A 260,698-nucleotide genomic window follows, 5' to 3' on the forward strand; every position below is an offset into this window, starting at 1 on the left:
CTTTTCATTTTCCTGAATGTTTGCTTTGTAGAAGCTTTTTTAGTTTGTTGTAGTCTCACTTTTGTTGCCTGTGCTCTTAGTGCTATATCCAAAAGATCATTACTGCAACCAATGTCAAGGAGCTTTTCTCCTCGTATTTTTTTCTAGGATTTTTATGGTTTTAAGTCTTATATTTAAGACTTTAATCCATTTGAGTTGGTTCTGTGTATGGTGTAAGATAAAGGTCCAATTTTATTCTTTTGAATATGGATATCCAGTTTCCCCAATACCACTTATTGAAGGAACTATCCTTTCCCCATTGTGTATTCTTGGTGCCTTTGTTGAGAGCTAGGTGACTGTATGAGGGTAGATTTAAGGTTTTTAAATGCATCCCTGTGAAAAGAAAGAGAGTGTTGGCTAAGTAATAAGGAGAATCATAGTTAACATTGGGTAGTAAAACTGGAGGCTGGTAGACCTTTTCCTACTCTGCAGTTGCTGAGCTAGGTCCCTTGGTCCTCCTAGGCCCCAGCTGCCTTTAACATGAGAAGTAACTATGGAAAGCATTTCCATTAGAAATTCTGGGCTACAAAATATTGTGCTTCTGTGGCAACCACACTGTCCTGGGCCACCCCTTGCCACCTCCACTTATTTCCCCAGGCTAGCCCAGCAAACCAGTGCTGTCCAAACACCTGACCACTCTTCTCCAGGTGCAGGTACCAGACACTGCAGTTCCTTGATCAGTGGACGATGCAACTGGTGGTGTATTTATTTGTAGGGAGCTTGTGGCTCTCTTCCCTCCCGCAAGATTCATTCTCCTGCAAAGGGCTGTAGAGTGCTGACTCCGCATGTTGTCTGGAATGCAATTCTCCTACCTGACATCAACAGCCTCTTCAGGAAGTTTTGTAAGGTAAATCTCTGGTGCATTCAGGTTGCGTCCTTGGATTTCTTCTGAGTTCCCTCTCTCATGGGCTGCGTCCCTCAAGGGGCCAGCCTACCCCAACCTATACTAGTTAGCAGAATGGAGCAGGAGATGCCTACCCAGGGCTGGATCTAGGACAATGGGGCATTAGCATGACCCAGAGAGCTCTAAATTATGTATTTGTGTATTTATAATTTTTTAAAAAGAGTTACAATAGTAATATATTATGTATTTATTACATACTAGAGGCCCGGTGCACAAAATTCGTGCACAGGGCGGGGGTGTTCCTCAGCCCAGCCTGCACCTTCTCCATTCTGGGATTCCTCTCACAATCCAGGACTGCTGGCTCCCAACTGCTCGCCTGCCTGCCTTCCTGATTGCCCCTAACCACTTCTGCCTGCCAGCCTGATCACCCCCAACCACTCCCCTGCCAGCCTGATTGATGCCTAACTGCTCCCCTGCCAGCCTGTTTGCCCCTAACTGCCCTCCCCTGCAGGCCTGGTCACCCCTAATTGCCCTCCCCTGCAGGCCCATTAACCCCCAACTTCCCTCCCCTGCCAGCCTGGTCACCCCTAACTGCCCTCCCCTCCAGGCTTGATCGCCCCCAACTGCCCTCCCTTGCAGGCCTGGTCCCTCCCAACTGTCCTCCCCTGATGGCCTGATCACCCACAACTGCCCTCCCTTGCAGGCCTGGTCCCTCCCAACTGCCCTCCCCTGCTGGCCATCTTGTGGTGGCCATCTTGTGTCCACAATGGGGCAGGATCTTTGACCACATGGGGGCAGCCATCTTGTGTGTTGGAGTGATGGTCAATCTGCATATTACTCTTTTATTAGATAGGATGTATAGATATAGAAATTAAAGATATGAGATATTAAAAAATGAATCAAAAGAAGAAAATTTTAGTATTTCCTCTTCATACCCCTGGGACCATTTATGGGGTGGATTGCATCATTTTGGAGACCTCTGGAAATCAATGCTGTCAAATTGTGCTTGAAAGCAGCGTGAGGTAGTAGTTAAAATGTAGACTCAGGAGTCAGCTGGCTTGGATATGAACCCTGTCTCCATCACCTCCTAGCTGGATGACAACCTCAGTATCATTTTCTTTAAAACATGAATAGTGCCCTAGCTGGTTTGGCCCAGTGGGTAGAGCATCAGGGTCCCGGGTTCAATTTCGGTCAAAGGTACATGCCTGGGTTGTAGACTCGATCCCCAGTTGGGGGCATGCAGGGGCAGCTGACCAATGATTCTCTCTCATCATTGATGTTTCTATCTCTCTCTCTCTCTCCCTTCCTCTCTGAAATCAATAAAAAAAGTTTTTAAAAAACTTAAGCTAGAGATTCTCTGAAATAAATAAAAAATAAGACATGAATAGTAAGAGTGCACATCTCACAGAGTTCTTAGAAAGGTTAATTAATATAAAACATTGAGATAAATGCCATTTATCAATTAACTTGAGAAATGTTATTATTTTCCTCAGTGCCACTATTAAAAATAATGTAAAACACACACACACAAGACAAAACAAAACAAAACACCGGATGGAGGAAAAGGAAAGAGAAGCCTGGAGGGATGTCCTAAAAAAGATGATCCCCAATCTGACTTTACATTTAACTTTTTTCTTTTAATCTCATGGCACACATAAACTAATTACTAAAATTCAGCAGCACATCAAAAATATATATTTTTGCCGATCTGACCAAAAAATAGGTATTATTTTGACTCATTTACACTGGACGGCTATTGTGTTTGCTGTCATTTTTTAAAAATTTTATTTGACAATCTAAGGGAAAAGAGGTTGGTGCCCCTGACTAAATAGTCAGGTATTGCATATGTTAAAAATTTTTGAGGCACACTGGCTGAAAATTGCTGGCCTGGAGTAGTGTCACTTAATAGGTGATGTTTGCATACCCTCCCTTATGTGTCTTCAATTATCCCCATAATCAAATGTGAAATCAACCAAAAGGTAAGACCAACCCACTTCCCCTAGTCATGGGTGGTGATGGGACCCTTTTCTGTTCGGGAGGAATAGGCGGAAGTCCTTGGGGCAGGCCTTTCTTGTTTCTTTTGCTCTGCCCTAGTCTTCCTGCCTTGATGTGTTCACAGAGCCTAGAACTACAGTCAGTGGCCACCTTGCAACCACAAGGATGGAAGTGGTTCAGAGGCTGAGAAGAGGCCAGGTTTACTGAAGATTTCCCTGAACAGCTATTCCACCTCTGGATTTTTATATTAAAAATATATACCTCCCAACCCATTGTTGAGCTGTTGTTTGTTGGAGTTCCTATTACTTGCTGCCAAACACATGCACACATCTGAATTATTTTTGTCAGTAAGGGCTGTCTAATAGAGATGAAAGAAGAAAGGCCAGTGTGGAGCAGTAGGCCCTGTGATTTGCCCTGGACATCCAAACCCAGTAAGTAACTCCTCCTAAGCTTGCACTACTTTGGTGTTGGTAATTGCTGCCATCTAGTGGCAATGTTTTAGAACTAAAACACTCTGACCAAAAGCTGTTTTCGTGCAGCTCTTTCAGTAGGAATGGAGTCACAGGAGAGGTGGTTATACAGTATTAGAGGCCCGGTGCACAAAATCATGCATGGGGGTGTGTGTCCCTCAGCCCAGCCTGCACCCTCTCCAATTTGGGACACCTCAAGGGATGTCTGACTGCCCGGTGGGATCGGGCCTAAACGGGCAGTCGGACATCCCTCTCACAATGCAGGACTGCTGGCTCCCAACTGCTAGCCTGCCTGCCTACCTGATTGCCCCTAACTGCTTCTGCCTGCCAGCCTGATCACCCCCTAACCACTCCCCTGCCAGCCTGATCGACGCCTAACTGCTTCCCTGCTGGCCCGATGCCTCTAACTGCCCTCCTCTGCCGGCCTGGTCACCCCTAACTGCCCTCCCCTGCCAGCCTGGTTGCCCCTAAATGTCCTCCCCTGCTGGTCTGGTTGCCCCCAACTGCCCTCCCCTGCTGGCTTGGTCACCCCTAACTGCCCTCCTTTGCCAGCCTGGTCACCCCTAACTGCCCTCCCCTGCAGGCCTGGTCACCCCCAACTGCCCTCCCCTGCAGGCCTGGTCGCCCTTAACTTCCCTCCCTTGACAGCCTGGTTGCCCCAAACTGCCCTCCCCTGCTGGCCCGGTCACCCCTAACTCCCCTCCCCTGCTGGCCTGGTTGCCCCAAACTGCCCTCCCCTGCTGGCCCGGTCACCCCTAACTCCCCTCCCCTGCTGGCCTGGTTGCCCCTAACTGCCCTCCCCTGCTGCCCTGGTCACCCCCAACTGCCCTCCCCTGCAGGCCTGGTTGCTCCCAACTGTCTTCCCCTGCAGGCCTGCCCCCCCCCCCCAACTGCCCTCCCCTGCTGGCCTGATCGCCCACAACTGCCCTCCCCTGCTGGCCATCTTGTGTCCACATGGGGGTAGCCATCTTGTATGTTGGAGTGATGGTCAATTTGCATATTACCTCTTTTTTATATAGGATTGGCAAATGGTAGCATGATTATATACTGATAGGAATAATCCAGGAGAGGGGGAGAAAGAAAAAATGGAAGCACAGTTCATAGAGGGGATACTGAAAAATTAAAGTCCTGAGAGAACTCTGAGAGACAGTAGAGAATATGCCTCAGATGTATTGCAACTAAGGTGTGTGGAAATTGGGAAATTTATTTACCAACTCACATCACTCACTGGTTGTGGGATGCTGGGAGGGCACGAATTCCCCAGCATTTCTGGTCTGCCCTGGGCTTGGGCTAAAATAATTCTGGTGAGCAGAGAAAACCATCAGGCAAAGACTCCCAAATGCTTGCAGCTAGAAGCCATTGTGTTGGCATGTACAGGAATGGTAAGTCCCCAGGGTATATGGGGCACCAAGAGCGTCTTCTACTCTGTCTTGGTCGATGTTTTCTCCATTTCTGAGTCTCTAATATAGAGAATAAACCAAAAACAAAAACAATTCTGAGTGATAATGAATAGGTGTGAAGAGACAAGAAAGTGTTTTAGCCATAGCTTGTGCCTTCCATCCAGGTACACCTGAGCTGGTGACCTCAATTGTTAGTCTCTTTGGGTCTCAATTACCTAATCTGTAGAATAGTGAGAGGTGCCCTGGCTGGTTTGGCTCAGTGGATAGAGCATCAGCCTGCGGACTGAAAGGTCCCAGGTTCGATTCCGGTCAAGGGCATGTACCTTGGTTGCAGGCACATCCCCAATAGGAGGTGTGCAGGAGGCAGCTGATAGATGTTTCTCTCTCATCGATGTTTCTAACTCTATCCCTCTCTCTTCCTCTCTGTAAAAAATCAATAAAATATATATTTAAAAAAAAAAAGAATGGTGAGAGGTAAGTAAAAAGGATAGGGCTTTTTTTGCAATTCTTATTTTCAGTTATTTTATTGGTAGGATAATTACCCTTTGTCTTCATTAGATATATCAAAGCATTTCAAGTGGTATATATCTGCCATTTAACCAATTCAACGTGTTACGTTACATCTCTTTTGAGTATTTACTCTTTACTGGTCACGGTTCAAAGCACTGTATGTATCTCCACACACTACAGCAATCATCTGAGGATGTAACATTATTCCATTTTACAGGTGAAGATTCTGGTTCTGAGAGGTGATAAGGATTTACCCAAACTTAGATCCTTCCGACTTCCAGACATTCGTTTCTTATACTGCAGGACAGTGAGATGGTGACGACTATCTTTGCCAGGAAGAGGAATGAGGAATCTACATCTGATTCTTCGCTAGCAGATAAGGCGGCTGCTGGTGCTGACCTGAGAGAGCAGCATGAGGCTGTGGGAAGCCTTTCTCGAAAGGCGGCCCATCACTCCAGGCTCACTTCCCTCTTTGGATTCGTGAGCAGCACTGACGAGAGTGCATGGGGGTTCTGGAGGGTACCCACTAATTTGAAGTGTTTACGCCCACACAGTTCCTTGTTATTAATTTCCTGTTGGGGTGAAGCAAGTAGCCATGGATCACAGTAAAGATGGCAATAGCGGCTTCACCATGGCAACGAAGACGCCAATCGTCGGGAGGCGTACCCACACCCTTTAGTTCCGGCTTGCTAGTGACGTCACTTCCGCCCCCGGCACAGCGACGCGCACGCCTCTCTTCCTGCGGCGGCTGAGTGGACCCGGAGCTGAGGCGCGGGGGGAATCTGAGAGAATGTGAGGCCAGCGACATGGAAAAGGAAGGTGGGAAGCCCGCGGCCGTGGTCGCAGTGGTCACGGAGCCGCGGTTTGCCCAGCGATGCCGGGAATACCTGGAGAAGGAGAAACTCCTGGACAGACAGCACCGCGCGGAGAAGATGCCGGATGGCACCGTGGCGCTGCCCGTGCTGGGAGAGGCGCTCCCTGAGCAGCACCTGAGGCAGCTGAGGAATTGTGTGGCTCCCGGCAGCACCTGTACGCTGACGCGGCTCCTGGCTCCTGTTCCTTCGCGGAAGGCCCGGGGTTGTTCACCGGCCCAACGGCTACGCCTGGAGGTGAGTCGCTGGGTCGAGGGCCGGGGAGTGACATGGTCAGCTGAGTTGGAGGCCGATTTACCCCGATCTTGGCAACGACACGGTAACCTCTTGTTGCTGAGTGAGAACTGTTTCCAGGCTAAGCAGTGGAAAAATCTGGAACCAGAACTCTGGGAGATTGTGGCCGCGGCACTTGGCGTCCAGCGTTTGGCCAAACGGGGGCGGGTATCACCTGATGGCACTCGAACGCCAGCCGTGACTCTGCTGCTGGGCGACGATGGCTGGGTTGAGCATGTGGATAATGGGATCCGATATAAGTTCGACATAACCCAGTGCATGTTCTCCTTCGGGAACATCACTGAGAAGCTTCGAGTGGCATCGCTGCCCTGTGCGGGACAAGTGCTGGTGGATCTCTATGCAGGCATTGGTTATTTCACATTGCCATTCCTAGTTCACGCCGGTGCTGCCTTCGTCCACGCCTGTGAGTGGAACCCCCATGCTGTAGTTGCTCTGAAACGTAACCTTGAGATCAATGGAGTAGCCGATCGGTGCCAAATACACTTTGGAGACAACAGAAAGTTGAACCTCTCAAACATTGCAGACCGGGTGAACCTGGGGCTGATTCCAAGCTCTGAAGAAGGCTGGCGGACTGCCTGCCAGGTGCTACGCAAGGATGCTGGGGGCATTTTGCATATCCACCAAAACGTGGAATCTTTCCCAGGGAGGAATCTCCAGCCTTCTGGAAACAGTGAAATGGAGAAGGAGCATTGGCTTTGTCCTCAGCAAATTATCAGTAACCAATGGGAAAATGGAGCTAGTGGGGATTCTAGGAGAAAAGTGCTGTCAGCAGCCATCAAGCCAGAGTGGCACAGGTGGGCGGAGTCTGCAGAAACTCGAATTGCCACTCTTCTTCAGCAGGTGCATGGGAAACCGTGGAAGACACAAATCTTGCACATCCAACCAGTGAAATCCTATGCACCCCATGTGGATCACATAGTCCTGGATCTAGAATGCCGGCCCTGTCCTCTGGTTGGCTAGAGAAGGTGGATCCAGAGACATGAACGTCTACGTGTGAGTGAACCTTAATGCATCAGATCAGGCCAGGTTCTCACCCCTCTTGTTTTCGGTAATCTATTTTAATATAGTATTTTGTGGCCCTGCAAGCAGACTCTAGACCAATCCATCCTAGGAGAAGCAGTATGACTCACTGAAATGAGGCCCCTCTGTGCAGTCATGAATTCCGAATCCTGACCTCGGTTCTGTCTGACCGGGGGTACATGGTTTCAGTATCCTTTTGGCATTGGATTTCCTTATTTACAAAATAAGGGTTTCTTTGAATTATCTTACATGGCTTTTATTTAATGAGCAGTTGTACACAGGATGTTGGTTATCAGAGTGAAAGGCAGTGCTGTTTTCAAAATCACTCTGGTTACAATATGGAAAATCAACTGGAAGGTGTCCAGGATGGAAGCAGACCAGTGAGAAGGTTTCTGAAGTTGTCCAGGCATGAGGTGATGGTGGCTTCTAGGTGGTGGCAGTGGGAGGTGGATGCATTTGAGAAATAAAATCAATGTGACTAAACAATGGAGTCTATATCAAGACATTAAAATGGTGCTGCTTTATTATTATCACTGACAAAATAGGGAGGGAAGAGGACAAAAATAACTCTATTCCTCTACTTAGGCATTCCTAAATGAGTGTTGGGATGAGAGTGATGTCTTCAATATTGGGCTTATTGTGGTAGAAAAGTGGATAAAATTACTGCTTTAAATCATAGGGAAACTAGATTTTCAGTCTTAAGCTGTGCAATAGCTGCCAATTACTAGCGTTTTGCTTTTGTTTTTTAATCCTCACTGGAGGATATGCTTATTGATTAGAGAAAGGGGAAGGAAGAGAGAGCATGAGAGAAACATGGATGCAAGAGAGAACATTGATTGGCTGCCTTCCACATGTCCCTTGACCAGTGATCGAACCAGCATCCTAAGTATGTGCCCTTACCTGGAATCAAACCTGAAAACTCATATATGGATGGCGCTCCAACCAACTGAGCTATTACCAGCCAGGGCTTGCTAGCTATTTTAAAAGTTCGAATTAAAACCTTAAATTTTTAAAGGGCTCCGACTCACTTTTCATCTTCCTTCCCTGGCCAACAACATCAGGACCATCGGAAGGAGCTATAGGGAATGGGAGGTGTTCTGCAGTTTTTCAAGCCTCACTTTATTTTATGGCTGCCTGCCATCACCACTGTTTACCCTTTGGATGACTAATTGTAGGGAATCACTCTGTTTACCTTTGGGATGACTAATGGTGGAGAATCACTTCTCAGAGCCTTATTTTGGAGCACTTTGAAGCCTGGATTGTTTATCTGATAGAGGACAGAGATAACAGCATGTGGCTTTATCAGGATTATGATTGTACCTGGCATTTGGTTAGCTGGGGTTGGGCTGGCTGCTTGTCCTTTTTGCAACAGTGGCTGTAAACCAGACAGGATTGGTGCTGTTTGTGTTATCCTGTAAATATTAAGTGAGTACTATATACATGGGCCACAGGAAATGTATTCACTAGACACAGTTCCCGTCTCTGAGGAGCTCACACCCTAGCAGCTGATACACAAATACTCAAAAGAATTTGAAGACGATGAAGTAAGTGCCATATGAGTGATAGCATGTTGTAGGAGAGCTAAGGTGAGGAAAAAGAAGTTCAAAACAGCTAAATCTTGATTGGAAAGGGAAGCTTCTGGCAGTCTAACTTGCTCTATTCGCGCGCCCCCCTCCCCCCCCCCCTACACCTCTGATACAGTGTTAAATTATTCCTGCTTTCAGAGAGAATGCCTCCAGTGTGTTTCACCATTAAGTGATATCCTGTCCTTTGTTAGGCAGTATCCATAGAGTCCCATTATATTGCTGTGTGTGTGTTTTATCATCCTTTTCCCTCTGTACTGTCACTTTCATCATAAACTCATAAGTGTGGGGCTGTTTCTAGACTTTTTCTTCTGTTCCACGGGTGAGTTTTTCTATTCATGCACCAACACCATCTTGTCTGAATTATTATAGCTTTAAAACAGGTCCTGGTAACTGATACTGTAAGTCCTTCAACTTTGTTCAAGATTGCATTATTTATTATTAATCTTTTTGCTTTTTCTTAGGATGTTAAAATCGGCTTGTCAATTTTTGGAAAAAAGAATCTGCTGAGATTTTTTTGTTGGGATTACATTGGACCTATAGGGTAAAATTGGCATTGTTACAATATTGAATCTTCCATTTTGAAGTTTATATTCTACTCATTTGGGTGTAGCTATGAAATGAGAAATGATTTTTAAAAAAATGAAAGGTGTTTATCAGAAGCTGGGACTACAGTATCCCATCTAAGGTGAAGGGTCCTATACTTCCCATGCCAGTGGGATACTATATCCATCTTCTTTGGGCTCCCTGCCTTGATAGATGGATGTTTTTAATTTAGTATTACTTTACTCTTCCTTTCAGCAGTACCTCAGCCCTCAGATTATTCTTGACCATCACCCTAGAAGATTAACATATTTGAACTTGTCATCTATTTATATTCTAATATAAATTAAATTACTACTGAATAATTATCACATATAACAACCCAAACTAATAAACAATATCTTCACAGTACTACTGAGCCATAAATGGAGCCATTGCTAAGTGTTATATAAAGCTTCCACTGAGTATTTCTCTTAACATTTGTTTACTATATACCATACTAAGTATTAAAATATGTTGTTATAATTTGTGTAACAAGCATGAGAAATTACTTGCAGAGGATTAGACCTTAAGCTCTGGAATCAGAAAAATAAGGATTAGAAACCTGACTCTGCCACTGTTACTGTCTGTGTCCTTGGACAAGTTTGTTGAAGATTAATTGGATAATGCATGTCATGTATTTTGTTTTATATTAAACTTTATTACTTTTTACAAGATGAGGATACTGAAGACTAGAGAGTTTAAGTACTCTGTTTAGAGACAGAGAAGTAGTAAGAGGCAGAAGTGGGCAAACATACTGCCAAGCTTATAGTGCTCAGTAAATGTCTGTTGAATGAATAAATGAATGAACCAAAAGTCAGGTAATGTAAACCCAACATTGATTCCATATGCCACTATATTCTTGGTTATTTCCTTTGTTAACTAAACAACAATAGACTGTTCCTGTTAATTTGGCACTTACAAAACCAGAAAATTCAAATAGCTGAATTTTGATGAGCATATCTGAAATTTAATGATGAAAAAAACTGAAGCTCCCCTAAAGTAATTTAGGACCAGAGATTATTTTTAAAATACTTACTGAGGTCTGAGATAAAGTTAAGGTATGTGTTTGTCCCTTTTGGGGCTATTACTCCCTATCCTTCCTACCAGCGTCCTTATATTCCATTTAAAGGAAACACGCAGTACTTTGGTGGGGAGAGTTGGAATGGGTAATTCTGAGTGCCTGTTTCCTACTGCTTCCTCCCCGCCCTAAGGAAACTGCTAGTACTTGTCCTAGGTACAGCTTGGGTACAGATACATGGTCCAATAAGCTCGACCAATTGCACCGTCATTCTTGGAACTTGAAATCTTGAGGAATAATGATAGCCCAGAATCAGTTTCTGTTGTTTGGAACAAAGACTTGAGTGATGAAAATGTCCACAGAAAAGGCAAACTAGTTTTTACACATCATGTTATCTAAGAGGCATTTGAATCATTAAAGCTGAGTGAACAGATTATTTTTGACCACGGGTAATTTATGTATATAGTGTGTGTGTGTGTGTGTGTGTGTGTGTGTGAGTGTGTGTGTGTGTGTATACTGTCATGGGTAGACTCAATATAAATATATACCTGAGTTGTGCAACATTCAAATCAATGTAGAAACCAAACAAAGATTAAATTCAGTGAAATATAGCTATTTCGTTGAAAGCTTTGCTTTTATTTAAAAGATTCCTAAGCATCTAAATACTGCCTCATTGATATAAATTTAGTTTTAAAGTAGTATTTTAAAGTATTTGCCAGGATCTTAGTCAAACCTTCACTTTATGGTGAGGAAAGTGAGACCTAGAGAGTTTAAAGAAACTTGGCTTGAAGTTATATGTGAGAAAGATAAGAATGACTATGCCACCAATCCTGAACGTTCTTGGCCTAAGATGGAATTTAGTTTGAATTAGAATTTCTTTAAAAAAATATATATATTTATTGATTTCAGAGAGGAAGGGAGAGGGAGAGAGAGAGATAGAAACATAAATGATGAGAAAGAATCATTGATTGGCTGCCTCCTGCATGCTCCTACAGGGGGATTGCATCTGCAACCCAGGCATGTGCCCCCACATACCAGGAATCGAACCTGTGACCTGTGACCACTGAGCCACTCTGGATGGGCGAATTAAAAATTCTTATAAAATTTGTGCATCAAATTAAGATTGGAAACTGTTAAAACATTAACATGAACTGAAGGGCATTTGCTCATTTTAAAAACCTTTTTATTTAATATTTACTACACTTTTTAAATAAAAATTGGAGGAAACCCATGAACTATTTTATTTTCCATTTTGCATGATCATAATATAATGGTACTTGCCTCCTGTCTCCTTACCACACTACTCTTTTAGATTAATCCTGTGGGCCCTTTTCTCCATAATAGCCTTTCTCTTTTTCCTTTAAATTGCAATTAGGGCATAATAACAGATGGGCTGAGTAGCTAATTTACATCTCTAAGTTTCCATATAAGCTTTCATAGTTGTCTCCTCTTACCAAGTTTGCTTTCCTTTGGGAATTTTGTCAAAACCACAAGATATTCCCCAGGTGTGCAGTTTAGGAAAATTAACTCAGCAGAAGTAAACAGACTGGATTAGAAAAATGGTGATCAAAATGATATTCAGTAAATAGGCAAGCTACAGTAGGATCTTGGGTTAGAATACTGACAGTGACAACAGTAAGGAAACAGATACAAGAGACTGTCTAGAAAAAATTATTAAGATTTGGCTGTGGGTGAAAAGAGGAAGGAGTCAAAGATGCCTGAAGTTCTAAGTTCCAGATAGCCTGGGTTCGAATCCTGGGTTTGACTCTTCAGTAGCTATGGCCATACTGGCCACTTAACTTTTGTTAACTTATCTAAGCCTCAGTTTCCTCCTCTCTAAAATGATACCTATCAAAATAATGCTGACACAAAGATTTAATTAAAATGTAACACCTTTAGCTCAGTGCCTAGTATATGGGAAACACAGATGGCAGTCATTATTAGTAGGGGATGACAGACGTTTAAAAACATGAGACTGTAGTAAGGACTTTGGGTGTGGGTTCAATCATTCTACCACACCTACCTCCACTTAGAGAAAGGTGTCCTGGAGTTTTATTAATCACCCGTTTAGAGCCCTGATATAAAGTGGATTGCAGAGTGCAGTTTGGGCTAGGACCCTAAGTAAAACCAGGTTCTTGCTTACTATTTTACCCTCCTTAATTTGAGATGGCTGGGTCTACAGTGCAGACTCTGACCTGACTTACATTCTTATTTTCCTTTTTTTATTGTTAGTTTTACAATTAAACTTATTGGGATGACATTGGTTAATAGCTAATTTACATTCCTATTTTCTGGTGAAGAGAAAAATAAGTATGGCCAGATTAGTATAGGCTTCTTTCTAGGGGGTAGTAACTGGGAAGGTAAATATGTGGGGGAAACTAGTGGAAGATGATTAGTAAGGTTAGTGGGTGATTCAGAGTCTGAGAGTAAGGGAGAGGGAGACACCTTTACAAATGGACATTTATGTCATGATTTCTAAGCAAATGTGTTTTGGGGGGCGTGGAGGCAGAGAGCTTTTCTTGGGAGAGGGGGGCTTCAGCCCTTTCTTGTTTTTAGCTAAAAGTAATCCTATGTCAAAGGGGCATACTTTGGGGTGGCACGTTCTGATCCCCACAAAACAAGAAAACTAGGATCTCTTCTGCCTGGGAGGAAAGAAGGGACTGCCTGGGTAGCTAGAAAACTAGACATCAAAGTCGGAGGTCTGGGTTCCTGCCCTTAATTCACAGTGACCCTTGGCATCTGCAACCCAGGCATGTGGCCGATAAGTGTCCTTAGTTCTGTCCAACTTGGGAGGAGGTGGTAGGGTGATGTGCAGAGGGATGAGGATGTTTTCTTGGTAGCGCCTACAACACCTAGCCCAGAGCCACAATCCGCGGCGGCTCCCTAAAAGGCACGCAGACGCGCCTCCAGGAGGTCTTTCCCTGGAATGTCGGCCGACCGGCCCCAGTCTCCGAGCCGCCGCCAGGTCGGGTGAGTAGGTGGGGCGGGCGGCGCCCTTTGACTTTCCTCCTCTCAAGCACCTTTGAACCACGTTTATGGGACATTTAATGGGCTCTAATAAAACAACAAAGAAGTGCCGCCAGTGGAAGCTGGGGATCCCTCCCTGCGCCCACGCCGCCGTGGGTGGGCGGCCGCTCTGAGGATGGAGGGCGCGGCTGCCACAGAGCGCCTGCGCCACGGCAAGGCTCCAAAACTGGGAAGGAGCGAGGGTCGCGGTGGTGAGCGGAAACCAAGGTAACGCTGAGACGTTGGCTACGCGTGATGACGACATGGGAGCGCCCCTAGCGCCCGATTGTGACGCGACAGCGGCGCGGTCTCCGCGGTCTCGCGTGACCTGGGGCACCGCCTCAGCCTCCCAACAGCCCCAACGGCAGAGGCCCGCGGGCGAGGTCAAGATGGTGGCTCCGCGGGCGGGGGAGGCGGTGGAGGGAGGAGGAGCCAGGCCTTAGCCAGCCGAGAACACCGACACCCAGAGGCCTCCCGGGAGCCGCCGCCGCCTGCTCCTGCTCGAGAGACGCGAGCGGGCGGCGGGCGGGTCGTCAGAGACCGGGGAGGAGGGGGCGGAGTCGCCGCCTCAGCCCCCGCCCCTGGCCGCCGACCCGGGACTGCCCCGCGCGGCCCTGCCCGGCCCGCCCAGCCCCGGTGCGGCAGCGGCTCATGGCAGCGGTGGAGTCCCCGCAGCAGCAGGTGCGGATGGCCCATCAGCAGGCCCGGGCGGCGCTCGAAGTGGCGCTCCGGGTGCCCTGCCTCTACATCATCGACGCCATCTTCAACTCTTACTACGATTCCAGCCAAAGCCGGTTCTGCATCGGGCTCCAGATCTTCCTCCGGCTCCTCGGTAAGGGGGAGGGGCGGCCTGCCTCCCGGGACGGGACGTGCCGCCGGGAGCGGGCAGCCGCGTGCAGGCCGAGGGTCGTGTGTGCGTGTGTGTGGGTGTGAGAGAGATTGTGTGTGTGACAGACTGAGAGTCAGTGTGAGACTGAGTCTATGTGGAAGTGTGTGAGACTGTGTGTCAGTGAGGGTGAGTGTGTGAGACTGTGTGTGAGGGGGACAGAGAACCAGGTTCGTCCCCACGGGGCGTCCTCGCGGCCGGGAGGGGAGGCGATGACCTGGGACCCGCGTGGGCCGCAGAGGGTGCCCCAGGAGTCACCGCTCCTTTCGCACCTGAGCGAGGCGGAGGGAGGGAGCTCCGCCCGCCGTTTCTCGTGGGGAATGAGTGCTGACGACCGCTTCCTGGGCGACAGCCTGGGAGAAACTGCACCTCTGCTCGCCCCTGCCCCTGCCTCGCCGTGGGTAACCTTGGACTTGTGCTTTGGGCCTCAGTTTCCTTCTTTCCAAAATGCGGAGTACTCGTCTGTTGTCTCTTCTGTATCGACGGGGTTTTAATGCGACGGCGAAGTGTCTGCGGTAAATGACATCCAAACGAAAGGGGCAGGGTTTTGAATGTCAGACCTTGAAACCCTGACCAAAACCCCTTATGGTGAAGGCGATGTTTATAAGGAGTCCTAAAATTTCCCATGAATAAAGTAGAGGTGTTTAAAGAAAAAACGTGGCTAGAAAGCGATGAGACTTTTCCAAGAGAGACTTCTGAAAATCAGTTTTGGTGGCATTTGCATGAAGTGTTGAAAAGCCTCGTGTGTGACTCCCCATCTTCACTTGCATCATCAAAGGGAAAAGCACTTATGCGTAAAAGAATTTAAGTAATTGCAACTTGGCAAATTTTGTTGATGAGGTCATTCTTGTGATGAGTTCTTAGTAGGCTAGTGCTTTGAAGCGTTGCTGATAGATCCCTACCAAACCTCTCTGAATTATGAGCCATCTGTTGCTTCTTTATTCTGACAAAAGGAGAGTGGTAATGTTGAGTTTTGTTCTTAGCAATAAGTAGCAATGTTTTACAGTTGATACTTTACTTTTCACTGGTATTATCTAACCTAATGTCTAACTTTCAAAAATCCCTCAGAAGTGGGAGGTGGTATTCTCATTTTACAAATGAGGAAACAGGGTCAGAGGTTGTGTTTTGCTTTAGATACACAGCAAATAAGTGGTTGCCAGAGCCTAGGCTTAAAAATCTTCTGACATCAGTAGTGGTTGACTTTTCTCACTCAGTACAGCTGCAATCCAGATACAGAATGGTATAGTAATGATCCCATCCTAGATCTTAAAACTAACTGATGTGAACAAGCTGTTGAAGAGCACAAGACTTATCAGTAACCCACCAGCTGCTGACACCAGCTAGTCCTACTGCAAAGTGTAGTGCCCTCATTATCTGTGGCAAAAATGGAGCTGTGCGATTTTGTAATGTATACAAATATCAAACACCTGAAACTAATATGTTATGCACTTGAAACTAATGTAATACTATGTCAATTATACTTAAATTTAAAAAGCATTCACTAGCTTTAATGTTTCATACTTAACATATTTTATTTAATTCTGACAGTTATGGGTGAAGTTAATATTAAAATGAAATTAATAAGAAGTGGGGCTGTTGGGAAGGCATTTTATTCCTGCCAGTAAGAAGCCACTCATCATACCATAAATTAACATGCAGTTACTTAGTATAGTAAGGTGGTCCCAGCTGAGTGCCTGCCAACCCTGCCTTCACCCTCCCCAAAAGAGAGCAGAAGATAACAGACTTCTAGGGCACTTTGTCAGATTTGGGATAAATGGGATAACAAAGTGCAGCTTTGGGAACTAAGTAATCACATATAACAGGACTTGAGGTTAGGAGGATGGCTATCCTCATTTCTGATTTGAGAAGAGTCCATGGTGGAGGAGGAAAAAAAAAAGGAACTTTGTTTGAGAGGATTCACATGTTCATTGCCCAAATAGTGTAGCTGCTGCCTTGTTCTTACAGCAGGTGACTGCAGATTCTCTGAAAACCCTTTTGGGACCAGGTGCTGAGAATTTTAAATGCAGTGCTCTCAGAGTTGAGCTAGGGAACTTTAAGGAAAAGGTGTATTCTCCTTAATTGAATAATTTGTGGTTTAAGAACATTGAACAAAAGTAATAATATTTTTTTGTAACCTATCCTGCTTCTTATTTTTGTAGTAAATCATGGAAGTTTGTATTTGATAAATCATAAGAATAAGACGTCAGGCAGGTTACTTAGTTGTGTCATGCCTCCCTGTTCTTATCTGTATCTTTTTAAAGATGGACAGTAATGGTATTTCTCTCATAGGGTGTTAAGGACAATAAATGAGATAGGATGTAAGCCCTAGAACAGTACTTGGGACCTAGTAAGGGTTAGCTAATAGTAAGCTTGATAGTTAAAAAAAAATTTAATACTTCAATTAAAACCATACTTTGTTGCTTAGCTGGTGTGTCTTAGTGGATTGAACGTCGTCCCAAGGACCAGGAGGTCCCGGGTTGGATTCCGGGTCTGGGCACATGCCCTGGTTGCAGGCTCCATCCCCAGGAGAAGGCGTGCAGGAGGCAGCCAATTGATGTGTCTCTCTCATCGGCGTTTTTTTTTTTTTTTCTCTCTCTCTACCTCTCTCTTCCTATCTGAAAATCAATAAGAACATATTTTTTTTAAAACAACCATACTGTGTTACAGATATTTTGGTCTTTTGAAGGCATCAGAGAAATGTTGACACTGTATTTGAAAAATTTTATCAAAATATTCTCTGGGTCAGACTTTATGAGAAATACAAAATATTTTTCAGATCCATCACCTGGCTGTTCCTTAAATTGTGCCAATGGAATTATGCTAATTTTTCACATTTGTAAGTGATAACGTTTTTTTAAAAAGTGGCTTTGGTGCTATAAAACTAAACATCCTGAATAAAAGCAAATGCGTTAAGTATTTAAGGCCTATTCAATGAGGCATCTCCCCTAGTTTTTTTGAGAATGGCAGGTTTGTGTGTAAAAGATACCAAAGGATAGTTAAAATTAATTGTTCTACCTGTTTGTTTTTTGTTTTGTTTTTTAGTAATTGTAGCCCCCTTTTAAAATAATTTATACACTGTTGTATATAAACCTTAAAACTTGGCAGTCTGATCTTTTTCTTTAAAATAAAATTGTAAAAATGGAAATCTATTTTCTAAGTAAAAAAAGCAGTACCAATTTTATTTTATTTTTTTAAAATATATTTTTATTGATTTCAGAGAGGAAGGGAGAGGGAAAGAGATAGAAACATCAGTTATGAGAGAGAATCATTGATTGGTTGCCTCTTGCACACCCCCCCACTGAGGACTGAGCCCAAAACCCTGGCATGTGCCCTGACTGGAATCTGACCTGGGACCCTTCTATCAAAAGGCCGATGCGCTATCCACTGAGCAAACCAGCTTCTCCCTGGTCTGGGCCCGGGTTGGTGTACGTGCCTGCAGGAGGCAACCAATCGATGTAGTACCAATTTTTATATATAGCATCTGAAGAATTTACTTTCCTTCCCTACAATAAAGTACTACAACTCAGAGTTTCAGGGGATTAGAAAATAAAGCATCTCATTTTGGAGACCCAAATAAAATCTTATCACAATATATAGAATATTTAAGAATGTTAAGCTATTCTTAGGAGGTGTTTCTGTTTGAGAACCACTGTGATAAACAAATAGACGAATAGCACAGAATAGAAAGCCCAAAAATAGACTACCCAGGTATACTGGTATATGGAAACTTGATGTGTTTCAGAAGTACATTGAGGTACGTAGAGGTAAATATAGACTATTCATTTGTGGTCATTTAGTTATCCATATGTGAAAAATTCTACTGGATCACTACCTCATATCAATATATAAACAGTTCTAATGGATTAATGCTTAGATGTGAAAAGCAAATTTTAAAGAAAATAAAGAACATGTGTGTTTTTTTAAATCTTAGAGAAGGAAAAATTCTTTTAAAATATATAAAAACAAATGTGTAAAATATTGATAAATTCAACAATATTAAAATTTAAAACCTCTATTAATCAAAAGGAAGCATCAGAAAAGTGAACAGCCACATACCTGGAGAAGATGTTTGCATTACAGATAACTGACAAAGAATTTGTAGTCAGAATATTTTTTTAAATGTCTGTGATTCATTAAGGAAAATAAACTCCATGGATAAATGAGCAACAATAAATTGGCAATTCACAGATAAGATACATGATCAGTAAATGTTCTCTTTGATAAATAATCAGAAATGTAAATTTTAAAAGGATAAAAAAGCAACAAGAAAACTCACTATTATTTAGTAAGATCCACTGAGTAAGAAGCAGAAAAGAGTATGTGTGTTTATAAATATGTGCTTGTTTTATGCAAAGCTTGGTTTATTCATTTAATACCAGTGGGGTTTGATTCTTTAAAAATCATGTTCACATTTAAAAAATAAAAACATGTTTAATAAAATCTTAGTTTGAAAGCAAGATTTTAGTTTTATCTTATTAAAAAACTTAAAATACCCTTTTTTAACCTAAAATGAGTTCGATAGAAAATTTTTCTTTATGCTATAGTTTTATCAAGTATACCAACTGATTGCTATTTCAAGATATTTTATTAACCTAGTATTTCATTTGTTAGGGCTCCCTTGGGAATAAGGTAGTCATAACATTTATTTCTGGGCTCCATCTTTATTCTGTCTGGCATTGAAATGTTTTTCCACAGCTTGCTTTAGGTTATGTTTTCAAGTTTTAGGGTAGCTGGAGAGTTGTAAATATTATGTCCTGTTTCTTTCTAATTTTTAGTCCTAAGATTCCAGAAAATGTTATGGTATGAATGGGCTTTCCACATAAAAGAGCTAAACACATTGTTGTATAACGTGCAATGGTTTGTTTCTGCTTGCTTATTTTGGGTAATCCAAATTGTAAAGGCCCTGAACTCTTCATGAATTGAGTTCACATATAGCCTCAAAGATCCTGAATTGATTTAGATATCTGCTTCTTTTCCTACCTCAAGAACTTTGATGAAACTCTAATCACTGGAAATTGGATCCCTGAGTTGTGATTTCAGTTAATTCTATTCTCCAGTGTCCCAAGATGGTTTTTCTTTATAAAGTATCATTTATATATAGCTTGATTACTTATGTAGGTGACCCTTACATGCTAATAAGAAACACTATTCCTGGGCTTAATTTTCTTAGGTGTACAGGTTAAATAAGAGTTTTATGTCTGAAGTTGTGAAAATACAACAAAACTTTAATATTATTGGTAACAGTCACAAAAGGCCAAGGCCGGGAAACGGAATGTTGAGACTTGTTATTTGGGAATTTGACTTTTTTTTTCCTTCTGTAAAATGAGTGTTGATTCCTCCCATGTTACATACATAGGACCTTGAGTATAAAAGAAAAATTTAAGAACCCCATTACATGCAAACTTTGGGTAAGAATTAAACAATTTTATGCTATTGAAGTGTTTGGTTGTTATTACATCTTGAGGGTATGATTTTAGTCAAGAAAGGGTAGTATCAGCCCTAGCCAGTTTGGCTCAGTGGATAGAGCATCAGCTTACAGACTGAAAGGTCCTGGGTTCAGTTCCAGTCAAGGGCACATACCTTGGTTGCAGGCTCCTCCCCGGCCCAGGCTGTGGTTGGTGTGAGTACAGGAGGCAACCAATCGATATATTTTCCTCTGTCTTTCCCTCTTTCTTCCACTCTCTTTAAAATCAATGGAAAAATATCCTTGGGTGAGGATTTTTTTTTTTTTTTTAAAAGGAAGAGTAGTATTAGATTGTTACTTGCTAGGACACATCTGAACTTTGTGATTTGTAGTCTCACTACATTATTTGTCTATCCTCCCCCCTTTTTCCTTGGTATCTGTCCTATATAATAAAAGCTCAGTGACCAAATCGGCAGAACGATCGGAGACCAGAATGTCCATGGCCCCTGGCCTGGCCAGCCCCACCCCCTAGCGAGCAGTTAGGGGCAATCAGGCAGGCAGGCGAGTGGTTAGGGGCAATCAGGCAGGCAGGCAGAATGGTTAGGGGCAATCAGGCAGGCAGGCGAGCAGTTAGGAGCCAGCAGTCCCAGATTGCGAGAGGGATGTCCGACTGCCAGTTTAGGCCGGATCCGTATCCTTGCGGGATCAGGCCTAAACTGGCAGTTGGACATCCCCCGAAAGTTCCCGGATTGCGAGAGAGTGCAGGCCAGGCTGAGGGACCTCCCCCCCACACACACACCCATGCAAGAATTTTGTGCACCAGGCCTCTAGTATATATAAAAGTCTAGGTGACCATTCGACTGGTAGCTATGACGTGCACTGACCACCAGGGGGGCAGACGCTCAACACACAGACATGGAAACATGGAACAGATTGATGAATCTCAGAGGGAAGGGGAAGGGCGGGAAGAGATTAACCAAAGATCTTATATGCATACTAGAGGCCTGGCCAGCGGGAATGGGGCCGAATCCAGCAGTCCCACATCCCCCATGGGGTCCCGGATTGTGAGAGAGCGCAGGCCTGGCTGAGAGACCCCACCATGCACTGGAACTCTAGTATTTGCATAAAGCAAAATGGCACTTTTTCTCCAGACTTATTTCTAAAACCCAAATCATTCGTGTGTAAAAATAAGTTTTGAGGAAAAGCTATTTGAGTAAAAGGGACTGGTTATAAATTACAACAAAGTTCATGAATAGTCACAAGCAAAGATTAATTTACAACTTTGTGAATAGCAAGTTGACAAAAGTAATTTACAGTCCCTGCTTGCCTTTCTCCCTTTTAATTAGTATAAACTAGAATTGAAGTTATTTGACTCATTTTAGGAGATTGGTTTAAGTTTTGTCTCAGGAAAATTAATGACTTTTTCTATGTAGAGAAAGTAGTATTACATATACATAGTGGCTGAGTTAATTCCATCTCCTCTCACCTTCCATGAAAAATATTCCTAATCCAGCTTTTTAAAAAGTACTTTAAAAAAACCCGATATTTTTTAAGAGAAGGAGAGGCAGGGAGAGAGAAACCAATGTGAGAACCAAACATCAATCTGTTGCCTCCTGCGTGCCCCCCACTGGGGATCAAGCCTGCAACCCAGGCATGTGCCCTGACCTGGAACCGAACCTGCAGCCTTTCCATGCATGGGACAATGCACTTTCCAACCCTGGGCCACACCGACCAGGGCAGTTCATTTTATATTGAAAGGGCCAGATATTAGCTCTCTGGGAGATTACTAGTGGCCCACTTGCTCTGGAAATTAATCAGGTGGTTTTTATGCAGAAATTTTTGTATCTTCTAGTGATTGTGTCCTTTGTTCTCTTTTTCACAAATGACCTGACACATTGGCATAGGATAAATTTTAAGTTCATGGGCAAAGTCATCATGTAGAGCAGCAGTCGCCAACCTTTTGGGCCTCACGGACAACCAGTGGTCTGGTTGGCGACCGCTGATTTAGAGGAACTAGCCCTTACTTTTACATGCAATGGATTACGAAATGCCTCCACTGTATGTAATATGCGGTCTTTCTTGATTACATGCTGAAATAAGGTGGATGGATGGATATTTTATTTGGAGTGTGTCACTTTTTCTATTTTCCAAGCTCTGGTTTCTTAGCTTTGTCTGACCTGTTCATATATTTCAGTTTCTAAGTAGGCTTTATTTTGTAGTTTCCTTTAAAAACATAATCCAGAATTCAACAGAAACATTTAGTTCCCCAATGAATAGTAATTGTATTTATTTTCTACAAAATATTTTGGGATCCATAGATGTACAAGGTAGTATCCTTGCTTACTATCAAAGACATTATATAACAGGGTAGATGATACCTACAAACTACAATATTGGGTAGTATATGAGTATTAGGTGTTTCACCAGATTCTGTAGATATGCTGGAGAGGAACAGTCACTATCAGAGAAAGTGGGTCTATAAGATGGATAGGATTTGAGCAGTCAGGGTGGGACGATCATGACAAGCAGAGAAAAATGTAAACGCAGTTGCAGTTATGGCACTGAAAGGGTGTTTTTGGCAAAGAAGTCTGGAGCTTTGGTGTGTGCTTTGAGAGGAGCATTATTCTAAGGCCAGCTGGATCCTTGATTTCTAGGATGAGAAATACAGATTTTAGTTATTACTATTTCAGAGCTGCCCCAGTATTTTGAAGATATGAAGAAAGGCATATTGGTGATGCTTGTAGATGGATTTGGACAAAATGAGTTTTTAGTTAGAGACAAACAAATAGGTTGGTGAAAAGAAGAGATAATAATAGGTAATAATAGTTGTTAGTAGAATTTGGAGACTAATGTCAAGTTCGAGGGTACAGGGCTAGAAGGCACCATTAAGAGAATAATAATGGTATCTTTCACTGAAATTAGAAATCACAAGAGCCATTTGAGGTAAGTTAAGTTTTAGAAATTTTGAATGTTACAGTTGTAATGTAGAAGTGCTAGTAGGTGGCTATTATTTTTTTGTTAATCCTCATCCAAGAGAGACGGGGGGAGAGAGAGAGAGAGAGAGAGACAGACAGACAGACAGACAGACATTGATTGGTTGCCTCCCACACATGCCCCAACCAGGGCCAGGGATCAAGCCCTGCAATCGAAGTACGTGCCTTTGACCTGTTTTGAACCAGCTATGACCCTTCCTCAGTCCACGGGCCAATGCTCTATTTACTGAGCCAGACCAGCTAGGGTACTTGGTGGCTACTTGGATATCGTTTTCAGAGTTGAAACCTTGGATAATAATGTTTGTTTATTGTAATCTCACTTAAAAATTTGTCAGAGTACAAAGAAAGATGCTTCTAAATACACTTCAGACCATACATTGGTTGAGATGGAGTGGGGAGGAGGATTTATTACTGTTTTCTAAATGTTTTGATTTTCGTACTGCTACTTTTGTAATTTGAAGAATAAAAAGGGTTGACTATTTGAAGAAAAAGATTCAGTAATGTATAGGAAAAAGGGAACTTGAAAGACATTTCTGAAATTTGCAAGGTAATTGGGGGGAAAAAACAACTGAATTTGGACGCAGGGGAGAATGCTCAATTTAAGGAGCAGGAAAAATAAGAGCCAGCTGGAGTTCAACTTGAGGAAAAGGAGGAATTAGATGTAAGTATAAAACTTAAACTCAATTTCCTAAAGAATACTGTTAAGAAAAAGAATTCTAAGATTTAATAGGAACAAATATTTTTCATTTTGGTTATTTTTAATTGTAATGTTTTTGTCATGGAATTATTTTAATTATTTTTAATGATTATAAAATTTAAAAGGACATGTTCTTTAAAGATTTTAAAACTTATTAAAATGTGTCATTACAAACTCATCTTGAAGGTAATTTAGTGCCTGGGTATATGGTACTACTTAAATTACTTTGGAAATTATAATTCTAATAAGATTTTTTTAAATGTTTTGTCTGTCCTATTGAACTGACTTTACAAAACTCTCTTGGCCTTTAAACCTAAATTGCCTTGAGGCTTAATGTTCATAATTTTAAAAATGCTCGCATTTCCTAAAGGAAGACTATAACTATTAGTGGGAAAATATTCTTTAAAACGTTTCAAATGACCTTTTTTTCTTTTTTCAGGTGTATTTGTATCCAGTATTGTTCTGATATTATCACAGCGATCACTTTTCAAGTTTTACATGTACAGCGCAGCCTTTCTATTAGCTGCAACTTCAGTGTTGGTAAATTATTATGCTGCTTTGCACATTGACTTCTATGGTGCCTACAACACATCAGCTTTTGGAATTGAACTGCTCCCTCGGAAAGGGCCCTCACTATGGATGGTACTCATTGTTCTACAGCTAACATTTGGAATTGGATACATTACACTACTCCAAATTCATTCCATCTATTCACAATTAATTATTTTGGATCTCTTGGTTCCTGTAATAGGCTTAATCACAGAGCTACCATTACACATCCGGGAGACTTTAGTTTTTACTTCTTCCTTGATTCTTATATTAAACACACTGTTTGTCTTGGCAGTGAAACTTAGGTGGTTTTATTATTCCACACGGTATGTTTATCTTTTAGTGAGGCACATGTATCGAATTTATGGATTACAGTTATTAATGGAGGACACATGGAAGAGGATTCGTTTCCCAGATATACTGAGAGTCTTTTGGCTAACAAGAATTACAGCTCAGGCTACAGTGTTAATGTACATTTTAAGGATGGCAAATGAAACTGATTCCTTCTTTATTTCTTGGGATGACTTCTGGGACCTCATTTGCAATCTTATAATTAGTGGATGTGATTCTACACTAACTGTGCTGGGCATGAGTGCTGTAATTTCCTCAATAGCCCATTATTTGGGCCTTGGAATATTGGCCTTTATTGGATCAACTGAAGAAGACGACAGGCGACTTGGCTTTGTAGCACCTGTTTTATTTTTTATTTTGGCTCTTCAGACTGGTTTGAGTGGGCTAAAACCAGAAGAGAGACTTATTCGCTTAAGTAGAAACATGTGCCTTTTATTAACTGCAGTCCTGCATTTCATCCATGGAATGACAGACCCCGTATTAATGTCTCTCAGTGCCTCTCATGTGTCATCTTTTCGTAGACATTTTCCTGTGCTCTTTGTCTCTGCTTGCCTGTTTATTCTTCCTGTTTTACTCAGTTATGTTCTTTGGCATCACTATGCACTAAACACATGGCTGTTTGCCGTTACAGCCTTCTGTGTGGAACTCTGCTTAAAAGTAATTGTTTCTCTCACTGTTTATACGTTATTCATGATTGATGGCTACTATAATGTCCTCTGGGAAAAGCTTGATGATTATGTCTACTATGTTCGTTCAACAGGCAATATTATTGAATTTATATTTGGAGTAGTAATGTTTGGAAATGGGGCTTATACTATGATGTTTGAGTCAGGAAGTAAAATTCGGGCTTGTATGATGTGTCTACATGCGTATTTTAACATCTACTTACAAGCAAAAAATGGCTGGAAGACATTCATGAATCGTAGGACTGCTGTTAAGAAAATTAACTCACTTCCTGAAATAAAAGGGAGCCGCTTACAAGAAATAGATGATGTCTGTGCAATCTGCTATCATGAGTTTACTACATCTGCTCGTATCACACCATGTAATCATTATTTCCATGCACTTTGCCTTCGGAAATGGCTGTACATTCAAGATACTTGTCCAATGTGCCATCAAAAAGTATACATCGAAGATGATATCAAGGATAATTCAAATATACCTAACAACAACGGATTTATTTCACCTAATGAAAATGCAGAGGAAGCTGTAAGAGAGGCTGCTGCCGCCGAATCTGACAGGGAATTAAATGAAGATGACAGTACAGATTGTGATGATGATGTTCAAACGGAAAGAAATGGAGTGATTCAGAATACAGGTACAGCAGCTGAAGAATTTAATGAGGACACTGACTGATTAAACAGCATTTACTAATCATTGAGGTTATTTGTTCAAAATTCAGCTCATCCAAAATGGAGTTAATATGCTTCACTTCATTGTGTAACCAAGCACAAAAACAGTCAATGTTGAATCTGTGAATGGTTTTCCGTTTACTGTGATGTGCTACTGTAAATATACCTCTTTAATTACTTCTGGTCTCTTTGGTGACCTATTTAAATTTGTGTACATTATTGTACATAGAATAAAATGTTTTCACGTTTTTATGACAAAATTTGAACAAATAGCTTTTTAATAGATATAATAATACGGTGCGCCAACTGTGCCAAAGATTCCTAAATGAAAGTGTATAATGCATCTAATTCTGGCCCCTAGTGTTTCTTTAAGATAGGTGGGAGAATGAAAGTGCAAATCAGAGGAAACCACATTAAATCAAGGAAATAAAATAATTTGGACCAGAGGATAAAGGATATATTTTTATGAACTAAGGAAAAAGTAGGCTGCCAGAAGTGATTGAGACTTTTTTTGAAATTTGAGAGTAGCACTGTAGTTGAGCTGAGTTCAAAAGTCAAGATTTGGATATTGTGAGTTGAGAAATAAGCATATATCAGGTATGTATGTATATCAGGTATGTATCAACATATCTGGTATGAACCAGAATATGTTTAATTCTGATGTAAAAATCAGTATATTTGTTAGCCATTCTGTGTTTGCAGCATTGACATAAAATTGTCCTTTTGGAGTTTTGAAGAGATTACAAAATTAAATACTTGGTGATCTCCATTCTTTTAAGCTGAGGTATTAAGTGACATTAAAAAAATCCTGGCTTTATGGATAAAAATAAGGGAGATGGTGTGCAGTGATGTATAATACCTCTTTAGACAAGTTCCAGAGAATTCCTTTATTGAAACTAAGTTTTACCATGAAATTTCACATACATGATGGAAAATACATACCAATTACATATCAGGAAAAAATACTTTAATGGTATTGTTATATAGCTCATGGGCTAATTCCAGTGGATCCTCATCTCTTACTGCTGCCATTATCTCCAGTATTTGACTAAAACAAAACAAAAAATAGATGGTTTAAATTTCCAAGTACATATTCCCTTTTAAATTTATCTTTTTCCACATAAAGGATGATATTAGCACTTTTAATAAGCTTAAGCGGGTATTAAAGTTTTCAGCACTATCAGAAAGTTTAACTGCTAGGATATTTAAAATAGAGTAATTAGAGATTTCTGTGGTAGTTTTGTATATAACTAGAGCCAAAAACCAGTTTCAAATAAATTATAAAGGCGGCCTATATTATGGAATTAACCTGGTAGAAATGAGTCCTTTTAAACTGTGGGTCATGGTAAGCTTTTAAAAAATTGAAAGTTACAAAGAAGTACAGTGCATGTAGGCAAGTACTATTTCATTTATGTATGTACATGTGTAATTTATGTATGTACATGTGTAATGCGTCAATGTAAGCCATTGTGGGGACAGCCATCTAAGTTTGAAAGCCATTGCTTAGAGAACTAGTACTAAAGGATAGCAAAAAAATTGTGGCATAATCACTAGCACAAGAAAGCAAAGGAAGTTAGAAGTTATTTACTCGGAATAATGTGTTTGGTAGGGGGGAAACTGGGCTTTCTTTTCCTGTAATACCCCTCCCTCCCCCGCCATAGAAAGAATAGCCCAGGTGTTATTCTTCCAGTTTCTCTACAATTATCAGTAATGTTTTCTAGCATTCTTATATATAGATAGAATATTTTTATACGTGAATTATAAAGTTTTAAAGTAAAAATTAAACATTTAAATAGTCTTTGTCTTAAGCTTTTTGTTCCTTAAATATAAAACACCTAATGGTATTAGGGATGGAAATTAAAGATTAACTGGAACTTTTTTATTCTGTAAAAGCACAAAATGCTTGCTTAATTTGTATACTAAATGAACTGACTATACTAAAATTTTGTTCTCTGACAGTCAAAAATATGCTGAAAGTAAATCTGTTAACATTTAAATTGACACTAAAGATCCAATTTTTTTCATAAACTGCAGAATTTTCCTCTATTGAGCTATTTGGAATAGGAACTTACTTGCATAATACTGTGCAAAACAGATTCCTGATACCCTTCCCCCTTCCAATCCTTTCTCCACCCTGATACTTTACAGCTTAAGAAAAAAGCTGCCATTTTTCCATTTAAAATCCTTTGGGTCCCGATAAAATCTAAACTACTAAAACTGGCATAGAAGAGCCCTCACAATCTGGCCTCACTCTCCCTTCCCAGACTGATCACTTACTCGTGCATCCTACTTTCTGCCACACTGACTCACTGTTCCCCTGGAGCAGCTAAGTCCTCTTACAGTCTGCCTTTGCTCAGTGTGTTTCTCTTGGTCTGGTATAATTCCCAGTTAGTAAACAGTTGAAATGTCACCTTAGTTCTCTTATTTCCCCTCAAGGCAGGCAGTTGCTATGTCCTATGGTCCCAGTCACATATTCATACCTCTATAACACCACTACCATCTAGAATTATACTTTTTATGTGCTTGTTTGTTCCAGAGGGAAGGAATCTTCATGTGACTTGATTAGTGCCTTATCCAAAGTGCCTGGCACAATGTATCTACTCATTGGTGGATAGATGAGGGAAAGGACTGTCTGGATTCTTCTGCATAGCCTCAGTAAAAGGGCATATGGCAAGACCTCCAAAATATGTTTCAAGGAATTTATTTAGAAAGGAGGTCTCTATACAAGTAATTAAAACAAAGAACTGTTAATAGATGAAATTTGATTAAAATGACTCTTAAGTAGGAATTTTAACTTGCTAATTAGTAATTAGACTATGGCATGTGTTTTTGAAATGTGGTTTAAGCTTTTCAGTTTGCAAATGTTGATTTCCCAAGCTCTGCCTATCCAGAACTGGTATTCATGATTGTAGTTGCTAATCAAGCATTTTCAGTTCTTAACTGTCTGCATTTAGAAACAGGTTAAGATTTTGTCTTGTAAATGTATAGCTAAAGTCAACAGGTAAGGTAGTATAGGAAATGGAGTATAGATTGCATTTTTATAACCATCAACAGGAAGCTTCATGAGAACAGAACTTAAACCAGGTAAGGTATGTTGTATTCTTACTCAATTTGCAAGAATGTACATTTCAGGAAAATTACAAGTGATTCCTTACTAAACAGAATTTATATATATTCCTAACCCAGGGGTTTTTAAACAGTTAAGTTCTAATGTCTTTGCCAACACTAGCATGTTTAATAAAGGAAAAAGTCTTTCCAATATGTTTTGATAGAATAATTCACTTTTCTGCCTGCTGAATTTAGCTCTGGCTTACTTAATACTCTTACCTGTTAAAAACTGGAAAAAAAAAAGGTGCATATGGAAGGAATTATTACAGTTTAAAAGTAACAACTCAATATTAATTTTTGTGAATGTTATAAATGTGTCCAGGTGCCTAAACTGGTAAACCACACTAGATTGATACAGTCTAGATTTAAATTATGTGCTTGTGCAAACAAAAGAAATCAGATGATGTCTCCATTAAAATGATATAACAAACTTTTCCTGTAAGTTAAAATATCGTCTCCAGCTCCTTGATAGTTAGATGAGTAACAGAGCCCATCTTTTTCACATGTGCTTATACATTATAATAAAAAAGATTATGAATTTAAGGAAGTAAAAATCTATAAAGTTCTACCCCTCTTTTTGTTTGGAAAAAGGATATTCTCATGTGTTATTTCTTAGGTTTATTCAGGTTGTTAAATCAGATACCATTAAAAAGGTCTAAGATTGCATTTTTATAACCATCAACAGGAAGCTGCATGAGAAGAGAACTTAAACCAGGTTTCTATATATGGAAAGCATTAAGATCTTTCCCTCTCTACAAAATGACAAGTGACCTGGAAAGCATTAAGATCTTTCCCTCTCTACAAAATGACAAGTGACCAAAATCACATGAAGTTCTTACTGCAGCAATAAACCACTGGGGTAGAGAGGATATGAAGAGAGGAGCTGAAATAGAGCAAGTCAGGTGCAAATTCCTAAAAACCACTGCATTAAAATGGTTGTATTTGATCTGAACTTCATTTGGATTTCACCCAACTTTATGTCCCTTGAGTTCATTTTGTTAAGTGGCATTTGGTGGTTAGTTTTAATAGTTTTGAAGGCCATGAAAACAAAGTACTTACATTATATGGCAGGGCTCATTTCTGTCTTTCAAACAGTGCCCATTTTCCCATTTCTTTTTGGTAGGAAATGACGTTTTTACATATTTTGAACCAGCATGTGTACTTTTGACTCCACACCAAGGTGCATCTAGAATTAGCAAATAGAAGTCTCTTCAGAAGCTTAACTTTTTGAATTTTTTGAAATGAACATTACCAAACTAATATATAACCTCTAAAATATAAGTTATGATTCAGCTTCAATCATGGCAAAAAGCAACAGAAAAGTTCTAAGAAACACACAAGACAAAAATCTTAAACAGTACAAATTCTTAAATGTTTTTATAAGACTCACTTTTATCCCCTACTCCCCCCCCCCCACTTATTGCTGATGTATGATATGCTTTTAAAAAAAGATCTAAAGCTAAGAGAAATACAACTGTAACATGAAAACATTTAGGTTAAACAAACTTATGTATTGCCTCAACTGAATATAAAACAGTAGCTTTGAATACTGGGGTTATTCAATAACCTATTTCCTTAATTAAGAATTGTAATAGCTTACACATTCTATAAGCTTTGTACTTTTTTTTTTTTTTTTACAGAGAGGAAGAGAGAGGGATAGAGAGTTAGAAACATCGATGAGAGAGAAACATTGATCAGCTGCCTCCTGCACTCCCCCCACTGGGGATGTGCCCGCAACCAAGGTACATGCCCTTGACCGGAATCGAACCTGGAACCTCTCAGTTCGCAGGCCGACGCTCTATCCACTGAGCCAAACCGGTCTCCGCTAGCTTTGTACTTTTAATGAGCTCATTTAGTTTTCATTATTCCCCAAGGAAATAAACCTGATTTCTTCAGAATGGCTCAGCCTTGACTTTACAAAAAAAGTCCTTTTGTATAAAATCCTTGTGTTCCAGGGATAGATAAAAATTTTAGCTTCTAACCTTGTTTTATTTTAAGAGGCAACAGAAGATTACTAACAAAAATTCTTAGACTAAACCAATTTGATTTAAATTTCTGCACTTTACTTAAAAGTATTATAGAATTAAGCCATTGCAAAGAAGACATTGTGTAAAAAGTTAGGAAGTTTTTTAAACCCTGAGCTAAAGACTCCTTGTTTAATAAAATATTCATAACTACCACCCTAGTTACCATCATCCCCTTTTAAGTTCTTAGGCTTTTGTCAAATTTCTAAAATTGAAAAAATCACTTGCATAAACATTTTTCCATCAATTGATAACAACCCCAAATGTTTTCTAAAAAGTGTAACTGTTGAGGCTGAGTGTGTTGTTTTAAAACAAAACATTTGTTAATTTTCTTTAGTTCTTTTTTTGGAATGGGTTAATATGAAAAAGTTCTAAAAACAAACTTACCAGTCTCAATCATTAATTTTTCACTAGGTATTGACTTCAAAACTTCCAAATTAGCCTCAGTTTTCAGTGAGCTTAAAAGATATTAATTTATAAAATAAAAAGATGCATTTAATGACTTTTTCATAGTATAAACTTACCTAAACATATCACAAAACTAACTCAAAATCCCAAAACAAACTTTGGTTGGCTACACAGGCAGTATACCATTGTATTTGCACATCGGGCTGAAAGTTTTTATAAAGGGTTAGTAGGCCACTGCCAGCAAGAAAAAGACCAGGTCCTGGGGTATGAAGTCTAAACAACCAGCAATGTGCCAGATGGAAAAGGCAACTTGTCAGCCATCCTAGAATTGAGCATTCTTTTATATCTTGGTGGGGATCTGAGTTGTTTTGAAAGAATTTACAGTGTATATAGATAAGGGGCGGGAGGAGGTGAATCAGGGTCAGCTCTGGGATAGGCCCGGGTCTTCCAGGAAGGTGTCTGTTCTGGGACTTGGCTGTAGGCAATAGATGGAAAGTTCAAGCAGATGGCACCTGGCTAGTCTCTCTTTTTAGATAATTGTGGAAATAGCCACAAGGCAGTTAATCCAAAATTCTACCAGACAACATACAGGAATTTGAGCAGTCTTGTTATCTGGCTTTGCAGTTGTTTACTGACTAACCCCCTCCTGTTCTTTCTTCAACCTTCTGGCCTGTTGTGATTTAATTTAGGACATCTCAGAATTTTCACTTAACTAGCCTTACTGAATCCAGAGTAAGATCTATTCCAAACAGATCCTGCCTTTGGGGAGGATACAATAACTTCCTATGAGTAAAACTTAACTTTTTAAAATATTTCACTTTTCTGAGAAATTGACATAACTTAGAGTGGTATGTCTAAGCTTTCTCTTTCAGTTTCAACTGTTTTCCAGAAATCTACATTAGCCAAAACTCACTTTTGTTTTTATAGGTTTCCCTTTTTTAATATAATTTGATTTTAGTAGGATTTAGGAGGGGTGGGATTGAAATGTTTGTCTAGTTTACCATAAGTACCAGCCTTTTAATTAGTGTTCTCTAGAAGAAAAGAGAATTATTTTCAGCCATCTTAGTACTTAGTCAATGTAAATATTTTCTAAAATATGTTGATATGCTCAGTATTGAGGGGAAGCAGAGTTTGCCACTGCAAATATGCCTTTGGGATATTATTTGAAGCTGGTTATTTTTAAGGAAAAACCTTTGACATTTTTCCCTAACTGCCTAAGAGAATTTAGAAAGGATCTGCTCCAGTGAGGGAGCTTATCATCATAAACAACAATAGTTTAATATGAACTAAGTATAACAGAGGAACCTATTAGCAAGGCCCATCTGACCAAAGTCCTGTCTGTCCCGTTGTTAAAGAAGGCCCAGCAAATATTTGTTTACCAAACATTTGCTTTTCATTTCCATGTGAACTGCTTTCCTCGCCTCTGAAGTCCCAAACCACAACTCCTCCCTTCTTCTTATCTCAAGATGGCTCTATCAGCTTCCTCTGTCCTCTGGTCTCATTCTCATGGAATTCCTATATATATATATATATACACACACACACACACACACACACACACACCCCTACGTAATAAGTTTGAATATTTTCTCTTATTAATCATGTTAATTTGATTATAACTTAAAGGGTAGAAGGAAAATTAAATTTTCTGCTCCCACAGTTTGGATACTAAATTTAAAACGTCATCAAATTAACAATTTGCATATTTTTGATCTCATGAAATCATGTATGACTGAAGACTTTTCCAACATGTACTCCATGTTTGTAAAAATTGATCAAAATACAGAAATGAGGGGAGAGGGAGGAAGAGATTAACCAATGAACTTATATGCATAGCCCATGGGTAGACAATATAGTGAGGGAGAAGGCCTGGGGAGGGGGGTGGATGATTGGGGGTCTAAGGAAGAACTGAGATTGTGTGGTCAAGTTTAAAACTTGCCCATTTTCGGGGGGCGGGGGGCGGGGGTTATAATTTAATCATTAGAAACCAAACTTTGTTATAGATAGTATAAATTACCATACTGCAGAAGCTCAGATTAAGACTAAAATAAATTTCAAAATAAGACCAGAAATACTGACTCGTGACTAAACAACTAATCCATTAATTCAGTTAATGTAGGGAGGAAAAACGTTAAGTCTTTATAAACTCGAGATAATTTAGAAACATCTGAAACAGACTTCTAGTTCAAATGGGTAGAATAAAAGCCTTCTACCCCTGTCTCTGGAAAGCCATCCCAAAATAACAAGGAAAAAAAGAAACAGCATTTTTTTTTAATGAAACTATGAAGCATTTCTAACACCTAATCAAAATACAGAGTAGAAAGTCGATGGAGAAATGATAAATAACCTATATTTACCTGCTAAGCAACTTAAGTGCTATATGCCTATAGAGAGAATACTGAAGACAAACTAATTCACCCAAGAAAGTCCTAAGAACTGGAAGAACCAGGAGAAGGCTGGGATAAGGCAGGGGACTGAAAGGGGGGACTGTTTGAAAAGTCAGGGTAAAGAGAAGATGGGACTCCCAGATTACTTTCCCAAGAACTAGTGCAGAGATTATTACTTTTGCCCCCACCCCGGGAGAAGGAGGTAGGAGGGGGAGAGATGTGTACAGTCTGGAGAATTTAAATCAGAGACTCCAGACTGGAGAGCAAGCACAGAGGAGTGCAGGGCAGGCATGGAACTGAAAATGGAGACTGCTTACTGCACAGTGAAATCCTCTCTCCAACCAACCCTTCCCTGCTTCAGAACACAGGCACATTTATGAATCTCCACTTTTCCAGCAGGGAGCAGAGGATCCTCTGGAGACACCAACGGGAAGAGCTCAACAAGCTGACATTTAGGAATCCTTGCTGAGAATGTCAGTTGGCCACCTGACCGGCTTGTTGATAGGCTATCTCCCCAATGAGCTTCCAATCAGCTTTTTTTTTCTTTTTTTAACTTTTACAGTATACAGGGAAGAACAGCCTGGCATTTGAAGAAAGCCTCCATTGTGATAGAGACTAAAACAACAAAGGGGGAAAAGGAATGCAGAGCACTTTTTGGCAAACAAAAAAGAACTTCAAAAAACTAATTCTTCAGAGAGATGAGAAGATGCTGCAGAAAAAAAAAATCAAATGGAAGTGTTTGGGTTGTTTTTTTTAAAATCCACTATCTAGGCAAACTTTCAAGAGGGAAAAGTAGAATAAATTCACTTTCAAATGTGTTCCATCAACACAAAACGAATACATGAGATCTAAAAATAGTTCTATCATAGAAGAAATACTACTCCAAACAAGCAGCAAGATGGAAGGGTCTGGAAGGAATGGCACAATCAGATTATCTAGGCAGGTTTCCTCATAGGGAAAAAACATAAAGGCATTTTATAGAGATGTTGCAAAGTATAAGAAGCTTAGTTTTGAAGGAAGCCAAGTAAACAAAAGTATGAGGAAAGTTACGCCAGGAGAATAAAAAAAGCGGTACACCACATGGTTCAGCAGTCAACAATATACAGACATAATTAAAACACGGAATATGCATATAACCAAAAATCTTAAATAACTAAGGGGACTATGGAAGATAATGCAGGTAGGTGAACAGTATGGAATATGGACTTAAATTCTCATATACCTTCATGAGAACAGGTAAAGGGAATGAATGAATAACAATGCATATTAATTAGAAGTAAGATGATAAAAACAGTAATGTGATTGCCTCTGGAAAAAATGACTCGGGTAGAGGACATGCTGGAGAGTGTTTGTTTAAAGTCTCTTAGTACTACTGGACTTTTTCTTCCATAGGCATGTAGTCCTTCGAACAGTAATTAACAAATTAATCAAATAACTTAAAATACTAGAACATTTAAGTCTGAACTCTATAGCAAACAGGTAAATTTCCTGATTCTATTTCGTAAGATTGTAGTAAAAAAATATCAGAAAAATAATTTTAAGGAAATTAAACACTAATGACAGAAAGTAATCTTATACTATTTTGCAAATTATTTAATGACTTACACTGACATCCTATAAAAAGACACTGGTGGAGGCTCACCAAATGTGGAAGAAAATGAGCCTGTATTGGGTGTGTGAGGTTTTAGTTTGGCATAACAGCAGAAAGGTCACTGAGGAGCCAGAGGACACAGGTCCTCACACTTTTGAGTTACTTTATACCTGTTTTGTTAGCTTCTTTAAGCCCTAGTTAATTGACTTACAGGGATATAGATAATTATGTTACAGTATAACCTTTCCCCCATGGTCAGTCATCACACACACACACACACACACATACAATGACAGGTATGTTTTAAAGGTACAAAATAACCTAAAAATAAACTGCACTGCTACAGAAAGCTAGCTGCCGAGCTCAACATAAAATTATTTTCCATTATTGGAACACATGGTAGCAGTTTTTAATGTTCCAGCTTTAACTTGTAATAATACTGTTTAATTTCCTACATAACTACTGAAATTTTCAGGCCAAGGTCAATGCAAAATACAAACTAAATTAAAAAATTCGTATCAGCAATTCACTATAACAATTTAAGGAATCTGCTTAATATGTTAAAAAAAAACAAAAAAACAGAACCTACCAACCATTAAATCCTATATAGAGACCCAAGTCAACCAAAGCAGCTGCTGTTTCCTTGGTACCATCAAATGAATGCACCTAAAAACATACAGGCATAATTCTATTATTATAATTAATCACTCTTCTTTTAAAATTCTAAACAAGATTAATAAGATTTTCTAAGCAAAAATATGCATTAGGGCTTTTGAACCACAAGATTTCAAATGTGGTGGCCTCTACAATTTTTATTTTCAATTGTAACCTGTTATCATCTCCAAGTACATGAGATAAGAAGGAAGTAAATTTCTGCCTTTGTGGCCCCCGTGGCTATCTTCACCGGCATTAGGGCATGTACACATTACAGCATGCATCTCCAGGAAGGAGGATCGGACTAGGGACCCACATTCTTAGGCAAAAGCATGAGAAAAAATTAGAAATGCTACAAAATTATTAAGTATTTTTAAACGTTCAATTTTCAGTTAGAAATTACTTTTAAGAGGCAAGTTTTAAGACATAAAGAGGTAAGAACATTGCTAAAACAGTGTATTATATAGTCAATAATATCAGCTCAATAGACAAAAAAAAAAAAAAAAAAAATGAGGGCGTTTTTCTCCTTCAAAGATATAGGAGGTAAGGTATAGTTTTCATAGTATTTATGTAATCAAAACCAGTAACAACAACACTCTTTTAAACACACTTAGCCAGTGATATCAAATTAATACTGAGCCTAGAGTTAGAATACACTAGGTAACAAGTTTCTGAACAACAAAACTATTACAGATGCCCAAAAGGGTTTATTTTTATCCTCAGCATTTCCCTCTGACTAGAGAAAACAGCCTCCAACAATTTCAAATACTTTTAAACGTGACTCCATATAAACTATTTCAGAAAATTATTTTTTATTTGAAATTTTTAAATAAAACTTAAGTTGGATTTGCTGTTGCTGTTACTTTTTAAAAAACTATTATAGAATCATCCAAGTAAATTCTTATTTAGAAATAAAGTAAATGGGCTGAGAGGTAGAGCCTGAAGGTTTAAGTGCCACCAGTAATACCAAGAGCATTAATGAAAGCGTCTCTCAACTTCCAAGTACTATTCCTAAAGGATAAATTATAGGGTCAGTAAATTACAGATAAAAATGTGTACTGCAATATTTAATACCACAGCAATGCAAAAAGCATGCATATCACTAGTCTGCATAAAATATGAGGTCAAGAATTTAAGAGCATATATATGAAACTGTCAAAGCAGTGCAATATGGGTATACAATTAGTGCAAAGTGCTGTTTCCTCTGCCTAGATAACAGGTTTTTTTTATTGGAGCCCAGCGAGTCTCTCCTGCAATTATGTATGAAAATTTACATATCTGAACATTTCTCTGAGGCAGATTTTCAACGGAGTCCATGATCCCCAAAAGATTAAAAATCACATGGATACTCGTGTTAAGTGGTGGGTAGATAATATTTTGGGAAATGTCTCAAGATTAATGGCTAAAATGACCATAAAGAAGTACTTAGAATAGAAGCAAGTTACAGAAAGGAGAATGAGTCTCTAAGTCAGAGTGATAATAGTGAATACAGTTGACAAGAAATTAAGAAGGCAAGCCTAAGTGAATGTTAAATTATTTTTAATTATTATTAAAATTTATTTTGCTCAAATTTAAGAATGTCTGATAGAAAAGGCAGAGAAAAATATCACTGTTAAAATGAGTACATTTAGGGCTTTTCTATACTCATTTTTGTACTTTTGAAGAAAGTAACTAAATTTACATGTCCTTCAGATAATGAGAGGAATCTTAAGTTTATCACTGACATCTGAATTACTTTAGAGACCAATCTTAATAACCAAGAAGCTTTTTGCAGCATCTAGTAAAAATAACTCTTATACTTACTACTCCCCCAACACACCGATCTCTATTGCTTTCCATTATGTCTGTGAATTAAAAACAGAAAACTTTTAGCAAATAGCTGGATTTCTGCAAAACTTAAATTCTAAATATTATAGCTTTAACTCACCCAAAAATTCAGCATGTGAGTTTCGGCAGTGAAGAAACATGGGTAATTTTGTCTGATCTGACAGTTCAAACTGTTTTTCAAAATATCTGCATGATCAAAATATTTTGTTAAGAGTTTTATTTTAGCATGAGAAAAATAATTGTTAAATGATCTTTCTTAGTTAAAGGAATTTCCCTAGAAATTATAGGGCAAAGATACTAAATTGAGACATTTAAAATACGCCAGGCTTAGCCAAAGGCTTTCACAACACCCATCTTCTGGAAAGGGGTACTTCATTTTCTGGGATTATAAAATTTTCAGGAATGATTATTAACTACAGGGTAAATTAAGTAGTACTTTACTATTGATCACCAGAAGTAAAGAGCTATAGAGTTTAAGTTTAGAGGTGTACGGTATTTCCCCAAATAATTACTTTTAACTAGCTGTCCAACCAAATCTCAGCAAATGAAGCAGACACCATCCTATAATCTATGGGACCCCTTCCCTGCAGAATGTGTTTGGTCGTGGAAAATACACAACTGGCCCCTTGCTGTGAGAGCTGGCTGAGCACCATCAGCAGGAGTCAGTTGACTCCAGTGAGAAGCCAGGCAGAGCTTTATTTATACTCAGTGTTTTCTATGTGCTGTTGTATAATTACTGCCACTGTACCAAAAGGATTCCCTTATAAACTAAATACAAAGAGCTGTTACAGAGCACAAAAACTAAAATACTCCATTTTTCAGAAAAATTAAAATTATATAATATAGCAGCTCTGAATATTTTATAGAAAGGCTTTCCAAGTGCCACATACAATTATCTCATCTAGCACAGCACAAGTGTTGGTGTCAGAGGTGGGTGGGACCTTGTTCAAGATCATAACACACAACGTGGCAAACCTGGAACCAGAACTTCAGTGCTCCAGTTCCAAGTCCCAGCCAAAACCAAAAGTCCTGGTGTATCAAAGAAGCCTCTTCCTGGTCCTACAGTATTATATCCAGAGGATATAATGGGGTGGTAGGTGTAGGGGTGTTTTTCTCCCTTCATTTTAGCACAGTGTTCCCTCTCATTTTCCTTAATGGTCAAGTAGTTTGAAGTGAAACCAGGAGTTACAGACAATAGGTATCTTACTATTTTCTAAGGGGCTTAGCTCTTCTAGGCCTCTTGATCTTGGGGAACAATCTCTCTCTGTTTAACTTAAATCTCTTTGGTAGTATTTTCCCATATCTTGTCTCCCGAGGTGCAGAGCAGCTATTTTAACCCCTCTATCTTCGAAAATGCTCAATTTCAAAATAACAAAAATATACTTTTAAAAGACATAGTCATCCTAAAATCGGTGATCTATGTCTTTATTACCCAATGTTTAGGTTTTTAAACCACCTTTTAAAATTCTGCTGTGTTAGTTTAAGCAAAAATATTTTTAAAGTGATGAAATTTCACAGTGTAGGAAACAGAAGGGAAACTTGGGGGAAAAAAAGACTTAAATCATTACCACTAGTCATTATTTCCAAAACCTCTAGATTAATTCAAATGTCAGCCAGCCAGTGTGCTCCAGTCACTATGTGAACTTTATTCTGTGTGTGGCTTCTGGCTAAGCACAGCAGGCAGTACTCTTCACTTTCTGTGTTCTCCCCTCTAAACGGAAAATATTTTCCAGCACAATTCTATGTACTAAGCCGCATGACCAAGCTGGAGACTTACCGAATCCAATGCTCAGCTTGGAAATAGTTCTTAAGTTATCTCCACTCACCATAGAATGTGTCATATAAAAATAAAGTTTTACTTCCAAAAATATGTTTCCATGTGGTTGTTGTGTGACTGTCTAGTGGTGCTTTTGGGGCCAGAAGCAAAAACGACATGACAAATTTAACCATTGAAGGGTCATTTTTTATAAAATTTCCTTTGGGGTCTGGAGGAAAATCTTCCGCTAGGCATTTTAGTGCTATAGTTACTTTAAATGTGGAATAAAAGCCACAAAAAGTTGAGTTCTTTCGGTACAAAAAAGTTATGTAGCCAAGTGGCGGGCTCCTTGGACATACATAAGCAGTCCCCTAAAATAGCTGCTCAAGTAAGAAAATAGAACTTGTCTCTTTACACTTAGCATACGCTCCACTCAGGTGTCCTGCTCATTCATCTCTGTCAGCTTCTGAACATTAGAATTGCTACTTCTTTCCTTCAAAGAGCACATGCAATTCACAGTTCTGAATAGTTCTAAAGTCTTATTCTTCTTCTCACACCACAGTCTTTGCCTCATGGAGGCTTATCTTGGCTGAAAACAGACACGAAAGTGAAGGAATTATGATCTGTGGGCTTAAGGAACCACTACAGACAACTTTTTTCTACTTAAATGTGAATATGTAAACTTAAGTGAGCTGACCTACATAATATTTAAGAAAGATAAAGGGATTTAGTGATCCTGTGGGTAATCACATGAGCATCCTTGAAAAACAGCAAATATTATGTCACTAATTAAACAGTTCTGACACAGTTATAAAGATTAGAGAACTGGAAGAAAGACTGCAGAACATTAATGTAATCCAGTGATGGGCAACCTTTTGAGCTTGGTGTGTCAAACTTCGCCAAAAAACTGAGCGTAACTTGGGTAGTGTGTCACTTTGAGGAAAAAACTAACTCCAAGACTCTAGTCGCAAATGTCTCATCCTCAGGAGCAGCAAATGTTTCATCCTTGGCATGCGGCCGCGTGTCATCAGAAATGGCTACGCATGTCACTGCTGACACGCGTGTCATAGGTTCGCCATCACTGATGTAATCCATCCTATGTCACTTGGTTATGAACCTTCATGCTCCAGGAATTCTGGAGCTTGAAGTTTAGGGTGTGACAGAACCACTACTCAATCGGATTCTCGATACAGGCATTTTCAACTGGGCTGGACATATGGGGCTGTTCGTGGCAAGGAAGGGAGGGGGAGAAAGTACAGTACACTTTTGGCATAATTTGAAAAATCCCTTCAAGCCATTGGCTTAATCAAGATCATATGACAAAATAGTTAAATATTATGAGAGAAAAAAAAAACATTCTGATAGAGCTAGACGGTATCTTAAAGAATTTGATCCAGATTCCTTGCTCATATATAAGTAACTAAGCAGAGGGTTATTTATTCTTAAAATAGGAGCCCGTTGCACGAAGTTTCGTGCAATAGACTTTTCCTTCACCTGGCTGCCGGCACCCGTTTTCCGCCAGCAGCCACGCAATCGGCCACCCCGAGTTCCACCACCAGCGTCTTCCACAGCGCCGGCCGTCGGGAGGAGCGGGGGTCGGGGACTTGCGAGTCCACGCCCCCCGCTCCTACCGCCAGCCAATCGGCCACCCTGAGTCCCGCCCCCCGCGCCTCCAGCCGGCCCAATCGTTGGCTTAGCGGAGTGATGGTAATTTGCATATTACCATTTTATTAGGTACTAGAGGCCCACTGCATGAAAATTCATGCAAGAGTAGGCCTTCCTTCCCCCGGCTGCCAGCACCAGCTTCCCTCCTCAGGCTGCCCTCAGGCACTTGAGACCCAGGCTGGCTTCCCTCCAGCCCCTGCTTTATCAGGAAGGACGTCCGGAAGACATCTGGTCTAATTAGCATATTACCCTTTTATTATTATAGATGATGGCCCTAGGGACAGATATTATACTTTATTCACATTTTTTACTATTGAGTTCCTAGCTGTTTCTGGCACATATAACTCTCTAAATATTTGCTGAATGGTAGAATAAATTAACCTCCTTTAGAAGCTCATTCTAATATTTTATCATCTAGACAAGACATTGTTTTTCAAATTCAACAAAATGCACATCTTCGATTAAGCCTATGACCTAAATTTTCTTTTCATCCTATAACACTACCCACCAGTATGACAGGAGCTCCAGCTAAAAGCTATAGGCAATAGGGTATAGGAAGTCCCCAAGGCTTGTAAGCTTTGTTGTTTTCTAAGAAGACACCACTCAACAGTGGTTAAGGATTCCCCTGCTCCAAAGTGACACTATCCAATGCCCAGCAAGAGGAAAATAAATTTTCTGGCTTTGGTCCTATCTCTTTTTCATATCCTTTCTCTTAAATCCTATCCCCCACGAATACGATTCATTTCATTGGAATGGTTCACGAATGAATGCATTAAGTCAATTAAAAGCAACACAAAGTCTCCACTATATAAAACTCATCACCTATTTCTACCATTAAAATCAGATTAAATGGCTGATCAATCAGGGATCTAACCTTCCATCCCTTAGGAATTTAAATGCAAGTATGGCATTTGTTTCACTTAACTGTTGGTATACAATGGAGAAAAAGAGACCCTAATGCTTAAAGATACATATTCAGAATGACAAAAGCTATTAAAAAAAATTAAGATTTTACGATAATTTCTAAAGTCAACAAATTTCCTTACTTGAGCTGAATATCTTTGGGACAAAACTGTAGTCGGTCAAAATCTTCAAGACAAAAAAGAATTATTACTCATGACTTGTACAGAACAAATATATTTTCAATGTCACTCACAGAGCTGGGTTGGCACTTACCAAGTCCACATTCCCCTATTGCTACAACTTTCCCCTTGTTGTTTTCAGCAAGATTTAGCAACTCCATTAAGTAAATATCGGGGTTATTCTTTTCAAATTCATCACATCTTGTAGGATGACATCCAACTGTACTGAAAAACATATCTAGCACAAAATAATGTCCTAGGATTATTTTCAAAATATTTTTCATATTTATATTTAATATGCATAAATGAGACTATAAATTTCAACTGGTTAATTTTTAATAGCCAAAAACTATTCAAACTATCAGAATTGCATTAATCATATAAAACTTTTTGGAATACCTTAACAAGGTAGGGCATGAAGATGAAAATTGCCTTAACATGTTGATAAAAATATTTAATGCAACTCTTCTCAAAGCTTAGCCCTAGCCAGTTTGGCTCAGTGGATAGAGCATTGGCCTGAAGACCAAAGGGTCCTGGGTTCAATTCTGGTCAAGGGCACATACCCTGGTTGCAGGCTCCTCCCCAGCCCAGGCCCTGGTTGGGGCTCATGAGGAGGCAACCAATAGATGTATTTTTCTCACATCGATGTTTCTATCTGTCTTTCCCTCTTTTTTTCCACTCTCCCTAAAAATCAATGGAAAAATATCCTCAGGTGAGGATTAACAACAGAAACAAAGCTTGGTATATACTGAGACTTGAAGAATGGAAAATGAAACAATTTCTTGTAGAATTAAATGTCAATAACTAATTTTATCTTTTATAGTCACTGTTCATGTGCTGTTATTTCATGTATTTAATAGTTAAAATGTATATTCCTTCCCATTAATAAGGGTAACTTAAAGAAATGAAAGGGGGAATTTGTTTTTCTAAATAAAAATAAAGCTCACTTATCTGGAGGCCATACTTTTTGTTAGTTTTAATTGTATAGAACACAAAGATGAAGCCAAAAGGGTTTTTGAGTGGCTTAAGGTGCAGCTGAACCCATGGGAAAGGTGGAGCTTTCCTGGGACTCTGATGCAGATGTTTACATAAAAAGGGAGGCAGAGCTTTGAAAGCAGTGAGGACACAGGTAGATGGAGAGGAGTGGAAGAGGGCTGACATTGGAGATCCAAGAACTTTTTTAAACATATCTGTTTGGGGATAAAAAGTAAGGAAGACAATATTCTCATCACCTAAAAGCTCTGGCAAGATGACTACTTTTATGACCTTAATCACTTTGAAAAAGTAGCAGTGGATCCTGAAGCGATTTCCATAAACAATAGCTTTTAATAAGTCAGTTATTTTGAAAAATAACGTAGAATGCCTAATTTTTCAGTGTCCAGTAGATAAAGCAAACCCCACCCCCAAAAAAGTAATGAATTTTCAAGTAAATGAATGCTGGATAAAGGAGGTATCCTATCTAATAAAAGAGTGATATGCAAATTGACCATCATTCCAACACACAAGATGGCCGCCACAAGATGGCCAGCAGGGGAGGGCAGTTGTGGGTGATCAGGCCAGCAGGGGAGGGCAGTTAGGAGGGACCGGCCTGCAAGGGAGGGCAGTTGGGGGCGATCAAGCCTGCAGGGGAGGGCAGTTAGGGGTGACCAGGCCAGCAGAGGAGGGAAGTTGGGGGTGACCGGGCCTATAGGGAAGGGCAGTTGGGGGGGTACCCAGGCCTGCAGGGGAGGGCAGTTAGGGGTGACCAGGCCTGCAGGGGAGGGCAGTTAGGGGAGCAGTTAGGCATCAATCAGGCTGGCAGGGGAGTGGTTAGGGGGTGATCAGGCTGGCAGGCAGAAGCAGTTAGGGACAATCAGGAAGGCAGGCAGGTGAGCAGTTGGGAGCCAGAAATCCTGGATTGTGAGAGGGATGTCCGACTGCCCGTTTAGGACTGATCCCAGTGGACACCCCCCACCCCCGTGCATAAATTTTGTGCACCGGGCCTCTAGTTTTATATAATTAGGATTTCTTTAGGAACCAATTCCAAAATTTCATAGGTTTTAAATAACTGCAGAATGTATGAACATAAAGTACAGGATGGATTATGTAGTATAGTATTACTTGCATTTCTGGGGCCTTACACAGTGTCTGGTCTGCATAATATTTAATAAATGATTTTTCACAGCTTAGATTAAAAAAAGAGCAAATAAGCAATTCACCTTAAACACATTACAACATATACACAAAAATTCTATATCAGGAATATCTGAGGTTAAATTATAAACCTGGTGACCTTAATTCTGATTAACTGAAATCTTAATCCTTATTAAGTTCTATGCCAATGGGCACTTTGAATTTTTCATCATAATCATGTTCCATTGAAATCAGTCTATTTTCCTGTTGTTTCTACAGTCATGATCCACTGTATTGTACCTGAAGCAGTTCTCAGAAAGATTTCTTCAAAATAACTTAATTCATATTTGCTTTTGGTAAAAGTAATATGAGGATACCATTTGTTTGTGCCAAATGGAGTGCATCTTTACTGTCTTGTAGATTTCCACCTGTAATCATAAACTGAAATAGAAATAAAATAAGCCCACTTTAACAAGGTATCAGCAATTGTTCCACAAACATACCTTCCCATTACTGCTTTTTTCCAGAATGCTTTTATCTCTCACTGTCACACACCTCCCATTCCTTTAAAATTCAACTGAAGGATCATCTATATGTAGAGTGGTCTGTCTGCTCCTCTCCATGCACAGACACACAATACACAGAATTCACCATTCCCACCTACTGGAATGCATTCACATGTCTGTCTTTCCTATTAGACCATGAGTTCCTTGAAGGCACAGATCAGGTTGTGAAACATTGCAAAAGATTGAATAACTAAAGACCTCCGATTTTTTTAATTCTGTTCATCTAACTCAGTGATTTCATAGGGCTGAGTAATTCAGCAGTTCTCCCAAGTGTCAGCCCAGAACCCCAGGGGATATATGAGGTCAAACCACTTTCATAATACTGTGATGCTGCTTCCTTTCACACTCATTCTGTCAGTGTGCACTGAGGTATTCCAGAGGATACAGAATGTGTAGTATCATGACAGATTACAGACACAGACATGAAAGTTCAGCAGTCTTCTATTAACCTTTTGCACTCGGATGTCGAGTGTGACTCGACACGGTTAGCATTAGAATAAAGGAATCGAGAAAAAAGCAAGTGAGTGCAAAGGGTTAAACCAGACATTAAAAGTGCAGAACAGCCCTAGCCGGTTTGGCCCAGTGGATAAAGCGTCGACCAGCGGACTGAAAGGTCCCAGGTTCGACTCTGATCAAGGGCATGTACCTTGGTTGCGGGCACATCCCCAGTGGAGAGTGTGCAGGAGGCAGCTGATCGATGTTTCTCTCTCATCAATGTTTCTAACTCTCTATCTCTCTCCCTCTCCCTTCCTCTCTGTAAAAAAATCAATAAAATATATTTTTTAAAAATGCAGAACAGCCGAAACCGGTTTGGCTCAGTGGATAGAGCGTCGGCCTGCGGACTGAAAGGTCCCAGGTTCGATTCCGGTCAAGGGCATGTACCTTGGTTGCGGGCACATCCCCAGTAGGGGGGGGTGCAAGAGGCAGCTGATCGATGTTTCTCTCTCATCAATGTTTCTAACTCTCTATCCCTCTCTCTTCCTCTCTGTAAAAAATCAATAAAAAATATAAAAAAATAAAATAAATATATATATATATATATATATATATATATATATATATATATATTTAAAAAAATGCAGAACAATTCCATTCATGTTACTAAATTATTTTTGTTTTGAAAATGTTTTTCATAAAAATATGCTATCCTATCTAATAAAAGGGTAATATGCAAATAGACCGAACTGCAGAACAACCAGACAGCCAAAGCGTAATGTGCTAATGATATGCTAAGGCTGCTCATCTGCTCGCTATGACAGGCAATGACCACCAGGGGGCACACTGTTGACCAGTCGCTATGACGTGCACTGACCACCAGGGGGCAGATGCTCCGACCAGTAGGTTAGCTTGCTGCTGGGGTCCGGCCGATTGGGACTGAGTGAGATGGGCCAGACATGCCCTGGAGCCCTCCCGCAGTCCCTCCCCGGCCCGATCATGCACCGGTTGGGTCCCTCAGCCTGGCCTGCGCCCTCTCGCAATCTGGGACCTCTCGGGTGATGTCAGAGAGTCAGATTCAGCCCGATCCTGCAGGCCACTCCCCTTGGAAGGGCACCAGAGGCAGGGCTCATGGCTGGCAAGTGCTGCTGTGGCAGCACGAGCCTCTCCCAATTGGGACTGATTGGGCGCGAGCCTGAGGCAGGCACAGGGGGGCCAGGATGAGTGGGAGCTGCAGGTAGGAGCTGCAGGCAGCATTGGACTGCGGGTTTCAGCCCAATCCCTGCAGGCCACCCAAAGGGACCCCACCAATGCACGAATTCATGCACCGGGTCTCTAGTTTGTTATATAATGGCATTATTTTAAAATTAATTAATAAATCGATATTTAAGTTTTTATCAGTTTTAATTTCTAATACAGTATATAGCAACAGATAAATCCACATAAATAAAAGCTCTTTGGGGTCCTCAATAGTATTAGAAAACATGAAGGGATTCTGATATCAAAAGCTTAAGAATCACTGGGTTTGGTGTATTGATGAATTCTTTGTAGGGAAATTTATGGCTCTTGGCAAAGAAACATACTTCTACAGAGATAGCCACTAGAGGCACTTAGAACACCATCTCTGCTAATTTGATTATAGGAAAATGCCACTAAAGAGGTACTAGTATGTGTTGATGGTGACTGCTGAGGCAGTGCTGCTTAAGTGACATTCTTGTAAAGATGTCAAGTACAAAGACATATTATTCTTAAAAGCATACTTCAAGAGTTTCACTGAGCTTAGATGAATTCATTCCAGATACACACCTAAAGAGGAAAAAGACAAAACATCGGAGGAAAGCCCAGCCAGCATGGCTCAGTGGTTGAGCATTGACCTATGAACCAGGAGGTCACGGTTTGATTTCCAGTCGGGGTACATGCGGGCTCGATCTCTAGTGTGGGTGTGTAGGAGGCAGCCAATCAATGATTCTATCTCATCATTGATGTTTCTCTCTCCCTCTCCCTTCCTCTCTGTAATTAATAAAAATATATTTTTTTAAAAATCAGAGGAAGAACAAATGATAAATTAACGTTTTCATATAGCAATTTAAACTTTTAATGTGATAGACATTGGGAATGCAGAGCCATAATTAAGTCCTCAACTGCCTCTCAAACATAGGATATAAGATATTAAAAAATACTGTGAAACTTTAGTAACACTACCTAATTATTTAATGCAAGACCAGGTGCCCACATTCAGTATTTCAATTATATAAAATAGCTTCTAATCAAATCTACTTTTTATTTTATCTCTAACTTTCCCAAATAGATGAAAAAATTAGGGCAAGACTATAAGACATAGTATCCTCTCTCAGTTTACAATATGACGATGATAAAATGATGAAGGCTTCCATCATCTATCCTATATAATAAAACCCTAATATGCAAATCGACTGAGCAGCAGAACGACTGGTTGCTATGACGCACACTGAACACCAGGGGAAGCTCCTATGTTGAGCGTCTAAGTCGGGGAGTGGGCCTAAGCTGACAGGCAGACATCCCCCAAAGGGTCCCAGACTGAGAGAGGGTGCAAGCCAGGCTGAGGGGACACCCCCTTCCCAGTGCACGAATGTCGTGCACAGGGCCTCTAGTTTGTGTGTGTGTGTGTGTGTGTGTGTGTGTGTGTGTGTGTGTGTAAAAGCCTAACATGCAAAGTGTCCCTTTGGAGTTCGACCAACCAGTTTGATCGCTCGCTGTGACACGCGTTGACCACCAGAGGGCGGTGCGGAACAAAGGAAGGCCCTGGCCAGCAGCCGGCAGCCGCTAGAGACCCTACCCATGCATGAATTTCGTGCACTGGGCCTCTAGTAAACATTATAAAGGTCGTTTATGTCTGACACAATACCAAGTGCTTTGCATTCCATATTTTATTTAACCTTCACAACAACTCAATTAGGCACTATATGATTCTCCATGTATGGATGAGAAAACAGATCTAAAGAGATGAAGCACCCCAGGTTACAAAGCTATAAAGAATAAAGTTGAGGTTGGAAGCCAGGTTTGTGATGTCCTGTTGTTCCTAAATCCATGTGTGTGTGACTAGAATGTTAAGATTAGACTATTCATGGCTGACACATGAAAATTTAGGAGCTTGATATTTCAAAGTGTGCAGAAAAGCATTTCATAAAGTGAAATGACCACACAAGGAGAAGTTAGTGTTGTAACTTTTATCCTTTCTTATTACTTATGACAAGTAACATACAATTTTAGAGCTGGAGACTGCAGAACTCAGTCAGCAGTGTCACTTTTTAAAATGGAAACTACTCAATGTAGAAGCAGTGGCCACCAAGTGTGCTGATACCACACCACTATAGAACTCTCTAAAATAGTAGGAATTTTCCTAATCAAATTATTACTAAAAAATGAAAATGTCCCCTCAGTTACTTGAAATTGTACACCCACATATTATAAAAACTAAGCTTGGTGACAGATACATGTCTTTTTATGATTGCTTACCTCAATAAATATAAAGTATGTCATAAAATGTATTTAAGGTTGCCTCTTCAGATGCCTGGTATTTCAGACAGGCTTTGAAAAAAATTTCGAAGAGATTTTGCTATTTCTGATCACATGGAAGAACTAACTATCCATGAGGCTTGTGTCATTTAAACTGCCATGAACAGAACATGCTGACATACTTTATTTCATTAACTTGATAATATTACATATTAACAGTATATACTCAAAACAGCCAAGTGTGATACTGGCTTTTTCCCTTCTATTCAGCAGTATTTTAACAAAAATTTAATTTTTAAAAGTATCTCAATAGTAATAAAAACTAGATGTTACCTTTTTAACACCAATTTGGACAGCTCTCTGTATTACATCCTGTAAGTCATCTGTAAAAGATGAACCCCAAAGAGAGCCTGGTAAATAAAACTCCATTTATCTATAAGTCACATTTACTAAATCAAAATCAAATCAATACTATTTAACAAGTACTTAACCTGTAAGAATAGAATGTGATAATCTTAGAAAAAGGAACCCATAAAAGGCAAACTAGATGAAGTTATTTATTTGTATTTTTATTCTGTTGGCCAAAAGAGTCAAAAGTGACAAAATTCAGAGGTTCAAACTAAAGATGAATTCACTGACTACAATTTAAACCATTTGCTTTGAATTTTAAACTTGTTGGTAGATCTTTAAAAACAGAAATCATTAAGATTATTTTTACTATGGCTTTTTAGAGTACACCTGCAATGCCCCCCAAAACATAGCATCTATTTTTAAATTTTAGTTAATGCTGTATTTCTATAATTACTATCCCCATTGAGGAAGGTTAATTTTTTATTTTCTGACAGTTGCTTTGTGCTTTTCCTAAAATTTATTGTTAAGTAACAAACTTTTGGGGGAGATCAATAGTAATTACTAAACTCCGAGAGGCCTGTAGCAAACTTAAAACAATCCTACCTAATAATAGACAAATATGCAAATTCACCGTACCTTCGCTATGCCCATGACTGGCCAGGAGGCGCGGGGGGAGCGGGACTCGGGGTGGCCGGGGTAGCTGACTGGGCCGGCGGGACGCTGAGCTGCGTTGCCAGCAGCGGCACGAGCTCAGCGTCTGCGCCATGGCTGTGCTGCGGCACAGAAGGGGCCTCTGGGGCAGCAAGCTGACATCCCGCGGCGCGGACCATCAAAAGCGGGGAGCTGAGTGCCTGTCCACTCAGGCCTGGTGCACCAGCAATCGAAAGGAAAGCGTGGGAGCTGAGTGCCTGTCCACTCAGGCAGCAGGCCTTTCAGAAGCCTCCGGTGGCGGAGGCTTCTGAAAGGCCTGCTGCACCAGCAGACAGGGACCCAGCTCCCCACGATCAAAAGCAAAAGCGTGGGAGCTGGGTGCCTGTCCACTCAGGCACCAGGCCTTTCAGAAGCCTCCAGCGCCTGGTGCACCAGCGGACAGGCACCCAGCTCCCCGTGATCGAAAGGGAAAGCGTGTAGGGGACCCTACACGTGCATGATTCAATCATGCACTGGGCCTCTAGTTATGTCATAAAAACCTACTTCCTAATTTTATATTTAAGCATCAAAGTAAATGTGATTGGAATTCAATTACTATTACTTCTAGAATAGCTACAAAATTTAATTTAGACAAAGAATTATCAACTTAGTGAACCGTATATAAGTAGGACAGTCAGTTTTACTAATTATTATAAACTAGACGCCTGATGCACGAAGATTCATGCAGAATGGGCCTTCCTTTCCCTGGCTGCCAGCACAGCCTTTGTTTTGGCCCGGAGTCGCCTTTCTGCCTTCGCTTCGCTTGGAGCTGCCTTTCCGCCTCCCCACGCTGCCCAGAGGCCTGGAGCGGCAGGGGCGGTGCAATGACGCATCTTGCCCCCGGCCCCTGGGTGCTTGTGTATGCAAATTAACCTGCCATCTTTGTTGGGTTAATTTGCATACCCACTCCTGATTGGCTGGTGGGCATCACGAAGGTACGGTCAATTTGCATCTCTTTTATTAGTGTAGACTAGAATAATACTGATATTGATCACTATAACACTTATTTCATAGACACACATATACAAACATATACACCTAGTCACAAAGCATGAACTCTTGAGTGCTAGGAGGCAAAGAAAGCAGAATGTAATTTATTCAGTTTTCTAACTATACTATGTAAGTAACATCATCTAAACTTCTAAATGAAGTAGGAAAATTAAGTTTTGAGGTAAGGTTAAGGAAAGCTAACCTTTATCTTTCTTTGTTCAAGTGACATCTACATTTCCTATATTTAAATCTTTCCCTTAGTATCAAGTGAGATTAACTTCTGACTGAGCAGGTGAAATGTGCAATTCCATACCATCCAGACCCACAAAACCAAATTTTCCTATTTGTACTTACATAATGACAAATATAGTAATTTTCTGAGGCAATACACACAGGCTAGTTTATTGGAGAAATTAAAAAACTTGTCACCATCATTTCCTGCTTAGTCATGTAGCTGACATAATAAGCTTTTTAAAAATGTAACTGATGTGACAAAACCGGTTTGGCTCAGTGGATAGAGCGTCGGCCTGCGGACTGAAAGGTCCCAGGTTCGATTCTGGTCAAGGACATGTACCTTGGTTGTGGGCACATCCCCAGTGGGGGTGTGCAAGAGGCAGCTGATCGATGTTTCTCTCTCATCGATGTTTCTAACTCTCTATCCCTCTCTCTTCCTCTCTGTAAAAAATCAGTAAAATATATTTTTTTTAAAAATGTAACCGATGTGATAAATAGAATGTTTTTGGCTAAGCTTTCCATCAATCTTGGAGGTACTACTCTTCCCACCTATACTGCAGATGTGTAGGATCTAGCAGGACTGGGCTGGAAAGGGGGAGAGGCAAGACAGGAGGAGGACTGCATTCCCTAAACCACATTCCCACTTAGTCACCCCACTGAAATGTTTTAGGAAAACCAGACATTATACTGATGTTCAACTGGACATTATTTTTAAATTATGTGCCCTTACTGTTCGATTGCCTGAAAGACTGAACAATTACTGTTTGGCTTTTGACAAGTTCCATATTTGAAATTATAAACTTCTTCAGATAAGGGCCTGATTCACTGTTAAACAGGTGCATTATAAGTGTTCACTATCACAGTTTATCAGTGTAGCTTATAGGTGTTTCACTTTGTTTACAGTTTATCCAAGATGCATAGTAAGTCTAAGATTTCAGTTGTAAGAGTGTATTATGCTTTTCTAGGTCTCCTTGAGGCAGACTATTTATCTTCATAGAGAAACTGTTTACCTCAATAAAACATTTACCTTGATGCTTTTGAATCCCCCTATAAATTCCTCTGAATACAGGATCTGTCAAGTTGATACCAATATCTGTGGAAAGCAAAAGAAAAATAAATGATTAATAATGAAGAGCCTCTATGTGAAACCTTTTGTTTAAATAAAAGCTCATACTTTTCATCCTCACATTCATTCACTTCAACAAAACCTGAGTGCCTGCAGCTTGTCAGTCACCGTGTCACTGTACTGGACACCTGGGCTACAAAGATGAGGGAGAGAGAATGCCTGCTGTCAAGAAACTGGGAATTGGGAAGGCAGACCCAGCGGCAGACAGTAAGAAACACGGCAAGTAGACACTGGTACTGTGGGACACAGAAGAGGAGCACCTGACCCAGTCTGGGAGCTGGCCCAGAGGCTTCCAGAAGAAGGGGTCCCTGAACTGAATCTTGAAGGCTGAGTGAGAGTTACCCAGTAGAAGAGGGGAAACTGCAGAAAAGAGGAAGCAAATTCACTGAGGATGCCCAGATCACAGGAGCAGAGCTTCTGGGGTGTGAAATAGCACTATGATTATGGAGAACTACAGGCCATTCTAGCTGCAGGAAAAAAGTGTAGGGAAGGAGTGACCAGAAAGGGCCAGACTCAGCTACTAGACACTTGTCTTTAAAGTATCAGATGCAGCAAGAAGCACTGATGGCTTTTAAGCAAAGGAGTAAGATTTGCATTCTGGACATCTCATTCTGGAGTCTTTGTGGAGGGAAGGATTTGAAGGGAGCAAGGAGTCAGGATAGCTGCTTGAAATAGGCAAGAGCTCACATTTACCATGAAGAGGACCTGGATTAGGGTAATGCAAGTACAGATGCAGAAAGAAGAGTAAATTGTTTATTTCCTTTACTCGTCAAATATTTATGAAGACCAACTCTGTGCCAAATAGCATGGTAAGGGGTTAGGGAACACAGAAATGAGTAAGGCCCAATACTCGGTCCCACCCTCCAGAAATTTATATGGGAACTACAAATATAATTGTGATATAATAAACTACACTTTAAGCAACAGAAGGCAAGAAATGTTTATCTTCATTGCTGTCGCTAGAACCTAGCACAATGGTTGTGTGAAAATAATATAAATGGAGCCACTTCAAAATGGAGTCAGAGCAGCCACCCAGAGCAATTGCCTTGCACATCTTACTCCTCAAACTTTGGAATGTTTAAACTGGACAAAATAACTTTTGGGCTGGGCCAAACAATGGCATATTCCAATTAACTGATTACAAAGTTAACAGGAAAGCAGAAATCCTGATAATTCTTTAGAATTAGTACCACCATGTGTAGCTAAAGAATAACTTACTTGCGCCTATAGAAATTCCCTCCTTAGCTCATTAACACAAACAGAAATTCCTTTCTTCTATCCCCTTACCTTTCTCACAATTATCCCTTGCCTTCACCCCGTAATTGTAAAACTATTTAGGTTTCTGCCTGAATCAGTGTTTCCCAGAGTGCAATTCTTTTTTAACTCAAATAAGTGCTTGCTGCCTCTCATCTTGGCTTTTTTTTCTCTCTTTCTTTTCATCTTGGCTTTTCACTTAAACAGCACCTTGTCAGCATAGGAGCACAAAAGGGAGGCGTAACAGCTCTGGCAGTGTAATGAGAAAAGCTTCACAAAAGAGGTCCTCTTGAAGCTAGAACTAATGGGAAGGGCATTCTGCACACAGGTGTGTGTAGGTATAAGCCTGGAAGAAATTCACTGAGCCTGTAGTGTCCTCAATGCAGAGCGATTTTGCAGCATGTCTCTTCTCCGAACTCCCCCAGCCCATAGCATTTAGCAATGTCTATATTCATTTCTAGTTGCCACAAACGGGAAAGTGCTGCTAGCATCTAGGCTTCAGGCCAGGGATGCTGCTAAATATCCTACAAGGCAGACAACAAATACTTATCCGATCCAAACTATCAAGTGCTATTCTTGATAAATCCTGCTGCAGAGTACAAGAGACAAGGGGAAGAATAGGACATGAAGTCAGGTTGTGATGGCTATGGCCAATAACAATGTCACCTTATTTAAAATACATACCCTTGAGCTTTTAGCACTGGGACAATCTCCAAGTTTGTGGAGAGACAGCTGCCCATCAATAGACCTCTACACATTTTTGCTGAGTTCCAGCTTCTCTTTAGTATATTTTCACTCTGCTTCTGCCAAGCTGACCCTCAGTGTGCTCTGCTGCTTCAACATTAAAACAGACCTTGCAAGATGGAAGGGAGTCTGGGTAATTCAAGAGACATGGAGAGAGTATTCCACAAGAGAAAAGCACAATGCAGAAAACTTCAAAGATATGCAAAAGCATTTATGTCAGTGGAGGGTGGGAGATGAATTCACAACAGGTACTATTAAAAGACTGTTAACACACAAATATCGAATATTATAAAACACAAATTCATTGAGGATGCCCAGATCACAGAAATCAGCACCTATTTTCTTTCCATAAGGATAGGAAATAAGATAGGGAAGGGGCGGAGTGGGAAAGGAACCCTGGGAAGAGGAGAGGCCTTTCTGCCTAGAACGATCCTTCACAGGAGTCAGTCTAGTCGTTCTCCAGACGGTCATCAAGAGCACGGAGCCCATCTGCATCTTAGGCCATTTCCCCTTTGTGCAGCAAAGAAATCAGAATTTGTCCAAAGCAATCTTTTCCCAGAAACGAAGTGAAAAACAAATGAAACCCAAACCAAGCAAATTTAACAAGTATACTTTCTGATACTAATTTTAAAAGTGGATTAAAGATTAGCTTGGAGGCTCAATTATGAAGCCTTTCCAATTTCCAACTCCTTATCTCAACCCTAATAGGATGGATGCTAAATCCTTTTTCAATGCTTACACTGAGGCCAATTCCAGGTGATCCCATTTCCCCCTACACCCACCTCTTCCCAATAGGAGTCTTTCAGGCCCTAAGTCTCAGCATACTTCAAAGATCTACATTCAGCTTTGGACCCAAGTGAGCATTGGGCTGTAGGGATATACTGCACAGCCACCAGTTTCTTCCCTTCTCTGCAAGAATCTCCTGTGAGCCCTACCTGTTTTGGCTCAGTGGATAGAGCGTCAGCCTGCGGAATGAATGGTCCCTGGTTCGATTCCGGTCAAGGGCACATGCCCAGGTTGCGGGCTCAGTCCCCAGTTGGGGGTGTGCAGGAGGCAGCCGATAGATGAGTCTCTCTCATCATTGATGTTTCTATCTCTCCCTCTCCCTTCCTCTCTGAAATATATATATATATATACATACATACATATATATATATATATATATATATATATATATATATATATATATAAAATCTCTTGACTTATAGCCCCAAGCTTTTTTCTTTCTGACATATGGTTTGTCTGAGGTGTATTCCTCAGCCTGTAATTAAAGCTGCTTTCTATGCTTTGATGAATAGGCTCCACTACCTTAGTTAAGTTTGATGAATGCGTTCAAAACATGCCACCCCAAAATATGCAGCTTTGGCATATGGGGTTTTTTGAGCTGAAGGCACTTGAGAAATAGCAGGTGCGGGAAAGTTTCTCTCATCTCCCCCTTTCCAGCTAAAAGGAGGTCATAAAATTTCCCATAAGAAAGGTGCCCTTCCTATACCAGGAAGAGGACATTCTTACCACCAGAGACTGAAAGTCAAAGTCATAATGTATCTATACAAACAAACCCAAAATAACCCTTATCTTCTATTAGCTTCCCCTTATATTTCCTGGTCACTGTTCCACAATTTAAGTCCCTCTGTCTCACCACATCCTCACTTAAGCTTTTGGGCCTAATAGCTTCTTTGGGTCTTCATTTTCCATTTGAAGACTCCCATATATACGAAAAAATAAAATTTGTATGCTTTTCTCCTATTAATCTGTCTTATGTGTGTTTAATTCTCAGGCCCAGACACTGAACCTAAGAGGGTAGGAGGAAGTATTTCCTCCCCTACAGAGGCAAATACCTTCTTTTTCTGATTCACTTTTGTTTCCTATAAGAAGTTCTCCTTGATAGTGGATGGCCTCTGTGCCTCCCACTCTCCACCCACCTACTCACCCTATTCACCAGCAAACAAGCACCTGCAGGGTGATTAAGATAATTAACAAGTCGCCCTGGCCAGGTAGCTCAGTTGGTTAGAGCATCCTCCCAATTCACCAAGGTTGCGGGTTTGATCCCAGGTCAGGGCACATACAAGAATCAACCAATGAAAGCATAAATAAGTGGAGCAACAAATCCATACCTTCCCTATCTCTCTCTCCCCCTTCCTTTTTGTATCTAAAAATCAATCAATAACTAAAGCCCTGGCCGGTGTGGCTAAGTTGGTTGCTAGTTCGATTCCCAGTCAGGGCACATGCTAGGGTTTCGGGCATGCAGGAAGCAGCTGATCGATGTTTGGCTCTCACAGTGATGTTCCTCTCTCCCCCTCTCCTTTTCTCTCCCTCTAAAAATCAATTTTAATTAATTAATTTGTTTATTTTAAACATATTTTTATTGATTTCAGAGAGTAAGAGAGAAGAAGAGAGAGAATCACTGGCTGGCTGCCTCCCACACACTCCCTACTGGACATGTGTTCTGACCAGGAATGGAATATAGGTCGACACCCAACCACTGAGCCACACCCGCAGGGCAATAAAAATTATTTAAAACAATAGAATCAATCAATAAAAATTAAAAATAATTAACAAGTCAATATAAAGGGAACCACAGAATGTTCAAAATTATCATCTGAAAGTATTCAATGTCCAAGAAAGTTCCAAGAAATACGATACAATGCAGGAACTGTAGTTAAGGAAAGAATGGGCTTTGGAGTCAGAAATCTGGCATTAGGACTAATTAGCAGAACGACTGTGGGTAAATCAGCAGGCCTGAGCCCGTTTCCGCACTAGTAAGGTAGGCATAACATTTCTCCTTTCAAGGACGAAATGTGGCTAAATTTGGAAAATGAATGTGAAAGCATTTTACAAGCTGAAAGCCTTATAAAACGTAACTGTTATTATTATTACTGAACACAGTACAAATTCTGTAACATGCCAACAACAAATGGAATTTCAGTCAACATTACCTATTCAGGCATACCTCATTTTATTGCGCTTCACAGATGTTGTGTGTTTTACAAATGAAAGGCAAGACCCTCCACCAGAAAATGATTGACTCGCTTTACTGTGGTGGTCTGGAACCGAACCCACAATAGCCTCTAGGGCAGTGGTCGGCAAACCATGCGGCTCTTTGGCCCCTTCAGTGTGGCTCTTCCACAAAATTAGGAGTACCCTAATTAAGTTAATAACAATGTACCTACCTATATAGTTTAAGTTTAAAAAGTTTGGCTCTCAAAAGAAATTTCAATCGTTGTACTGTTGATATTTGACTCTGTTGACTAATGAGTTTGCCGACCTCTGCTCCAGGGCTTTGCCTGTACTGTCATCCCACCTTAAGTGATTAACCTCCCAATCCAAGACTGCATCATTAAGTTGCCAGATGTAAGTTAATCTGTTTATACTCAGACTCATGCTGCAACCACAGAAAAAGGGGAAAAAAACAGTCAAAATGCTATTTAACTTGGTCAAAATCTTTTAAATTGAAAAGTTCCTATCAGAAGTATGTCTGGTATCGATAAACTAAAAAAAAAAAAAAAAAGTAAAGAAATACTATATGAAAATCAATTTCTATCCAGCTCCAGCCAAAGATAATAAACATCTTGAAAAACTAAGAAAGTGAGAGATAGGAGTGAGATAGAATGACCGGAATTTAATAAAGGCAAAGTGAAAAAATGACTACTTCTGATTTGAGGAGGGAGGGCAATTGAGGGACTCATATGTTTAGTAGCATGTCACCTTATACGGATCAGTAATGTTTCTTTTCCATTTCTTTCTTTAGCTAGCTTTAAAAGCAGTACCAGGTTTACTGTTAAAAATTACTCCCAGTATTAATGAGTTTTATTTCCCAAAACAAAATAAGGGGGGGGGGGGGGGGGAAGAGTTTGCAACCCAAAGAAAACCACATTTCCTCACTGTGTAGGCTCAGCGAATCATGTCTTATCACTGTCCCCTATAATCTAGGGATGCAAAGGGACAGCCAAATAGGGCCTTTTAAAACTGTTTTAGACTTGCTTTGCCTTTAGATATAACTCCACGCTCACAGGAAATACAGAACATTAGAGAACAAGCTAGACACCACCACGTACCAAACAGACAAGTCCACAAGACAACTAGCCAAGAAGCTCCGCTCTACACACCGGAAAACTAAGCTCAGGCGGACACCGGAGTCCCGATCCTACGCCCGCCCTGTCCCGCGGGGTTTCCTAAGTGCCCGGTAGTAAACATTCCTACCCACCGAGAGGGGAAGCGGTGGCAGGTGCACGTGGGAAGGAGGAGACTACCGTGACTCGCCTGTTTTGTTTCTCAGTAGTTTGTGCTTCCTTGTTTTCTTTTTGTTGACTACGCACCCGTTATCAGGAGCACAAACCATAACCGCACCACGCGAGGCCTCTCACGAACAAGCGCCCCCTGAAGCCAGCACCTACACCGAGAAGCAGACAGGACCGGCGCCCAGAAGCCCCGGGCGCCCCGGCCACTTCCAGGAAAGCCAGAGCTCACCCTGGGCCCGGGGGCCGCAGCGAGGAAAACCCATTTCTTACCCACGAACTTGTAGCGACTCATGACCGCAGCGCCGGGCTCTCCTGGGCGGAAGCGGAAGTGGCTGCGGTCGCCCCGCCCTTCCGGCCTCCTCCCCGCCCCCTAGCCTCTGGGCTTCCGTTTCCGGGGAGCCCCCGCGGCCGCTAAAGGTGAGCGGCCGTCATGGCGTTCTCGGCGCCGGGGGCCTACCTGACGCACCAGCAGAAGGTGCTGCGGCTTTATAAGCGGGCGCTACGCCACCTGGAGTCCTTCTGCATCCACAGGTGGGAGACGGGGGACGGGGGGCCCAGGGCGCGGGGGGTTGGCTCTGGGGAAGCCTACGGAGGCCGGGAGTCCCCAGGGAACCGGACGTCTCAAGGACTTCGGGGACGGAGTGGGAAGGCGGCCCCTCGGCCCGCAGGCCCGGGATCGAGGCCCCACATCGTCGCCCCTGGGCTTCGAGACCTGGAAGAGTTGCTTCTGTGGCCCGGGCCTCAGTTTTCTGTTAAGGACGCAGCATTCAGCAGGGAGGGTTGCAGACGGTTCGGTGAAATAAAGGAAAGGGCCCAAAACTGCAGTTGTCGCGCCTCCAGCGCTCGCTGAATAATAGCTGTCTGTATGACCTCGTTCCTAATATTAATATGTGCATTATTAATAATATTGTGTGCATTATTTTCTTAGGTCTACACTACAACGCTGAGAGTTAGGGACTATTTAGCCTTATTTTGCAGATGAGGAACTAGAGACAGAGAGAGTAACTTGCTCAAAGTATTATAGCCGGGAAGTGGCCCGGCCAGGATTAAAACTCAGGTGTCTAAGTCCAAAGCATCTCATTCTCCCAGCTTCCCATGAGCTTTCCTCCTTTTAGCTTCATCCAGCCCTTTACTGCCTCCACACCCCATATACTTCTTCACCTCCCACGCAGTTTCTTCTTTCCTCTATCCATCTGAGACTAGTCTTAGAACAGTCTTGAAACATAGATTATTTTCGTGGCCCAGGTGCAGTACAAGGTGAGGTGACAACCCAAATGTGCCTCCACTCCCTTATCAGAATCCTAAAACCTCATCCCGGGAGAAGAACTTCTGGGGAAAACCTCAAAACATTGGAAAAGGTCTGGATGAGTAGATAACATGTCTAATCTCCCCAAATCCTTTTGGTTTAAGGGACAAATACCGGTACTTTGCTTGTTTGATGAGAGCTCAGTTTGACGAACATAAGAATGAAAAGGATATGGTGAAGGCCACCCGGCTGCTGAGGGAGGCGGAGGAAGAATTCTGGCAAAATCAGCATCCTCAGCCATACATCTTCCCTGACTCTCCTGGGGGCACCTCCTATGAGAGATACGAGTGTTACAAGGTGGGTGAGGACAGCACGCGACCGACTGCCTCCTGAGAGGTGGCCTCTGCTCCTCCTGTTCCAAAGTTACCCTTTTAGGGGCAGCTAGATTTCCTTCCAGGTGACATTAAGACTTTTCTTTCCAAATTCAACTTGTGGTATCTTTTTGGCAAAGCAGAATGCTACTTAGTAAATAACTCATTTTTGGACATTAAGGTAAACCGTTCTGGATTGGTGGTTAGAATTTCTGAGAAATTCTAGATAATACTTCCAAAGAACATAAACCCACTGGATATTTAGAAGACACGGGTAGGGAAGGAATGATGTCAGTTCTGTCTGAACGGACCGTGCTATTTTTCAACCCCAGGCTGCTTTACTCAAAGGCATTCTCCCTGCTTATCTTCTGCTGCTCGGTGCATGGTGTCAAACCGTCTGACACGCAGTGGAATAAAAATGCACCTTGAGTTCTGTCTGTTGTGCAGGACCTGTCAGTGGCATGTAAATGTATCTTGTGTAATGACGCCATGATTTCCTCTCCTGACAGGTTCCTGAGTGGTGCCTAGATGACTGGCATCCTTCTGAGAAGGCAATGTATCCTGATTACTTTGCCAAGAGAGAGCAATGGAAGAAACTGCGGAGGGAAAGCTGGGAGCGAGAGGTGAGTCTTACCTGCATTTTACCATGTGGCTTGGCCCACGTGGTCAACACCCGGAAGGAGCTCAGGTTTTGTCCCACTGAGGAGGTCTGGAGTCCAGTTATGACAGTTACTCTGGCCCCTTGCTTCAGCTGAGATATACATTTCTCAGTGAAATGTGACACACCCATCTTCCAAATCGGTTACACTGTGTTCCCTTTTGGGTTTTCTGGTCTCTAATGTTGCTTTTCCCCTTCTCCTTAATCCTTTGCCTTTCCTTCTTGCTATGCCCTGTTATCTCTTAACCTTACTCCCCAGCAGTGCCTTAGACACTTTTGATGCCTGCTGCACATTTTTCAAAGCTTAATCTTGCTGTGGTGTGAAAGATGTATTGGAGAGGGTAAGGTGATGAGTGGAGAGACCAATTTGAGGTTATTGCAGTTTATTCAAAAGATTATGGCAGCCAGCACTAAGGTGCATGCAATGAATGTGAGGGAAGTAGATTCAGGAGATAGTTGGAGGGATATAGAGATAGATTGGATGTGGGGGGTGGACAGTGAGGATCATGAATGGTTTCCAGGTTATAAACTTTAACATCTGGAGTTTGCTGATGGTGTTTATTGAGATGGGAAAGGTGGGGGGTGAGGGGGAACAATGTGTTAGGCGCCATTCTAGTGCTCAGGTTTAAGTGTGTTAAATTTAAGAATCCTAAGACATTACGTGCAGATGTCAGAAGGTGACTGACTGGATGTAGGAATTTGGATGCCAAAGGAGCTTGAAAGAAACTTGTGAGCTAACAATTGTTTTCAACGTCAGGGAAGTAGATGAGTCTCTACGGAAGACTAGAGAAAAGAAAAGTCGCAGGCGCTCCACTTGTAGAGGTCAGGAGCAGGAGACCGAGGAGCGCCCAGCAAGGCAGGGCGGTCAGGAGGGTGTGCCGCAGGTCCCGGAGAAAGTGTTTCGGGAAGGGCCAGGCCACGCACCTCTGCTGAAAGTTGCTAAAAGGTGAAACAGAGTGGGGACTGGAAATAATGTCAAAGAGTTTGGCTGCAGGAAGGGCATTAGTGGGCGTGACCGGAGCCTTTTCTGGAAGGTTTAGTCACCCTGGCAGTAGTGAGCAGAGAGTGAGGAAGAGAAGACAGGAGGGAGCGAGGGTTCTTGAGAAGTTTTGCTGAGAATAGTAATGAGACCACAGGATTATTTTCTAAGATGAGAAATAATGGTGCGTAATTTGGAAGGAGGGAGAAGTCAATAATGTTGATGAGGGATGGAAAGGTGGAGGGAGTTTCGGGAAGAGGCGTGGGATCCGAGCATGCAGGGAGGCCTCTGTCTCTGCGTTTGGGGACGGGAGGTGTGGTGATTCAGGGAGAGCAGGAGGTCCACACTGCAGTTGACCACTGTAACCTCCTCTCCACACAAACCTTCCTCCTTTTGCTGTTGTCTCTGCCGCATTATTAAACAGCACCTGTGCTGGGGGCTCAGCTTAACCACCTTCCAGAATGGAGTTTCTGGAGGAGCTTCATAAAGTCACTGATCTGGAAAGGGGTCTCTGGGTTTCCTCTGTTAGGGCCGTGGTAGTCTCGGAGATCCCTGGAACTGGGGTAGTTGGTCAATGTCAGGCAGAACTGAGCATATTTTCCATGTGGTTTTGTTGCTTGTCCTGGTTGCTATTGGGAGAGAGGGGCTTTAAAATTAACATCCCTAATATATATGAATTGCGATTTTTTTTGAGATTTCTTAATGGTGATTTTGGGGAACACTTAGCTGAGACACAGAAATCAACTTTTGTTGGGGGAGGGATTAGAGTTTAGGTGGGGAGACCATAATCAGGGGAATTGAAGTAGTAGTTGTCATGGTTTGGGTTAATGAATAAGGCGGGGTGGGAGAGTTTTTCTCAGCTTTGCTGTTTTAAGAATGGGAAAAGCTTTGAGGACGCCTTTTCTGAGTTAAAGTGTGGCTATCAAATAACGCAGGTGTGAACTAACAACACTTCAGGAGTGAGGATCAGATAGCGTGTGATGTGACAGCAGAACAAAGGTGACACTAACTGTGCAGCCGGGACGGTCAGTTCAGCTCCTTTTCTAACTGGTCCTTCCTTGACCCCTTCCAGGTTAAGCAGCTGCAGGCGGAAACCCCCGTTGGTGGTCCCTTCACTGAAGCTTTGCCCCCTGCCCGAAAGGAAGGTGATTTGCCCCCACTGTGGTGGCATATTGTGACCAGGCCCCGGGAGCGGCCCACATAGAGACAGAGAGGAAGACACACCACCAGTCCTGCTTGCAAGTGAAGTAAATTACAGAAAATATGCACACTTGCCCTAATAAAAGTAACAAGGTATGCCTGATGTGTTGTTCTGTGTGAGGAGGCGACTGCCACTGTCTTACCGGCTCCATAGCCTTTGTGCATAGAAAGAAAAGTATGTGACAAGCCGTCAGTCAGATGGTTCTTTTCTTCCCCATAAGTCACACTGATAGCACATGTTGTCAATAAGGGACAACTGTAGCAGAACCAGGTACAGGATTTACTCTGAAGATTGAATTGAAGAGACTAGTTGAAGCCTTAATTAGCACTCATGTCTGGAAGGAATGGAGGCTGAGAGAAGGTATGTTAATATTAAGGACTTAGCTACCGTCTTGGATTCTACTGATGGAATTTGTTTTGATTAAACAACTTTCTCTAAGCAGCACACATTCAACAAATAAACCTGGGGTCTCGGGGTGGAAGTTTGATGGGTAGGGTTAAAGCGTCCAATTGGGGATGAAACTCAACTTGTTTTGGAGGCAGTTTTCCAGCTTTGCTTCCTCTACTGTAGCTTGGATTGCCTGCAGACTCAAAGGTAAGGGTACAGCAAAACTCGATAACCATTTGAAGAGGTTTCTTTAAACGGTAAAGCCAGCCATGGCCGGTGGTGCTCACTGGTTAGATCATGGGCCTGTGCACTGAAGGGTCAAGGGTTCGATCCCCAGTCAAGAGCAGGTACCTAGGTTTCGAGTTTGGCCCCCAGCCCCCCCCCCCCCCCCCCATCTCCAATCGGGGTGCATGCAGGAGGCAACCAGGCGATGTGTCTGTCTCTGTCTCTCTCCCCCTCTCCCTCCCTCCCTCCCTTCCACACTCTGAAAAAGCAATGGAAAAAATAACCTTAGGTGAGGATTCACGAAAATAAAAGGTAAATCCATTCTAAGAACAATCAACTGAACTCAGCTACCTTTCATTCTTGACAACTCATTGGAACTGCATTCAAATAATTAGTTCAGGAAACTTCTGTCCTTAGGGCTCAAAATCATCACAAAAATCATGTGTTGTCAGTTTTCTAAGTAAGCTAAGTCTGAGTCTCAGTGCATCTTCTAACATTTGACGAAGACCAACTGAATTTTAATAAGATTTGAAATACAGGACTTTTTTTTTTTCTAGTGGTTCTTTATTTATAATGTAGGCTGAAGCAATTGTTACAAGATAGAAGGGAAACACATTACACAATTGTTATTTATACAAGTTTAGAACAAAAAACTGCACAGCGAGAGGTCAACTCTCAGTACAAACTAGCAACTAAACCACAATAATTTACCTTTGGAAACGATTTCTCTATTTGTGGCTGTGACACTGCTTTTACAATATGCAAAAACACAAACAGGACTACCCAGGGTGTTTTGTCACGTTCTTTCTACAGTAAGTTTGGCAACATTTTATATTAAATTTCTTCAGATTATACTAACGTTTAAAAACTAAACAAGTGAAAAGCTGTACCAAGGTACAGTTACATCCATTTATTTCAAAGATTTAAAATACCACTCTTATCTATTGTAATTACCTTGCAGTGATTTCTGCTTTTGCAAAAACCATCTCAAGCATCATATGCACAATGCATCAGCTACTTTTTAGTCATTGAGATTGGTGGGCTAAACCACAGGCACTACTGTTGCTTATATTCTGTAAAAGGAGCTTGTTTTTCAAAGAAAAAAAAGCTTAAATAGTTTCTAATAATCATGCCTTTGCTTTAAAGCCATAACATAAAATGTCCTTGAGCAATCACAGCAGTGTTAAATGTTAATATATAGAATTAATGACTATACAGGTACGTTACTCTCACATCCAATGCAGTTATGTGTTAAAGCATAAGATTATGTGATTGAAGATAGGAGCCAACAGGAACCTGCAGGGTCTGTGGGACCCACCAAGCTCCTATCATCCCTTGACAGGTCCGGTCACAGAGGCACTGTCAGCTGACCCCGCTACTAGGAATTACTTTCTTTTTCATGTTTATATTCTCCAAACATGAACCCTCTAAATCTGCAAATCCCTGTTGGCTTTAGGGGATGGGCATTGTAACAAATTTAACTTTCACTTAAAGAAGAAAAGACATAAATCCATTCCAAAAAACATTACCTAAAATACAAAAAGAGGGACAGTCTAGTGGTCAGATTCCGAGTGACAATAAATAAATCCTCCTCTCTTGTTTAGTATGAAGCCAATTAAGAAAAACAAGCCCCCGGATTGGTAAACACATTGGCAAGTTGCTGGATGCTAAGCTGGTTACTCTTGTTAAATCCGCTCAAAGTTTTTTCAAAATATTTGGGCTTTTCAATGCACCCAGCCTGCTGGGCACAGTTAAGTAAAAGGCATTTGCTTTATCTAAGAATTCCCTGCTATCATGTTTAAATGTTTTCACATTTTTGAAACTGCCTTACCCTTTTGGATGCATCTGGATTCGATGAAAGTGGGTATAACAGACGAACTAAGTGGGGGATAAATTCTATGTCTACCCGGTGGTGGCAGCATGCACAGGATTGGAGGTGGGTGCTGTGTGCAGTCAAGAGGAATCGTGGGAGAAAGGAAGTCCTTAAACACCTTACAGAAACAAACACTGCAATCCAGTATGGCTTATTCGGATGCATTAACCATGAAGCTACTAGAAATTCAACCTACGAGGCTACTCTTAAATGTGACAGGTCGGCTATGTTGACAGTGCCCCTCCCATGGCCCTCCCCCCAATCCCAACAGTCTACCCTCCAGATTCACTTCACTCCGAATAGTGCTCATCTGCTTTGCTCATTCAGAACATCGTGTATTTAAATGAAGAGTTTACCTCTTACCTTTTTGTTTGTACATTAAAATAACTTGAATTTGCTTCTAAGCCAGACTTCTACAATGCATCTACAAAAGCTTGCAGGAAAAAAGAAAAGAACAAGATCCCCCTATTTTCTGAAATTAACTACTTCGTGGTTCCCCTGCCCTGAGCCCTCCCCCCTTACGCATTTAAAATTTTACAAAGACTTATAAAAAAGGTAAGTGGAATTTGGCACCTTCAGAAAAATCAAAAGGGAAACTAATTTTAAATGTGCAGAAAGAAAATTGTCAATATTTACAAATTAAAAGATCAAGGTTATGTCAGTTACATATGTTGCTTTTAATTCTTATCTAAAGGTGTCGAGTACTTTCAAAAGAGCTGTATTTTGAGTTGCCTACAAAATCTTTTGTTTGATTATAGATTGGAATGGATAAGACAAATTAGGTTTTATTAATTCAACAGTTCATTCCCCACTGGCAGCATTTCCGTGAGCCTAAGAGAAGCGAGGGGCCGAGCGGTCATTGGTCATGGTCTTCTTCAGCTTCACGCCCCTTCGGATGGCGTTCAGCATGTCTTCTCCTTGCGGGGCCTCCCTGGGGCTCAGGTCTGCGGGCTCACTCCCTGGAGCCCGGCCCGGGGAGGCAGTGGCACTGGAGGGATCCCTCTCCTGGTCTTCGGCCTCGCTCTCTGGGATCGCCTGTCTGTGCTCCTCGGGGACACTTGGCTTCGGGCCTGGAAGGGGAGGGTTGACGGAGGCTTGACCGCTCCACAGTGAGGACGGCATGCTGGTGACCCCCTGGGGGCCCTCCCCCACAGATGGCGACTCGGGGCTGTGCTCACCCCGCTCCTCTGGCCCATCCGGAGGGGCTGGCAACACCCCAGGGAGGTCTGGGACGGTTGGGGTCTTCACAGGGATCACGGGTGTCTTGATGGGGATGGGCCCAGCTCCGATGGTCCCCCGGCGGACAGAAGGCTTGGTGGAAGGGGTCCGTCGGATGGTTGCAACCCCTGGGGTGACCATGGCAGGTCCGAGGGTGGTGGGGAGGCCAGCAGTTGAGGCCGGGCGCTTGGCTTGGAACATCCGTCGGTAGGACTGGCTGATGTCGCTGTTCCTCGGGATGGTGGAGGATTTGTCAAACTCCTGCTGCTGGTCTGCCTCCTGGTCACCACTTACCGAGAAATAATCGTAATCTGAAACTGATGATAGGATTCGATTAGAAACCTCCAAGGCAGCGGCTTTGCTTTCTGATTCTTCTGTGTTGGGAGAACAAAAGGCACAAGAGGCAAGGTGCTTAGCCACAGTCTCTCCCCAAGCCTCCCCCAGGCTTCTGCGCCGTCCTCAGGCACTGTGGGCATGTAAGAAGCCCTTGGCAGGGACCTTCCTTCTGTTCCCTGGTGTAACCCCGGGCGCCTAGAACAGTGCTGGGCATGGCAGGCAGGCACACACATGTGGTGGAGGTGACAAACGGGAAACGGCCGGGCTGAGGCAAAGCTCCCCGAGCGTCTCTAAGGAACGAGGTGGCGGAGGGAAATCCCCACGCGCTCCAGTCCAGATTGCAACATGAGCCCCAAGCCCTACTCTCCCTCATAATTAACTCATTAGGCGACACCTATGCAGTAGATGGAGGTACTGGCAATGAATCCCTGAAGACAAGGTACACAGTGGGTTCCATCAACGAAGTGTGCTCACCTCCTAAAAAAATGTATCAGAGGGGACAGGAAGCTTACAGATTTCTGAATGGCAACACTATTGCCATTGTGGACCGTATGAATCCAGGTGTGCTGTGTATTACAGGGTATTTACAGCACCTGGCCATCCAGCACCCCCTCCAGTTGTGACAGCCAAAAATGTCACCAGGCATCGCCAATGTCCCTTGGGCAGCAAATCCCTTTGATGGACTGCAAACAGGGTCAACTTCACAGACCCATTCTAGCTGTCAGACTGCCATGCTGCTGGCTTGGGAGTGTCGTGGGGATGGGGCGAGGGAGGCATGGTGGAGAGAGGATTTGGCTGGAACAGATTCAGAGTTTGGGCTTCAGACTCTAACAGACCTTAGGTTCAAACTCTAGCTCTGCTGCTTATTGCGTGAATTTGGGCAAGTTACACGGGCTCAGTTTCCATGTATGTAGAATGGGATAAAAAGACATATATAAGCGATTGAGAACATTAAGTGGGAAAATAAAGTACTGAAACACAAATGATGTTCTCATTAACAACGTCCGTCTGAGTTTCCTTTGAGAACTACCCTGCACCCCGAAGGTGAAAACGAGCTGCAACAGCCAGTCACTGGCAGCGGCCCGCCATGGCCACGGCAGGTCAGCTCTCCCAGGCCCTTCCTTCCAAGATGACCTGTGGTTCACAGGACTCCCCTCCCCCTGCGTCCCCGGGAGAGGGCCTCCCTTTTCCTCACGGCCCTGCCCGGGAAGCCCAGCTGCCTGGTACCTTGGGAGGGAATGGTGTCCTCTGAGCAGCAGGGGGTGGTGGTCTGGGTGCTGTAGCCACTGGAGCACTGCAGCGAGTCCCGGCTGCTCCTCTGGGTGTCTAGCTGGAGGCCCCGCGACAGGGCCAGGGCCAGCTCCTCACAGGCCTCCATCTCCTCGCCAGGCTGCAGGGTGGAGGAAAGAGACAAGCCACAGGGCTGTGACTCCCCTGTCTCATGTCCCCAGGGCCCTTCCGTACCCCTCTCCGAGTGGGGACCAGGTATTAGTCCTCTGCTCCTGGGAACACCACCTGTCTGTGGGCCCAGGGACGAGGAACGTGCTTGCTTGGGCCCTACCCAGGCTCTAGAGATTTCTACAAGTCTGATTCCCACACAGGCTTTTCCCTGGGAGCCTATGAAAACTGGAGAGGGGGGCAGGGGGGGGTCAGCTCCCTCAGCTGCGAGGTCCCTGATGCTGGTCAGCATCTGGCCACCAGCCAGGTCCAGAGGGGCCCACCCACCGATAGAGAACAAAAGCATCACCCTGGTGGCAGCGGACACGGTCATGCTCCGTGGTCTCTGAGCCTCCTCGGCAGCAGCAGACGGGCCACCCGCGGCGGCGGGTCCTCCTCCGCTTGGGTCCTGCTCCCGCTTCTCTTTGCGGCGCTGTAGGGTGTTCACCAGAGGCTGGTCATAAGGCCCTGGCTTGGCCCAGTCCTACGTAGAACAGCGTGGTCAGGTACCAGGGCCTCTGCTTCCAGGGGAGGGCTGCGGACCCTCCAGACAGCTGCCCACACAAGGCATCTGGTCCCCTGGGGGGAAGCTCAGACTGGGACAGGTCAGCAGGCCCCTTCTATTCCCTCCCCTGGCTCTAAAGGGAGTGGAACACCCTTTGGGGACCCCCTGGTCACCTCCCATTTCCTCACATCTGCTCAAAGATTACAAATCCTCAACAATTAGACGAGTGGCCTGTGGGAGACTCCACTAACAGCTACCAGCTGTCTAGGTGTCTGAAGGCACCAGCCAGGGATGGGTCCAGTCCCCAGTGACTTCACTTGAGTGGAGTGGCCACCAGGGGGCGCTGAGGAACTGCAGCCACTCCCCCAGAGGCTGACCCTCCACTAGGAAAGCTGGGCCCCAAAAGGCACCTCAGGATGTGTCCTGAGGCCCTCACAGTGGAACGAAGGCGCCCGGGGCCAGCTGGGAGGTTTTGGAGGGGTCTCAGGGGTCCACACCACGTGTGAGGGATGAAGTTAAGACCTGCTCAAAATTGGGGCCCTCCTCTCAAAATAAAGCAGAATATCCTCGGGCATCCGCTGGGCTTTTGCTTTTATATTAAAGCACACACGTTTTAATATAAAACAATGGAGACTAAAAATCAAGTCTGTGTGTACTTTGATAAGCCAAAACATATTTTGGGTTATGATGTTATCACCATGTCCCAGTAAGGGCCTGGGGGCGGGGGGGCGGTCTGCGGAACGTGGGGGACAGACCCTCCCAGCCCTGATAACGGGCACTCTCAGGTGGCCCCGGAGGGCCAAACTGGGACTTGGACCTTGGAACTGACGCCTCTGCAGGTCACATCTGTGTCTGCTACCCAATGGGGTTAACTCATGCTTAGTAACGGAGCCTCTCCAGTCTCAGCTCCTGATGGACTTGTCTGTCTCGAAGCTGCCTGCCACTCTGGCTCTCCCGGTGGGGATTTACTTGGGGAGAGGCGTTATGGGGAAGAAGGCAGAGTGTGAAAGGAAGGGGAGAGGGGATAATCAGGGTGAGGTTGGTGGGACAGAAGGAGGTGAGCACAGAGGCCATGAGAGAGAGGAGAGGAGGGGCGGAGGGAGGAGACACAAACCTTCCAGCTAGGGATCTGAGATGACGGGAACATGCCGGGCCCAATGGTGTAATAATGAGCGTAGTCTGGAAGGTGGACAGAGGTGACCCGAGGGAGCAGGCGGGAGGCAGGCAGGCAATGAGGGAAAAGGCTTGCCCCCACGGGCCCCACATGGGACTCACTTGATAAACTATAGTGAGTAAACCCGTTAGACAACTGGAAACGAAACAAAAAAGGGGAGGAAAAGGAAAAAAATTAATATAACAGGACGAGTGTGGAGATACAAGATGGCATTGACATTCAATGAGAGGAAGCCCTGGACTTCTATCAACAAGCACGGCCTGGTGCTCATGGGCGAGCCAGGACGCAGGCAGGAGCGGGTGCAGAGCGCACGTCCGTTTCCTCGACCCCGAGCCCGTGTTCAGGGGAGGAAATCCCGCCCCTCTCTCTGGGGACAGCGGGGAAACGGACCGTCTCCTTCACCTGTGGCTCGCAATGGCTTCTGAGTATTAACTCACACAACATCCTTTCATAGTGCTCATCTCATTTGGCAAACTTAAAAACCCCAAGTGTCTTCCTCTGAATCTGTTCGTTGTAGGTTTCGGAAATCATCACACCGTTTGTTCAGAAGCAGATCCAGGTCGGGGTGAACGGGGTGGTTTGCGAACTGAAAGGCGGGAAAGCACGTGGCCCCTGACGCAGTGAAATGTCACGCCCTGCGGTGCGGTGGCCGGGAGGTCAGACAGGCGGGTGGGATGCTGGGGAGGGGAGGGGGTGAGCACACGCTGCTCTGGGACGAAGCCTTCACACCTCCGAGTTCCCCATAGCCCGACTCCCTCGGGACGCCTCACGGTCATTGTTTAGGAGCCAGACACCCCTCACGGGAAAGCCCTCAGCCTCATCCCGCCCCCAAGCTCTCGGTGTGGATTTTGAGTTTCCAGGTTCCTGTGCCTGTGGCAGGAGCAGCGGGCGGGGAGGGCGGGAGGAGCGGGGCCGTGGTGGCGGACCCCGGTCGGTCACCTTCTCTGTGGAGGCCCAGGCGCCCATGGTGGAGCCTGAGCTGACCGAAGTGGGCGAGCTGCACTCGCTCACTGACTGGCAGGTTTCGGAGGCTTCCGAGGAGGCCGAGCTGGACGAGTTCTGCAGCCGGGGAGGGACCACACGAGGGGACCCAGGGAATCCAGGCCACACGCCACCAAAAAGTAACGGTGAGTAAAAAATAAAGACGGGGGTGGGGAAAAGCACGCACAGAGAGAGAGACAGACATATACACACAGGAAAGGAAGGATGAGAGAAGCAGAGCGTTAGGGTTATTCTTTCCCCAGCTGCACCCACACACAGGCCCTCGAGCCCTTGAAAAGAAGCGTGAGACCCACCAAGGTCCGGACCACAGACTAAGCGCCCAGGACCCTGACTTGCGTGTCGTCCTGAACTGGCACATGGCAGGTGCTCGAATCACTGAGTGGATGAGTGGCAACGACCATCTCCTCCATGGGCACTGGGTCCCCTGGGAGCGCACTGGGCCCATCCAGGTATTTGCTTTAGCTTTTTATTTGTTAGCTGCCATCTCTGGCTCATACCATGTGCTTAAATCAGCCCAGCCCTGCCCGGCCAGGGTGGCTCAGTGGTTAAATGTCGAACGATGAACCAGGAGGTCATGGTTCGATTTCCCAACAGGGCACATACGCCTGGGTTTCAGGTTCGATCCCCAGTAGGGGGCGTGCAGGAGGCAGCCAATAGATGATTCTCATTATTGATGTTTTTTTTCTCTCTCTCCCCTTCCTTCCTCTCTGAAATCAATAAATATATATATTTAAAAGAAATCAATAAAAACACATTTAATAAATAAATAAATAAGTAAATAAGCCAGCCAGCCCAGCCCCATCGGGTCTACTATTACTTTCCCAGAAGTGCTCCTGTATTCATTCAGTCTAGGTCACCCCTCCCACCGGCCAAAGAAAGGTTCCTGCAAAGGGGCAGAGCACTAGCGTTCCCATCCCGCAAGGGCAAGGGACCCAGAGGACACCCCGCACATGCAGGGGGCTCCGTGCAGCCAAAGCCGCGCCCCGAGCTCCGTGTCTGGTTAGCAGTCGGGACCGGAGTCTGAAGGTTTGGATTTAAGTGACGTTTCTGCCACTTGTCAGTCAAGGAATCATGGGCTTAATCTCTCTAACCGTTTCCAACTTTAGAATGGGGATCAGCTGTGTCTAACGGATGGAGACAAAGCGAGGTTTTAGGTGCGTGTGTGCCTATGGGCAGTGCTTAGCCAGGTGTGGAGAGCCAGTTCACTGGATGCACCAGGACTGTTCATCTTGGTTCCCCGATTCAAGCGTGTGCGGCTTGAACAGGTCATGCTGCTTTGGACTTCTCATTTTTCCTACAGAACCTCTTGCTTTGACAGCCTCAGCGGCCCTAGGACCAGACCCTCGCCACCAGCAGGGGCCCACTCCTGGGCACACGGGTGAAGGCACACGTAAACAGAGCAGAGCTGAGGGAAGTGGGGCAACTCGGAACACCTTCTTTCACTCGGCATTTGTGTCTGCGGGGGGGGGGGGGGGGGGCGGTGTGCGGGGCGGTGGGGGGAGGGAGGGGGCTGAGTGGAGAAGCGAAGGGCTCTAACCCCTTAGGTGCGCTCCTCTCTCCCTCCCCAAATGAAGACACTATTACTGCCCTCAGGACATTGCATCCTGGGGCCTGTGATTTGTGCAATTTCCCCTCTCCCTTATAATTATAAGTAGCAGTAGTGCCTTTTTAAAAAAATAGATTTTTCTAGTAAATTCTGCAGCGCCCTGAGGAAAGGCCCTAAAGCTGCTGGCCCCCACATCTCGGGCACCGGCTGAGGTTTAAGTGAGTCCCACACGCCACCCCTGCCTCCCTGAGCCCCACACGCGGTCTGACAGGGAGGCTGAGGCACACGGCCCCCCTTCTTTAGAAACGGGTGTCAGTGCGCAAGACTGGGCTAGTCTGTCAGTGATTAAACACAAAGAATTATGCTGCACAACGAATAGCTTTGAGGAATTGCAAAATCCTGCTTTCCCTCCAGGCACTCAGCTCGGCGTGGGGGACACGTGGTGGGGCGGACGGACGGGCAGACAGAGACACCGTGGAGACCAGGCCGCCGCCCAGTCGGACAAGCACAGGAGAACTGGGAGCCGCAGCTCTCAGCCCAGAGCGTTTGCTGGAAATGGAGTCTCTCCCAGGAAGACAGGCCCGAGTCTCCTGGGACAGCAGAAACGACCTGCCCAGGGGGCCAGGGGCTGGGGGTCACCAGGTCAGACACGTCAGGCAGGCCCCACGCACCGCAGCGGCTTCCTCTACACAAAGGGTCCCCCACGCACTCTCCCAGGGGCGCCCCAGGGCTGAGGTGGAGCAGGCGTTAGAAAGCCTTTTCCCAGGTCTCCGGTCCGCAACCTGCAGGTCAGTAAGGCATTCGGGCGGGTCACCTACAGCCCCGAGCCTCCGTTTCCACAAAACGGGGGTCACGACAGCCTACGTGGTTGCTGGAAGGACTACGCAGCAAACCAGAGACGGCCAGTGCCTGCCGGGCCAGCGGGAACGTGGGTAACAAGACAAGCACGTGACGATCTGAGTCCACAGCATCTCGGACCAAAGGCTGCGTATGGCTCAGCTCAGAATGGACCGGACGGGCCGAGCCCACCAGGCCAGGCCGATGCACGGTGGGCCTTCCCCCTTCCCGGTCTCTGTCGTGCTGCTTACTGAGTGTGAGGCCAGACACTGGCACCAGGGGAGCGGGGCGGGGCGGGGGGGGGGGGGCGCAGGTGGGTGTTGCGATGCCTGCCCAGCTCCTGCCCGCTGCTCCGGCGGGACCCCTGGCTGGGCTGGCTGGCCTGCGCAGCCCGCTGAGGTGGGAGAGATCTGACACCCCCCTTCCCCCAGAAGCAAAGTGCCGACAGGATGTGCTGCGAGGGCTGTGCTGAGCGGTTCTCATTCTCAGCATAAACCGGTACCCGGAGCCCGAGTGACAGGGTTCCGGCACCGCCCCACGGCAGGATCTCCGAGAACGGAGAGGGGGAGGCAGCTTTCAGGGACTGAAGGCAATCCACGCTAAGCCGTTTGCTTCTGAGAATAAACAGTGAACAGGATGTCGAGAAATTACACAGCCCCTCTGGGCGTGCTGTCCGCATTCCATTTCCTGTGCCATGCCCGTCAGCTACGGCACCGCGCTAAGCGGGCACTCAGAGGGCTGCCGGGGAGCCAAACCCCTCTGAAGGCTACGCACTCAGGTGCGGGAACTCCCCCACCAACGTGGGACCCACCGTCCCACCAGGGACATCGGCTGCCAGCCCACCACCTAGTCCCCTCCCTTTGGGGGAACACCACATGTAAAGGGAAGACGTTAAACCGGCTTTCCTGCATCTGCACAGAGGCCTGGCCAAGCCAAGGGCTCCGGCCATCGATGGTGGTCTGGGCGCCAGGCGTGGCAGCTGCTCCCGGAGCCGAGGGCACCCTTACCTGGGTGGGGGCCTCGGGCGGCATGGGGGACGGTGACTTGGACTGGAAGGCGTCCTGGGATATGAAGCCCGAGTCGTGCGAGGACACGCTGGACAGCCGCACGGGCGCCTGCTGGGCCAGGTTGGAGCTGCGGCAGCGGTAGTGGGAGCTGGGCGAGTGCGAGTGCGAGCCGCTGGAGCGCGAGTCGCTGCTGTTCACGCTGTTCAGGCTGCTGCGGGGCCAAGCAGAGGGCGGGGGTGAGAGGGGCCAGGAAACGGGGGGGCGGGGGGCAGGGGGGACAACATAATGCAATGGGCTCTGCCTCGGAGCAGCAGCACAAGCTGTGAGATGTTTCCAAAGCGCCACTTCAGTAGGCTCCCGAACAAGCCCCTCTTCACGAGCCCAGGGGCAAAGCGCGCTGCCGAGGAGACTCGGTTCTCTGATGGGCGGTGTGACGAGGCGTCTGGGCATGGTGGCCTGTGAGTCTACAAAGCCAGGTCCTGCCCAATTCTGCCCTGTCCTCGACCAGCAAGCCAGGGGACCTGGTGCCTGTGGCACGAGAAGAGACGAGGCCGATCGTCTCTGCCGTCCGCCAGCAGGAACCAGGCCCCGTAGCGAACCAGGAAGGCGTCAGGGTGCCTTGGATGGGATATGCAAGGGTCACCCTTGGCTGGGCCATCTGGGTCCGGGAGACCAAGGTCATCCAGCCGACCGCTGCTGTGGTGGTGCAGGCGCCCACGGGCCTGTCAGGGTGATCTATCCTCAGTGTGAGAGTGTCCGTGCTGCATGAACAAAGCTGGTGCTTTAACGAATGGCTCTACCCTGATCATGGGCGTCTCGGTTAAAATATCTGTGGGCCTGGCGTTAACCGTCCCTCTGGCAGGACGCAGGCAGCTTTCAGCGGCTGAAGGCAATCCAGGCTAAGCCGTTTGCTTCTGAGAATAAACAGTGAACAGGATGTCGAGAAATTACACACCCCCTCTGGGCGTGCTGTCCGCATTCCATTTCCAGTCGTAAGAAATGTGCTCTACCATCTATACCAACTCAGGGTGTGAAAACCAGAACGCCGAACAGTCCCCGGTCCAAGCAAGCAGAGCTGCCACCCACAGGCCGCAAGCTGAGGGATGAAATAAACAGCCCAGCCTGAGGATCGAGGGTGTGGTTCCTGCTCCTAACCCGGAAAGATTCCTGTCGAACTGTGACGCTAAGAAGGCGGTCAGGCACCGCGGCTGTTCCACACTACGATGACTTGGCGTGACAGTCCTGACAGGTACATGGGGCATGCTGGGAGAAGTCGCGGCTGCAGGGATGGCAATGCTCACGAGGCTGGCTTTCCACGCCCAGCCCCAGGCAGGGGCACCTGGGGGCTGGCGGGGAAGCCGGACAATGCCCTCCGGCCGGCTCATCTTGGACATCAGTGCACCACGGCTGTCTCCTGAGACTAACACGGTAAGCCAGCCGGCGTGGCTCAGTGGTTGAGCATCAGTCTTTGAACCAGGAAGTCACAGTTAGATTCCTGGTCAGGGCACATGCCTGGGTTGTGGGCTCAGTCCCCGGTGTGGTGTGGGGCGTGCAGGAGGCAGCCGATCAATGATTCTCTCTCATCATTGATGTTTCTCTCTCTCTCTCTCTCCCTCTCCCTTCCTCTCTCAAGTCAATAAAAATGTATTTTTAAAAAATGTTTAAAAGAATAAGAAAAAAGAAGAACTGTCCTCCGAGCAGGGCGGAGCCTGGCTTCTCTTACCTGCAGACACTTGACTTGCGGGACATGGTGGTGCTGGGGGATGAGGGCGGCGTCTGGTACGACCAACTGTAGTCAGAGCCTTTCAGGTCCAAGATCACCTACGGGGACAGAGCCAGGCGGGTCAGCGAGGTGCTGAGAAGGGAAGCCTTATCCGCCACATCTTAAAACCCGTAACATCAAAGTGCTGCTGCCATCGAGGGGTGGGGATTATACACTACCAATTAACGTCCCAATCCTCTTTCTGAGGCAAGCAACAATATAATTAATGGTGGGGGGCTGAAATATCAGTAAAAAAGAGGGAGGGAGGGAGACGTACGGTGACAGATCAACACTTTACAAGAGCCATTTGCACCCACGGCGAGAACTGGCAGGGTTTTCGTCCTAAAGCACCAGACCACAGTGGTCTCGGGGTTCGCTGGTCCTGCATTTTGGCCGTTAGAGCTCCAGCGGTCCCTCGAGCCCTGTTTGCCAGGATTCGCTATTGTAGAACGTGACAGAGTCAAGAGCAAACCAGTTCTTTCACAGCTACTTCTACGTCCGTCTCCCCCACTTGATAGCTACTGGAGTGTAAGGTCTACCTTTTGTTCATACGGCAGGTGCTCTATAAATGTCTATTTACTGAGAGAGAATGCATGCTGAGGTCTCAGAAGAGAAATTTCATAGACTATAAGCTCTCCAATTTGCCTCTGAGCTGGCTCTCCAAGGGGACGACAAGAATTCGATACAAAGGCCAAAAGCCACGATGTCATTCATCCGCTGCTCCCCAGATATGTCTCCTCCCACTTGGTCTCATGCCACGGACACCAGGTCCCCACCACGGTGGCTAAATAAATCCCCAGGAGGGGGTGGACAGGAAGCAGCCGATTGATGCTGCTCCCATCAATGTTTCTCTCCCTCTTCCTTCCTCTCTCATCAATAAAAATATATTTTATATAAAGAAAAAATAAGCCTATTTGACTGTTCATCTCACGGCCACTCCTTGGTATGCAGCTTGGCCAGTGGGTCACCCAATCCCCCGGGAGCTTGTTTAAAGCACAGGTGACTGGGTCCCCACCCCCAGAGCTGGGCCGCTTGATCCAGTGTGAATGTCACAGGAACCAATTAATAAGCACCAAAAACCAAGAGAGACCCTCATGCATTACTTAATTAGAATGGCTCAAATGATGGCCAAGATACACACATGTCATGAGTGTATTTCTAGAGGGTAGAGGGACACAGAGGCTAAGAGCACAGGCTCTGGCCCATCCGGCGTGGCTCCGTGATTGAGGGTCGACCTGTGGACCAGGAGGTCAGGGTTCAATTCCCAGTCAGGGCACATGCCCGGGTGTGGGCTCCATCCCCAGTGTGGGGCGTGCAGGAGGCAGCCAATCAATGATTCTCTCTCTCATTGATGTTTCCATCTCTCTCCCTCTCCCTTCCTGTCTGAAATCAATAGAAATATGTTTTTTAAGGAGCACAGGCTCTGGAAACTGACTGCTTGGTTCAAATCTCAGTCCTGCCACCCACGAGCTGGGTGAACTGGCTCAGGCACTGTTCCCAGCGCCGAGTGTCCTCTGTAAGAGGGGCCCCTGGGGAAGATGAGCCGAGGAAGGCCGCGTCCCGAGCACACACAGGGCTCTGCACGGCTGGCGGAGAGGGCGCTGTGACCTCACTGTGAAGCATGACTGTGACTCGGTGGGATCGTGCCTCCCGGGACCCTCAGGACCCGGAAGCGCCGCTCTCCGGGCTGCTCCCCGAGCGCCTGCAGCACGCCTACCTGCTCACTGGAGGAGGGCAGCTTGTGGGGGTCCATGGTCAGGCTCTTGAGGTCTTCAGATATGGTCTGCAGGTGCGTGATCTCCCCCAGCATGGAGATTTCCTCTTCCTGCGGGGCAGGGGTGCGCAGCACGTCATCCAGGGGGTCCACGTCATCGTCCCGCCCGACCGCCTTCATTAGGGTCCCTGGCTGACCCTCTCGACTTTTCAGGAGAGGCCCCGGGGACTGGGACATCTTTGCTGAAGGCACTCCCAGCCTCTCTTTTGGGAAAAGGAGATCTGCCACCATCGGGGCGGGCTGCGTGCCGCGGACGGGGGTGCACCAAGGCCACAGCGAACCCGCAGGTCTGCCTCGCAGGGTCTGGGCTGCAGGCCGCTGGATGGGCTGCCGGTGTCTTCTCACAGGTCTGCCCCCGGCCCTCCAGTTTACTGTAAACACGAGCCTGTGTGGCCCTGGCCAGTGTTCCTCGTGAGTTGGGATACCCCATGCACCCAAAGGTCACCTGTCCGATTCCCAGTCGGGGCACATGCCCGGGCTGTGGGCTCAATCCCCAGGAGGGGGTGTATAGGAAGCAGCCGATTGATGCTGCTCACATTAATGTTTCTCTCTCTCCCTCTCCCTTCCTCGTTAAGTTTAGTCAATAAAAATATATTTTATAAAAAACACACAAGCCTATTTGACTTGTTGAGGCTCTGCCCCTATTAATCTCACGGCCACTCCTTGGTATGCAGCTTGGCCAGGGGGTCACCCAATCCCCCGGGAGCTTGTTTAAAGCACAGGTGACTGGGTCCGCACCCCCAGAGCTGGGCCTGAGAATGCGCATTTCTAACCAGTTCCCAGGTGACGCTGCTGGCCTGGGGAACACACTTTGAGAACCACTCTGCCAGGCTGTCTTGACTCGGGGAGACAAAGTAAGCGCAGCAACTGGTGCTCCGAACAGAAGAGCTGTGGGCCGTGGGCCAGCAGCTACGTGCACAGAAGTCCTGGTCCCTCCTATGGTGACTCCCGGCGCCCAGCAGGTGCCCAGGGCCTCAGCATGGCGGCTAAGTAAGAAGGAGGGCGTCTCCTCCCAGCGGGCACCCTGGGCCTCCTGCAACTCCCCCGAACTCACGATCACGGGCCGCAGCATCGAGATGAAGGTGCAGAACCGGCCACGCTCTTCGATCAGCGCCTTGCGGACGGCCTGCTTCTCGGTCTCCTCCAGCAGGAGGTACTTGTCGTTGACGTCCTGGAGCGCGCTGTCCAACTGCGGCTGGATGTCACCCCTCCCTGTGAACGACAGGGCCAGCGGCTGCTGAAAGCTCCGGGACGACCGGCCTCTTCCCCGGGGTGCTGGGGTGGAACCCACACTTCTCCCAGACTCCACGGTTATGAGGTTATACCCCGAGAGCACTTAAAGTGGCTGCTGTTCTGGGCCAGCCATTTCCAGGTCCCAGTGATCCTGGCTCATTCCTGGGAGGAGGGTTTCCGGGGTGGCGACTCCCGACTTGCCCTCTTGCCTCGGGCAGCCCCTCAGAGGCCTCTGCCACCAAAACCCTGGGACACGGCAGCCAGACGAATTCCCTCCCCTGAGCACAGTCTGAACAGGCTGAGGGGTGAACCAGGCGAGGGCCTGTGCATGTCCCCCAAAATGGGCAGAGCTGGCTCTGCTGGGCCAACCTCCATCAAAGAGCCTCTGTTTGCCCAGGGGTTTGTCCCGGCAGCAGGGCGGCCAGCGTCAGCCCGGCTCTGCGGCCCGGCTCCCTGGCAGCCAGCTGGGCTCCCAGGGGAAGCTCTCACTGCGCCTCCTGTGAAACAAGCCCGTGACCAAGGGGTCTCAGCCCGTCTGCCGGCGAGAAACTGAAGGTGGTATCGATGCGGAGCTGGGTCCGTGTCCAGCCAGGTCCACAGACCCCACTACGGAGGCAACCGTTTCTAGAGTTTAAAACAGGGTGTTAACCTTTGAAACAATTCCAGAATGTGGTCGGCAAACTGTCTTTATAAATGAAGTTTTATCAGAACACAGCCCCGCCCCGTCATTTACACAGTGACGAGGCCCGCTCCTCCGTGACAGACTTCACCACCGGGCCCTTGAGGACAAGTCTGCTGCCCCAGAAGATAAACGGGGACAAGGTGCCCCGGGGAGGCAGGCAGCCACCCCCACACTGCCCTGGCCGCTGGACCGCGGGCTCCTGAACTCTCAGTGGGCAGGGAGCCTACGCGGGCACCCTGCACCAGCTCCGGAGCTCGCCGGGGGGCAGGGCTCCCTCAGGACACACAGCCACGGGCTCCGGGAGGGAAGCCGGGGTCGTCACCCCTGTGAGAGCTGTGGCTTTCCTCGTCTCCTATTCAAGTGCTGGCTGCGCACCTGAAGCCACGCACGCACCGGAAACCACCCCCGTGCAGGGAAGCCCTGGAAGGCTGCCCACGTTCCCGCTCTCCCGCAACCTGCAGCGCGGGCCGACCTCGGGCCCCGCTGGGAGAGCCGCGGGACTCAGGGCTGGTCTAGGCCTTCCGCCCGCCCGCCTCGGAGTCTCTTCCTGATGCTCCTGCCCACGACACACGGAGGCTGCAGACCCGGTCAGCTGCTCCTCCTTCCGTGGAGGAGGGGGGGGGGGGGAGGAAATAGACTGAAAGGCTAATGCTTGACCAACCCGCCTGCACGTGCTTTGATCACGGCAGCACATCTTGTGTTCTCGGCCTATAACGGTAAGAAACTGGAAAAGGTACCCTAACTGGTTTGGCTCAGTGGATAGAGCGTCGGCCTGCGGACTAAAGGGTCCCAGGTTCGATTCCGGTCAAGGGCATGTACCTTGGTTGCGGGCACATCCCCAGTAGGGAGTGTGCAGGAGGCAGCTGATCAATGTTTCTCTCTCATCTATGTTTCTAACTCTCTATCCCTCTCCAGTCCTCTCTATAAAAAATCAATAAAATATTAAAAAAAGAAAAGAAAAAAGAAACTGGAAAAGGTGTATCTTTTCTTCCTTCCATGAGTTAGAAGGCACAGGTCTGTGTGTAATGAGTAGAACTGAGTTTTTAAAATATACTTACAGCGAAAAGCAAAGGGACCAGAACCAAGTGTTATCTAATCTCATGAACAGAAATCTAAAGGATTCGATAATTATAGAAGACTTACTTTAAATAGGCACGGTTATAATTAAAGGACTTTCAAGCTGCGGTGTTCTAAACTAGGTGTAATCTGTCAAGGTTGTAATTATAGCTGCAGTGAGTACACCCTACTCAGGATGTATCGGAACCTGAACACAACGTTTACCGCTTAACTTCACCGACACGACGTGGAACCACGTTTATGAAAAGCAGCCGTGGAGGAGTGACGCCACGCCCCAGGCGGACGCACTGGCCTTCAGACGCCGCGGTCTCTGCAGGCCCACAAGTCAGGGTGGGAGTGTGGGGCGCCTGTTCGTTCCCCGGCAGCAGCGCCCGGCACCTCCGCACGCGTCCCGCCGCTCCAGCTCCCGCCCACACGGACTCTGTCCTCTCCTTCCGCCTGTCGCCACCCTCACTGGACGGCTGCAAGGGCCCCTCCTATGTCACCCTGACTGCGTTCAGGTCGGCAGCTCCGATTCCTTTAAAAATGCAAGTATTATCACTTCTTGTCAACAGCTCCTGTTTTGTTCAAGAAAAGCCCAATGTCCTTAACACGGCCTGCCTGCCAGGCATGCATGGTCAGCCGGTCCACTCAGGGCCTCGAGCTCATTATCCCCTCCCTCCCCTCTCCCCTTCCCATCCACCTTCACAGACGCTCTCCCTCCTCCCCACCTGCCTGGCCTGCTCACCCTGCAGGTCTCCATCCTTGAGGCAAACCCTCCTCAAACTCTCTCCCGAGATTAGGATTCGGCCACGTGAGCTCAGAAGTTCCTTTTATGCAACGTTCACGACACTCCCCAGTATGACTAGTAAGTCCACCTTCCTCTCTCTAGTTCTCTGAGCGACATCGGTCCCCCCACGGATCCCGTACCCTCTGGCCCAGCACACCTGCCTGCGGATGAAGGAGGCGTGGTAGAACAGCTCCCTCTGTGTTTGCTCACCGTCCTCCATTGCCTCGGCCTTAAATGGACTGAGACCATAAAACTAGCAAATTCCAGGCCAGCCGAGCAGCCAAAAGAAGGGAGGGGCGCCTCCCATGGGCTTTGCCGATAAAATTCCTGTTATTGGCCCGGCCTGTGCAGTCTGAGCCCTCTCGGTCTTGAGAATGTTCCCCCTCTGCCAGTTTCCAGGTCTCGGTGCTGCTGGAGAATCCCGAGGCACGAAAGCCAGGAGCCCTCTGCTCCCAGGGGAAGTCACATGATTCTTCTTTTCCCAAGAAATGTTCCTGGGGCAATGCCCTACGAATGGGCGGGCGCCAGGGCACGGCTCCCTGAGAGGAAGGGGGTTTGCCGGCTGTCTGTTAATTAAGTAGGGAGAGTTCATAAACCTTCCTGGAGTAGAATGAAGATCCCATATCTTCCCATCATTTGCTCTGTATTTCCTTTAATCCTATATAATAAAAGGCTAATATGCAAATCTACCGAACGGCTGAACGACCGGTTGCTATGACACACGCTGATCACCAAAGGGCAGATGCTCAACACAGAAGCTGCCCCCTGGTGGTCAGTGTGCTCCCGCAGGGGGAGCACTGCTCAGCCAGAAGCCAGGCTCATGGCTGGCGAGCGCAGCGGTGGTGGTGGGTGCCTCCCCCGCCTCCACAGCAGCGCTAAGGATGTCTAACTGCAGGCGGGGAGCAGCCTAAGTCGTCAGTCGGACATCCCCCGAGGGCTCCCGGACTGCTAGAGGGCTCAGGTCGGGCTGAGGGCTCCCTGCCGAGTGCACAAATTTCATGCACCGGGCCTCTAGTTTTTACATAAATGTTCAAGGCAGGAATTAATACCTCCTTTGAACAGAGGGGAAAACTAAGACTGAGGGAGGCAAAGTGTCTGGCACAGGGCCACCGAGCTGGGGATGAGCCCGGCCAGACCCCAACCCTCAGTCTTTCTTGTTCAGAGGCCCCCTTCACGCTCACAGCAAACATGCCGGGAGCTGAGTGGCCCACGTCCGCCCGCGACAGCCCAATTAAAAAGCCAGTCGGAGCCATCAGCGTGAGGTGGGACCTCCAGTCTCTCCCCACACACTGCAGCCCTCACCTGAGCCTCGCGCTGGACCAGGCAGACCCAGGCTCAGGGGGAGGGCTTCCCGCAGAGAACAAACCCAGGCCACACCGGCCAAGATCGCTGTCAGGAAACATCCAAAGCCATTTGTCTTCCCGAGACGGATGTCTGAGGAAGCCGCGAGAACCCCACAAAATGACTTCCATCTGCCCTGACACAGCACTGTATTTCACTCTAACAGGCCCCTTCCCACATCTTTGCACCTCACAAATCAAGCCGTGTCCTACAATCAACGGCATGTCGCCAGTTTAACCAGCAGGGGCTTCTTTTTCGTGGTTTAGAAAATAATGGTGCATCTTACAGTGGATGGCATCTTCGAGCTGGTGACAAATGGGATATAAATACAGACACGGGCATGCAGGGTGAGCTGGAGATTCGATTCTGGAATGAAAAGTTCCCTTTTCCAACGGAAGGCGGCTCCCATTATCCCTCTATAGGTCTCTCCAATGTCCGGCAACAGTACTGGACTGATTGCCCAAAGTGAAAAGGAAGATAGACTGGAGGCTTTTGACTTAAAAATTTTCAAGCTCAATTTGTTATTCTGTCAACACGCTGGGCCTGTTTCTCCTCATCTGTGCGCTGGGGACAGCAGTGAGTCCCCAGAGCTCATATGGCTCCGGAGGCCACACAACCTCATTCCTACGAAGCACTCGGCACGCGGTGGGCACTGGGTGAGCGTCAGCGCCATCGGGGGCCACACGGCGTCCCTGGCACCTCAGCAGGGGGAGGATGGAGGGCACGGTGGGTTTTTAAAAAAATGAGCATTCAGTTCGAAGCCCCATAATCCTTCCCCTAACGGTAGGCATTTCGTCGAGATTCGCTGGTCCTGAGCGAGCAGCTGTCCGTCAAAGCAGACTGACACGAGACAGCTCGGAGAACCACAGAAACCACCCCACGGCGACCTGTGGCTCACACGGAGCATCCACGTCACCTCCTGTCACCGGGAAGGCTCCTCCTCTGTGGTTAGAGAACACTCCCACCCTCCACCCGGTCGCCGGACCCAGAAACCCACTCCCCCTTCCACTCCCCCTTCCACTTACTTTCTCCCAAACAGCTCTCGAACCCGATCACCTCCCCATCCCTGCGCCCTGGCCACGGGCACCTCTCACCTGAACAAAAGCCACTCGCTAACGAGGTGTCCAGTTGGGCCACTATCTATCTAACCCAAATAGACACCGTCTATCTAATCCAAATGGACACCATCACAGCGGAACTTTCTAGAAACCAGGAAGTCTTCAAGGGCTTCAACACTGTCCCGAAAGTCAAGTCTTTCCTGATCAGGTCCCTGCTCACCTCCGCCTAGCCCTGCACCTGGGAGACAGAAGCCATTCGCCCCTGTGCCAGGTCTCCAGCTACAGCACGACCTCCCAGCGGCCCTCAGCAACGGGCTGGGGGCACAGGGAATGGGGGCGATGGCTGGGGGCGTCTTTTGGGGGTGATGCAAGTGCTCTGAAATTAGGTGGTGGGATTGGCTGCACAACGCTGTGAACGCACTAAAGCGCCAGCATGTACACGTCCAATGGTCAAGGCTACGGTACGTGAAATCTATCCCAATGAGCACGGAGCACGCGCCTCACCGCCCTCCCGAGGGACCCTCAGCATGGCCGCGCTGTTTCCCCGCACAGCGTGAGGCCTGGGAGGACCGTCCTTCGTCAAGCTGGGGAAGCAGCAGCCCGACGTCACCATGAGGGGAAGTCGAGGCAGAGCTGTGCCCCCACCGGTCAGGGGAGACCCGTGTGGCTCGGGTTCGTCGTCGTCGGTGACAGAATCCCACCCAATCCCCGCTTGGGAGCTGCTCAGCGCGAAGGCTCAGACACGCGGACACCTCGCAGGCCGGCCTTCCGAGACAGACGGACAGCCCCGAGACGCCCAAGAGCAACTTGAAGGTTTAGTAGCAAAATCACCCGCAGGATGAGGTCCGACATTCAATCAAGAAGAATCATTCTGATTATTGGATTTGAGCATCTGAGACCTCTGAAGTGAGCATTTCCACAAACTCTGCTGAAATAAGAAATACTTTGGTTTTGATTTTCTTTTTTTATGAATTCTAAGTTTTGGGACAGAACTTTCTAGTTCTGGGAAGACAAAGTAAATGATACTTTGCCATATTAATACAACCAAATCTGATTTGGAAATTACTGTAGGGGAGTTACTGAATGTGGCTCTACAGGTTTCGTTTGTGGTATAAACACACACACACACACACATATGTATTCTTAGATACATATGTATGTATAAGTGTTTATTTCCTGGGGCAAGGAGGGTTTAAATCACTCTGTATTTCTTCTTTCCATGAGTCTAAACTGGATTATGTTGATTCAAAAGCGCTTTGAATGTCGTGCTAATCCATTAAAGTGCCAAACAAGGAAGGAAGGAAGTGATCGCACACACGCACACACCATTTCCTTAAAGGCACGGAGAATTACGTAGGCACCGCTGATTGTTCTGAGCTGGAAGGAGAGCGTGGGCCACTGGCAGAGGCCTGGACAAGCCCACAGCGAGGACCATACCGTGACCAGCCCCCGGAGGTTGGATGGTAGACTTACCGAGAACTTCCACTGGCGGGGGACACACGGTGACAAAGTGCAGGATACACAATTGACACAAAAAGGAAAATCATACCGTCAAAGTGGTATTCGAGCAGCAGTCTTACCTCCCTTTCGCGTGTCCAACCATCCACAGCAGCCACCGGATTTTACCACAGGAGGCAACCACCCCCCCAAGACCGCACAGCCACGCGCCCTGCCCTGACCCACTGATGTTCTTCCCTCCTCCTCTCCACAGAAGCCCGCCCAGCTAGGAATCATCAGCCCGGGCCACACAGCAAGGTTCTTCAGAAGAGGGAGGAAGACTATATTCCCAAAGAAGCCAATGAAGATGCTTGACCAAGAAACCCTTTCAAGTGTAACGTGTTGTAACGTGAAGAGTCACTAGGAAAAACCTATGACACGAAGTTTGAGCTGGGGTGGAAATGAAAAAAAATAATTAAAGAATTAAAAATTGTAGTATAAATATAGACAAGTAATATGCTAGTCTGGAATTCTGTGAGTATGTATATACTACTAATTTTGCAGCTGCTGCTGATAAATGACAGATGCGACTATTTAAATGTCAGGCTCAAGGGTGAGCGTATTACAACGTTCCGGGTCTCTCAAAAACACCTGGTGTGAATCTCAGAGGCATCACAACACTTCGTAAGCGAAGAGGCCAGGTAGCTGCCCCTGAAGGAGACTTAGCGGATGGAGAGGCTCAGGGGAACTTCAGCTAACCAGACCCAACGAACTGGGAGCCTCAGATAACCGGATTTCTCCCGGCCCGAAACGCACAGCATTCCTAGTCCATTCTCGGGTCACTGGAGCACCCCGTCACACACGTCCACCCAGAATGACGAGTCTGGTCCCTCATCGAAGGCTCCATTCACCCCGGAAACACACAAGTATCAACACTTGGTAAAAATAATGCTCATATATATTAGAAAAAACAGTTGTTTATGAAGGAAAGACGTAAAAAACTTTTTTCTGGAGTAACTAGAAAATCATCCAGAACATTCCAAGCTACTGATCCGATTTGGCTGTAGATGTAAGCACGTCACCTCGGCCACCTAATCTGGAGGGGATATGGGGCCTGAGACCCCCAGCTATGTGGCGGGGACGGAAAGACGGCTGCTTCAGGCCACAGCCTCCATCCTCTCAACCTTCAGGCCCACGGGCCCCGAGAAACCGCACACTAAGTGCCAGTTATTCCCAAGTCCCGGGACCAGAGCATCCCTTCGCGTCCCACAGGCCAGCCCCGAGGCCCCCGAATCTTTCTACCGGGCGCCTCGCTGGGAAGCGCGCCAGCCTCCCAGGGCAACCTGACCAGTGCCCACAAGTCTAACGCCAGAAACTTCTCTTCATGCTGCACTGCCGTCAACCTATCAGGCTTCCCTGTCGGTCCAACTGCGCTCACTGGATGCACCAGCACCTTGGAGTGGCAGCCTCCATGCAGAATTCGGATAAAAGGATTATCGTTGCAGCCAAGAGCTTAAGGCTCTGAAAAGAGATGTTGGGAAGAGCAAAGGGAAAAGAGCTACTTTTTCGTACCTCATCCTTTTCGCCGGCTCCCGCGCCTTTGCCAAGCCATCAGCGTCTTCCCTGGACCCTCCCTCTAAACCAGGCGTCCTCAAACTACGGCCCGCGGGCCACATGCGGGTGTTTTTGCCGTTTTGTTTTTTTACTTCAAAATAAGATATGTGCAGTGTGCATAGGAATTTGTTCATAGTTTTTTTTAAACTATAGTCCGGCCCTCCAACGGTCTGAGGGACAGTGAACTGGCCCCGTTTAAAAAGTTTGAGGACCCCTGCTCTAAACCCATCATCTCTCCTCTCTCCCAGCCGCCACGCTGTCAGGTAGGTGGAGACGAGCTCCCCATGTTTCCCAGCCTGCACTTCCATGGAACCTCGGATTCAATGGACTTGGTGGCAGCATTATTTACAAACTTTCACCTCCGGACGTGCTAAAATGCTACTGGTCACAAACCTTACTGCTTGTTGACCACTTGCTCCCAGGGGCCCTCGCTGGATAGAAGGTCGTTATGAGAAGCAACCAGACCAGGAAAACACACCCAGAAGGAACAACTGGGGCCAACACTAACCAAAAACCTGACCATGGGTGGAAATCCTGCTGCCACTATCTTGAAACGGTCTAAAATACATATATATATGTATTTTAGACCGTTTCAAGATATGTATTTTAGACCGTTTCAAGATATATGTATGGAGAGAGAGAGAGAGAGAGAGAGAGAGAGAGAGAGCGCGCGCACGAGCCAGGGTCATAACATTCAAAATGACTGTAGACTCAACCAAACACCAGGCTGCACATGCAGCAGGAGATCAGGCTGAACTGCTGACCTCTTGGAGAGAGAGAGAGGCAGGGCTGATGGCAGCGGCAGCAGCCAAGCCTCTCTCTCCCAAAGGTCAGCAGTTCAGCCTGCTCCCAGCAGCCTGGGGCAGCTGCTGATCAGCCCCACCTCTATGATCAGGCCCAGAGATAGGCCCGAGGATGCTGATTGGCATAGAAACCAACCAATCAGAACCAAATCTGGGTGAATAGCAAGGAGCCAATGGCTGCCTAGGATGTGGAGCTTTTAATACTGACTGGCATAGAAACCGACCAATCGGAACTAAATCTGGGTTAAGTGCGAGGAGCCAATAACTGCCTAGGAGGCGGAGCTTGATGCTGACTGGCATAGAAACTGACCAATCAGAACCAAATCTGGGTGAACTGTGAGGAGCCAATGGCTGCCTAGGAAGTGGAGCTTTTGACGCTGACTGGCATAGAAACCGACCAATCAGAACCTACTCTGGGTGAACTGCAAAGGCAGAACCTAAGGTGGGGGGCTGAGGAGGGGTTATAAGGGCAACAGCTGTTTGGTGTAAGGTGTAAGAAAGTGATTCAATTTTTTAATGACCAGTTTGGCAGTATAGTGCATATGGCTGGCTACAGTCCAGATATAAGGATTATGTGTTATTGTCTGCCAAGAGCATCTCCTCCTCCTGAAAAAGGCTCCCCCACCCCCATTTAAGCAATCCTATCCTATATAATCTATCTATACTAATAAAAGGGTAATATGCTAATTAGACTGGGTCAACCAGCCATCTTCCAGACATCCGACTGCCTTCCGGACAAAGCCATGGTGGTGGGGGCCAAGGCAGAGGCAGTTAGGGGCGATCAGGCATGCAGGGGAGGGCAGTTGGGGGCAAAATCAGGCCGGCAGAGGAGGGCAGTTGGGGGCAAGATCAGGCTGGCAGAGGAGGACAGTTAGGGGTGATCAGGCAGGCAGAGGCAGTTAGGGGCAATCAGGCAGGCAGAGAGGTTAGGGGCGAGAGGTTAGGTAAACCGGCAGTCGGACATCCCCCGAGGGGTCCCAGATTGGAGAGGGTGCAGGCCGGACTGAGGAACCACCCCCCCTTGAATGAATTTCATGCACTGGGCCTCTAGTGGTTTATATAAGAACCAGGAGGGCATTTCTTAGAAATGTCAAAACCTTGTCCTGTCCTCACCTCTCTTCCACAAACCATTCCATCTCTCCAAGTGTATTTTCTTTTAATTCAAAAACCGAACTGCTTGTTTAGGAAAGAGGAACTTTGGTTTTGGGGCTTTCTATCTCAAAAGATCATTGTCCCAAATAAGCGATAAACGTGAGCCACAGAGCAGCCTGAGGGGAGAGTCCGCTGTATCAGCTGTGAGGCAGCAAATTAAAAGGCGTGATGTCAACAACAGCCTGGAAGGAATGTCACCTTCTCAAGTTCAGGAGAGAGCCCCGCACTTTAGGTCTTGGTACCACGTTGCAAACACTTGCAAAGTGGATGCAGCCGGAGCTGGCTCCTCAGACTCCCAGTCGGGACCCAAGAGCAAAGCTGGGTCACGGCTCCCACAGCGACTGGTGTGTGGACGGCGAGGGGCAGGGAGGCGGCAGGAGGGCACCTTGACGGTCTGCGTTTCCTTCCGGAGCCCCCACCCTCACGAACCCCATGAAAAAGCTCCCTTTCAGCAATGACTTCTGGCTCCCAGGACAGCCATTTCTAACACTCACGAGACTTAACAAAGGGTTTCGGAGATTACAGGCCGGGAAAGCTGCAGGAGAAGATGACATCATTTCTGTAAGAGTTAGACTAGAACATCTGCATAAAGGCTTTTGTGCATGATTCCAAGAAATGCATAGGCTTCATGCTGAAGTACAGTAGGCACGGCAACTGTCCGATTTTGGAGACAAAGGTGTGGAGAGGGAACAAGTCAAGGACAGCTTTTCAGGGGCCTGAAGTGAGCAGAGAGTCTGAACTCAGGCGCAGTCTCTCTGCTCCTGTCTGCTCTCCGGGGCCGCCCCACGGAAGGAAGTCTGCATCGAACTCTCTGCTTCAAAGACAAATCAAGCACATGCGCTTTTTCCCAAAGTGACACAATTAACTACAGAATTCGTAGTTACCTTTCTTTGCTTTCTTCTGCAGTTTCAGTGTATCTGAGGACTTCTTCTTTATCTCTTGACGAGCTTTTTTATATTCTAAGAGGAAGCAGAATAATTGAATCACTTTACCACTTTGCTCAACAGAAATATTTTTGGAACAGCCGCTACTTTCATCACAGAGAGCATAAACTGTGGCGCATAATAAATAGCTTCATCGGAATCCTGTGTGATAAGAACCTGGCGATGACGTTTTAGAGCAGGGGACGTTATTAACGTGACAAACGACAACACACACCGTGGTCTTTCCCAAAAGCATCCATTCATATCAGCTGTTCAGAAAGACGGCATTTGGGCAAATTTTACTGAAAATGAGAAATTCAGCCTTGCCGGGCATGACTCCTCGGTTGAGCCTCGACCTATGAACCAAAAGGTAACAGTTCAATTCCTGGTCAGAGCACATGCCAGATTGCAGGCTCGATCCCCTGTGTGGGGCGTGCAGGAGGCAGCCAATCAATGATTCTCTCTCATTATTGATGTTTCTATCTCTCTCCCCCTCCCTTCCTCTCTGAAATCAATAACAATATATTTTAAATAAATATAGGTAGTCCTCAGGTTACGTTGGACTCGACTTATGTTGTTTTGTAGTTATGTCGCCATCTCCTATTTATTTATAAAAAAAAGTTGTTGCCCTAACCGGTTTGGCTCAGTGGATAGAGCGTTGGCCTGCGGACTGAAGGGTCCCAGGTTCGATTCCGGTCAAGGGCATGTACCTTGGTTGCGGGCACATCCCTAGTAGGGGGTGTGCAGGAGGCAGCTGATCGATGTTTCTCTATCATCGATGTTTCTAACTCTCTATCCCTCTCCCTTCCTCTCTGTAAAAAACCAATAAAATGTATTAAAAAAAAAAAAGTTGTCATTTCGACGTATGTACGTATGTGCTTTATGTTTTTTATTATTTATTTACCACAAGTAAAGGTCAGGAATTGTTATCTTTCTTTTAAATTTTTGTTACTGTTTCACTTCGTTACTGCTGTGTATGAGCTCCATGTGTGACGTAGGTGGGTTCCGACTTAGGTGAAAATCGTGTTACGTCGCCGTAGGAACGGATCTCCGACGGAACCCGAGGACCTACTGTAACTAAATAAGAGTCCCCTTGGCACTTCTCTCCTCCACGGCCCTCGTATCCAATCCAGCGCCAACGACCAGTTCCCTCTGTTATTCCCCATGCTTCCCTCGCCCCCCCCCCCCCCCCCAAAGCCCACAGAGCCCGCCTTCAAACGCTCTCACAACTGCCTGTCAGCCAGCCTTCCCCAGGCGTGCGCCCTCGGAGCTGCCCACGTGCTTCCTTCCCCAGCGCACACCGCAGGCTGTGACCCTTGGAGAATGTCTCCTGCCCCTTCCACCCGGACAGCACCCTGCCCTCTGGCTCCGGAAGACGGACAGGGCAGGGGCGGTGTCTGTCTGGACCACTCTGTCCCCAGAGGCGGGCACATGAGGTACTGAGTTGGCCATGACACCCCGGTTAGCTTACATCACTAAAGGTGTGGTTTTTAAATGGGCTGCCATGCCTTAAGCATGAACCTCTGGCTGTTAAGCCTGGCATTACAATTCACTTCTCTTTTTTGTAAAGTTGATTTCAGAGAGAGGAAGGAACAAGGAGACAGAAACATCAATGATGAGAGAGAATCATTGATCAGCTGCCTCCTGCACACTCCCTACTGGGGATCGAGCCCTAAACCTGGGCATATGCCCCGACCTGGAATCAACCATGACCTCCTGGTTCATAGGTCAACAGCTCAACCACGAGCCACATCAGCTGGACTTCGATTCACTCTTAATTCAGCGGATCACAATTCACGCCACAGAGCGACCAGGCCGGCGGCTGCTGGAGACGGTTTGTGCCGAAACTCGAGCACCGGGCCCTGCTGCGGGATCCCTTTCGACTCCTCATCGTCCAACCCGGAAAGGCCCGCAGGACACGCAGGGGCAGAGGGGGCCCTTGGGGACACCAGGAACCCCAGCAGAGGCACCAGCTCTTGGTGGGATGCTATTCCACAGCGGACAGCGCGCCCGTACCTTTTGCGTGGTCTTTATCCAGCTGGTTGGCCACTTTCTTCCATTCTTCCATCTGTTCTTGAAGTGGGTTTATCAGACAATCGATTAAAGCACTTTTACCAAAAGGGAAAAAAAGGGAGAAATTAAACAGCTATATTTCTGTTGTCAAGACTGAACCCTTTGTTGTCAAAACACACCAAAATCACCATTAGCTGAAGCAAGACAAGGCAGCATACTACGCCCAAGTTCACATTCAAATCCCCTTTTGTGCAGCAAACTTGTTTTCAGGATGCTTCGCAATGGCTGTGAAGCAGCTGCACGTGTGACAGACAGAAACGACCTCTCATTCCCGTGCATGTTTATTTTATTAACAAGCAGCGTTGTGTGCGGTGGGGTCTCCCTCTGGCTGCTGTGAAAGGTGACGATACCTGGGCCTCACCGCCCGGCTCATGGAACTCTGAGGGTGAGGCCCCTCCATGACTATTTTTAAAAAGACCCACGTGGCCCCGGCTGGTTTGGCTCAGTGGATAGAGCGTCAGCCTGTGGACTGAAAGGTTTCGGGTTCGATTCTGGTCAAGGGCACATGCCCAGGTTGTGGGCATGATCCCCAGTAGGGGGCATGCAGGAGGCAGCTGATCAATGATTCTCTCTCTCCTGCACTTGGGGGTGGGGGGTGGTCCCCCGGCCCAGCCTGCGCCCTCTCGCAGTCCAAGAGCCCTTGGGGGATGTCCGACTGCACGGAGGCAGGAGGGGCTCCCACCACCGCTGCTGCACTCGTCAGCCATGAACCTGGCTTCTGGCTGAGCGGCGCTCCCCCTGTGGGAGCGCACTGACCACCAGGAGGCAGCTCCTGTGTTAAGCATCTGCTCCCTGATGGTCAGTGCACATCATAGTGACCGGTCGTTCCCCCGTTCGGTTGATTTGCCTGTTAGCCTTCTATGCCTGTGAGACTGGGCCAAAACCGGCTCTCCAACATCCTCCTAGGGATCCCAGATTGCAAGAGGGCACAGGCCAGGCCCAGGGACCCCACTGGTGCATGATCAGGGCCGGGGAGGGGCACGGGAGGTTGGCCAGCCGGGGAGGGACTGTGGGAGGGCTCCAGGGCATGTCTAGGTTGACCGGTCGACTGTCTGCCCCCTGGTGGTCAGTGCACGTCATAGCAAATGGTTGAGCGGCCTTAGCATATCATTAGCATACTAGAGGCCCAGTGCATGAATTCATGCACAGGTGGGGTCCCTTGGTCTGGCCGGAAATCGGGGCCATCAAGGCCGGCCGGCCAGGGGGAGGGACCACAGGAGGTTGGCCAGCCGCGGGAGGCTGGCTGTGGGAGTGCAATGACCACCAGGGGGCAGCTCCTGCATTGAGCGTCTGCCCCCTGGTGGTCAGTGTGCATCATAGTACTGGCCAGTCATCCGGTCATCCAGTTGTAATGGTCGCTTAGGCTTTTATATATATAGATTACGCTTTGATTGGTTGAATGGATGACCGGACGACTGGACACTTAGCATATTGGGCTTTTATTATATAGGATATATGTGTATATCCTATATAATAAAAGCCCAATATGCTAAGTGTCCAACCGTTCGTTCAACCATTCAACCAGTCGCTATGATGCACACTGACCACCAGGGGGCAGACGCTCCAACCGGTAGGTTAGCTTGCTGCTGGGGTCTGGCTGATCGGGACTGGGCAAGACGGGTTGGACACGCTCTGGAGCCCTCCCGCAGTCCCTCCCGGCCCCGATTGTGCACCAGTGAGGTCCCTCAGCCTGGCCTGCACCCTCTCGCAATCTGGGACCCCATGGGGAATGTTGGAGAGCTGGTTTCAGCCCAATCCCTGCAGGCCAGGCCGAGGGACCCCACCGGTGCATGAATCCATGCACTGGGCCTCTAGTGTATATATAAAAGACCCACGTGATTCTGACGCACATGCAGGATTTCAAGTCATGAATGTGGGCTGAGGGTGGGCAGCCTCGAGGACAGGGTGCAGGTATCTTCAGGGACATCAGCCCGTGGGCACCCATGGAGAGTGGCTCCCCACACAGACGAATCACAGGAGTCAAGTTTTTTATCTGTGCGATGGAAGGAAAACCGCCCACCCCACATGATAGAGCTGTTGTAGAAAAAGTAGACAATGCCCATCAGCTGGTTGAACCGCCTTGGTGAGCACGACTCAGGAGCTGCTCTCAGACTGCTTTTCGATGCTGAGCCTCCTGAAAGTCTCCAAGTTCTTGGCTGAATCCCTGCCTTTTCTGATCAGGGCCAACTCGCAATCCCCTCCCTCGCTCACTTCCTCCAGCCGGCAGCGCAGCTCACGCCCTTCTTTTTCCAGGTCTCTGCTCAATTCTTTCTTCTGAATAGGGGCGCTTCCTAATTAAGCACCCTGTGCCAACAGTGGCCACTTCCTCCACCCCGTGTACTTCTCCTCGTGCCACTGACCACCGCCTGACGTCATGGCAGGATTATTTAGTGTCTGGCGTGTAAGCTCCGTGACAGCAGCACGTGGTCCTGTTCACCACTAGGTCCCATGCACCTAAGGCGGTGCCCAGCATGCAGTAGCTGCTCAATACACAGTGGCGGATGAAGTGGTGTCTCCTCATCCCTAAAACGGGGTGAGGCACCCCAGGACCGGCCCAGGACTAAAACAACTGACGTGAGAGGAGGCGCTGTGCGATTTGGGGAGCACCGTCCAGGTGCGGAGCAGGAGGGAAAGAAGCTAGGCCTCATCACCTGCTGCACCACGGGCTCCCTGCTGTACACGTGGGAACCTTCATTAATGTTCACAAAACCCTTCAGAAATGGCCATCCCCAGCTCACAGGGGCCGAGATCCTAGTCGAGGTCACAGCAGGTCGCGCCCCCGAGCATGTGGACCGCGGTGCTTCCTGCTTATGTCCTGTCGCCTCCCACGGAGCCTGCCAAGTGCCAGGGCCATCTCGCCTCGGCGGCCCCTCACACGGCGTGTGACGCATAAAGCGGAACCGGGCAGATCTGCCGAGTCATGTGATCTGCCCGGGAGAATGTCCATTCTCATTTAAACACGGGTGAGCCTAAATCCCCATGCCAGTCGCTGCCATTCCTGCCGCTCGGGAGGCGGACAGGGTGAAGGGCTCGGAGCTTCCACTCCGCTCAGCAGTGGGTCAGGAGGGAGCACGCAGGGCACAGGACAGCAGGGGGGCCTCCCTCCCCAGGGCCAGCTCCTCTTCAAGACACTCCTGCAGGGGTGGGGGTCGGGGCTCCTCACCCTGACAGGGAGAGGGTGAGGGGAGACACACAGCAACACAGAGCCGACCCTTCAGGGGGCGCAGGCGCCACGAGGGCAGGGACCTGGACCCTCTGGTTGACCAGGGCCTGGCACAGCAGATGCCCAGCGAGTCCGTGTTCAAGCAGCGAGCAGAGCGCTGGGCTGTGATGAGCGATGGGCTGTGGAGGCTGACGTGCCACGGGGAAACCAGCGCTGCTGACGGCCAGTCCTGCCACATCACACCACTTCCTGAACCCCGAGTCGCAGCGGCGTTTGAGGGCTGGGGGTGGGCTCCTCACCTCGAAAACTGCCTCAGCTTGGCCTCGATGCTCCTGTGCCGCATGCACATCCGGGTGAGGGCGGAGCCGATCTCCCTGGTTCCCCCTGGAAGAGAACGAGGCAGCGCTGAGAACGGAGATGCTTAAAGGCGAAGAAAAGGATTTACAAACAAGCGAGTGTCCATCAAGTCGTAAAAGCCAAGCCACCGTCGTTCAGACCTCTCACCGTGCACGTGTGTGCCCACGCTCACGCACACATGTACATATATATGTACGGTGACCTCTTTTATATAACCACCAAACAGAAGTTAGCTTTACTATATCCAATACCCTCTAATATCTTCTATTCTGATTTTTTAAAATGCTGATTGTGATCCAGAAATTGATTTTAACCGCCCACTAATACATCAAGGACCTACAGTTTGAAAAATACTTCCCGAGGAACATGACCAAAATAGCATCTGATATTTAGGGGAAAGCTGTAGTCACTTTCCCCTCTTCTGGCAGAAATAGCCCAGTGAGCATTCTTTAGGACGGCTAATAAGGCCACTCCAGATAACTGTTTCAAGACACACACAAGTATTTCAGAGCATAGCGAGGCTACACAGAGTGAAACGACAGAGTATTTTTAAGTGGGTGTGGGTAACACCAGTGCAAGAGGCCCTCCCACGAAGCAAACGTGGAAGTCAGCTGCGATGCAGTTTGATTTTCCCGAAATTCCTGTCATGCTTCCCCTGCAGGCGCACCCTTCTCTGAGATTGCCCCTGGGGCCCTTCTCCCGCTCCTGGAAACAATGCCTGAATCAGCACTCGCTGGGGCGTGGGGGAGGGAGGAGCACACTGCAACCACAGATGGTAATTCTGCACCGACACGGAAAAGCACAATTAATTATAAACGGTATGAAAACACTGGGGCTCGTGAAATCCGGGGGGAAATGTCAAATAAAGCACTATTTTTAGCAGACGAGGCTGTCCAGGGGAAGCCGCAGGAATGTGTGGCAGGTTCAGCCAAGTCAAATCATCGGGAAAAAAATTCTCCCCCTTATTTGTGCTCTTGACATTATTGCAGGTTGTCTGTCCCCTCCCACCTCTAGAAATACCTCCTTGCTGCTCCCATGCCAACTATTTTCCATTTTATCCAGCCAAACGAACAGGTTTCCAGAACAAAAAACGATGTGAGTCCTAACAGTGGTATTATATATTAATATTTCTATACTTGAAAAGAGAAATCTTCTAAGCAATTCTCTAACACAGGGTTTCCCCACCTGAACACGGTGGGCGAATGGGCCGGGTGACTCTTGGTTGGGGGCAGTCCTGTGCATGGAAGTGTGCTCAGCAGAAGCCCTGGCCTCCATCTACAAAAGTCAGCAGCATCCCCCCAATCGGTGGCACCCAAAAACGTGTTTCTCGGGGAATAAAAACATCCCGGCAAGTTGAGGAGCACAGCTGCAAATCAACCTGACCGAGAACTAATGCCACCCGAGGTGTTCAAACGGCTAGAAGTCTGACAATGTTGCCCTCTCGCTCCTGGCACCTGCAGCCACGCGCAGGCATGAAGTAACCACCACCTCAGTGGCACCGTCAGCAGCTCACGCCTCTCCACCCGCGGAAACCAGCAGAGGGCGCTGTTTTCACACCCAACAGCTTGCCTTGAGGTTCTCTTAAGCTTTTATTGCTCAAAAGCAAGGAACACTTTATCCCCAGGGAAATCTCTCCTATGTTTTGTGGGCCTTCATTTGATTAAAAGTTAATAACCTAGTGATGCAAGGAAATTGGCTCACTCGCTCACTGCTGGTAAACTAGTACTTTTCTGGGAGAAATTTGGCAACATCAAGAAAAGCCTTAAAACACCCCCCCTCGCCCCCCCCCCCCCCCCGCCCGCTCCTTGACCCAGCAATTCTAGTCTGAGAAATTGAACCTGGGGAGATAATTAAGGATGAGAGCAAATCCTTACTTATGAGACTAGTCACCAAAACGCTGTTTACATCAGTAAGAAGTGGAAACAAAAGCCCATTACAGGGAGCGGGTTAAGTAGACCGTACAACACCTCCGCACCAGGGTCTAAATGCTGCAGAGCGATGTGTAAGGTCCCGGGAAGGTGAGTCATTTGCAGAGCTCAGTTTGTGCAGGGCCCTGGGACAAGCCCTTTGCACACACGAACTGTGCAATCCTTGCAATCTCCCAGTTGTGCGGGGATTATCATCTTTCCCACTGCACAGACAGGAAAAGGCCCTATGTAATTTGTTTAAGCTTGCACTGCTAGAAAGTGGGGTTCTGACGCAGGCTGACCAGCAGTCTGTGCACGGAACCACTCAGCATCCCGCACTTGTTACACACAGACAAGGCCGATGGGAAGGGGCGGAGCCGAGGGCCTAGAGGATGCTGCTGAACGTAAGTACCTACACACTATTATGGGTGTTGGGACTTTACAGCCCAGCCCTCAAATTGTGGTTCTTTTTTAAAAATATATATATTTTTATTCATTTCCGAGAGGAAAGGAAAGGGAGAGAGAGAAATATCAATGATAAGAATCACTGATCAGCTGCCTCCTGCACGCCCCCTACTGGGAATCGAGCCTGCAACCTGGATTTGTGCCCTAATCGGGAATCTAACCATGACCTCCTGGTTCATAGGTCAACACTCAACCACTGAGCCACGCCAGCAAGGCTCAAATGGTGGTTCTTGAGCCTAAAACTGTCCAAGTGGCACCAAGGGGCTTGAGCTCCAGACCTTGCGGAGCTACAACAAGGTAAGTGACGGAAACTGCTTCATTGATCGCCCACGCTTCAGCTGCCTCAGGGTAGAATTCCGCCGTTGGAAAAGATCACCCGGAAGCTGCTCCCTCCTCCCATGTCTCTGCTCCATGGTTTCTGTTCCCTTCCCAGATATTTCCCATAGATGGCCACCGGCTACTGACATCCCCAGGAAAGCCCACGGCTTCTCAGAACCAGCAGTTTCCAAACAAGCTGTGTGCGCCCCACCTCTGTGCTCTGCCGCCCAGGCCGCCCTGGGGGAGGAGGAGACGAAGAACCACAGAGAAAACGTCCGAGCAGCCGTGCCTCTGTCCAGCTGGGCGCAAGGGCAGGACCCGGGCAGATGGCATCCTCCACGGACCCCGGGACCCAGCCCTTCGCACGACTGCTGATCTGGGCAGCACGGGGCACCCTAAAAATAGCTCCCTCTGTGGCTGTGCTTAGCCACGTCCCCTGTTCTTCCTGACCCTTGCTGAAACCCAAAAAATAAATCAGCAGGTTTGAAAGGCTGCAGAGGAAACTGGCGGCAGCGACAGAGACAGAGAGACATCTGGAAGAGCGCCGTTTGCCGGTGAGAGTATTTATGGAAATCAAAGGGCTGGTGGAGAGGCACGCCGCGCCTTGTGAGTGAGGACACGGCGGCACTTGTTTCTGCTCACGCCGCACCGAGCACGCACGCTGAGGGCAGGAACCAGCGTTTATCACGTTAAGAGCAACGCACCAGGTTGGCTGTACCTGGAGGCGGGGCCCGGAATTGGGGTTATCTTTTGTCTAATCCATAAATGTTTGTGTACCTTCTCTGGGCACGCTATAGAAGATTCCAAATAAATAAAAATAAATATGGGATTCTTACTATGTTAGACGAGGCCTATCCTGATTCAAAGTCAGCCTAGAGAAATAACGGTGCATTCCTTTCCTATGCTGCTGTAGGAAATTACCACCAGCTCCGTGGCTTACGGAAGCACACATTTATTCTCTCACGGTGCTGGACAAATCCGTCTCACCGGGCCAACATCCCGATGCTGGAAAGGCTCCCTTCCTCCCGGAGGCTCCGGGGAGAGTCCGTTTCCTGGCCTTCTCCCGCGGCTGGAGGCCGCCCACATTCCTTGGCTAGTGGCCCCTTCCTCCAGCTTCAAAGCCAGCGTGCAGCATCTTTTCTCTTCTCCAGACTCTGCTTCTGCCCTCACATCTTCTCTGACTCCGATCCTCCTTCTCCTTCTTAGGAGAACCCTTGTGATTGTACGGGATCCATCAGGATAATCTCCCCAATGCAAGATCCTTAACGGAACCACATCTGCCAAGTTCCTTTGCCGTGTGAGGCACCATACTCCCAGGTCTCGGGGATGGGGACGTGGACATCGTTGGGGACCATTTTTCGGCCTACCAAAGACGAGTAAAAGTTGCTAATTTGGAGAGTCCAGGAGGCACTGTGGCCGAAACTCCAGTGTCCATTCATCCTCGGACAGTGCTCTAATTCTATTCCCTTTCCCAACCCCTGGTTCAGAGATGGGACAAAGATGGAGACAGTTTTAGGGGAGGCCTCCGGGGGGAAATTTCCCTGATCTTAAGAGAGACCCCAGAGGGTGTGAACAGGAAGCAGGCTGCCCAGATGCTGCAGTCGGCCACCAAATTAATACCCCCAGAGCCTGCTCTCCCCCCGGGCCTGGGGCTCCTGTTTTGCAAGAACGGACATTTCCTTCTTTTCAAAGCCACTTGGCCTTGGTTCTGTTTCTCGCCAGCTCTAAGAGGAAGCAGGGAGGGTGCAATGACCTCCCAGGCTTCCTCCTGGCACCCGGGGTCACGCTGTTGCTAAAAGAAATGTGAGCGCAGCCCGCTGCTGAGGGAGGCACAAACACTTGACGGCAAACCTCTCCGTTCTTCTCAGTGTGTATGTGTAAGCACTTTCTCCCGTAATAAGCAAAAGTTTCATTTAAAAAAAAAAAAAGTAGCACAAAACCAGTCTGCGCTCTGAACAGGATGATGTGCAAAGGAGACAATCGGTGGGAAGAAAGAAGTAAAAGCCCAGAGGCCAGCCGATCGAAGTGTGGGTGCCGGGGCAGGGACTGTGCTTTGTACATGAAACACACGTTGCCTAAGCGTGTTAGGTTCCTAGGGCTTCGTGACAAGTCCTCCGAACCAGTTGGCCGACAACCACCGGAACGGACGGCCCCTCAGCCCTGGGCAGGAGAGGAGCAGTCTGAGGTCAAGGTGTCAGCAGGGCCGCGCTCCTCAGGCCCGCGAGGAGGCGTCCCCCTGCCTCTCCCTCCCGCACTAGGGTGGTGACCCGCACTCCTGGGCTCACAGAGGCATCGCCCCAGGCTCCGCCCCGCCTCCACAGGGCGCTCTCCCCGCTCTCCCCGCTCTCCCCGCTCTCCCGGTGTCTGTCTTCCCAGGAGAGAGGAGTCTGAGTCCACATTCCTCTCTTCTTGTAACGACACAGCGTACTGATGAGGGACACCCCCAATGACCTCGTCTTCACGTGATCACTTCTACCAAGACCTTATGTCCAAGTGAGGTCACATTCACAGGTACCAGGGGTTAGGATTTTAAACATCCCTTTTGGGGAACACAATGTACCCCCCAAAAAGCATCCATCTACCATGAAGCAAGGATTAGGGTGATTCCGAAGGTGACGAGGACAAGGGCTGGGCGGGCTCACACCAAGCTGGGGGTGCCTAGCGATGGTGCAGGAACCGCAGGCTTTGCAGCAACCCTAGGAGGTAGGTCCTACGGTCCCCGCGTTATACATGGAAACCTGCGGGGGGCCACAGGGCCTGGAGGCGGAGAGCCAAGACCCCAGCCCTGACTTTACAGAAACCAAAAGGCTCCCTCCCTCCGTGACACGCTGGAGACGTTCCCAACCAAGGACAAAGAGGCCATTAAAGCGGCAGACAGGATACAAACTGTTTAATGCCTCTTTGGGAGCAAATGGTGGGAGGGGCATAAGAAGAGGAGAGCCCCCCAAAGTCTGACATGGCTATACCCTGCAGACTGCCACTCGCCACAGCGCTTTGCAGAGGGGGGGGGGGGTGTAGGGGGGCAGTGGCATCCAGCAGGTGGCACTGTCCCCTCCCTCCACCTGCCTCAGGTGCAGGCGGCTTCCATCTCCCCACACGGCGGGGGACTAATGGACAGGCCCTCTCGGTCCGCAAGGTGCAGGTGGCGCGTGAGGACAGAAAAGCTGATCTGCCAGGCCCAGCGTCTGCACGGGGGGTGGGGGGGGGGGGGGGGAGAGACTGGAGGAAGCGAGACTTCAGAAGCGCCTGGGTCGAAGGGCACGGCCACAGTAAGTCACTGTGCCCCGCGGGCCCTGGGAGGGCTAATATCGTGGGGAGGCTCATTAGGAGTCAGCCGGGCGCTGGCCAGGAGCGTGCTCTCTGCAAGCCCTGCAGGAGCCGGTCCGAAGGGGCAGGGCCCCTCGGCGCTGCTGGCATGTTGGACCCGGTCACTTTGTCACGGGGGCCGCCCTGTGCCTTGTGGGGTGTTTCACAGCACCCCTGCCTCCACCCTCTGGACGCCAGCAGCACCCCCCCATCATGCTGACCGGAAACGTCTCCAGACACTGTCCATGTCCTCGAGGTGCACCATCGCCCTTTTGGAGAGCCGCTGGCCTCGCAGAGGGGAACACGTGTCCTTGTCCCATGAGGAGGGGTCGCCGATGGCGGCGCTGGGCCTGGGAAGCCACACCGGACACGCGCGGCGGTCACAGCAGCGGCCGCACACACGTGCCGCAGCAGCGGAGAAAGCTATTAAGTTCGATGCCCACCCCCGGCTTCCTGGGCACAGAGGTAATAGGCAACTCCTGTTCCCCTAATGAGAAGATGTTCCACTTGCCATTACAGAACCATTCGTTCCCAAACACACAAGTGACCTTCCCCACACAGTCAGCAGGCACTAGCTCCCTCCCTACAGCCTCAGGGACACATGAATGCAACCAGGGGCAGCTTCTGCTCAAGTTCAAAATGTCAGAAAGGTCCACCCCACCAGGAAAGGGAGCCGAGGGGCCCTCGTGAGGCGGGGTCTCGGGCAGAAGGCCCGCCGTCGGAGCGGCTGGGAAGAACTCCTGAGACCGCGAGGAGCTTGGAGGGACAGGGCAGGGGAAGCAGAAAGCGGCCTCAGGTTACTCAGCAGCTGGCGACTTCAGTCCGGGCGCCGGCCAGCGATGCCCTGGCAGCCCGCAACGTGTGTCTGAAGACTGTGACATGGACACGAACCAAGAGACACGCAAACCTCACCCCAGCAGGTGCTCGCTCCTCGCTGCATGCAGAGGCATAAAAGAGCTACTGCCCCGGCTCGGTCACACGCTTAAAAGGTCTGAGAGAGGAGCCCGTGTGTGGTCCCCAGGCATGTAACTACCGATCATATCAACTAACGACTGTAGGTCCTCCCATGATGCATCTTTATCAGGAATCTTTTCCCAAAATGCATCAGTTTCACCCACACCAAATCCCACCTGTTGAGGTAAGCGGCCCCGCCCCTCCCCACTGACCTCCTCGAGTCCTGGGGGCTCCGTAGCAGCGGAAGCCCATCCTCTCTCCTCCTCGACACGTTTTGGGCGACAGGCAGACCCCAACAGCCTGCAAGCCGGTTCCTAGCCGCAGCCTTCTCCCCGGGCTAAGAGGAGCCTCGGCACACGTTCCTGGCCACCTCCGGAAGGAGCATGAAGATCGGGCAGAAAGGGGGTAGCGGGAAGGGGTACAAGCTCGGCTCTGAAGTCAGACGGTGTGGATTCACAGCTCGCTCCCCGATTGGCAGCTATCTGACCTTGGGAAGGGTCTCACTTGCTTAGACTCAGTGTTAGTGACTGTACTCTAAAAAATGAGTGTTGACTCGTGTTTTAATCATCTTTGTGGCATACATTACACCCAAAATGCACCATCTATCATTTCCAGTTCGGGCTTCCCGGGACACAGTCTGAGCCGCCTGGATTTCCTCTGTAACTGTCCCAATCTTTCACAATTGCCTCATCCATACTGAACTGGATGGCAATTTTTTAAAGTGACTTGCTTCTATCTTGTTGTTCTAAACATTCCACGTATTCTGTAGAAATAACCAATCTTGATTTTTGTTTTCTGGGATTTTTCTTTTGGTTAATCCTCACCTGAAGATATTTTCCTTTGATTTTTAGAGTGGAAGGGAGGGGGAAAGACAAACAGAGCGAAACATTGAGGTGAGAGAGACACATCAATTGGTTGCCTCTTGCACACACCCTGACCAGGGCCAGGGATTGAGCCTGCAACCTAGGTATGTGCCCTTTACCGGAATCGAACCTGGGACCCTTCAGTCCTCAGACCAACACTCTATCCATGGAGCCAAACCAGCTAGGGCTCAATCTTGATTTTTCACACTCATATTCCAAAGGTTTACATACTTTACAGCTAAATACCTTTATGACGGGCCACACAATGGTATACAGGTTTGGGGGCGTACACAGCAGACTCTAGGTTGAGCCTGCAACTCAGGTGGCAGAAGTGTGTGGACATGCCGAGCGAGGCCCATGAGCTGTGAGCTCCCTGCAGGCAGGGCTGGCATATTCCAGAGAGAAAACAAGGAGCACTGGTTATATCAATGGGCCCATCAAGTAGGGCTCTGCTGTAGCAATAATCAGCCACGTCCTACAGGAAGGCAGAGGCCAGAGAAGTTAACTCAGGCCCGGCTGGAGCACCTGTCCTCACCTAGCCCCCGCTTCTCCCACATCTAATACTGCCCATCTCCAAGGAGCTGGCGAATGAGAACATGGAAGGAAAGTTCACCGCACAAGGGGCAGCAGCTTCTCTGGACGCCAGAACGGTTCCTCCTTCCCAAACATCGCAGAACACCAGAGGCCGAGAAGGGGCATGCGGAGGGCCCGCCGAAGACGGTGCTGTGAACAGTTATGCATCCACAGTGGCCATGTGGCCCATCCGGCGTGGCTCAGGGGTTGAGATCGACCTATGAACCAGGAGATCACGGTCTGATTCCCGGTCAGGGCACATATCAGGGATGCGGGCTCGATCCCCAAAGGGGGGCATGCAGGAGGCAGCTGACCAATGACTCTCAGCACTGATGGTGCTATCTCTGCTATCTTTATCTCCCTCTCCCTTCCTCTCTGAAATTAATTTAAAAATATTTTTTTAAAAAAAGAGTGGTCATTTGATGGCATTCAAAGCTGTAGCATCAAGAGGTTCCTAGTCAACCTCCTGTCATGAGCCTCGATTTGCTGGTACCCTGCGCCTTCAAATCAGCAGGCAGCTGCCAATGGCTACGCAGCTTTGAGAGGCGTCCCCACAGTTCTAGATCTCTGTCGTCCATTGTTATGTCGGAACCTTGTGCCACCAGCCTCCTCGGAGCAAAGACCCGAAAGCTCCTACGGCGCCGGGCGTGGGGTGCCATCGCGGACACGCAGGCCCTGCCGTGGGCTGCGTGCAGCAGGTGTGACAGCGCAGGCTCCCTGCGAGGGAAGAGCGTCTCTCCTCCCTCTCCAGCCCTGCTCTCTGAGAGCCAGAAGTCTTAAAATGTCAGGTGTCTTTTCACCTTGACGCCGGCTGGAGGGCGGCCCAAGCGCTGCATCGCAGAAACTGCCTCAGCGTGCATCAGCTGCCGCCCTGGCCGGGCCATCTGCCGCCTGGGGGTGCCTGCAGCCGGCGCTCCACACGGCTAACACATGCCAGCATCACGCTTGAGGAGGGAGCCGGCGCCCTCCCTCCGCCATCTCACTGGCGTGTTTCAGGATGCTTTCATTTATTTTTAATCTATTTTTACTGATTTCAGAGAGAAAGGGAGAGGGAGAGATAGAAACATCAATGATGAGAGAGAATCGGTGATTAGCTGTTTCCCCCCTCCCCCCGCATGCCCCACACTGGGGATCGAGCCCACAACCCAGGCAGGTGCCCTGACCGGGAATGGAACCATGACCTCCTGGTTCATAGGTCAACGCTCCACCACTGAGCCACGCCACCCGGGCAGGATGCTTTTATTTTACAGCTTTAAGGTACATGGGTTTCAAACGGGAGAGTGAAGTGTCTCAGGAGGGCAGCCTGAGTTCCAAGGAGGAAGGAGGGAGCTCAGTTCTTATCCCTCAGAGAGCCGAGCCATAATGCCCCAGCAACGAAGACCTGTTCCAAGGGGCCAAGTCCAAAAGGCCCCGAGTGGACCACCCGAGCCAGCCCTACGGAGAGTGGGGCCGTGAGGACCGCCTGGGCACACCAGCAGGGCACCAGCTGGGCCTCGGCCGGAGGGGGGCACCCGCAGGGGGCTCCATAAAGTGGCTCTTCCAGCTGACCCCCAGGCTGGACGAAACGACCTCCTTCCTCCTTTAAGAAAAAGGGTCTCATGGCATTGAGATGCTGGAGAAGAGACGGAGAGACGGGACAGCACTTCTATGCTCAGCAAACATGGAAAAAATGTGACTACGGTGCCGTTGCTGTGAACGGAGACAGGCCCGGGCTCACGGAACGTACATCTAGTCTAAACTGGGAGGCAATGGGCTTCCAGGTGACCGCATGGCTGGAAGGTGCTTAGAGAACTCAGGCCACCGACCAGCAGGTCCTCGCTGCGCGGCGATGACCTCTCCGGAGCCCGCGCTCGCTGTCGCTTCTCCTGCTCAGGGAGAAGCAGCCTTCTCTTCGCTGCGTCCACGCGGCAGCTGGTTCCCATCAGGGGCACTGTCGTTTTCATTAAAGGTCAAAGAAGGCGCTCAGGATATTAAGAACATCAAATTAACAAGTATGTTTCTTCTGGCTTAATTGGCATTTTATTTTTATCCTTGGGCACGGAGAGATGGACAACAGGGAGAAGGTGGCATCACAGGATGCCCTACATTTGTTTAACAACAGGGAGGGGAGGGAGAGAGGGGGGAGGGAGGGGGAGGGAGAGAGAGAGAGAGAGAGAGAGAGAGAGAGAGAGAGAGAGAGAGAGAGAAGGGCTCCTGGTATTACGAGTTACCATACAGAGATCACCCACCATTTACACCAGCCACAAAACCCCTCACCACTCGGTGGAGACACTGGTCACACTGAAATCAGTGAACAGCATCCAAATGCCTTATGTTGGCCTTGACAATGGCTTCTAACTACCCAAACATGCTTGGATGTGCTATTTAGATCACCCACGTGCTCTTGCAACAAAGACGCGATTTAGCTTCACAGAAACTGACGGATGAAGAACGGCGATGGGGATCAGGAGTCACATATTAGACAGTGGGAGGATCTGTCTCATGGGGTTTCATTGGACAAAATGAAAAAAACTTAAAACAGTTTCAAAAATAAACCCTTAGAGCTTCCAACAAAGGAAGTGCAACTTCCCTTTGGCTGCAATGCTGTCCCCACACCCCGCTTCAATGTCGCAGGAGGAGAAAAGCACGTGGAGTTTCCTGTCCACAAACCGTGCTCTCAGCTCCTGCGCGAGGCCGAGATGTGCGGGCGGGGACAGCCAATACTGTGAGCTCAGCAAATGCTGGAGAAGGCCGGCGATGCGTTTTGGGACAACACCCTGTGCCCACACGTGGGTGGGAAGATACCGCAAACTGTGATCAGCTGACAGTCCTTCGGCCCATCTCCACGTCCCAGCCTCTCCCACTCCACAACTTCCCAAAAAGCAGAGGAAAGACCTAGCTGGTTTGGCTCAGTGGATAGAGCATCGGCCTGCGGACTGGGAGGATCCTGGGTTCGATTGCGGTCAAGGGCACATGCCTGGGTTGTGGGCTCGATCCCCAGTGGGGGGCGTGCAGGAGGCAGGCGATCAATGATTCTCTTTCATCATAGATGTTTTGATCTCTCTCTCCCTCTCCTTTCCTCTCTGAAATCATTTAAAAAAAATTTTTAAAAAGACTACATTAAAAAAAAAAGCAGGGAAAACAAAATTAAACACACACACACACACACACACACACACACACACACACACACACACACACAGAGTCCTACCACCATCTGGCGGCTCAGACCAGCAAGCATGAGATTCTGGCATACAGGGTCCTGGCAGCCACATAGACTGATCCTCCTCTTTCTTTGTTGCAGTTTTAAAAGCAAAGCGAGAAAGGTAATATGGGAACACAAAAACACGGACACGCTCACACTTGGGGAAAACCGTGGCGGGAGCCAGCGCATTCCAACAGCGACTCCTCCCCACCTTCGTTTCCGATGGAATGGTGCCTGGCTGAAAAGCACCGTGAGGATATCACCGGGGAAATGCAGCTGGCTCCCCGACGTCGCCAGCATCTGCCTCTGCCACATGGGCACAGAGATGCTCCCGCTGGAGCCAGACTCCAGGACGCCAACCTGTGCCAGCAAAGCAGATGTGGGCTGATGTGCAAAGCCCCACATCTTCTCAGCACAGGAAATTGAACTGTCGGGCAGATAAAATGCTCCCAGCCACAGACCCGGGCACTGTCTCCCAGGCAGCCCTCAGGGAAGGTCAGATGAAGCAGAAGGTGGCCCGACGAACATGGCAGCAGAACAGGGCCGTCCGTGTTTGAGGGATGAGAGTCAGAGCGGGGTGCACCCCTCTCTGCCACAGGGATGAAACCCCAGAGAGCCGGCCCCTCTGGCTCTGCTTCTGCCGGTGACCAGACCTCCTTGTTACATCAAGTATCTAGATCAGGTTACCCGTGTATTGCTGGCCTAAGGACCACGCTACTACTCCTTTAAGGGACTTCCGTACATCCCGGAACTGTGCCAGAATGTGCTGACTTTAGCATCCGTCAGGAAGCAATCTTGCTGCTTTCCAAATTATTAAGAACAGCTACCATTTGCTGAGTGCTTGCAATCTAACAGGCACATGCAAGCACATTGTACTCAACATTTTTACATCTCATTCTGTCCCTCAGATAGGTATCATTATAGGTGAGCTGTTATTAGCCTCACTTCACAGAAGAGGACAAGGCGGCTCAGAGAAGTTAAGTAACTTGTTTAAGGTCACACAGTAGAATTCAGGATTTGCACCCGGGGCCGAGTTCCTAGTTAAAACTTGTAACCATCCTTGAGGACATCTCACTGCTCCCAATTATGTACCAAAATATTTGGTGGCTAAGAAGTTAGGTTTTCCTCTCCCCGGCCCCCATCCTCTAAGTTCAGGGAAATAAAACCCCTTCCATCCAAGCATCTCTCTTATCAGCCAGAAACGGTGTGCGGGCTGGCCGGTCTGCGTGCCGTGCCCTGGGGCCAGGGTGGACGCAGACCGCCTCAGCCCACGTCGCCTCCTGCCACCTTCCTTCGGCACTGGGCACGGTTTATTCCGGCAGAGGACCCTTCCCTAGTACCAGGAGAATCTCTTCCCCAAAGTCACCTTCTAGCGACCGACACATCCCAGCAGGGGCCACGGCCGTCCAGTTTCCTGGGAACGGCCACCCCTGCTTAGCCAAATCCAGGATCTCTCTGGGTTCCAGAAACACCGACGTCTCATAAAACAGCACGTAACGGGGCATGTGCACATCTTTGAACACAGTAGGTACTCAACAAACCTGCATACGTGGGAAGTGGCAGATGTGCCCAACTTCTGGGCTTGTAACACGTACCCTTCCCAAGTTCTAAGACCCTCTCCCCGCTCCCCTCTCTTTCCCCCGTCCTTAACTGCACACCCCACCCAGCACGGTGACACGGAAACCCGGAGGAGCTGGGATTGAAGATGCCAAAGGAAAGGTGGCACTCGGGAATGCGACTCAAGAGCGTTCCATTTTGTCGCTCATTTTCTAGCCAAATTCATCTAAGATGATGAGAACGCACTTATCAGTGATATTTTCTTCCCCCCTCAATTTATATCTCAAGTTGCTGTGCCGTCACAAAACGAATGAATGAATGAATGAATGCCTGGCTGCTTTCTGATCTCACAGTAATTGAAACTCTAACCTGGCAACAGCAACAGGAAGCGGCTCTTACAACCACAGGGTTACACACAGGCCCCGGCGGCCAAGACAGCAGCACACGGCACCACCCAAGTGTCCGCAGGGCCCTGAGCTGGGCAGCCCCGAACTCCACCCCCCACTTGGGAAACCGAGGCTGTAAACTGGGGTCCACTCCGACTCCCCTGTCGAGTCTCAGGGTCAAGCAGTAGTAATACGAATCCCCAAACCACTCAATCTCTCTGCAAGTCTCCTTACTGCTCAGGCGAACTCACCCACCCTTCGTGCTGGAATTGTATTAAATCTGGGGAAAACGATCCCAGATGAAGTTATTATATTTCTCCAAAGAGAAGGTGGAGGGAAGAGGGACTTCAATGTGACTTGAAGCTGTCATCTGCTCAGTAAGATGTGATGAAAGCTTGCGGTGGGTCCGCAGAGGTTGGGGAAGACCAGCAGCGCTCCAGGGACAGAAGCTGCCCCTGCGAACCCCAGTCCTGCCCCATTTCTACAAAAACGGGACACGATTCGAGCAGCCTGCTGGGCCTTCGGGGTGAAACCAAGCTGGCCTCTTGGGCCCTGAGAGCCGGTCGCACAGGGTGATGCGAACTTTACGGATCATCAGAGCGACTCTGGTCCCTCCTCCTGCTCCCCTTTCTTCTCGGCCCCGAACCCGCGTTAGCAACCGTGTTCCTCTAACAGATCGCAAATACTTTCTCTCAGCAAAGGAACCACCCATGTGTGGCTTACACCTAACCACTGCTCGGTCATCAAATCAACCCCAGGGGAAGTGGCGAGGCTGTGGGGCAGAGGGGCCGCCTCCCCTGCTCCGCCACGCCCCTGGCCTGACCGCGGAGGGCCAGCTGGGCCTGCGTGTCGCCCCTGTGCTGTGTCGGTTCCGGCGGCCGCCAGCTGCTCGCTCCGTGGATCCTCGTGTTCCTTCCTCCTCGGAAGATGATCGGGGCGTGATTCTCGACCCTTGCGCTCTAGGCCATAAGCCGCGTCCTTGTCTGTGGGTCTGTCCGGAGGAGGTATTCCCAGGCGAAGGCAGGGTGGCAGGTGGGCTTTATCTCCTGGGCGCGTTCTGCCCGGGGTACCAGGTGCCCCGAGCACTGTGTTGAGAAGGATTCTCAGGCTGGATCCAGACTCGACGGAAAACAGTGCCCAGCCCAGCGCAGCGAGCCACGCAGGCAGGGGCGGAGGAGGGTGCGCGCCTTGTATTTGCTACCCTGACCCTACGGTCTCAAAAGAACCAGCGCAGCAACCTTCAGGGCATTACGCTAAAATGCAGACTCCGGGGCAGAAGGTCCGAGGGTGGGCCCGGGACTCTGCATGTCTAACAGGCTCCCCGGTGAGGCCGCCGCGGCCAGGCCACCGGCCCCGCGCCGAGCCGAAGGGGCCAGAGCATTTCAACAGCCAACACACCTGTCCCCGAACCCCTGAGAACCTGGATTTCAGGGGGACCCCTGACCTGGACTTGGAGGAGACACATGGGGAGGGTGACTGATCACCGGGTCGCACCCCCATAAGACATTCAGGTCTGCTGCCACAACGAACCCTGCTGGCGAAGCTTCCCCACCCCTCGCCAGATGTCTCCTGCCAATGAGTCCACACGTGAAACAACAACTTGGGTCTAGACACGAGAGAAAACCTGGGAGCATCAGCTGACACGGTTGGGACACGGTGGCTCGACAAAAGCTCAGCGCGAGTCACCAAGCGGCCCTGGGTTCCCACTGGCCTCGGTCTCTCCCAGGCCCGGGACGTTTAAGAAGCCCTCAGCCTGGCTGAGTATGACAAGGTGGGCATGGAGGGAGCTTGCTCTCCTGCCTCTCGAGGATTTGCAGCACAGAAGCCTCCAGCACTTGCAATTAAAGATGAGGTCGTGGAGGAAGGAGGGAAGGAGAGATTACGGGGACCAGTCGCCAGCTCACACCCGCTCTTCCCAGGCACAGACAGGCATTCGCCGTATTTGTAACCTTGCCCTGGTCTTACTACCTCCTGGGCCTGGGTCCTCATCAGACTGACAGCGGCCAATCCGAGTCATCCTGAGTTCCCAGATGCCCGACCCAGGGTAAAGGCTGGCTAGGTAGTTGCAGATAACAGAAACCAAAAAAAAAAGTTAAAACATCAGACAGTCTCCTATTCTGAAGAGCAGACACTCCTCACATGTTAGTGGCTGAGATAAATCTGGGCTCCCAGAGGAGGGCGAGGAGTGGCTTTTATCAGCATCAGACTCACCCGTGGCCCCCTCTGCCCTGGGGTGTGAGAACTAAAGGGGCCAGAGCTGTGAGGGCTGAGAGGCCTGCGGGTTTGAGGGTCACGATCATGTAGGGACAGAACATACCTAAATGCTGATCTGATGGAATAGTTAGAGCAGTGCCTGCCAAATCCAATTACACATCTGAGCACCTACTGTGTGCAAGGCTTCGTGTAACAACAGGACAGCGATTCTTCTTCCACGTGTGAACACGCTCAAAAGAAAAGAAAATGGAGGCAAAACACAACAGTCTTCCTATTTTAAGATACGCGGCTGATATGGACCTGGAAAGTCCCCATGAGGATGGAATAGGGCCCATTAAAATGTTCGCAATATTCAGAACGTATTTTTTTAGGAGATAATTACTAACAAGCCCAGGAAGCGTCAGATCCCCTATATGCTATTAGAAAAGCCTTTGCAGGCGCAGCTCTGTTGCCATGACAACAATCATCTGGCTGAGTTAGGAAGAAGGATGAGGGACCTAACAAATGGTATTCTCAACAGTAAGCCCTGGGATTTCTGAAAGCCACTTTTTCTAAAGAGCCTTTAGCACCTACGAGTTGCAGAATCTACAAGCTGAATGAGACCTTATGGGTAACTAGTTTAGGATGTGATCGGAGTTTTTCCTTTCTCCCCCTGCCAAGCGGTCACCCAGACTCAGGGAAAACATCTCCAGGGCCGGAGAACGTACCCCGCTCTGTGCTCCGAGGGAGAGGCGGGAGCGTTCCTCGCAAATCCCTGGAGTGGAGTGTGTAGGTTTAGGAAAGGCGGGGGTTCTTACTTGAAGGACCTCTCTTTCCAAGCAGAAGGTCGGGGCCAAGCATTCTGACCTCTTTGGCAACGCCTGCTGCGAGCTCGGTGAGACTGAACGAGACAGAATCAGCCCCGGGGGGCAGCATCTCCCAGGCCTTCAGTGCAGAGCGGATTTCTACTTCCAGCCATTCAACGCCCCCGGAAACTCACGACGGTCACTGCTCACTGTTACCCTAAACAGAAACGGCACCCAGGCCCCTGGTGGCATTCGGTGAACCACTTGGCGGGCCGCATATGGCAAAACAACCATACACCTTGCATTCACACATGGTATAAACAACACACATGTGCACAAACACACACACAAACCACAAGAGCGACCCCCAGGACAGACCTCGTCAGTCACCTCTGCAGAGCACAGCAGCACCGAGGCCGGCCTCTCCCAGCGTCCTGGTCACCAAAGGACTCGGTGACGAAAGCATGTGGGGTCCTAGGTGGCTCCAGGGGACACAGCTGCATAGACCAGGGCTGGGAGGAGGGGTGAGCTGGGGCACTGCTGGGTAAGTGCACGCAGGCCATGCTGAAGGGGAGCAACCCAGGCCACCCCATCCTGTCCATGACGGGGCGGCCCAGGACCCTCGGATCTGCAATTCACCATGCCCCTCTGCTCACCACTTCCCAGATGGCCCCTCGGACACCCCCGGCATCTTCCAATAGGCACCCCGGGCCGACGCAGTGCTGATGGGACCGCCATCCTGAAACAGGCTTAAAGGCTCATTTCTAATGAGAGTCAGAAAAGTGTTGTCTTGGAGACTCCAGTTTACTTAGCGCCTTCTATTGCCTACCAGCCCAAAGGAGAACTGGAAAAGATGGAAACGGTTTGCATGACCTACGGTGCTCTCACTGGTCTCAGACACAAGCAGGGTTATGTTCACAGAAACAGAACTGCTAGGAAGAGGGTGCCAGTGAGCAGGAGTCTCCCCAGAACGCCGCAATGCAGCCCCCCGGGATTTCCACCAACGTTCCCCGTCAGGAACCCAGCACTCACTAGGGGAGGAGCCAGCAAACCATCCTAATAGCACTTAATCAGCAAACGTACTCAAGTTGGAGGCAGGAACGAGCTCCTGCAAGAATGGGTGTTGATTTGGTGACCATCCTATCGAGGTGACATTGTATTTCTCCAAACCAGCGGTGACAACTGAGGGAGGGAAGACAGAAGCTCAGAGGGCTGCGAACCAGAAGGCAGAGGACAGGGGTGGGGGCACAGAACCATTACAGACGGGAGAGCAGCCGCCCTTCCCCGCTGTGGGACGGTAGCCGAGGTCCAGCCGCCTGCACGCGGCCAGAGGAAATGGCCCAGCGCGGCCATTAGGGGAGAATGGCTCTGCATCCAGATAGCTACGGAGCCAATCTCACAGCCCGGGGGATGCTGGGTTATTTTAGGAGACAGTTACCCAGTTATTACGGAGCTGAAACTGAGCTTTCAGGCAGAAATCTTGGCATCAGGGATCATCTGATCCCAAGCCTGAGAGGTGGTACAGCCGGGTCACCCTGAGCTGCCTGAGAGAGGAGGAGGGGGGAAGAGAGAGAAAGTGTGTATGTGTGTGAGGTGAGAAAGAGACAGACAGACAGAGACGACAGACAGACACTAGTGAATCCAAGGGCAGAGACAGACTGCCCGGCAATACGGGGCCACTGGATTACCACTGAATTGTATTCAGCCCACAGTCAAGCACTCAAAGCAGGTTAATAACTGTTGGAAACTGTAAACCCAATTTTCTTATTATTTTTGAGTTCAAAAGACAGACCCATCAAGTAGAGTAAACAAACCCACACAGCTACCATCCAGCCTCGAATGCCCCGCGGAACATCCCTATTTCATTCCTCAGACAGCAGCGCCGGGTGCCAGTCTGGGAAGGGAGTCGTAGGGGGCCGTTCTCCAGGCCCGAAAGCTGGCCTGGCTCCTGAGCACCCGAAATAGACAGTAACAGGCCCCCCGCTACCCCACCTCTCAGGCAGCTCAGGGTGACCCGGCTACCCCACCTCTTGGGGTTCTGGTTGGATATCCAGTCACTGTCCAGCTCTCTCACCAGCCAGTGGCATAAATCCACTCTGCACCTCGGTTTCCTCATCTGACAGTACCTCCTCCACAGCGCTATGGAGGGTTAGGTGAGGCAGCCCAAGTGGGATGCTGAAGACGGGCCCTGTGCAGACGGAGTCCGTAGGTAACAGGCACTTGCTATTATCACGCTCTAAACATGTTCAGCCACGGCTGTCTGACTGCACACCTCTTTGTATGCGTGGCTCCACACAAGACGCAACTGGACCTGGTTCCGGGTTTACATCCGACCTCACTCCCAAGTGCGCTGAGTTTTTTTACTACCCAGAAATGTGTGCCATGGTGGATTAGGAGGGGCCCCGCCTTCCAAGGCAGCCCCAGAAAGTGCCTGCAAGCCTCTCGGGGCTGCTGGGTACAGCCTCACAGCTCCAGGGCACCATTCCCTTAGGCGATGAGTCAGGGGCATCCTCAAGTCTGGTTTCCACCCCATCAGGTCCCGAATGAGACTCCCTGGACTCCGACTCAGCTCCACGAGCTCTGGGCCCCTCTCCTTTCTTTCTGTCTGTCGGCAAACTTTAAAACAGACCAAGTCACTCGCAAAAAAGGGGAAAGCTCCTACCCCAGGGGCTGGCGGGAAGAGCGGGTGATTATCTGTCTGCTACTGAAACCTTGTTTACAGAGCCCAGGTAAACCGGCCCACGCGTTTATTTTGAAAAATCAAACATTAAGCCCGGCCGGCATGACTCAGTGCTTGAGCGTTGACCTATGAGCCAGGAGGTCACAGTTCGATTCCTGGTCAGGGCACATGCCCGGGTTGCAGGCTCCATCCCCAGTGTGGTGAGTGCAGGAGGCAGCTAATCAATGATTCTCTCTCCTCACTGATGTTTCTATCTCTCTCTCCCTCTCCCTTCCTCTCTTGGATCAATAAAAATATATATTTTTAAAAATTCAAACATTAAACCCTCAGGTGATTTAACTCAACCGAGAACGAGGGTGCGACACCTTTGCGCTCCTTTCTGGGTGGGAGGGAGGATGTCTTTTCCGGTGCGGAGGGGATCCCTCACCTTTGTCCTCGTTGTGCATACACAATAAAGTGACCATATTTAACACTCTTGAACTATACCCTCAAAACTGTCAATAGGATAAATTTTATATTATGTGTACTCTGCCACAGTTAGACATTTAAAATTTAAAAAGCCTCAATGAATCTCCATGACCTGATCTCAGCCCCGGTTTCTGCTCTGGGGATGGTTCTGGAGGAGAAACCGAGGCAAGAACAAAAATGTTACTCCTTCCCTGACCCGCTCAGCCTGGAGGCCCTCGGACAGGTCGCTCACATCACACACAGGACGAGCCACTGAGCGCCACGTCCTCCTCCTGCTCAGCTCCGGGACACTGGCAACCTGGGCCCAAGGGCTTTTGACTTTCAGGGTCCTCCTGCTCCTCCCCAAAATCACTCTCCCCCTGCCAGCATCCGAGGTGCCAGTGCCAGGATCCTCCCAGCTCTGGGCCACATCTGCCCCCCACCAAAGCGGAGGTGCAGTTCCACGTGCCCAAGGGCAGGGCACAGGCAAACCAGACCAGCTGTGAGGACGCGCAGCACTAGTGCGCTCGGGAGCCTGCGAAAACTGCCACGACTGTGTGGGAGGCTCCGCGGTCCAAGCACGCCAAACTCGCGGCCGGGGTTCACATGCCGTGTTGAAACGAGGCGGGCAGCCCGCCGGCCGTGCGTTTGACATGCTTGCATCCCAGGCTGAGTGTGCAGGAGACAAACTTCCACGAACTGCAAAACAGAGGGAGGCTCATTTGTACTGGGGCCGACGGGGGAGCTGGGGAGGGGAGAACACTGGCTTGGCCACCCCCTCCAATGATGGTGCGGCTGCCGCTGGTGTGCTGGCTTCAGGCAGTAAGACACCCCATCACACACTCTATTAGTGACACCGGCCCCCAATATGCCTGGCATATGCCTGTGGCTCGATGATGTGACTTAACCCTCATCTGCCAGGCTGGGCACGGGAGAGAAACAAATCAAGGAAGGAGTTGGATATATAAGCAACTGGGAGCCACGCATGTTGGCAGAATCAGGGAATACAAAGGGAAGGGGGGGGGGACAGAGCCTGTGAGTCCCCCACCCCAAATCCTCTAACAAATTCCCTTTCTGAGTCCGAAGTGGTTTCCTCAGCTACAAAGCAGACCCTTGACTGACAGTATCAGCAAGAACGGAGCCCTTCTTAACTCGCCCTCGAGCCATGAGGCGCTTAGCTGCTGAAATCTCGAGGGCTTTTTCATTTCAAATTCCGAGCTCCTTTGGGAAAGTAGGGATTGGTTAATAAGCAATCAGATTAACTAGCAGAAACGCACACTAAGTTCTAACAGCTCCTCTGCCCTCGGCCTGCAACAACCCCAATGTTTTTCCAATCAGGATTGTGTAAGCAGGAAGCCCACAGCTGGAAATGCGCTCAGCTCAGAGAACGGCAGCCGACTCTCCAGCCCACGGAGCGGGTCAGACGCGACGTCTGTGCCTAATGTTCTTCCCAGGACTCACTCCAGAGCACTGGTGGCGGGATGACTCTCAGGCGGGCTGGGCGCTCCTTGCTGGAGGAGGTGGTGATGTGGGCACCAGGCAGCTGGGGTCATCAGAAAACCAGCAGCTGCCTCCACGAGGCAGGGCACGGCCCAGGCCTCCCTCTCCCATTTCCAGAACAAGCCCTCGCCAAGGGCCGGCAGGTCCAATGAGTCCCCATTCAGGTTGGGAGCGGACATTTAGGCCATGAACTCATTTGCCTTAAATTTCCAGGCCAATCTATATACATAAAAGCCTAAGCGACCGTTCGACCGTTCAACCGGTAGCTATGACGCACACTGACCACCAGGGGGCAGACGCTCAATGCACAGGCATGGAAACATGGAACAGACTGATGAATCTCAGAAGGAAGGGGTACGGGGAGCGCGGGAAGAGATTAACCAAAGATCTTATATGCATACTCACTACAGCCCAGTGCACGGATTAGTGCACCGGTGGGGTCCCTCGGCCTGGCCTGTGGAGATCGGGCTGAAACCAGAAGTCCAACATCCCCCGAGGGGTCCTGGCTTGTGAGAGGGTGCAGGCCAGGCCGAGGGACCCCACTGGTGCATGAATCTGTGCACCAGGCCTCTAGTCAACTATAAAAGGCCTAAAATCCAATTTTCCATTCTTTATGAATAAGAGAACCAGGTCAGCTGGGAAGGTCTTTAAGAAAAATCATCTGGTACTTCAGAAGGGACCTCACCTAAGGCAGAGATTTGCAAAAGAATATTTTTTTTAGGTGGCGAACCCTATTTTGACTTGAGATGCTTCACAAGAAGGTCCAGCTGTGGCCAGAGGGGTGGGGGGAGTGAGGGGCTCTGTAGACTGTTCTCCACCCCAGGGCTCACCCACCTGACCGTGCCACTCAAGATCAGAGCACACCCTAACTTTAGGGACCTCAGAGATCCAAAGAAGGCAGCTGGCACAATTCCCCACCACATTTAACACATGCAGGGGGCAGCATTCCTGTACCTGGCACAGGATATACGCTGTTTCTAATACCGTTGACAGTGCGTGTTACTATTCGCATCACGGATGAGGAAAACGAGGCAGAGAAACTGTTGTAATTCCAACAGGTGGCCTGGCACTGTAGCCCCATCCCGCCCCAATCCTTTTCGGAAAGGGGATTCTTTATGGGGGCTATGCATGTTTGCTCAGTCTTGTGTAAAGAATTACATAAAAGCACTCCTTCCAGAGTACTACCTCACCACTTCTTATAACAATATTCTCAAGCTGCCTGTGAACAGAGAAGGTGAGTAACCTGCCCTGTGTCACACAGCTACCATGCAAGGGAGCTGGGCTTTAGACTGGGCTCTGTGCCTCCAATGCCCATGCACCTTCCACCCAACCTCACTACTTCTCTCACCCGAATCCTCAGGCTGCTGCCCGGGTCTCAGGGGATGCTGAGGAGACCTGGTTAGCACCCTCCACGCACCCATTTTCCGCAGCACCTGGACAAGTGCCCAGCGCACAGTCCGCTGTTTCACAACATCTCTGAGCTTCGTCCATGCACACGGGAAGCAGCCGTTGCATCATTCCACATTATCGCAAACGGATTCCCAGCGATGATGTCAACGGGGCAGAGTCTGTGTGCCAATGTTTTTCATCTCTGATCCGCCGCTGACAAAACGAATGTTTGGACAGCAAGCCTGGCAGCCGACTTGGTGACCCTGCTACTAAAACGACACTTGCTTTGTACCCGTTGTGATTAGGTTGAAGGATGGCAAAGGGGAGAGGAGCCCAAGGCCACCCCTCCCGCTCCCACGAGACACCACGGTCAGGCTTTCCTGCACACGCCTCCCCCACACTGGCTCCGCAATGTCCCTGCCACCCACCGGGCGTCCCCTCGTCCACAGAGCCACACACGGGGCAAGGAGCGGAGCTTCCCCAGACACAGGGGAAGGAGAGAAGGAAGCCAACGTGAAAAGCACCAACTAAGAAGCAGGCTGAAATACGGGCCAAGGAGCAGAGTAAAGGGGACACATGCGATACAGTTTCAGACTAAACAATGCCGTCCGCACACCCCGCCGACCACGTGATGGTAGCGGAATTCTACCGTCTGGGGGTACGGCGGCTGGAAAGTGTAAGGATGGAGGCAGCGCCTTGCGCCCAACGATGTGGACAGATGTTGACCGAGTTTGTTTATCTCGGTTCTCTTGTGCCCGGTTCACGGGAGGTAATCAGCATGCACGGGAGGAGAGATCCACCGGCACCTCAGACGGCTGACATCTGCTAAAGGCAACAGACAAAAAGGCAGAGCCGCGAATGCACTTCACACCGGCACCTGAGCGTCCGTGGAAACAAACTCGACACCCACGGCCAACACACACACGCTCCAGATGACAGGCGCCCCGGCCGCGCCCAACACTCGTCCTCCCTTGCAGTTGTCTCCTGGCTTCTGCACACGCTGTTCCCTCCGTCGTCGTCGGGACGCTGCCCTTCCTGCTGGCCTCCGTGCACCCTGGCCACCCTGCCGCGGGTCACCAGGCTGAGCAGCACCCCCGGAGCTCCGCCTCCGAGGGGCCTCCTCTCTGTGCAGCCAGACCCCCAAGGCCCAGGTCGGACGGTCACACTGTCCTGCCACTGTTTACCCTTTGTCTCCTGCACCCAGGCCAAGTGAGCGCCCTGCAGTGGGGCTCCTGTCTGCTGTCCCACAGTTCCTGGCATGGGCAGCAATCAAACCCATTTGCTGAATGATGGAACACTGAAATACATGGCGGGGAGCTGGGGCGGGGGGTTTGGGGGGTTGTCACTAACGCCAATGGGAATGCAAGCCAATTCACACAAAACAGACAATGTATCTTTTCAGACTTGTGAATAAAAGGTTTTGTTTTTAAATATATTTCCATTGATTTCTGAGAGGAAGGGAGAGGAAAGAGAGAGAGAGAAACATCAATGATGAGAGAGAATTATTGATCAGCTGCCTCCTGCACACCCCTGACTGGGGATCGAGCCCGCAACTTGGGCAGGTGCCCTGACCCGGAATCAGAGCGTGAGCTCCTGGTTCATAGGTCGCCGCTCAACCACTGGGCCACGCCAGCCAGGCACTATAAAGGTTTCTGAAATCTCTTGCTGGCTACGTATACAAGGATCAGAGAACTCAGACTCCTGACACTGGGAAGGCTCCTCGGTCACGTGGCCCTATTTCCACTAATGCAGGAAACACATGTCTGCTTTGCACCAAGTCAGACACATCGCTGATGCTCCGTTACCCTGGCAGGCGTGTCTCCCTCAAGAGCCATCAACTGCACGCCTGCTTTTCTGCCGGAGAGGAACAGTACACAGGTCACAGCAGAGACTTTTTTTCTTTCCGCGGCTGCAGCTTCCTCCCTGTCGTCCTCCCCAGCGATGCGAAGAAACCTGGGGCTGGGGCTTCAGACCCGGAGCGGGCGCTTTCGTCCCTGGGGAAGGGCATGTCGCCGTCTTCTGAAAGGCACGGCCTTCGTGGACTAACTCACTCCCGAGGGTGTCTAGCAAGTCCTGGCACGCATGGACGCTCCAAATATTTCATAATTGGTCTTTGACCAACACAAACCCAGTATCAGCTGCACGCCTTCACTTCCCAGGCCTCAACTCTTTCCCACTGAAACTCCCGTCAGATGGAACGGGGTAATGCACTTTTCATTTTTTAAATTTATTTTTAAAAATACATTTTTATTGATTTCAGAGAAAAAGGGAGAGGCTGAGAGAGAGAAACATCCATGATGAGAGAGAATCCTTGACTGGTTGCCTCCTGCACACCCCCTACTGGGGATCAAGCCTGCAACTCGGTTGGACATGTGCCCTGACCGGGAATCAAACAAACCGTGACCTCCTGGTTCATAGGTCGACGCTCAACCACTGAGCCATGCTGGCCGCGTGGGTGTGTACGTTTTAGAAGCCACCTAAAAACGAATGGCGTCACCCAGTTTTACTACTAGAGTCATAAAGCGAAGGTCTGACCACCGTGGGAGGACAGTCATACAGGGGCAGGAACGCTAACCCTGTGCTTACAGCATCACCACGGTGAAGGAGGAAAACAACCGTGAGAATCCTGAGCCATCTTTTTTCCTCCTGCATAAAACATTCCCAGGCCGAGCAATGGCATGGCAATGCCTCACCTCGCTGTGACAGTGCAAACGAAACTCTGTCTTGAACCACTGGACAGGGAATATGGTTTCTCCTATTGAGCACGGCTGTCCAGTTCAAAGGCGTCCTCGTCCACATTCCAGCCCCTTCCCGGCATCCCTCCGGAGAAAGCCAAAAAGAAAGAGAGGACTGCTCCTCCCAATCACCTGGAGTCCCTGTGCCCATGAAGGACACGTCTAACAAACGATCTTCCCTCACGCACGTCCCTTTTTCCCCACTCCCCACCCCAACCCACGAGGAGAGAAAACAATGACGCCGCTTTGTCATCACCATGACTCTGACCTTTAAATGTTTAAGCAGGGATCTATTCTTTAAAGGCCAGATAAATAGGCAGGTGATTAGTTTTCAACGTGAGTCACAATATCCCCACAGACAAATAATTCAATTAAATATTTAATGGCCTTCGGATAGTCTGAGGCCCTGTTTATCCCGGGCCGAGGTGGCACAGGCGTGGTCTCCTGCGCGAAGAAGGGAACAGGCCCCCAGGAGGAAGGGGGCTCAGGGGAGGCAGGGCGGGCGGCTGGAGCTGGAAAGCCAGGCCCGGGGGCAGGAAGACGGTGCTCCCGGCACCGGGCACTGTCCTGGTCACGCAGAGGCAGAGGCCCTGACCTCTCGTAGACCGTGCCTTGCCGCTCCTCCCAGAGAAATCCTCTTCAACCCTTGGAGAGTCACCAAGATCCTCAAGTGGGTTCTTGGTACCACAGTGCATGTTTCAGGTTTGGGTTGGGATTTTGTTTCTCTGGGTGATGTGCTACCCGGAGCTGGCTTTACTCTCTTAGCTAAGAAGACCCTCCTCACCCGTGTGGCTCAGTGGCTGAGGTAGATCTATGAACCTGGAGGTCACGGTTCAATTCCTGGTCAGGGCACATGCCTGAGTTGCGGGCTCGATCCCCAGTAGGGGGTGTGCAGGAGGTAGCAGATCAATGATTCTCTCTCATCACTGATGTTTCTACCTCTCAGCTTGTCCCTTCCTCTCTGAAATCAATAAGATATATTAAAAGAAGAAGGAGGAGGAGGAGGAGGAGGAGGAGGAGGAGGAGCCCCTCCCCAAGTAGACTAGCCTCACAAGAAAATAAGGGGAGGAGCCTAAGGCAAGGTCAGAGTTCAGACCCCCCCACCCTATAGAAGACTAACAATTCAACCTACTTGCTGTTAACGGTCCTTCCAGGAGCTGAAGTCTTGGGGATTAGAGGAAGCGTTGGGGTGATAGCTAATCCAGAGAACAGTTTCATTTGAAGGATTCCAACAATAAAAGATTTCCCAAGCTACTCGATTTAGCTGTTTCGGGGTATGGTTACCCATTGAAAATGTTTAACTGCAGCGCCCTTTGCTGCCCTCTGAACTCGCACAAATGTTCATCTTTCTTACAAAGACCACAGGAGACTATGGTATATGCCTTCGTGTTCCTATGTCTACATTTCACTTGTCATACGCCCCAGATATTTCCCATCAAGGTACTGATCCATCACCTTGGTTAGCAATATTGAAAGGCTAAAATTATTACGAAATGCGATTCGGCTCAATTTCGTGGACACCACATTTTCTTTTTACCGAATATAAATACATCTGGCTCCCAAAATAGTTGGGTGCCCCGACCCTCTGCCAAAACTTTGGCCCCAAAGAGTGAAACTTATCAAATTAACCACCCAATTGAAGCATTTGGCTGAAAACAAAACAAGAACAGCCCTGTCCGGGCGGCTCAGTTGGTTGGAGTGTCCTGCCCACACACCAAAAGGTTGTGGGCTTGATCCCCAGTCAGGGCACATACCTAGGTTACCGTTTCAATGCCAAGTCAGGGCACGCACGGGAGGTAACTGATCTATGTTTCTCTCTCTCTCTCTCTCTCTCTCTCTCTCTCTCTCTCTCTCTCCTCTCTCTCTCCCTCCCTCCCTCCCTCCCTCCTTCCCTCTTTCAAATCAATAGAAGCATATACTCAAGTGAGAATTCTTTTAAAAAAAAGGACCTAAAACTCGGAAGCACCTTCTAAAATAAGTTGCTATGTGACCCTTCCCTGGGAACTAGGAAAATCGGTTCCTCCCTCCTTGTCAGTCATGAGAGCCATCAACCATGGCTTCCTCAGGGGGAACTGAGAAGTGCTGGTTAAACCAGCTTAAAAGAAAGGAGATTTCCTTGCAAACCCCATTTCAACACTCTAGTCAGCACTCAAGCACACATTCAAGAAGGCCCGTCACCGTGCAAAGACCTGCACAGGACAAGCCAGGCCCTGCTCTCCGGACTGGGTCACAGCGTGGAGGAGAAAGGAGTGCGTGCAACTCTGTCCCAGGAGCTACACAAGGGCTCCAACCGCACTGTGTGCAGGTGGCGAGAGAGCGGGCACCATCTTTCTGAGCAGGGCTGGGCCATTACTGGCAGATGCTCCGCCCAGATTTTCTGTTTTTTAAATATATTTTATCAATTTTTACAGAGAGGAAGGGAGAGGGGTAGAGAGTTAGAAACATCGATGAGAGAGAGACATCAATCAGCTGCCTCTGGCACACTCCCTACTGGGGATGTTCTTGCATCCAAGGTACATGCCCTTGACCGGAATCGAACCTGGGACCCTTGAGTCCGCCGACCAACGCTCTATCCACTGAGCCAAACCAGTTAGAGCACCGCCCAGGTTTTCAAAGGAGGAATGGTGAGGGCATGGACCAAAGTTCAGAGAGAAGGTGACCCCAAGCAGTCCAGACTCAGGCAGTGGCGTGATGGAGAAAGAGAAGGAAGGAATGGGAGAGGAGAACAGCAGGGAGCCGCACCTATTCAGCTTGAGAGCTGGGAGTGATCCGTGAGGCAGGACTAGGAACCAAAGGGCAGTCTGACATTTGAGGTCCAGGTGACCTCAACTGGGAGCTTCACGAACAAACATGGGAATGAAGAGGCGGCCGTTTGCTTTGGCTGAGTCTCAGGTGCCATCGGGAGGACCAAATATCCCTGAACTGCGCCAGGAATGCTGATGGTGCTGAAATGAAGTCTCCTCAGATGACTGGAGACCAACCAGCAGACGGCAGGAGGAGGAAACTGGGAGCTGACCCAAAGAGGTGTTTGCCCGGAGCAGGGAGGTGTGGGCACGGGAATGAATGAGGCCTGCACACAGAGCTCTTTCCTACCCTCCACATCACCCATGGCAGATGTCTGGCAAACGCCTGGACATTTCCTGGTGCTCAGATCATTGTATTTGTTTCATAGATAGATGCTATAAACGACATGACCACATCTTCCCAGTACAGCCCTCAGCAGCACGTGGCCCCCGATCTGTCAGGGCCTGGGCATGTGGAGTTCAGAGCCAAATATGCAAATCATCCCCTAGCAGGGAAATGGTTTTCTGGGCAGGGCTTTGGGCATGGGAGCCAGAAGGAAGAATGAATGAGAAGGTACTATGTAAATAGTTGTCTTTTTTTTTTTTAATGTAAATTTTATTGATTTCAGAGAGGAAGGGAGAGGGAGTGAGAGAGAATCTATGATGAGAGAGAATCACTGATCATCTGCCTCCTGCACGCCCCACACTGGGGATTGAGCCCAAAACCCGGGCATGTGCCCTGACCAGGAATCGAACCGTGACCTCCTGGTTCATAGGCGGATGGTTCAACCACTGAGCCACACTGGCTGGGCAACAGTTGTCATCTTTGTTGGGCAGAACCCAACATGTCCTGCTTCTGCCTCCCGCTAGTTTCATGATCCTGGAAAGGATTTTTCTGAGCCTCAGTGTGCTCATCTTTAAAGTGGGCCTCTCTTCTGGCCTCAGAGATAAATCACGGGACAATACACTAAGGAGTGTAAAGGGTTTCTTGGCAAGTCACAGAACCCTTCTAATCTTTGCATTGAACCTATCACAACAATTCTGACTCATTCTTACAGGCAGAATTCCCGTCCAGAGAAATGAGTGCGTGGTTGAGGATTTAAGGATAACAAAAGCTGAAACTTTAGACAGGCCAGCACTTTCAGACACAGGCTCTCATGGCTGGCGAGGCCACTGTACCCCCCAGAGGCAGCCCAGTCTGGTCCTGGCAGAGACAGCCAGTCAAAGCACCCACCACATAAAAACTGCAGCTTTGGGATCCTGGTGAAGGGGTTTCAGCTCCAAATGCAAATTCAGCTGCACTGCCTTCTTTAAACACATCTCGTTCCTTTTACTTCTTGATGAACAGACTGCAGATCGGGAAGGCTACCCATCCATTTTCATGAGCAAACCCTCACGCACAGCAATGCGTCCGTCCAAGAAATCCAGATGGCAGGATTCTATCCGGGCAATGTCCCCACTGCCTCCCTGCGCCTCCCAGTTGGCTCACAGGGTCAACTCTCCACAGTCTGTGACTCTAGCTTAAGCATAATAGGCACCTACTATGTGCACAGCCTGATAACGACAGGCAGGGAGGGGCTGGGGTTCAAACCAAAGTATGACTCCAGGGCCAGGTCTCTGAAGCCTGGCACCACGCTGACCAGGGTGATGATGACAATGGATGAAGGGACCGGGAAAAGCAAGACCATTAGCGCATCTGAAGAGCGATGGGAGAGGACGTTGTGTTTGTGTGGGTCTTCCAGGAGCAGGGTTATTTCTCTCACACAGAGCTATTCTGGTGCTGGCCTGGCCCTCTCTTGGGAACACGGGGCTTGCACAGTGCTGGGCTGGCCTCTTGGGAACACGGGGCATGCACAGTGCTGGGCTGGCCCTCTCTTGGGAACACGGGGCTTGCACAGTGCTGGGCTGGCCCCTTGGGAACACGGGCTTGCACAGTGCTGGGCTGGCCCCTTGGGAACACGGGCTTGCACAGTGCTGGGCTGGCCTGCTCTTGGGAACACGGGGCATGCACAGTGCTGGGCTGGCCTGCTCTTGGGAACACGGGGCTTGCACAGTGCTGGGCTGGCCTGTTCTTGGGAACACGGGGCATGCACAGTGCTGGGCTGGCCTGCTCTTGGGAACACGGGGCATGCACAGTGCTGGGCTGGCCTGCTCTTGGGAACACGGGGCTTGCACAGTGCTGGGCTGGCCTGCTCTTGGGAACACGGGCTTGCACAGTGCTGGGCTGGCCTGCTCTTGGGAACACGGGGCATGCACAGTGCTGGGCTGGCCTGCTCTTGGGAACACGGGCTTGCACAGTGCTGGGCTGGCCTGCTCTTGGGAACACGGGGCATGCACAGTGCTGGGCTGGCCTCTTGGGAACACGGGGCTTGCACAGTGCTGGGCTGGCCTGCTCTTGGGGACACGGGGCTTGCACAGTGCTGGGCTGGCCTGCTCTTGGGAACACGGGGCATGCACAGTGCTGGGCTGGCCTCTTGGGAACACGGGCTTGCACAGGGCAGGGCTGGCCTCTTGGGAACACGGGCTTGCACAGGGCGGGGTTGCTCCACCACTGGCAGCTTCTCAGGCGCCTTTCTGCCAGGACGATGAAGCTGAAGAAACGATCCAAGTCAAGGTGGCCCCCGTCTGAAGGACCTTGAGAAGCATCACGTCCAGAAATGAGCCATCTCAGAGCGCGGGGTGGGGACCCACGAGGTTCTGATTCCTAAGGCCGTTTGCTGGAAGGTGCTCCCTCTGCCCTTGGGAAGGAGGCGACGAGATGAACCTGGTCACGGGATGCGGTTAGAAATGACCCAAACGCAGCGAGGACAGATCAGAGGCGCCGCAAGCCCTGCCCGGACACCTGGTTGTAGTTTCTTCCTCTGGGCGAGGCCCAGCCACTGCTCCAGGAGACGGGAGATAGAAAGCAAGGGGCACATCTCCATGGTGACGGGTCGCAGGGACGGATGTACGCCGCCCTGGCACTGAGAAAGGTCTCCGGAGGCATCTTGCGGTCACTGCGGCTGCTGAGCCAGCCGTTGGCTCCGTCCCTGCCGGGCCCGCACCCGCACCCACTGCCGCAGGAGGTGGCTTCACCCTGGCGTGCTCTGCACAGTCCCCATCACCAGGAAGCAGCGGCAGCGTCCACACCACCGCGCGCACAGAACCTTCCAGGGCCTCCAAAGGCTGCCGCCGGGTCTCAGAGGAGAAAGGGCGGCTGTGCTTACCTCTCCCACGTCCCGGCCTCGGACCCTGGTGTCTCCGTGGTGCCTCCGGGCTGGCTGAAGGCCGGGAGGCATCTTACCGAACCTACACCTGCCTCCGGGAAGTTCTCGAGTTGGCACTCGAGGGATAAGGGGCGGCTAGCAGGGAGACATCAGAGCTTAATCACTCCATCTGCTAACACTTCCTGAGCGCCACTGCATGCATCAGACACGTGACCCCACCCCCTTCTCCACAACCCCCGGCTTTATAAAGGGGGACCTGCGGCTCACGGAGGTGAAGCCACTTATCCAAGGTCGCACAACGAGAATATTGGGGGTGGGGGGGTGAGTAGGATTCACAGCAGGACAATCAGATTCCAAACCCCCTTTCTCAACTTCTCCTCCATAACACGGGGCCACAGCCCAGGGGAAGAGGGGACACGGGGCCAGGAAAACAGGAGCACACCAGGGAACTCTGGTGAAGAGGGGAGGCTGGGGTCAGAGGCTGAGCAGCACCACGGGCCCCAGGGGCCATTGTGTGGGTGTGACGGAAGAAGGAGAGGCAGGGCAGGGGGAGGGCGGGCGGCCTCAGGTGCCAGCCGGGGAGTCACCTTCCGTGGGCAATGAGGAGGGAGCCAGGGAGAGACGCACAGGGAAGCAGCGGGAACCTCACTTTGGGAAGCACATCGGGACAATGGCACTTCCTATGGGTCGAGCTTGCCTACGGAGAGAACACCGGCCCTGATGGGAAGCACAGGACGGCGCACGCAAAGGAGCAGACGCTAAAGGCTGGGCAAGGGAAGGGGGGAGGGGGCTGCCATCACAGTCTGCAAGTCTGAACCTCAAGACAGCCACCTCCCGATCCGGGTCTCACTCTCAGATCCTGTTCCCCGGACACGGCGCCAATTATCTCTTCCAATTAAACCGCAGCCACAGGATGCGAAGTCCAGGGACACAAACCAGCAGCAGGAGGCTGCCCAGGGCCCGGGCTGGCATTTACGAGCCCGATTAGCAGGAAGGCCCCGTCTCCTGCTCCCCACAGCTAACTCGCCAAGGAAGCTGACACCGCTGGTGAGCCCTGCGGGAGCCTCTGACCCCCAAGAGGTCCCCACGACCGGACAGGGCTCTGGCGAAGGCAGGACGACACGGATGGCAGAGCCCGGAGAAGCCATGGCTCCCTCCGCTCCAAGTCCCCTGTCCCGCACAACAGGCTTTCGGGACGCCAAAGTCCATGCGCCAACTCCAAAGGGGTCCCTCCCCACGGGCGGGAGCACAAAAGATCCAAGTTACAGGCATGTTATTGGCCAACAGCTCCCCCTGATGCAATGTCTGCAATGGGCACGAAACTGTGAGCAGCATTTTATATAATTTCATTTAATTCCCACGGCAACCCTCCGAGTCAAGTCCTATGTCACCCACCTCCCCATTGTACAGATGGGGAGACTGAGGCTAAGGGAGATTTGTCATAGGCAGGTAAACCTAGGATCCAACCCCAAATGGTGTCGGGCTCCAAAGTCTGAACCTGAAGAGTCATTACCCCACGGCACACTCAGAAAGTAACATGCATGGGTTTTAGGTAATCCTAGTCCATCTGCAGGAAAACGGTATTCGCCAAGGAGGTCCCTGGGCAAGCAGGGCGATGAGCTGGAAATGAGAGCTCACATACTGAGCATCATGACCCGGCCCGGGCCTGTGCTCTGTGCGTACTTTAATTCATTTTCATTCTTCCAATGACCCCGTCATCTCCCCATTTTACAGACGAGGAAACTGAGACTCAGGAAGATAGATCTGGGTGCTTCGCTCTAAGGGAACCTGACTCGAACACCCTAGATCTGAACACTGAACTACTCTCCCTAAAAGACACCCACGAAGAAGTCCCCACATTGCCGGTGGCTGAGCCAGCCAAGCACCTCCGACATCTGTGGCCTCCCGCCCTGGTGGAGGGTAAGCTGGCACTGTCTCCACCCCGCACACAGAGAGACACGCACAGCCTGCTGGAGAGCGGTCCTTTCTCCCCAACACCACACAGCAGGCCTCCCCTGTACCTTGCAAAAACGAGGGGTCTCCCTAAGCGAGTTACCCCAACGACTAAAACGCCCCTTCTGAGCAGTCACGGTTTTCGTCTTCAGCATTTGAACTGCAATCCTTTCAAACACACTGCACGCGCTATGCCTTCTTACACAGAGCCCCCGCCCGTGGTGGGAGCTCACTCTTCCCAGAGCTGCCTGGGTGAGGACGGCGAGGGAAGGCCACGCTTACTGCCTGCCGAGGCCTGTCTGAGGCCTCCCCGAAACGCCTCGTCTGCTCCAAGGAACGCGATCCCTCCTCTAACTGCTTAAAACGGCAGGATCACACATTTAACCAACATCTCAGGACTTTGGCCAGGGAGGAGGGCCCCCTCCCCGTCCCCGGAGAGACCACTTTCAAAGGCGAGCTGTTTACGCTGGGGCCCAAAGGGGCCGTGGACCCAAAGGTCCCATCTAACTCCATTAGAGGCTGCTGGGTTCAATGGAAAGTGACCACTCCTCTTAGCAAGTCACCCGTCAGCGAAGCCATCAACAGACACGCGGGCCCAGGTTTCATGGTGGCTGTCACCCACACAGGAGCAAAGGCGACATGGGGTTGGAGCAGGAACAGAGGGAAAGAATTAAAGAAGAGGAGAACGGTCTGGGAGCCAGGCCACTGATATTTTTCATTATTTTGAGGTACGAAGATCTCACACAGATGATCTCGATTCTCACAGCAATTCTCTGGGAAGGGGGACACACAATGACTGGTCTCCTCGGTTCGCAAACATTGGAAGTGAGATTCAGAGGAAGCCAGCCCGATGCCCGGGGGTGCAGACACCTGCCCCAGTGGGGCCCGCAGACCAGCAGCAGGGCCTGGGAGCCCACTCGGGGCCTCCTGCGTCGCAGCCTCACAGCCCGCATTTCAATGACCCCGGTGAGTCAGGGGCACTTTAAAGATGGACAAGCACTGGTCTAGGGCATAGGTTTGGGGTCAGAAAAATCTGGGTCTCACTTGCCATGTGACCTGAGCTGAACACTCGTCTGTGAAGTGGTCCTTACGTACAAGGTACTAGTAGTTGTAAGAAGGACACAAAATAACATGCATAAAGCATTTAGCATAAACTCTGGTAGCAAAAATAAAAAATAAAAAAAAATCGCCAGGTGGCTCCGCTATGGTCAACGTCCACAGCTAGGACCCGAGCCACACACAGGTGCGCCTCTCGCGACTTGCATCATTCTGCAAACCTTTGGCCGCGGCACTCAGAACCTGCCTGGCATGTTGCAATGCTCACTGCCTGCCTCTGTGCTCTTAAACACACAATGTAACAGCATCATCACCAAGACAGAGCCAAAGACACACAGGGATAAGGAAAGGAGAATAATGACTTGACTCATGGTGGGCTTAAACATCTCGCCAGCCAGCGCCCCACGGCTCCGCCCTGGAGCCTGAGGCACCGCACACACCCTAGGTGCCGCGGACAGAGACCAGGAAGCCGGGGACAGGGACGGGCCAGCTCCTCTGGACTCTGTCCAGGCTGGCTTCCTGAGCGGAAGGTCCCTGAGAACACACAGACCAAAGGTCACCACCTTGACCCAAGAATCTCCCCAGGGATGTGAAATGGACGTTACGCCCACAGTGAGCAAACAGCACACGGGTTTCGCCACAGGTGAGCCGGTGCAGAGGGCACGTACACCTGCAAGGCAAAGGCAGGTCTGCACGCCAGGGCCCGGCGCCTCCGCAGAGGTCCGATCTGGTCCCGGCCAGCCTGCCACTGTCCTTCTGTCCCTCTGTGCCTCGCCAAGCACCAGGCCTCAAGTCCCAGTCAGCGCACTGGTCCCCAGGTTTACCCTCTGTCCTATGATGTCTCTGGCCCCATACTGTCCGCTTTGTTCCCAAAGCCACCCCCGTTCAGGTTCTGATCATGAAAGCCCTCAGGCCGGCCAGTTTCTCTCTCCACAGCTCAAACCATCAGGATCACTCCCTCAGCCAATCTCCGACCCCACTGTTCCCGCTGGTGACTCTTCTGCTTAGAGAACAAAGCCCAGGTCCTCCAAAAGGGGGGGCGGGGAGCAGCAAAGCTGAGGTTCCCATCACTGCCCCCTCGCCCCGTCTTCTGTTGCAGCCAATGGGATAAGAGAGGTCTGGAGTTTGCTGGCAGCGGTTGTCTGTCTGGTTTGACTTTGACAGAAAGCAAAAGGAAGAGGTAAAGAGCAGGACTCTCCACAGAACCTCAGGCGGAAGTCAGTGCAAAGACGACGCATCTTCCTACAAACCGGAAACTTCTCCAACCGAATGGCTGTCGTCAACTGAGAAGCCAAGCCTTTCCTAACACTCTTGTTGGGCAAGACCGTTTGGGAACTCTGTGCAGGAACAGCATCTAGAAACTGGTTTGTAAGTAACTAGAGAAAAGCAGTTCCAGTGACTACTTCCCAGTCCAACCCTCCTTCTGATCACACGCTGGGCTGAACAGCTCTGCACCCACCCTGGGCCCAGGACGCGGCTCCCACTCCCATTTCCAAAGTAAAACTTAGTCCACTCTCAGTGGGCAACTACTGACCACAATAACGGTTGGTGATTTTAATTCAATGCTGTGCAAAGTTCGGTTGGTGGTCCCAGAGAGATTTCTCCAAAAGAGCGGAGCAGGGGGCACACTGAGGGAGCACGCGGAAGTAGCTCCCAAAATTAATACAGTCACTTCTCTCACACTCCAAGCTGTGATCCAGACCCAAACTCATAGATGCAAGTTTACATTAATCAGCATGACAAAATGGCCATCACCTTCTCTAGGGGCTTCCTTTGAAACCAGTGGGAAGGACTACATACAGCAGTCCCTCCTTATCCGCGGTTTCACGGTCCATGGCTTCCGTCACCCGTAGTCAACCGCAGCCCAAAAATATTAAGTGGAAAGTGACCACCCCTCTTGGCAACAATTCGTAAGTTTTAAATCACACGCCGTTTCTGAATATGGTGATGAAACCCCGGCCGCCCAGCTCCATCCTGCCCAGGACCTGCATCGTCCCTTTGCCCAGCATGTCCACACCACAGACGCTCCCCACCCACTAGTCACATAGTAGCTGTCTCCGTCATCAGACTGAGGGTCACGATCACTGTGCTTGTGTTCAAGCAAACCTGACAGCAGCCCAACGCTATGTCCCAATGCTACGTCATTCACCTCGCCTCCTCTGTCACACAGGCACTGCGTCATCTCACACCATCACAAGAAGGTGAGTACAGTACAATGAGACACTTTGAGAGAGACCACATTCACATAACTTTTATTAAAGGATATCGCTATAATTATTATTTTATTAGTTATTAATTTCCAATAATTAATAATTTATAAATTAAACTTTACCATAGGTACGTATGTATTTAAAAAATACCAGTATATATATAGGGTTCAGTACTATTCACCATTTCAGGCATCCACGGGGGGTGAGGGAGGGGGGCACGGATGTCTTGAAACGTACCTCCTATTTTAAAGAAGATATAAAAAGTCCCAGCACTAGCTGGTTTGGCTCAGTGGATAGAGTGTTGGCCTGTGGACTGAAGGGTCCTGGGTTCGATTCCGGTCAAGGGCACATGCCTGGGGTTGCGGGTTCAATCCCCAGTAGTGGGCATGCAGGAGGCAGCCTATCAATGATTTTCTCTTATCATTAATGTTTCTATCTCTCTCTTCCTCTCTGAAATCAATAAAAAAAATATGTATTTTTTAAAAAAAAGGACCGAGCCCTGGCCTGGTAGCTCAGTTGGTTAGAGCATTGTCCCAATATGCCAAGGTTATAGGTTGGATCCCCAGTCGGGGCACATACAGGAATCATTTCTCTCTCTCCTCAATCAATGACATTTTTTAAAAGTCCCAATTCCCCATTTCTTTGTACGTCCCTTCATCATCCTCTCAAACCACATTGTATTACTATTTACAAACAGGAAGACGTGGAGAGCATTCGCTGAGGACACAGCCCTTACACCGGGTGTCACTACAGCAGTTCATGACGCCTGGGCCTGACGCCTGGGCCTGATTTGTGTGATCAGCTGCCTGCAGCAGCCGACCTTCCCATTTCCTTGGTCTAAACCCCTCCTCTCCCTGTTGCTGAAAACAGCCAGCAGCCCAGGGCCCGTGCCCCTGGTATTCAAAGCCTGCTCCCTGGATCAGCGGGAGCAGCACGGGCCCACCCCGACTTGCTGAATCAGAGCCTGCCTTTTACAGGATCCCAGGTGGTGCCCATGCGCATCCTAGTTTGAGAACCCCTGTTCCACGTGGTAACAAAAAGATGGCACATGATTTATAAAGTCCTAATGAAATTTTTGTATTTCCAAAATAATCAACCTTCAACTTTCTGTTTTTACAAACAATGAACCATCGTCCTCTGACTGCTTCTGCTTCCTCATCTACCAGAAGGGACCCCTGTACGTTCTCCTGGGCTGTGGCAGGTGCCACTCCGGTGCCTAGCTCGGAGCCGGGAACAGAAAGGAGCTGGACCCCCCACTTATTTACCCTCCAACCATCACTTCCCTCCTCTCTCTTCCCATAAGTAAACCTCACTTTGGGGCTCAAAAAGATCAAAGGAAACCAAGAAACAGCAATGGAGAGAAAAGAAGAAAATTGGCAAACGCAGAACAAGACACACAGGACTGAACTAGTCTAGGTTCCCACCACCCCCACCCCCACCTCCACCCCCCCAAAAAAATAAGCTGTGAGGTGGGAGGGGCACAAAGAGACTGTGGCTGGGTCTCCCTTTCAGCGAGCAGGCCGACTCCTGTCAGTCCTGGAACGTGGCTGCAGTCTTTGGAGTTTAAGACGACTTGGGACTTCTTCTCTCCAAAGCCCAGCCCCAGCGGTGAATTTATTTGCAAAGAGAGAAATTTGCAACACTGGACTATCCCAACCCAATGCCAAACATGTTCCCATAAAATCCCTCCCTCCCCTCCCCTCCCCTCCAGAGCACTGAAAATCCTTACCAGTCACCTGACTCCTCTAATTAGCAGCTTCAGGTTATCTCCCAGCCGCCATGCTTAGCTGCTTGAGGCTAAGGAGATGGCTCACCCATCTCTGCACCCTCCCTAGCACTGCAAGAACCAGTAGACAGTGGGTGCTCAGCCACTGCTGTCGCAGGGATGCCCTGAGCTGTTAGTATCTCTGACACAACTGCCCTGTTTCAAGGTGGACTCAGCTTATTTCGTGGCTCCCTGATTTCTACCTTATTGGAATGCCATCATGCTTTCCATCTGGATGCTAAATCTATATATATAAAAGCCTGAGCAACCATCCGACCGTTAGACCGGTAGCTATGGCACATAATGACCACCAGGGGGCAGATGCTCAATGCAGGAGCTGCTGAGCTGCAGTGACTTGGCAGCTGTGGTTCTCGGGTGACGCACCCGGAACCAGAGAAGAGGGAGCCCGATTCCGGGGTGTGTCACCCGAGAACCTCCCTCTCCCAATCTGGGACCCCTCAGGGGATGTCGGAGAGCCGGTTTCGGCCCGATCCCTGCAGGCCAGGCCGAGGGACCCCACCTGCTAGAGGGATCCTGCTCACTCCGCAGACACCCTTCAAGCCCCAGCGCCACCCCAGGTGCGGACAGTCGGGAAAGGACCATGGGAGGTTGGCTCCAGGGTGTGTCCGACCCGTCTCGCCCAGTCCCGCCCCGCTGGCCACCTTCTAATTAATTTCCTTGCAATGTGCACGAATCCGTGCACCGGGCCTCTAGTAAAATAATAAGGTTACATTTTCTCAATATTCTCACCTAGCGCACGCCCCCCAAATGCCCTGTTACACCTACCAAGTACCTGAATGAGTCTCTGAGGAAGGTAATGAACACTCTAAGGTTAAAGCACAGAGGTGAGAAGATCTCTTTGCCAGACTCCTGGGACGAGGAGCAGAGTCCAAAGCAGCCTCGGACACAGGTTCCTGGGTTTAATTACAGCTACTGCCAGACTGTGCGCGCTCTCTCTCTCGCACTCTCTCTCTAACTAAACATGTTTGGAGGCTCCAAATACTAGGGAAATGTAACAGAGGTTAACTCGGGCAGCTTACATTCGAAGAGTTTTACAAAGGGCAGCCCATGTGACATGATCAATCTGACAGCCATGACAAATTCGGCTTCATTTGCCCGAGAGCCCTCCCTGTTCATTTAGCTGTGATCACTGAGGCCTCCTGATCCTGGCCGAGGAAATGCACCCAGCTGTCCACGCTGGCCCTCAGCTCTCGCAGATCCAGGTCTCCGAGCATTCCTGTACAATGAACAGAGCGCGCCATCACCCTGGGGAGGGGACCCTGGGGAGGGGCCGCTTCACGTGGTGGCACACGGAGCTCTCTGCGCTGACATGACCTTGCACAGTGACCTCAGAGCTTCTTTAGTGGAACCTACGGTCAGCATTTGCTATAGGCAACTGACTCCCCCAACTTCATCATCTTTCAGGCCTTCCCTGCTCACATCATTTAAAATTCAAAAGTATGGAACTCTGAACTAAGACCAGCATCTCCTCCTGAAGCCATGACAATAAATCTAGGCTAAAGGAATGATTCTTTAAATCTTCTGCTGTGTGTCCTGTATCTTCTTTCTAATCTTTAAAAAATGTTCTTATTGCTTTTTTAGAGAGAGAGGAAGGGGGAGGGAGAAACATCGATGCAAGCAGGAAACATCGACTGGCTGCCTCCTGCACGCACCCCAGTTGAGGATCCAACCCTCAACCTAGACATGAGCCTTTGAGCGGGAATCAAACTGACCACCTTTCAGTGCACGACGGACACTCAACTGAGCCACACTGACCAGGGTGTGCCCGTATCTTCTAGGATCCCTCACTCTCCTATCACACCCACCCGGCACGTTAGACATTTACCCCAAAAGGTCAGGAAACCGAGGCCCTGCTGAGGTCCCAGGAGGAAGCACCAGGCTCCGGAACTGGCTGCCTGGAGCTAGTGCCCTTGTCTGTGCTCTTCTACAGAGCTGTCCTGCTCCCTCAGCTCAGATTAAGATGGCTACATTGTTCATGAATTTATTTATCAATCCACGCCCTCCCGAGGATCTATTCTGTGAAAGGGAACGGGGAAATGGGGCAGTAGCTTGAGAAGGAATAGAATCAAAAGAGGTTTCACGTGGTGATATTAAAGGGTGCGTATACTCCAGCCGGTCCTGAGTGAGGGATATGCCAGGCGAGACTCGTGAGTAGGCGGGGGCAGGGATACAACCTCGGGGGCCTTCTCCCACTGGAAGGGAAAAGGCCCTGAGGTGGAGGGGCTGCTGGGGGCCTTGGTACCCGAAGACGAGCACTGACCCCTGCAGAAATGCCGGAGGCTGGGGTCAGCCCCTTGGCCCACCTTGGCCCACCGCTGTTTGGTGCTGGGCCTGCAGGGAACAGGTGGTCATCTCCATTCACATCCGGGCAGGAATGGAACTTCCATGTCACGTTCTTCTGATGGGTCTTTTTTAAAAAAAATATATTTTATTGATTTTTTACAGAGAGGAAGGGAGAGAGATAGAGAGCTAGAAACATCGATGAGGGAGAAACATTGACCAGCCGCCTCCTGCACACCACAGGGGACGTGCCCGCAACCAAGGTACATGCCCTTGACCGGAATCGAACCTGGGACCCTTCAGTCCACAGGCCGACGCTCTATCCACTGAGCCAAACCGGTTTCGGCCTGATGGGTCTTTTAAGCGAAGGGCGGCTCTGCCCCTAACAGTGAAAGGGCTGGTTTCAAAGCTACAGGTAGGATGTAGGCACTTGCCCGTTCGTTGATTTCATACAAAGTTACTGAACCCAGGTGTGAAAGCTGCTATGAGAACATAAAACCCAATCAGCCTGAACTTGCCCTCAAAGGCCTCTCACAGAAGACACAAACACAATTAGGCAAATGAAGGAGGGGACGCTGGTTTGGGAGCTTACCGGAGGCAGGCTCACTCCAGTTGGGAATAGGATGTCGCATCCCAAATGTCATTGTACATAATAAGAATCGCCCGAGAATCTTTTCCTGCCGGGTCTCTCCCGTCTCATAAAACTCTGCGATTCCTTTATCTGACTTCCTGTACGGTTTTACCCTTTAAGCTGGAGAACATAGCCTCTGACAATAAATCTAGTACAGATGTTAAGCATAATTCCTTTATCTTATCAGAAAGATCCAAGGAAATTTCAATCTTGATGACTACAAAAGGTATGGAGCCTCCCAACTGTAAGGGCCTTTCTCTTCAACCAGTGGAGGAGATATAGGTAAAAAGGCGTGACACACAAATGTCTGCGATTAAACCCACTGCCCCAAACGACCCCCACCTTCAAGTTCAGTAATGCTGCTGAGTGGGGCTTCACAGGAAGCCCAAATCCCCCAAAAATAGGCTTGGAGGGAGAAGAGTCCCATCTGATACCGGAAAGAGGATCACACGCGGACATTCCAGCTCGCAAGTTCCTTCCTGGCAGAGGCCCGTGCCCGCGGGAACAGTCAGGAGACTGCGGGGTCCGTGGTGGGATCAGCAGGCACCTGCTCCCTCACATCCTCAGCGCAGCTGCGTCTCCCAGAGCTCCCGGAGAAGAGACAGGGCACAGAGCTCATTACCACCACTCAAGCATGAAGCCGATATGCCCCTGAAATGCTTCCCTTTTAATAAGCTGCGAGTTTTTAAATCCACACCCATCACAGACATTCCTCTCTCCTCCCACTCTGGTCAGGGCCCAGGAGGGTGGCAAGGACCCTGAGGCCACAAAAGAATGGAAGCAGCGGAGGATGCTTTTCTTAATCACTAGTAATGATTGCTATAATGTTACAAGCAAACAAATGATAAAGATCGTTTTGGAAATACAGAAACAGTCCCTATGAAGTACAGAATTCGCATTGACTGTGGAAGGCCCGTTTGAATTCATCAAAAGGCTCAACTGGCAAGTATTAACCATGCACTGTAACAACAACACAAAGATGTTCAGTTTTCCAGTGCATAAATAGTAATGCGCGAGGTTAGGAGGTGTTGGCAAGCTGAAGTCCTGGGATACCTGCTTTAACGACGATATAAAATTCTCACAACAAAAGTGTATAAATGGCTACTTTATTTTTCAAAATATATTTTTATTGATTTCAAAGAGGAAGGAAGAGGGAGAGAGAGATAGAAACATCAATGATGAAAGAGAATCATTGATCGGCTGCCTCCTACACCCCCCTCCCCCTTACTGGGGATTGAGCCTGCAACCCAGGCATGTGCCCTTGACTGGAATCAAACGTGGGACCCTTCAGTCCGAAGGCCAATGCTCTATCTGCTGAGCCACACCAGCTAGGGCTAAATGGCTCCTTTAAATTGCTATAAAAGCACATACATACTACTACAGGGACAACCTTCCTGATAGTATTAACCTGTAGGTTTCTTTTCTATATAGTGTTAGTACACTTATTGTCTAGACGTTCATAAACTTGGGATCTGGAAAGCCTAATCTAATCAAGAGTTTTGCTAAACTTCTTGCCCCCATAACTAATAATCCTAATAGTAAACCAGATAAACATAATAAAAACAGACCAACATAACGAGCCTATCACATGCAGGTGACATTTAATGAGCACCTACTATGTGAAACATGTAACTGTTTACTAGCTGGACTCTCCCCAGCCGTAGCGCTGGACAGGAGCTGTTCAACCCATTTTATAGATGAGGAAACCGAGTGGTTTCCCTTTGGTCTCACAGCCGGTAGGGGGGTCAAGCTGGAATAAGATCCCCGATCTCATGACCTCTTCCCCCAGCCTTCTCACTGTTCATCACCCTCCCACCTATCTCCCACCAGGCAACAGGAGGTGAGGCTATGAAAGGCAGTCACTCTGGTTCAGTAGAACGACCGTCCTGTCTGATGGGATGTTTGTTTGATTATTTTAAGAAGTCAGAGCAGGAGAGGACTCAGAAATTATGTATACACACCTTAAACAAGTTACTTTAACTTAAAACATTCACGCAATCTTGTGGTGAAGGCCCAAGGCCCCCTCTTTGGATATGGATCTGCTGATCAGAGATCCATGGTCTTTCTAGCAAAACCACACCCACCACGTCCAATTTCGGGCTCCTTCAAGGAGATTTTCACTACTTGCAAAGGGAAGACTCCTAGAGTTTAACCGCCACCATTCTCCCTCTTTGTTTATTCTGATACATCTGAACCACACCTAAAACAACAGGAATGTTTTAATAATATTTTTTCAAGTCTTCCAAAGCACTTAGTTTTCAGAAAAACACACAAATTTCCTCCGTTGCAAAAAAGAAGTTTTGGAGAGAAAAAAGAAACAACGGATCAGTCAGCACAGCACTCACCTAGATGGAGCAGACGAGGTAGGGGACAGGCGAGAGAGCAATCACAGTGCCCCGCCCAGGACAGGGGGACAGACAGTCACCGTCACCCTGGCCAGCAGGCCCACGGGAGGCCAGCTAAGAACGCTTCTGACACACACACACACACACACACACACACACACACACACCTGTAAGCACCCTGGGACAAACGCTCAGTGTTTCCATCAGAAAGCAGAGCCGTGTGAGAGCAGAAGAAAAGGTGAGACCCAACACACATGGGTTCAAACAACCATGACCTTGGCAAGTCCCGGTTCTCTCCGAGCCTCCATTCCTGAAATGAACCGTTAAAACACCTTAGGCAGCTGCTGCACAAACCGATCAGAATATACAGAAAGCCCTCAGCCCCGGCCTTGGAACACAGAACTGCTCAATAAACTTAAGTTTCTTTGCCGTATGTACTTCCTCCCACAATGCCTGGCAACACACTTTGAAGTCGAAAGCTCTGAAGACGGATGGGTGGACGGACCAATTTACATCGGTCTGGTGGCAGAACTCTAAACACCCTTCCCTTTAGTAACCTGCTTGGCTCAAATGGCCCAAATAAGTGAATCAAAAGCTGTACCCAGCACCAGAGTTTTCCCTACTGAAGATTAAAAAATTCTGGTTTTACCCACGTGCATGGAGAGAACAGAGCCGGGATAAAAAGAAAAAAGATCAGCGGGAGAGAATTAAGAAAGTACTGGTCCCGCGTGTTAAACAAAAGCTCTGGCTCATTGGTGGGTCCATCTTCTTTCTTCCCTCTTCCCTCCCATTGCAGTTCCTGACAAGGAGGACATATTAGCATGAGTGTGACTGTCCTCCAAGGCGCAGAGAAACGTATAGCCAGCTAAATCCCGGGAAAAGGGTAAATTATTTACATTTAGTTTCCAATCAATAGCAAGTCTCAAAAAGTTAAACGGGTAATAGTTCCAGGAGGGCAACCACGTGGTTTGATTTCAAGTACTTAGCATTTCTTAAAGTGCACAGTTAGTTAGCTGGAAAGGCGTTTAAACTCTGAAATGAAGCAGGTGCGAGAATCCATGCTTTCAATGGTGAAGTGACAGGAATGGAAAGCAGGCAGCAACGAAAAGCCCTAAGCTCAGCACATCTGAAGATACATTTTTTTAAATGAATCAATCACACTGTAGATAAAGCTTTCCCTCACTGTCCATTTCTTCTTTACAAAAGCTCCAAGCGCTGAGACACATGGGAAACCTCGGGAGGGGACGCTGGACTCCGGGAAGAAAAACATCTCCAGTTGAAAGCAGAGCCCAAAGCCATCTCGTTTCTCAAACAGGTTAAGCTGATTCCCTTCTTCCTTCAACAATGTTGTCTTCGGTGGGCCCACCTAAGCTTTAAAACATATCCTCAGCGTGTAACATAAGCATTAACTCAACCAATGTGGAAATACGAGTCCCTTAAGAGCGTCTCACTTTCCTTCTGTGTTCTTTCAAGACCACACGAGAACAGTCAATGGCCTGTTTCTCTAAGCCTCAGTTTCCTCATCTGTGAAATGGGGACACAGTGGGCCCCATTTCAGTCAGCTGTTGTGAGAACTAAAGATACATAGCAGACTCGGTGTATCTTGTATAATAACTCCTCAATCCAAGAGCGCTGCGATCATTCTTTTTCTCTATATAATTACCAAAAGGAAAAAAGGAGGGGGCGGAGAAAGAATCTTTGAGCAGTAAAATTGGCAGAGTGAGAAAAACATCGGTAACAGCCAGCGTTAATAAGCCACTACACGTTTTATAACCTACTGGGTTATAGCTAATAGCTATTTTCTACATGGTTTAAAAAGCATCTGCACCATGACACATACCTTCTTTAAACAGAAGGAATTTATGTACATTTTCAAGAACTACCTCAAATTCAAACTGCATTTGCATACTGTTTATGTTCTATGTATGTGTTATGTAATTCATGTTTGACTACATCTACATTTGGGTCTTTTGTGTACCAGGATTTTTTTGGCCTTTATTAGACATCCAAGTTTCTGTGTTTACCAGTTTTTATCCTCAATAAAGCTCGTTCTAATATACAAAGAAAGGTGTGTGCACTGGGGAGAGGGTGGGTGTTGAAGTGATACCATTCCTTCTATCCCCATTATCATGATTAGCTAATTTCAAAAGTACTAAGAGATAATTTCTCAATTATTCCTGCTCTTCAGCTGGCCAGCTGTGAAAATGAGGCAATCCCGTGAGTTTTCTGAAACAGGAGTAAATAGACATATATTTGGTAACAGAAGACAGGATCGAGGCTTAAGGTCACGTACACTGAAATCCACTGTAAATAAAGTTTTATTGAAACACAGCAGGCCCATCCATTTACCTATTTTCTATGGCTGCTTTTGCTCCACAATGGCAGAGATGAGCAGCTGCAACAAAGAAACCATGGCTCTCAAAGTCTCAAATGTTTACTCTGTGGTCCTAAGTGGTACAAAGCCTTTGAACCCCTAGGAGGTACATAATATTATCAGCAGGAAGCAGCCCTTAACCTAAACAATGCTTTCATGTGGTACAATGGCAGAGGGGACAGGGGCTCTGAGACAGGGCTGTGCTTCCTACCAGCGTTAGTGACCACATGACCCCGCAGCTCAGCTCCTCTGGCTACACACTTGGGGCATCCCTACCTACTTCACGAGGTGGGCATGAGGATCCAACCCCCTACAACCAAAACCGGTATTCCTGCAGGCGTCCTGTTCACGCTAACTGTCCACCACCTGTCCTCCACCCAGCACAGTTACTGAGTAAGCATTCAGTACTAAATATGTGTCATGGAGGTCTTCGGCCAGGAAGGCACCTATCACAATGATCTCAAAAGGATCACAGCACCATCATCCGCACGAAGGGTGCCAGGCCCTGTTCTGTGCTGAGTCCCAGAAAGTGAAGGCTCGGGATTTTATGCTGAGCCCGGGAAAAATGCTGAGAAGCGTTTCAGGATGGAATCCTTCAATAGCAAATTGCAGGCCACCCTCTGGGTATGGAGAAGACCCAGCGCTCAGCCACCCAGAGTCTGACTCCGAACCCTGCCTGTTTAACCTTATTAACAGACAGCAAGTGACCGAACCACGCCATGAACCAGCCACAGCTGTAAAGAGATTATGTTTAAAGGCCTGTGAAATGACGCTCCTGTGGCTTTGCGTCGACAGGAGGGGTGACTCCAGCCAGAGCACGCAGCAACGACCAGAAAACAGACCATCGAATACCGTGCAGGGCAGATGCCGAGCATGATTAGATCATGGCAATGTCATCGGCCAGGAGTAGCCGCATCTCCTCAGCCCTCTATACTGTCCCCCCTTCCCACCCACCCTTCTCTGACATTTGCAAACCGAAGCCATGCACAGCCTTCCATCACCCCAACGCAACTGATCCTGCAAAACCAATCCCACGAGGTGGGCAGGTCAGGGGTTGGGTGTCGGTTTCACAGCTGGGGAAACCAAGGTTCAGAAAGGAGGTGTGGCCTGGGAGCAAGGCCCCAACTATCTGACTGACCCGCCACTCCACATCCATCCCCTGGGCCCAGCAGGTGCTTGGCAGTTAATACAGGTGCTCGGTTAACTATTGTTTAGGGCTTGCATTTAAGTCCCAACTCCTCCTTCCACTAGCCATTGACGGTGGGGATATTCATTTACCCTTCACTGCCCAAGTCCATTCATCTGTGAAAAGGGAATAACAGTAACCTACCCACATAGGGTTGTTGTGAGGCCTAAATGAGTTAATACGGGTCAAGTCCTTAGAACAGTGTTGCTGAGTCGAAGCTGCCTGACTTAAAGCCAAACCTTCGGACCACGTTTTGCTTCTCGTTTGCACAGTCATTCCCCAAACATGTACACAGCAGTTTTTTAAAATTATAACCTGAGACAGGCCACCTCCTAGGATGTCGGCATGAGAGCGCCAGGCAACAAGAGCCTTTTTCAAAAGGACGCCTGTCTGACGCTGATAACATGCCACCGAGTAAGCGGATAGCACCAGTCAGCCACACGTGGGCGTCTCAAATGAGGACTGGGGTTTGACATGCCCCCTCAAAGAGCATTTCTTTAACACACGTTTAGCTGATACGTAGTCTCTACAGCAAATATTATACTGAACTGCGCTACCTGCCTCTAGTTACCAAACACGGTCCCCATGGCCACCGGGTGTCATCGATGACTGCGGCTGGAAACATGTTAGAGTAAAAGCTTTCCTCTGGGGTTCTGCCCTCTGAATGAGGCCGCTGGCCATTCCTGACGGCAGAGGGCCCTTCCCTGAAACCGCAGACCAGATACAGCAACGCAGAGGCTTTCACAAGAGACATAGCTACTTCCACTGCTCGGGGACCTAGGTCTCTGGGGTCACCTCGGCCCAGCGGACCCCCTTTAGGAGATGCTACGACACGTGTGGCTTTCTGGGAGGATGCTGGGACGGTCTACAGTCACCAGACCCACTAGCAGGTACTCGCACTCAAAGAATGTTGCAAACTTAGAAAACCTTAACTCTTGCTGGTCCCAAGTGCCCACGGAAGCAGGCGGATGACCTGGCAGCTGGAAACCACGCCTTTCCCACCACAGGCTGGCAGGCAGAGCGGCATCTCCTGGGGCTATTTACATTCCAGAGCTCCCCCGCGGCTGAGGGTGCTTCCGGAAAGGTCTTACTGCTACCCACGCGAGGGTGATGAGGTGGAGCCTTGGCAATGACCTACCAGCTAATGGGGGAGCCTCCACCCCAAAGGAAGGAAGGGCAGCCCGAGGCAGTCCTGCTGCCAATCAAGTCCCGAGGAGGAGAATCTCTGCCAGATGAATTATTAACCTGTTTGTAAATGTCTGACCCTCTTCCCCATCCAGGTTTCATTTTAAAGAAACGCGTCATTGCCAAAGAAGAAATTCACTGTTTTGAGAAGCGTGGCAGGCAAATGCTCCCGTCCACTCTCTCCCAGTCTCTGCCCCATTCCCCGGTGGGAACAGCCGCGTCTGTAAGTGGAAGGCGTGTGAATGAATCACATAGCAGGAAAGTTCTTCATCCCTCCCACCAGATCAGAAGAAACGACAAATCAAAATTCTGGAGAATTTTAAGAAACACGGGAATTTCATAAAGTAGAAACACTCAAAGGTTCACATTAAGCCTGGCCGGTGTGGCTTAGTGGTTGAGCATTGACCTATGAACCTGGAGGTCACAGTTCAATTCCCTGTCAGAGCACATGCCAGGGTTTTGGGCTTGATCCCCAGTGTGGGGCATGCAGGAGGCAGCCGATCAATGATTCTCTCTCATCATTCTCTCTCTCTCTCTCTCTCTCTCTCTCTCTCTCTCTCTCTCCCCCCCCTTCCTCTCTGAAATCAATAAAAAATATATTTAAAAAAATCAATTTCATAAATAAATGTTTTTAAAGTTCATATTAAACCATATGAACTTTATGGTACAGTCTTTTGTGCCAAGTTCCCTAGAAGTCAAGAGCCTTTACCGTAACCCAGCTCAATCACTGCTAGCAAGGCGGCCTTCGCCAGCTGGTACCTTTCTAGGTCTCGGTTGCCTTACTAATAGAGGGAGGGCAAAGTCCATACGACTGGTCTGTGGTAAGAATCTATCAGCAAACGTGAGAACACCACCTCCCATCAACCCGATGAAGTATCTTCTGCCTATTTTAGACCAGAACAACCTGAGGCTCAAATAACTTTAAAAACTTGCTCAAGGCCACAAAGAAAGTAACAGAACAGGGTGTTGGGCTCGAGTTTTCTGATGCTAAAACTGCTGATAATAAAGCTTAACGATCAATGGGGCACTCAATATTAAGACTCAGTCATAAAACCACGGCCCGAATGCCACACTCCGGCATCCTCCCTCTTCTGCTGGGCACAGCGGCGCCCTAACAGCAGAGCAGAATGGGGACTAGAAAGTGATGTGATTGGAGAGAGGCTCTCGCCGCCGCTGACAGGCTCAGCCCAGGCTTGGGGATCTGCCCGGAGGTCTGTGGAGCCCTGCCCGGCATCAAACCAAGTCCACTGACCCCTTCTAGGGAAGCGTTGGTTCCCAAAGTCACTGCAAATGACCCTGAAAGGCAACGTTAGATGCCAACTCCGTTGCAACAGCCAACTGGACAGAGAGAAGGGCATGTCTGGGTGTCCTAGCGGGGCCTGGAGGTCCGTGGGATTCCCAAGGGTACAGTAGTCAGGTATCTCTTTCCTCATCTCAGCAGAACAGGGAGGGGACAGAAAGGGTCTCAACACAGGGAAGAGCCATCAGAGTCCATGAAATTCCACAAATGTTCATCTTACACCACGTGCCGGCGCATGGCCGTGCTTTGCAAAAAGTCGAAGATGAAGCTTTCTGCCTTCCTAGAATTTACCACCGGAAACTCCTACCACCTCCCATCATCCATTTGGAGAGTGACATGAGCTATGCCAGTGGCACCAATAAAGCACGATGGGACCCATAAAACCCAAGGGAGAGCCTACTGACTGGGGAAGGAGGGAGGGGCAGGAGGACTCCGGAGAAAGGGTAGCAGCCCAGCTGGGTTGTGAAGCTTAAGAAATCAGAGGGAACAGCATTCAAAGATGGGGAAAATGTGGGCAAAAGCAAGGGTGACGGAAGGAGCCACGTCTTGAGCAATAAAGGAGAAGGGGCTGCTATCGGTTAGGTTAGATTGAAAGAGAAAGCACATACCAACCAAATACAATGAGAGCATTCTGTATTTGGATTCCTACAAACCAACGTAAAAGACATGTGAGTCAACTGAGGGAAAATGAATTCGAACTAATGATGTTGAGAAATTATCGTTAACTGTATTAGAAGTGATAACAGTATTGTGGTTATGGCAGTTTTTTTTAAAGGCCTAATCAGTTAGGGAGTGGTTCCTGCATAAATGCAGGTGGGTAAAATAATATAATGCCTGCATTTTGCTTGACGATACCGTAGCACAAAAAAGTAGGGACATGAATGTCTGAAAAGAAGAATAGCAGAAAGTTGATGGTAATGGGTAAATGGGGTTTATTACAGTATTCTGTCTCCTTTTATGTGTGTTTAAATTTCTCTGTACTAAAAAAGTTTAAAAAACAAAGCTACAAAAATCAGAACAGAAAGATGTTCTTTCTTATTCTCAACACATGTGCCATTAAAGGCAGAGTTAGCTTAACAACAACAAAAGAATGAACAGTCACAGATGGACCGGGGATGAAGAGAGGCTAGTTCCATCTATGCCGAGCAAACAGAGCTCGGGGACACGAAAGCTCAGCAGCAACCTGCCAATGCGGGTCCCAGGGTCAGTCCCAGCCCTCCGCATAAGCAGCATGGCTGAGCGAGGCAGGCACACAGCCCTTCCCCGTCCAAGATAGCTTATCTCCCCAGGAGATGAGCGCCTTCTGAGGACACACAGGACCCCCAGGGACCTCTCCCCACACAAAGCAGGAGACCCTCAGCTCCTATACCCACCTGGTAATCTCACTATTGACCCATTTTGAGTTGTCAAATTGCAAGCATTATGAAATAAAGTCCTTTTCTATCTGCTATGAACTGTGTTCCCCCAAGTCAGATATTGAAGCCCCAATCCCCATACGATGGTATTTTGAGGTGGAGCCTTTGGTAGGTTATTAGGTCCTGAGGGTGGAGCCCTCGTGAACAGGATTAGTGCCCTATTAGGAAGAAACACTCAGAGATTTCTCTCTCTCAGAACATAAGGACACAGCCAGAAGGGAGCCGTCTGCAAATCAGGAAGAGAACCTTCACCAGGAACCAACCTGACCTTGGACTTCCCGGCCTCCAGAGCTGTGAGATAGAAACTTCTGCTGCGTCAGCCACCCAGTCTATGATATTTTTGACGCAACAGCCAAAACTAAGACACCATTTCTGCATTATTTCAAATAAATCGAAACAAACTCCAATTATTTTTAACTTTGTTATATATGATGTTAATAATCTACCAATTTAATAAATAAATGTCTTAATAATAAACAATAATAAATCATTCCTTTACAAGAACCTGACACTAGTTAAGTACACGACCAGAGATGAAACAGGCAATCCACCCTGAACATTACCTTTCTGCCCTGCTCAGGGCAGTTATTTCTGACATTAGAGTAACTTTAAATAAATAACAGCCAAGCGGTATCAACTACCACACTGATTTGAGAGCTGAGTCTGAGCCTTGGGAAATCATATGCATACAAAACTTTAAAAAAAGAGAGAGAGCGAGAGCTCAGTCTGTGTCTCTGAGAGCTTCAGTTATGACGTCTCCCCCATGACTCTTGATCCATCTCAGTGACTCCCATCTCAAGAATGATCATCTACACGGTGTGCCTGTATCTGATAATACCAGGAAAGGTTCTCTTTACATAAGCCAAACGCAAGGGTCACCACTCTGGGCTTATTCCAGAAAAGCTTCCTAAAAATCACATGGGGCTGCTCAGCTCATTTCTCAGGAGATTAAAGGCTGAGAATTATGATTTGACTCCAGAAGCAAGGAGCCAATAAATACACTTAAACCATACTGTTCCCATTGCTTAAATTATAAAGTTCACAGAAATTCTTGGGGGAAAACAGACAAGATACAATTGTCATCGCGTCAAAGGGGACCATGTAAGAGCACCTGGTCTTCTGGATCCTCTCCCTAAGCACACGCCCGGGCCACTCCACTCCCACCTGGGGCCCTCTCTGCCCGCTTTACAGACACCTCTTCCAGCCCCTGGATCCTGTCCCCCCGGGACTGGTTTCCCAGGGATATGTGCATCTAGACCAAGTCCCTGAAGGAAAGGACCGTGACTCACACATCTAGTCAGCAGCATCTAGTATAGCACCTGGCACATGGCTGGCACTCAAATGCCTGCTGAGTAAGCGGAAGGTGGATGGATGGATGAGTGGAGAAGCCATAATCCTGAGGAATTAATAAAACATACAGAAGAAACAGATGTACCAATTTAATAAGCACTGTGGAGACATTAAGGAATGGATATTTATATGAGGGACAACTCAATCAACTTCAGGCAGTGAGAGCGACCCATAACATGGAATTAAATCAGAATCCATAGAAAAAAACCCAAAATGGATATATACCTCCCGACTCTAGCTGTTAAAACCAGACCTTGTGATCCATTTACCGTGGGATTTGAATAGCAAAGGCCACGGAGTTAGAAACAGTCTCTGTTCTCAAATATCCAAAGGTACCACCCCCGCCCCAAATGTGGTAGGTGGGGCGGCCATTCTAACCAGGAAGTCCTCCAAACCACACAATCGTTCCCCATGGCATCCTTGGACTTCAACATGGGCTACACGTGTACATTTCAGAAAGGAACTTTGGAAAGCCCTGCTCTGGCTCTTGAGTTCAATTGTGGGTGAAAAGGCACATGCCAGACGGGAGTTAAGTTTCAAAAAAAGCACAAACAATCATTTGAGCGATTTGGAATAGGCTGTGCCCAGAAACACGAGCCCTAGAACAGAGCAGCATTTTAACCAAAAGAAAGCCAACCGAGGAGGGAGGGGGCAAGGCACCAATGGCACAAGTTTATAATTAGAAGGTATATTTTGGTGTTCAGAAAGAAGTACACACACATCCTCAAGAGGAGGGGCAAGATCAAGGCACTAAATCAACAAAGCCTCTCCCACAACAGCCCAGTCACTCCCTACCCCGCTCCCCCAAATCCAAAGGAAAAGCACTTCCTGGGCTACCGCCTCCCCCCCCCACCCCCCCGCCGGCCGCCCTTCCCGGGCAGAGCTGCCTCCCACTGCACACTAAAAATGAGGCCCCGGCTTAGTGGGGAAATCCAAGCAGTCGCACTATTTCCATGAAGTATGAACTAAGTGCATCTGACGCGAATGGATCCGAATTTCTGAGCATGCTGCAGCTCCGTGCTAGTTCCATACCAAAGTCCTCTTCCATTTAGCTCTTCATCCTGGGTCCGCCCCACAGTGATGTTCTAGTTCCATCTCATGAAGGAGCTTGTTGCAGAGTTCTCCCCTCACCAGGGCATATGGATGCCTTAAGGAGCTCATGCACACCTGCACGCACACACATGCACACACACATTTCATCTGGATCACACTCTACTCTCTGAATGTACTCACCTCTGGACCCTGAGGCCATTCCAATCTACAGAGGCAAAGGCACACGGGGAGAAAACCATGGGGGCAGAAAAACCCCAGAGCCACCCAGCATCCAGGCTAGATGCCAGAGCACAGCCGGTGAGTCTGATCATTAGAAAGTTTATCACTCAGAACCCTCACCCTTGGAGGAAAGAGTTTCAGTAAGAAAAACACACTAGCATAACTATGTTTTAAAAATTAAAGTCCATCAGCTTTTTCCAAAACGAAAAGGGTAATACCGAAAAGTAAAAAGCCTAGGAAAGCACCACCCATCATACCTACTACCCAGAAACAACTTTATAGATGTCGGTTGATTTCCTTCCCTTTTTTTTTTTTTTGTCCTGTAAACAGATGGATATTTGCAAACAGTCCATGCTTGCACCAGCTGATTATTACGGTATCTAGACAAAAAGCAAGCTCCTGACGCCCAGTCACCCAGTCCCACCAAAGCAACCTCGCTTAAAGCCAGAGCTGATTCGAAAGGAACCTGGCAGTTGGGAACAGACATGTGACCATCACGCATGAAAACCGGGCAGGCCATATGGCCAGGCTGTGGGATCCCTGCAGAGCCACAGGTCCACACACCCCTGGGGGAGAGCACCAACCGGAGCCTGCCCAGCCCAGGAGGCTCAGGCTTCCCTCCTGCAGGAAGGAATGATCACAGGTCTGTGTGCAGGGGCAGCAGGGGCAGCCGGAAGCACAGGGCGCGGTCTCTGCCACCGAGAAGCTTTTCCGTCTCTCGCCGCGGTTCTTGATCGAGGGCACCCATCACAATTACCCGGACAGAGGGAGCCTTTCCAAAACACGCAGACCCCAGCCTCTGCCCCGCCCAGGTCCTGAGCCACCTCGGAAGAGAGGGTCTGGCCCAGATACTTTCCAAATAGCCATGCGAGTGATCCTGGCACACAGCTGAGGACATCTGCCACAGACAGTAAAATAAAACCACCGCCGCCCTCGTCCGTTCCTCAGTGGTTAGAGCGTCGGCCCGAGGACTGAAGGGTCGCCAGTTTGATTCCAGTCAAGGGCACATGCCTGGGTTACAGGTTCGCTCCCCAGCCATGATCCGGCGCGGGTAGGAGGCAACCAATCCACGTGTGTCTCTCACATTGACGCTTCTCTCTCTCTCTCTATGTCTCTCCCTCTCCCTCCTACTCTTTCTAAAAAAGTCAATGGAAGAAAATATATCCTCAGGTGAGGATTAACCAAAAAACAAACAAAAAACCTCACCCTACTGTTACATTTACAAATATTCAGGGGCAAGCAGGTGGAGAGGAGTGAAGCAAGTAATTTTTTAAAAATTTATAATCAGTAAAGTCACCTTTCACTAGAGCCAAGCAGGTGGAGATTGAGGGAAACTCCCTAAGGGTCCAAGTGAGGGAGAGATGTGGGCCTGATCCGGGGGCAGCTGCTCTGCTTCAGCCAGACGCCAGGGCCCCCACCCCGACACCCCCACTCAGGGCCACCGTGTTGGGAGCTGCCTGGGTGGCCTCCAGCACAGGGACAAGCGGCTTATGCCAACCTGCAAACACGGCTCTTCAGACAAGAAAACGCACCTGCAGCAGGGCCAGAAACTCCCTCCTGGGAGCTAGCTCTTGAGCTGTGAGTTTTTCCTGAGGCCACTTGGTGACATTTCACACTAAGTGGAAGTCATAGCCTCAGGTGCCCTTCGCTGAAGGAGGCTTCCCACAAAGGCCTGGGCAGAGAGCTACAAGTGAAGCCAAGGACACTTGTCCCTGGAGGGAGGGGAAACCCCCAGCATCCGGTGCTTGCTGGCCCGGCCACAGTCCCTCCTCCCCGAAGCCTCAGAGAGCAGGCCGAGGGACTCAGAAGGCCAGAGGAAACTCAGGTTCACATGAACACCACCAGCCCCAAACCACCCACCTGCCCGATCCATGCCCTCACCTCCTCTTTCCCCCACACTCCTTGATGCAGCAGAGTTGTGAATTCCCTTTCCCGGTTGCCCTGCCTGGATGCCCCACATTCGTCCCCATACAAAGGCTGTCTTTCTCTTCCTCCTCCTCCAAGGACCCTCCGAGCATCACCTGTTGCTATTTTGCCTTCGTCCATTCCAGTGCCCTTTTGTAAATGGCCTACTGTGTGCAGAGCGCAGTAGATACAAAGATAAATGAGTCGCAGTCCCATGCTTCAAGGAGGGCAAAGATGCACCGAACAGAAAATTGTCATAGAAATCACAACGAAAGAGGGAAGCTAGGGCATCAGGGGAACACAGGATGCGCAAGGATCACGCATGGCCTTCTCAGGAACCAAGGAGGAGGCGATGACGGCCAAGTGGTGTTTGCAAAGAAGAGACCGAGAGCCAAGCACGGAAGTAACCGCTGGCCTGGATCAGTGGGAAGAAACTGCAGGCACCCGAGTGTGGCGAGCAGGGGAAGCGCACGCAGTGAGGGACCGGCGGGCAGAGGCCAGCACCTGCAGGGCCACGCCCTCCTGCGTCCTCGGGGTGCCACCCACCGCTTTGCTAGGCTTTTCCCAGGGCTGGTTTCATGGCAGAACCACAGGCCTCATCTCAGCCTGTCATCACGGGGCAACCAAGTCGAGGCCCTAATTACCGTCCCTGAGACACAGGCGTGGCCTCCTCCTCCCAGCAAGGCCTGTCTGCAGATAAAGGCTCCTCCACCGCAAGTGCCGAGGCCGGCTCCCCGGGCAGCTTCCCGGCCTTTAATTTGGCAGCCCCCAGGCATTCTAGCCTGAGCCCGACCATTTATAGTTACAGGCGGCTCTCTCCTGGCGGGAACGTGTGGGTCAGAGCCTGGTGGGATGCAAGATTAGAGGCCAGGCTCTAACACTGAGCCTGTGCCTCCCCGGGGGGGTGGGAAGGGCGGGTGACCACGGGGATGTGTCATGCCCAGAAGCACACACACACGCACCAGCCATAGTAACACGGAATTACAGGCAACAAGGGGTCTCGCTCGCTCGTCAGGAGAGCCGGCCCCGTCTGAAATCTACGAAATCTGCAGAGCGCGCACTTTCCTGTTGGCTTCTGCTCACATCGGGTCATTAGTCATTTCAGCCTCCGGGCCGTTTCCTTCTCTATATAAACACCGAGCCGCCGCCAGCACGTCATTAACACGTACCGAGTAATTACGGCGTGTCCGGCGCTGCCGCAGTAAGCCTGGGAAGCAGACGACTGGCCGTACTTCATTGATTTGTGAACCAATCCTAGACTCAATTCTGTAGCCAATCTTTTCCCTCCCCACACTTTAACATCTCTGAAGAGCGTGTCATAGTTTCACCGCTGTGATATTTTCCCCCCCTAGTGCTATAAAAAATTAAAGTTGCACCTTAACGGACAGTATCTTGCGTTTGAGGAAATAACCTATTTTTATTTTACTAATGTGGACACTAAGGGTGGAGAGAATAGATAACGCGTCCTCATGCAGATGTGGGTACCAGGTAACCCGCTGGGTGCCTTTTAGCAGCACTTCAATTACTGGAACATCTATCCGAGAGACAGCGTTGCCTTACAACACTGAAACCCAAAATTAGTCCCACCGTGCCCAAGACGTTTATCTGGGGATTCTTTAAAGATTCCTTTGCTCGATTCAACAATCTGCTCAGTGGCTAATTCGACTTTTCCTGTCAATTTATTCCTCCCTCTTCTTATTGCTACAGACTCCAGTTTATAAAATTCCATCCAAAGTAAGTTCATTCACTCACTCAATCTCACCTTTGGGCTTTTGCTTACTCTGTCTCCGTCCCCATTCTGCACCCCCTCCAGGAAGCCTTCAGTGGTTTCCTCCTGGTTACTCTCTCTCCTCTCCTTTCCCCCCAGCTATAGGGTCTTGGCTTGGCCAACCTGAGCTTAGAAAGCCTAGCAATAAAAAACAACATCAACAAAAACAAAACAAAACAAAACAAAAAACACAACAAAACACCGGCCCCTGGAGACAGATAGCAGAGTTGAAGTCCCACTCTCGCTACTGATGGCCTCGTGATTTAGGGCTCAGTTACTTAGCCTCTCTGTGCTTCAGTTCGTTCATCTGTAAAATATTAGTACCTACCTCAGAGAGCTGTTGTGAACATTCCAAGATAGCATGTATTACTCACTGCTCTTTAGCACGCAACACACAGGAAATGCTCTATAAACATTAGCTATTACTACAGTCCCACTGCATGATAACAACCTATTTATCTATACACATTTTCTATTAACTGACCTCACCAAACAGACACTGGACCATATATTCTGTAACACATTCCCAGGGCCCAGCCCTGTGGCTAGCTCACAAGAGCTCAGAAAACATGTGTTGAATGAATGAATGGATAAATGCCTACACGTATAACACACACAAGGCACTATGCTTTGGAACACATGGGCAAGAGAGCCATGCAAACTATCAACTCCAATACAAGTGCTGAATAGATGTCCTAGTTAGATGTCCTGGTAATGAGCAAGTGCCATAGGAGGAAAACGAAATTCTGGCAGGAAGGTGCAGCGAAGGAAAACATCGATGAAGCGAAGGAAGACGTGGCTGTAAGGAAGTGACGGGCGCAAAGGCAGCAGCGAGGAGCGCAGGGTCTTCCCACATCTGCGTGGTCTAGCACAGCGTCTAGCCCGGGCCTCGGGTAGAGGTCAGACCCAGGATCCACGGCCCCTTGAAGTTACATGGACAGTCAGGTGAAGGCACACCTTTCTGGTCTGGAGGACATTCTCCTCTCTGCGTCTTTCTTTTCTCACAGGCACAATCGGTTCCGCATGCCACGCCTTGCCAGCTGATTAGTGATCACCATTTTGAAAATAACTCCTACACCCAACACTCAAATTCCACTCTAAGCTGTATCTATAGGATCTTACTGACACAAGCTTTCATCTAGCAAATTCTACAAAACTTACCAACGTTTGGCTCTCTTTGCTTCTGTGACACAGAAGAAACACATTTTGGCTCACGTGGGCCCTTTCCCATGGAGCCACGTACCTTCAACGATGCCTTGAATGTTCCCAATCCAAGTTGCTGAACGAACACACGCCTCCTGGTGTAGACAGACATTCCTATTGTATCTGACTTTTAAGCCCTTGCCGCAAAGTAGGTTTACTGCCGATTTCATTTTGTTCCACTAGGAATGAATCTCTCAGTAAACACCATCAGCAAAATAAGACCCCCTACCCCTATACACTCCAAAAGTGCCGCCCTTAGGAGTGTGTGATGATAACATGGCACAGTGAAGAAGGGTTTCATCCTCGCAGTGTTAGATTCTATTTTCTCTCGAAATACTTACTCATTTTCTAATTAAACAAACAATTAGTAGAAAGCACAGCCTGAGAATTCGCGTAGGTGTCAGCATCCTACTACACTGAGACACGGTGACAAATGGCGCTAACCAAGGGGTGAATAAAATGCGTTTGGATCCTAATGTTTGCAGAAGCGGAGATAACCACACAGACTGGTGTTTACCGTACAGCTTGCTCCAAACGTGAAATACACACTTTTAATGCTGGACATCCTACATGGAAAAACAGTTCCTTTAGATCAAACCCAGATTTCTTGGCCTGGGGAGAAAAAAGAGCTGGCTAGGGAATCCATTCAAGGCAGCTTTATTTACTTTTTGTTTGTTTCATAGGATGCCACAGTACTGCAAAAGGGCCCAGTCATAAGTGAGTCAAAGACACTGAGCCACATGTTTTTGATTTCACTAATGTTCGGCATTTCTCTCTTCACATGTTCAGGAATACAAGACAACGACCTTTTTAGCTTATGTGCTAAATAAAATCTGTTGGTTGCACTTGACTAAGCAAAGTGAATAGCCGCTCTTCTTGGTTTAGTCCTGGTAAAAGAAAGTGGATAGTTATAACACTAAATAAAGGCAGATGGTACGAGCATCTCACTCTTGCTCTACTAACAGAATCTGAATATCGCCACAGAAGGATGTGTCTGTAGCATGGGCTATTTTTAAATTCATTCATTTAAAAGTCTTATTCGTTTACTCAGTACATCTTTACTGAGTGCCAGGTACTGTAGACACAGAGCTACACAGAGTTCTGCCCTCAGGGAGATGACATGTTAGTGGAAAGGAAACAGATCAAAGAAATCATGCAAACAAGGGAGAATCTCGCATAATTCCAAGTGCCCTCAAACAAGGCAACAGAAGGGAGAGGGAACAGGGGATAGAGAGGAAGGAGGGTGGGGGTGTTGGGGTAAAACACAATCAGAGAAGGCCTTTCCAAGGTTACATCTGAGCTGAAACCATGCGGAAGTCGGGGGAAGAACATCCCAGGCAGAGGGAACTGCATTTATGGTCCAGGACAGAGCATCAAACTGACTTCGACCTCCTTTCCTCCTCAGTTACACTTCAAGAACCAAAGCCGTGCCCTTGGCCGGGGACTCGGCAGTCAGGGTTGCCTTCAGGGTCTTCCCAAGCTGGAAAACGAAGGCAGGTTCTACACTGGCCTGGTGTGTCATGTGATAAGGCGAGCTGTGTGTCATGTGATAAGGCGAGCTGTGTTTTAAAGTGGTACCGAAATATGTAATAAGAGCAAGTAGAGATGAGGAAAGCCACATAAAAATGAAATACTAAGCCGAAGAGGACACCACTCACATTTTTCACAGTGTACGTTCCTCTCGAAGAAAATCACTCCTAACAGCGCTGCACGTAAAAGTTGGTTACAAGCACATGCGTGACCCAGATGTGGGCGTGCCGAGTGAACCTAGTGCAAGGCCAAGATCCCCAAACCCTGTGTGAAGGCCCCGAGGGAGCCCGGAGAGTAGGGCTGCTCTCGGCCACCCCCCACTCCCCGCGCAGTTTCGAGCAGTGACTTCATTCCTGCTTGTTCTCAGGGAGCACAGAGGGGCCGCATCAGTGTGTTACCCCAGGGAGATAAGGAGCCCACAGTGGAAGCCGCGTATTTCTCTGGGCTCCTGTGAGGACGACGTGAAGCTGGAACTAAGATGTGCTGAGCAGCTGAAAGCACTGCTTCCTTTCCTTCTTAAAGCCTCAGCGCATTTCTCACACACTCCCGCGTTTCATGGAAGCAAACTCCAGACCCCCCTGGAACATGGCACAGTGACGTAGCTAAGCCTTCTCGGTTTGGTCAGTGCCAGCGCTCCAGACGCCGGAAGGCTCATCCCCGTCACAGAGCAGACAGGGAGATGCCTCGCTCACCTGGAACCTGGCTGGCGGGAGACCGGGGCTCCCACGCGACATCTCATTAGGGGACTGTACCTCCGAGGGCACAGGCTTTCCCCGGCACCTTTCCATGAAGTTTGAGGAGGCAGACTGTGTAAGGGGCAGGCATATACTAAATGACGCGTATTAACCCTCTCCTAGGCACTGCACATCTTTTAAAAAACCTTAACGACCCTCTTATAATCCTTATTTCTATTTTAAAAGACTGAAAACGAGCCAAAGAGGTAGAGAAATAACCAGGCCAGAAACACAGGTCTAGCAGGAATCGGAGCGCAGACCAGCCCCTGGGTGGGCACCGGCAGGCAGCTCTGCCTTGGACTCGGACAGACGTGACGTTCCTGGAGGAACATGGGCCTTCCCTGCTCTGCCCAGGGTGTCAGTCTCTCCTGTGCCAACAAGCCGCATACGAGAATAATGAAGATGCAGGAGAAGCAGAAAACCCAGGAGCCAGTCCTACAGCTGCCACTTCCTAAGGACGTGACCTTGAGCGATTCCATCCCCCCCGAGCCTCGGGCTCCGATGTGCAAGGGTGTGTTTGGTTCTCTGTCTATTACAGGTTGGAGACCAAGCACATCCAGGACCGGCAATTTGGCGGGTGTACCGCATATGGTAGCATGATACAGGGTTTTGTGTGTGTGTGTGTGTGTGTGTGTGTGTGTGTGTGTGTGTTTTAATTGAAGTGTATCTGTTAATTGACACAAAATATAATTGACCATTTTAAAGTGAACAATCCAGTTGCATTTAGTACATTCCCAATGCTGTACAGTGACCATCTCCATCTAGTTTCAAAATATTGTCATCACCCCAAAATACACTCCCATGCCCATTAAGCACTCAGCAGTCCCCAATTCCCACTCCCGGCATCCGCTAGTCACCACGAATCTGCTTTCTGTCGCTGTAGATCTACCTGTTCTGAACGTTTTAGGTAACTGTAATCAGGAGCCCTTTTGTGGCAGACTTTCATGTAGCATAATGTTTGAGGTTCATCCAAACTATAGCAGATACCAGTACTTCATTCCTTTTTATGGTTGAACTAGAGGCCCAGTGCACAAAATCCATGCACTAGGTGGGGGGCGTGGTGTCCCTCAGCCCAGCCTGTGCCCTCTCACAGTCCGGGAGCCCTCGGGGGATGTCTGAGTGATGGCTTAAGCTGGCAGTCAGACATCCTTCGCGTTGCCGCGGAGACAGGAGAGGCTCCCACCACCACCGCTGCACTCGCCAGTCGTGAGCCCAGCTTCTGGCTGAGCAGTGCTCCCCCTGTGGGAGCGCACTGACCACCAGGGGGCAGCTTCTACATTGAGCGTCTACCCCCCTGGTGGTCAGTGCGTGTCGTAGCGACTGGTCGTTCTGCCATTCAGTCTATTTGCATATTAGCCTTTTATTATATAGGATAATATACCACAAATGGTCTATCCCTTCTTCTCATGATCCACGATGGACAGCTGGGCAGTTTCCCCCTTTTGGGTATTGTGAACCTTCATGTAGCAGCTTATATCCCTTAAAGGACTTTTACATTTGATCCAACAAGTATGTGAGGCAGACCCGGATCCTAGGATGACATGCGGGGTGTGCTGCCTTCTTCATGAAGTCACCACATTCAAGTCCCCCTATTTTTTTTAAAATCAAGAACACTGACCAAGAGCTTCCAAGGCCAAGTCAGACAATGACGACTGTGAAGAAACGAATGAGAAGGTGCTTATTCCTGATGTGACTTTAAAAAAAATCCTAACTGAGCTGAGCATGTGTAACAGAACTTTCACACAACTGGGTGTTACTCCCGACATGCATGGATAACGTAAAGGCTGTAAGAAAGATGAGATTTTCTCAAAAGCAAAGATTCTCCAGGACTGTGAGAGAGTGGTGAGACACAGGCGCGAGCAAAACCAAAACTCCTCCTTTCTGGGCCAGCCCTTCTTTGCCCCTAATGGGGGGCTCTGGAACCCCGACCTCACTGTGTACAGAACCACCGTCCTCATGCCAACCCTTTCCCTGCTGCCCAGAGGCGTTCAGCTCAGAACCCCCCCACCCCGCGCAGACCCCCCATCGCATCCGGACAGGTGGGGCCCCCGGAAGAGGAACAGGCTCCATTTGGTAATGGGAAGGCCAATATTGTCATCATTAATGCGGTCACTGTTGGGCTTCAGGACCACTCCCCATCGAAACAGAGACCCAACTCCCTGTAGGTGTTAGGAGTCTTACATTGTCAAGGGGAAAAAAGCCTCCCTTCCCTTGAATTCTTTTTCAATCTTGGGTGTGGGGCCTCAGGTGCAGTAGAAAGTGAGCCCAACCCCAACAGGCGCCTTGAAGGGGCAACGTGCAGGCTCACCTGCCAGCACAGTCCCTGCGAATCCGCCCGCCCAGGCCCAGCGCACGCCGACGGAGTCACGGCAGGTGCTCTTCACTGGATCCCTAATGAAGCCATGCAGGGGAACACCCTCACACTGTGCCCCGCACGGGATGCGAAGGAAAAACCTGACTATTCAAAATGCTCAAGGTACTCAAGGTACTCAAGGTGGGACACAGATGGGAAGGGAGCGAGAACCAGAGAACCAGCCTTCACTCGTTTTGTCTCCATGGTCACCAACTGTTAGTGTTTTCTTGAGTCTTCCCCAATCAAGACTCTCAATTCAGGGATAGACAACTTTTTACAAGAAAGATTCATTTTAAACATTTAAATTTTTTTAATTTAAGGGAAAACGTATTTTCCGCCTTCCCTGTATCCCTACACCCTCCTCCCAAGCTACTTCGCTTAAATCAGGGGTCAGCCACCTCGGTAAAGGTTCATAGGTAAATAGTCCAGGCTCCGTGGGCCATTTGGTCTGTTACAGCTACTCAGCTCTGTCTCTGCAGCACAAAACCAGCCACTGACCGAACCTTCACCACGGGCTGGTTGTGTGCCAATAAAACTTTACGGATGGACTCAAGTTTGCATTTCACATTAACTTACATGTCATGAAATACTACTCTTCATTTGTTTCAGCTAGTTAAAAACTGATCCTTAGCTCCTGGGCCGGCAGCGGGCTGGATGTGGCACGCAGGCTACGGGAGGGAGGTTTCGAGGTTGTATAAACAAGAACAGAACCAGGCAAGGGCAGTTACAATCGTATATTTCAGAAAGAGAGCACCTACCTCCGTTAAATGAATTCCAAGAAAGTTTGGAAACTCCTTTAATCACTTCTTGGCAGAGGACTACAGACTGTAAAACGTGCCTGCTTACCTCTAAAAGTTAAATGCTCCACTCCCTCCTCTTCAAAAGAGAAATGCAAGAATAGTAAAGTATATTTTCTTTTCTCTTTTTTTAATTTAAATTTTCGGAATCAGATTGGTAGGTTCTCCCTCGATGCCTCGTGCCTTCAGCCCTGGTCACGCTGCTGGACAGAACGCAGACCAGACGTATCATTTCCCTGCAAGGACTTTGATCCCCGAGGGCTTTCAGTACGGAGGTGATGGGTTGGCGCTGATCCCTCCTACCCATGATCTCCACAGATCCCCCTTTGATCCACGGCATTCATTTTAGAGATGATTTTAGCTAGGGGTCACTATACATATTGATGGCAATCAAGCAAGTAGCGTGGCCTCGTAGGAACAATTCCAGACTTTAAAATCCTAATTCTGCCATTTAGTTCTCTGACCCTGGGAAAACTAACCTCTCAAATCCTCTAAGAACAGGGCATAAAAACATCTTTCTCAAATAATCCTGACACTTCGGGATGGGCACTAATTCATCCTCTCATTCAGCAAAGGCTTAATGAGCCCCATGTACACGGCCCCAGAAACACCATGAGCAAGACAGACCCAGTCACCATCACGGACCTTACAGACCAATGGCAACTTGTTGGCTTTTTTTTCTCTAAATACACACACACACACACACACACACACACACACACACACACACCTACCTTAACCTATAAAACGTCCATCTGCTTTCGCTTTCTCTACTTTTTTTCTTAATATGAGAGGAAGGGAGAGGAAGAGATAGAAACATCAATGAGAGGGAATCATTGACTGGCAGCCTCCTGCATGCCCCCTACTAGGGATCAAGCCTGCAACCCAGGCGTGTGCCCTGACCGGGAATCAAACTGTGAACTCCTGGTTCATAGGTCGATGCTCAACCAGATGGGCAGCTTTCTCTAGGTTTAATGCCACTTCAACCTGGTACCAGCTTCGGCACCTTAAGAGACCCAGATCAACACAGAGCGCCTGTTAAGTACCTGCCCTTCTGCTCTGCAGCGTGAGGGAGGCCTCATTCCCCCAGACATCAAACTCCAGGGCCCCCCGCCAGGTAGCTGCTGCCTCCCCTCTCAGCTAAAAGTGGAGAGGGAGGCCCCCAGAAGTCGAGCCAAGGTCAAGGTAGAGAGGAAGGTTATAACAAAAGACATAGGTGATTTATACGCCACAATTAGGGCTCTTAGCTGCCAGAATCCAAGACAGCACTTCTATTGTATTAACAGTATAGAATATGCCTATTTACTAATAGTATATTATCACAATTTTCTATTTTATTCACCTCTTTAAAAGAAACACCCAGGACCCGACGGCCAACGTACTCTTCATGAAGAAACTCAACAGCCTGTTACATGTGTTGGAGAACATTCATCGGTGCCAGGCACAGTGTTTCTACAGGTTGAATGAAGGGCGCACCCCCTCAGTTAAACAGATGAGGCTGCAAGGAGCGCTCATACCCAGCCACGCTGCCTCCAGGCCATGAGGGTCCTGCGTTCACTTTACCCCCGTCTTTACTGCCAGGGAGGAAGGCTAAGCCAGGCCACAAAGACCCTCCTGGCCAGAGTGGTGGTTTCTTTAGACCACAGGCAAGGAGCTCCTTAATCACATGTCAGCAAGCTAATAATCGATTCAAGGCCCCCTGGGGACTGAGGGGCAGAGCACGGAGTAGAAAGGTTCCCCCCACACGGAGGGGATTCCACAGTCAGTGTTAGAAGCAAAACAGAGGGCTGTGTGCTCAGCCTCCACCCGGGCGAGAAGCTGGACTTCAGCAGCCTTACACAAAGGGCCTGTCCAGTCCCATCCAACCCCGGAAACTGTGGCACGATTACCCAGAGGTGAACTCAAGTAACTAATCTCCCAGGCAGCATCCCCCGTCATCCCCCAGCAGAGAAATAGACTCCTGCATGTGGTTTACGTCAAAGAAGCTATTCTGAGCATGAAAGCTTTTGCTTTTACATCATTCTCAGTTTTAGTTGGTTGATTGGTTGGTTGGGTTTGTGTGTGTGTGTGTGTGTGTGTGTGTGTGTGTGTGCGCGTGTGTGTGTTGTTGTAAATTTTTAAAATATCTGCAATGAAAATGTACCTGTCCCCAAAATGTTTGAAATTGTTTCCATGCTAGAAAGAACCTGCCCGCTATTTAGTTTAAAGCACCATCACCTCTCTCAGAACTGCTTTCTCTAAAGATCAGTTACTATAATCTATACCAAGTACGCAGTGGAGTGCCTGGCACACTCACTGGACGGGTAAGTGGTAGCTTTCCTTATCTACACTAATAAAAGAGTAAGATGCAAATTGACCGTACCTTCACGATGCCCACCAGCCAATCAGGAGTGAGTATGCAAATTAACCCAACAAAGCTGGTGGGTTAATTTGCATATGTAGGCGCCAAGTGGCCGGGGACGGGGTGGGACACAGGCGTTCCACACCGCCCCAGCCACTCCGGGCCTCTGGGCAGCATGGGAAGGCGGAAGGGCGGCTCTGGCCAGAACAAAGGTGGTGCTGGCAGCCAGGGGAAGGAAGGCCCATTGCACGAATCTTCGTGCATCGGGCCTCTAGTTTATTATAATGGCCAACATCTGAAAGCTGCTATGGATCGGGCACAGAACTATGCCCTTAGCACACGTTCTCAAAGGCTCTTCCTGCAATCCTACACAGGTGCTCTTATTAAGTCCAATTTACAGATGAGGAAACTGAGGTAACAAAGAGGTTAGAGCAACTTGCCAAAGGTCAAGTGCAGGCTGGGATTCCATCCAAACCGAAGGTTCTGAACTGGCACATACGCAATTTCTTAGCTCTAACGATAGGATAACATTCGCACCAGAATAATTTACCCTGGTTTGCAGTTCATACTGTAATGACTTTTTAAATTTCTTTAAATTAGCTTTACAGAGAGAGGAAGGGAGGAGAGAGAGAAACATCGATGTGAGAGAGAAACATCCATCAGCTGCCTCCTGCATGCACCATACTGGGGATTGAGCCCAAAACCCGGGCATGTGCCCTGACGGGAATGGCGACCTTCTGGTACATGGGACAATGCTCAACCCATAATGATTTTTGTGGTCGTCGTTATGTAGAATAAGAGCAGGGTGGGAAGCTGTTTACCAGCCTGTGTGCCCACTAACTAACATGGCAACCCTTCAGCACCGCCTCTCCCCTCGGGGCAAACACCCCCTCAGCCTGTGCCAGGAGCGCAGCCCAGAGGCAGGGGAGAGGCCCGTTCCAGGACAAGCATTTGCTTCTGAGGCTCAGAGAACAGGAAGGCTCTGGCTGTCGCCTCCATTCCTGGGGGTAAGAATACAGCAGAGAGGAGGCTGGAGTGCCAGTCTGGGCCTGATGAGGCAGCAGGAGGGCAGGGGTCAGGAAGTGGGAGGCCAGGCCGCTGGAGGGATGCAAAGGCTGGGCCGGCCGGCTGCCTGGGCCTGTGGCTCACTGCAAGGCCAGCACAGGCAGCTGACGGCCACAGCAGTGCCTACTTGAGAGAACCAGGGAAGGGGAACAAAGCAGGGAGGGGCAGGCACACAGGAGGGGCACCTTCCTTAGGGCGCACGCACGCAGCACGTGATCAGATCAGTCCCGTGAAATAGCATCACAAGCCGAATTTAGACTGAACACAAGAAAACACAGGCGTTCTGAAGCCAAATCACATGTTCTCGAAGAAAACGAAATGGATACGCTTTGAAATGCGGATAAATGCTTGGTCTTGCCTTTTTAACACGGACAAGAGGTCGTTCCAGCCCTTGCTTCTCCAACCTGGGACCTTTTCACACCATCTGAGTTCCTCTCCTGATGTCTTGGAAGTAGTAAGTCAACAGTACATTGAACTGTCTAGTCCCATTTGATCTCCATGTGGTTTAGGCCTGATATGTTCGTGTTTAGCAGGACTGCCATTTAGAGTAAGCAAAAAGGTAAACTTACTTGCACAACAAATGCCTTTGGTTTAGAAGGAAGTGGTCCAAAACTCAAAAAAAATAAATAAATTGAATTTAAAAATAGAAGGGGAACAGCCCTAGCCGGTTTGGCTCAGTGGATAGAGCATTGGCCTGAGGATCAAAGGGTCCAGGGTTTGATCCCGGTCAAGGGCACACACCTTGGTTGCAGGCTCCTCCCCGGCCCAGGCCCTGATCAGGGCTCGTGCAGGAGGCAACCAACTGATGTGTTTCTCTCACATCGATGTTTCTCTCTGTCTTTCCCTCTCTCTTCCACTCTCCCTAAAAATCAATGGAAAAATATCCTCGAGTGAGGATTCACACACACACACAAACCCCACTCAAGGAATTGTGAGCAGAAACCAAATCTTTCAACATACAGACAGCAGATACTAGTGCGCGCGCGCGCGCGCGCACACACACACACACACACACACACACACACACACACACAGCCTTGGGCTCTAAACTTAGGAGTGAATTCCCGAGGAGGCTGGCCTCCCTGACAGCCTGGAAAGGAACCACAACACAGGTCCATTTCCAGACTAGAAAACCCCGCCGGAGGCCAGAGAAGACCACCTCTTCCCAGGGTCCCACACAAAGGAACCGACTGCCATGTCTGGGTCAACTTCTCCGGCAGCGAATACTGGAGGATACAGGGCAAGCGAGAACATCAGAAACGACCTTACTGGGATGGTCGACCGAGGGCTGAGCCATAGCACCTGGGAAGAGGGCAACAGCACATGGTGGGTAAAAGCCTCAAGGACGCCCTAACCCCGTGGTCAGCAAACTGCGGCTTGCGAGCCACATGCGGCTCTCTGGCCCCTTGAGTGTGGCTCTTCCACAAAATACCACGGCCTGGGCGAGTCTATTTTGAAGAAGTGGTGTTAGAAGAAGTTTAACTTTAAAAAATTTGGCTCTCAAAAGAAATTTCAATCGTTGTACTGTTGATATTTGGCTCTGTTGACTAATGAGTTTGCCGACCATTGACCTAACCGGTTTGGCTCAGTGGATTGAGCATCGGCCTGTGGACTGAAAGGTCCAGGTTCGATTCCGGTCAAGGGCATGTACCTTGTTTGCAGGCACATCCCCAGTAGAGGGTGTGCAGGAGGCAGCTGGTCGATGTCTCTCTCATTGATGTTTCTAACTCTCTATCCCTCTCCCTTATTCTCTGTAAAAAAATCAATAAAATATATTTTAAGTAAATAAATAAATAAATGAAAGCCTCAAGGACAGGAATCAGGCCCCAGTGCACCTCCTGCTGTGACAGTAACAGGAACGCCCCCCAGGATGCGGCAAGGCCATCATGAATCAGCCACTGCGCCCAGTGAGGACTCAGTGGCTACTGACACCACCCACCTCCATCACCAAACCAAGACTGAGCTTTGGTTCCCTGGAGAGCAAAGAGCTGACCTAAGCTTTAGGGCTCTCAAGAATAATCATCCGAACAAATGGGATTTTGTTCCTGTCAACAGCAGAAACTTTAAAGAGAAGAAATGACGCTCCGGGTTGCAGCCTCGGCCAAAATGCACCGCAGAGTAGATAGAAGTGGCCTCGGTAAAACAAAAACCTTCCATTACTTTTTTTCCAGAATAATGAACTGTAAGCTATTTTGCATTCTTTTTAGCTCCTCGTTTTTATTTTGCTTTAGTATCTGATACCATGGCCATTAAAAACAATCTCTAAAAAGTCTGTTGAGCATCCGAATGAGACAGCTGGGATGCTGGCATGAGGAAATGTTCAATCTTGTCATTTTGCAAAAGGAATTCATATTCATAATTAATGATGCTTTTGTCCATGCCAGAAGGAAAATATAAAGGCTCAACTATGCTTAAGTAAATTCTCCCCAAGCCAACTGCAATACAACTTTTATAAATTATAGAGTAACAGGGGAAAACAAGATTTTGTGAGTTGTGAGCATAAAAGAAAAGACAAACAAGGCAGCCATATTTCCAGGAAGAAATCGGGTCAAAAACATTAACTTTTCCCAACCACCATTATTGGCTCAAAATGTCAACTAAAAATAACCAAGATAGCCAGCCGGAGGGGCTCAGTTGGATGAGTGTTGCCCTGTTCACGGAAAGGTTGCTGGTTCAATTCCCGGTCAGGGCACATACCTGGGTTGCAGGTTCAATCCCAGGGGCAAGTACAGAAGGCAACCAATAGATGTTTTTCTCTCTTTATACATCTCTATCCCTATCTGTCTCGATCTCTCTCTAAGCATGTCCTTGCGGGAGGATTAAAAAAACAAACACCAAGATAAGCAGCTAGACTAGAGTATTGGCTTTGGTTTAAGAAGCATGTCTATATAACATTTCAGTAGAGAAGTAGTGAAACATTTCACAGAAATGTCCTTATAGCTGACTTTTCTCATTAGGTAGCTACTGAAGAGATCTACAAAGACAAATCAGTGTTAGAGGAAAGGCTCATTTCATTCATGCAACAGTTTTACTTAGCAACTACGTACTATGTTAGGGGTCAGGGGTCAGGGGTGCGATGACGACTAAAACACAAAATACAGCCAGGGTGGATGCCGAAGGCTGGCAGGAGAGGAAGATGGGGAGCAACTGCTTAATGAGTATGGGCTTTTGGTTTTCATGATAAAATATACCTAACATAAAGTTTACCATCACCACCATTTTTTTAATTTAAAATTTTATTTTTTTTTAGAGCAGTTTAAGGTCCACAGCAAAATTTAGGAGAAAATACAAAAATTTCCCATTGACCCCTCTGATGAACCTACCCTGACCAAGTACTTGTTCTTGGTAAGGTATAGACTCTGCAGAAAGTTTTATACACACAGCTCAAGTGAAACAATGCATGAACTGTGACATTTCTAAAATCATAACTTAGCTCTGAATGATTTAAAACCTAGCTTCACTGAGCCAGCTGTCTGTAACCGCCTCCAGAAGGCACAGCACGGTGGCCTGGAACTGCCAGGTAACAACACCTAAACAATCGAGCTCAGTGGCTCTCAGCCAGGGCCATGTTTGCCCCTCATTTGGCAACATCTAGAGACATTTTTTGTTTGCACAATGGGGGTGGGGTAGATAACAGGGGTATCGCTAAACACCCTACAATGCATAGGACAGCCCCTCCCAACAAAGCATTATTCAGCCCAAAATGGCAATAACACCACGACTGGTCTAAATTCCTATGTGGTTCTAGTCGTACAACTGATCTCAGAAGTGGAAAGAATGTGGGCTGAAGGGTCGGTCACACACACTCCAGGCTTTGCTGCCTGTGTGACATTTTAACTAAGTCACTTCAAGTTGCCAAGCTGGTTTCCCTGGTTTGAAAAATGAGGTTCCTACCACAAGGCTCCATGAGACAGAGCAGCTGAGTGCCCCCACAGGTAGAAAGTCCCCTGTAAATCCAAGGCCAAGGCTGGACTAAGATCCTGCCACCTGCGACAGGCAAGGCTCCAGGCTGCCTCGCTGTTTGCAAGTCACACAGGCTCCCAGCACTGGCTTGGTAAACACATTGGAACAACAAACATCAGTGTGTGCCCAACAGGACGGCCAACACCACTGAGGTCAGGGGCACAGGTACATGGCTCATTCTTTCCTTCGGTTCCAGTACAAACAACACATCTTGCACTTCGCTGGAAATCGGAAATATCCAAATGGAGTATCACTCTCATAATCAGCATCTGCCTTCCACCGGGCACAGATGGCAATCACGTGCTTACAGGCGAATCGAGGGCTACAACCCGGGCAAGCTCTCCAGGCTCTCAGAACAGGTTCTCTGGGTGCGTTCAGAGAGGGGGGGCCAGGACGTGCAGGATGGCAGGCACCGACTGACAGCAGGTCTTTTGTCTGCGGTCAGGCCCTTCTGACACACCGAATGCATTCTCCTGGGGTCAGTGGAATAAGCCGGCGTCAGCCCTGCACCCGTGCTCTTCCCACAGAGCCTACAGGCCAGCAGCTCGGCTCCATGCCCACCGTCCCCGCCACGGAGCTCCTGCATTTTATCAGGGACCTTTGGCCTTCCCGGGGTGATGGTGTTGCCCTACTACAGTCACAGTCACAGAGTGCACGGTAAAGGTCTCGGTCTGCCTTAGCAGAAACGGTATTTTTTAAATCTTCATTCCCACAGCTCTCCCCCGTCCGTCTCCTTATTTTCAAAGCGGAAGCAGCAGCATTGTACTGAACTGTGAAATGTGCTCAGATGCCGCTCTAAAGGGAAGTACCACCCAGCGGCTGGATATCCGTTTCCATGGTAACCGGGGTCCCTGGGTCCTGGCGCACACAGCAGGAAACGCTGCAGATTTCCACAGCAGTAGCTTTTACTAGAAATTAAGAGCCCCGTGGCGATTTTAAACATTTGGGAATCCACACACGTGTACGTGTGTGTGTGTGTGTGTGTGTGTGTGTGTTTCGTCATGTGTGTGAGTGCAGGTAAAGATATATTCCCAAAACTAAGCCACTGTAGCTGAAAGAAGCCTAGTTATTCTCACAGACAAATATGCTTATGTCAAATATAACACATGATCAAAATATAAACACAACAGCCCACCCACCCACACACTGAGCTACAAGAAAACAAAAACATCTTCCACAGAAGAAGGACTGGAGTGGAAAAATGCTTTGGGAAGCCACGTGATCAAGGACGCCATATAAACAAACAAGCAAACACAAATCTTTACAAACACCGAGAGCACAGAGACTGGTTTGCACAGCCATGTTCTTTCTGCTTGAATACCCTCCCCGTTAAACCGAGAGGGCAAGAGGCGAGGGGACAACACTTCGCCATTCAGTTTTCGGGGGGAGCCATGAGACAGAAAGCCCTGGGCTAGAACGGGCCACCCCACTGCCCCGGACTAGCTGAGTGGCCCTGGCTAGTGACTTCACCCCGCTGAGACTCAGCCTGCCCGTAAAAACAAAAGGGCTGCACGAGATACTAGATGGTCTAAAGAAAAACCCTTTCTACAAACTGAAAAACCAGAGTTATGTTAAACAGACAAAACAAAAAACAAGACACAGCAAAACAAAAAACCTCCAGGTAATTCTCACTTTAGCCAACATATATATTTTGAAGCATTTTTAAAAATCAAATTTAAAAAAAAATCAAATTTTTAAACAATGTACCAGGAGAATTCACCGTCTGTTTCTTGGTGATGGAAGACCTTGCAAATATTCTTTATTCCCCGAGTTACTCCCCGGTTTCACATTTTTCCTCCCGGAGGGCACACGTGGTCAGAGACAGTGAAATTGTTAACGCCAAGCAGTTTCCACATTTCCTGCATGTTTTCGGGCGGGGGCCTTCTCGGAGGGAGCAGAGGAGGCAGCCACGCCATGAGGCGTAGACTCATCCTAGAAAACACTAGTTTGACAACTTCAAGTGTCTCGAGTTCACATTCACATTCCACACGGCTATTTTTATCGGAGGTGGGCGACCAAGCCAAGTTCCCGACTCTATGGCAAAGATCTTCCACGGGAAAGCATTGTAGAAAGAAAAGAAAAAAAAAGGGTTTGCCTCATCGGTAAGAACTAGAATGATTGCATTCTCTCATGAATGCTAATCAGTGTTTTACCAAAAATGACTGCGGCACACTGGTGTGAGTGGCAGCCGGAGGGGGTGGAGGAGCATTAGTTATTAAGCCAAAATACAAAGTAAAGGAGGAGAAAAGGACTAGGATGGGAAGGGAGCACCCTCACTGCTTGCGAACAAAATGCAGGGCAGCCTGGGAAACGGAAAGGGTGAAGTGCTGAGAGCATGGCTTTCGTACGGAAACCGCCTAACGAACCACTCAGCCGAGCGAGCGGCACACACACCAACGGTCACCTATCACGCCCCGACCTTCCTCCCATCGCTGCCGGCCCCACCGCCACGGAAGCCGCCTGCATTTGTGAAGGCCGCCGGGGTTAGACAGAAAACAGCACGCATCCTGACTCAAGCACCACCTGGGAAAGCACGCCAGGGCAAACCGGGGCAGCGCCACTCAACTGAGTGGGAATGAATGCTCCTCTCTGCTCAGCGGTGGGGCAAGCCTTAACAGGTCACACGGGGTCTTGGGTGGGATTTGGGTATTCCTCGCTCTCCCTGGTGTAGGATTTTAGGGTTCTGGTGGCATCCTGCTCGGGACACGCTTATGTAAAAGTGGGACTCGGGTTACCGTCTTTCAGGCCAGCCCACACAAACTGCCCTTTCCCGTGTCATTTCGGGAAGACACAGTGAAAAGCCAAACGCGACGCGGGCAGGACGCTGGCTGACCACAGAGGAACAGCCGTCCCTGGCAACTGTCGCTGCACAACCAAAGGTCAGTAAGAGAAGGCCGCTTGTCAAACGGTGCTGTCGGTCATCAGTTTCAACATCAAGAAAGGATCAATGAGGTTCATGATTCCAACCTCCTGGACACACCACATGTACACGCACACACACACACGCATATGCAGGTAGTTACATATGTTGTTATACTGATTGAACAGAAACATACACACAAACATACTAATAAATCCTCATTAAAAGGATTATAGCTATAAAGTCCAATTAAGGAAGGGATTTAGGACATACCCAGCACTCAAGTCTTTCTTCACAACCACATGTGGCTAAAGAGCAGTCACAACTGGTAAAATTTTAACAAGCCTATCTTGGGTGCCTCAGGACCCACCTATTGGTCAACATGGGGCAACTTCTTATGATAAGTCCATGGACCTTGGATTGCCAATTCCGTTAATTCCAATAAAGTATCTAACAGCAACCACCCTCATCAGGTTCATGGAAATTCTTTAAAGGCACCTTGAATGGGGCAATAGGCAAAAGGCTGACCTGTCTTAAAAGCTAGACCTTCATCACAAAACAATTTTCTCAAGCTTTCCCCCACTATCATTCGCATGAAGAGCCTTTTTGGACGTACCCCGCCCCCCCAATTGCCCCTTCTGCCATACAATTTTTAATTCTGCAGACATACGTACGCCTGCTTATGTATTGTATTCATTCATATCTGTGCCTGGTATATAAAAAGGGTACGATTCCCTCCCCTCAGAACCAATGTTGACCCTCTTCGGAATACTGTCTCATCCACTGAGAATGCATGAAAGGGACATGCTTTAAAAAGAACAGGGATGCACTTACTGTTTGAAATTATGATTACTGTTCACATGTACCTCTCCGCCTAACACCCCCACCACTTGCCTGCCTCAACCCTCTGCCACCACGGACCCAAAGCCTCAGAAACAGCCCCTTTCCGACTAACCCATACATTCCCAGAGCCCTAGGTACACAGAAGCCCTCAATAAAGCTTCCTGACGTAAAGAGAATAAATCAGGTGACTCACAAAATATTACACTTACTGTTAGAGCAGAACAAGCCTTCCTTTGTAGAAAGCATTACGCTCCCTATGCCTGTGCTGTGTAACAGGGTAGCCACGAGGTATACGCGGCTATTTCAATTAAAACGAGTAAGATTTAAAAACCAGAAAATCAGTTCCTCAGCTACACTGGCCACATTTCAAGTGCTCAGTAAACCCACTGAGCTAGTGGCTACCACGTTAAGTAGCAAAAATGTGTAACATTTCCATATTACAGGACATTCTATCACACAGAACGGCCCGGCTCAGCCTAAAAGCCCCACCAGGTCAGGACTGCCCTGAGGTCATTCACGCAGCACACACTGGAACTGTCAAGTCCTGTCGCAGGCCTGCAAGTCAAGAGGAGGGGATGGGGGGGCGGGCGGGGGATGGATAAAAAAGAAATATGGGAGGAAGATAACTTCATCTTGGCCCGGCCAATTTCCCACTTTAACCAACTACAAATGTTTTTATTTCTCACAGCTTTGTTCCTACTCTCACACCCACCTACAGTAGTACAGCAATGAGAATTTTCAAAATGAACTACCAGCAGAGCGAAATTTGCTTAGGGCTTCCTCAGCATAATTCATGTGAATCAAATCAAGAGGCCAAGTTCAAAGTCCCCCAAATGAAAGGCAATCAGGAGATTCTAGGTCACTGTCAAAACAGCATGCCTGGATTCATGTATTACAATGTTAGAGAATACAGCTGCGAGCAAGCTAGGAAGTGCTTCCGTTTATACACTTTTTCACAAATCAGCATCTGTCTCCCGGGCTTGGAGAGGTGTCCGGCTCCAGGACATCGGAGCTGAGGTTTAGAGCGCCCACAACAGCTATACACAGGCTCTGAGTAAAATCACCCTCAGCCAATTGTCCATGAACTTCTCCAGGCTGCAGGGGATGCTTTACGCTCGATTCCTCCTTCTCCTCCTATTATCTGTAAAGCCTCAGTAGGAATTAAGTTCATCAGAAAAATTAATACACTATCCCTTGAATCTTTCTAAACAAAAAGCTCAGTTGTTAAAGAAAACTTACTGAGCTTATTTCTTCTCATTTTTTTCTCTTTGTTAATCTCCACCCTCAATATTTTTCCATTTATGTTTAGAGAGAGTGGAAAGGAGGGGGAGAGAGAGAGAAACATCGATGTGAGAGAGACACCTGACCAGGGCGGGGATCTAGCCTGCAACCGAGATACCTGCCCTTGACCCGAATCGAACTCCTGACTCTTCAGTCGAGGGCCCCTGCTCTGTCCCGAGCCAAACCAGCTAGGGCAGTGGTCGGCAAACTGCGGCTCGTGAGCCACAGTTTGCTGCTCTGTTGACTAATAAGTTTGCTGACCACTGACCTAGACTCTCGATTCCAATAATTACAGGCTGTTGTTGTTCCTTGTGATTAAGCCCCTATTCCAGTGGTCGGCAAACTCATTTGTCAACAGAGCCGCAGTTTGCCGACCCCTGAGCTAGGGCTATAACTGAGCTTATTTCTCAAACTACTCACAAGTTCTTACTTTTCCTGTAAGAATTCTCGGGACAATAACCAAAACAACTAAGGACCCCAAATTGGCCTGTGAGAGTGCAAGCCAGTCTGTGACCTATAGCCACATCCATAGATTCACAGGCAGCAGCTTTACACCTTTTCGTTTTTAATGTAATGAGTGAATGTGTCTACGCTCCTTTAAGGTTGTATTTAACGAATATTCGGTTCTAGGCCTATGAGAAGGAACTTTTTAAAGACGTTTTTAAATAATTAATTTTTTTCTCTCAGTTTTGTGGCTAAGTAGCCTTCTAGGTAGAAATAATAAGGCTCTAAACCAGGCGTCCTCAAACTACGGCCCGCGGGCCACATGTGGGTGTTGTTGCCGTTTTGTTTTTTTACTTCAAAATAAGATATGTGCAGTGTGCATAGGAATTTGTTCATAGTTTTTTTAAAACTATAGTCCGGCCGAAACCGGTTTGGCTCAGTGGATAGAGCGTCGGCCTGCGGACTCAAGGGTCCCAGGTTCGATTCCGGTCAAGGGCATGTACCTTGGTTGGGGGCACATCCCCAGTGGGGGGTGTGCAGGAGGCAGCTGATCGATGTTTCTAACTCTCTGTCCCTCTCTCTTCCTCTCTGTAAAAAAACCAATAAAATATATTTTAAAAAATAATAATAAAACTATAGTCCGGCCCTCCAACGGTCTGAGGGACAGTGAACTGGCCCCCTGTTTAAAAAGTTTGAGGACCCCTGCTCTAATTCCACGAAAGAGAGTTCAGGACTTGAGTGTCCTGAAGCGAAGGGCCGTGACATCTCCATTAAACCACCTGGTTAAATGAACTTGGGGGCAAACAAAACCAGTCTGGCTGCCTCTTGGAAACCACCTCCCAGTACCTCCCCTCCCTACCCCTGGAAGGGAAGGGTCCCTCCCTATTCCCCTCCCAGCCCGCCACAGCAGGGGAGCACCTTTTACCACCGGCCCCCTTCCCAGGGCCTCTTCACGGGATGCTGAGCCCTCTTCAGGTACATGAAGTAGGAAGTCGCACATTCTACCAGAGACTCGGTCTCAGGGAGGAGTCGCCAAGATTCAAGTTCTGACGTCCCAAGTGGAATCTTGCCCAAGACTCCATCCCAGCAGCCTCCTGTCCCCAGAAACGACAGCCTTCCTCACCCAGGTCTGCCTGGTGCTGTGTGCTAAGCTGCCGACCCGACATCCTGCCAAATGCCAGAGACTTCGCATTTGGGGTAGCGGGTTCCTCGGAGGGGAGCAGAGCAGCTCCTGTCCCGGGGCGTCTGCAGCCTCGTGGGGAAGGCGGTGACCACACAGGGAGTAAGGTGAGAGGAAGCATGTGCCGCAAGAGGCCCTGAACCCGGAAACCGCTTACCTTGGAAAAGAGGGGCCAAAGTTTCACAGGCCACAGGACTCTTTAACCGGCTCTTGGAAACCAAGCAGCAGATCCTAAGCATCTAAAGGGGGCAGAAGGGGGTGGGCTGGGAAGGGCGTTCCAGGTCTGGAATGCACACGTGCAAGCAGAAAAAGATGAATGGTATTCTCTTTTTTAAAAAGATTATGTTCTTATTGATTTCGGAGAGGAAGAGAGAGAGAGAGAGATAGAAACATCAGTGATAGAGAATCACTGATTGGCAGCCTCCTGCACGACCCACAATGGGCATCCGAGCCTGAAACCCAGGCATGTGCCCCGACCGGGAATCAAACTGTGACCTCTTGATTCATAGGTCAACGCTCAAGCACTGAGAGCCACGCTGACTGGGCAGAGATTAACGGTTTTAAGGACTTCAGGGAAGAGTGAGCATTTCTTTGTGGGTGGAACTGCCGGCCATGGGCGGAGATGTCACTGGACAGGTGGGTTGTGGCAAGATGCTTGTGAGAGGCCTTATCCTCCTGGGACGCTTGGATAAAACTGAGATTTCTGGGTCCCCCTGCCCCACTCCACGCCCCCATTATTCTGATTCCATAGGTATGAGGCAGGGCCCTGAAATCTGTACTTTAAAACAAATTTCTTGAGTAATTATCATCCACGCAGCCAGATCTACAGACCATAGCATTTAACAAAATCTGTACTAAAAGCACGTAACATGTTTTTAAGGACCAAGACTGCTTTATCCAACATGAGCCACAGGGATTTTCTTCACCGATGCACAGAACCTTGGCAATCCAGGCTCACTGATTAAAGACCATGCCTGGACCTCAATGGCCGTCTTGAAAGTTCCAGCTCCCACCGCCCTCCTCATGCACATGGCTGAGAGGGAGCCTCTTTCGAGCTCAGGTCACCCCAAGTGCCCATGAGTAGTTCCCATTCTTCCCTTCTAACCAGCCCTCTCCCCTCCATTATTCTCTGCCTCACTTGGCTTCCTCCACTCCCTTTGTCTCCAGAGCAGACTCTGAAGTTAATACAGAAAATTCAGACTGCCCGAATTCCTTCACATTTTATGGATTTAACAGGGCCAAATCAAGATTTAAAATGGCAGGATACTAGAGCCCTATGTCCTGGGAAAACCCCAGCTACAGGTGGGAAAATGAGAGCCCAGAGAAGTGAAATAAAATTACCTGGAGTCACACAGCCAGAAGACAAACGCAGGCATCCCAGCTCCCAAGCTAGATGTCACTCCACGGAGAAATATAGATTGTTTTTTAAAACCCATTCAGGAGCAGTAACTTTTTTTAAAAAAATATGTTTTATTGATTTTTAACAGAGAGGAAGAGAGAGGGATAGAGAGTTAGAAACATCGATGAGAGAGAATCATCGATCAGCTGCCTCTTGCACACCCCCTACTGGGGGATGTGCCCGCAACCAAGGTACGTGCCCTTGACCGGAATCGAACCTGGGACCCTTCAGTCCGCAGGCCGACGCTCTATCCACTGAGCCAAACCGGTTTTGGCAGGAGCAGTAACTTTTAAGCAAATAACAAACCTATACTAAATCCAGGAGCTGCTTACATAAGGAATCATAATTTAATGGTTAAATTCTAGGCTCTGGGCCGGACTCCAGCTTCACCATTTACTAGCCACACGACCTTGGTCAGTTTATGGAAACTCTCTTCGCCTCGATTTCACCACCTAAAATGAAGATCATGAGCACCTACCTCCTGGGGCTGTTAAAATAAAAAGACACGATACATGTAAAACACATAGGACAGAGCCCAGCCCGTGTTGCGTATTCAATAGGTTCGCCATCACTCTCAAGATTCAAACCACCGCCCATTTTTTAAAGTGACGTATAAAGGGTTTGGGACTTTAAAGAGGACCTAGTCTGCTGGAGATGCATTTCCTTCCTTCTTATGATCTTAAACCCCTTACTGTGGGTTTGGTGTATCATCATCTAAACATCCCCGAGACGGTCCATCAAAGCTTTAGAGTAATTACAGAGGCACAAAGAGGCAGCCAAAACTGCAAGTCACACAGCATCACGCTCCTCAACGGCCCTTGCTGACCTCGGCAGTGACGCCACGGCCACGCAGGGCCCGTGCTGAGTAAGACAGAGCGTTTCATCGCTCAGCACGCCTGCCTTCCACGGACACGGAGAGCCGGGCCTGGCGTGCACGGGCACGTGCTCACGGGTGTGGGGATGCCGGTCCCAGAAGCGGGCACCTCTGCTGTAGAGGGCAGAGAAGCCTCCCCCTCCTTAGTTCACTGTCTGTTTTGCCTTTTTAAAGTCACCCAGACAACTGCATGCCAGTCTGTTCAAACATTTCTCAACTCCTACAACAGCCCGCGTGCTGGCCCCTCAGGGACGAGGAGATGGTGACGCTGCCCCAAATGTCCTAAGTACCCCGAACGCCCGGCCACTAATTCTTCGTGGTCGGTAACACAGAAAGGGCGCACTTCCATATTAAACACAAGTTGCAAAACCAATAAAATGTGAAACTGCACCAGGCCTAATGCAGCTAATAAATGCCCAAGTCCCATTATAGTTTAATTATTAACCTAAATACACACATCGTAAGAGCATCTTGTACTAGTTTTTAAAAAATAGAACAAAACAGAGTTCGAACATATTTCCACATCCTATTTAACAAGTAACATAGAGATTAGAACGATTTTGCTCTTACAGTGATTAGCTTTAAAATTTGTTCCTAAATGAATTGTATTAACAGCTACTGTAAAATATTTGCAAAAAAGGACGAAGACCTTTCAGAGCTGTTTCCTTTGGGAAACTATGGAATACTAATGTTTGGAAACCAGAGATCTGCTAGCTTGAAATTCTGGACAGACATTAGATGCACTTAAGAATAACTGCTATTCCCTTGTCACCTCCAGCAAGAAAGACTCAAAAAAGACATTTATGGCCCTGGCCAGTTTGCTCAGTGGTTACAGCATAGGCCCATACACAACGAAGGGTATTGGGTTGGATTCCCAGTCAAGGGCATGTTACCTCGGTGGCCAGGGATGGTGCAGAGGCAACCAATCAATGTCTCTGTCACACTGTTGTTTCTCTCTCTCTCTCTCTCTCTCTCTCTCTCTCTCTCTCTCTCTTCTCCGCCCTCCCCTCCATTCTCTCTAAAAAAATCCATGGAAAACACATTCTTGGGTGAGGATAAAAAGAAAAAGACAGTTCCAGGCTCTAAGCAAAACACTGGACTTTCTGTGGAGGGTAGATATCAAACTGCAAACTGTAGAGTTACAGCCTGTCATGACCTTAAGCCCAAATATGTATTTACTGCTGACCAAAACAGCTTGAAGCATTTCTACGGATTCATCGTTTCCTTGGTGATGCATACGTCATTAAAAATAGATCACACACAGATCTCCAAAAGGATGCAGACATGGGCATTAACTGCAGCATAGCTTGTAATAACAAATACATGGAGATAATCTAAATATCCCTCAATAGGAGAGTGATTACACTGTGCTACATCCGGACAGTGACATTCCATTTGACCACTAGGAAGAACATGGTCAAGCTACAGGTGCTGACTAGAAAGACCACAACCCTATACTGTGGAGGAAAAGCACAGTGATGTTTCTTAGGGGCTACCTTTGGGAAAAGATCATACAGACATACTCTATTTTATGTATCATTCTACATATTACCCTGCAACTAGCTTTTTCCCCTCCCAGATGTGTTTACGTATGCAAAAAGGTCTGTACGTAACACTAAACCCAGTCCCAGCAAAGGGTACTGAAAGGGTGGGTTTAATTTTCTGTATTTTGTTACATAAATTTTTTTAAAACAAGAGCATATTCTATATTTTTCAATTTTAAGTAAACTTCAACTTCATAGAAATCACTTCTGATGCTTACTGAACATTCAAGAAGTGCGTGTGTTCAAGTTTCTCTCTTGTCATCTCCATGAAATATATTTCTATCAACCAGACACTTTTTAGGTCACGCGAGAGTCCTCACCCTCCCACATGCCACAGAAAGTTATCACCCCCCCCCCCGCCCGGCAGCCCCCCCCTCTACCCGTACACATGGCCAGATGGGGAGTATTCTGGAATCGCTAAAAAGGACCAGAAATCAAAGACTTTAAAGATATATCAAGGCGGAGTGAGTCTGTTCTCTGTGACGTTATTTGTTTTTTGTCCAATACATCACCTCTAAGTTCCTACTCTACCTCCATCGCACCTGCAGAGAGCTTATTCTGGTTTCTTTTCCCATAAATAATTGCTCTGCTTTTCCTCCCTTCAACCATGAGAACTTGCAGGATCTCCCGTTTCCCACCGAGCACCCCCCTGGGGGCAGACTCTGCAAACAGCCAGGTTCCCACTGCAGGAAATGACAGACAGTCGGGGGATGTCTCTCTCCTTCATCCTTTAGGGTCCATCCCATAATTAAACATTAAAATATAAAAACTTATCAATCACAGAGCCTTGAAAATGCAATGCCAGATATCCAAGTTCTTTAAAGCAGTAAAGCAACTTTTTAAAAAAGGTACATTCTGGTGGCTATTCTAGAAAGACACCAACACAACTGACAAGTCCAGCTCCTTGTACCAGTGAAACAGAAGAAAATGCTATAAAACAGACCCAGTAACACTAACAATGGTGAAGACTGGCTTCGATGTTCTCTTCTTTATATTTCCTAGCTTCTACCATGGACACATATAAACTATGTAATACCTTTTTGAAAGGGCTAAAAAACACAGTGGCTAAGACCCATATCAAGCCGACAAACCAGACAAAGGCGCCACTGCTCCGAGGCCGCCATCACATTCTCCTAGGGAACCTTCTGAAACACTGCGGGCATCTTGGAAATGAAGAGAAATATTCCCTCCCCTGGAGACCTCCCTCATCTCCCCGAGCTGAGTCCATTACTCGCTTTTTCATATTCCCCCAGCATGCTGTTCTGCCACTGTTATCCCAGCAAACGTATTTCTACACTGAAATTCTCGATTCGCGTATCGCATTTCCCCCTTTCAATTCCAAGCTCCTCCAGGACCAGGACAGCAGTGCATCGATGTGTGTGGCCCCATGGCAGGGTCTGACATGTGACCAGTTTCCAGGTTTCTGGAATGAATGAGAAGTGTGCTTGCTGCAAATTCGCCCGAATAGTTCACTGAGCCCCTATGGTAAGTGGGTGCCTGGTGAACCCCACCGGAGGTGCCCATTATGTGCATCAGAGAAGCCAAACTCTCGTGTGACTGGGAGCAACCCCAACACCCACATTTTCCAATGTCACCTTGACAATGACAAGAACAAGCGTGTAGCTATCAGTGCACGAGCAGATCCTGAAAGACACGCGTGCCTGGGAGGGAAGGAGAAGGCACGCCCTTTGAACAGCGTTTCTCCGTTAGGGCTGATGGGCTGATGGCGTGTTTCTAACAATGGTGGTGGATACGGGAGTATTCGTTTTCTTCTTTATAACTTTCACATGTTCTTACGTGTCTTCTGTATGATTCAGTGGTCACTGAAACCATTAAAATATTTCCGAAGGCTTTTTTTCCTTGATTTAACATACATACTGTAAACACTATGTTCTGGGCACTATGTTCTGGGGGGTTTGGACATGCAGAAGTCATATGTGGGAGACACAAATATAAAACAATAGGACACCACTTACACAAGGGTTCCCTGTTTTATAGCACCCAGAAAAACGGTCTGCCCATCATCCTTCCTGCCTCCCGTTCCCCAAGGGAACGAGGAAAACCTTGGGACAACCCTTGCGAAAAGGGAAAAACGAACTGCACCCAAAGGCACAGCTCAGGGCTCTGCACCCAGCCCTTCGGTAAAAGCGGCCGGGAGACACGTCGAGCCGCCTCCTGCCTCTTGTAAAGGAAAAGTGGCTCTTTCCCTCCACTTTCCCTCCTGCTCTTGTGCGCTGTCCTGTGGAGAACTCTGAAACTTGTAATATGTGGAACCCCAGAGCGCTAACAAAATTTTAAGGGTGAGTCAGCTCAGCTCTGATGGCTCCTCCCCGAAGCCGCCCCAGGAAAAGAGCCCAGGAGCCAGAGGCCGCGCCGGCGGGAGCCACCCTCCATCTGCTTACCACGGGTGTTGGTAGCCATGTCGGCCACTTTCTGAAAGGCGTCCAGGAAGGCAGCTGCTGCTACTACTGTTGTCCTACAACACAAACAGATGACACAGGCATGAGGAATGTCATTACCGCTCACGGGCTACAGCCTCCGCGGAGGGCTGCACGTGATCCCCCAGGACAACCCAGCCGGCTGGACAAGGACAACCTTTTGCTTTGCGGTCCCACTTTTTTCTTAGGAGGCATCCCTCCTCCTCACATTATTCCCAACTCTGCCCCAGTAACGCCCAGCTGCTTCGGCGCTGGTCAATAAATGCCGGCCATTCCTCCCATCCCATTCCGCCTGGTCCTATACAATTGTTACCTGGTAAAATTTCACAAAGGAGGGGAAGACAGGTGTTTCTACCGAAAAGAAAAACATTAAAAACTATCAAGGGTACCAGTAAAAATTAATTTTAGAGTAGAAATCTTAGCGAGAGCTCATCTAGTTGAAGTAGCTCGTTTTAGAGAAGGGAAAACGGAGAGCACACCTACAAGGTGGCTTCCCAACAAAGTTCAGACCAGAGCTGGGGCTGGTAGCCAGTCCCATGACTCACAGCCCCATGCTCGTCCCACTACACGTCGAGATCCTGGCTGTGTGACTTTCCCCTAAATCGTAATTACAGTGAAACAGATCGTTTCCCAACCTTAGAAGGCTACCTCAACTGCATCTTCTGAATTCCTAACAGCTGAGACTAGGGAGAAGTTACTACACTCATTTGCTGGCCTAGAAATAATTTTGAATTCGTCACATGCCCTTGAGCACTGTAAGATGCGCTGAGCGCTCTGCGGTCTCCTGCTTCCCGGGCCTGGGGTCCGAGATGTCCTTCAGTGAAGAGCAGATGGTGGATCCCCCAAATAAGTAAGCCAGCCCCAAGATGTGTACGTTACAATCGAGCTCCAGCCTGGTATAATTTCTAAGTATTTTACATACGAATCCAGTCTTTACTTAGCATGTGTATGAATGCAATGGTTGCTGAAGGAAGGAGATGAAAATAAAGATGAAAAAGGAAAGAGTTCAAAACGGAGAAATAGAAAAGAAATGGTCTTTATTATGAAACAAAAGGTTCCTGGCGCTCGGCGTGGTCTCTGGGAACACCGGGCACCAGTCCCTGAGCGCCGAGCTTCAAAATGAGGCCTGATATTTTCCATTCTGCTCAAATTTTATATAATTGATTTCAAAGAGGAAGGGAGAGGGTGAGAGAGATAGAAACAACAATGGTAAGAGAGAATTATTGATCAGGGCTGCCTCCTGCACACCCCACATTGGGGACCAAGCCCGCAATCCAGGCATGTGCCCTGACCAGGGATCAAACTGTGACCTCCTGGTTCATAGGTCGACACTCAACCACTGAGCCACGCCAACTAGGCTCTGCTCAAAATTTTTTTTTAATGACATACAACAAAACCAAAATGTCAAAAATCCCACTTGGAAGCGCATTTTTAAAAGATCTGACATTCGATGCAAACCCTGGAAAAGTTAGCTTTCTCAAACATCCTAGGATTTATAAATAGCTCATTCTGCCACACAATTAATATCTGACACAGTGGCTGGATTTATTCTCATTCGAGTCCATGCCGATCATCCAAATTTAATGAGCCCGCTATAAGGGTGCCTTGTGCATCAGCCATCATCAGGGCTCCACGGAAAATGAGGTGGTCAAGTGTGACGAATTCAGAGCTTTAACCACGGCTCCCAATGAGTCACAGTTCAGTATCTGCTGTTGTCACAAGACCTCTTAGGCCTCTCGGATCGGACAGGACAAACACGCAACCCCGGGCAGCAGGAAGGAGTGATTCTTGGGTTTCAGTGCTTCCAGGCCTACTTGCCTCTTCTTCAGCCTTCTCTTCGTCCTTTCTCAAACACAGACAACAACTCCATGTGCGCGAGGCCCTGTCGTGCCCTCAGCCGGTGCTAGGGGTTAGACAAAATGCAGAAATGGTCCCTGCTCTCAGGAGGACTAAGTGTTGTCAAAAAGTACAAAATGTACTTTGTACCAGTGGCGGTAAGATAAGATTGCTCTAAGTCTTACTTGGTATGTTGAATCAGTTAATTACTTGAAGCTCCGGTTTCCTCATCGGTAAAAAGGAAAGGGAATCTTTTCCATGGTCCATCTTGAAAGCTTGCCAGACAGTTAAATGAGGCCAGATAAGAAAAAGTATGTGTGTGTGGTAGGGGGCGGGGCGGGGGAGAGGTTAACTTAAGTGTTTTACTGTTTTACTACAGAACACCTCCAGGATGGAGGCTAACCTATTTGAAATAAATGGTAACAGTGGCCGAGGAGGGGGGTGGGCTGCCGATGTAACTAATGAACAACGGGAAGGGCCCTGCGTTCTGAGCAGAGGAGCATAAAGTAATGAAGTTCTCAAGCAAAGAAATGTGAAAGCACTTGACAACTAGAGAAGGAGCCGTACTCCAGGGCCCACTGTCCGCCTGGAGGCCCACTCAGCGCTCTGGAACCCCCAGGTTCATGGGTGGAAACCCCAGGTTCATGGGTGGAACCCCAGGTTCATGGGTGGAAACCCCAGGCAGGAAGGTGCAGGGATGAAGGGGAAAAGACCCACCTCTCCCGAGTTCCTCGCTCCTGATCTCTAGGAAGCCATGCCATGTCCTGCCCCGTGGCCAAAGCTCTGGGCAGTAACCCCTGGGTCCATAGGCAAAGGCCCACGAGCATCATGCCATCCTCATACATACAACTATGTCATCCTCATATGCCATGAACAAAGGCCATGAAACTGATTGCTTTTTGAAGGTCCCATCCCTCATGGATCACCAGCAAAGTGCAAAAATAACCCTTCTTCCCACTGATTGATGGGCATACAGTTTTAGCAAGAAGATGTTGATATATTTCCTATTTCTTATCAGATGATATATGAACAAGCACAAGATGAAGCAATAAGAATAGCCCCTTGGAGCATTATCAGCACTAAATCTTATGGTTTTTTAAAGCAGCTTTACTAGGCGTAATTTGTATACCATAAAAATTCACCCCTTTTAGGTACACGACTCCATGATTTTTTAGTAAATTTAGAGTTATGAAACCACCAAAAACAATCTAATTTTAGGAACATTTTCATCACCCCCCAAAAAAATCCCTCATGTCCATTTGTCATCAGTCTCCTTTTCCATTCCTGGCCCCAGGCAACCACCAACCGACATCTGTGTCTACACATTTGCTTTTTCTAGACATTTCATGTAAATGGGATTCTATAATGGTCAAGACTGAGTTTTAAACTCTTTATACGAATAGGCAGTAAGCAGAATGGACTCTGGAGCCAAACTCCATTAGTTCAAATCCCTGTCATTTACTAGCTGTGTGACTTCGGGTAAGTTAGTCAGCTTATCCATGACTCAGTTTCCCCATCAGTATAATGGGGGTAACAGCGGTGCTTAGCTCTTGGGGTTTTAAGATTTAATTAAGTTAACATATGCTTGGCACAGAGTGAGTGCTCGATAAAGGCTGCCCGTTATTACTTTACATATAGTACCCCATTTAACTCTCAGAATTCCCGTGGAGGAGGCAGAGCAGATGCGTTTCATTTTAGGTGTGCATCCTGGGGCCATCCCATTCCATCCTTTGTGTAAGGATGTTGCCGTTTTCCTGGGGAAGACCTGCTTCTACTTACCGAAGCTGGGACTGCAGTTTCCCGGCTTTGTTTATGAAATCTTCCCAAACTGGGTAGCTCCCCTGCAAGAGAACAAAGCCATCCATCAGTACGTCACGCCGTGACAGACATGTGATTCAGACAACAACACAGCACCCAATCCCGATTCCACAGGAACAATCTGTGTATGCTCTCTTCCCATGCAGTCTGGCCTATTACCCAGGTGACAGATAAATGTATTGGCCCCGGAATGGGTTTAGAAGGTGCTCAGTCCTGTAATCGAGTCAACACCACAGACACCAGCTGGAACAAGCTGGGCAGAATCGGATACATACGGTGATGCATCCCTTTTTGAGTCCATAGACGGTGGGTCCACATTCAAGATGTGCAGGATAGTGAAGGCTCTACCTTAGATATTCTGCACATCCTGGGAAAGCCTCCTTTTTTCTCCACCTGATCATGGCCTGGCTGTTCTCCCTCTTATTCCAAATGGTAGGGAGGAGGGAACCAGAGGGACTGGGGCTCCTCCCGGGACAGGGGCCCATTGGGAAGCACTATCAGAATCTCAAGGTTGGGAAGTTACATAAATACAGTACAGCTGCTTCGCTGATGGCTTGAACCTAGCATCTAAGTACAACAGGTGGCCCCCAGCACACTTCAACCATCACCCTCCCGTGGCAGCCAGTATCTCCTACCCTGTCTTATATATCCATGCAGCCCTAAGTCTACCCTTCTGCACAACTTCACAGTTAAGTTTAATATCTGTCTACCCAATATTAAAATGGACTATTTCCGGGAGCTAAGATTTGGACCAATGGGTTGCTTTCTTGGTCATACTTTCCTCTCCGGCTATAGTTTGGATTTCGTTTGTTTGTTTTTTTAATAAGGTCATGTATCATTTTTACAAAGACAATAAAAGTCATTACATAAAAAAAATTAAGATCAAATTAGAGCTTCTGGAAACAACAGCACCCTGAATTTACAATCCATCCAAACCTTAAAGTCTCTTGCTCACAAGCTTCCACATGGAAGTCTTTCCAAAGAACTGAGGATAACCAGCACATTCACCCATAGCTTTCCTTCTTTCAGTCCCCCCTTCCCCCATCAAGTTCAATTCCATCTTTACCTGGGACCCTGCTTCACATCCCCACAGCATCCTGGGAAAACATCATGTCTCCCTACTATTCTTCATTTTATTTTTATTTTATTTTTTGTATTGATCTTTAGAGAGAGAGGAAGAGAGAAGGAAAGAAAGAGAAGCATTGATGTGAAAGTGAAACATCCATCAGCTGCCTCTTGCACGTCCCCTACTGGGAATCGAGCTAGCAACCCCAACATGTGTCCTGACCGGGAATCCAACTGGCAACCTTTTGGTGCAAGGAACGATGCCCAACTAACAGAGCCACACCAGCCAGGGCTCCCTACTCTTTTTCTAAGCAAGATACTCAGACATGAACTCAAACCTGCAGGTACAATTCTGCCAGGGCGAAACCAGAGCGGGGTCTGACACCTCCCTGCACCTGCTCATGACATTTATGTTAAGATCAGTAGCCAACCAACCAATAGGCGATGCAAAACAAACCAACAGGCGATGCAAAACAAACCCAGAGAAGCGGAAACCATGGTTACAGAAGTGTTGTTTGGCATTGAATGATTTAAATATAGAACTAAGACTAAACACCTGGGTGTGTTTGGTTGCAGGATGGAATATAAATGCTAAGTTAAAAACAACACAGGCCACCTCTTGATTTTGTTGTCAAGGGCAGGAGGGAGAAAGTATATAATGAAGCAAGTCATCTCATCTTTCAATACAGAGGCCCAATCAAAATAGTCTGAAGTTGCAATTTAGCTAAAACTTAATAATTTCACCTTCCTAATGGTTTTAATAGTCTTTTTCTTACCCTTACAGCAGTTTCTCAACCTTGCCACTAATGACATTTTGGGCCAGATCATTCTTTTTTTAAGGGGCTGTCCATCATAGGATGTTTAGCTGCATCCTTGACCTGTACTCACTAGATGCCAGTGGCATTCACAGATACCGCTGGCTGTGACAACCAACGTGTGTCCAGACAATGCCAGATGTCCTCTTAGGGGCAAAATCATCCCCGGTTAAGAACCACCGCGTTAGAGGAATAATATCTGAGAAACTTATTTCTTTCGGTGCAGAAACAATTCTCTGGAGTTTAGCGATTTCTTTGGTATTACTTCAGTTTCAATTTTTCTGTTAAATGAAAGTGAAATTAAATATATTTTTATTTTGAAAATATCATGCAGAGCATGAAACACCTTGTTATAAAAGTGCCATGTATACCTTTCTCTAGCAATCAAGTCTGTCTGAAAACGTGCAGGCACACATCTGGAAAATTATCTACCAAATAGTAAAATGGACTGTTTCTGGGAGTTAAGATTTGGACCAATGGAATGCTTTCTTGTCTGTACTTTCCTCTCTGTCCATAGTTGTTGTTGTTGTTGTTCATAAGCTCATGTATCATTTTTATTGTGGGAAAATCCAATGACCCACTTACCATATTTACTATTTTCTGATCAAGTCCAGGTATGAACACCCCTTCTACACCTACATCCAAATAAGGAAAGAGTGGAGGGCCAAGATCAGAGTCCACTGGCTGGCCAGTAGAGACCTCTGTCCAGACGGGCATCAGTGAGCATCCTTAAGAGTGCAAGAGTTCAACCAACCAATTACAGCCATTCCCTCTCTTTCTGACCCACAAGGCGGTAGAAGAAGCTTTTTGAAAAGCCCAGGTTCAGACCCATTGACCACCAACTTCTAGCCAAAGTTAGCATCACCTCTCATCTACACAAAGAAGGACATGAGAGCCACCTCTTCCTCTCCCCAGCGCCAACCACTCCCATCCAGGGAGCCCCTGACGAAGGTCACTGAGATGAACCAGGGGCAAGAAGCCTGAGCAGGAAGCATCGAGCCCTGAGTTCTAAGCCAGGATCCTGCCAGTAAATGACTGGATGGCCCTCACCGGTTTGGCTCAGTGGATAGAGCGTTGGCCTGCGGACTGAAGGGTCCCAGGTTCGATTCCGGTCAAGGGCATGTACCTTGGTTGTGGGCACATCCCCAGTAGGAGGTGTGTAGGAGGCAGCTGATCGATGTTTCTCTCTCATCGATGTTTCTAACTCTCTATTCCTCTCCCTTCCTCTCTGTAAAAAAATCAATAATATATATATTTTTTAAATGACTGGATGAAGTCACTTCACCCTCTCAGGGCCTGTTCCTTCTATTGATAAATAGTAATAAAAAACAATTCCATCACCATCACTGAACACTGACATCACAGAACACTGAAAGAATGTAGGGAAGGAATAAAGAACCCCGTGCAGGAGTTCAGTCTCCTGGACCGAATCTCCACTCTCCCGTTTGCAATGTGGGCAAGTCAGTCGCTGGAGCTCTGCATGGGGACGGTCACTCCTTCCCTGGGCTGGTGTGAGGAATGAGGTCAGACATTAACCTGCTCCGTAAGTGTTCAATACACAGTTGAGAGGGCTGATCCAAGCATTTCTCAGGCTGTGGGGAGAGAAGTCATCAACTCTCTAAGTCAGACCGTCCATCCAGGCGGGAATCCCTCATTCTCCGTCCTCAGTACAGAACCAACGGTGTGCGGGTACACTGTGCTTGGCACCCTGAGTTCACCAGTCACAGCAGAGATAGGCCAAGGCGTGCAGTGTCAGACAGAGTCTCTGCCGCTCCTAAGTACAGGGTGGGGAGAGCACGCCAATGCGAGATGAACGCTCCTGAAAATGACTGTTCCAACCACTTCAAACGCTCCTTACCTGCCCCCACTTGGAGCCTCATTTCAGTCTTTACCAAATTAGCAACCAAAGGAGGGTCCCCGCTCTCGTCAAGGGGTGCAGCACGCCGCTCTCGCCCACGCACACCCACGCAGCCCGAGAAGCCTGCCAAGAGCAGCTCTCTCCCGTCTTAATGATCTCTGAAGTCTTCCAAAGTGTCAGGCCCACCTCTTGCAGGCAGCCTGTAATTTAATGGGTTCTAAAAAAAATGAATTTCTAAGAACACAAGACAAAAACCTCCTTGTGTAAGAAAAAAATTTTTAAGTGTGTAAATGTTATTAACGCTTAAAGGCAAGGTGATTTGGGTTGCTCCGTATTTTTTTTTTTGCAAGTTCCTTTCAAAGTTTCTACCCACCTGAAAGTAGTTTTGCTACAAAAACCCAAAGGTGTGGAGGAAGAGAGAGAGAGGAGGGAGAAGGGACTTGGGGAAAAGGTCACAGGGCAAAGCCAGGGGTTTTTCTAGACTCCCAGACTTAGTAAAGGAAAGCACACACATTTCAGAGGAAATTTGCAGGTAGAGACGCTGTATGCCCTGAGGACCCTTTTAGGAGGCAAGTCCCATACAGTCCTTCATCTTTCCATCTGCACCCCACCCGCCAGGAAGTCCGCCAGTCCTCTCCTGAGGCCACGTTTCTGCCCGGGATCGCATCTGAGGACCTCCCTGGGAAGGCTGTCCCCGAGCTGGGGCCGCCTCGACACAGACCCCACCGCGGGGCTCACTGGAGAACGCACCCAGGTTTCCACACTTTTCAGACAGCACGGAGGGGCCTGGAGAGTGTCATGCGAAGTGAAATAAGCCAGTCAGAGAAAGACGAGTATCATGATCTCACTCATATGTGGAATCTAATTAATAAAATAAACTGATGAACGGAGCGGATCCAGAGACATGGAAGCATGGAACAGAGTGCGGAATCTCGAAGGGAAGCGGGGGGGGGGGGGGGGGGGGGGTGGATAGGAGATGATCAACCAAAGGCCTTGTATGCATATAGGCATACCCCATGGACACAGACAATGGGGTGGTGAAGCCTGGGGTGGGGGGTGGGATGGGCGTAGGCTGGAAGGGTCAGTGGGGAAAGAGGGGGACATATGTAATACTTTCAACAATAAAGATATTTGTTAAAAATATTTTTTAAAAAAATACACTGTATATATTTAACATATAAAATAAAGGTTTCCTAACTTTCCAGACAGACCCTAATAATAATAATAATAATAATAATAATAATAATAATAATAAAAATGAGACTCCCACTGAGCACCCGGCTTCTGCCAAGTCCAAAGTCACAGGCAAAGGGAAGGGAGACTCTCCTTCCGGGGACCCCTGCATTTCTTCGCAGAGGAGAGTAGGCAGGTTTGCTGGACACAGAACTCAGATCACACTGGGTTTTGCGAGAAAGGAAAAGCCCCCGATTACAGAAACAGGAAGAGAAAGCGGGTTTGTTTACAAGCATGGAGAGGACTCGCTTAATGAGCTGCATGACTGCCCCATGTCCTACAAGGAGCGAGAGATGGGCTTCCCTACAGACGGGCCCTAACTCACAGCCCTGCAGCCACGAGGGGCACTATGCCTCCCTCACCCCCGATGGCTGTGCTGTCTCCTAACCTCCGCGGGGATTCAACAGTCCTGGGAGCTGCTGCTCAGCTGTCACCACCCAGCTCAAATGTCACCTCTCCCAGGCGCTCTCAGACGCACCTGCTTCTCCCACATCACACAGTCGTCCATCTATGAGCCTGAGTCTCCCCCCTGAACTGTGGACTCGAGGACTGAGAAAGAGAGGAAGGAAAAGCATTTCCAGTAAGATGGACAGCAGGGAGGCAGAGAAGGCCTGAGCAAGAGGGTCCAATGAAGTCCAGGGAGGATCCAGGAAGAGGGAAGACGGGGAGGCAGGAAGGACTCATGCGGGCTCTGCCCCAAGGACACTGCAGTGGAGCAGCTGTGCTGGGGAGAAGCAGGAGATGGGCGGGTGGACAAGGGGACCATGAGCAGCCTTCAAGGGCAAGGCCCAGAGCTTACCACCCATTGGGCGCAGAGGAAGATGAGGCGGGGACTTCATTCAGATGGCGAGTGACAAACTCCCCAAACCAGCCCGGTGACAGAGGAGCTGGCTGAGGGGTCCCTCACCTGACAGCACCCTGGGGCCTTGGGCAGTGGGGAGGAGAAGGAAGTCCTTGTTTTACTTCTGAGGAGAAAGGCCTATCTAACTTTCAACTCCCCAAGAGTGTGGTGGCCACCTGAATAAATATGTGAGTTGGCTTCCCCCTCCGCACCCTCAAGGTTGAGCTGTGGCTCAGCCCTGCGTCTTTCTCCTGTCCCTCCTGGAGGCTGAGCAGGCCCCTGGCCTTCTGCGGGGCACAGGACTCAGCCAGTGGCCATTCTGGCGTGGGTTCTGTTTTGCTTTGTTTTGTATCAAACAGAAGCCCAGGATGGCCTCCCACGCGCGGAGCAGAAGAATAAACTGTGTTAACTCATCGGCAGGGCTGGTTAACATGGGCCATAAATAATGCACGCGCTGCCTCTCCCAGCCCTGCCCAGCCCAGCCCAGCCCGCGGTGACAGCGGGACTTCAGAGGACAGCTGAGGGAATCAGACACCACACAGCCACACAGGGAACGTGGCCGGGCCGGGAGCGTGGTGGAGAAGGGGCGGTGTCAGAGAGTTGGAGGAGACTCTCAGGAAGAAGAAGGTCTGGGTTTCGCCGAGAATAAAATAGGGACCAGCGGGCACAGCCTATAAGCAGGCACAGGCTATAGAGAACTGGGTTCCAGCTCAAAGACCTCTGTCCCGTCCACAGGTTCCGGACAAACTACTGGCTCCCCAGTAGTTGTGGCTGATGACAATTGACGTCATGGGTATGCGAGTGGACAGGTAACCTCTCAAGCTCCTCTTTCCACCTTGACAAGCATCCCTGTCGCCACCATCATCGAGCAGCACCATTTTCTAAACGGTTGCTAGGTGTCAGGTACATTCCTCAAACCTGCGGATCTTGTAAAAACGCAGGTTCTCATTCCTGGGGTTGAGGTGGGGCCCGGATGTTGCGTGTTTAATTGGAGTGACGCCGTGGTCCCCAGACCACACTCTGAGACGCACAGCTGGATAGATACTCTCATTACAGGCTGACTGCTCCATGAGGCAAGGACTACTATTATTTCACAGCCAAGGAAACCGAGGACCAGAAAGGTCTAATCTGAAATTTGATCGCAGATCTGACCAACTTTGTGGGCCAAGTGCTACCTGGATTCTCGGAAACGGAAGCAGCGAGATGAACAGCCCCAGCCTCGGGGTGCAGCCTCAGGGCCACAGAAAACCAGTCAGCAGGCAGGCCGGGCCCTGCTTCCCACTGGGGTCCTGTAGGAGCCTAGACAGAGTAGAGTGTGTGTGAGTGGGGAGGGGTAGGGGGGTCCCTAAACACACACCCCCAGTTACAGTGGCAATGCCCTGAGGGAGCTGTAATGTCACCCTAGAAACGGTCAGGACCCTCAACCAAGTGGAGAAGAAAACAAAAACAAAGAAAAGTCCTTTGCAGAAAAAGGTCTTACTAGAAATGCTCCCAGTTGCTGTCCTCAGGGCTGTGATTATGGGTCATGTTATCACATCCTCGGGTTTCCTGTGGACACTGGACCCAACCTCCTTCCATCAGAACAAGGGGCAGCGGTTCTGAGCATCTCCATGGGCTGCCGCGGCCCCCAGGTTCCTGGGTGGATCTGCGGGAACCTCACGGGGTGAGCGTGAGGAGCGCAGCCCACAGCATCCCTCCCCTCCTTCCTCTGGGCACACCCCTGGGTGAGCTCAGACTTTCGGGAAATGAAGAGCTCAGCTTCAAGAGCAAGCTTCTGACCTGAACAGCAGCGCCTCTGGACCGCTCGCTGCCCTAAGTGCAAGGCAGGAGCACCGGCTCCAGAGTGGGTGTGCAGGATGAAGGACGGCCCGTGCACGCCTGTCACAGCTTTGTCCCCCACCCCACCCTTCCCCACCCCACCCTGCGAGGAAGGACTCCCGGGACCCTCAGACGAAAGGCACTGGGGAAGCCCATCCATCACAGAAGCCATCCCTGATTGGAGCTTGCCTGATCCACTAATTATCCCTGTCCATCAAGTGGATGACAGCCCTGGAGATAATCAATGGTTGCTTCCTTGCACGCCCACCCTCGCCCACTTGCCCAAGCTCCCCAGCAGTAACATGCCTGTGAAAAAGAAGACTGAACCACAAAAGGTGCTCCCTCCACCCATCCACCCTTCAAACTGCCCCATTTGTAACCGTAACACCCGAATTAAGTCAAGGACATCCTTCTCCTGTGTTAGGAGGTTCCAGGCCCAGAATCCCCATGGGTAGTCTTCACTTGCAATAAAAAAAATAAAAAAGAGCCCTGGCCCGTTTGGCTCAGTGGATGGAGCGTCGGCCTGCGGACTGAAAGGTCCCAGGTTCGATTCCGGTCAAGGGCATGTACCTTGGTTGCGGGCACATCCCCAGTAGGGAGTGTGCAGGAGGCAGCTGGTTGATGTTACTCTCTCATCGATGTTTCTAACTCTCTATCCCTCTCCCTTCCTCTCTGTAAAAAATCAATAAAATATATTTTAAAATAAATAAATAAAAAATAAATAAATAAAATAAAAAAGAACAACAAATACGTCAACTGCATCTTCAAAGTAGTAGTTTTTTTTTTTTAAGTTTTCTACCACTGCCCTCTGTCTACCCCTAGTCTTCCAATGAAAGAGCCGCTAGCCACATGGACTTACATAAACTGGAATTACGGACAGTGAAAGGAAACTAAACATTCAGTACCTCACGCAAGTGCTCAATAGCCAATGTGCCAGTGGCTCAGTCTCCTGGCGGTGCAGATACAGAACACTCCCACCCTCGCAGAAAAGCCACGTCGACAGCGCCAGCCCTGACACAGCGAGGTCGCCTGGGCACCTCTGGGGTGCTGTGGCCGCGACAAGGCTTCCGGTTCTATCTTTCAACTTTCGCAAAACTGGGGTGTGTGCCATGGTCGACATTTCTTAAAAAATGGAATCCCTCTCCTTTTCCATTCTCCGAATTCCTCTTCCCCCACCCGCCCCCACCTCCATTTTTACCGCCATATGTCCTCTATTATTTCAGACAGTCGTCCGGAGCCACCGAGGAGTTCCAGTGTATGTCATGGTCATCGGTCAGCACACCGCTTCACTTTACATAGACCTGCGGGCCGACGGGCGTTCCCTGCAACCCTGGGAGGGCAGGCCGCACGGGCATTCAACGCACCCCTCTTGCCCGGAAAGCTAAGGCACGGCGGGCTTCCATCGCTTCCGGAAGGGCAGGGAAGGGTGTGCCCTCACACCTGATCTGCTTTATGAACTGCTCCCGACGTTTGCCCAGTTCCTCTGAACACAAAACTGTCCCACGGATCCCCCCAGAACTTAGTGCTCCTCCGCAGCTAGAAACCTGGGGACTCGGAATCTAAGCACTAGCCCGGGGGCTGGCTGCTCTTATCCAAGTGCCCGTAAGGACGTTTGTGTCCGGTTCGGCCTCCTCATGGTAAAAAGTACCTGTCTACCCCCTTTAACCTTTGTCCCACTATACAGAGCCCAGAGCTTCTGCTACAGTTGTTTATTCCTGTTTATACATGTCTACGAGAGATAATGAACCCAGGCAAAATACTTGGTGACGTGCATACCCCATAAAAATGTCAAGTGCTGTTATTATCACTCCGTGTTCGCACGCCTGCACTCACCCCCTTCTCCCTAGAAGCACCCTCTCTGGCTGGCCCCCACCCAACTCCACAACTGCTTCTGCCTTGTAGGAATCAGTTCTTTTTTTAAAAAACATATATTTTTTTATTGGTTTCAGAGAGGAAGGGAGAGGGAAAGAGAAACATCAATGATGAGAGAGAACCACTAATTGGCTGCCTCCTGCATGCCCCCCCCCCCCCCCACCGGGGACCGAGCCCACAACCCAGGCCTGTGCCCTGACGGAATCAAACCCTGACCTCCTGGTTCATACGTCGATGCTCACCCACTGAGCCACACCGGCCGGGCAGTTCTTCCTGGGGGTGATCGCTCCAGCCCCCTGAGCAGTTATACAAGCAAAGCACCCAGGACCCTCGAGGAAGCCTGCATGTGCCTGGGGTTCTGTCCTCCCCAGTGAGCACCTGTGTCCCTCCTCTACGCACTTTGGAAGTGGAAACTCTCCCAAGGCAGCGGTGGTGTGAGCGACTTGTCAAACCCCCCCTGGGGAGCAATGGTGGTCCCACCCTGTGCACACATCTGTGTGCTCTGCCACCTTCCACCAAACTGAGCCTCCGCCGCACCCGAACCCCACCCGGCTGCGGGAATGACGCCCAGGTGTGTGTCACGTCCCCGTCGCTGCCCTGCGCTGGGTCTTCCCACTGGTGTCCTTCTTGCCTGGAGAGCGGGGCCTAGTGGGCAGTCACGGCCCAGAGTCTTCAAGGCCCCGTGGGGTCTAGGGCTTAACGCGTGGCTCCAGAGTCCGACTGCCCAACTTCAGATCTACCCCGGGTGACCGAAGTTACCTAGCCAGCCGTGCCGCCCTGTCTTCATGTATCTGTAAATGACCCCATGGTAGTCCCCACCTCAAAGGATGGTAAGGAGAGTAAGTGAAATAGCGCAAGTGCTTAGAAGAGCGACTAGCACTCAACAAATGTGGCGATGACTGTTTTAATGAGTCAGCGAACCACGCCAGCCACCCTGACTAGGACATTTAATGAGCACCTGCTATGCTCAGGCGACCGGCGGGGTGAAGGCCATACAGAGAAAAGGGAACGCTAACATGTAAGCCACCAACCCCCAAGCCTTCAGAGGGCACCAAGCCCCGAGTATAAAGTAATGGGAGGTGTGGTTGGTGCAAGCTTCAGAGAGGGGGAGTGATGCCTCCCCTAGGTCTCAAAGGATAAAAGAATTTTCCTGGCAAACAGGAAGAAAGAAGGAAGGGAGGAAGCATTCCTGCAACAGAAACACAATTAGCAAAGAAACGGAAGTAGAGAAGGTGACGCAACATTTAGACAGGAGTCACTTTTTCACCTGGAACACATTCCAGGCAGGTGTAGTGTGGGGGTTGGTGGGGGGAGTGAGACGATCCCTCCTACTCACTTCATGAGCTACAGAGGAGGCTCTTGGTGGCTCACGGCTCACGGTGGCCCAAGAGCCACCCCCACTACCACCTTCTCATGGTAAAACCTCAGCACAACCTCCCAGACGCTCACCAGGGAATGTCTGCTAGACCTACAGATGCTGAGCCCCACCTCAGATCTACACGGTCAGATCTGCGGGAATGGGCCCAGGGGTCTGCGTTTTACACAGTCCCCCGGGGGACGTTCACACTCTGCTCACTAACATCCCAAACAGCAAGGACTGAGAGTCTTCACACTGGGTGAGATGCATGTCCTTCTGAGGCCTGGAAGCCGTAGCCTCAGCGATTTCCATCCTAATGCTCCTTGAGATGTAATCCCTGGTGACGAGCACTCACATGGGAATGTGAACTGATACTCACTTTCTGAAAGGCGTTTGGCAGTGGGTTCCAAACGCCTGGAAACGTCCATACCTGACTACAGCAATTAATTGAGGCCAACGTGACACAGTCATCGCCGATTCTGCTGTCATTCCCAGCGGCCCGCAGTAGGTTCTGGGACTGAGGAGGAAGTCCTGTTTAGTGAAATACGGCAGAGCACACCAACTGTGCCCAGTGCTCTCAGGCCATTGCTCTCCAGGGTAGATCTGACAAGTTGATTACACCGCCCTGACTTAGGCGAGTTTACAATTTAAAAATAAATAGAGGTGCTCATTTAGAGGAGAGCAAAATCCTAACCATGTGTAGCGACAAGCATACATTCATTGCAGTGTTGCTTATAATTCATCAAAACCTGGACAGGGCCTCAACACAAACCAGCATGGAACTGGCTGTCACCTCAGGGCCTTTGCACATGCCTTTCCCTAGCCCGGAGCATTCTTCCTCTGAGATCTACACACGTCATAAGCTCTGCTCACAGGTCACCTCCTCTGTGAGGCCTTCCCTGACCATCCTTATCTAAAAACGACGACAGTGCCCCTGCTTTATTTTTCCCCATTTCACATCATCTTCCCGGTCTGTGAGAAGGGACTGATTTACTCAGTTTGTCTGACCCACTCCACTAGAATGTAAGTCCCAGGAGGGCAGGGCTTTCTGTCCATTTTATTTATTGCTGCATCCCTAGCCCTTAACAGCAAACCTGTCACACAGTGGGCCCTCAAATACATGCCGACTAAATGAATGGACTGCAGACCTACCCAACCATGCAAGGCCACGCAGCCACCAACTAGCACGCCGTGGCTTATGATGACACGTATAGAAAGGCAGTATAGTGAGAAGCTAAGAGAGAAGAGAAATTTCGGGCACAGCAGAGGCCGCACCAGCCTTCCCCTAAAATGTGTGCACGTAACCCACTTTGCGACCCAGTGGCCACGGGTGACTTTGGTTTTTCACTGAACTGAAAAGTTTCTCTGTCTTCCATTAACTTTATATATCTTGCGTAATCTCTGAGAAGTAATCCCTCATGAAATGCTCTCAAAACATGTGCTCATTTATTTTTAGGAAGAAGCTTCCTCCTGGGTGACTTAATTAGGGTGTCCCTAATTAAGGCCAGGCCGACATCAAAGAGGACAGGTTCCAGGGGACCCCTGCCCAGGTCTACTTCTGGTTGCAAGATGGCTCCAGTCCCTCCAGGCGCGGCCCCGCCTCCGAGTGCTCAGATGCCAAAGGCTTGGCCATCAGCTAGCTACTCCTGGCTCTGCTCCCCGCTACTTGCTTCCTATTGGGGTGCCTCATCCAATTATTCAGGCGCAGATCACATCCTGCTGGAGAGCTGGCTTTGAAGGCTCAGTAAACAATCACTTCAAAACAAAGAGCGACCATTAAACCAAACTCAAAGACTTCCTTAATGGCCGCTGGGCCGCTGCAGGAGCCAGGCTCCAGCAAGCCAGGCCTCTCATGTGCAACTGAGTGAGGTCCGTCTCCCTGGGAACTAATCTCAAGGCCGGTCAGCCTCCCACTGCAAATACCCCCCTTCCTGTTTAGCACTCAGCCATGTGTGTGCACGGCCGGTTACTGGGGGGACCCTGATGGGAGGGGGTTTCTCCTGCAAAACAAACACGTGTCATGTGGTTGTCACCGTGGACAGCCAAGCCCTCAGGTCTCACACTCCGCCCACCCCCACAGACGTCCCTCTGCTGACACGTGAGAGACACTGGCCAGGTGAGTCAATTGCCCAACAATTCCATGTCCTTGGCTGGATCAAACTCTTCCAGCAGAGTGAGGCCCCTGGAGCTTCTGGAAGCAGCTCAGAGAAGAGCCTAGATTTTTTATGCTTTATCTGGCTCATCCTGACTCCTAAAGGTATGACAGAATAGTCATCAAAAGATCCATGAAATACACCCATTACAGAATCTGAAAACGAAATCCTAAAATACGATGCCGTAAGAGACAGTGCAGCCTGGTAAATATGAGCACAGACTGGAGTTGGACTTCCTAGGTTCAAATCCCAGCTGCACCTCTTACCAGTTTGATAAAGTGAGCAAATGGCCTAACCACCCGTGGTTGGCAAACTGCGGCTCGAGAGCCACATGCGGCTCTTTGGCCCCTTGAGTGTGGCTCTTCCACAAAATACCACGGCCTGGGCGAGTCTATTTTGAAAAAGTGGCGTTAGAAGAAGTTTAAGTTTAAAAAATTTGGCTCTCGCCAAAACCGGTTTGGCTCAGTGGATAGAGCGTCGGCCTGCGGACTGAAAGGTCCCAGGTTCGATTCCGGTCAAGGGCATGTACCTTGGTTGCGGGCACATCCCCAGTAGGGGGTGTGCAAGAGGCAGCTGATCGATGATTCTCTCTCATCGATGTTTCTAACTCTCTATCCCTCTCTCTTCCTCTCTGTAAAAAATCAATAAAATATATTTTTTTTAAAATTTGGCTCTCAAAAGAAATTTCAATCGTTGTACTGTTGATATTTGGCTCTGTTGACTAATGAGTTTGCCGACCACTGGCCTAACCTCTCTGCGCCTCAGTTTCCTCATCTGTGGAATGGTAAGCAAGCAGTAACGACCTCACTGGGTTGTTGGATTAAAGGTTTTTACTTGTAAAGCACCAGAACATGCCTGGTTGTGCCATGTAAATGCTTTTGGGAGATGGGAGCTGAAACTCAGCTCTCAGCTTGGGTGTCACCTGTACCAAAAGCCTCCCCTGACCCTGTCCCCCGATCCAAATGAGAATCAGATCAGACTGTCAAACCTCAGAGGGAAGGTAGGGGAGGGTGGGGGTAAGGGAAAGAGAACAACCAAAGGACTTGTATGCATGCATATAAGCCTAACCAGTGGACACAGACAACAGGGGGGTGAGGGCATGAGTGGGGCTGGGGGGGGGGGGGGGTTGGGAAGGTAATGGGAGGATGAGGACAAATATGTAATACCTTAATCAATAAAGAAAGTAAAATGCAAAAAAAAAAGAAAAAAAAAACACCAAATGAGAATCAGAGCCCCTCCCCAGGACTCCACGCTGACATCTGCCGTGGTGCTGATCACGCTGATTGCTAATTCCTGTGTGTTCCCCTCCCAGACTAAACTACTTTAGGTAAGGACGGCGTGTCTTGTCCAGAGTTGTACCTCCACCACCCAGCGGTGCCTGGCACACAGCAGGCACGTCATCAATTTGTTGAATACATGTAATGTATTCCCCCCAATTATTTATTTGCTTAAAAAACATTTCACTCCTGTCTCTACTGCATTGTAAAGGGGAGACACAGGTTTCTTGTATTTGCTGAAACACCCGAGTGCTGCTTTCAGCAGGGTACCCCGCTAGAAATTACCAGGGTAGCTCAGACACACAGCGCGGCGTAGTTAGCAATTATTCCATGCTAAGCCCTTTACACAGACTTTCTCATTTATTTCTCAACAACTTTAAGAGGGAAGTTATTATCCCCACATTTCACAGATAGGAAAATCGAGGCTCAGGCAGGCTGAGTCACTTGCCCAGAGCCACAGAAGTGGCAGAGCCAGCCATCAAAGGCCAAGGGCACCCACTACAGGCGGAATGCCATGAAAACACGGGAGAATCGCCCTAGAATGCGACAAGTCCCTGAGGGCATCTTACCTGACTTGGTGGGAAGAAGAGGGACCAGAAATTATGCAACTTTCTGGTGAGGCCTTGAAAGATGAGAAAGATTTCATTAGGCAACAAGGGCAGAGAGGGTCCTCCAAGCTCTACCGGGGCAAACGGGCTGTGATCAAGGAAGCCAGGGAGCCCAGGCTGGAGAGCGCTGGGCACGGAGCAGGCCACTCAGCTGGGGCTGAATCCCAGGGTTCCCTGAAAGCCAGGCTAAGGCAGGGGCCACAGTAGGCAGGCCGGCAGTTGGGATGAGCCCAAATGTGGCCAACTCTTGGGAAGGACAGAAGCTCCAGGAGGAAGCTGCTGCTACAGGGCAGGCTAGAGGCAAACAAGGCCGCTGTTCCTGGCGGTCACTCCAGAAAAGGAGGATTCAAATATGGAGACAGAAAACGCTGGTCTTCACAAGCAGCTCCTCCCTCTCCCTCTCTCTCCTTACCCTGGTGTAAACATCTCTTTAAAAAAAATGTTTTTAAACATTAAATGCCCTGGGGACCTCAGCCAGGCACCCAGACCTCCTCTCCCTCCCTTTATATACTGACGCTGGGATTGCAAATACAGAGATGCAAATAGGCGGCCTGGCTGAGCCAGATGAGGTTATAATGAACTGGGGAGTAATTTACTTAGCAAGAAAAAAAAACGCAACTTCTCCATTTCCTGCAACTTCATTGCAAGCTCTAAATACAGCTGGGTGAGGGGTGGGGTAGTGTTTGCTTTAAGAAGTGGTGGAGATAATTACTACACTGATTTTGAGAAGTCAGAATTCTTCACTCCTCATTCTACAAGACAGAATAATACAGGCAAAGAACATGTGGGTGCCTGTACGCCAGGCACCGTATGAACCCTTTCACCAGCATTATCCCATTTCAGAACCCTTGCAACAAACCTAGAAGGTGGGTACTTTACCGGATCCATTTTGCAGAATGGGAAAATGAGGCTCAGAGAGACTCAGTAACTTGCCCACGGGATTTAAAACCAGATCTTTGACTCCACGGTCAGCAGTAGTTCTAGAATTTCTACAGGAGGGGTTGAGGGGCAATAATGTGGCCAGAAGGAAGTAGAAAGCAAGCACAACATTTTTACTTAGATGGTGTTATAGGTCCGCACTGCCCAATATGGTGGCCGCTAGCCACATATGGCTCGTTAAATTTAAACAAATTAAAAGTGAATAAAATTTAAAAATCAGTTCGTTGGACGCACTTCAAGTGCTCCAATAGTCACACGTGGCTAGAGGCTACCATATCTGGCAATTTCCATTCTTGCAAAAAATTGTATTGGACAGGACTATTACATATCAACTAATATCAGGCAAGTATTCTAAAGATGCTTTTTCTGTTATTTTTCTATTTCAATTTATTTAATGTTACTTCACAGCAAATTTATTGTTATTTTAATTTGTGGTAAAATACACAAACCCTGAACCACCAGAAAGAGGAACAAGTGGGACCTAGAGCAAATGAACCCCAAAACATCGCCGGAAGCAACAGTGACAAACTGAATGGTCCCACTCTGGGCACACCCTGAGAAGGGGGGAGGGCCCTTTGGAAAAGAGAGTCACACTGGGAAAACCAAGGCAGCAGCAAAAGAGGAAGACCAAGTAGGAGCTGGACTGACTCCATGACAGAAGCCCTCGGTAGGAGTCTGCAGGAGCTGAGCAGGCTGGGAGGACAGGACATCACTCAGGCCTAGGGTCGCCAGGAGACGGAGCGGACTCAGCGTGCGTAATACATTCACATATAAAATGTACCATCCTGCATTGTTAAGCGTACAGTGTTAAGCACATTCACACTGTTGTACAACCATCTAAAGGTGCTTTTACTCAGATTTAGGTAAGGTTGAGAAAGCCCTTTGAAGGTGATGAAATTGTGTACAGCTCCATGTTCCTCAAGCCTGGCTACACATCAGAATGACGTGGGGGTGCTTTTTATAACCCTAGTACACAGGATGCACCCCAGAAACAGGGTCCAGGCTTCAGTGTCTTATGGCTCCCAGAATCCAACGCACCTGTCCCTGTAACCACGCCCTTTCTACCAAAAGGGGCACACCTGCCCAGAACCAGCTCCGCCAGCCCCCTGAAGACTCCGGCGTGTGGGAGGTGGCAGGAAAGGGAGTCCCCGGCCAAACCTGCCGTCCGCCTCCAGGAGGCCACGGATACTGCACACGCTAATACTTCTGCTGCTGGCCAAATTCTTTGAGCGAAAGAAAGCAAATAAAAAGACACATAACTCAAAAGGCACTCAATTGATTTTTTTTCACCCACTTAAACTAGACAGGAAAAGAAAAACCACTTAGAACTATGACCAAGGCCATATGTGCCAAGAGGCGGCACAGGAAGGAGTTTTCTGGTGATCCCATCAACTTCTCCAAACACAACTCAACCCCAACCGGAGGGCTACGGGGCATAATTAAACACAGAAAGCTCCTTTACAAGGGAGTTCCAGGGCTGGACGCGAAATGAGTTCAAGGTAAGGCGTTCTCTTTGAGGAGCCATTTGAACTTTGGGTGAACTTACTCAATTCCTATAATTAGGAGGAGTTGTCGGGCTTGCACAGTCATCCTGCCTCAGGGACCGACGTATAAATGCGGCCCTCTGGCCCGTCATGGAGGCGCTCTGGGGACAAGGACAGGAGCCAAGGGTGACCGCTAAAGCCTGGCCCAAAGAATTCTTTCCCCTCCACACACCCAGGGAAATGAGAGGAAAGGAGAATGCCAGGTTATCTGTTAGAAAAGACTGGGAAGCGGGAGAAGGAAGGAAGCCACACTATGTTGATGTGTCATGAATTAAACGATTTCCACAAAAGTGACAGCCAGATGGGAGCCGCCCACCCCAGCAACCATCCTCACAGCAGCTCACTGAGCTCAGGCTCACACCTCCAGGCTGAGTCTGGGCCAGAGGCCCGGAGATCAGATCCCCTGTCTTCCCTGGGCCTCTTGTGGGACTCAGGCAAGTGAAATGCCAGCTTCTAGAAATAAGTCCATGCCCCGCTCTCTACCGTAGGTATGTTCTAAAGCAGCGGTTGCCAACCGGCGGTCCGCAGACCACTGGTGGTCCGTGAGGTCCGAAAGGTTGGCGACCGCTGTGAATCTAAAGAGCTCCAGCCCTAGGATCAAACAGGTGAAGGTCCAAATAGCAGTCCACCTCACCACGGCCTTAGACAAGGTACTGAACTCTCCAAGCCTCCAGTTTCCTCATCTGTAAAGTGGGGTTGATGTGAGAATGATTTGAATCCATGTATGCCAAGCCCTTAGCACAATGCCTGGCACATAGTAGGTTCTCACCAAGTTCCTTTCTGCCCCATTCACCACATGCAGTGAATACTGAGCACCTACTTGCTCTGTACAGGTGGCACGCCAGAGCGTCTTACATCGGGAAGCCACAGAGATGGCACAGCCCTTGCCAAGGCCTCCCCTAGGCTAAGAGGTGGGAAACACTGATGATGGGTGGGCTGCTCTGGAATCTACACTCGGTGGGTTTGGGTTTTGCTTTTTGGGGTCTTGTGTGTGTACGTGTGGCACATCCTCGGATGAAACCTTCTGCAGACTCGAGCTAATTCCAAGGAGAACCTTGGCAATCAAATACAATAGGTTTCCTCAATGCTCAGCCAATTAATTTACTCCATTTGTCTCTCTGCTTTGCTACTTAATAAGGCCATATCAGCAGTGCAATCTGCAAATCTGAGTTAAACTGCTTAAGGCATCAGTTCCCTTTAAGGAGCCCCAAATGCCTCTTGCCTGATGTCCTAGGCAGCTGACTCTGTCCTCGGGCTTTTGTTGGGTTTGGGGAGAGGTATTTCTTTGTTTCTGTGGAGGTGTGGGTTTTAGGGGAAAGTATCCTGAAGGCAGTTCCGAGAAATAATGGTGAACTTGAAATGATCTCATTTTTCCATAACCGGTTTTGAACATCTAAAGGTCTCGCTACAGATGGAATCTTGCCAACTCTCACCCATCTCTGGGAAGATGGAAAAAGCCTAGATGAAAATTATAGATAAAGCGTCTAATAGATCAATACTTTCAACCTTTCCACCCTCCAAGCATTTTAACAACCTCAAAGGAGCTATCCAATTGACAGGTATCATTTTAGCTTTTTCCTTTTCCCTACCCCCAAGGTGCAAAGTAACGAGTTCAGAAGCCAAGAGGTCAGCAGCCGAGGAGACGTAATATGCATGGGACATACTTACACTAAAACTGTCCAGTGTTCACTTGAAATTCAAATGTACCTGGGAATTCTGTACCTTTACCTGCTGAAATCATAGCAGGGAACTTGGCGCCTGCAACCCTGCTGATGCTTAGTAAATACTATAGAATTTGAGGTACATGTTACTCAAATAAGAACGGAGTGATAGCTGAACCAGGTGAAATTCAAACTCAGCTTACCTTCCATGCAAACCATAACCCAAGACTGGCCTTCTCTCTGCATCTGAGGCATTGCTAACTGAGGAATCTCAGAACATCCAGCAACTAGTTCTAAACTATTTGGTGAAATGTGATGTACCAGGATTTTCCCACAAAAACGCTCAAGCCAAGATTTAAAAAAAAGAAAAAAGATTTCTTTCCAAACCTGGACTGTTAAGATTTGCACTGGGGGGTGGCGGGGGGTGGGGTGGGCGGGGAAGAAGACAGATCTATGTAGAACAGACCCTAGATCTCTGAACAGGCACCCATTCCGGGCAGTTCCCTGCTGCCAATTTTATGACATCTTTACTTCAACTTTTCCCAGAGGCCCAAACTGAGGAAGCTGTAAAACCCTGGGCAAACACAGCCATTTGCTAAGAGAAAAGCCAGCGTGGGGCCCATCTGTACTTCACAAGGGCTTTGCTTGTCCTGCGTTTGCGTGTCACCATTTACAGAGTGGCCCGCCTCCCTGGGCGCACCTGGCCACTGGCAGAGGCCTTGGCTGGGGTGTCGATATCTTCCTCACAGACGCTTTTCGTCAAGAGTCAGGGGCCGGCGTCCTGCAGGGACTGACTGACGCCCTGCCCCAGGCGGGACTCCACACTCTCCCTGAATGGCCACCGTACGGTACTGGACCTCAGCTACTAAAGGCCCACAGGCCAAGCAGCTCTCCAAGGGCGGCCCTGTGGATCGGTGGCTCCTGCAGGCCCAGCGAAAGGCCTTCCACCGAGCAGGCCCCCCGATAAACACGGAGGAAGTAAACCTCTCCGCTGACTGGAACCCCGAAGCCAACCCAGGAGGGAGAAACAACGGCCACTCTGAAATCACTATCCAGGGCTGGGCCCACTACCCACATTCCTGGTCTGATGATAAGTGAGGGGAAATATCGTGACGTGCCTTTGAACCACAAAAGATTTCCATGGAACTCAAGAAGTCCCTGTAGCAGTTCTAATTTTGGGCAGAACTCCGGAGAGGGGATATTGGTAGCCAACAGCGGTGGGGGCGGAGGAGAGGGACTGAACAAGGCCCCTATTCTGCCCAGCACAGGTGCTGGTAACAGGACACCCTGTCTAAGTGAGACCTGGGTGGGGAACGCAAGGTGTGGTTGGGTGTTTTTTTCACTCCCAGTCACATTACGTAACCCCAAACACACTCTCCGACCTGGTCCAAAGTTCTCCTGCATCAGGCCCAGTTCAGCTCCTGACCCGCTGATTCTTGAGCAACAAGGCCGAGAAAAATATTTGATGTTAGCATCCAACTGTTTCTGAGCTAAGTTAATTATTAAAAGAAGAAAGACAGCCACAGGGTGAGCTGCCCTCAAGTTTGGCCAGAGTCTCCTGGTCCTAATAGCTCCCCAAACATCACCGAATTCTACGTGGGTTCAATTACTTACATTTTAAAAAAAATAACCAATGAAAAAAATACAAATACCAAATCAGTATGGTGTACACCTGAAAGTAATATAGTGTTCTGCGTCAATTATATCTCAATTTAAACAAATACGATGTTTGCAACAGTTATCCTGTATTTTCCAAGGACTTGGAGAGAAACTCGGAAAAGATTCCAGGACCTCCTTAATGCAGTCAACATTATCTAAACATCAGAAGCCAGTCAACTGACTTTCCACACACAGTCACTTCCAAGCTGCTGCTCCCCGAGACAAGCAGGCGATGGGCCCGTGCCTCCAGCCACATGAGCCTCTTGCTTCCCCTTTTCCTCTGGGATCAGCTCACAGCAGACGACTTGATTTATGTGGATGGCCGGAAAGGCAGCCAGTAAGCGATTTTGCACACCACCATTCATTACTGACCACCACCACAGTGGGGTGGAAGAAAGGGAAAAAACACAAGGTTTCCTCTCGACAAGGAATCGATAAGTTATTTAACAGCTGCATCCCAATGGGAGCAAAGTGAGGGTTTCTTCTGCACCCCTCCCCCTGGAAAGGATGACACGCACTCCCTGACAGACGAGGACTTAACCAGATGAAGGATCGTTAGAAGGAAGCAGAAAGAATCCTCCCTAGCTTTTCCTTGTCTTGGGCGCTTTGGCTTTGGAAGATAGATGGTGCTAGGCCTTGACATTACTCCATTTGTGTTGTTGTGTTGTTTTTTTCCTCCAAAGAGGAAATCGACTCCCTTCCTGTGCTGCTGTTGTTCATTTTGGAGAATCAAATGCTACTAAAAAAAGCCATTTTTCATATCTTTCCTCACCCCAGTCCAACATCACTTCTTAGAAAATGACCTAAATTTTTTCTCAAGGTGGCATTCCAAATGGGTGTCCAACATTTATACCTGTCCTTCACAGTAAACAGAAAGGGGACAAGAGGTATTATAAACCCATCATGGGAGTTCAAAGAGGAAAAAAAAAAGCAGATTAGCAGGGCATTAGAAAGCCAGCTGATTTCAGTATTAAAAACTGACTTTTACTGCTGGCAGCGTCATGCATATGCATACTCTACATTGCTTATCCTATATGCCCAAATTTTAAAAGTCCCTTCTAAAATTTCACAGTCAACTCATTCATGAAGAAATCTTTTAAGAAGATAACTCCATGAAAATATTCAGCAACTATCTTACGAATAAACAAGCTTGGAAATCAGACACCCCCCTCTCTTTTTCCTTATCTCTCTACTCCCCAAAAGTCTGAAATTCTGCAGACCCCAGGGCATGTTGTAGCTGTTGCTTTTAAAATCTTTGCTGCCAAAACAAAACCAACAGAAACCCTTAAAATAAGTATCTTCCCACAGGATGTTGAACAAATGCTACTACATTCAAAGGGAAAGGACTCAGGAACCACAAACTATAGATCCTGCACCCAAGGGGCTTTAAACGAGTCTTTATTTTTAACTGGACTCTTGGGGAGGGAAAGACATGCCAACGTAGCACCCACAAACCCCCCAGGCCACAGTGCCGCTGGGCGGCCATGGGGTGGCAGGTGGAAGCAGAAGGGCCCACCCTGTGGAGGGTTACCTACAGAAGGGCTTTGGGCTCCGACCGGTAAATGGGAAGAACCAAGGCTAGATTCTGGATTAAAGAACAAAGAGAGAGGGCAAACTCTGGATGTGAACACTCTGGAACTGCAGTGGGCAGGCCTATTAGGTCACTGGGCTCTTGTTACTACCACTGGGGGGCTGGAAACACCCATTTCTCTCCCTAAAAACACACAAGCGGCTTTACCAACCCATCTCAAATTCTTCCCCTAGCGATCAGAATAGGTGTGTGCCTCAAACCAAATCCTGTTTGATTATAAGGCCTGTACAATTAAGTTAACCAGAAATGCTCTAGGAGTCCATGGCGGCACCAATCTTTGTCTCAAAAGAGCACTTCAATCGTGGATTGTGGGCAAAGGAATGCAAGGGGCTGTCTTTGAACAGGGAATAATCTAATTCCAAGTGGCTGGATTAGAGGCATTCCGGGGCAAACAGGATACCTTTGAAGATAATGCTGCACGGATGTCAATTTCTGACAAAAGGCACAGGCTCTGCAGACGGATTTCAAAATAGACAAGACCAGGACAGAGGCACCTTGGAGAAGTTCACCCTGGGCAAGGTGGCAGTTGGTTCTAAAAGGGGGAAGTAGCCCGTGACAGCTGAACATTCCTTCCCGAAGTCCATCTCCAAGGCCAAGCCCTGTCCAAACCTTACACCTCATCAGACAAAAGCTCCTCCCCGAGCCGGGGCAGCGGCTGAAGGGGGGCTGTCCACACCCACTCGCCGCACAGCTTCCAAACCTGCCCACTCTTTTGGGAAGCTGAGCTTTTAATTAAGCCACCTCCCCGGATCTGCGGAGGCAAATTGAGGCTGGGCGGGAGCCAAAGAGAAGCTCCCTAAATACACACGGGGAAAAAGATCCCCCCACCGCCCCCAACTCCCACCTCCCGCCAGCCAGCTCCAAAGGCTGATTATATTTCCTTTGGGTGAGTAACGGAGGGCCCTGGTCTATCTCCAGGCACAGGAAATCCACGTCCAAGGACCAGGTTATCCCCCGTCCCACCCTTCGCAGGAAAAAGCCAGGGTGTTGTTCTCCACCCCAACACACGCGTGTGCGCGCGCACGCACACACACGCGCGCACACACACAATTTTCACAGTCCTTCCAAGAGAAAACCTGGAGTCTGTGTGGTGGGTACGTGGGGGGGGGGGTGCGGGAAGGGGGTAAGTTACAATTGTTTGTGGGGCCCCATCTTGCCTTCAGGCTGGGAGCCTCAGCCAGGGAAAGGAGGGGCCCTGCAAGGCTGCTCTGGGAACTTCTGCTCCGCGCCCCGGGGAGGGCCCGAGGGAAGGGCATGCACACCCTCACCAGCTTTGAAACAGCCTAATTAATACCTAATTTGTTCAGATCCCTCCAGGAGGACCTGAAAGCCAAGGAGGGAAAGGGTGGCTTCCCTTCCAGGCTCAGGCGGGAGCTCCTTTCCGAGGCCAGGCAGAGCCCCCAATACCGCGCCAGGCGCCCCCTCCCCGCACCCGGGGGAATCAGGTGTCCGCCCAGCATCCAGCCTCTGCGGGTCGCAGACACTCCCGTCCAGCGACAGACAATGGAAAACTTGGAGCCGGGGCCCTGAGCCCCCCCAGGAAAACGAGTTGAGGCCGCCCCCTGGGACAATGAGCAGGGAGAGGGGAGGGAGCATCAAACATCCCCGTGGAAGCCGCCCGACCGGTGACCCAGCAGAGCCCGAAACGGCGCCCGGGCTGAGCAGGTGACACCGGGCCGTGGCGCTCCCGCAGGTGGCTACCGGCCGCCGCGCAGACAAGGACCGGGCGGCTGGCCCGGGGCGGAGGCGAAGCGCCGCGGCCAGGTCAGCGCGCGGCGGCCGGCGCCGCAGCCGCGCCCCCGGCGACCTACCTTCATGTCGCTGATGATGGTCTGGAAGAGGCCTCCGAGCGCGCTGCATTCCTTCTCAATCACAGCCTCCATTTTCCCGGCGCCGGCGGGGACAGGACGCACACGCTGGGCCGCCTGGACTGTGCGCGGGACCGGGCTGCCTCACCCCGGGAGGAATTTCACACTCGCAGCCTCTCCTGCAAAGAGGACGAAGTGCCCGAGGTCGACTGTTCTCTGCCCGAAATAATAACAATAATTTCAAAAGCCAAACCGCTCCGTAGGGTGATGCGCCTACAAGCAGCGCTCGGCTCCTGGCCTTAAAAATGCCCGGGGAAGGCTGACAATCAGACCACCACTGGTGCCCACGACGGAAACGGCAAAGCCCATCTTGAAGCAGAGAAAACCGCCCGCTGACCCAGGGCCAGCGCCATTAAAAATGCAAGGTGTTCTAAATTAAAAGGTTTGGGGGAAATTAACCAAAAAAAAAAAAGGCCAACAGCAGAGCGGGTTAGCTCGCAGCGCCCGGATCTGTTGCTCGCAGCCGCAGCCGCAGCCGCAGCCGCCGCCGCCTCCTTTTCACTCCTGCGCGCCCGGCCCTGCGCTCGCTCTGGCTCGGCTCCCGCGGACGTCCTGAGAGGCGCACGCGCGCTCGTGGCCGTGCGTCCGCCGCGGGGGGACGGGAGGGCGCGCGCGCGCAGGCGGGGCTGGGAGCGCGTGCCCGGGAGGCGCGTGGGGCGCGGGCAGCGGCGAGGCGCCGGCAGGCGGTGCAGCGAGGATCCGAGCCCGGCGGGAGCCTCCTCCTGCGAGCACGCACAGGGCACCTTCTTCTCCCCCGGCCGCCGGTCGCCGCGCGGAGAGGGCGTGTCAGCACGAGGCGAGGGGAACGCCCACCCCACAATGGCTGCGAGCGCCCGGAACGGAGGGTGCACCCGCCACTCCCCGGGGACTCACGGTGGCCAGCTTAGCGCAGTGTCCAGCAAATAGTGAGCACTCAGTAGGGCGAGAAAACTGCTACTGCTGCTGCTGCTACTGCTGCTGCTGTTGCTGCTACCGCAGGCTTCTCAGAATAGGCGCGGTCTGTGATATCAGGACTGCAATGCAAGTCACGACTGCAAACAGCCGAATATGTCATTTAAGGAGAGTTCGGGGCGTGTCCTGCAGCGGGATGCGGAGTTCAATAAAGTTGCAGGAGGCTGGGAAAGTGGATTGATTTGCCATTGCTAAATTAGTGGCAATAGAGCATTATTGCTGACTGCCCGTGGCTTGGACAGTTTGTCAGGCCCACTGAGGTCAATGGTGTTGGTGTAACTGCAGAGAGCCCCGTTTAACCTGGAAAGAGAGTGAATGTGCCCCAGTTGACTGGGGAGCTGGTGTTTCATTTTCGCAGCTCCACCGCCTAACTGCACCGATCTCATTTAGATCAGCATCAAACAGACAAGGAGGAGGGGAGCCCAAGGAGCAGCTTTGAAAAGACCTTGAAACAAAAGCACCGAACTCTGGGCTGTTCCCTTGACCCTTGAGCTGACCATTGGCAGCACAAAACACACAAGAGGAGATTACAAAAGAAACCATATGCAACATGTTAGGGACTATTTCAGACTCGGTGATAGGAAAAGTTCTGGCTTTGAAAAACTGGGTGAATCGAGGAGACGCATAGATCTGCCTATCACCGCTCAGAAGATCATTTTCCCCTGGGCCACGCTGCCCAACTCTTAACCACAACCCTCTTTGTCCACTTCTCTCGCCAAAATCATAGGAAGGCGTGTTGCTTCTGGAATGAACTGCTCTGGTTTGGATGTATAGGTCTCATCTTCACCTTGCCATTAACAGCGCACGCATAGTTTGTTCTTAATCATTATCGTTATTATTACTTGACTACTATAAATATTGTAGTGATCAAGATCACTGCTTTTAGAGCCAGATTGCCTGGGTTCAATCTAACGGAATGGCCTTGGGCCATACTAACGGGGCCTCAGTTTCCTCATCTGTAAATGGGGATAAAGATAGCATCTATTTCACAGGGCTGTCCTGAGTTTCACCCTAGACCAGTGATGGGCAACCTTTTGAGCTTGGTGTGTGTCAAACTTCGCCAAAAAACTGAGCATAACTCGGGTAGTGTGTCACTTTGAGGAAAAAACATTATTTCGCAAATGTTTCATCCTCAGGAGCAGCAAATGTTTCATCCTCGGCATGCGGCCGCCTCAGCGGCCGTGTGTCATTAGAAATAGCTACGCGTGTCAGTGCTGATATGCGTGTCATAGGTTCGCCATCACTGCCCAAGACTAATATATTTAAAGCAGTTCCTGGCACATAGTCAACATGCACTCAATAAATTTTATCAACAGAAAGAGATTCACAATAGCCAAGATGTGGAAACAACCTAAATGTTCATGGCAGATGAGTGGATAAAGTGTGGTGTATACATACAATGGGTTATTATTAGCCTTCCAAAGGAAGGAAACACTGCAGTATGCAGCAGCACGGATGAACCTCAGGACATTATGCTAAGGGAAATAAGCCAGTCACAGGACAAGTGCTGCATAATCCCACTTCTATGAAGTATATAATAAAATAGTCAAACTCGGAGAATCAGAGAGAAGAGTGGTGGCTGCCAGGGGGTGGGGGTGGGTGCGAATCCATGGGCATGAATTCTCAATTATGAAAGACAAGTTCTAGAGGTCTACTGTACAACACATACTTACACTTAACCATCCTGTATGATATACTTTGAAATGCGTTAAGAGGGTAGATCTCATGTTGGGCTCTTACCACAATCCAATAAATTTTTAAAAAGAAGAAGGAAGGGAGGAGGGACCAAGTCAGGGCTCATTCCAGCCCTGGCCCCAGAGGGCACGCGGCAAGCCTATACTGTTGGTGTGCTATCCCTCTGACTTTGCCAAGGGCCTGCTGTGTACATTGTAGGGGTTGTATGTGTGTTATATCTAATCCCCACCACAACCTTAAGGAGGTTGTCATACTAGCCTTCATTTTACTATTAGAAAGTGGCCAGCAGGACTTCAACCTCGGCTTTCTGACTGCCAGGCCTGAAGTCTCGCTTCTACCCAGCCTCCAGCCCTCCTGGCATCTGGGGCTCCTGACTTAGCCCAAAGGACACTGTGCTCGGCTTTCTTGCCACACACCTGAATTCAAACGCCCTGAACACACAACCTTAGCAGTGTTTAAAAAGCACACCTCTCTCTTTTGTTTAATCCTCACCAGAGGATATTTTTCCATTGATTTTTTAGAGAGAGTGGAAGAGAGAAGGAAAGACAGAGAGAAATATTGATGTGAGAGAAACACATCGATTGTTGCTTCCTGCACGCGTCCTGACCAGGGCCCAGGCTAGGGAGGAGCCTGCAAATGAGGTGCATGACCGGAATTGAACCCGGGACCCTTCGGTCCACAGGCTGACACTATCCACTGAGCCAAACCGGCTAAGGCAAGCACACCTCTCTTGTCTCCTTTCCCTCAGGCCTCTACTGGCCTCGGGACTGAGAAGCAGGCCCCTGTCTCTCAAGAGAAAGGCTCTCCCTTGAGGGCGATCCTGAGAACGTTCCACCAGGCAGCAAAGGCTCAGAGCTGGGACAACACTTGGCATTTTTAATAAGTCTGTGGTCAGGCTAGTGAACGGAGGGATTTTGAGCAAAAAACTGACAAGGTCAGATTTACACCCCTTACGTTACCTTCTTTCCCCATAGTTGAGCATCCCCCTAACTTTCTCCTTGCTTTGGAACGCCCAGCATTCACTGTGCAGACATCAAGACCCAATTAATATATAATTCCTCCCAGAAACTTTTGCTTTTTGTTTTGTTTTGTTTTTAATAGCTCCTAGAAGGAGGTACCCAAAGGAAGGAATCTCTACCAGAATTAATTTCAACCCCAGTGATCCTGGAAAGGAGAGATCGGGAGGCAAGGATGCCTCCCCAAAGCAGCTCCCCCCACCCTCCTCCCCCCAGGGAAGGTGGTCAGGATGCGCCCCCCCCTCCCCCGCCTTCTCCTCGCACTGTGGCCTCCAGCAGGCTGTTTGAGCTCCTGGCCAGCCTCTGTTTCTGCGGGGTTCCTACTGATGGGCTGCTCCCAGGGTTGAAATGGATGTCAGATGCACGTCTACAGTAATGCTGCCCTCATGAGTTCCCCTCCTTCCCAGAAGTGATTCTCAACCCAGCTGCACCCAGGGCTCTGATGGTCCCCAGACTTGGCAGCAATTGGAATCCCCTGTGGGAATTTTAAATCACTCCCACCAGGGCTCCACTCCCAGGGAGACTGATCCAGGTGTCTGGGCTGTGCCCTGGGCATCGAGACTTTTCAGAGCTTTCCAGATGATTCCCATAGGCAGCAAATTTACGAATCCGACCCATAAACAATTAAAGTGGAATCTCTGGGGACTGGGCACCAGACTTTTTTAATGTATCATACATAGTTTATTCCATCCTCATAGAAGGATATGGAGGGTGTGTGTGTGTGTGTGTGTGTGTGTATTGTCATTATTTGTTTTACAAAAATGGGATCACACACACATACGTTTTTGGATCTTGCTATTAACACTTCCTGTTAACACTTCTTGCTATCAATGGTTTCTGTAAAAAATCCCCCCAGGTCCATTAATATTATTCTAACACATTCTTTTTCTTCTTTTAATTTTTAAATTTTGACGTAATCATGATATATAGAAACACTGCAAGAGTAGGACAGAGGTTTCTCATTTACCCTTCATTAGGTTCCCCAAATGTTAATCCATTATGATATTTGCTTCATGCTTGGGGATGCTTTTAAAACTCCACAGGTGTCTTTAATGTGAGGCCAGGTTGCCATGTGAGGCCCCGGGGTTGCTATGAGACTTCAGATGCTGTTTGTGACACTCCTGAGCCTAGTGAGGGGCTTTGCATTGGAGGCAGCTGTGGGAGGTGGTTAAGAGGGTAGGCTTTGCCCAGCCGGTGTGGCTCAGTGGTTGAGCCTCGACCTATGAACCAGGCGGTCACAGTTTGATTCCCGGTCAGGGCACATGCCCCAGTTGTGGGCTCCATCCCCAGTGTGGGGCGTGCAGGGGGGCAGCCGATCAATGATTCTCTCTCATCATTGATGTTTCTTTCTATCTCTCTCTCCTTCTCCCTTCCTCTCTGAAATCAATAAAAATATATTAAAAAACAAAAAAATAAAAAGGAGGATAGGCTACCTAGGTTTGATTTCTGGCTTCTTCACTTTCAAGCCTTCTGTGCCTCCGTTTCTTCATCTGTAAAGTGCATAATAGATATGCTAACTCCAAAGGCTAAGTAAGGTCTGAATGGGATTACTTATGTGAGCACACAGGAGGACTCAATAAAGCGTAGCTATTAATATGTATTGATCATTATCATGGCTCATCTATGAAAAAAATTGGTTTAAGCTTGCTCTATAAGTAAAATTCTTTATGAGCCCAGAGCCACTCAATCTCTTAGAAGGTTGTCAGTATATAAAGCATCACAAGTTTAGAAACAGAATCCCCCTTTGAACATGAAACTAGCAAGAGTCAAGAAATACCACCTGCACAGTGACTCACTGTCAGAGATGTTTGACGTGTGTTTGTGGATGGTGGCCTAGGAAACACCCAGTTATAGCCTCAGCGTGTGAATGTGACCTTGGTCAGGAAACTCATGAAAGAAGGTGTTTCCTTATTAACCGACTAGTGGCCTGGTGCACGAAATTCGTGCACGGGGCGGGGGGGTTTCTCCTCAGCCCAGCCTGCACCATCTCTAATTGGGCACCCCTTAGGGGATGTCCAACTGCCGGTTTAAACAGTCGGACATCCCTCTTGCAATCTGGGACCGCTGGCTCCTAACCACTCACCTGCCTGGTGCCTGATCTCTCTAACTGCTCTCCCCTGCCGGCCTGATCACCCCCAACCACCTCTGCCTCGGCCCCGCCACCATGACTTTGTCCGAAAGGACGTCTGGAAAGTCACCCAGAAGTTGTTTGGTCTAATTAGCATATTACCCTTTTATTAGTATAGATTGGTAGAGAGGCCAAAGTGATGCTGCAACAGCAGGGTCACAAGCCTGTGCCTATGGGGGTCGGACAGCGCACCTGTGTGAAGCAGGCCAGGTGCAAGTTCAGAGGAGGTGGGGAACCGTAGTGACCTCAGAACAAGTTCTCCAGCCCAAGGCCAAGTGGGAATGTTGGCCCTTCATTGCCACAGGTTCCAATCCTTCCAGAGGGACTGAAACTTTTGAATCTGGATGTGAAGTTTTCCCCCAAACCAAAATACATTTTAATTTCTAAATTTTAAAAAATTCCTCTGCAAGCTGCACGCAGCCTGTGGTCCTGGGAGTCTGGTACAGGGTCTGGTTCATGGGGAAGATGTGAGAGGGAGAAAGAAGCTGGAAGAATGCATGTTTCTCTGGGACCCCAGCTGATGGATCTCGGTCACCAGGAACGTGTGTCTGCTCTGTAGTGGGGGAGGGACAGTTCAGTTCAGTTCCTGAGATGTTTCTTGAGCACCTCCTCTGTGCCAAGCCACTCTTGTTCTCCAGGACCGTCGCATTACCCCTTCCTTGTCTGTATTCTCCCCAGCTGTCTGCTGACCCCAACTTAGCTTCTGAGTTACCTTGGTATTGAGAGTGGCATTCTGAGGGGAGCAGATATCCCGCCGCCCATTATAGAACAAGACAGTCCAGGACCCGATCGCTCCCTCTTCTGGAACGTGTCTCTTTCTGTTTCATACAAGCACAACGGGAAAAAAAAGAACATGTGGTAAGTGAGATGTGAGTTCTGGTTAGAGTAGCAATAAAAGAGCATGAAAAGCATGTTATTCTAGAAAACCTCTAACGTGCCATGCAAAGCAATTGAAAAACATCTAGTTATTTCCAATCAATCAGAGGCGCCCGAGTTTGCCTAGAAATGGAAAATCTGACACTAACCCCAACACATTGTGATGTAAACACAATGAAAGGGGGACTTTTCGTTTTTTATGAAGAGGCAGATTCTATCCCCTGAAGCCCCCTCCTGCGACAGCCACGTAGACACGCTAGGTAAACGTAATCAGAATCCTTTGAAATCCATGGCAGAACCAGCAAGAAAGAAGGGCCAGAAACAAAGAGGAAGCTGAAAACCAGAAGAGAATGCATGAAAGCTGATGCCTCGACTGCCCCCTTGGTTTCAGGGGCCTGGGTGTTTAACCCCAAAGGGGTGGGGGGGCGAAAAAGAGGCCTGGGTCCAGGTAAGGAGGGAAGTGCAACTGAGAGCCCCCTGCAGAATCAGGACCCGCGATTGCCCAGCTTCGAGGGCAGCTGGAGCAGAAAGCAGGGTGCCCACCAGGACAGGGAGCTGGGCTCTGGGTGGGCCTAAAGCGTCCCCTGAGAACTTGTAACCAGAGGCCTATGCCACGGCTTTGTTTGGAGTTTGAATTTGCCTTCCTTTGAATGGATCCCGAATGCCCAAGATGAAAATTGATGTGAAAACTGGGCACTGGCCTAAAATAATCCTGGGTAGCCTGGCAGAAGCTAATGAGAAATGACTCTGAGGGGACAGACCCTCAGTCAAGTCCTCATGCGTTTCCCACAGATAAAGGCTCCTGAAATGAGCTCATAATTCAAAATTATAAATTGTACAAGGAACAGTCTACTGATCATGTTCCAGAGTCAGCAGACACAACTGACATCAGGATTTAACCCATAAGAGCTAAAGATAATCCAACAGTCTAGTAGATAAATATGTTTTAACTGGTTAAAATATCAAAGAAGGATACAAAAACACAAGACACTATGAAAAGGATGGAAAACACTGGAAAAAAAGAATTAAATACACTGACTAGCAATGAAAAATATAGTCACTGAAATTACCATATATATATTTGAACTATAAATGGACAGGTTGGGGAGCTGAATAGATGTAGAGCTGAAAAGAGAATTTTTTATAAGAAAGATCTGAAGAAAGCACATAGAAATAAAGTAGAAAATAGAAAAAAGAGGCTATGAGATAAGAAGGACATAAAGAATAAAGCATATTGTTAGAAAATGGGGAGAGGGGCTGCAGGGGTCGGAGGGGGGAGAGGGAGGAGGGAGAGATATTCCAAGAGATTTTGGCAGAGAATTTTCCAGAGTTGATGAAATGCATAAATCCTCAGATCTGAGGTAGCACAGCACATTCTGAACAAGATTAACCCAATGGACATATGTTTTCCTGCTGCATCCTCCTAATGAAAAGTATGTTTTTTTAATTTTATTAATTTGATACTTCTAGACATCATAAAATAAATGAACATAAAACATCATTTTGGCTAACTCAGAAGGTAAGATAAACTCCACTGAAGTGGAAATACCCAGGAAAGCTATGTACATTTAGGCAGATATTCTAAATTCTGTATTAGGTTAATGTTTATGAATGAAAATTATAATTTGTACTATACACTCATTTCCTTCAAACTGGCAAAAAAAAGAACCCTTGCAATAATATTTTAAATTGTATTTTCTGGAACATCCTTGTTGTTGGGTGGGGCATGCAGTAACGTTGCTAACGGGACTAACATATCTACAGAAACTGAAGGAGGGTCCCCCATCTAGCAGTGTCACTGTGTTGACCACACTTTTTCTTTTCAAATTTCTCTTTCAGGCTGTTTATCTGGAGTTTTGTGTCAGGAGGGTGCTGGCAGGAAACAGATGGTCCATTTCAACCAAAAATAGAGTAAACTTAAGGCACAAACTCTTTACAGGGACACGGGCAGGGTCTAGGGAAGCCAGGGGGCAGTGCAGTTCCGGGGGCCAAGGTGGAAAGCTATCAGCCCCCTCCACCACCACCCCTCCGACCCCCCCAACCCCCCTCCACTTCCCACCCCCTACTCCTGCACCCTCACCACCCCACACCCTCCTGGGCCAGAAGGGCAAGGACAGAAGGTGGAGCTGCATGGAGAGGTCTGCCTCATAGGAGCTGTAGCCCTCGGTAGAGCAAATGTTGGGGACCAGAACCAGGACCTCTAATTTGCCCAGTACAGTTTGTTTACCTCCATTGTTCATTCACAAAAGTGTCCCAGTTTGGACAATAAATTATTTGATCGCTTGCACAGCGGAGCCTGTGGGTAAACAGTCCATAGGATCAGCTTCCTGGGGAACAAAGCACAGAATGGAGAATGGATTGGGAGTGGGAAGAGTGATGGAAACTATTCAGGACAAACACCTCCTGCGGAGTCGTAAATGTGTTGTTGTTTTTTCTTAAAGCAGTTTTATTGAGATGTAATTCACATACCATAAGATGCGCCCTTTTAAAGTTTGCCATTCAGTGATGGTCCTTATATTCACGGAGTTGTGAAACAATCGCCACAACTAATTTTAGAACGTTTTCTGGTTAGAACATCAGCCCTCAAAGCCACTCTGTACCCACTGGCAGGCACTCCCATTTCTCCTCCAACCTTGCCATCCCCAGACCTAGGCAACCACTAATTTACTTTCTGTCTCTATAGATTTGCCTATTCTGGACATTTTCTATAAATAGATTCATGCAATATGTGGCCTTTTGTGCCTGCCTTCTTTCTCTTAGTATAATGTTTTCAAAGTTCATCCATATTGTAGCGCGTATCTGTACATCATTTCCCCTTATGGCTGAGTAATTCTTCATTGTATGAATACACCACATTTTTGTTTATCCATTCATCCATTGACGGACATGGGAGTTGATGCCACTTTTTGGCTGCTGTAAACAAAGGTGCTGTGAACATTTGTGTATGAGCTTTTGTATGGTCGGATGTTGTCAGTTCTGTTGTTTATCTCCCTTTAGTGGAATTGCTGGGTCATATGGAAAATCTATTTGTAACCTTCTGAGGAACTGTCAGACTGGTTCCAGTAAATGTTTTTGTTTTAATTCCATATAATTCATAAGGTTTTTCACAACATGAAGTAGCTCTAACAAAGTCTTTGTCAATCTATTCATAACAGTGGCACCATCCTTCCACATCAGGAGTTTTGGCTGGCCCAGTTGGCATGGCTCAGTGGTTGAGCGTTGACCTAGTATGAACCAGGAGGTCACGGTTAGATTCCTGGTCAGGGCACGTGCCCAGGTTGCGGGCTCGATCCCCAGTGTGGGGTGTGCAGGAGGCAGCCGATCAATGATTCTCTCTCATGATTGATGTTTCTATCTCTCTCTCCCTCTCCCTTCCGCTCTGAAATCAATAAAAAAATATTTTTTTAAAAAAGAAGAGTTTTGGTTGCTTTGTCATCCCCAACTAGTCATTGGTGGTGTAGTATGTAGTGAATTTCTCTATTACCTAGCATAGCTGCCAATAGCAAATTGCTTATGGATTCTAGCAATAGCATGATTTTAGACATTTAAAAATATCATTTTAGAACAATCCCATTGTTTAGCTGTTTCTAGCACTAAGACTCCCAGGAAAACAAAATTCTACTGTAGCCAAGAAACATTCTGTCTATACATCTGTCTCTTATAAGTTTGGCTAGTAGGAGTCTGTCACTCAGGGTCAGTTAGCCCTAGATTCACTGGCCCTAGATTCTGGACCTGCAAAGCTACGTTCTGGTTTGTTTGGAAAGCTGAGTATATGTGGCACACGAATTAGGCAGGCATTGGGGCAAGATGCTGAGCACTAGGAATGTAACATCTATAGTCTTTGCCTACTTTGCACATTTAACTGACTTAGCTTGCTAATGGGCTTCCTCTTCCTGGCAACCCCACAAGCATGCCTGCAATTTCAGGTTTTTCCAGAGCAGATGCGTGCTTCTTTCTCCCAGATCTTGGGTTTCTCTTTGAAATCAACAGCAAAAACAGGGGCATGGGGAGACCTGTCTTTAATGGAGACTATGCGCTAGGGCGGGATGGGTGTGGGTCTTGGAAGTCATAGGATTCAAGTTCAAATCCTAATGTTTCCATATTCCATCTGTGTCCACAAGCCCTAAGCGGCCCTGTCTGTGCCATCGCTGGTAAAATGCAAACCATAGAGCCCACTTATAAATCCTGAGGATTAGAGGGCATGTGGTCGCTAAGCCTGACCGGTCCCAGGCGCTCAGAAGGGGGCTGTTCTTCTGAAGGCTCTTCTTAAGGTGCTCCCTCTTTAGATTTCAGTAAGGGAGGTTTTGTTTGGGGGTGAATTTAGGCCTCTGAGCCAGGAGACATTTAATCAATTGTTTCAAAGCAGTTCTGCCTTGTTTACTTTTAATAATGGGGTTGTTTGCCTTTAATAATAAGAACCAGACCCAGCCCTCCTGCTTTCTGAAGCTTGTGAGCAAATGATGTGTGTGAGCGGCTCCCTCCGTGGCGATGTTTACAGCCACAAGTGGCCAGCGGCCGCAGGCGACAAGTGAAAACAGGTTTTGTGCAGGGGAGCCCTTTGCAGACGCTGATGATCTTTACCTGCAGCCCTGCCCGCCCTTCAAAGGCGAGGGGACTCATCACCCAACTAATGAGTACAGCACCCCGGCTCCCTGTGCCCAGGGCAGGAGCCAAGCTACCTGGTAATCTCCCTAAGTGATGCCTGTAGGGAGATAGAGGGAGAAAATAGGACTTGCCCCCTGAGCTTAAGTGGCTGTGTGACCCCAGGGGAGCCACAGGTCCTCACAGGACTCTCTCACTTCCCTCATTTGTAACCTGAGAGGTTGGTCCCTTCCAGGTGATGGTGAAGGTAAGGCTTCCTTCCATGTGACTCTGGCTGACCTCCAGGCCTGCTTTTAGGCTCTCCCTGGATTCTCTGTCAGCTTTAGATATCTAGGTGTCTGCGTCTGCCCCTGCCCGTGTGTGCATGGTAATGTGTTGGAAACTTGTGGAAAAAGAGATGAGGGAAGGAATGGTGTTCTTCGCGCCAGGCAGTGACTCAAGGAGGCACACACAGTGAATGGAACAACACTGGGTTAGGGGCGCTGACCCTCTGCGCAGTCAGAAATCCATGTATAACTTTTGACGCCCCCAAACCTTAACTACCTATCCTTAGCAATTACATAAACAGTCCATTAATACATATTTTGCATGTTATATGTATTATATATTCTGCATTCTTAGAATAAAGTGAGAGAAAATAAAATGTTATCAAGAAAATCATAAGAAAAAGGAAATATATTGCCAGTACTGTATTTATCGATACCATAAGTTTTTAAAAAAATCAGCGTGTAAGTGGAGCTTCGCAGTTTAAACTCATGTTGTTCAACGGAACATATAAATACAGACAGCAGACCCCCCTACCCCCACCCACCCATCACTAAACAGAACAGGGCAAACACTACCCGTTATCTTGTCCCAACTGCAACTTGGATACTTCATTTCCCCAAAACTTGTTGTTTATATTTACTTTACTCTTAAGCTATTTTAACCTAACCATGTTGAAGAGTCCTATCCATCTCACATCCTTACAGACATATTTTATAGAAAAATTCAAGCCCAATCATGAAACGAAAACAGAGTTCCACAAAGTGGTTTCCCACAATCTAAATTTTTCCGCCAGGGAGCTTACCACTTCAAATGGCGATCCATTTCCTGCTGCTCATAACGGTTTATTTAAAATACTTTCTTTAGCCCGAGCGGAGATCTTTTTCCCTTGGTGAAGGGAATTTTCTTAAGGATTTATAGTCAAAGCACCGGTTTCTTTAAGCATCATCTCTCAGAGGAGAAATCTAACCCGCCACACGAGTCACATACTTTCTAGCCACTGGGACTCAGTAACTTATTATTACTATAGAAATTATGTCCTATATATCCTACATTTATTTATATATTCTATTTGATAATGTAATTTATGTTTATCATCTAATATGTATTATACTACATATAATAATTTGAAAACTAGATTATAAAAATTCAAATTCAGTAAAAGCAGTTCTACCAGGGGACTCATTCATGAAAATGGAATGATCCTTTACCCAGTAATTTCCCCCAGGGGGCCTTTAAATAGCAATCTCCCGCATTTTGATTCAATCTGCGGCAATCCCATTTAGCTGCGTTACTGGACCACCTCATGGTACAAGGGAAGGTAAACTGGGTGTTGGGAACCACTTGGCTCTCTCTCTCTTTCCAACTCCCTACTAATTCATTTGGCCATTGATCGGCCTCCCCCCTCCTCCGGCACCCCCCCCCCCCCCACTCCCGCCAGGCCATTTGATCTGTGGGCAGGATGAGCAGGGAGTTAGGCTGCTCCACCAGCTGCGCTGGCTTTCCAGAAGCAGAGAATTCGAAGGGACAGTGCAGTTACGACAGAAATGATTAATTGAATAACTCACTTGAAAATTGTGTGCGGCTCCAAAGGCCTAATAGCTGATCAAGTAGGAGTCGGTGCGGCAACCTGGCTGAGAACGACGCCAGAGGGGAGAATTGTTTTTTGAGCGCATCCCATCAATGGCTTCCAGAATGCCGGAGGCGTGGCTGCAGGCAGTAACATTTCTGTAATCCTGATGATATTCATTTGCATTTGCATAACTCTCCAAGTTTACGAAGCATTTTCACAAATAATGCCCGGGCTCTCACACTGACCCAGAGGGAGGGAACAGGGCTCAGCTGACCTGCGCCCCAGAACTGGAAGAGGCCTGGAGTCCCTGGACTTCCCAAGGGCACCGGCTAGGAGCGGCACCAGAGCCCAGGACGTCTCCTTCAAAACCTCTTAGCCAAACGGAGAAAGACAGATATCACACGATCTCACTTATTTGTGGAATCTAATGAACAAAATGAATTGGCCAACAAAATAAGACCCGAAGCAGGGAGGCATGGAACAGACTGACACACCTCGATGTGGGGTCGGGGGTGCGGGGGCGGGGGGACAAGAAGAGATAAACCAAAGAACTTATATACTTGCGCATAGCCCATGGACACGGGCAATAGGGTAGTGAAGACGGGCGGTGGGGGGAGAGGGGAGGGAGGAGGGGGAAAAGGGGGAGGAAATGGGAGATATCTGTAATACTATCAACAATAAAAAATATATTTAAAAAACAAATCTCAACAGCACACCACACTGACCGCCAGAGCACCGGCTAAGACCACCTTGTGAGTTCCTCTGACCTAGGAGAGAAGAGCGTACCCACTCAATACTCTGCTCCATGCCTGGCGATAATTGGGCTTTTGGGGTACAGATGTCCAAGCAAGATTGCTATCCCCCAAAGCATTCACGTCCCAGGACACATGCCAGCATTATTTCCTATATTAAAGCCATGGGTTCTTTTCTGTGGCTCTGATGAGAGAGACCTTCACGCAATGTATTGCAAAGGGTCACCCTTAAGAACCACCAAACGTTGTGTATTGAGAGACTGAATATACAAACAGACAATGGCCAGATCATATAAAAAGTAAAAAACAAAACAAAAACTAAACCACAGAACTTTGACCTGCAACCTGCCCAGGAAATTAGCCCCTTATCTACAATAAACCCAGGCGGCCAGCCTGCTGTCAGTCACACGTGCAGGAAGCCAGCTTGCTATCTTTAGTGACAATCCAGGAAGCTACACAATAATTCAGTAAAAACTGGCCCCAAAGGGCCAGGATTAATAACGGATTAATATCTAACAGCTTCCCTAATTTTTGTCCCTGTTCTAACACGAAGGACCAGTCAGAGAAAGTCAAACATGTACCCCTAGCCAATAGGCTGTCCTGCTTCTAGTTAGCCCTCCTCCAGCTTCCTTACAGCAACAGCCTCCAATCAGGGCCCAGGAAGCCCTCCTGTCCTCCCACTATAAAGCTTTCCCACTCCTCTGCCTGACTTTGAGTCTCTGCCAGACCTCCAGCGGTGGGTGCCGACTCCCTTGCTATAGCGAACTCTGAATAAGCAGCCTGTGCCGTTCTCATTTGGTGGGTCTTCATTTATCCCCACGGTATAAAGCAGAGCTGTAACACGGCTCGTTCATACACGTATCGCTCTCTTCAAACATGTGTAGCTGCTGTTGTGATGTACAAAACACAAATTCATTTGGAATGTGCAGTGTCTATCATGGCTCTGAAATGCTGTTACACTAAAGAGAAGAAAGTGCCTATGTAAGTACTAGCTTGGAAAAATGATAAGTGTGAAAGCAAGCTTTCACAGTATGTATACTACGGCTTCATGATCTTGGGCAAGTTATGTGGAACAGTATGTATACTATGACCCCAATCTGAAGACATACAATAAAGAGCCGAAGGATTAACAAGTGCTCACAGTAAATTGGGCGTGAGATTAAACAATAACAGCAGCAACCATGAAGGCTTCTATTTTTTGAACATTCAGTCGTCCTAACAATAACCCTACAACGTGGGTTCTAGCATTAACCTCGCGTAGGGCAAGGAACCGAGGTTAGGATAAATCGAGTAGATTGCTCAAGTTCACGACACTAGTGAACTTGGGGACTTAGGGTGGAAGCCCAGTCCAGACTCCAGACTTTTTCTGGCTGCCGTTAGCGTCTGGAAAGCCTGGCTCTGCATGGCTGAGCTGTAGGTGACGCTAATGTTGGCTCACTGGCTTTTCTATCTTAGTTTGAGGATCAGAGTCCCGGTGTAGTTGTGTTTTGAATAAATTTCCATCGGGCTGAGGGAAGGCGCTAGATGGGAAGGTTGTGTCCTAGGCCAGCCCCTGCCACCAACTGCCATCTAGCTCTTAGGCGAGTTCCTCGTGTTAAAGTGTTAAACGTTTCCGGCATGTGCGGCTCTGCTTTCTCCTTCCCGGTTTTCAGAGCATTTGTCATTACTTGCTCCAGGCCGGCCTGCTCCGCCCCTCTGGCCTGCAGTAATGACGACAACAGTAAAATGCATCGAGTGGCAGGCTGTGTTCTGTATTGTCTCATTTAAGCCTCGCCCTGACCGTACCAGGGAGATGCTAGTGGCGTCGCCTTTTTGCAGGGGGAAACTGAGGCATGGAGCATTGAGTAACTTGCCCAAGATCATGAAGCCGGTGTGATGGAACCAGGACTCTAGACAGGTAGTTTGACTCCTGCACCTGGATTGCTCACGGCTCCAGTTCCGCCCCCTGCCATGCCAACTGTGTGAGGGCAGGGCCACGGCTGCCAGTTTTTTCACTGAATTCCCAGCACCTACCTCAATGCTTTAATGCAAAGTACATGCCTACTAGGTACTTACGTGAATGAATGAGTGGCTCCTATCTAATCTGCACAGAGCCTAGCACAGCATCCCATACACCGTGGATCAGTGCTCCTGGTGGAGTTGATCCCATTTTCTCTCTAGTTATTGTTAACAACCAACTATACTCGACGAGGCATTGTTTCCCCTGCCTCCAGCGGCCTTTGGTTCGCATTTAGCCCAGGTCTAAGCGTGCCTTTTGTTATAGTTGGACGTCCTGTTGGATGACAAGGACCATTTGTTCCAACAGGTGCTAGAAAAGAGACCCTTTCCTTCTTTCCCACCCAGATCTCTATCAGTAATGGGCATCTTTCCCCTTCGGGGTGTATTGTTTTTATTCCCCAATGAGTGGCTCTGTCGTGAATGCTTCCAAAGAGCCCTAGCCTGTGGGTCCCCTCCCTCCCCTCTCTCTGCAGCTCTCTCGCGTCTCCTTGACACCATTTACAGGTAGGCGGGTGAAGTCTGCAGCGGCTCCATGAACCCAATTCGCTCACACCGAATGCCTGCCTGGAGGTCCCGTTCGCTGCTGGCGGCTTTTTTTGGGTTGCTCATTTCCCAGGCCTGGCACTAATAGCTTTCTCAGACATCTCGGGGGACCTGGACTATTTTGCATTTGTAAGCCACCTTTCTGCAAAGGGCCTCCAGGTTTGAAGTGTCCTATGACCACTTATTCAGTTGGAGACGTGTCAAGGCCACGTTCAGAGAGAAGTGAAGACACATGGTCAGTGAGTGTGACATTGGCAATGTCCTTGTGGCACTGGATGATCACGCAGGACTCCGCGTGGCTGAAATAATGTTGGAAAAAGAATGTGTGTGGTTTTTTTTTTGGTGTTTTTTTTTTTTTTTTTTTACTGATTCTGAGAATTGTTCTGCTATCGCTTTAAAGCAGGGTGGGGGGATAAAAAGGAAGTGCGATTGTGTGGGGACAGGCTCAGAAAGGAGGAGAGGAAGGAAGTGTCCGCTTGAAGGCTGGAAGACTTTGCCCTTCCACGGCAGGGGCGGGATCCGCCCAAATCCTCAGTGATCACCGCCACGCCCAGCCCTGATGGTCGGGAGAGCAGGCAGCCAGAAGTCTCCAACCTGTAATTTCGGTTCCTTCTCAGAGCCAGGCCCTTTCACTAGTTCATCTCACACGTGTGCAGTGAGAACGGTCCTAGTGACTTCTTTTGTAGACGGGGACACTCAGGGAAGTCGCATCACTTGGCCAATAGCGCACTGCTAAGCGACGGGGTCACCTTTCACATTCAAGGTTGCCTGATGCCGAAGCCAGGCTTTCCCTCTGTGCCCCCACCCGCCACCCGTGCACCACTCACGTGCTGCGTCCCTTGGCTGTCTAGTGGTAAACCCCCTTCAAACAACCGGGAACAGTACGTCCTCGTGCAGGACACTGAATTCTCCACGACAGGTTATCTTTGCGGTGAACGGTGGTGGCCCCGCTAAGAGGAAAGTCCCCCGTGGGGGGAAGACAGGCAGCGGAGGAAGAGGCCTGAGTCACCCTGGGTGCGAAGTGGCAGAAAAGCCCGAGGAGGCCCCGGTGTTTGTTTGTTTCCATGACTCCCCACCCACCCCTCGGCAAAATTAATTTCCTCCCCGAGCTCCCTTGCAGCCCGGGCATTCCTCTCACTAGTCAAATATTTGTTGACGGTTTCCACGTGCTGCTGTAGAGCTAAGATTAGGTTCTGCTGCATATCACAAGGCAAACACACGCAGTGGCTTAAATAAGGCAGAAGCTTATTTCTTCCTCATGGAAAAGTCTACATGTTGGCCGTGCAGGACAAGCATGGCGGCCCTTGGAGTCCTTGGGGACTCAGGCTCCTATCTCTCTGCTCTTTCCTCCTCGCTGGTGGCCTCTCCCTCAAAACCACCTCCTGGTGCGAGGCGGCTGTGGGGCCCTCCATGGGATGGAAGGAGAAGGAAGAGCAGAGGGTAGAAAGAGGCCCTTCTCAAACACATCAGCTCCTTTTCAACAGCCTCCCAAGAACCCCCAAATAATTCTTCCACCCACTTCTCATTGGCTAGAATCCACTCCCATGCCCACATCTGGCTGCAGGGGTGGCTGGGAAGTCCAGATGTACTTTGGGGATTACCGAGTAGCAACATGCACAGCTAAAAAATGAAGATTTACTATGGAAGAAAGGATAGTATAGTGGACTAGGGGACGTAGGCGTCAGCAAACTATGGTCTGCAGCCAGATCTGGCCCACCCCCTGATTTTGTAAATGAAGTTTCATCGGAACACAGCCAAACTTATTTACACATTTTCCATGGCTGTTTTTGTGCTATAAATAGTAGTTGTGATGCAATATGGCCTGCAAAGCCTAAAATATTTACTACCTGATCCTTTACAGAAAAATGTTGTTGACTCCTGAACAACAACAAATAGCAAATAGTAGCTTGTGGACAAATAGCTACAGCCAGGCACTGGGAACACAGATGTGGGCTCGTCCTCAGGCAGCTTACAGTCTAGTGAGCGAGACAGCCAAATCAATGACTAATTAGCACACGGTGTGATGAGTGGAAGAGCAGAATTCTGTTCAGGGTTCTTTGGGACCACAGAGGCAGACCATCTGAAACGGAGTGTAGAGATGGAGGTCAGGCAAGCTTTCTGGTTGAGTTTTATGGATGAGAAGCTTGAAAAGAGAGAGGGATAGGACTTCCAAGCGGAGGGGAAAGATGTGCAAAGATTGGAGGAGTGAGATGCCTGTTGTTATGCATTCATCCCACTCTGCATCCTAGTCGCCCTTGAGTCTGTTTTCTCCAGAGACCATGCATTTTTTCCTCCCCAGTGCCCGGCGCTGTGCACTGCTTCAGTGTACCCAATGCCTATGTCTTGCAGGGACCTCCCAAAGCTCGTCACTTAGTGGCTCACCTTAGCATCCCCTGTGGTTGTGTTATACCTACTCCGGGGGGCCCTGGCCCACTGAACCAGAATGTAAAATGGGTGAGGGTGGGGTGGAGGGACACTGAGTTCCAGTTCCAAGTTTGGCAATCACTAGATGAAAGCAAGGTCTTTGGATGACAACCCCAGCCCCACCACTTCCTGCCCTGTGTAAGCCTGGACAAATTGTTCCGCTTTTCTAAGCTTTATTCTTCTTCATTCGTAACGATGGAGATGGCATCATGAGCTGGGACAGTTCAGGGTCCTCAACCGCGACGCTGTTGACATGTTGGACTGGGTGATTCTTTGCTATGAGGGACTGCCCCATGCACCGAAGGGTTTTTAGCAGCATCCATGACCTCTACACACTGAATGCCAGCAGCACCCCTGGACGGTGACAACCAAAACTGTCCTCCGACATTGCCAAATGTCCCCCGAGGAGGCAAAGCATACCTGTTTGGAAACCCATGGGGATTAGGTGAGATCATGTCTATACCATATCTGTAAGTAGTAAGTGTGATAGCCATCACTATTATTGCCATTAGTGCTCAGAAAATATTAGTTGAAAGAATGAATACATGTCATGGGAGAAAAACAAAAATTTCACAGGAACTACTCCTTATTTTAGGGTGGCAAACGCAGGAGAGGACCTCTTAGCCATGACTAACACCATGTTCTGTTAAACCCACCTGTCGCAACTCTGTGTTATGTGAGCAATGTTGACTGAGAGGCATTTTCAAGTGAACTGTCGGACACCTGCTGTTTGGGGCCTATTTCCGCACGGCCTGATTGAGTTTTGGGGGAAACACCCACCCCCACTTTCAGCCATGTGCTTTGCTGACCTTTGTGTTGGTTCTGGTGGTGGATCGTGGGACTAAGGCCCACGTCATCTGGGAAGTCCAGTCTCCTGGCCGCAGAGCCTAGGCCAGGAGGGGTACAGGCCTCCAGCCGGGCGCAGCCAGAAAGCCCCAGGGGTTTGCTTGGACAACCCCGAAGACGGATTTCCATTCTCCACTGGACTTGAACGTGAGAGGCCCTAAGGTCTAGACTGCAGCTGGGAAGGGAGGTTGTGTCTGAGGAGATGAACGAGGCAGAACTGAGCAGCGAGATGGGGAGGAACTGAGTTCTGTGATTGTGTCTGAATTCTGTATTCAGCTAAGCCTGAGGCCCAACGTAGTCACTGTTTGTGTTCCTGGGCTAATGGATTCTATCTTTGCTTGTGGGTTTGGGCTAGTTTTTCTGTCCTTAAAACCAGTAACCTCCTCCCCCACCTGATCCTTGATCCTGACTATACTAAGAGTACAATGCTGTATGAGTATCCATGGAATGCTTTGGGTGACAAATGATAGAAAGCCCAGCTCTAAATGGCTCATTCTTGAAATGCCCCGAGTATGCAGGCTTCAGACCTGGGCTCCAGCTCCATTTCTCTGCAGCTCTCTCGGCCCCGCTGTCCTCCTGGTGTCAGCTTTGCCTTTAGGGGGCTCCCCTGGTGCAAAACGTGGCGGTGGTTCCAGGCCTCATGGGTATGTGTCACCAGGAAAGAAAGAGGAAGGGAGTCTTAGCTTGAAACCAGCAAACAGAAGTTCTGAGCTTTACTGTGGTTAGACCAGCTCAGAGCACGTGCTCAGCCTCAGACCGAGGGGATGGAGGGGTCTCCCCGGGCTGTCACCAGGACCTGAAGCTGGACCTGGCGGGTGGGTCCGTGCCATGCAGACGCAGAGCTGCTACCCAGTGGGGAAGGGACATGGGTCCTGGGAAGCCTGCTCACTACTCATCTTAAAACAAAAAAATAGTATTCGGTGTCGACTGTTACTGTTTAGTGCCACCTTTCCGTTTCTCCATGCCCTATCAGCATCCCTTCTTCCGGCTCTTTCAGGATTTGCTGGCTGATATGTTAGCGATTATGTCACTTCTGTTAGAGTTGCTTGTCTAAAATCTATATTCCTTACTAGAAAAGTAGGGCAGAGACCACATTCAGCATCTTTTCTTTTCCTCATTATGGCCCCATAGTCAGTGCCAACTGCCAGTTAACACAGTGGCCTGCAACCTAGAAAAAACAAGCTCATTAAGGTAACTGGAAGCAAACGAAGGGAAACATATAACTTACAAAAATGCAAACAGGCGCCTTCTCTCTATTTTTTTTCTTGGCGGTATACTTTGACTTTCTTTTATTCAGAGTTCCAGAAAGAATATGCCAGTACTGATCTTCATGACGCCAACGGGCTCTCTTCTGAATCAGACACGTGGCTGACCGCTGGGCCAGTCATGGAAGCCAGTTGTTTGTGAGGAAGAATTGTTTGATTTGCAACCCACCTGGCCTATCTGCAATAATTGGCCCGTGAACTTCAGGCCAGATATTGAAAGACTAGACCTGAAATGAAGCAGAAGTGTATTAACTAAGTATATTGATTGCTTTCCTTCAGCAGGGGGTGTTTTATTGTGTTGCTGCTTCTGTGTGTTTTGTTTTTTTTAAATCCAATTAAATGTGTTTCCCCACAAAGCAAGGACAAAGTGTTTCAAGGCCAGCTTGCCAAAAGAGTCTAGAATCTTCTGAATTATCCTTTCATGACTGAAGTTTGAATCCCTCCTCCAAACCCACTGGCTGTAGGATCCTGGACAAGTTACTTAACCTGTATAAACCTCAGTTTCCTCATCTGCAGCATGGGGATAATAGCATTACCCACCTAGTAGAGTCAACAACAACAAAAAAATCTATAATAATAAAAGCGTAATATGCAAATCGACTGAATGGCGGAACAGCGGAACGATCATCCAGATGACCTTCCAGACGAAGCTGGGGCTGCAAAGGCTGACTCTTGCATGAATTTCGTGCATTGGGCCTCTAGTAAATGAAATAATATCTTTAACAGCGCTTAACACAGACCTAAGTCAGGGGACATGCTCAGCAATGCCGGCCATTAATGTAGCGGCTCTTCTTATCACTGGGGGTGTGAGTTTGGGCAACTCAGACAAATCTGCCAAGGCACCCGTTTTTTCAGTTGGGAATCCAGGGCAAGAGTCCCTCCTATACAAGGCTGTTGAGTGGAGCACATAGTAGGTGTTGACTCAACATTAGCTCCAATTCACTTGCACCCATGCCCATCCCAATCCGGAAGAGGAGGGGTGGGCGCCCTTCCTTCCCCCAGCCCCGCTCACCGGTAGAGGTGGCATTTGAGAAGCTCACGGTTTGTTTTACAAATAATTAGGAATCTAGGGCAAAGAAACCCTGCCTGGGCTGAGAGCGACATTATGGTTGAGATCTGATAGTCACAGACCAAGCCAGCCAGCCTCTGCGGTTCCTGTTTCAACCACTGTTGACCACACTGGGCTTTCCGACAAACCTGCCGACAGGGAGGCGGAGCCCTCGCTTGGAACAGGAGAGGGAAATGTACGTGGGCAGCTGCAAAATGTTCTGCTTCCCGTGAAACACAGTGCTAGCTGAGGCAGGGATGATTACACTAGAGCAGTGGTCGGCAAACTCATTAGTCAACAGAGCCAAATATCAACAGTACAACGATTGAAATTTCTTTTGAGAGCCAAATTTTTTAAACTTAAACTTCTTCTAACACCACTTCTTCAAAATAGACTCGCCCAGGCCGTGATATTTTGTGGAAGAGCCACGCTCAAGGGGCCAAAGAGCCGCATGTGGCTCGCGAGCCGCAGTTTGCCGACCACGGCACTAGGGTGATCATCAATCCGCTGCCCCCTGCAAGACCTCCACTGGGGATGGAGCCTGCAACCTGGGCATGTGTCCTGACTGGGAATCGAACCATGACCTCCAGCTTCATGGGTTGACACTCAACCACGGAGCCACACCGGCGGGGCTCAACCACTCGTGAAATGAGAAAATGGAATTACTTGTTTCCATGTTAGAAATGCAGTTTTTATTTATGTCTCTGTGTCAGTAGACATGACCTTCTCAAGAGAGGTACCACTAGGCTACAGGGCACCTTTGTGCAAATTAGTACACGGCCCCCTTTCTCCCCCAGAGGGCCTGGCCCATGTGCCCACACTGCAGCCTGGACTGCCGTCCCCACGCTGTGGGGCAAATGGCCTTGGGCTGTTCCCACCCTGCACTGCTGTACGTGGCAGCCCTGCTCGGAAGGATGAGGAACGTATCTTGTACTTTGGTTTGTACTCCCACTAACAGAGAGCGGGGCTCCCGGTGTCAAAGGAAGGTGGCTGAATGGCTCGAGGCGGCATGGTTGACCCCTAGCAACCTCTGATTCTAGGCGTGGCCTGAGGCTGCCTCACGCAGGAAACAGCAGACTTTAACCTGGTATGGCCTCTCTGCTCCAGCTCTCGGGGCATTGGCCAGTGTCGTTTAGTTCCCCAGAAATACAGCACGCTGGGGTGACCCCTGAGGCCCAACGTTCAAAGTCAAGGCTGGGTGTGCAGTGCCGAGATGTGAGCACGGGGAAGTGTCGTTGGAAATAGTGCGATGCCCCCATCCTCTTCAAGAATTCCAATTCCAGCCCTTTCGTTGGGCGGAAGTCAAATAAGAGCTTTTGGAGGCAGAGCTAAGCATCAGCCTCACGCAATCCTGCCTCCACCCCCTTGAAAGGTAGGAACATCCAAGAAGGTTCCCGGCAGCCCCGCCTGCCCCATACTGGTAGTGACACTTCGGCCTGGTAATAAATGTCCAGCCCTTAGCCTTTTTATGACACTGCTCAACCCAGAGCCATGTTCCATTGTTATCACAGCGGAGTGACTCTTATCCCTCAGCCTGCCCCTGAGGAGGACTTTCCATTACTCAGAGCATTCTCAGCTTCAGCTACAATAACAGCAGTAGCCTACTTTTAGGGAGCTCCTCTCAGGGGCTGGGACTTGGGTTCAGGGCTTTCCTGGGTTATATCACTTTATCCCCACGATCACCCTGTGAAGGCAGCATCATTATGCCCATTTCCCAGATGAGGAAACTGAGAGTCAGAGGAGTTAGTAAGTGGGGAAGCCAGGACTCAAACTCACACCCCAGGGTGTCTCACCACAAAGCCTGTGTTGCTAACTCTTATCCTCCCCTTAGTCTTGCTGGATGGCACACCTTCCTAGGTGCTGGGCACAAAGACCTGGGGGCGACCCTGTCTCTACTGTGCACGTGTCTGCACTGCTACATTTATTGAGCGCTTGCTGTGTGCCCAGCGCCATGCTAAGCAGCTTTTGTGGATGTACATGCATTTTCCTGTTTAATCCTCAAAGCAAGCCTGTGACTAAGTACCACTGCCCCACTCCCCAGGTGAGAAGGTCAAGTACTCACTCAAGGAGAAGGCGGGATTCCAACTCCAGGACTACATGACCCAAAAGCTTGTTTTCATCCAAAGGCCGGTATTTCTGGAAGCATGGCCCTGGCTCTGGTGCTGCATGTAGAAATGCAGATTCCTGGGCAGCACAGTAGGGAATCAGGACCCCCAGCAGTGGCCAGGACAGCTCCTTCCCTGCCACGTTCCTCAAGTGGTCCTTACGGACATTTACGTGTAAAACTCGCTTCCGTGTCTAAGTGCCGGTAACATGGGCATGCTCATGTCTGAAAATTTATGGAGTGATATGTTTCTGATTAATCACTTTTCTCCATGTCTGTTACATATGAATGAAAAGTTTACTTTAAAAAAGCCACTCCCGCCCTAGCTGGTTTGGCTCAGTGGATAGAGCATCAGCCTGTGGACTGAAGAGTCCCAGGTTCGATTCCAGTCAAGGGCACATGCCTGGGTTGTGGGCTTGATCCCCTTGGGGGGCATGCAGGAGGCAGCTGATCAATGACTCTTTCTCATCATTGATGTTTCTATCTCTCTCTCTCCCTCTCTCTTCCTCTCTGAAATCAATAAAAATATATTTATAAAAATAAAAAAAATAAAAAATCCACTCCCAGGCCCAGCCGGCGTGGCTCAGTGGTTGAGCCTTGACCTATGAGCCAAGAGGTCATGATTCAATTTCTGGTCAGGGCACATGCCTGAGTTGCAGGCATGATCCCCAGTGTGGGCATGCAGGAGGCAGCCAATCAATGATTCTCTCTCATCATTGATGTTTCTATCTCTCTTTCTCTCTTCCTTCCCCTCTGAAATCAATCACCCCCCCACCCCCGGTAATAAAAAAAGAAAAAGTGATGGGATTAAGAAATACGAATTGGTAGTTACAACATGGTCACAGGGATGTAAAGTACAGCATAGGAGACATAGCCAACAATATTGTAAGAACTATCTTTGGTGCCAGGTGGGCACTGAATTTTTTGGTGGGACCACTTTGTAACCTATATGAATGTCTGTCTGCTGTGCTGAACACCTAAAACTAATACAAATAAGTGTTGAATGCAAACTGTAATAAAAAAAATAAAATTAGCCCAGCCAGTGTGGCTCAGTAGTTGAGCGTCAACCTACGAACCAGAGGCCATGGTTCGATTCCCGGTCAGGGCACATGCCTGGGTTGCAGCTCGATTCCTAGTGTGGGGCGTGCAGGAGGCAGCCAATCAATGATTCTCACTTATCATTGATGCTTCTATCTCCCTCTCTCTTCCTCTCTGAGATCACTAAAAATATTTTTTTTAAAAATTAAATTAAATTGAAAGAAATATCCCCTCCTACATAGGACATGGCCTCTTTACTATAAGCACTTTTTCTTTCTCTGCTAGTGTATCTCACACACCGTCACATTGTTAAATTCCAACCTGAACTCGCACGGGACCCACAGCGCAGCGGCCTGAGAAATCGGGCTACAGGATGTCCCAGAACCGCCCCTCCCTGCCTAACGCGAGTGCGCAGAGGTTACCGGCAGTTCCCATTTTCTTCTCTCCAGATAATTCTTCCAAAATAGATCACCCACGTGCCTCACTCTGTAAACTTCCATCATGTTCTTTCAACCCCGAAACCCAAATCAGTACAGAACGCTCCCTTGGGGTTCTGTGGTGGCTGAACATTCCAGTTTCCTACGGGCCACTACCTTACGAGATAGCTAATTCCATTTATTACCAACCAACGTAATGGAGACCTCAGTTTCGCCAGCATCCCTTCCATCTTGTTTGCTAATAGCATCCCACATTTATTTTGGGCAACTGCCTACACCCATTTCAAGTCATTCTATGAGGGGCTGCCAATCAGCAAGGGTGTGGGTATAGGACCCCACATTATGCCAATCCAATTGTCTCTCACAGGAATCTGAGTTTGGCACCCAGGGACACCATGATAGAAAACTGATAGAACCAAGTCACAGCAAAGAGAGACCGCCCCTGAGGGCTGGCCTCAGCAGCTCGGGGACTCTGGACCTCCCTCAGCCTTCCCTTCAATTCTGTGAGCAATCGTATCCTTCCATTAACTCCTTCTGACTTGTTCTGCTTATTAGCCAGAATTAGAATTTGGTGCTTTTGTAACCAAGATACCTTAGCAGATAAACTCCACCTGTGTTTTCTTTCTGCTGTATTGCATTATTAAATTTGTTTCTTCATCATAAATGTAACTCATGCACATGCTTTAAAAACTTTTCCAAATGGTGCGTCCCCCTGTGTGCCCCCCAGAAACTTCTGTTTCACCGAGTAACACCTCTGACTGTTAGACAGCTCTTCCTTAGGCTGAATGGAAATCTGTCAGCCCGAGGGTCCCATTCATTTTGGCAAGTTCTGGATTCTGGGAACCAGGCAGCTGGCTTTACCCACAGCCTTGCAGGCAGGTGACAATTCCCACAGGTAAGTCCCCTCTGCTAGAACCAGCCACTCCCAGTTCCTTAAGCATCACCCAGGGGGCACAGTCAGGAGGCCCCTCGTTATCCCGGCCCCGTTCCTCTGAATACACACTAATTTGCCGTATCGTCCAGAATCGGGGCGCTCAGAATTGAGCACGCTGTTCTGCAGTGATCTGACTGAGCCGAATTCCTGCTGCTGGCCTTGTCCTTCTTGTTCTCCTGTTAAATGCAGCCTGAGACTCCTGAGTAACTTCTATTGCCAGTATTATCATCCCACTGACCTTCCTGAACACACCACACACACACACACACACACACACACACACACACACACACACACACACACACAGAACAAAGCCACATCTCCTTGATTCTGAATTTCTATTTGCTTTTTGAACCCCAAGTACTGGAACCAACACGTATCATACCCAATCTCTCTAGTGTTCAGATGCATGTTAAAATTTTAGGCCTTTTCTCAATGGAGTATTAGCAATAAGCTTTCCATTCCCGACAGTGTCTCTCCTGACATCCCAATCTTCTCTGCAAGCTGAACCTCTGCACACTGAAATATAGCACAACCTCCACATCGCTATCAAAAGCCTTGGGTTACTGCACAGCTGTGGCTCCCTGGTTCTACTTCCAGGATGTCCTTTGAAACATTGTTCAAAAACATAACCCCCGAGTGCAAAGAGCCTAAATATCTCAAAAGTAGGGGCTTGGTTAAATAAATCAAAGGCCAACCGTATGATGGATTATCATGAGGTTATTCAAGATCACACTAGAGAGGAATACTTAAAAATGTGAGAAGTCGTTGATGCCATATTGTTAAGTTTACAAAAATTATAAAACATTTGGGGTAATAAAAACTCATTTCCTATGTATCTGAATGCACAGAATAAAGATGAGAAGGATGTACACAAATTGTTGCAGAGCTTATGTCTGGGTCAAGGGATTTTGACCGATTTTTTTTCTACCTTTAGTTTTACCTGTATTTTCAGGTATGATTTTATCATAAATATTACTTTTATAGCAAATTATTTTTTAAAGTAAGGAAGAAATATGACATTGGTACCTAACAGAATGATCCAGAGTACAACATTGGAATTTTAAAAATTAGGTTTAAGACTATTAGGTTATCTGAAAGTTCTTGTGGTTTTTATTTGTATGCCCATGCCTGAGTCAAATTTATGTGGATATCAGTTAAATCACAAGATAGTACAGGTCATGGACCTTCAGGGTCCTTTGGAGACACTTGAGGTGGCAAGTGCTTAATTACAGATACAAGCGTTTGTCTGCATCAGATACCTCTCACTCAGATGCCTTTAGGGCCAAGTCTAGTTCCATCAATGAGTGAAACAGGCAGAGGGTAAGAGCGGCGAAAAACCAGGTTTCCCAGCGCTTGTCAGTTATTGCCATGTGGGAATGCAGGCCGCATGTTGCCAGATCTTCCAATTTTTTCAAGAAAAGTTAAACGTCTAGATTTTTCTTTCTAAAGTAAAGTTTTAAATTTTTAAAGTTTGTGAATTGTCTTTAACAACACTTTGAACCTAAAGGGTCCTTTGCCCTTGGGGAGTGTTCACGTGGTCTGTCTTTTCCAATCCATTTCCTTTTAACCTTTCAGTGTTCTTAAAGACCTCTTGTAGCTGCATCAAGTTGGCTTTTGTTCTTCTTTTTATCCAATCTGACAATCTCTGAGTTTTACTTGGAATAGTTAATCCATTTCCATTTAATATAGTTACTGATGTGTTCATGTTGAAATCTACCTGATTTATTTTCTATTTGGCATATCTGTTTTTAGTGTTTTTCCTCTCCTTTATTTTCTTTGTGACTTTATTTTTCCTCTATATTAGCTTGTTAGTTACATATGCTTTTTACCATTCTTTTAATGGCTACCCTAGATATTTCAATGTGCATCCTTGACTTATTACTATTAATATAAAATACACTTTCATATAGAGTCCTTTTACCACCTTCCCCAAAATGCTAGGACCTTACAGCACTTGAACTCTATTTCCTCCTTCTGCCTTTGTGTTCACATTATTCAATTATATATATATATATATATATATATATATATATATATATATATATATATAAATACATAAATAAATACACATATAAATATATAAATATCTATATAATAAAAGCCCAAACAACCATTATGGCGGAATGACCAGAATGACCGGTCGCTATGATGCGCACTGATCACCAGGGAGCAGACGCTTAATGCAGGAGCTGCCCCCTGGTGGTCAATGCGTTCCCCCAGGGGGAGCAAGAAGCCGGGCTTATGGCTGGTGAGTGCAGCAGCAGTGGCGGGAGCCTCTCCCGCCTCCGTGGCAGCGCTAAAGAGCAGCAAGCAGGTGGGCGGTAAGGAGCAAGGGGTCCTGGACTGTGAGAAGGATGTCCAACTGCCGGCTTAGGCCTGATCCCTGTGGGGAGCAGGCCTAAGCCAGCAGGCAGACATCCCTGAGGGGTCCCAGACTGTGAGAGGGTGCAGGCCAGGCTGAGGGACCCCCCCCCCTCCGCCAGTGCACGTAATTCGTGCACTGGGCCTCTAGTATAAATATATAAGTAAGAGAGGAGTATATACCAAAATTAAGATTTTTATCTCAGTGAGGAAATTAGGGTGATGGATTTTTCTCTGTATATTTGCTTTTTCAACAATAAGCATGTATATTGTCCAAAAAAATTTCAAATAGACAAAAGGAAAAGGAACATTTTCCACAGACCCATCATGCCAGAGTACTCGCTCCCTGTTCAGCTTCTGTGCACAGACAGACACCTGCCTTCCCACTGGCCAACAGGCTGAATCAGAGTGTGGGCTGGGCTGGGAGTGAGTGGGGAGCCCCTCGGGCAGTGAGGCCTGCACAGAATCACCCAGTTCAGGCAGGATGATGAGTCCATGAGGCCCAGTTGAGACTTGCTTATTAGCTTGTCCGTTCCAAGTGCTCATCACCCTGGGTCACTCTACCTGGATGATCAGCAATATCTAGCTGTGGACGTGACCAGAAGTTGTGCAATGATGGAGCAAATCCAGAGCCTTCCTTTCTCAAAGCCAGTGGATGCTGCCTGCGGGGCAAGGCCCGCAACAAAGATAGCATCAGACACACAGTCACAGTAGCCTCTTCTCCATGCTGCCTTCTCAGCGCTGGCTTTGGTCCAAGTCCTGGGGCAGACCAAGCTCAGTGTCACCCAGCTAGTAAGAGACAATGCCTAGATTTAACCCAGGTTGAGAATCTATAGGTTAACTCACCATGCAATATTGCCTCCAAACATTAATCCTGTTAATTAATAGGTTAGCCAAATAATATGTAAATATCTCCCAGAGAATGATGTGTAACTCAACTGGAAAACTTAGGGGAGCCTTCCCAGAGAAGGTAACATTTAGGCTGAGACCAAAGGATTGGTAGGAATTACCCAGCCAAGAAGAGAGTTATATGTGTAAAGACTTGGAGGAAAGACATATTGGAGGAACTGAAAGACGTACAGGGCTTGAAAGCACTGAGATCAAGTGGTGAGATACCTTGTAGGAAAGGCTTGGAGCATGAGTTACTGGTAGAACGCTTTTGGCTGATGCCAGTTACACAAAACTGAGACTCACGTGATTTAATGATAAAGTCACTTCTCATTTAACATTACAAGAGGTTCAAAGGTGGGTGGCTTCAGAGTTGATTGACTCAGTGGAGCCAGAATATTTAGCTCATTGCTATCATTCCCAGCCTGGTTCTCCTCATGGTCACAGGGTGGCTGCCAGGCAGCAGCTGGATTAAGACTCCTTCGCTGATGATGGTCAGTGACAATCACCAGAAATTATTATGTACTGTGTGTGTGTGTGTGTGTGGGGGGGGGGGGGTTAGTTCAGATTCTCTCTGAAACTGGGGGTAAAGTACTATATGAATGAGTAGAGGTGTAGTTGGGAAGGGGGAAGGAAGAATGACGATTATATCAGCAACCAACACTACCCACTACTTCATGCTAGAGTTTGGAGTGTTTCCTAATGTCACAGGGAAGCCATTGAAGGATTTTGAGCAGAAACCTGCTTATTGATGGGGTGGTCCTCCCTTCCTTCCTCCCTTCTCTCCTTCCTCCCTCCCTCTCTTCCTTCCTCTAAATCAGGAGTGGGGAACATCTGGCCCAAGGTCATATAAGGCCCTTGAAATCATTTGGTCTGGCCCTGCCAAGGCATTAGGGGTGAGTTAATGAATGTTTGACCAAATATAGCAGGCTAATTTTTAAGTTGGTAATTTTGTATGGCCCTTGAATGATGTTATAAATATCCAAAGGGCCCTTGGCAGAAAACAGTTTCCCCATCCCTGGTCTAAATGGATGGTTAAATTGTGCACATTATCCTCTTTCCTTAAAAATTCAGATCCAGAATTCCCTCTTGACTTTATTCAGGACCTTGGAACTGACGAAATTGAGAAATATTCCATTTATTTCCAATTCGGAAGCTATAAATCTGAAAATTTCAGGACTCCTGTTTTATGGTTTTAGTACAATAGATAGTTAATTTGAAACCTTTTTTATTTATTGCCCTTGTACTTTGCATATGCTTTGTTAAATGCCTGGCATACCATATATGCCTAAATATGAATGATGACAATGAAATTGTGCCATGGGTTTGCCATCCCAGCTGCATGATACATACTTTCTGTGAAACATAAGATGATGGCATTATGGCACTCTCATCAATTCTGACAATTCATGTTAATTAAAGAATTTCACCCTTTGTTTATAAAATATTTTTCTTTGAAAATACAATTAAATAAGCAGATTTTAAATAAATACTATATTAAAGAGCATTCTTAGGGACTTGAAAAATATGTACGAGATACATATGTCAATCTCTCCTCAATAACTTTAATTCTCACAATACTTTTTGTCTTTGCCTCCTTTTATACTCATAAAATGATAATTAACTTTGCTGGAGCGCTCACTAGATACCTGTTCCATCCACTCTATGAATGATTGCCTTTGCTCTTCCCCAGGAACCCCATGCGGTAAGTTGTTAATATCTCCCTGCACAGACACAAAAACTAAGGCTTTTACATGAAATAAATGGTTTTTTCAGAATCTGACAACCAGAGAGAGGAAGATCCAGCCTTGGAGCCTGAGTTCACAATTGTTTCTCTTTACCTCCCCAAGTAGTTCATTGCAGAAACTGTGCACTTTGCTTTCACATGCCTATTACTAGTAAATTTCAGTCTGAAGTAAATTCTCAATGATTGGCCTTTAATCATAAACAAATTCAACACATGTTTATTGACTAGTTTGTGCTAGATGCTATGGTGTAGGGGCACCCAGATGTACAGGAACTGGGCTCCTTCCTGCAAGGACCGTGTGTTCTAGAAAGGGGCTGGGATGGTATACAAACAATATTCATCACTGGGGATGCAAGGCAAAGTAAACTAAGGCAGAAACTCACATCTGTTGAACCTTCTGCTATGGGCCAGTGACGGTGGATACTTTACTTACGTGATCTCGTTTACTTTTCTGATTTTATGGAAAGGAATCAGAGACTCGGCTTTTTAAATAATTTGCCCAAGGCACACACCTAGGAATCAGGAGACCCCAACAAACCAGGGATTGAATGAAACTTGGCCCTAACTCTTTCCTCAAGAACAAATAGAAGTCCAAAGGAATGAAAGTCACTTGAGTTTTAGGGGATGAACGAATGTATGATTGAAGAAGAGGTGGTCTTTGGAATGGTTATTTTAAAAAATTTTTAATCCTCACCTGAGGATATGTCTTTTATTGATTGTCCTTTTTTAGAGAGAGAGAGGAAGGTGGGGGGTGGGGAGAGAGAGAGAGAGAGAGAGAGAGAGAGAGAGAGAGAGAGAGGGAAACACTGAGAGAAACCTTCTTGGTGTACAGGACAATGCTCCAACTAACTGAGCCACTGGCTAGGGCTGGACTGGTTATTGAAGGAAGAGAAGATGGACTAGGGCCGTGGTCGGCAAACTGCGGCTTGCGAGCCACGTGCGGCTCTTTGGCCCCTTGAGTGTGGCTCTTCCACAAAATACCACGTCCGGGCGCGCACGTACAGTGCGACTGAAACTTCGTGGCCCATGCACAGAAGTCGGTTTTCGGCCTGGGAGAGTCTATTTTGAAGAAGTGGCGTTAGAAGAAGTTTAAGTTTAAAAAATTTGGCTCTCAAAAAAAATTTCAATCGTTGTACTGTTGATATTTGGCTCTGTTGACTGATGAGTTTGCCGACCACTGGCCTAGGGGATCAAGCAGAGAGGACACCGTATTGGAGGGAGAGGAGAGAGGCAGGACTTGGGTGGTGTGTTTCAAGAATGGCACATAGTCTATCGAATGGAGGATGTGACATGTTCAGATAAGGGAAACATACTTGAGCAGGTGGTTGGGTTCCACTGAGGAGGCCTTTCTCTTGGTAGGTGATAGGGAGATAAAAGCATAGGCAGGCCAGTGATATAATCAGACCTGCATTTTAGGAAGATTGACTTTATGAGCTTCAGGCGGACTCAGAGCTGAAGTCACTCCTGCTGTGCTGCCCCCCTCCCCCAGCTGCTTTTTCTCAGCTGCTCCCTCTCCCAAGCAGTGAAAGAAACCTCCAACGATAAAAACAAATGCTGTTCAATGTGAACCCCTATTGCTTCCCCCTTTAAGAGTTTCTGCCTTTCATCTCCCCTCGAAGTCGACAAAGAAACATCCGTTCTCAGGGAAAATGGCTAATACATGTATAAAAAAATTAGATCCACTAATAATTGAGAAAACTAATTAAAAGAACCAACACCAAATTAGTAATGAAGGGGGATTGGTTTGGGTCGGGGGAGGTGGAACAGGGTAAGGGGGGGACAAATGGTGATGGAAGGAGACTTGACTTGGGATGGGGAACACACAATATAATATAATGTGTTATAGAATTGTACACCTGAAACCTATGTAGTTTTATTAACCAATGTCACCCCAATAAATTCAATTAAAATTTTAAAAAATGATCATCCTTAGTACTTGTGAGGATGTGGTGAGGTGCTTGGAGCAATGTAAATTGATGAACACTGTCCAAGAATTCCACCTGCAGGAATCATGCAAAGCAAATCATCTATGATTAAGATAAAGATTTATACCCAGAGAACCTTACCACAAAATTACTGAGAATAGTTAAAAATCTGAAACAATTCTGATGTCAGATCTTAGAAGAAAGGTTAAGTATAATAAGGTGCAGCCATATGATATAAGATTAAATAATATAATGATGACTATAGTAAAGTTTAACTAAAAAATAATTTTGATTATATATGTAATACTTGTAGGATAACATCCTTGTTCTTAAGTGCATATTGAAATACTAAGGTATAATGAAAGGGACATAACATATGTAACCTATCCTAATATCCTATATAATAAAAGCCTAATATGCAAATTGTCCCCTTGGGCGGTAGTTGGATCAGGAGTTTGACCGCTCACTATGATGTGCACTGACCACCAGGGGGCAGTGCAGAACATGGCAGGTGTCAGCAATGCTGTGCTGGCAGTGGGCAGCAGTAGAGGCGCTGCTGGCCCTGATGGGAATGGGGCCACAGTGGGATGATGGAGCAGGTGAGTGGGTGGTGCCAGGCCAAATCAGGTGCGAGCAGGGGCCCGATTGCCCTGCCGATCACCCCGCAGGCTTCGACCAGCAGCAGTTGGGGGAGGGGTGAGGGGGGCCGCACCCAGCTCCTAGGCATTAAGGGAGCCGGGTGGGAGCCTTGCCCTGATCAATCACCCAGCAGGTGGGAGGTGGAGCAAATGAGGGGGCGGAGCCAGGCCAAGGCAGGGTGCCAGGCAGGGCTGCGGGGCTATGAGGCTTGGGGCGTGAGCTGGGACTGTGAGGCTGGGGGCGAGAGCTGGGGCCCGATCTCTGCAGGCCACCCCAAGGGACCCCAACCCGTGCACGAATCCATGCACCAGGCCTCTAGTGTTTCATAAAAAATAACTATGTCAACACAAATATAAGTAGATAACAAATGAGAGTGAGAGGGAGAGAAATGCACAAGAAAGGTATATGAGAGTTCTTTGTACTAATTTTGCAACTTTTCTGTAAGTTAGAAATTATTTCAAATTAAGTTTTTAAAAAAACCTCCAAAAATCAATAATGTTGGAATTAGCTATCTCTAAGGTAATGGAAACTCAGCTGTGAAAAAAGAACACCTGTGTTTGAAGCAACAGTCACAAATGCTTCTCTCCATACACAAACATACACATGAGTTATAATTAATCATAATTATTAACAGCATTTATCATTATTTGGTATTATTCAATTGCATGAAAGTGCCTTCATTTATTTAATCAGTAGCTGCCAAGTGTAGGTTGCTTCCAGATTTTCCAATTATGACTAATAACGTATTTCATCAAATCAAAGGACACATTGCTTGTAAGCTACCTCCCCATTATTTTATGTTCCAAAAAAGAAAAATGCACCCCGTTTCTGCGGGGCTGGGAAACATGCGTTTGGGAGTCATGAAATCGGTTCTTCCTCTTCAATGCCCGGGAGAGCTGTGGTCTGACAGCTCAGATTAGTCAGGAAAGGAGGCTTCCCTGGGGCCCTGGGGTTGGGCTAGTTGCTTAATCTTCCAGGATGATTCACCAAGTTCTTTGGGAGTTTTCAGAACCTAAGAGCCATTATGAAAAGGAAGATAATAATACCTTGCCTGACTAACTTGTTTTTCACTTTCACTAAATGTTTACTAAACACCAGTGTTCTGTGTCATTCACAGTGTCTGTTACAGTTTAATGGGGAAAATAAATAATTGTTTTGCCTGCGGAAATCAGGTATGGCTAAGGGAGAGAGGGGGAGTAGAGGGGGTGGGGAGAAAGAGAGGGAGAGGTACAGCAGGAGAGGGGGAGGGAAGGAAGAGAGGGGGAGAAACTTGATCTGGTGGGATTTATTCATTGAGCAAATATTTATTCATCTTCTACTGTGCGGGAGACTAGGCTAGGTGCTAGGGTTGAGTAGGTATTTTTAAGGTGTTCTTGGGAAAAGGACATCCCAGGCAGAGAGAAGGTGCGGGGGTGGGGGTAAGAGTTGTGATGCAAAGAGATGAAAGTGTAAGTGTTTTGTGTATTTGGGAAACAGGGAACAGTTTATAGAATATGGGAGTTGCAGAAGATGAGGCAAAAGATGGGGCATTATACACCCCATTTAGTTGGTGAGGAAACTTGGGCTCAGAGAGGGTATGCAATGTTCTAGGGCCCCACAGCCAAAGAGTGCTGCACTGTCTCCACTCTCTCTCCAGGGACGGGCTCTTTAAGAGAAGGAGGCACCATCACAAGGAGGTCTCACCATGATGCTCAAATTCATTGTTGAATGAATGAATGAGTGAACTACAGAGAATAAATGACAGATCCCCTCCTGGAGCCCACAGGGGTGGGTGAGCCAGCCTCTCAGAACCGCTTACATCATTTCAGCCCAGAACTAGGTGTTTCCTAGAGGCCTACACTGCCCAACCCCCGCCCTGCCTTGCCTGCATTGTGCAAGGACGTGGCTTCGCTGGTCTAACCGCTCTAAATTGGAACCCCTGCCAGGCCCTGAGAAGGGAGCCTGCGTCGGAAGGACAGGCAGTGCCTCCTAGGTCCTCAGGGTAAGCTCACACAGGCCTGTTCCAGAAACCGCCCCGCTGCTGAGATTTCCCTGGAGCAGGGACTCAGGGGAGCGGGTCTAACCGTGTAGGCAAATCTTGTTTCCAAGGCAATCTGCTTAATGAGAAGGATGAGAAGGGCTTTATGGGCCGTGAAAGGCTGCAAGCACAGGAGGGATTACACTTTGGTTTGCTGCTAATCCTGTGGAAAGAGAGTTCTAATAGGACCTTCAGTAGTCGCGCCATTTGTCCCCTGCCCCCATTTCACAGATGAGGACAGTGAAGCCCAGAGGGGCAGAGACTTGGCCATAGTCACCCAGGGCAAGGAGATCAGGAGTGGTAGCGTACTGGAAAAAGCTTGGGTGGCAGGATAGCCAAAGCTGGGTCAAATATGCTAGATTCGGGGAGTTTGGGCAAGTTAACTAACTTCTCTAAGCCGCAGATTCTTCATCTGTTAAATGGGGATAAGAATCATTATTTAAGGAGTTGTCGTAAAGATTGAATAAGGCAACAAGTGGCTGGAAAGAACGTTACATGTACCTGGAACATAGAAGGCGATGAATAAATATTAGCTCTTACATCATCATCATCGTCATCATCATCATCATCTATTGGCTGAGCTGGGACTAGGATACAAGATCTCCCAGCTCCCATTTTATTTTCTATAGTCACTGGACTCCTTGAGTTCAGAAAGATATCAGCTTACCCTGGTTTCATTCATTCATTACCTACTGAATGACTATCTTTTATGTGTTATTCAAAATGCTAGTTGCAGAGTGGACGTGTGTGTGGAGGGGAGTGGACAGGTGATAAGGTATAAAAATGAAACACAGTCTCTGCTGTCAGAGTGTATGGCCTGGAGGAAAAGAAGGAGGAGGAGCTATGCATGTATATAAGAGGCAAACCCTTAGAAGGTGGAATTAATTCCAGAAGTCACTTTTGGAAATTGAGGAACCCATTTAGAAACCTGGTTAGATCCAAGCCAGTCCAGGATTCCTGCAATCACCACATACCGCCTAACAAGACACACACACACACACACACACACACACACACACACACACACACTCACACACACACACCCAGCTCTGATAGCAGGCAGCCTTGGCCAGACTGCTTCATCCTCCGACCCAGGGACTGGTGGGGCAGGTTGTCCTCTGTGGAGAATTCGGGGGACCCAGGCCCATGCTCCTCCTGGGACTCAGCGCTGCAGTGTCACCAGCTCTCCCTTTCCGAACAGAGACAGGTTCATGCTTCATTGTGCAGAGCAGCAGGTGCCCATGGAAGAATCACATCAAGACAACATCTTGTCTCCACCCTTGTAAGAAGCGAGATAATGTTTGTGCAAGGACGGGAGGTGAGGCTTTAAATGAGGGCTCTGGGCAGGAGGCCAGCAGCTGCCAGCCTCGCAATCAGGCCGCGTCAAAGCCAGGGAGATCTCTGCACATGCACGGGCAGTGGGTTTCCTAGCAGCAGCGATGAAAAACGACTCGCGATCAGGAGAGACGGGGAAACGAGTTGAGCGAGGCTGTGGCCCAAGCACTCTCATAGACTCCGTGTCCTTTAGTATTTACCACAATCACACTTTACAGATGAAGACAGCTAGACTCAAAGTAAGAAACCTGCCCCAGACAATTGATCATGGAACCAACACTAAACCAACACCCAGAAATCAACACACGTGGGAAAAGAAAAATGGGTGTCTGGGCTGATTCTTATGACCCAGCAAACCAGAATAATGAGACGAAAAAACAGGCTGTCCACAGGAATCCCTTTTGTTTTGCAAAGCCCAGCTTAACGAGGGCCTTCACCTGCTTGATCACAATAACCAGGACATCCCCCTAGTCTAAATTTTTAACTAAGTTTTTTATATTATTTTTACTGTGCGTATGGTCCCTACATCCCGATGAACTGCATGCCTTGTTAGCAGGGTTGACAGATAGGAGAGGGCTGCTGGAATGGATGGGGTTCCTAAGGAAAGAGGAAGAGCAGTGAACCAGGTTGGAAAACGTGGGACCAACATTCAGGAAAACCTGGTTCAAATCCCAGCTCCCCCAGCTGCTGGCTGTATGACATTGTGCCCTCACTTAACCCCTCTCAGTTTCCTCATATGAAAATGGAGATGTTAATTGCCGAGAACCAATTCCAGCATGTAATAATTACAAGAGTTCCGTCAAAAGGTTGATGGGACTTGGGAGGCTCAACAAGGGTGAGCCACATATGTAGTTTACCTGTTGGAAATGGCTAAACGGCACTTCCCCCAAACCTGAATAGGATTGTTAGCTGCCAGACAGCTCAGGGCATTTTATTGCCTCCTGTTGGCCAAACACCTGAACAGCTGTAGGCTATTCCCCAAACTGACAATGCTTCTCTACCCTTTGATACCGTACCCTTTGAAGTGTATTATCTCCACCTTGCCTTGGGACAAATTGTGTTGAATAAATAACACTGGGTCGGGGTCCAGACAAGGAGAGTCTTCAGTTCCTTTTAGCTGAAGCTCCTCTGACCCCCAAAGTCTTTCAAAAATATCTTTCGTCTTTGGACTCCTTTTTAATCATCTACGCGCAGCCCCTTTCTCCAGAATGCCGAACCCTTTGTAAGGCTGGGAAAAGAACCCCGGCAGTTAATACCCTCCTTACAGTTGTGTTCAGAAGAGAGATAAAATAATCACTATCGTTAGCACAGTGCCTCTTATGTGGAACTTCCTTTCGCCTTCATGTTTCCACATGGAGGGACATCAATGCCTGTAACACTGCCAGCTTCCTCATGGCCCCTCACTCAGGCCTCCTCCCCGCTGCAAGAAGGAGTGAATTGCCTGCCTGGCAAATTTGGGAGTAGGAATTGTGCATATGTACCCTATTGACTTTTCCTTTGGGATCCAGTTGCCACTGGAAGCATGCATTCTGCCTTGTTCCTCCAAGCCTTACATCTGGGGGGATACACAGGACAGGGGGAGGCCAGCGCTTTCCCACCACTGCCCAGGGCCAGGTGTTAGGTGGGTAAAAGGACATCCACTGTTGCCATTAAACCTAAGCCAAGGTCTCCAGGACTGGTTCTGTTATCTGATCTTCCCTCTATTATTTCAAAAGGCTCAGAACTGGGTGGGGAAAAGATGAGGGCGGTGATGGGCGATTTAGAAGCTGCTCTAATCTGAACATGGTCCCCATCAAGCATTCCATAAACAGGAGCCATTCATTTGCACCCAAAACAAACTTCTCACACTTCTAGTGCTGGCTCTGCCCCTTCCCTGTCCTCTCTGAGGCAGCTCCCACTCACCGGCACTTGTCCTAGTGATGCCGGCCTGAGCTCAGCCACCCAGGGCCTTGCCTTGCTGGGGCACTTCCCCAAGAGCTTGTGCAAACAAGAGACGGGGGGAAATCCATTATAGCATTAATGTAGGTGGAGGAATTATGAGTGATTTTTATCTTTTTGTTAAGATTTTTCCATGTTTTTTACAATGAGCCTATTTTAATTTTTTTGTTTTTAAAACATTTTAATTGATTTTTTTTAGAGAGATAGGAAGGGAGAGGGAGAGAGAGAGAAACATCAATGAGAGAGAGAAACATCTATTGGTTGCCTCTGGTATGTACTCAGGCTGGGGATCAAACCCACAGCCTGGGTATGTGTCCTAATGGGGAGTCAAACCTGCAACCTTTAGGTGCATGGTTCAAGGCTCAACCACAGCAGCCAGGTGTATATTTTAATTTTAAAATCAAAGGAAGATGTGATTAAAAATAAACCTCACCTGAAAAAGAAACACATGATTTGACAAAATAATTTCTAGATCTTTTAATGGTAATTGTTGGGTACCTACTGTGTACAAGGTGCTGGGCCACCGGCTGTGGAGGGTGCAAAGTGTATGTAAAACATGGACCCTGTCCCAAAGGGATGAGGCAACATTAACAGACACCCGCCGCATTTGTAAGTGGCAGAGCTTGGACGGGGAGATGGTGAGGACACGGTGGTGACTAAAATGAATCTTCAGTGTTCACGTCAATAAATTTGTACTGAGGACCTCTGTGCTGGATCCTGTTTTTGTTTATGTTTTTTAAATATATTATATTGATTTTTTACGGAGAGGAAGGGAGAGGGATAGAGAGTTAGAAACATTGATGAGAGAGAAACATCGATCAGCTTCCTCCTGCACACCTCTTACTAGGGATGTGCCCACAACCAAGGTACATGCCCTTGATCAGAATCGAACCCGGGACCCTTCAGTCCGCAGGCTGATGCTCTATCCATTGAGCCAGACCGGTCAGGGCTGGACCATATTCTAATTTGGCTGAAGTTACCAAATCAAATAAGAAACTATGTTTGCCTTCCTGTTGCTCAGTCTAAGGGGGGTAGGGTGGAGAGGGTAGTAATTTACAGGGAATGCGCAAAGTGCAAAGATAAAGGTCGGCCTGGGAAAACCCAGGCGCACAGAGGTGGTGAGTTCTGGGAAGTCTTCCTGGAGGAGAATGAGCAGAGTTTGCCAGATAGTACCTTTCAGGAGGAGCAGTTTGGCAGATGAGAATGGATGGAGGAGTTGAGAAAACGATTGTGTAAGCAGATAACTAAAGCACTGGGACATTGCCACATCTTAGGACCAGTGTGGGTGTCAACAGGGAGGTAGGCACCAAGTCATGACGCCTAGGAACCACACTGCCCAAATGTGGGCTTGCTTCTGAAGGCGAAGGGGATTCTCAGGAGTATGACGTGATCGCATCTGCTTTCTCGCAGCTGTGTTGGGGATGGAATTGAGTGGAGCAAGACTGGAGACCGGGAGACCCTTCGTATGGATACACCACATTTTGTTTATCCATCTGCTGGTGGACATCTGGGTTTTTCCCCACCTTTGGCAATTGTGAATAGTGCTGCTATAAACATTCATGTGCAAGTGTTTGTTGAACTGCCTTTAAATCTTTTGAGTCTATATCTAGGAGTGGAATCACTGGGTCATATGGTAGTTCTATTTTTAACACTTTTTAGGAACCAGGAATAAGTTTTCGTTTGTCTTGAGAATAATAGAAGAGACTCGAGCATGTTAATGAGCTGAGGGGAATCCACTGGAGAGGAGGAGGCCAAAGACACGAGAGAGGGGAGATCATTGATGGAGCAAGTGGGATGGGAGGAGCAGGAGCACCCAGAGGCTGGGCTGAGGGAGGCACTGCGGGTTCATCCTCCGAGACAGGGAGGGGGAGGATGGATGTGGAGGTAGATGCCTTTAGAGGTGGGCAGCAGGAGTGGAGATGGCTTACACCAGGTGGCCTCAATCTTCTGGTTCAAATAGGAGGTGAAGTCCACAAAAGGGAACCGATGGGAAAGAGCAGGGGCTGTGGAGGCAGGTGGACCTGGACCCGACCCTGGACTTGTTGCACACCCCTGCCGGGTGCCGCTCAGTGGTCCTGAACCTCAGGTTCCTCTTCTGCAGAGTGGAGATAACGCCCCTCCTGCTGGGGTTTCACAGAAATGGTGTGTGACGTGCCTGGCGTGCTAGCGGCTCCATAGAGGGCAGCTCCCTCTTGCTTCATCGCTCCCTCTTGCTTCATCAGTGAAAGGAACAGAGATTTGAAAGATACGTTGAGGAGGAGGGTGGAAGCATCTGAGGTGAATAAAGAAAAGGCTCACTGAGCAGCAGGGAAAAGACTTACCTGAGAGCCCTCCTGAGGCGTGCAGGCTGGCTGTGAGGACAGGATTGAAACGGGACCGTCAGCCACAGCGAATGCAGTGGGGGAGGAGGTGGTGCCCTTGTTGGCAGGGAGAGGGCAGGAGGCCTGACAGCTGGAGGAGGAGGGAGGTCTTGACTGCCAGGCATTCGGGCTTGGAGTTTATTTTGGAAAGTGACGAGCAGGGTGAAGGCTCTTCCCACAATGGCACACCTGCAGTTGAGCAAGCTCGGCAGGGGGAGTGAGGACACCTGGGGAAGCTCAAGCTGGGAGTCCCGGGCTCTGCCTGTGCCTTCTGCATCCCCGGCGGTGACTCCTGGTGTCGGCCACAGGCAGGGGAACCTCCCTCAAAGAAGACTCTCAGGTATTGTTGGAGGGAAACCAGAAAAGAGACAGAACCAGCCTGGTCCTGAGCAGGTCTGGCCTCAGTTTCCTCATCTGTGTAACGGGGAGCTCCCTCAGCGCGTGGTGATCCCGATGGCTCCGGTTCTGACAAGATACAGCTGGCACTGGACGGCACTTCCTGTTGGGCACCCCGTCCCACCCTGCAGCCCTGCCTTCGTCCCTGACTCCTCTCTGATCCTGCTGCCTCCACCTGAATCCTGCCTCCCCCAGCTGTGCGGAATGGACAAGGGGAGGGGGATCCGCGCTGGGGGGTCCCCGCCCTCTCTCCCGCTCCCTCCAAGCCCTCACTGGAGAAAGCATAGCTGTGACTATGGGTCTAGTGAAAGCTTTACTGCCTGTTTTGCGTAACGTATTTAAAGTTCACTGGAGTCCTTCCACAGACGTGGCTTACGGATGGGGGTGACTCTCCTGGTGGGATGGAGAGAAGAGCCAGGTGGGGCAGGCTGACCTTCAATGTGCCCCGCACCTGCCTTGATTCCAGCGTAAATGACAACACGAGGAGGGACTCGTGTTTATAGAGCTTAGACGGCTCTCCAATTTGGTCTAATTTGGTCCTCCCACCAGCTCTGAAAGGGAGGCCTGGCAGATCTGAGCGGCCAGGTGTGGGACATGGCAGATCCCAAGGGCAGCGTCAAAGACAGACAGCTGGGCTGGAGTCCTGGCCTTGCCACCTCTATTGCTCTTTGGCAAGTTTCTCAATCTCTGTGTGCCCCAGGCTTCTCATCTGTAAAAAGGAGGGTGATTATTATAATAGAAATACCTCAAAGGGTTATTGTATTCAATGTCAGTGCATTCTAAGAACTAGAAGAGTGGTTAATATCATCACTGTTATTCTATCTGCCTGAGTGAGCGTCCAGTGGTCCCTGGCTGGGTCGCAGTGAGAAGATGGGCGATACGCTCTGGGTGTCTGCTCAGCCCACCCCCTCCCAAGTCACTTCCCTCATGCCCAGTAGCCCTGCTGGACTCGTGGATTGAACCAGGGGCAGCTGCGTGGCCCAGGCTGGTATTTTCTGGAAGTCATTCGAGTCAGCCTGGACAAGTTCTTAAATCAAGGACTTGGGAACCATGAGGCAGAAGTCGGTGCACAAAAGCAAAGAGGAAAATAAAGCAAGCGCAGGGAGAAACGCCAAGACGTCCTCATGTGGCAAGAGAGAGAGAGGCAGCTTCCTTGTCTGCACAGGATGCCACACAACCAAGTCCTGCCTTCTGGTTGCCATGTCTGCCCCCTGTTGTCCTATGACACCTTGGGCGGGTGTGGCCTCCAGTTTTATGAGTTATCCTTGCACTCCTGACTCTAGCTTTCACTAGATTAAGGATTTGGGATAGTTATTTATCGCTTTTAAACCTCACTTTTTTATATGTAAACTGGGGGGGGAGGGGCATCTCATAGGGCAGTCGTGAGGGTCAAGGGCAGTGGTGTGCTTCACAACTAACTCTTAAGGATGGGGTATTCCTGATCTACAGTGTTTGCTAATTTCCGTGGTACACATACTCCCACCACAGCTGATTTCAAGTCAGCAATGTAACATCTTTGAATGTGGAATTGGAAAGAGATGTGCATCATTATGTGATATTTCCACTGTACAGATGCAAGAGACATAATTTGAGCCTAGATAATAGTTAAGGGTAGTAAGATAATTAGGAACTGATGAGTGTTGAGTTTTCATTATGTTTGTCTCTCATGTAGTTATTTAATTGTGAGTTTACGTAATTCCATTTCTAATCATTGCTGTGTTTAGTAACTGGCTTGCAAAATTTTTGGAAATTGAACAAGTGGCCGTTGAAAGCTAGTCTGAGTGGGCTCCACACTGTAGGTGAGCTGAAGCTCACGCCAGGCTTAAGGGAGAACCCGGCACATATGAAGTGCTCCATAAATGGTAGCTATGTGACTCTTGTCACTTATTTCATTACACAGTTTATGATTGCAGTGGAAAAAATCAAGAAAAAAAACACATTTGAAAGCAACTTTTCTGAATTTAGGGTCACTTTGTTTAATTGTGTAAACCTTGACTATGTTCCTCAATGTGATTTGCTCATAAAACTCAAAACTGAGACCAGGAAAAGAAGTGAAAAATATTGGATAAGAAGAGTATACAAATTCACATTTATTGTGGCCTTGCAGAGCATTGGGGGCGATCCTCACTGGGGACTCAGGAGTAAGAGGAGGGATGCTTGGTGGGGTGGGGAAGGAGGGCACTGCTATCTGCAATTAAAAGCAAAAACTTGGATTATTTACAGAAATGCAGACTACAGAAATAGCGTTACAGGAAGTGAATAAGAAACAGGATGAGATCTGGAAGACAGTAATGTTCTATTCATTAAACATGCATACGTACACATGCGTGCAAACAAAGAAACAGTCCTTATTTTACAACTAGAGGCCCGGTGCATGAAATTCATGCACGGGGGGGGGGGGTGTCCCTCCACCCAGCCTGCACCCTCTCCAATCTGGGACCCCTTGAGGGATGTCTGACTGCCTGTTTAGGCCCGATCCCGGTGGCCTAAATGGGCAGTCGGACATCCCTCTCACAATCCAGGACTGCTGGCTCCCAACTGCTCGCCTGCCTGCCTTCCTGATTGCCCCTAACCACTTCTGCCTGTCAGCCTGATCACCCCCTAACTGCTCCCCTGCCAGCCTGATTGCCCCTAACTGCCCTCCCCTGCAGGCCTGGTTCCCCGCAACTGCCCTCCCCTGCTGGCCTGATCACCCACAACTGCCCTCCCTTGCAGGCCTGGTCCCTCCCAACTGCCCTCCCCTGCTGGCCATCTTGTGTCCACATGGGGGCAGGATCTTTGACCACATAGGGGCAGCCATCTTGTGTGTTGGAGTGATGGTCAATTTGCATATTACTCTTTTATTAGATAGGATAGAGGCCTGGTGCATGGGTGGGGGCTGGCTGGTTTGCCCTGAAGGGTGTCCTGGATCAGGATGGGGGTTCCCTTGGGGTGTGGGGTGGCCTGGGCGAGGGGCCTGTGGTGGTTTGCAGGCCGGCCACGCCCTCCGGCGACCCAAACGGAGGCCCTGGGATCTGGGATTTATTTATCTTCTATAATTGAAACTTTGTAGCCTTGAGCAGAGCCCAGGGCCGGCCAGAGTGGGTGGAAAGCTTGGCTTCCTCCATCGCTGGGGAAACCCAAGCCTCCTGCTCGCTCCATGGCCGGCCGCCATCTTGGTTGGGTTAATTTGCATACTCGCTCCTGATTGGCTGGTGGGCATGGCTTGTGGGTGTAGCGGAGTGATGGTTAATTTGCATGTTTTTCTTTTATTAGTGTAGAACAGTGGTTGGCAAACTCATTAGTCAACAGAGCGGCAAACCGACCACTGGTATAGAAGATACATACCTATTAGTGCCTGGAATGCTCTAGGCAGGAAAAAGATGGGCTACACACATTACATAGTTGGAGAATGAACAAAAGGACTATTAGGAAAACAACCAGTGATGGTGAAGTGTCTGGAGCCACAGACCTAACTATGTCCAAGACCTGAGGCCAAATCAGCTGGGAGAGCTTCCTGGGAGGGTGACCTCACAGGAGTGTGGGGATACAGCCAACACCTGCCCTCAGCAGAGGACCTTACTCCCTGGCAGTGAGGAAGGAAGGGGGTCCTTCTGGGTCTCTTGACAGTGCTTCCCATTCATTGACCAAACCCAATCAGAAGCCATCTGGCAAGCAAGCGTCTGCTGTTCACCCTACAGATGAGCCTCCAGGGTCCCAGAGCTGGGCCAAGAGAAATGGAGAGTGGATCTGGAGATGCCAATGGAAGCCATCCATTCCAGGACATAAATCAAACACATTAGGATGGGTCTTAATGGGGGTGTGGGGGAGAGGGTGGGGACTTGAAGGGTAAAGGAGCACACTAAATCAAGAAGTGCTTTCCTTGATTTTGAGAGTAATCATGTCTTGAATGGAGGAGTGTAATGAACTCAGCTCTCAGCACCTGAGGTCTGAAAGAGAAAGCCAATATAATATTTGCTGGAAAATCAGCAACCACACCAAAGAAGTCTTTGGAAAACACCCTTTGCTCCTTGTACTGTTGGTGCTGTGATCCAGGCCTTCCTATGGGAACTCAGGGCTGGAGACAGAATGGACTCCTTGTGTGGAAGCATGGGTTGGCCACAGGAAGGGGCGCAGGGCAAGGACTGGATGGGGAAAAACAAAAGCAGAAATGTGTGTGTGGGCAGTAGAATGGGTCTCAAGAGCATTTTTAAAGATCTGTGTTTATCCAGAAAAAGGAAGAGAAGACATGTAGGCAGTTAGGAAAGGACATTTTTCTTAGCAAAAGATATATATGCAAAGAAAACTATCTGGCAGTCAATACACCACAGTGTGCATGGTGGTTGTCTTTGGATGTGGACCATGAGTAGCTTTTATTTATTTTATTTGTTTTCCTATATTGTCTACATTTAAAAGTAGTCTGGAATTGTTATGTAATGAGGAAGGAGTTAAGTAGAAAAGGAAATAATATCTTTGCCTAACATTAATAGCTGAGAAGAGTTGGGATGGATGATATCTGAAGACTGTGCCATATCTTTTTCCTCTGCCCACCCTTCTGTCCCTCCTCTGCCTCCAGGTGTGTACATGACTAACCTGCCCGGGAAACTGGCTGATTCAGTCATTTGCAGTGGAAAGTAAAGACGATGACCTGGGCGTGGCTGAAAACAAGATGGTTATAAAAAAATGATGAAATGTAACCACTCCTTGGGCACATTCTTTACTTTTTCTACCAAGAAGCTGAGTGGGGACTAAAAAGTAACCTTCTTGGAATTTGATTCTTATGTTCGTTTCCTAGGGCTGCCATAGCAAATGATCACAAACCAGGAGGCTTCACACAGTGACAGTTGTTGTCTCCGTTCAGGAGGCAAGAGGGAGAAATCAAGATGTTGTCAGGGTCGGTTTCTTCTGGCGGTTATGAGGGAGAGCGTCTGTTCCACGCTTTTCTCCTGCTTCTGGTGGTTGCAGGCAATCCTGGGCAGATCTTCCTTGGCGTATAGCTGTATCACTTTTGTCTCTCTGCCTCCTTGTCATGTGGTTTTCTTCCTGTGTGTCTGTGTGTCCCCAAGCCCCCCTCTCCCTTTAAGGACACCAGTCATTGGGTTTAGGGATCACCCTAGTCCCAGTATAACTTCATTTAACTTGGTTACATCTGCAAAGAACATATTTTAAAATAAGGTCACGTTGACAGATGCGCAGGATTAGGACTTTAACATATCTTTTAAGGGGGCATAATTCAGTTTAACCTACAATAGTACCATTTGCCAAAAACTTACAATTTGTCTTAATAGAGAAAATTCATCCTTAGGAATTTTCAGGTGAAATTGTTATGCTTATTTTAAAACTTCTTATGGAATTATAACAATACAGGGAAGTGCAAAAATTTGTGTTCCGCTCCATGGATTGTCACTAAGCGACACCTCCATATGATCAGCGCCTGGGTCAAGGAGAACGTGACCTTTCCTGAAAGAAGAGTAAGAGTCCAGCCTGCAAAGACGCGTGGAGGGTGATTTCAAGCAGAAGGAAGAGCACGTGCAAAGTCCTGGGGCAGTTTGGGTGGAGGGTAGTGAGGGAGCCGGTTGAGTGCTTTGGATGGGAAGTCAGTGAGCAAGGGATGAGTGGAATCATGGAAAGCCTGGTCAGCCATGCTAAGAAGTTATAGTTCCACTGTAAATGTGGAAGCCAGTGGGAGGATTTTAAACAGTAGAGTGACATGATCTCATTTACATCTTTTTTTTAAGTTCAGATTTGCTGTTTCTTTTGTCTCTATTTTACTTTTCTATTTTTATTTATTTCAGAGAGGAAGGGAGAGGGAAAGAGAGATAGAAACATCAATGATGAGAATCATTGATTGGCTGCCTCCTGCATGCCCCCTACTGGGGATCGAGCCCACAACCCAGGCATGTGCCCTTGACCGGAATCAAACCTGGGACCCTTCAGTCCGCAGGCTGATGCTCTATCCACTGAGCCAAACTGGCTAGGGCTCTCATTCACATCGTTAAAAAGACCTAACTTCCATGAGTTAATAGGAAGAAAGAATAGAGCTATGAGCTAGGAATCTATTTCATTGGTCTCAGATTATGATGGGTGGTAGCAGTAGAGATGGAGAAAAGTGAATAGACTCAAGACAATTTGCAGGCAGTACCTCCAGGACTCGCTGATAGGTTGGATGTGGTTTTTTAGGAGAGAGGAATCAAGCATGACTATGACTACATATGATCCGAGTTACTGGGTGAATGATGGTGCCTCTAATAGTGATAGGCAAGAATGGAGGAACAGGTTTAGGGGAGAGAGTCAAGAGTTTGTTTTAAGCACACTAATTTTATGATTAACGTTCATGACTATTACACATCCAAGTGGAGATATCAATAAGCTAAATGGATTTGTGGGCCTTGAACTAAGGGGAGGGATTGGGGCTGAAGATAATTAATCACTTGGAATTATCAGCAATTGGATAGTATTTGTAGCCCTGGGACCATGAGGGAATGTAGGAAGAGAGCAGGCCTGGGCAGGGAAAGGGAGCCAACCTGAGTCCAGGGTTCTTCAATATTTACAAATAGAGCAAAGGAAAAGCAAGAAAGACTGAAAAGGATCTTTGCTTTCTGGGAAAGGAGAACCAAAGCCTAAGGAGAAAGTGTTAGAGGAAAGGTCAACCTTGTCCATTGCTTCTGAGAACTTGAGTTCAATGAGAATGAAGAATTGACCCTTGAATTTGGCAACTTGAGGTTATTGTCTTGATAAGAGTAGGGTTTTTTGAGAGGGTTTGGATTTGGGTAGGAACAATGTCTCAGGGATTGGCAGTCCCTTGAGAGTGTCTTGAAGAGAGGCTGGGGGTAGGAAATGAGTAATTAACCTCTTGTCTGTGTGTACATTATAATGTATATCACACTTTGGTTTCCACACCTGCTTCCCCTCCTATCCAAGCTACTCACTATGCCTTATTTATCTCTGTATTTTCAGTGCTTAGTACAGCATACCTTTCACAAAGTAGATACTCACTAAATTATTGAAATAATGCTTTTAAGTAAAATCCTGGGCCCAACTTCTAGACAATCCAGGGACTGCATATAGAACCTGGGCACATCACTCAATCTCTTATTGTTTCATCTGTTAAATGGGGAAATTGTAAAGTAATGAGAACAATATCAGACTCAAAGGGTTACTGTGAAGATGGAATTAAATACCAAATGTGAAAATATGGTGCTTTAGAAACTGGATCACCATACAGACGTCAGTTAGGGCTATTGTGAACAGATGACAGATTCCACCAGACTCCGGCTCTCTGAGGCACCTGGCACATTGTCCCCTGAAATTTTACTTGCAAAATCTATTCAAATTGGCTTCAGTACAGACACTTCCTCATGAACTGAAAATCAGCCAAAAGACACAGAACAAAGAGCTGCAGTCATTGTTCGCAAATTATACAAACAGGGTTGTGTTTACCGGAGATGCTCGTTTTAGGATCAACCTCCTCGAAGGTGGTGTGTATGTATCAATTGGGAAGTTCTACCAGGCAGAATTTTAATAGCATTTCCAAGGGAAACGAAATGGAAGGCATTTGCCAACACCCAGTAGAAGCAGAAATTTACAAATGGACTTAAAGGACTCAAGTCTGTTAATCTGATTTCCCTTCCATGCTATGGGGAGTGTGCAAGGCAAGGGGCTGCCCAGACATTGGTGGTTGTGGAAATGATGGCCTCCCCCATTTCCCTCTCTGAGTGGGCGTCACCTTCACGTTCATCAACGCCATTATCAGAGCAGCGTCAATTTGCTGAGTTCAAGTACTTCTGGCCTTGATGCTTGACAGACATTTTCTTGTTTGTTCTTCACCACTGCTCCATGACATTGGGGCAATGGTCATTCCCTCTTTACAAAAAAAGAAAACAGAGGATCAGAAAAGTTGTCCTGCTTATGTTCCCAAGCCAATAAGTGGCTGAGCAGGGATTTCAATTCAGACCTTTGTGTTCCAGAGCCTGAGATGGTAACTACTTGTTTATACCACTTCTCAGGGGAGGCTGTTTGACAAGGGTGGATATGTGCAGGCAATCTTCAGTTATGACAGTCGTTGCAAAGATGACCATGAACCTGATTTCTTGACTGACTCTGCTCAGGGGTATGGTGATTCTGAGTCCTCTCACTACACACACACTTCACATACACATGCACACTCACACCTCATCATCTAAGACCTGAATGAAGAGCTGGCTTCACATGGCTCATCCTCATCTGGGCTACAGCTTGAGCGTGAACATCCTTTCCTCTCCACCAGTCCTATTTCCCAAAGAAAGCTTCCAAACAAAGACTTTGTCATCATCCAGTTTGGAGCATTTGATTGGGTGGGGTATCCCCATCAAGTCAGAGCATCAGGTACACAACACTTGGGCCTATTTACTAAGATGAAATCTGTGGCTGAAGCTGGCGCTCAGAGCTTTATGGATCTTTCCCAGTACCGAATCATGGAACCAACACCTTCAGTGGAGCCAGAAAGACCTGGGTTCAAATGTTGCCTCTGTCACTCAGAACCACATGATCTTGAGCACTGGTGACAGGACTAATACTTGCTTATTTACTAGGTGCCAGACCCTATTCTAAGCATTTTCCATGAATGTACTTATGAAATGGCAAATTAGTGGGGTGATTTTATTGTCACCCCATTTTACAACTGGGGTAACCAAGGCACAGAGAGGTTAAGAGACTGGCTAAGGTCATATGGCCAATTATGAAGTGAAGGAACCAGAATCTGGGCACAGGCAATGAGGCCAGAGACCAGGCTCTCCACCAGCCTGCGACACTGCCCACTCACTTTGTCTCCTTGAGCCCTGGTTTGGAGGTGAAAATACGTTCTTTGAAGGGGGTGAGTGCAGAGCTGGCCTCAGAACTCCATTTGTGAGGATACCTGTTCCTGTTTCATTCAACTTCATCACCCTCCAGGGAAGTCACCTTTAAAAATGCAAATCTGATGGAGCAGTGGGCCCAGACCTTAATACGTTTGTAGAAATTCTTATCTTTAGAGCTGTGTTCTTCCTTCACCAAGGGAAGGAAAAGAGCACCAGGCTAAGAGGCGACTCAGTTTCCTGTGTCTGTCGTAACAAGGTGCCACACACTGGGTAGCTTGAAACAACAGAAAACCATTCTCTCACAGTTCTGGAAGATTCTAGGGTAGAATCCTTTCTGCTTCTCCCAAGGATTGGTTGCTGTCCATCCTTGGCATTCCTTGTCATTTGGTGATACCTCCAACCTCTGCTTCTGTTTCCACATGCTTGTCTGCCCTCTGTGTGTCTGCGTTTAAACTCCCCCCTCCTTAGAACACCAGTCATTGGTTAGAGTCCACTCTGATCCAGTTTGACTTCTTCTTAAGTTCATCTTCAAAGATTCTATTTTCAAATAAGGTCACATAAGGTTCTGACATTCCAGGTGGACGTGAATTTTGTTTCCCTGGGAAATGCTATTAAAATTGTGGTTGGTAGAACTTCCCAAATTAACATCCAAGAAATTTGGAAGATTCGATCCAAGAAGTATAGAAGGAAACGGTGACAGCAGAGCGAGGAAGTGGTGATGGCAGGAGGGGAGTGAGCCTCTGTGCCTGGTGAACATTCCAGTTCTGTACTCATCTCACTCCCCTGAGTGTCCACCTTTTCATCCATAAAATGACAGGGCTGATCTGTAAGGCCACATCCACCTCTAAAGTCTCCTATTTCCTAGGGGAGGAAGCAGGCAGGGTTGGGGGCCACGAAGGGCCACAGTGGTCTGCAAGACATTGTCCCAAGAAAGTTCTGTAATGACAGGTCTCCCATTCTAGATGAGTCTACAGTCAACAACAGCTCCTCCAGCACCATGGCTGTGCTTTCAGTGGCCACCTCTCATGGGCACTGGTGGGAACTGTTGTTCTCTCAGAAACAAGCCTAGAGAGAGATCCCAAAGAAACAAAATCACAAAGACACTGAGACTCGACCTGAGTGGAAGGGCAAGAATGAGCAGTGCAAGTGATCTTGGTTACGAAGAGTATGTGGGTACATTTGGAAGATTCCACACAGGTTAAATGCTGCCCCCCCCCCCGCCCCCAACAAATGACTTGATGTGATGGGGTGTGGTCTTAGAAGTGCTGGGAAAGTGCTAGGCATTGCACTAAGAGCTTATATTTTATCATTTAATCTTCAAAACAAGTAATTACCAGGTAAGCTCTATTCTCCTTTAGTATGTGCGTATGTATTAAATGTGAATTCTGTGAACAAACAAAGCACATTGAGGGGCTTCAAGGTTGTGATTTCCAACATTCACACTTATGTGCATGAATACAAAAAAGACCGGAAAGAAAAGTATCAAAAGTATATAATCATTAGCCTCATTTCAACCATTTTAGTTTTGTTTTTCTTTACACCTTTTTTCGGTTCTCTCCATGTATTTCTTTTTGTAATCAGAAAACTATGACCTGCTCTCATAGTATTTCTATCTAGTTAGTAATCCTTCTATCGCCTCACTTAGATGTGGAAACAGGTTTGAGAGTGAGCTGCTGAGGGTTGCACCATTAATAAACAACGAATCTGGAGTTTAGACTGAGGCGCGTCTGACTCCCAGCCCTGGACAGAGTCAGGCTGGGTGTGAAGGGTTGTTCCAGGCTCAGACTCTGGCTTTGTTTTGGGCACCGGGCTCCCTCCTCCCACCCCAGTGCACACGTGTCTGCAGGCCTCCCAGCCTCCAGTCTGTGGCTGGTGACATCTCATCTTCCTTCCCTCCTCAGTGCGAGGACACTCAGCTATTTGTCCCAGAGTCAAGGACAGGCCAGCAAAGGCTCGGACTCATTTTACTTCCTGAGCAGAGACGCGGCCTTGGTCTGTGGAAACCCTCCATTCGAGGGGGCTGAATT

General features: G+C 48.2%; 5 protein-coding genes across 21 annotated transcripts; 3 read left to right on the forward strand and 2 right to left on the reverse strand.

Moving 5' to 3' along the window:
- The first annotated feature begins 5,483 nt into the window (after positions 1 to 5,483).
- TRMT12 (tRNA methyltransferase 12 homolog) lies at positions 5,484 to 24,196 on the forward strand. Its single transcript, XM_079795871.1, has 2 exons — positions 5,484 to 7,417; positions 24,056 to 24,196. Exon 1 carries the CDS (start codon positions 6,065 to 6,067, stop codon positions 7,382 to 7,384), a length of 1,320 nt encoding a protein of 439 aa, XP_079651997.1. The 5' UTR covers positions 5,484 to 6,064; the 3' UTR covers positions 7,385 to 7,417; positions 24,056 to 24,196.
- On the forward strand, positions 12,907 to 26,749 carry RNF139 (ring finger protein 139). Its single transcript, XM_079795865.1, has 2 exons — positions 12,907 to 14,468; positions 24,056 to 26,749. Exons 1-2 carry the CDS (start codon positions 14,288 to 14,290, stop codon positions 25,870 to 25,872), a joined length of 1,998 nt encoding a protein of 665 aa, XP_079651991.1. The 5' UTR covers positions 12,907 to 14,287; the 3' UTR covers positions 25,873 to 26,749.
- Positions 26,741 to 59,001, reverse strand: TATDN1 (TatD DNase domain containing 1). Of its 8 annotated transcripts, none has more exons than XR_013814913.1 (12): positions 58,628 to 58,867; positions 52,271 to 52,336; positions 49,312 to 49,361; positions 44,860 to 44,923; positions 42,465 to 42,608; positions 42,335 to 42,377; positions 37,968 to 38,053; positions 37,844 to 37,884; positions 35,976 to 36,052; positions 31,388 to 31,458; positions 29,794 to 30,162; positions 26,741 to 29,747 (listed from the first exon to the last, which is right to left on the reverse strand). XR_013814913.1 is itself a non-coding variant. In XM_079795873.1 (12 exons), exons 1-12 carry the CDS (start codon positions 58,895 to 58,897, stop codon positions 26,814 to 26,816), a joined length of 894 nt encoding a protein of 297 aa, XP_079651999.1. In that variant the 5' UTR covers positions 58,898 to 59,001; the 3' UTR covers positions 26,741 to 26,813. The 8 variants fall into 8 exon arrangements, 7 of the variants coding, with proteins under 7 accessions (XP_079651999.1, XP_079651998.1, XP_079652002.1 ...); XM_079795873.1 differs by lacking the exon at positions 58,628 to 58,867 and adding an exon at positions 58,876 to 59,001 and having other exon boundaries at positions 26,741 to 26,916; positions 30,036 to 30,162; XM_079795872.1 differs by having other exon boundaries at positions 26,741 to 26,916; positions 30,036 to 30,162.
- Positions 58,978 to 63,169, forward strand: NDUFB9 (NADH:ubiquinone oxidoreductase subunit B9). Its single transcript, XM_079795883.1, has 4 exons — positions 58,978 to 59,136; positions 60,016 to 60,208; positions 60,732 to 60,845; positions 62,932 to 63,169. The coding sequence occupies exons 1-4, from the start codon at positions 59,036 to 59,038 to the stop codon at positions 63,061 to 63,063; spliced, it is 540 nt and encodes a 179-aa protein (XP_079652009.1). The 5' UTR covers positions 58,978 to 59,035; the 3' UTR covers positions 63,064 to 63,169.
- Positions 63,170 to 63,925: 756 nt separating this feature from the next.
- Positions 63,926 to 208,521, reverse strand: MTSS1 (MTSS I-BAR domain containing 1). Of its 10 annotated transcripts, none has more exons than XM_079796142.1 (15): positions 207,699 to 208,521; positions 183,558 to 183,619; positions 179,907 to 179,980; positions 95,768 to 95,852; positions 92,249 to 92,340; positions 90,194 to 90,268; positions 79,198 to 79,355; positions 78,087 to 78,194; positions 76,331 to 76,428; positions 74,608 to 74,818; positions 70,156 to 70,350; positions 68,847 to 69,020; positions 68,327 to 68,489; positions 66,724 to 67,137; positions 63,926 to 66,615 (listed from the first exon to the last, which is right to left on the reverse strand). In XM_079796142.1, the coding sequence occupies exons 1-15, from the start codon at positions 207,768 to 207,770 to the stop codon at positions 66,377 to 66,379; spliced, it is 2,220 nt and encodes a 739-aa protein (XP_079652268.1). In that variant the 5' UTR covers positions 207,771 to 208,521; the 3' UTR covers positions 63,926 to 66,376. The 10 variants fall into 10 exon arrangements, with proteins under 10 accessions (XP_079652268.1, XP_079652272.1, XP_079652269.1 ...); XM_079796146.1 differs by adding an exon at positions 71,155 to 71,274 and having other exon boundaries at positions 63,926 to 67,137; XM_079796138.1 differs by adding an exon at positions 71,155 to 71,274 and having other exon boundaries at positions 63,927 to 67,080; positions 207,699 to 208,520.
- Positions 208,522 to 260,698: the final 52,177 nt, after the last annotated feature.

Source organism: Cnephaeus nilssonii (assembly GCF_951640355.1).
Source record: "Cnephaeus nilssonii genome assembly, chromosome: 18".
Lineage (NCBI taxonomy): Eukaryota > Metazoa > Chordata > Mammalia > Chiroptera > Vespertilionidae > Cnephaeus > Cnephaeus nilssonii.

Coding starts and splice junctions, on each gene's coding strand:
- RNF139 (XM_079795865.1), top strand. CDS start 14,288: ATGGCAGCGGTGGAGTCCCCGCAGCAGCAGGTGCGGATGGCCCATCAG. Junction 14,469..24,055: donor GATCTTCCTCCGGCTCCTCG/GTAAGGGGGAGG, acceptor TTCTTTTTTCAG/GTGTATTTGTATCCAGTATT.
- TATDN1 (XM_079795872.1), bottom strand. CDS start 58,706: ATGGTTTGTGCTCCTGATAACGGGTGCGTAGTCAACAAAAAGAAAACA. Junction 37,885..37,967: donor CTCACATGCTGAATTTTTGG/GTGAGTTAAAGC, acceptor TTTAATTCACAG/ACATAATGGAAAGCAATAGA. Junction 26,917..30,035: donor AATGAGCCCTGCCATATAAT/GTAAGTACTTTG, acceptor GTTTTGTTTTAG/TCAAATACTGGAGATAATGG.
- MTSS1 (XM_079796146.1), bottom strand. CDS start 207,770: ATGGAGGCTGTGATTGAGAAGGAATGCAGCGCGCTCGGAGGCCTCTTC. Junction 90,269..92,248: donor GGATAAAGACCACGCAAAAG/GTACGGGCGCGC, acceptor GCTTCCTCTTAG/AATATAAAAAAGCTCGTCAA. Junction 76,429..78,086: donor TGCCCTCCTCCAGTGAGCAG/GTAGGCGTGCTG, acceptor CTGTCCCCGTAG/GTGATCTTGGACCTGAAAGG.
- TRMT12 (XM_079795871.1), top strand. CDS start 6,065: ATGGAAAAGGAAGGTGGGAAGCCCGCGGCCGTGGTCGCAGTGGTCACG.
- NDUFB9 (XM_079795883.1), top strand. CDS start 59,036: ATGGCGTTCTCGGCGCCGGGGGCCTACCTGACGCACCAGCAGAAGGTG. Junction 60,209..60,731: donor AGAGATACGAGTGTTACAAG/GTGGGTGAGGAC, acceptor CTCTCCTGACAG/GTTCCTGAGTGGTGCCTAGA. Junction 60,846..62,931: donor GGGAAAGCTGGGAGCGAGAG/GTGAGTCTTACC, acceptor GACCCCTTCCAG/GTTAAGCAGCTGCAGGCGGA.